The sequence below is a fragment of the Scyliorhinus torazame genome, chromosome 18, assembly GCF_047496885.1.
Source record: "Scyliorhinus torazame isolate Kashiwa2021f chromosome 18, sScyTor2.1, whole genome shotgun sequence".
Taxonomy (NCBI): Eukaryota; Metazoa; Chordata; class Chondrichthyes; order Carcharhiniformes; family Scyliorhinidae; genus Scyliorhinus; species Scyliorhinus torazame.
Genome location: NC_092724.1, coordinates 225720 through 469755, shown reverse-complemented (window position 1 = coordinate 469755; position 244036 = coordinate 225720). Strand labels below are relative to the sequence as shown.

The window sequence follows — 244036 nt, the reverse complement described above, 5'->3', positions numbered from 1 at the left end:
CCCTCCCCCCTCCCCCCCTCCCCCTCCCCCCTCCCCCCTCCCCCCCTCCCCCCTCCCCCTCTCCCCCTCCCTCCCCCCCCCCCTCTCCCCCTCCCTCCCCCCCTCCCCCCCTCCCCCCCTCCCCTCCCCCCCCCCCCCCCCCCCCTCCCCCCCCCCCCAGCCTGCTGATTGGGGGGGTGGGGGTACCGGGTTTGATTGATGGGCCACTCTGACCAATGGGAAGCGCCGAGCGGCGCCGCAACACCGGCTTTGTTTTGAATCCGAGCTTTCGGAGCTCTGCTCCTGTCCGAAAGCTAGTGATTCGAAACAAACCTGTTGGACTTGAACCTGATGTTGTCAGACTTCTTCCTGTGCCCACCCTGGTTAGGGCAGCTTGTGACAATCGTCCCAGTCCAGCACCGGTATCTGCACGTCACTCCAAATAGTGCGGCGGTCGATGCGCAGGCGCGGGGAGCGGGCAGGCGGGTGCGCAGGCGCGGGGCTCGGGCGGGCGGTGCGCAGGCGCGGGGATCGGGCGGTGCGCAGGCGCGGGGATCGGGCGGTGCGCAGGCGCGGGGACCGGCAGGCGGTGCGCAGGCGCGGGGCTCGGGCGGGCGGGTGCGCAGGCGCGGGGCTCGGGCGGGCGGTGCGCAGGCGCGGGGCTCGGGCGGGGCGGTGCGCAGGCGCGGGGCTCGGGCGGGCGGTGCGCAGGCGCGGGGCTCGGGCGGGCGGTGCGCAGGCGCGGGGATCGGGATTCGGCTCCAGTGAGCGGCGGCACTGACAGCGGGAGCGGGGATGAGGGGAAGCGACCGGCCCGGCGCAGCAACAGGTACCCACTCCCCCAGCGCGGCCTCTTTCACACCGGCGTCTCCCGGGTGTGGCTCTGCTCCGGGCCCGGCCTCCCCCCTCCCCGGGCTGGGGCTCCCCGGCCTCGGCCTCCCCGGGCTGGGACTCCCGGGCCTCGGCCTCCCCGGGTTGGGGACTCCCCGGGCTCGGGCTCCCCGGGCTGGGGCTCCCGGGCCTCGGCCTCCCCGGGTTGGGACTCCCCGGGCTCGGGCTCCCCGGGTTGGGGCTCCCCGGCCTCGGCCTCCCCGGGTTGGGGCTCCCCGGCCCTCGGTCTCCCCGGGTTGGGGCTCCCCGGCCTCGGCCTCCCCGGGCTGCGGCACAGAATAAAATACTTTAAAATGTGTTTTAAACGGAATTGTGACCGATTCAGGAAAGTTGGTGTCAAGTCCAGGCCGGCGGTGTTTCAGCAGCCGCAGGGGTTTGTCTTTGTTGCTGCAGAGCCGGTGTGTGTATCTGCTGTGTGTGGGTGTATCTGCTGTGTGTGGATTTATCTGCTGTGTGTGGATTTATCTGCTGTGTGTGGGTGTGTATCTGCTGTGTGTGGGTGTATCTGCTGTGTGTGGATTTATCTGCTGTGTGTGGATTTATCTGCTGTGTGTGGGTGTATCTGCTGTGTGTGGATTTATCTGCTGTGTGTGGATTTATCTGCTGTGTGTGGGTGTATCTGCTGTGTGTGGATTTATCTGCTGTGTGTGGATTTATCTGCTGTGTGTGGGTGTGTATCTGCTGTGTGTGGGTGTGTATCTGCTGTGTGTGGGTGTATCTGCTGTGTGTGGATTTATCTGCTGTGTGTGGATTTATCTGCTGTGTGTGGATTTATCTGCTGTGTGTGGATTTATCTGCTGTGTGTGGGTGTGTATCTGCTGTGTGTGGGTGTGTATCTGCTGTGTGTGGGTGTGTATCTGCTGTGTGTGGATTTATCTGCTGTGTGTGGGTGTGTATCTGCTGTGTGTGGGTGTGTATCTGCTGTGTGTGGGTGTATCTGCTGTGTGTGGGTGTGTATCTGCTGTGTGTGGGTGTGTATCTGCTGTGTGTGGGTGTGTATCTGCTGTGTGTGGGTGTGTATCTGCTGTGTGTGGGTGTGTATCTGCTGTGTGGGTGTGTATCTGCTGTGTGGGTGTGTATCTGCTGTGTGTGGGTGTGTATCTGCTGTGTGTGGGTGTGTATCTGCTGTGTGTGGGTGTGTATCTGCTGTGTGTGGGTGTGTATCTGCTGTGTGTGGGTGTATCTGCTGTGTGTGGGTGTGTATCTGCTGTGTGTGGGTGTGTATCTGCTGTGTGTGGGTGTGTATCTGCTGTGTGTGGGTGTGTATCTGCTGTGTGTGGGTGTGTATCTGCTGTGTGGGTGTATCTGCTGTGTGTGGGTGTATCTGCTGTGTGTGGGTGTATCTGCTGTGTGTGGGTGTATCTGCTGTGTGTGGGTGTATCTGCTGTGTGGGTGTATCTGCTGTGTGGGTGTATCTGCTGTGTGGGTGTGTATCTGCTGTGTGGGTGTGTATCTGCTGTGTGTGGGTGTGTATCTGCTGCGTGGGTGGGTGGGTGTCTCTGCTGCGTGTGGGGGTGGGTGTCTCTGCTGCGTGTGTGTTTGGGTGTATCTGCTGCGTGGGTGGGTGGGTGTCTCTGCTGCGTGTGTGTTTGGGTGTCTCTGCTGCGTGTGTGTTTGGGTGTCTCTGCTGCGTGTGTTTTTGGGTGTATCTGCTGCGTGTGTGTTTGGGTGTATCTGCTGCGTGTGTGGGTGGGTGTATCTGCTGCGGGTGTGGGTGGGTGTATCTGGTGTGTGGGTGTATCTGCTGTGTGTGGGGGTGGGTGTATCTGCTGTGTGTGGGGGTGGGTGTATCTGCTGTGTGTGGGGGTGGGTGTATCTGCTGTGTGTGTGGATGAGTATCTGCTGTGTGTGTCATCTGCTGTATGGGTGGGTGGGTGTATCTGCTGTGTGTAGGGGTGGATGTATCTGCTGTGTGTGGGGGTGGGTGTATCTGCTGTGTGTGGGGGTGGGCGTATGCTGTGTGTGTGGGTGTATCTGCTGTGTGTGTGGGTGTATCTGCTGTGTGTGGAGGTGGGTGTATCTGCTGTGTGTGTGGTGGGTCTACCTGCTGTGTGGATGGGTGGGTCTATCTGCTGTGTGGATGGGTGGGTGTATCTGATGTGTGGGTCGGTGGGTGTATCTGCTGTGTGTTGGTGGGTGTATCTGCTGTGTGGATGGGTGAGTATCTGCTGTGTGGATGGGTGTGTGTATCTGCTGCGTGGGTGTGTGTATCTGCTGTGGATGGGTGGGTCTATCTGCTGTGTGGATGGGTGGGTGTATCTGCTGTGTGGATGGGTGTGTGTATCTGCTGCGTGGGTGTGTGTATCTGCTGCGTGGGTGTGTGTATCTGCTGTGGTGGGTGGGTCTATCTGCTGTGGATGGGTGGGTCTATCTGCTGTGTGGATGGGTGAGTCTATCTGCTGTGTGGATGGGTGTGTGTATCTGCTGTGTGGATGGGTGGGTCTATCTGCTGTGTGGATGGGTGGGTGTATCTGCTGTGTGGATGGGTGTGTGTATCTGCTGTGTGGATGGGTGGGTGTATCTGCTGTGTGGATGGGTGGGTGTATCGGCTGTGTGGATGGGTGGGTGTATCGGCTGTGTGGATGGGTGTGTGTATCTGCTGTGTGGATGGGTGGGTGTATCGGCTGTGTGGATGGGTGGGTGTATCGGCTGTGTGGATGGGTGGGTGTATCGGCTGTGTGGATGAGTGGGTGTATCGGCTGTGTGGATGGGTGGGTGTATCGGCAGTGTGGATGGGTGGTTGTATCGGGTGGGTGCATGTATGTGCTGGATCGGTGGGTGTATGTGCTGGGTGGGTGTATCAGGGGGTGCGTGTATGTGCTGGATCGGTGGGTGTATCGGGTGGGTGGGTGGGTGGATGTATCGGGTGGGTGGGTGGATGTGCTGGGCAGCCGTGTCCGCCATGTGGACGGCTGCGCCATTAGGCCTGGGATCGAGCTGCACCAGCTTCCACTTCTGTGTTTCGGCTGCTGCTACTTTGAGTTCAGGCTGTGAGGCCTGACATCATCAGCTGCAGGAACTGGCTGTTGGATCCAACTGAAGACACAGCTAGTGCTTGGGAAATTTTAAGTCTGAGTCTATTAAATAATTAGTGTGTTTAGTAGGCGAAGGATGCAAGAGGACACCAGGGATGGGAAACAGCATGTATATGAAAGATTGAATTCTGTCCTTGTCGGCCGGTGGGTGCAATTCTCAACATTTTAGGATGTCACATCTTCAGTTCCATTTTCTTTTTCACCCAGCCCTTCCTCAAGTTCTTGCCAATCAGAAACAAAATGATGCCTTCGCTAACAGCAATGTCCATGGTTCCTTATGGATGATGGCTAATTACCTATTTCCCTCCTTCGTGCAACATGAATAACGTGTTGAAACCGTCCATATTTATTGGATTTGTTTATTGTCTCGTGTACCGGGGCACAGTGAAACGTATTGTTCTGCGTGCAGCTCAGGCAGATCATTCCATATATGAAAATAAAATACATACTAGGGCAAACATAAAATACACTGTCAATACATACGCACAGACATTGGGTGAAGCATGCAGCAGTGTGGTACTACTCAGCAGAGGAGATGTGTGAGGAGCTCCGATCAGTCCAATAAGAGAGTCATTTAGGAGTCTGGTGACAGTGGGGAAGAAGCTGTTTATGAATCTGTTTGTGCGTGTTCTCAGACTTCTGTATCTCCTGCCCGATGGAAGAAGTTGGAAGAGTGAGTAAGCCGGGTGGGAGGGGTCTTTGATTATACTGCCTGCTTTCCCCAGGCAGCGGGAGGTGTAGATGGAGTCATGGACTGGGCGGTGTTCACGACTCTCTGAAGTTTCTTGCGGTCCTGGGCCGAGCAGTTGCCATACCAGGCTGTGATGCAGCCAGATAGGATGCTTTCTATGGTGCATCTGTAAAAGTTGGTAAGAGTCATGCCGAATTTCCTGAGGAAGTATAGGCGCTGTTGGGCTTTCTTGGTGGTGGCATCGAAGTGGGTGGACCAGGACAGGTTGTTGGTCATAGAACATAGAAAATACAGCACAGAACAGGCCCTTCGGCCCACGATGTTGTGCCGAACCTTTGTCCTAGATTAATCATAGATTATCATTGAATTTACAGTGCAGAAGGAGGCCATTCGGCCCCCTGAGTCTGCACCGGCTCTTGGAAAGAGCACCCCACCCAAACTCAACACCTCCACCCAACACCAAGGGCAATTTTGGACACTAAGGGCAATTTATCATGGCCAATCCACCTACCTGCACATCTTTGGACTGTGGGAGGAAACCGGAGCACCCGGTGGAAACCCACGCAGACACGGGGAGGACGTGCAGACTCCGCACAGACAGTGACCCAAGCCGGAATCGAACCTGGGACCCTGGAGCTGTGAAGCAATTGTGCTATCCACAATGCTACCGTGCTGCCCTTAAAAACAAATAAATCTACACTACATCATTTTACCGTAATCCATGTACCTATCCAATAGCTGCTTGAAGGTCCCTAATGTTTCCGACTCAACTACTTCCACAGGCAGTGCATTCCATGCCCCCACTACTCTCTGGGTAAAGAACCTACCTCTGACATTCTCCATATATCCTCCACCTTTCACCTTAAATTTATGTCCCCTTGTAATGGTTTTTTCCACCCGGGGAAAAAGTCTCTGACTGTCTACTCTATCTATTCCCCTGATCATCTTATAAACCTCTATCAAGTCGCCCCTCGTCCTTCTCCGTTCTAATGAGAAAAGGCCTAGCACCCTCAACCTTTCCTCGTAAGACCTACTCTCCATTCCAGGTAACATCCTGGTAAATCTTCTTTGCACCTTTTCCAAAGCTTCCACATCCTTCCTAAAATGAGGTGACCAGAACTGTACACAGTACTCCAAATGTGGCCTTACCAAAGTTTTGTACAGCTGCATCATCACCTCACGGCTCTTAAATTCAATCCCTCTGTTAATGAACGCGAGCACACCATAGGCCTTCTTCACAGCTCTATCCACTTGAGTGGCAACTTTCAAAGATGTATGAACATAGACCCCAAGATCTCTCTGCTCCTCCACATTGCCAAGAACTCAACCGTTAACCCTGTATTCCGCATTCATATTTGTCCTTCCAAAATGGACAACCTCACACTTTTCAGGGTTAAACTCCATCTGCCACTTCTCAGCCCAGCTCTGCATCCTATCTATGTCTCTTTGCAGCCGACAACAGCCCTCCTTACTATCCACAACTCCACCAATCTTCGTATCGCCTGCAAATTTACTGACCCACCCTTCAACTCCCTCATCCAAGTCATTAATGAAAAATGAAAATCACAAACAGCAGAGGACCCAGAACTTATCCCTGCGGTACGCCACTGGTAACTGGGATCCAGGCTGAATATTTGCCATCCACCACCACTCTCTGACTTCTATCGGTTAGCCAGTTCGTTATCCAACTGGCCAAATTTCCCACTATCCCATGCCTCCTTACTTTCTGCAGAAGCCTATGATGTGCACACCTCGGAATTTGAAGCTGTCAATCATCTCCACCTCGGCACCATTGATGCAGGCAGGGATGTGTACAGTACTTTGCTTCATGAAGTCAATGACCAACTCTTTAGTTTTGCTGGCATTGAGGGAGCGATTGTTGTCCTTACACCACTCCACTAGATGAAAGCAAATTACAGCGGATGCTGCAATCTGAAACCAAAGAGAAAATCTTAGCAGGTCTGGTGGCATCTGTAGGGAGAGAAAAGAGCTAACGTTTCGAGTCCAGGTGATCCTTTGTCAAAACCCCATTGTTGTTTGAGATCAGACCCATTACAGTCGTGTCGTCAGCAAACGTGTAGATGGAGTTGGAGCCAAATTTTGACCCACAGTCGTGCGCGTGTAGGGAGTATTGTAGGGAGCCTTGCGGGTCCCCAGTATTGAGGACTATTGTGGAGGAGGTGTTTATCCTTATTGATTGTGGTCTATGGGTCAGGAAGTCGAGGATCCAGTTGCAGAGGGAGCGGTAAGTCCCATGTTTTGGAGCTTTGATATGAGTTTGGCTGGGATTATGGTGTTGAAGGTGAAGCTGTAGTCAATAAGTGGGAGTCTGATGTAGGAGTCCTTGTAGTCGATATGCTCCAGAGATGAGTGTAGGGCAAGGGAGGTGGAGTCTGCTGTGGACTGGTTGCGGCTGTATGCAAATTGCAGTGGATCGAGGCATTCTGGGAGTATGGAATTGATGTGCTTGGAAGGCAGATAAATGTTTGAGGTATGAAGTACAGTTTAGATTCAAGTTACTAGTATTGTTAAGAGCAATGTGAATCATTACGATCTCCAGACACCAATAACTTTTGAAAATAAACCTGAGCTTCCAGTTAATAGCTGAATGGTGACATGACAAGATGTCAGTCTTTTTCAACTTTTACAAAGAAAATTACAGCACAGGAACAGGCTCTTCGGCCCTCCAAGCCTGTGCCGATCATGATGGTCTAACTTAAAAACAAAACCTTCTGCCCTTACTCGGTCGGTATCTCTCTATTTCCTCCCGATTCATGTACCCATCCAGATGCCTCTTAAATGTGCCTGCTCCCACCACATCCTCTGGCAGCGCGTTTCAGGCACCCACCACTCTTTGTGTGAAAAACGTACCCCACACATCTCCCTTAAACTTTCCCCCTCTCACCTTGAACCTGTGCTCCCCTTGTAATTAACACTTCCACCCTTGGAAAAAGCCTCTGACTATCCACACTGTCTAAGCCCTCATAACTTTGTAGACTTCTATCAGGCCTCCCATCAGCCTCCGTCTTTCCAGTGAAAACAATCCTGGTTTATTCAAGCTCTTCTCATAGCCAACATCCTCGAAACCAGGCAACTCCTTTGTGAACCTTGCACTCTCTCCCACGTTGCCACATCCTTCTAATAATGTGTTGACCAGAACTGCATGCAATACTCAAAATGCGGCCTAACCAAGGTTTTATATCGCTGCAACATTTCCCAACTCCTGTACTCAGTGCCCCGGCTGATGAAGGCAAGCATGCCATATGCCTACTTAATCATCTTGGCCACCTGTGCTACCATTTTTAGGGAACTGTGGAAGGCCCAGATCCCTCTATATGTTAATGTTCCTAAGGGTTCTGTCATTTACAATATAATTCATACCTAGGTTTGGTCCTCCAGAATGTGTCACCTCGTATTTGTCCGGATTAAACTCCATCTGCCATTTCTTTGCCCAAGTCTCCAATCTATCTATATCTATAGTGTTTTACTTTATTAAAACACTCGAATTGCAATTGACTAAACATAATCTTTGTTGACGACTTCTGCATTAAGCCACAAAACATTCCCCTTTTTCATTTAGCACAACTGAAAATCCACTTCACAGATATACTTTACTGTTCATAAAGTAGACAGTCAATTCTCCCGGTACCAGTCCAAGATGATTCTTGGCTCCAAAGGGCATTCCATCTTTTCAATCTTAGCGGGAGCTCCACCCACATTCTTGCAAACTGTAGCATCTGGTTACCCATAGCTGCTCCCCTCTGGGCAGGCTAATCTTGTCTGAGAATTTTCAAGGATATCTTTGACCCTTCTCTGAAAGCCCATCTGCATGGCATTGTGAATCAGGTGGCCTTATATTCAGGTAGAAATGTTGATTAGTTATTCTTGAGACCTGGAAGTAAATAGATAGGTTAAAGTACAATCTTTTCCAACCTGTCATTCTCAGCACTTTTCTGTGACTTATAAAGCTTGCAATCTATCCACTGTTAGCACACAGGCCACTGTAGTTCCCTTCTCCCCAGTACAACAATCTTGGCTCTCTTTAATCTCTAGAGGAGGTGCAGAGGAGATTCACCAGGGTGGAACATTTTAGTTACGAAGAGAGGTTGGATAGGCTTTGGTTCTTTTCGTTGGGGCAGAGAAAACTGAAGGGTGACCTGATCGAGGGATAGAAATTTTTAGAGGCATGGACAGGGTGGATGTGGAGTACTTGTTCCCCTCAGTCACAGGGGGACTCAAGTTCAAGGTGAGGTGCAGGAGATTTCGGAGGAATTTGAGGAAAAACCTTTTTACCCAGAGAGTGGTAACGATCTGGAATGCACTGCCTGGGAGGATGGTAGAGGCAGGATGCCTCACATCCTTTAAAAAGACATGTCATAACATTCAAAGCTATGGGCTTAGTGTTGGTGAATGGGATTAGGTAGGCAGGTCAACTGTATTTCAGGTATTGGTGCAGACTCGATGGGCCGAAGGGCTTCTTCTGCACTGTTATTCTGCGATTCTTTCAATGAAACCACCCAGGCTTGCAGTCAGGCAGACTTCAGAAGATACAGTTCCAAAACATAAGCCTTTTAAACTTCACAACTGTAGCAGAATGTAAATCAAATTAATTTTATATTTTACCAGGACTCCTATTCTGCAATAGGTAAACAATCTAATGGGAGCTACGGCTCCACACACCAGCAGGTTTTATCCACTTTAGTTCTGTGATATTTTGCCATACAGCTCAAATTGATTTCAGTGAACGATGGCCTTTGGAAAGGCTGGTTATTCACATAAGGAGCATTGTTGTCATTGTCCAAAAAATAACCTTAATCAGTGAGAAATTCCTCACAGAAGGATCTTCTTTAAAATTTCAAAATTGTTTGCAGGGTGGCAATTATCAGAGTAGACATGTGTCTGGGCACCTATCCTGATATGTTCAGTGATGTGCAATTGTTATGGCCAAAACATGCTAATAGTGAGTGAGTAAAAGGTTACATGACCTTTTACAAATGTTACAAGGACCTTGAGCTTTGACAAAGAGTCATTGGACTCGAAACGTTAGCTCTTTTCTCTCCCTACAGATGCTGCCAGACCTGCTGTGATTTTCCAGCATTTTCCCTTCGGTTACATGACCGTTGCATTGCCTGACTAGCAACTTTGTTTTATTTATTTAAATGCACTGAACTTGCATTACTTTTTTATGATTAATGCATGTTTTGAAACCCAAATTGAATTATAGCAGTAGAGAAGTGCGAGTGCCATATCCTGGAAAGCTATTTTTAATGCTACAGATGTACGGGAAGATGCTTGACACAAATGCATCCTGCTATGTATGTAAATTGAAGTGCGGGGGTGAGGAAAGGAGCAAATTAAATCCTATAAAACGCCGGGAAGTATGTTTCATAGTTGCCCCTGCTGCTGTGAAAAACTGAAATGTTGCACTTACATTTTAAAATTTACCGTTGGGAATTTTCTCAGCAAATGAGTCTGCTGTCATATGGAATCAAAACACATTTCAGTTTCTATTATGGTCAAACAACGATATTTCAGATGAGCATCATGTAGAAAGGATCAAGCCTTGCATATGTACTTGGGAAATATTTGCACTGATTTTGTTTTGCTGCTGTATGACTCTAGCATATTTAATGACCAATGTTTGTTATGTATCTAAATAAGCTGTAGAGCATCAATAAAGGCGGAATTCTCCCATGCTTCCTGTTGGCAGCTGGAATGGTGGACGGGAAACGGGTGGGAATTTGGTGGGAGGCACTAAATGCTGGCATGAATTTCCCATGGGATCTTCCACTGCTGACCTCATGACGGCTCGGGTGACCTGTTGGTGGATGCTGTGAAAGTGATTTGCATCCCACTAATGGGATGGTGATGTAGGCCCGTCTGGATTGCCCCCCGCCCTCAATGCCCGATTTGCTGCGAAGCCTGTGGGAAGACACACCGGACCAATGTGAAACACAACTAAAAAAGCACGGTGTACAGATGTGGAGATTCAGCTGAACAATGTCTTGGGCTGCCTCTGGAGTTCGGTATGGAGAGAGCTGGCAACCCTGGATCCTAAACACCACAGCATTGGGGGAGGGAAGACATCTACAGGTGAACCTTTCAGATTTGGTGTCCTGGAGGAGGTCATCTTCCTGTCTCAGAGTGCTCCTGGTGATCCATCTTCATTTTCAGACGGTCCATCTTCTTTCTTCAGTAGTGGATCAGGGATGCGGGACACCTTGTTGCTATGGCACCGGTTGCGATGGCAGACTAGACCCCTTCAGACCTGCCCCACCTCAAAATATGACACAAAATAGCCGGTTGCATAATTAAAGTGTTGGGGCCGGAAGATACAACATGTTTTCCCACTGACCACCGCAGCGGTAAACCCTCAACGTTCCTGTCCCCGCCATGTGACTTAGTCCCAGATGGGAGAATTCCATCCCATATCGCGAGTTTGGCTCTCGGAGCTGGTTGTGGGGAGTGGAATAACCTCATGTATCCAGAACTTTGAAACTAACGGCCCATTGTGCAGTTTTTTGTGGCCGCACTATTTTATGGGTGTACTTTCCTCTATCTTTTCCTGTACAGATCTTAAATAGCTTGCTTGGCAATTTGGAAGTGTTGCAAGTTGACTGCTCTTCTCTTCCAACATTGCCCGCTAAATGCACCTTGGTGTGTGTCGGAGTATATTCCAACATTGGACTAACTGATATATTGATATAGACCTAACTCTTCCATGTTTGTTTGAATACTAATGCAAAATTACATTATGGCATGAATTGGCTTTATAGCAGCTTGAAATTTCTGAGCTTTGATATGACAGGAATCCACGTACTTTGTAAGAATTTTTTAATTCTAAATTTTTTGTACACGGGCTTGTCATCCCATTTTAAAAAATAAAACAAAAGGTGTAAATTGCTTAATTCTCAGCACTCCCTCTTAATGGATGGAAAAAAATCCCAGTGCCTTAATTCATTGCAAACAGAGAAAAGAGGACAGGCACCTTCTTACAGAGCAGAAGGTAAAGCAGAAGAATGGTCACCAGCAACTATTTAGTTGTATGGAGATGAAATATAAGAAACTGCAATGCTTTTGTAATGAAGTTAAAAAAAATTTGAGAGAGTGATGGCCTCTAAATCACTTTTTTTGTCATTTGTTCTTGAGATGTGAGAATCACTGGGTAGGGCAGCATTTATTTCCCATCCCTAATTGCCCTTGAAGAAGTGGTTGTGAACTAATTTGGACTGCAGTCTACATGTAAGTGGCAGTGAAGAAATGATGTCAAGATGACACGTAATGTGGAGGCAAACTAGGAGGTGGTGATATACCCAAGCATCTGCTGCTCATGTTCTTCTAGGAGGTAAACATCACAGTTTTGGAAGGTAATTTTGAAGGAACCATGGCAATTTGCTGCAGTGCCACTGTGTAAGTGATGCCACTGTGTGTAAATGATGCCACTGTGTGTAAGTGATACCTACTAGGTTTCCCGAGGCCTTTCCAGTATGTAATATTACAGCTAAAAGGATTGTAGAGGAGTTACTTAAATTCTTTACTAGATATGGACTACCCACAGAAATTCAATCGGATCAAGGAACAAATTTTACTTCAAAGTTATTCAAAGAAGTTATGGATAGCTTAGGAATAAAACAATTTAAATCAACTGCGTACCATCCAGAATCGCAGGGAGCATTAGAAAGGTGGCGTCAGACATTAAAGACAATGTTGAGGGCGCATTGCCAAGATTATCCAGAGGATTGGGATAAAAGAATCCCATTCGTATTGTTTACAATTAGGGATGCACCTAATGAATCAACCAAATTTAGTCCTTTTCAACTAATTTTTGGTCATGAGGTAAGAGGACCACTTAAATTGATTAAGGAAAAATTGGTGGGTGAGAAATCGGAAATTACACTATTCGATTACGTGTCAAATTTTAGGGAATGATTAAATAGAGCAGGTGAATTGGCTCGACAACATTTGAAAGTTGCACAAAATGTGATGAAACGGGTAGCGGACAAGAAATCCAAAGTTCGTAGTTCTGCCAGTGGGAATAAAGTTTTAGTGTTGTTACCAGTGGTAGGGGAGCTTTAAAAGCTAGGTTTTGTGGACCGTATCAGATTGAAAGGAAATTAAGTGAGGTGAATGATGTGGTAAAAACACCAGATAGAAGGAAGACTCACTGAGTGTGTTATGTGAATATGCTTAAAAGGTACTTTGAAAGGGAAGGAGAGAAAAAGGAGGTTTTAATAATTCTAACTCAAAGTGACGAACCAAATCCAGATGACTGTGAATTTGACATACCTCAAATTAAATTGGAAAATGAGGATGTTCTTAAAAATTGGGATGAATTGTTAAGTTACCTTCCAGAGGAAAAACAAACTGACCTGAAAGAGTTATTGATATCACATGGGCAAGTTTGTAGAGATAAATTGGGAAGTACTAAAATGGCTATACATGATGTAGATGTGGGAAATGCTGTTCCTCTCAAACAACATCCATATAGACTTAATTCTTTAAAATTGGCACAGGTTAACAGAGAGATTGAGAGTATGCTGAAGAATGGCATGACTAAAGTGGGTTGCAGCCAATGGAGCTCACCCGTAGTGATGGTACCTAGACCAGATGGTACCCAACGGTTGTTTGTGGACTATCGAAAGGTGAATGCAGTTACAAGAATGGACTCTTATCCTGTCCCACCATTGAAGGATTACATGGAGAAAGTGGGACAATCTGCTTTTATTTCCAACTTCCGGACATGGAAAGCACATTTGAAACATCGGATGGAGTTCTTCGATCGACTTCAGGAGGCGGGTTTGGTGATGAACCTAGCCGAAAGTGAATTTGGAGAAGCCCAAATCACTTTCCTTGCGAAGTTTCCGTTATCCTCAAGACGAAGGGAAATAATGCGATTTCTTAGGATGAGTAGATTTGATCGAACAGCTGTGCAAAAGTTTTGTGGTGTGATTACTCCACTGATGGACTTGCTAAAGAAACCTAAAAAATTTCAATGGACAGCGGACTTTCAACAGGCATTTGACTGCCTGACAGCTGTGATCACCAATGCTCCTGTATTGGAGAATTGCAAGGGACTCTGTGGTCAGATTGAACTAAATTATCTGATTCTGAAGAGAAATGCCAAGGAGTATAGGAATGGATGGATCGTGCAGATACTTTGTTCAAAGAGACTGTCAATCGAGAAGGATTTCGGTTGGAGGAAGAAGAACAAAGAAAAATGGACTATATTATTATACCTGTTTGCATGTGTTGTTTTTTAAAAAAATGAAAAGGTATATTTACTGTGTTCATTTCTTAGTGGATGGTGCAAAAGTGAAAAATGAAATGATCTTGAAGTTGGTGGTTTATTTTTTTTTCTTGGGGGGAGGTGTCATGTGAGAGTACTGTTAAGACATGGATGTTTAAGCAATGTACCTTTAAGAAAACAGTGATGTCAGAGAGTGGGTGGGACTGAGGTCAGGTCAGCCATTTTGCAGTTTAGTTTTGCAGGTTTTTAGTTTCAGTTTTAAAAAGAGCTGGTGTGTGTCTGTGTTTTGCAGGGAGCTGTGATCTCTGCCATGAAAGACTATCTCTGGATCATTTGGGTAATTTAAAGTAAAGCCTTTAACCTGATGTGATTTTGTTTAAAGGTGTTAAGTCTTTTGGAAGTTTGAAGGAACATTTTAAGGAATTATTTACTGTTGCAATATTTTCTGAGTTATCTTTGAAGTAAGGGGTCTTAAGAGATCCAATGTTTATTTAAGATGTTAAGTTGAGTTCAAGGAATAAACAGTGTTTTGTGTTTAAAAACCCACGTGTCCATAATTGTAATCCCACACCTAGGGAAAAAGCCGCGTGCTAGGAAAAGCAACAAATACATTAAAGGGAGAGGTTGGTTGAATTCCATGATACATTTTGGGGTTCTGAAAACGCCTCGCCCATAACAGTGTATATGGAGGGTGGTGTGTTTGTCTGGTGTGTGTGTATATGGAGGGTGGTGTGTTTGTCCGATGTGTGTGTATATGGAGGGTGGTGTGTTTGTCTGGTGTGTGTATGGAGGGTGGTGTGTTTGTCGTGTGTGTGTATATGGAGGTTGGTGTGTTTGGTGTGTGTGTGTGTATATGGAGGTTGGTGTGTTTGGTGTGTGTGTGTGTGTATATGGAGGTTGGTGTGTGTGTGTATATGGAGGGTGGTGTGTTTGGTGTGTGTGTATATATGGAGGGTGGTGTGTCTGGTGTGTGTTTGTATAGAGGGTGGGACAAGTTTAAGTGGGGGGTTAGGAATTAGATAATAATTAACCTGTTGTATTTGCTCATATTTAATAATTTTTGTTATTAGTAAAGTTAATTGTTTAAATTGACAAACCTGGTGACTAGTTAATGGGCAGCCAAGGACCAAAGACTTTGGGTGTTTTTCTAAGAAATTGTGTTGCAACTCCGGGTCAAGTGGGGCTGAAATTGACCACGCACGAGCCCCTATAGTTCCAAAATATTTAAGCAAGCTTGTTTCTAATTTATAGCATAAATATTTCCAAACTCTCTGCATAGCTTGCATGTCCCTTGACTCATTGGTGTATGTGTTTTTTGGTCGACAAAGTTCCAGACCAGACTATAAGGCTCCTTACTGGACTCTTGGTTTGTCTGAATTAGTTGATCTTGTCCAGACAATAGTGAAAACCCAAAATACGAATTGGGTTTGAGAGAAAAAAGCCACTCGTGAATCTTGATTCTGTTTGTTGAATGATTCCTCCCAGAAATGTGCTTGCACCTGGACATTAATGAGGGTACGAATCTCGCTTGTCTGATCACTAATCTGTGTAAGTTCATTTGGTGTTGGAATGAAACTTGCACCAATAGATCCATACCTGTCCATGTATATATATTACCACTTTCAGTTCAAATCAGGAGAAAAGGGCATTATGTAAAAGACCAAACATGTACATGTTGAAGAATCTGAATTATTTGAAAACACAGTTGGGGCTGACTATTACTGGAAGAAATGTATATTTGAAATTTTAATTTAAATATTTTATACTTCCAAGAAAATTGTACATGAATCTCACATTAATTCTCAAAGTTTCCCTTGCATGCAACTGGAAGAATAAGTACATGTCTGTTTCTTTATACCAGCTCATTATCGTGTAGGAGTAAACCACAAGCCCCTACAGAGAAAGAGTTCCTGAACAAAACAATTTTCTACTGTACGGGTTCTGTTCAACACAAACATTTTTTTTGAGTAGCACAATTTACTTTCTATACAAAGGTCTGTTGTGGGGCATGCCAATCATTTCCTATTACTTACGACATACAAAGAAAGTTAAAAGTACTCATTGTACTCCCAAGTAAATGAGTGGTGTTAGTTGTTTTTTTGGTCTGCTTAATTTGAAACCTTTCCGTAATTTTAGTTTGAGAGATGCAATTACCATTCCTTTAATGTGCCCGAGCCATTTGCACACTGCCCAGCAGCCAATTCACCATTCAGAAGATCTTTGGATATACGACAGTCATCCATCCACCTGATGAATGTGGCTGAACCAGAGCTGACGTCGTTGGCTCAGCATTGAGTGTATGCTGATGGATTTAACATGCTCCATGACCTCTGCATTGGTCACCTTGTTCTGCCAAGAGATGCTGAGGATACAAGTGCCTATTTTCCTGCCTACCATATGTTGTTCAAGTCTCGCCACTATAGAGGAATTAGAGGAACACACTGGCACCCTCTTAACCAGCTATCTGAGGAGAATAGTTTAATGTTTCCAGACTCTCCTCATCACTGAAGTCCTTCATCCATGGTAATAATAATCGCTTATTGTCACAAGTAGGCTTCAATGAAGTTACTGTGAAAAGCCCCTAATCGCCACATCGATTCGGCCCCCCTTTTCGGGGAGGCTGGTACGGGAATTGAACCTGCGCTGCTGGCTGTGTTCTGCATTACCAGCTAGTGAATTAGCCCATTGCGCTAAACTAGCCCCTGGATGGTAAACCTCCTCTGGACTCTTTCAAAGACCTTTACACCTTTCCTGAAGTGTGGTGCTCAGAATTGTCACAGCTGAGGCCTAACTGCTGATTGATTTATTTTTTTAAAGTACCCAATTCCTTTTTTTTTCCAATTAAGGGGCAATGTAGCGTGGCCAATTCACCTACCCTGCACATCTTTGGGTTTTGGGGGTGAGACCCACTCAGACACAGGGAGAATGTGCAAACTCCACACGGACAGTGACCCGGGGTCGGGATCGAACCTGGGTCCTCAGAGCCGTCAGGCAGCAGTGCGAACCACTGCGCCACCCTAACTGCTGATTTATAAAGTTCTAACAGGATTTCTTTCATTTGCAAATATTTGAACAAAGGCCAGCACAGTGGCGCAGTGGTTAGCACAACCCAAAGATGTGCAGGGAAGGTGGATAGGCCTCGCTAAGTGCCCCTAAATGGAAAAACAAATGGGTGCTCTAAATTTATTTTAAAAAGGAAAAATAAATTGGCACAGTGTTTATCAACAAAGTAAGTCATGTGCTTTGTTAAACAGCTTATCAACTTGCGCTGTGAAGGATTTATGTACATGGCCATCCATGTTTTTCTGCTCATCGCGCAATTTATAATATATGATCTCTCCATATTGGTCCTCCAAAAGTGCATCATTTCCTGAAGCCTATCATTATCTATTAATTTGCCAAGCTTTGTATCTGTAAACAATTTAATCACCTTCACCCAAGTCTAAGCTGGTCAGAAAAGAGTTAATGGACCCAAAAGATTGGGGAGGGAATTTGCTAACCATATATCCACCATTCTGCTTCCTGTCACTGAGCCAATTTTATATCTATACCACTAAATTCCCTGGGCTTCCAGCTTGTGACAAATGCCTTGCAAAGGTCCACATATACATCCTCTGCACTACTTTGAACATTATTCTATGTTGCCTTGTCAAATAATTTAATCAAGTTAGGTAGACATACTTTATTAGCAAATCCATGTCTGCTCTCTTTAATTTAACCCATGCCTTTGTCCCTGATGTTGATTTTCAGTAACTTACCCACCCTGATGTTTGTTTAGCTGACTGGGCTGTAGTTTCTGGCTTTATCACTCTCCACTTTGTTAAATCTTCTTTTCTTGGACAGTCTCTCAGCGTTGAGGATGACTTGTTACCACTCCGGGGAGGTGGGTTCTGTGGCAGCTGAAAAGTCCAATCCTCGATCCGCAGACTCTGCCACAGGTTCGGCAGGGGGTGCATGATGAGGTGGGTGGCTGGAACGCTCTGCATTCTGTGCTCTCCTTCCACTGTTTACGATTGCCCTCCATATGCTCCACCCTGTGACGCTCGAGGTGATTGGCGCCTTCGTGGATGCTTTTCCTCCTATTTTTGGGTTCTAAGGCAAGCGATTTCCACATGTCGGTTGGGGATGTTGCATTAATTCGGGAGGCTTTCAAAGTGTCCTTTTAGCATTTCCTCTGCCCTCCTGGTGATCGCTTGCCCTTGCAGAGCTCAGAGTAGAGCACTTGTTTTGGGACCTTTGTGTCGGGCATTGCGGGCAATGTGGCCCGTCCATCGCAGCTGGCCGAGTGTGACCAGTGCCCCAATACTGGGGATATTGGCCTGGGGGAGGATGCTCACGTTGGTACGCCTATCCTACCAGTGGATTTGCAGGACTTACAGAGGTAGCGTTGGTGATACGTCGCCAAGGATTTGAGGTGTCTGCTGTGCATTGTCCATGTTTCTAATGCATACAGGAGGGCAGGCACCACAGCTGCTCTGCAAACCATGAGCTTGGTGTTTCGTTTGAGGTCTCGATTTTTGAATACTCCGTTCCTCGGGCATCTGAAGACTGCACTGGCGTATTAGAGTTGATGTTGGAATTCGTCGTCAATGTCTGCTCGCACTGAGAGGAGGCTCCTGAGGTTTGGGAAATGGTCCACATTGTCCAGGGGCTCACTGTACATCTTTATGGTCGGGGGTTAGTTTTGTGTGGCAGGAGCGAGCTGGGAGAGAACCTTTGTTTTCCAGATGTTTAGTCTGAGGCCCATTCTCTCATATGCTTCAGTGAATGCGTCAACGATGGTTTGTAGCTCGGTCTCTGCGCACGGACAGGCATTGTGCAGCTTGATGACGGAGGCTGGGTGATCTTGGTTCTGGCCTGAAGGCTTTGGAAGTTGGAACAATTTCCCGCTTGTTCAGTAGGTTAGCTCCTCTCCAGCGGGGAGCTTTGGGGTGACGGGGTGGAGTGTTGCTGCAAGGAAGGTGGATAAGAACGTTGGTGTGATGACGCAACCCTGCGTGACCGCAGCTTGCACACGTTTTGCGTCTGTGGTGGTTCCATTGGTGAAGATCACGGCTTGCATGTCATCGTGAAGTAGGCGGAGAATGGTGACGAATTTCTGCGAGCTGCCAAATTTGAGATGCTCTACAATCCCGCATGGTTGCCAAGAGTCTGTGTGAGATCGAACCACAGCATGTACAGAGGTTGATGCTGCTCCCTGCACATTTTCCTGGATTTGCCGCGCGCTGAGGATCATGTGCACTGAACCTCTTGATGGGCGGAAGCCGCACTGAGACTCTGGGAGGAGCTCTTCAGCCACTGGGAGGAGGTGGTTGAGGAGGCTTCTCACAATAAACTTTCTCATGGCGGAGAGTAGGGAAATCCTGCTGTAATCTCCGCAGTTGGACCCGTCTCCTTACTTGAAGATAGTCACCATTAAAGCATCTGTGAGATCACCCGGCATGCTCCCTTCCTTCCAGACAAGGGTAATGAGGTTGTGCATTTGTGTCAAGTGTGCCTCTCCGTCACATTTTAGTGTTTCTGCAGGAATTCCATCGACTCCAGAAGTTATTTTTAGCTGTCGGATGGGATAGTAATATGATATTAGCGGCAGAGGACTGTGAGGGTTTGTTAATACTGATTGAAAGTTTGTGCTCTTTCTTACATCAACCTAGGATGCATTTCAGGAGACCAGCTTAGTGCGGCATATATTTTGTTATATTACAGGGAAAATTAGCTGTTTTCTTATCCGCTCCCTGTTCGAGTGCCAGAGCAATTCTGAACTAAAAATGTAGCTTGTAAAAACAGCATGCTACTTGGATTATTGTTGCCCAAACATTCTTTATAACTCTTTATAAGTTTACATTTTATAAATATCTATATACATTTTGATTTTAAATTGTACGTTTTGTGCAATTCAGGTTTCCAGTTCAATCACCATTTTATCGCAGAAAACTAGCTAGCAGATAATAAGGAAGGCAGATAGAATTTTGTCTTTATTGCTAAAGGAATAGAGTATAAAAGTAGGGAAGTGTTGCTGCAACTGTACAAGGCATTAGTGAGACAGCACCTGGAGTATTGGGCACAGTTTTGGTCCCTTACTTGAGGAGGGATGTAGTTGCATTTGAGACAGTTCAAAGTAGGTTCACTAGATTGATTCCAGAGATGAGGAGTTTGTCTTATGAAGAGAGATTCTGCAGTTTGGCATGTCTTCTCTCAAGTTTGGGAGAATGAGAGGAGATCAAATTGAGGTATATAAGATAACAGGTATTGGCAAAGTAAACATAAAGCCAATGCTTCCTCTTGTGGGGTCTTCGAGAACGAGAGGTCATAGTTTTAGGATAAAGGATAGCAGATTTAAAACCAAAATGAGAAGAAATTACTTCTCAAATGGTGGTGAATCTGTGGAATTCACTACCCCAGAGTGCGGTGGATGCTGGGACAGTGAGTAAATCTAAGTAGGAGACAGATTTTTAATTAGTAATGGGTTGAAGGGTTGTGGAGAATCCGAATGATCGTATTACATGGTGGAGCTGGCTCATGGGGTTGAATTGCCTACTCCTGCCCCTATTTATGTTCTTCTACATGCTTCACTGTTACTTCAGGAGTTTGCTGTGTTAAGTTGGTTTATGCCATTCTGAATTTAAAGAATGTTCATTTGTAACTGAGCTGCTATGGCTTGTGAACAAGGAGGACTGTGACTATAATCTTATTTATACTGAAAGGTAAGGAAGTTATTGGGGAATATCTTGGGCGGCACGGCCGCACAGTGGTTAGCACTGTTGCTTCACAGCGCCTGGGATCTGGGTTTGATTCCCGGCTTGGATCACAGTGCGGAGTCTGCACTTTCTCCCCGTGTCTGCGTGGGTTTCCCCCGGGTGTTCCGCTCCCACAGTCCAAAGATGTGCAGGTTAGGTCCATTGCTTACGCTAAAGTCTCCTGAACGTTCAAAAGTTAGGTGGGGTTGCTGGGTTATGGGGATTGGGTGGAAGTGTGGGTTTAAATAGGGTCCTCTTTCAGGGGCCAATGTGACTCAATGGGCTGAATGGCCTCCTTCTGCACTGTAAATTCTAAATGTACGAAGCGCTTGGTGACCACCTGATAACGTTTTTGTGATGTAGCTTTCTGCTCTCTAGAGTAATCTTCCAGTTGCTCTGTTTAAATTCTGTAAATGGGCATTTAGGCTGAACAGTAGTTCACACCTCTGACAGTATGTTGAATTAGTTGCAAATTGGAAGAATATTTATAGCTTGGCTGAATATTCTATTTTTTCCATTCACAACTTGAACTTCTGAGCACAGGAGTAATAATGCTTTCAATTTAGTTAAGTACTTAATTTGTTCTGAAATTTCAAACTCAATTTAATCATTTAATCAATGTTAAATTGTTTGGAGTAGAAGTCGCTTGCAGACCAACATTTCACCACTGGTCTTTGTACCCAAGAATACAAATCTCACCGTTGGAAATATTGAGCCTTGGGTGAATGGATAGTTATTTTATTTTGCAGAGCGAATGGCAATTATTCTTGATTTTGTTACTCTATTACTATGGGGGAGGTGATGGCATAGTAGTATTGTCACTGAGCTAGTAATCCCAAGACCCAGGGTAATGATCTGGTGACCCCGGTTCAAGTCCACCATGGCAGATGATGGAATTTAAACTCCGTAAAATATCTGGAATTAAAAGTCTAATGGTGACCATAAAGTCATTGTCGATTGTTGTAAAAACCCATCCGGGTCACTAATGTCCTTTGGGGACGGAAATCTGCCGTCCTTACCTGGTCTGGCCTACATGTGACTCCAGACCCACAGCAATGTGGTTGACTCTGAACTGCCCCCTTAAGGGCTATTAGGGATGGGCAATAAATGCTGGCACAGCGACGCCCACGTCCCAGGAACAAATAAAAAATAATTACTATGCAGTTAAAGATAGCAGTTCAATTCTGGGACTAGAAGGAGCAATTGTAAAAGACTTGAACGTTTTAGATGGTTCTAGTTTGAGAACCTACAGGTTACACTACGTGTATAATGTAATCTATCACCAGCTATCATTAATATGTAAATTGAACTGATCAATATCAGTTCTTGTATTTTCTCCTCCACTGCTGTCAGGACTATTAAAACCCAGCTCCACTTTGTTACAGACTTGCGAACCAAATTTATTTCTATTCAATTCCCTCCTTTGTCTAAACAGCTGAGTTTTATTTTCAGGATTTTCTACCTCCTCTTGGCTCCCCCCACCCCCCCCCCCCCCCCCCCCCACCATTGAATTTCTTTTTGTCCCCTTTTACTATTCTCTTCCCCATATCCTACCCTTCACATTAGGAAAGGGGCAGTAGGATGCAATTAACCTCCTTTCGGTGGCTCAACTGAGATTAAAATGTTGTAGTGAACAGGATCAATTGACAACCTGTACTAATTTACAAGATCAAAGGAGTTCATTGCAAAGTTAAACATTGCTCATGGACCATGATATGCTAATTTTCTTTCCAAAGGCAAACTGCTGCATACTGACAACTTTTAGCCTGGAGACACCACATGTTTTACACCTCTGTTATCTGGACTGAGATCCAGCTCAGCTAATGGAATGATAGTCACCTCTTTGTTGGTAGTACAAATCACCAAGGACAGTGAACAGCCAAAGCTCTCCCCTAATTAGTACTAAGCTGTGATAACGTTGCATTTCTGCAGGAAATGGTTTAGGAAATGGGAAAATACTGCATGACTGCCAACTTTTAAAAATTGCCCATTCTCCATCAGTCCCCCGAAGGTTCAACACCCAAACCATGAATCTGATTTTTTTTCCTGTTTTCTGATGCTGACAGATCTGGTGGCTTCCAGATGTTATATGTTTTGAAAATGTTATTAACAAATGCAGTAGGAATGCTGTTCTGAGTTGGAACTAAATAGGGAGTTCTTTAATATGCATGTGACTTGTTCTGTATATCATTTAGGAGTGTTTGGGACTGATGCTGAGTGCCTGATCTGATTAAAATGTTCAGTGCTGAATCAATCATCTTGCTGAGTGGAAAATAAATAATTCAATATTATCTTTGGTGTTTGTAATCATTATCTGCAAAAACTAATTTCTTGCTTGCCAGGCATTTTTGGAATCTTGGGTTAGAAATACTTAGTTGTGACTGGAATCTGCAGCATTACCAACTCTTGGCCACACTGACATCTAGCCAATAACTTGGCGAACATACAAAGACTCTCAGAAGTTTTGAAACTTTCTGCTGTCACTGAATTTTTGATAAATGTAGATAAAGCTTGTCTTTGACTTTTTTTAAAGTACATTTATTCAGATTTTACATATTTTAACAAAATGTCGCAACAAAGTTCCAAAATAATACAGCACCCAAAGCAAGGGAGGGGTGGGGGAGAGGCTTAACCCATACGAGCACAGTATGAAACAGGGAAACAACATCACAATTGGTTTAATACAGTCTTTAAACAAAATTAAATATCCCATCGCCCCACCAGAGATCGAGGGAGAAACAGGATAAGATCATGAGAACACGACGGCATTATATCCCCTCAACTCCAGCAGCACTGACTGCATCAATGACCCAGCACAGCTTCCCCTTCCGGGTTCCAGAACACCTGCACCTATGTAGGAGCAAGGAACGGATTCGTCAATCCTACCCTTGGAAAAAAAACAAAAGAAAATGCCGGGAAACCTCCAGGTCTATGGGGAGTTACAGGCATACTACATAACGCAACAAAACCCCAAACACCGGCCCAAGGCAGAACCACAATTAGAACAAAAGAACAGGTAGAGGGAACCTGCAACAGTGATAAGGTGTTCAAAATATGGGCAGGTACACCAAGCCTGCCAAGGCAGAAAAGAAAGGGAGGAAGAGGGAAAAAACACCTACCCGGGCTATCCCACCAGATGACAACATTCACCAGTGAAGAAGATAACAGGCCACTCAATCAACAAAAGAGGGACCCACCTTCCCAGGGGGTGCCACAGGATATCCACCAATGCACAAAACCTAACCATTCCCTAGCCCCTGTGCACCAGAGAGACAAGGTGCCCAATATTCCCAAATAGGAGCAAACCCCCTGGGCGAGCGAATTTAGCCGCGCGTTTCCCTGCAGTCGCAGTGCCGAGAAACTCATGGCTATTCAACGTGACTTGGTTTGAATAAGTGGCCTGAGTGGGAACGTGCAGCCAAGGCCGCACATAGCCCCATTTTTACAACGGAGAGCTCCACTCGCTAGCACTCTTCGTTTGTAGCGAGAGAGTGGGGCGCTACTTTTAAATGGGTGACACGATAGCACAGTGGTTAGCGCTGTTGCATCACACCGCCAGGGTCCCAGGTACAATTCCCGGCTTGGGTCACTGTCTGTGTGGAGTCTGCACGTTCTCCCCGTGTCTGTGGGTTTCCTCCGGGTGCTCCAGTTTCCTCCCGCAAGTCCCGAAAGATGTGCTGTTAGGTGAATTGGACATTCTGAATTTTCCCTCCATGTACCTGAACAGGTGCCGGAGTGTGGCGACTAGGGCATTTTCAATGCAGTGTTAATGTAAACCTACTTGTGACACTAATAAAGATTATTAAAACATGGGAGGGTCCCCCGCCTTTGATCCCCTTGCCCCCCTCTCTCCTCCCACCCACGCCCCCCAAACGGCCACAGCCTGATCTCGCGTGCAGGTGTACAATAAATGCCACCTTGGCAGTGCCAGGCTGGTACCCAGGTGGCATTTAGTTTGATCCTCAATCTGTGAGGATTAAACTAACCCTATCGACCATATCCACCCATCTTTCACCCCACCCCAGCTCCTCTCGTCTTATTCGTAAACTAGTTAGGGTGACCAAAAGTCACTTCCTCTCCTCCCCCCGGTCCCCCCCAGCCACAAGGATTATAAGACACAATAACCAAAAGGAGTAAAACTGCACAAATCTCACATTCCATTATTGACTCAAAATTATCTTGCTAACACAAGGTATAAGAATAATCAACGGTTCGGGCCAACACACTCATTACACACTCCCCCAACAGGAAAAATGACAGCAACAGGAAGAGTCAACAACAAATCAATGGGAAGTCACGATCAGGATTCTCGAAAAATTGCAGGATAATGACGTCTTCCATTTTGCTTGAGATGAGAACGGATAAGGCAGGATAAATCAGCACTCTCCAGGATTCCATCGATTGAAACATGAGACACCATTACTTTGTACCATGCCATCTCTTAGACACCCAGGCCATGGCCCCGGCTGGAGAGAATGGCTCAGCCACCTCCAACTCCTTGAGATAAAGATCGAGAATAGGATAATCTAGGACCACTCACAGTGCCACGGACCTGGGTTTGATTCACGGATTGGTTTACTGTCTGTGCCGAGTCTGCACGTTCTCCCTGTGTCTGCGTGGGTTTCCACTGGATGCTCTGGTTTCCTCCCACAAGTCCCAAAAATCGTGCTGTTCGGTAATTTGGACATTCTGAATTCTCCCTCGGTGTACCCAAACAGGTGCCAGAATGTGGCGACTAGGGGATTTTTACAGTAACTTCAATGCAGTGTTAAAGTAAGCTTCCTTGTGACACTAATAAATACTATTATATGTACTCTGGCATGCTCCTGGGTGGGTATAGTTAATATTGGATGATGGACAGAGTTTAAAGTAAGTTTCCAAATTTCCCAAATGAAGTGATGTGCAGTCTCGGCACATCAACTTCCACTTGGAGTTACAGCACAAAAATGAGCGATGACCTTTGGATCAAAGTTGGATAAACTTTGTCTCTAAACATTCAGGCTGCAAAGATGCATGCCATGGAGTTTCAGGTGCTGCACACAAATTTTAAATCTACATTGCAATTAATTTTATGTATTTTTAAGTTATAGTCATGTCTGTGTTCTGATTTATGACTTGTTTTGCCAAAGCTTAGAAACATCATTATAAATCACTTTCCAAACCTCCAGGTCGACACAAATTAGCATAAACGTACAAACAAGACATTATAAGGCCAAGCAGCATTGAGTCATCTCTGCAGCTGGATTACTAATACTTGAAAGCTGTCTGCAATCTCAGTGCAGGTTAGACAGTTCCAGTGCATGAATGACGTATTTTGCTAGTGCTGTCATAGGTGGGGCAGGACATTGTGGATGTTAGATTTTTTCTTGGCAGGTTTGTCTCAATTTTATGAAAATCTAGTCGAATTCATATTATTGATAATGTCACACTGTGGAGGCCAAGCAATTTCTTATTGCTTTCAAATGCTGAAACTCCATGGCATGCATCTTTGCAGCCTGAATGTTTAGAGACAAAGTTTATCCAACTTTGATCCAAAGGTCATCGCTCATTTTTGTGCTGTAACTCCAAGTGGAAGTTGATGTGCCGAGACTGCACATCACTTCATTTGGGAAATTTGGAAACTTACTTTAAACTCTGTCCATCATCCAATATTAACTATACCCACCCAGGAGCATGTTTGATGAGTTCAAAAAGGATTAAGGTACCTACCATGTTTTTATCCCTTGAAATAATAAAGCCAGTGCACAGTGCCATTTTGCTTTGGGGATCCAGGATTGCGCTGTCTCTGGCATCAGAGCTGTAACTTTTACAGTCAACAATATTGAGAGAGGTCAGTTGCCTTGCTGTATTGGTTCACTTTTTGTACTGTATCCACTTGAACTGCCCTTAAAATGTTAGCATTGCTGTCTGTTCAGATAGTTCTCATTGTTAGTGGCAGAACGATTTTGGAAAATGCTGCAGGTGGCTCATTTTCAAGTGCACTGTATTCTTGCTGAGTGTACCTGGGTTTTCTTGTGGTCTTGACAGTGTGCAAGAGTTTTTACATTACAGCTCTGCATATAAAATGATCTACAGCACTTGTTTAGAAATTGCTTATATAATATTTGGCCAAAGGCATGTATTAGATTAGAATTTATATTGATAATATTTGAAACTATTAAAAATAACTTTTGTTTAAGTGTAATGAACAATCTTCGTGGGAAAGGCAGCCTAGCTTCGAAACAATGTAGTGTTCACTTTTTTGAAAATCTTTCTGATTAGATTTTTCTCTTCTTTCCACTTCTTCTCCCCCCCCCCTTTTTCTTTCTTTCCGCCCTGTAGCTTTTCCACTCTTTCTCTCCTCTCCCTTTCTTGCATTTTGCTGCACTTACACCCACTCCTGTTGTGAATGGAATTGAATGTTGAAATTATCAGCGAATGTTCCACTTCTGACATTATGCAGGGTAGCAGAAGATAGTTGGTCTGAAAATGTGTATCCCTAAGGAACTCCTGCCATTCTACCTGCATGACTGACACCTGACAACCACTAACCTCTTTATATCAAATATACACGAGCAGAAGGATTGTCGTTTTGCAGCCTCCTAACCTCTTTTTTTATGCTGTACACGTAGAATCATAGAATGGCCTTTTTCTGTGTTGTACCATTCAGCCCATTGTGTCTGTGCCAGCTCTGTGAGAAATCTATCCAATTATTTTGCACCCCCTCAATAGCTTTACATATTTCCCCCTTTAAATATTTATCAAATTCCCTTTTTGAATCTACTTCCACCTCTCCTTCTGGCAGTGTATTCCAGATCACTCGATCACTCCCCTCGCCAATTATCTTAAATCTGTGTCCTCCAACCCTTCTGCCATTAGAGTTTCTCCTCGTAGCCCTTCATGATTCTGAACATCTTGATTAAATCTCCCTTTCACTTTTACACCAGGTCTACAACCCCAACTCCCTTGGTATCTCTGTAACTGAAGATCCTGGGTCCTTGGTACCATTCGAGTAAATCTCCTCAGCACGCTCTTTTGAGGTCTTACAGCATTCTTAAAAGGTGGTGTCCAGAATTGGGGACGCAGTGCAAGCTTGGGCTCAAGCCGTGATTTATAAAAGTTTAGCACAACTTCCTTACTGTTGTGCTCTATTCTTTGGTTTATAAGAATGTGCCCTATGCTTTACGTTCTCGGTTTGCTCAGTCAAATGCTGCCTTGATGTCAAAGGACAACTCTGCTAGAACTGTTGACTTCATGTTAATTTCAAGGTGTACATATTTGCATATTCATTGTAGCAGTTTGAATGGCTTGACGATTTCAGAAGGCATTTACGAGTGAAACCACATTGCTGTGGGTTTGGAGTCAGATGGAGGCCAGATTCTAAGGATGGAATCAGCTCACAAATCAGGCCAGCATCCACAATACTCAAATGTGTGTATTCTCCTATTGCAGTCACACTTAGCCAGATTTCCATGCCAGGATAAGGTTTAATTTTAATTCTGTATACAAGGTAAAAGAGCTGGTTTAGCCCTAGACCGCTGGTTTGTAATGCAGAACAAGACCAGCATCGCAGGTTAAATTCCCGTACCGGCTCATTACCCGAACAGGCGCTGTGGTGACCAGGGGCTTTTCACAATAACTTCATGGCAGTGTTAATGTAAGCCTACTTGTGACAATAAAAGCTTATTATTATTATTTTGGGGTAACACAGACCCACTGCCCAAATGGTCTCCCCTGAACAGTCTACTGTGGCATAACTTGCTATGATTTTAATTTCAAGGCTCTTAAAATCTCCCTCCATTGACATAATATCAAAGTAGCACTGAAAAGGATGACAATCCTCGATCATTTAATGTTTTGGTTAAGTCCACCAAAAATAATTATGTTTAAAAGATTTTGAAAGCCAGAAGAATTTTAATGAAAGTAAAACCTTGAATTCTATTTGACTTGCTGGAACATATGGTTTGAAAATTGTCAATACTGATGGTTTTGATGCCCAAATAAACATTAAGTAGGAAAGTCCAATGTAGAATTATCTTTGCAAAGGACAACATAGTGTGATGTTCAATTGATAAGTGACAACTGAACTTCATGTCCTGACATGTCTTATCAATTGAAGGTTGATGATAATTACAGCATGAAGGCAGATTATGATATTGGCAATTTTACCATCTTTTGGTAACTAGAATGGTTGATACAGTTGAAATTTGACATGGAGTACCCATGGGGCTTAGGATGCACATTGATTATCAATTCCTTGCCTTGTAAATTTTTATGTATTGAAGTATTCAAGAATTGACCAATACCATATAGTTTTGCGTGTCACTGGGTTCATGTTGCAGTTGTGTGTGCATATAGAATTTGGCAATGTAGTTTAATTGTTTGCAGAAAATACTGTTAATTATTTTTCATGTGTCAGCTGTTTTAACTTTTCATTTATCTCCAAGTCAGGAAATTTAACCAAATTGATCTTGGATTACAGGAAATTAAAAAAACAGTCACCTTCCCGCTGTTATGGTCCCATAGAGACCGATAATTGGAAGTTAAGCTGAAAAGAAGACACAGCAAGATTTCATGTTTTGAAGTGTTTACTGTAACAAATTGTAAAAGCAATCTTGACTGAACACTATCTTTGTCAGCAATTTATACTTTAAACTGCAGAACAGAACTTCAAACACAACCAAATAAAACACGATCAATTATACATTACACTAATGTTTGATTGATATACAATTCTCCCCTAATCAGTCCAAAATTATTCTTGGCTCCTGATAGTTTACTTCCTAGCAACTTATCTCTGAAATGCCCTTCACGGTGAGAGTATTGCTCAGGGAGGTCCTCCCTCTATTGCCAGCTAGACGAATTGTCCAGCTTTGATTTAACTCATTATTAATTTGGTCTTTTCTATCCAAACGTGAGCCGCCATATTCATTCTGGCATGGTGAATCATGTAAAAGCTAGAGGCTGAATGTCTCCCCTTCTCTAAGTCACCTGTCTGTGATAATTAGTGATATTTTCAGGAAAACTTGCAACCTGATATCACAATGGCTTCCTGGGTACCCTTCCCATCACCATGGCAACATGCATCACATGAGCCTTGTATCCAGGTGGAGATGCTGATTAGTTTACTTGGGACCCCAATACACACTCATTAAATGAACAGTTTAAAGCGCAACTGTTTACAATCCAACATTCTCAACACTTTTCTGGAACTTTGGAGACTCACAGTCTATCCATTGTTAGCACAGGCAGGCTGCTGCCATTGTCTCCACCTTACACCTTCTTCCCAATAAAACAATTTGGGCCCCCTTTAGTCTCCAACAAACAAATCATCCAAGCTTGCAGTCAGACTTCAGAACAGGCCACATTATCATCTCCACTACTTTAATTACAGAAATTTCATAAACAAAATCTCATAAGCCTCATAATTATATCCCTATCACAAGAGATGGAAAATGAAAACAATAATATGCACTTCAGTGCCAGTGTAATTTGAAATGCAGCTGGTGATTTACTTTCTGAATTTTAAATATGCATTTCAGATAGTGTATGAATCCAAAACCTTACTTGTTTCCACCCTCACCAATATGGATTTGACATGAATTGTGTTTCCAACTTCTTTAAACTTTCGAAAAAAGTATTTGCCAGTTTTCCCAATATTGATTTACAATTGCTTTACATATGCCTACGTTAGCACTTTTATGCACTTGATTGTGTTTCATATATAAAATGCTTCTTTACACCCTTCCCGATGATGTCTCTTCCTTCCCTCCACCCCTCAGAAAATGTTGTCAACTGGTCCTTGTGATATCTAAGTAGAGCCTAAGCTGACATGCATCAGTATCCAAATGAAATGTTTTCCATGAGTTGGTAAAGGACAAGGTCAGGGCAGCAGGGTGGCGCAGTGGTAGCCCTGCAGTCTCACTGCGCCGAGGTTTGATCCCGGCTCTGGGTCACTGTCCGTGAGGAGTTTGCACATTCTCCCCGTGTTTGCGTGGGTTTCACTCCCACAACACAAAGATGTGCAGGGTAGGTGGATTGGCCACGCTAAATCGCCCCTTAATTGGAAAAAATTAATTGGGTACTCTAAATTTATAAGAAAAAAAAAAGATTAAAGCCTTGTACTATTGCATTTCAAATGCAATTCATTCAGTGGATTACTTTTTTTTGTTCTGGAATTTAGCATCTAACTGCACCATTTACTTTATGGATGTTAGCACTAACTATTGCTGTTCCGTCAAGTCTAAGCCCCCTCTATTGTTGGGAATTGGGGGTAAAGGCTGGAGGTCAACACCATTTGTATAATCTCCAAAAATGTCCCAAAGAGGCCATCTCTTAAAAGTTTGGTGTTATTAGTATAATATTAATTGGGCATTGAAGCTTTAAGGGAGGGGATGGGGATGAGGATGAGAGTGTCTTTGGACTCTTAAGGGGCAAACCTGCCTTCAGGCCATTTTCCAAATGAAACTATACATCCTGTCTGGAATGTGAATCACAGCAGGAAATGACATAAAGAACAAACACTGCTGGAAATATGTTTGGGCAAGATTTCTCGAGGCTAATTATTTGACTATTCAGAAAGGGCTCTTAATATTTCAGATCAAAGTGGCGGTAGTAGATGTGGAACCAGAAGTAGTATTCACTCAAAATTACAATTATGCACGTTTTTCTCATTACTTCGAAAACAAACATAGCTTGTCTGTGTAATTTAACCATTTTAAAGTTTTTGTGCTAAACCTGTTTTTGTTTCTTGTGGATAGTGGTTTTGTTTCAGCCCTTATCCTCCACAAAGGTAGAGATCCCAAGTGTTTCCTGTTACCTTTTGAATTCCTGTTATTTTTGGGCATGCTGTTATTATTAATGACCGATTTACCCAAATTTTCCACTTGTGTTTATACTAAAAAGATCAGTGCTTTACTTTTTACCTATGCAAGACTTGGATCCTAAACACTGCATTTAAAGGTTATTAATTATTCCAATGTTATTCTTGTACTGTGACATGCACACAGGTTAGTAGCAGAAAAATTCAGCTGGAATATGATCCCCTTAAGATGTTTTGGTAATAGCCCTGCTGTAAATGCAAGGGATAACCCAGCCAACCCCCCCTCCCTATAGAATATAAAGACTCCAATGTCAGACAGAATGTATGTACTCCCACTGCCTATGAACATTGTTTATATGGAAAGACGTTTGTCTTTTCTTACACTTGGTGTGTATATTCCAATTGAATAATTCAGCAGCAGGCTTTTGTGCATTTTAAATAAAGAATGTTATTTATTCTCACATACCCTAAATTACTGCAACATCTCACACTTGCATAGATTAGAAAAGTGCACCATCTTTATTTCTATCCAAGTTACAATTAATTCATTCTCTGATTTATGATATCTGGTCTCCCACGTGGCAAGCCTCTGGTTTCTTGAATAGATTTGATGATTTAAAATTGAAGTAAGCGTCTTATAAAGCAGGTTTTGAGGTTTCTTGTAGTCGAATATCTAGGAGGTTAGTTCTCGGGTGAACTTTGAAACTGGAACAGATTAAATATTTTGTCTGCTGACTTGCAGCTAGTTTCAGAGTTTGCTTCTTTGTTTGGCTGATGGTTCTGATTCTCCTGTTGGATCCTGGGGTAAAAAGGGCACAGTCCCTGAAACTAGCTTTTATCACATGACCACTGGGGTAACACTTGAGATGCACCCAGTCAGATTTGGATGAAGGAGGCCGTATTGATGCAGTGAGAAGATGATAGTTGCCATTGAATTTCGATCTTCTCTTTGCCCAAGTTTCATACTGGACTAATGTGGAAACTCCACAGCCTTTAGGTCTTGGGCCATCCTTAAGCCCAAGGTTTAGGTCTTGGGCCATCCTTAAGCTGTGAATTCCAGAAATGGCTGTGAGGTACCCTCACCTATGTCGATATTTAATTATGATATGGAGATGCCGGCGTTGGACTGGGGTGAGCGCAGTAAGAAGTCTTACAACACCAGATTTAAGTCCAACAGGTTTGTTTCAAACACTTGCTTTCAGAGCACTGCTCCTTCCTCAGGTGAATGAAGAGGTGTGTTCCAGAAACATATATATAGACAAAGTCAGGGCAGCACGGTGGCGCAGTGGTAGCCCTGCAGTCTCACGGCGCCGAGGTCCCAGTTTCGATACTGGCTCTGGGTCACTGTCCGTGTGGAGTTTGCACATTCTCCCCGTGTTTGCGTGGGTCTCACCCCCACAACCCAAAGATGTGCAAGTTAGGTGGATTGGCCACGCTAAATTGCCCCTTAATTGGAAAAAATGAATTGGGTATTCTAAATTTATATTTTAAAAATATAGACAAAGTCAAAGATGCAAGACAATGCTTGGAATGCGAGCATTAGCAGGCAATTAAGTCTTTACAGATCCAGTGATAGGGGTAACCCCAGGTTAAAGAGGTGTGAATTGTCTCAAGCCAGGACAGTTGGTAAGATTTTGCAAGCCCAGGCCAGATGGTGGGGGATGAATGTAATGCGACATAAATCCAAGATCCCGGTTGAGGCCGCACTCATGTGTGCGGAACTTGGCTATAAGTTTCTGCTCGGCGATTCTGCGTTGTCGTGCGTCCTGAAGGCCGCCTTGGAGAACGCTTACTCGGATATCAGAGGCTGAATGCCCTTGACTGCTGAAGTGCTGACAGCGACTGCATGGTCTCGCCAATGTACCATTCTTCGGGGCATCCTTTCCTGCAGCGTATGGGGTAGACAACGTTAGCCAAGTCATTGTCTACCTCACATGCTGCAGGAAAGGATGTCCCGAAGCGTGGTATGTTGGCGAGACCATGCAGACGCTGCAACAACGGATAAACAGACATGGCGTGACAATCGCCAGGCAGGAATGTTCCCTTCCAGTCGGGGAACACTTCCAGTCCTAGTACACATATCTAAAATACGTGACTAGTCCAAAGGCATCTGCATTGCATGTTTGTACATTTAAATGAACTGTTCTTGGAAATTGAGAGTTCAGTATTGAAATTTGTTGGTGGCAAATTGCAACAAAGAATTCTGAAAGACTTAAGAGTATAATAGGTTAGCATGGTGAACAGTTGGTGTGATGTAGGAAAAATTCAACTACTATATCTTTAGAATGAAGGGGAAAAAAATACATAAATTCTTTATAGAATTTTAGGGGGTTATACAGGAATTTGGTGAGGAAATCAGTTGAGGTATGTGCATGGTGGTAGACACATTCTGTTTTGAACTCTGACCAATAGGCTGAAATGGTCTTCTCCAAAATCCAATGTGATAACTAAACATTCATCCTGATAACATTGAGTGGATCTATGCTGCACCTTTTCCATTTGTATCCTTTCAATAGCAGACTGCCTAAGATTGAGTACAATGCTCCAAATAACCACTTGTCCAAGTTCAACATTTCTATGCCTCTAGATATAAAACTACTCAGTACATTTGCTATATTGCAGTGATGTGCAAACTGATATTGTTTAGATTGCTGCGAGACTATCGTAAGCGCTTAAATGCCCCCAGTTCTGGACTTCAGGTGAGCTGTGCTGTAGGGTCTACTAGTGGTTCCAGTGTAACAATATTCTCTTCACCTGGTCTTTTTATGCAGTTGGATTGACATTTTCAAAATAAGTCTTGTTTTAAAACTTGCCAGTTTTCTCGATAGTAATTTTCAGTTGTTCAAATCTTAATGCAAAAGTGGATTTAATGGACATTGCAAGCACTTGAGTGGATTTATGAAAGCAATTTGTTATAAAACTTACAATGGGATCATTGGGACACAGATGTAGCAGATTATTTGCTTTAGGGTCTGGGAAAGTTCTGCATGATTTTTGTAAATCTGCAGCATTCCATGAAATTTTATAGGCCTTTAGTAAAGGCAGCTGTGTCCAGGTTTAAATAGCTTTGAATTTGGCTACTTTGTTTTTAAAAACAAATTAATGATGTTTCAACAATGGAGGTAGTGTCTAGCATTAGGCCGTCCAATTTGCAATTTTGTGGAAAAAAAGGTTAACTGTACACTGCTGGTTAACTGTTTTGCAGCTATTTCTGCCCATTACTGAGCTTACAATGTATTATTTGTTAAGTAACCCAATTAACCATCCTGACCTTTTGGTAAGCAGTAGGTAAATAGTTTAATTTTAGTTTGTCTGGGTTCATTGGTATCAGTACATAGGGTCTAAGCCGGGAGTATAACACATTCTGAATAGAATTCAATTTTGAGTGTTTGTTTGCATTGGCTAATGAAACAGCCATATTTCAGTGATCCTATCTGCTCTACATTGGGGAGACCAAACACAGATTGGTAGATGCTTCGCAGGACATCTCCGCTCAATCCACAAGTATGACCCTGAGTTTCCTGTTGTTCGAATTCTCCACTTTCCTCTCATGTTGACCTCTCTCTCTCCTATATCTCTTGCAGAGATCTTGTTTTCAAAATTCATTCTTGGGATGTGCATGTATGTTAATGGCAAGGCCATTTATTGTTCTTCTCCCTAATTGCCCTTGAGCAGGTGGTGAGCTGCCTTCTTGAGGCACATCAGTCCCTGTGGTGTAGGTACACTGACCGAGGTTTTAGAGGGAGTTTCAGCAACAGTGAAGGAGTGGTGTGTGACTTGGAGGTGAACTTTCAGATGGTGATGTTCCCATGTATCTGTTGGCCATTCTTTTGGTTCATGGATTTAAAAGGTGCTGTCGAAAGAGTCTGGCAAGTTGGCACAGTGAATCTTGCAGATGGTATATACTGCCACTGCACCAGTGGTGAAGGGAGTGCTGATCAAGTGGGCTGCTTTAACTTGGGTGGCATAGAGCTTCTTGCATAATTGAGCTGCATTCATCCAGGTAAGTGGAGAATATTCCATCGCACTCCTAACTTGTGCTCGGTGGTGGACAAGCTTGGGAGTTACTTGCCGCAGAATTTTCAGTCTCTGGTCTAGAATCTTAGAATCATAGAATTTACAGTGCAGAAGGAAGCCTGTCGAGTCTGCACCGGCCCTTGGAAAGTGCGCCGTATCCCCATAATCTAGTAACCCCACCTAACCTTTTGGAAACAAAGGAGCAATTTAACATGGGCAATCCACCTAACCTGCACATCTTTGGACTGGGAGGAAACCAGAGCACCGGAGGAAACCCACGCACACACGGGAGAAAGTGCAAACTCCACACAGTCAGCCAAGGCCAGAATTGAACCCTGGAGCTGTGAGGTAGTAGTGCTAACCACCCTGCCGCCCTGTTCTTGTAGCCACAGTATTTATCTGGCTGGTTCAGTTCAGTGTCCAATCAATGGTAACACCCCCTCTTCAACCTCCCACCAGGTCATTGGTGGGGCCTTCAGCAATGGTAATGCCATTGAATGTTGTGGGGAGATGGTTATATTCTGTCTTGTTGAAAATGGTAATTGCATGGCAATTGTGTAGCACAAATGTTACTTGCACCTTGTCAGTTTAAGCTTGATTGTTGTCCAGGTCTTGCAGCACGAAGGCCCAGGCTGCTTTGTATCTGAGGAGTTGCAATTGGCAATGAACATTGTGCAATCAACGGCAAACATCCCCACTTCTGACCTGATGATGGAGTGAAGGAATTGATGAAGTAGCTGACACTATCCTGAGGAATTCCTGCAGCAATGTCCAGTGGCTAAGATGATTGGCTGTCAATACCACCACTTTGTACTCGATATGACTCCACCTAAAGGAGCTTGTTCTCCCCGATTCTCATTGTCGGAAGTTTTGTCATGACTTCATTGCCACACTTGTCAAGGGCAGTCGCTTGTACTTCACCTTTTGAATTCAACTCATTGTCCCTGCTTGAATCAAGGATATAATGTGATCTCGATAATGCAGTCTGGAGCTGTGTGGCACTTGCAACACTTAATTTGAGCATCGGTGAGCAGATCATCGCTGAGTAGATCATCGCTGAGTAAATGCTGCATAATAGCACTGTTAATATAATAGCACTGTTGACAAGGTCGCACATAGCAGATTACTGTGTAAAATTAAAGTGCATGGGATTACAGGTTGTGTCTTGAGATGGATAGAAAGCTGGTTAACAGACCGAAAACAAAAAGTTGGAATAAATGGGTCTTTTTCCGATTGGCAGGCAGTGACTAGTGGGGTACCGCAGGGACCTGTGCTAGGACCCCAACTGTTTGCATTATATATAATTTGGATGAGGGAACTAAATATAATTTGGATGAGGGAACTAAATGTATTATCTCCAAATTTGCAGATGATACAAAATTGGGTGGGAGGGTGAGCTGTGAGGAGGATGCGGAGATGCTTCAGCGTGACTTGGACAGGCTGTGAGTGGGTATATGCATGGCAGATGTAATATAATGTAAATAAATGTGAGGTTATCCACGCGGTAGCAAAAATAGGAAGGCAGATTATTATTTGAATGCGTGTAAATTGAGAGGTGGATACTCAGCGAGACCTTGGTGTCCCTGTGCAACAGTCGCTGACAGTAAGCACGCAGGTACAGCAGGCAGTAAAGAAGGACAATTATATGTTGGCCTTCAGAGTAAGAAGAGTTGAGAAAAGTAATAGAGATGTTTTACTACAATTGTATAGAGCATTGGTGAGGCGTGTGTGCAGTTTTGGTGTCCTTATCTGAGGAAGCATGTTCTTGCTATGGAGGGAGTGCAGCGAAGGTTTACCAGGCTGATTCTTGGGTTGGTAGAACTGTTATATGAGGAGAGACTATGTTGGTTAGGATTATATTCATTGGAGTTTAATAATAATCTTTATTGGTACAAGTAGGCTTACATTAACACTACAGTGAAGTTACTGTGAAAAGCCCCTAGTCGCCACATTCCGGCACCTGTTCCGGTATTCAGATAGAGAATTCAGAATGTCAAAATTACCTAACAGCACGTCTTTCACGACTTGTTGGAGGAAACCGGAACACCCGGAGGAAACCCATGCAGATACGGGGAGAAACATGCAGATTCGGCACAGACAGTGACCCGAGCCGGGATTCGAACCTGGGACCCTGGAGCTGTGATGCAACAGTGCTACCGTGCTACCCATGAAGGCATCTCATTGAAGTTTATAAAATTCTATCAGGATTAGACAGGGTAGATGCAGAAAGGATGTTCCTGATGGTGGGGTCACAGTTGGAGGATATGGGGTAAATCTTTTTCGGACTGAGGCGAAGAGAAATCTCCTCACCCAGAGAGTGGTGAATTTGTGGAATTCACGACCACAAAGTGGTTGAGGCCAAAATGTTGTGATTTCAAGAAGGAATTGGATATCGTTTTGGGGGCCAAAGGGATATTGGGGGGGAGGGGGAGGAGGTGGGATCAAGGTATTGAATTTGATCAGCCATCATAATGAATGGTGGAACAGGCTTGAAGGGCCAAATGGCCTACTCCTATTTTCTATGTATGTTCCTTCCATTGCTTTGCTTATCATCGAGAGCAGACTGATAATGGGGGTGTGGTGCAGGGGAGCAGGTGGTATTTAGTTGGATTGGTTTTGCCCTATTTCTTGTGAACAGGGCATAGCCAGGCAATTCAGGGTAGATGCCACTGTTGTAACTGTACTGGAATAGCTTGGCTGGGGGCCCAGCTAGTTCTGGAGTATGTTTTCAGTACTACAACCAGGATATTGTCAGAGCCCAGAGCTTTTGCTGTATTCAGTGCCTCAGCTGTTTCATGATATCATGTGGAGTGAATCAAATTGTCTGAAGACTGGCAATTGCATCTATGATGCTGTGGGAAGAGAAACAGCTAACGTTGCAAGTCAATCAGAACAGGGAAAAGTTGGAGTGTAATGTTTTGAATCAAGTGAAAGTGGGGAGAGCTGGAAAAAGATTAAAAAAGAGAGGGAAGGCCTGTGAGAGGGTGGGATTGAATGGCAGGGTTGCTAATGCAAGGCCAAAGGCGTAAATAAAGATCTAAAAGATGTCTTGAGGAGGTGTGGATGACGGAAGGATGAACTGCTGACAGTAAAATTACGGAAAAGCAGGACTGTAAACCCAAAACATGGATACGAATGGGGACAGAGGTTATGGTCTGAGATCCAAAAGGCGGCAAAATTCATATTAGAGAGATGAAGTGCAGTTCTTCCAAGTTTCCATTGAGCTTTGTTATTTTGGATAAGGTGCCGGCAGTGGGTTTTATTTCTATTTTGGATAAATCAAATAACCAATTAAAATCAAATAAACTGAGGAACAAATTAAAAGGATACTGCCTGAAACAAAAAGCAAATCACAAATGAAACTTAAACCACAAAACCAAAGATGATTTAAGGAGGCCGATCAGGCACCCAGCTCCTGCAGTGCCCACCGGCTATTGAAGGCCTCGAAAGTGCTACATGCTCCCTCTCGAGGGACACCCAGCCATGGATGCAGCTGCGGCCGAGGGGCAGACAGCTAGGTCGGAAGACCCCCTGGGCGGCTGCTGCCTAGACCGATTTATGGCGAGTTTGGCCGGGAGCAGGTTCACAAGGAGGCCCTCCTTTCCCGTCCCCCTCTGCACCAGGTGGACCAGATCAAGGGTAAGAGGCTGATGTGAAAACACAACTCTGGCAAAAGGGTTTTTAATAAACTGAAAAGGGGGTACAGACACAAGGCCACAAAAAAGGTGCATTTCTTGAGAGTCTGTGAACCCATGGAACCAACGGTTGTATGGGACTGCTGCATGCAACACCCTCTACCCTAGGTCCCTGATGATAAGGGAAAGGATTCCTCTGCAGAGAGACCTCCAGTGGGGATCACTGCCAACAGGCAGCAACAAGGCCCACCAGTATGTCCAGGTGGGGAATTGAAGGGTGTGCAGCAGCCGCCCTTACAGGAATCCCCTCCACACAGTGTGGAAGGACACCGGGCGTTTGCGAGTGGCAGCTCGCACTATCTGGCTTCCGAGGGAGGGTTCAGGGATTGGGGCCAATGTGAAATTCACAGTGGGTTTTATTAGCCACCCAGTTAATTTTGTCTAGTTAAAGGAGAAAGCGGGAGTGGTGTACTGAATGTGCATGATCAATCATGATCGTATTGAATGGTGCTGCAGACTCGAAGGGCCGAATGGCCCACTCCTGTACCTATTTTCTATGTTTGACATAATGAACTAATATTGTGCATTAAGCCGGAGACCATGTGTAGTGCCACCTACTCCGTAACAATTTGTCATGTTGGTTTATGCTTCTAAAGTATGTTGAAGATACAAGTCATTTCAGAAACAGCCCACAGAATGATTCTTTAAATTGTCTAATGACAAACTGAAGAATTCCTGACTGGGGTTTATTTTTCTTGGTTACATAGGAACAAAATAAGTCCACATTAGTCATTTTGCTACTCTTTAAGTTTTTTTTCTCTGTACGGAGGGCAACTCTGGGGTAATGGTGAAGTGTGGTGTTTATGATGCATGTTTCTGACCTTGAGTGCTTCGGGAAGCCGGAAGGACTTGATGCTTAGCCATTTTCTCTAGTTTAGAAAAGCAATTCCCGTTACTATAGCTGGTCATACATGGTTAACAGAGTACTGGTAGATCAGGAATGGAAGGAATTATATTCTAGATGCCTTTGTAATCCCCATGAAGTTGGGATTTGATTGTTCTCATGTTTGCAGCCTTTGAGCAAACTCGATAGTATGAAGGGTTGTCTTGCAGAGTTGGGTGTGCTCTATCAGCATTGCATACTTTCCAGGTAAGTTTGCGTTCACCGTATTCAGATTCCTCACTTTGAGGGGAGAGCACCATGGCTCAGGCCACAGGCAACTCCTGAGAAAAATGGTATTTAAATTTTCTGGTTCTTGACATTAATGAACGGTAAATCTCAATGCACCCATGTATTTCTGATAGCTTTCCTACTTCACGTGAGGCCTGAGCGTCTCGATGTCATGTTTCACCTATAACGAGAAAGTAACTAATTGAGAATCGTCGACTATTGCAGCACAAAAAGGGGGTTGTGTGGCCCATTGAGTCAGTGTTGACTCTTTCAAAGACAACCCCGCTGGCCTGCTATTTCCCAATATCGCTGCAGTTTTTCTCCCAAGTATTTTTCCACTTCCCTTTCGAAAGTCAATGAGTGTCTCCGGCATCCTTTTGGACAATGCACCCCAAATACTCCCCATTCATTGTGTAAAAAATATTCTTCCTTGTATCACCTCTAATTCTTTGGCAGACACGTTGTAACTGTGCTCTCTGATTATCGTCCCGTTAACCACTGGAAACATTAAATCCTTCAAGATTTTAAACACCTCTATTAAATCTGCCTTTAACCCTCTCTGCTCTGACATGAAAATCCCAAATTCTTCAATCAACCCATGGAACTACATGTATTCTGTTTCCTGTCTGGAATTCTAGTAATTCCCTCTGTACCCGTTCCAAACCCTACATATCCTGAAAATGTACACTCTGACTTGAGCAAAGTTCTCCAGCTGGGGCAAAACACTTGCAAAGTCTCCATGTTGAACACTGGCCAAAACCGGCTTGGGGTTTCCTGCAAATTAAACTTGTTTAAAATCTGGTGTGCTGTTCTTTTTTTTCATGTCTCACTTCAAAACTGTGCTTCAAAGAAAAAGCTGCATGTTACCTACTGTGATGATGTATCTTACTCAATGCTACGTTTTCTATTTGTTTCCTTCCCACCACCCCCAATCTCTGTGTATGATCACACTAAGGATTTTGAATACCATCCATAACTCTGCCATTGAAAATTGGGACTGATCTCCCTTAAATGGCTGAACTGAGTTTGTTGCCCTTGGCCTGGGCTATAAAGCAATAAACCTTTGTTCTCATGGATTTTTCATTTCATTATATGGATTGGCAAAATAAATCGACATGGATTCCTATTTCTAATGCTGGTTAGTCACTTCTGCTGTCAGGTGTATGTGTGTGGATGTTCAATGTGGATAGGATTAGGTTTAGCTCTGGGTTTAGCAGACCTCCATTAATCCATTGTTGTCTAAGCTTTTTCCAGAAGATTGCCCAACTGATTGAAGTATGAGGAGGTAGCTGCGATTTGTAGAACCACACCTTTGCATGTCAGTGCCTTCAGGCAGGAGAAAAATCACTTTATAGTTAAATTTCTACTAGTTGACTAATCAATCCAGTCAATGTTGTTTGTGACTGACAGTTGCCATAGAATACATGTTGAGTAGTATAAACATACTGAATGCATTCAAATATTGGAAAAACACCACCTTTCGATGAAATTCAGCAGCTTTTTAACTTGGCTTCCTCATCTTGCTGACCTTTACAATGCAACTTTCAAAAGGGAAATGTTGCATGATGTCGGAGTTCCTTCCAACATGTCACAACTGCACACTGAAACCTTATTTGTTTAATCTTAAATTCTCTCCATTAAAAAAGACTACTGCAGAAAAAAAGCCACCTTGGAACTCCTCTGCCCCTGTACAGTATCCTAATGATTTGTAGGTGAGTTAACAATACTATCAGCTTAGCATCATGATGAACCTGAAAATCTTTTGGAATCATTTTTAAAATACTTCAATAAATGTTGCTATCTTCTGGACTTTGTATAATAATGCTTCAGTCACGAAACGCTTCAGAAGAAATTGAGAATCCTGACTACACCCATGAAAAATTCGATATTTCATCTCTGAAAAGGATAACATAGTTACAAAATATTTCATTGTTATTTCTAATTCATATTTCCTGTACTAAAGTGATCAGTTCTGTCTGGGGTACTTTGACAGTTTGGGCTTGAGCTGATGGATACATTCATTATAAATTCTCATCTCCCACAAGAGAGTATTATGTTTTATTTACTCTTCCAATGTTATGAAAAAAATGTTGACGGTGATGTACCTGAATTTCAGTGATTTCAGTTTGTTTAATGTTAAGTTATTATTCACTTAACATTAAATATTGCAGCTTATGCAAGTAGTAGTATAGGTCCTCTACTCGTTTCTCTATAACACATCGGTCTTGCATTTTCTCTTCTGTTGCTTCTTGGGGCCTCCCATTTTCAATTTTAAGTTGACTAACATCATATTCTCCTTCTTCCTCTTGGTCTATATCCCTCCAATCATCTTCACTTGCTTCCTTCAACAAACTTTCATGCTTTAGAAAGTGGCCAATCCCCCCCCCCCACTTTGCCTTTTCTTGATATTCACTATCTTTTCTCCTCCACCATCCTGAGAATGTCTTCATTGTTCTGGTGTTCTCTTCGAACTGAATCAGTCCATCCTTCTCTCAAACTACATTTTGCAGACTTTGGATGTCTGCTTTTCCCAAGGTCTATGTTTAGCCCTGACCATTCTAAATCACGGTCTGATAATGCAATCCTAATCCTCATTCCTAAGATGAGCAATTCTTTCTTTGGAGAATGTATTTTTTGCCATTGTTATTCTAGCTGTTCCTTTATGGAGAGCAACCATCTTCAGACAAGATGCTTTCCATGCACTTAAATTGTGATAACCTGTTCCAGCTGTTGACCATTTATCTTGACCTCTACTTTCCCACTATTATTTTTTCCAGTCTTCATAACGTTTTGTCTTTTTTACATTAATTTTCATCTTGTAAACTGATTATCACTTCTATTTTTCGATCTTTCATTCTATCCATTAGTATCTGTAGATCCTATGCTACGCTAGCCACTAGGGCCTGCTTGTCTGCACATCTCCAATCACCTATTTTGACACATTTCTGTACTTGTTGGTGAGCCTTTTATCAAAATCAAAAAATTTAAATCCAAGGCTTAGGCGGGATAGAGAAAAGTTTTAAGAAGCAGTAGAGAAAAAGTTGAGGTTATTATGAGCCAGGGCTTAGAAGCTCCAAAGTGTATTCTGAAACTCACCTGACCTAAAACTTTTTATGTTGAATTTGGCGAGGATGAGAACAAAAGCTTTCACTTCAGCTGTGATCCATCAGACTTCCTCGGTGCTTTAAAAAAAAAAAAATTAGAGTACCCTATTCATTTTTTTCAATTAAGGAGCAAGTTTATGTGGCCACTCCACCTACCCTGCACATCTTTGGGTTGTGGGGGTGAAACCCACGCAAACACGGGAAGAATGTGCAAACTCCACACGGACAGTGACCCAGAGCCGGGATCGAACCTGGGACCACTGCGCCACCATGCTGCCCCCTCCTCGGCGCTTTTAACTTAACAAAGTTTATTATAAGAATATTGTTAACATGTATAAAACAGCAAGAAGTTGTTCTCAATTACAAACATTAAAAAACACAGTGCTACAGTAATCTATGTATATAACTTTTAATGAATCCCCCTTAGTAGCTGTTCCAATTCAATACAAAATCCAAAAAACCAAATCCCCTCTCAAGGGTGTGGCCCAGCACACTCTAATCTCACTTGAATGGGACTGTTCCTTTCCCTGAGATTCTGGTCCAGTCGCCAACCAGCAGATTCAAAACTCCTTCCAGAAAGCAACTCTAGCTTTAAGGTTACCAGGGCAGTTTGCCACACCCAAACCCAATGTGCTGTCAGTTCACTGGATCAGCTTTAAAATAAAAACAGAGAAAACAGGGAAACGTCCTGCAATCCAAAGCAACAAACTGAAAGTGAAACCAAAACACTAAACCCCCTCTCACCTGACAGCCGCAGCCCAGCTCCACCCACAACATGACATCACTGAAGCCATGCTACAAACCATGTGGTCAAACAAAGCCTTTCTTATAGGAACACTCATGACAAGGTTAACAACAGTTCAGAAAGCAATTGCAATGAGCAGCGGGATAGATTGAAAAGGGCCACCTTAGAAAGTGCTAAAGAAAACATTGGTATGGTTAAAGGAAAAGAGCTAGAACATCATAGGTCTCAGAGGAAATGTTGAAGAAAACGGACAAGAGAAAAGGTGGAAGAACAAAACACTAATCAAGGTATACAAATGTATAGGAAACGAAACAATGAATCACGGGGGAGTGATCATGCAAGACCGTGTTGGTGAGGAAAACATTGCAGGGAATTAGAAGAACTACAAAAAAGAAGGAAGAAAGGACACTGAGAAAATAAGAGGATCGGCTGGAAGGAGAGGTAAGCAAGCACAAAGATTAATTGATGGAAGAGAGATGGCACACTGCTTATAGAGCCTGAGGAAGTAAAGAGTACATTGAAGACCACTATGATAAAGATGAGAAGCCACAGAACTAGAACCAGAGAATGACAACGATTCATTAGATGATTTAGGACCTGGTCTTTTGGAGTTTGAAATATTTAGAGCGACAAAAGAACTGAAGGCAGGAAAAGTAGAAGGATGTAATGGAAATGATAAAAGGATTTGGAGAAAAGGCAAAGGAACTGATTTAACTTGTGAAAAGGAGAATGACCAGAAGACATTTTGAAGAGTTTGGTGGTCCCATTAAAGAAAAAGACAAATGCCACGAAATGTGAAGAGCATCATGCCATAACATTGATTACATATGTATCCAAGGTAATCTTAAAGATCCAGCGGATAGAACCGAAACCAATGCAAGGATTACATCGACAAGATCAATTGCTGATCGGTGGTTTATTTCATGTATGGAAGATAACAGAAGAATTCCAGCACAGACTGTGACAGATGCTCAAATGGGTTTGAGTATATTGTCATTCTTATCAAAACATTTGTAAAAAAAAAACCCTGCATGTATAATGCGTCATTCACTACGTCACGATGTTCCAAAGCACTTTACGACCATTGAAGAACTTTCAAAATGTAGTTGCTGTAGTAACGTAGGAAATAGCAACGTTATAATGGCCAGATAACAGGGCAGCACGGTAGCACAGTGGTTAGCACTGTTGCTTCACAGCTCCAGGGTCCCAGGTTCCATTCCCGGCTTGGGTCACTGTGTGGAATCTGCACGTTCTCCCAGTGTCTGCGTGGGTTTCCTCTGGGTTCTCCGGTTTCCTCCCACAAGTCCCGAAAGACGTGCTGTTGGGTGAATTGGACATTCTGAAATCTCCCTCTGTGTACCCGAACAGGCGCCGGAATGTGGGGACTAGATTTTCACAGTAACTTCATTGCAGTGTTAATGTAAGCCTACTTGTGACAATAATAAAGATTATTATCATTAGCACCACATTTTGCTGCTGTTCAGTTGTAATGTGGCGCAAGAAAAAGTTTTGGGGAGCTCCAGTTCCTTTCAGGCATGGATGTACAACATCTAACATTCACTCCCTCCACCACCGACACAGTGGCTGCAGTGTGCACCATCTATAAAAGAAACATTGTGGAAACGGGTGGCACTGCTGCCTCACAGCGTCAGGGGGCCTGGGTTCTGGCTTTGGGTGACTGTGTGGAGTTTGCACATTCTCCCTGTATTTGCCTAGTTTCCTCCCGGTGCTCCTGTTTCCTCCCACAATCCAAAGATGTGCAGGTTAGGTTACGAAAATAGAAGAACGACACGGTCATGCAGTGGTTAGTACTGCTGCCTCATGGCGCTGAGGACCGGGCTCCGTGCCTGTACATTCTCTCCATGTCTGCGTGGGTCTCATCCCCATAACCCAAAAGGATGTGCAGGGTAGGTGGAATGGCCACGCTAAATTGCCCCTTAATTGGGAAAAGAAAATTGGGTACTCTAAATTTATTTTAAAAAAAAGTTATGGAGATAGGGCAGGGGAGTGGGCCTCGGTAGGATGCTCTTTCAGAGGGTCCATGCAGACTTGATGGGCCGAATTACCTCATTCGGCACTATAGGGCTTCTATGATTTCCAGCATCTGCTATACTTTTCTTTTTGAAAACTGTATATTTGTAGAGTGACTACTGTTTTTAAAAAATGTATTTATTTTACAATGTATAATTTTATAATTATAAATGTATAATTTTACAAAACACTCCAAAAAGGAAAATAATATAAAGAAAGAAGGGCAACATGCCAACAAAACAACTTAACCCTCTAAACGATAAACAGTTTAACAAACTAATACCCAACTCAAAACGGAATGGGGCATGCGCCCCTTGCAAAAAGGAAAATAAATCAGCCCCCCCCCCGGGTTGCTGCTGACCTCCACCTAGCGTTCCGCGAGAAAGTCAAGGAACGGTTACCACCGCCTGGAGAACCCCTGCAAGGACCCTCGCAAGGCAAACTTTATCTTCTCCAGCCTGAGAAACCCCGCCATGTCGTTGACCCAAGCCTCTGCGCTTGGGGGCTTCGCGTCCCTCCACATTAACAAGAGCCTTCTCCGGGCTACCAAGGAGGCAAAGGCCAGCACTCCGGCCTCTTTCGACTCCTGCACTCCCGGATCATCCGATGTCCCAAATATCGCTATCCCCCAGCTCGGTTTTACCCGAGTGTCCAAGACCTTGGACATAGCCTTTGCAAAGCCCTTCCAAAACCCCGCAAGCGCCGGACACGCCCAGAACATATGGGTGTGGTTTGCTGGGCTCCCCGAACACCTCACACACCTGTCCTCCACCCCAAAAAACTTACTCATCCTCGCCCCTATCATATGCACTCTGTGTACTACTTTCCACTGGATCAGGCAGAGCCTGGCGCAAGATGAGGAATTGACCCTGCCCAGGACGTCAGCCCACAGGCCCTCATCCAGCTCCTCACCCAGCTCCTCCTCCCACTTGCCCTTCAGCTCCTCCACCGAGGCCTCCTGCAGCTCCTGGTATATCTCCGAGACCTTACCCTCTCCGACCCACACTCCCGAAATTACCCTGTCTTGTATCCTCGGGCAGGCAGCAGCGGGAATTCCCCCACCTGCCTCCTCACGAACGCCCGAACCTGCATATACCTAAAGGCATTTCCCGGGGGTAACCCAAATTTCTCCTCCAGCGCGCTCAGACTGGCAAAAGTCCCGTCGATGAATAAATCCCCCATCCTTCTAATTCCCGCCCGGTGCCATCTTAGGAACCCACCATCTATCCTGCCCGGAGCAAACCTGTGGTTGTTCCGTATTAGGGACCAGACTGAGGCCCCCACCTCCACCCTATGCCGTCTCCACTGCCCCCAAATCCTCAGTGTTGCAACCACCACCACCGGGCTCATGGTATACCGCGTCAGCGGTAGCGGCAACGGTGCCGTCACTAGTGCCCCCAGGCTAGTACCTATGCAGGACGCCGCCTCTAGCCTTTTACACGCCGCCCCCTCTCCCTCCATTACCCATTTCCGAATCATCGACATGTTTGCTGCCCAGTAGTAGCTGCACAGGTTCGGCAGCGCCAGCGCATCCACCCCCCCCCCTCCAAGGGCATCATAATCACATTCAGGAGCCTCCGCACATTTACATTCAGCTGCCTGCCCTTCACAAACCCCACCTGATCCTCATGTATCGCTCCCGGGACACAGTCCTCAATCCTAGTGGCCAGGACCTTCCCCAACAACTTGGCATCCACATTGAAGAGCGAAATCAGCCTATACGAGCCACACTGCAGAGGGTCCTTGTCCCGCTTGAGAATAAGCGAGATCAGAGCTTGCAACGTCGTCGGGGGAAGAATTCCTTTCTCTTTCGCCTCGTTAAAGGTTCTCAACAGCAACGGGCCCAACAGTTCCGAGAACTTCCTGTAGAACTCAACCGGGAACCCATCCGGTCCCGGGGCCTTGCCCGCCTGCATGCTCCCCAACCCCCTAACCAGCTCCTCCATCCCGACCGAGGCCCCCAAACCGTCTACCTGCCCCTCCTCAACCCTCGGAAACCTCAATTGGTCCAGGAACTGCCGCATCCCCCCCCCCCCCCCCCCCCCCACCCCCCCCACAATCACCCTCCGGGGGTTCTGACTTGTACAAGTTCCCATAGAAGTCCCTAAAGACCTCATTTACTTTGGCTGGACTCCGCACCGTGTTTCCCCCCCTGTCCCTGATTCCCCCAATTTTGCTAGTCGCCTCCTTCCTTCGCAGCTGGTGCACCAGCATCCGACTCGCCTTCTCCCAATACTCATACGCTGCACCCTGTACCTTCCTCCACTGGGCCTCAGCTTTCCCCGTAGTCAACAAGTCAAACTCCGTTTGGAGGCTCCGGCGCCCCTTCAGCAGCCCCTCCTCGGGTGATTCCGCGTATCTCCTATCCACCCTCAGTATCTCCTCCACCAATCTCTCCCCCTCCATCCTCTCCCTCTTTTCTCTTTGAGCCCTGATTGAAATTAGGTCCCCTCTGACCACCGCCTTCAGCGCCTCCCAGACCACACTCACCGGCACCTCCCCGTTGTCATTGGCCTCCATATACCTTTGAATGCACCCCCCGACCCGCCCACAGACCTCCTCATCCGCCAACAATCCCACATCCATGCGCCACAGCGGGTGCTGGCCCCTCTCTTCCCCCAACTCCAGCTCCACCCAGTGCGGGGCATGATCCGAGATCGCAATGGCCGAATACTCCGTCCCCTCCACTCTCGGGATCAGCGCCCTGCTCACCACAAAAAAGTCTATCCGTGAGTAGGCCTTGTGCACGTGGGAGAAGAAGGAGAACTTCCTCGCCCTTAGCCTAGCAAACCTCTACGGATCCACTCCCCCCATCTGATCCATAAACCCCCTCAGGACCTTGGCCGCAGCCGGCTCTTACCCAACCTCGACCTAGACCGGTCCAGTGCTGGGTCCAGTACCGTGTTGAAGTGCCCCCCCCCATTATCAGATTCCCTGCCTCCAGATCCGTGATCCGGCTTAACATCTGCTTCATAAACCCTGCATCGTCCCAATTGGGGGGCATATACATTCACCAACATTCACCTGAGCCTCCTGCAGCCTGCCACTCACCATCACATATCAGCCCCCCCTTATTCGCCGCCTCAAAAGTCACCCGTTTGCTCACCAAGATTGCGACCCCCCTGTTCTTATTGCGTACAGTTCTGGTCACCGCATTATAGGAAGGACGTGGAGGCTTTGGAGCGGGTGCAGAGGAGATTTACCAGGATGTTGCCTGGTATGGAGGGAAAATCTTATGAGGAAAGGCTGATGGACTTGAGGTTGTTTTCGTTGGAGAGAAGAAGGTTAAGAGGAGACTTAATAGAGGCGTACAAAATGATCAGGGGGTTGGATAGGGTGGACAGTGAGAGCCTTCTCCCGCGGATGGAAATGGCTGGCACGAGGGGACATAGCTTTAAACTGAGGGGTAATAGATATAGGACAGAGGTCAGAGGTAGGTTCTTTACGCAAAGAGCAGTGAGGCCGTGGAATGCCCTACCTGCTACAGTAGTGAACTCGCCAACATTGAGGGCATTTAAAAGTTTATTGGATAAGCATATGGATGATAATGGCATAGTGTAGGTTAGATGGCTTTTGTTTCGGTGCAACATCGTGGGCCGAAGGGCCTGTATTGCGCTGTATTGTTCTATGTTCTTCGCATCCAGCCCAGAATGAAAGACCTGCCCCACCCATCCCTTCCTCAGCCTGGTCTGATCCGCAACCTTCAGGTGCGTCTCCTGTAACATGGCTACGTCTGCCTTTAGTCCCTTTAAGTGCGCAAACACCCGGGCCCTCTTGACCGGCCCATTCAAGCCTCTCGCGTTCCACGTGATGAGCTGGATTGGGGGACTACCCCCCCCCCCCCTCCCTCCCCCCCCACCCCGTGCCGACTAACCATCTCCTCTTTTCGGCCGGCCACATGCCCACGTCTCCCGCACTCTCCAGCCACCCAGGCGGAGGCTCCCCACCCCGACTCTCCCTTTTACCTCCAGCTCCCCCTCAGTCAGTACAGCAGCAACCCAGTTCTCCCCCTCCCCCAGCCAAGCAATTGCTTAACCCCCCTGCTCCCCCCATTGCACTCCCATAAGTCTGCTGACCCCGGCAGCTCCCGCCTCTGCCACCGATCCTCCTGTTGGATTCCCCCTCAAAGTCCCCCACCCTCCCCCCACCAAAGTAGGGTGGCCCAAGTCCCCCCCCTCCACTCCTCCTACAAACCAATGTGTACTCCAATCCAGTACCACCCCCATGTCAGGCCCCCCCCCACCCCACGGGAAAAAGACCGCGCTCACTGCCTGGGCCAACCCCGCCCCCTATGGCGCAGCTCCTTTCTCCTGCAACCTCGCTCCAGGCCTCCGGCCCATACTCCCCCCATTGAACGCGGGGACCAACCCCTCCCAAACCAGCACACGTACAGAGAAAACACAAATATCGCCCCCTCCCACTCCCCAACATCCCCCATAGCATGCTACAAACCACTAATTTGAGTCCAGCTTCTCATTTTTGATAATGGTTCACGCCTCGTCTGGCGTATCAAAGTAGTGTTGTCGGTCCTGATACGTGACCCACAGCCGCGCTGGCTGCAACAGCCCGAACTTCACCCCCTTTCCGTGGAGAACTGCCTTGGCCCGGTTGAATCCTGCCCTCTTCTTGGCCAGCTCTGCACTCCAATCCTGGTAAATGCGAATTTCAGCATTCTCCCACCTGCTGCTCCGCTCCATCTTCGCCCATCTCAAGACACACTCCCTGTCGGTGAAACGGTGAAACCTCACCACCATAGTCCTCGGCGGCTCATTCGCCCTCGGCCTCCTCGCCAGGACTCTGTGCGCCCCATCCAGCTCCAGGGGCCTCTGGAAGGCTCCCGCGCCCATCAGCGTACCCAGCATCGTAGCCACATATGCCCCAGCATCCGACCCCTCCACACCTTCAGGGAGACGCAGAATCCGCAGATTCTTCCTCCTCGACCTGTTCTCCAGATCTTCGAATTTCTCCAGATCCTCGAATTTCTCCTGACATTTTTTATGCAGCGCCTCGTGCGCCAGGCCCAGGATCTCGTCCTCGTTATCAGAGGCCTTCTGCTGCACCTCCTTAATCGCCGTCTCCTGCATCCTCTGGGTCTCCACCAGCCTTTCAATCGACGCCTTCATAGGGGCCAACATCTACGCCTTCAATTCCGCAAAGCAGCTTCTCAAAAACTCCTGCTGCTCCCGCGACCACTGAGCCCACGCTGCCTGGTCTCCGCCCGCCGCCATCTTGCTTTTTCGCACCCGTTCTCCTCTCTTCTCTAATGCCACTTTTTTGACCGCTCCTCTCCTGGTCCACTCCATACAGTGCTGGGGCAACCTCACTGCTGCCTTCCACACCGGGAATCGTCGTTCAAGTGCCGCTGGGGCTCCTTAGAAGAGCCCAAAAGTCCATTCACGTGCCGAACTTGCGACCTACCCAGGCATAGCCGCAACCGGAAGTTCCGTAGGGTGACTACTTAATTGGTTCTCCAGGTAGCACAACAACTATCCCACCTTTTAAAAAAGAATTTAAGGTAAACCCACTTTCTTAATTTGCTGGTGGGTGCAGAACAAGACTGAATGTTTCTAAGATGTATTTTATTGTCCAATTTGCTTAGCAATAGCGTTCAGTGGTGGCATTGTGGTATTGTCACTGAACTGGTAATGCAGGATAATGATCTGGGGACCCGGATTCAAATCCCACCACGGCAGGTGGAATTTAAACTCGATAAAATATCTGGAGCTAAAATGTCTAATGATAGCCATGAAACCACTGTCGATTGTTGTAAAAATCCATCTGGTTCAAATCTGCCGTCCTCACCTGGTCTGGCCTACACGTGACTCCAGACGCACAGCAATGTGGTTGACTCTTAACTGTCCCCTTAAGGGCTATTAGGGATGGGCAATAAACGCTGGCACAGCGACGCCCACGTCCCAGGAACAAATTCTTTTTTAAATGCTCAGTTTGGGTTCAACTCCTGACTTCATTACAGTCTTGGTTTAAACATGAACAAAGGAGCTGAATTCCAGAGACGAGGTGAGAGTGACATCAAGGGGCACGAGCACAACCATAGAAATGATACAGCACATAAGCCCATCTTGTCCATGCCAACCCAAATAAAGCCAGGTGCCCCTTCTAATCCCATCTTCCTGCACACTGCCCATAGCCCCGCAGCTTACAGCACTTAAGTTGTGGCCTCACTAATGTTTTATATAGTTCCTACATTATATCCCTACTATACCTCTGGCAATGAAGGAGAGCATTCCATATGCCTTCTTTACAATCTTACCTGTACTGCTAGCTTTAGGCACTTGCACGCCAAGATCTCTCTCTTCATCCAACCCTTTCAGTATAGACCCGTTAACTGTATTCTCTTTTACTGTTTGACCTCCCTAAATGCATTACCTCACACTTATCTGAATTGAACTCCATCTGCCATTTTCTTGCCCACTCCACCAACCCATCTGTAGCATTTTGAAGCTTGCAGCCACCTACTACACGGCCAACTTTTGTGTTGTCTGCAAATTACCCAATCATGCCCCCCCCCCCCCACCAATGTTCAAGTCCAAATGGTTATATATAAAACAAACAACAAGGGTCCCAACAACGAGCCCTGTGGAGGAACACCTGGAATCAGGAAGAAATTGAGTCATTCCCAGCACAAAGGAAGTTGGTTGTGGTGGTTAGAAACCCATCAACTGACTTCCGGGTGCGGCGATGACCAGCTAAGCCGCACGTTTCGGCACCTCCCGTTTCAATGGACTTTTGGGCTCTTATCGGGAGCCCCAACGGAAATTTTTTACGGCCAAACCCAGTGTGAGGCGACAAAGGAAGGAGTCCCCCCGGGTGTGGATGGAAAGAAGCGATAGTAGTGGCCAGATTGCGGAGGATCCTCTGGAGCAACGGCAGAGAAGGGAAGGGAGAAGCAAGATGGCGGCTGAGGGAGCCCAGATGGTATGGGGCCCGGAACAGCAGGAGTTCCTCCGACGATGTGTGGAGGAGCTCAAGAAGGAGGTACTGGCGCCGATATTGCTGGCGATTGAGGGATTGAAGGAGACGCAAAAGACCCAGGCGATGGAGCTCCGTGGAGTGAAGGCAAAGACAGCCGAGAATGAAGACGAGATACAGGGCTTGGTGGTGAAGACGGAGACGCACGAGGCACTGCATAAGAGGTGCATAGAAAGGCTGGAAGCCCTGGAAAATAGCTCGAGGAGGAAGAATCTAAGGATTTTGAGTCTTCCCGAAGGGACAGAGGGAGCTGATGTTGGGGCGTATGTGAGTACGATGCTCCATACTCTAATGGGAGCTGAGACCCCGACGGGCCCCCTGGAAGTGGAGGGAGCGTACCGGGTCCTCGTGAGAAGACCAAAGGCAGGGGAAATACCGCGAGCAATAGTGGTGAGGTTCCACCGCTACAAGGACAGGGAGATGGTCCTGAGATGGGCTAAGAAGACACGGAGTAGCAGGTGGGAGAACGTGGTGATCCACGTGTATCAAGATTGGAGTGCGGAGGTGGCGAGAAGGAGGGCGAGTTTCAATCGGGCCAAGGCGGTGCTCCACAGGAAGAAAGTAAAATTTGGAATGCTGCAGCCGGCAAGACTGTGGGTTACACACCAGGGCAAACACCACTACTTCGAGACGGCAGAGGAGGCGTGGACATTTATTCAAGAAGAGAAGTTGGACTAGATTTGAGGAATTGATGTTTGGAAAGTAGTAGTGAGGTGGTGGCAAAGAAATGCAAAGGGGGGAGAGGGGGAGGGTTTAATCTGTAAAAATGTTAGACGGGAGAATTTATTTTTCTCTCTCCCGCCCCCCCCCCCCCCCCCCCCTGAGGGGGGGTGACACACAAAGAAATGTGGGTGCCGGTGGGGAAGGGGACAGGGAAGGGGAGAGGGAGCTGCGGCAATAGGGCGGGGCCGAGAGGGAAGCACGGTTTTTTTTCCCGCACAGTGGAAATTGCGGCGGAAAAAGTGGGCGCAGGAAGGAAGGGAGCCTCACACGCAGGGAGTCCAAGGGTAAACGGGGGAAGCCGATGTCAGCCAGAGTTTGCTGACTCCCGGAAGCAATATGGGGGGAGCAATCAAGCTAGAAGGGAATCTAGCGGAGGGGGACTAACTGGGTTGCTGCTGCTGAGGGCAAGGGGGAGCTGATATGGGATGGGATGGTCGGGACGGGAGGGCGCCGTCTGGGGGACAAACGGGAGCGTGGGACCCGGGTGAGGAGCTGGTTTTAAAAAGGGGATGGCTAGTCGACGATGGGGGGGGGTAAAGGGCCCCCCAACCCGGTTGATCACGTGGAACGTGAGAGAGCTGAATGGGCCGATTAAGAGGGCAAGGGTATTTGCGCACCTAAAGAGACTGAAGGCGGATGTGGTTATGCTTCAGGAGACGCACCTGAAATTGGCGGATCAGGTCAGATTAAGGAAAGGATGGGCGGGACAGGTATTCCTCTCAGGCTTAGATATGAAAAATAGAGGGGTGGCAATACTGGTGGGGAAACGGGTATCAACAAAGAACAAAGAAATGTACAGCACAGGAACAGGCCCTTCGGCCCTCCAAGCCCGTGCCGACCATACTGCCCGACTAAGCTACAATCTTCTACACTTCCTGGGTCCGTATCCTTCTATTCCCATCCTATTCATATATTTGTCAAGATGCCCCTTAAATGTCCCTATCGTACCTGCCTCCACTACCTCCTCCGGTAGTGAGTTCCAGGCACCCACTACCCTCTGCGTAAAAAACTTGCCTCGTACATCTACTCTAAACTTTGCCCCTCTCACCTTAAACCTATGCCCCCTAGTAATTGACCCCTCTACCCTGGGGAAAAGCCTCTGACTATCCACTCTGTCTATGCCCCTCATAATTTTGTATACCTCTATCAGGTCGCCCCTCAACCTCCTTCGTTCCAGTGAGAACAAACGAGTTTATTCAATCGCTCCTCATAGCTTATGCCCTCCATACCAGGCAACATTCTGGTAAATCTCTTCTGCACCCTCTCTAAAGCCTCCACGTCCTTCTGGTAGTGTGGCGACCAGAATTGAACACTATACTCCAAGTGTGGCCTAACTAAGGTTCTATACAGCTGCAACATGACTTGCCAATTCTTATACTCAATGCCCCGGCCAATGAAGGCAAGCATGCCGTATGCCTTCTTGACTACCTTCTCCACCTGTGTAGCCCCTTTCAGTGATCTGTGGACCTGTACTCCTAGATCTCTTTGACTTTCAATACTCTTGAGGGTTCTACCATTCACTGTATATTCCCTACCTGCATTAGCCCTTCCAAAATGCATTACCTCACATTTGTCCAGGTTAAACTCCATCTGCCATCTCTCCGCCCAAGTCTCCAGACAATCTAAATCCTGCTGTATCCTCAGACAGTCCTCATCGCTATCCGCAATTCCACCAACCTTTGTGTCGTCTGCAAACTTACTAATCAGACCAGTTACATTTTCCTCCAAATCATTTATATATACTACAAAGAGCAAAGGTCCCAGCACTGATCCCTGTGGAACACCACTGGTCACAGCCCTCCAATTAGAAAAGCATCCCTCCATTGCTACCCTCTGCCTTCTATGGCCTAGCCAGTTCTGTATCCACCTTGCCAGTTCACCCCTGATCCCGTGTGACTTCACCTTTTGTACTAGTCTACCATGAGGGACCTTGTCAAAGGCCTTACTGAAGTCCATATAGACAACATCTACTGCCCTACCTGCATCAATCATCTTAGTGACCTCCTCGAAAAACTCTATCAAGTTAGTGAGACACGACCTCCCCTTCACAAAACCGTGCTGCCTCTCACTAATACGTCCATTTGCTTCCAAATGGGAGTAGATCCTGTCTCGAAGAATTCTCTCCAGTAATTTCCCTACCACTGAAGTAAGGCTCACCGGCCTGTAGTTCCCGGGATTATCCCTGCCACCCTTCTTAAACAGAGGAACAACATTGGCTATTCTCCAGTCCTCCGGGACATCCCCTGAAGACAGCGAGGATCCAAAGATTTCTGTCAAGGCCTCAGCAATTTCCTCTCCAGCCTCCTTCAGTATTCTGGGGTAGATCCCATCCGGCCCTGGGGACTTATCTACCTTAATATTTTTTAAGACACCCAACACCTCGTCTTTTTGGATCACAATGTGACCCAGGCTATCTACACCCCCTTCTCCAGACTCAACATCTACCAATTCCTTCTCTTTGGTGAATACTGATGCAAAGTATTCATTTAGTACCTCGCCCATTTCCTCTGGCTCCACACATAGATTCCCTTGCCTATCCTTCAGTGGGCCAACCCTTTCCCTGGCTACCCTCTTGCTTTTTATGTAAGTGTAAAAAGCCTTGGGATTTTCCTTAACCCTATTTGCCAATGACTTTTCATGACCCCTTCTAGCCCTCCTGACTCCCTGCTTAAGTTCCTTCCTACTTTCCTTATATGCCACACAGGCTTCGTCTGTTCCCAGCCTTTTAGCCCTGACAAATGCCTCCTTTTTCTTTTTGACAAGGCCTACAATATCATTCGTCATCCAAGGTTCCCGAAAATTGCCGTATTTATCTTTCTTCCTCACAGGAACATGCCTGTCCTGTATTCCTATCAACTGACACTTGAAAGCCTCCCACATGTCAGATGTTGATTTGCCCTCAAACATCCGCCCCCAATCTATGTTCTTCAGTTCCCGCCTAATATTGTTATAATTAGCCTTCCCCCAATTTAGCACATTCATCCTCGGACCACTCTTATCCTTGTCCACCAAGGCTATCGTTTGAGGCTAAGACCATAGTGGTGAACAGTGGGGGCGGGTACGTGATGGTGAGTGGCAGATTGCAAGGTGAGGCGGTGGTGCTGGTGAACGTATACGCCCCGAACTGGGATGACGCCGGTTTTATGAAGCATATGTTGGGGCGCATCCCGGACCTAGAGATGGGAAATTTGGTAATGGGGGGGGGGGACTTCAACACGGTGCTGGACCCAGGGCTGGACCGGTCCAGATCTAGGACCGGGAGGAGGCCGGCAGCGGCCAAGGTGCTTAAGGGGTTTATGGAGCAAATGGGAGGAGTAGATCCCTGGAGATTTGCTAGACCGAGGAGTAAAGAGTTTTCCTTCTTCTCCCACGTCCATAAAGTATACTCCAGGATAGACTTTTTTTGTCCCAGGAAGGGCGCTGATCCCGAAAGTGGTAGGAACGGAATATTCGGCTATAGCCGTTTCAGATCACGCCCCACATTGGGTGGATCTGGATCTAGGAGAGGAGAAGGAGCAGCGCCCACTTTGGAGATTCGACATGGGACTGTTGGCGGACGAGGGGGTATGTGGAAGGGTATGGGGATGTATTGAAAGATACCTAGAGGTCAATGATGATGGAGCGGTCCAGGTGGGAGTAGTATGGGAGGCGCTGAAGGCAGTGGTTAGGGGGGAGCTGATTTCCATAAGAGCCCACAGGGGGAAACAAGAGGGTAAAGAAAGGGAGAGACTGATTGGGGAGATTCTGAGGGTGGATAAGCAATATGCGGAGGCCCCGGATGAAGGGCTATACAGGGAAAGACGGAGACTACAGACGGAGTTTGACCTGCTGACCACTGGTAAGGCGGAGACGCAGTGGAGGAAGGCACAGGGAATACAATACGAATATGGGGAAAAGGCGAGCCGATTGCTGGCCCAACAACTTAGGAAGAGGGGGGCGGCGAGAGAGATCGGAGGAGTTAGGGACGGGGAGGGAAGGATGGAGCGGGGAGGGTGAACGGGGTGTTTTAAGTCATTTTATGAAAGGCTGTATAAGTCCCAACCCCTGGAGGGGAAAGAGGAAATGATACACTTCCTGGACCAGCTGGAGTTCCCGAGGGTTGAGGAGCAGGTGGTGGCAGGTTTGGGAGCGCAGATTGTGGTGGAGGAGGTGATTAAAGGAATTGGGAACATGCAGGCAGGAAAGGCTCTGGGACCAGATGGATTCCCGGTGGAATTTTACAGGAAATATGTGGACCTACTGGCCCCACTCCTGACGAGAACCTTCAATGAGGGTAAGGAAAGGGGGACACTACCCCCGACAATGTCGGAGGCGACGATATCGTTGATCCTGAAACGAGACAAAGACCCGCTGCAGTGCGGGTCATACAGGCCCATCTCCCTCCTAAATGTAGATGCCAAGTTACTAGCCAAAGTGATGGCAACAAGGATAGAGGACTGTGTCCCAGGGGCGGTACATGACGACCAGACAGGGTTTGTTAAAGGGAGGCAATTGAATGCCAATATACGAAGGTTGCTGGGGGTGATGATGATGCCCCCACCGGAGGGGGAGGCGGAGATAGTGGTGGTGATGGATGCAGAGAAGGCATTTGATAGAGTGGAGTGGGACTACCTGTGGGAGGTACTGAAGAGATTTGGATTTGCAGAGGGGTTCATCAGATGGGTTCAGCTCCTGTACGGGGCCCCGGTGGCAAGCGTGGTTACAAACAGGCAACGATCCGACCATTTCCGATTACATAGGGGCACAAGACAGGGGTGCCCCCTGTCCCCATTACTGTTCGCGTTGGCAATCGATCCATTGGCCATAGCGCTGAGGGGCTCTAAGAAGTGGAGGGGGGTGCTCAGAGGAGGAGAGGAACATCGGGTGTCATTCTATGCGGATGATTTGCTGCTATATGTGGTGGACCCAGTGGAGGGGATGCCAGAGATAATGCAGATACTCGGAGTTTGGAGAGTTCTCGGGATATAAATTGAATATGGGAAAGAGTGAACTTTTTGTGATGCACCCCGGGGAACAGGGCAGGGGGATAGACGATCTGCCGCTGAGGAGAGTAGCAAGGGATTTTCGCTATCTAGGGATCCAGGTGGCCAGGAACTGGGGAACCTTGCATAAACTTAACTTGACGCGACTGGTAGAGCAGATGGAGGAGGACTTTAAGAGGTGGGATATGGTGCCTCTGTCATTGGCGGGCAGGGTGCAGGCGGTCAAAATGGTGGTCCTCCCGAGGTTTCTTTTTGTGTTTCAGTGCCTCCCCATACTGATTACAAAGGCCTTTTTCAAGAAAGTGGACAGGAGTATTATGAGCTTTGTGTGGGCTGGAAAGACCCCGAGGGTAAAGAGGGGGTTCCTGCAGCGCAGTAGGGACAGAGGGGGACTGGCAGTGCCGAGTCTGAGTGACGATATTTGGGCCGCCAACATGTCCATGATATGTAAGTGGATGAGGGAAGAAGAAGGGGCGGCGTGGAAAAGGCTGGAGATGGCGTCCTGTAAGGGAACAAGTTTAAAAGCACTGGCGACAGCACCGTTACCGCTCCCCCCGAAAAAATACACCACAAACCCAGTAGTGGGGGCGACTTTGAAGATTTGGGGGCAGTGGAGACGACATAGGGGAGTGACGGGTGCCTCGGTGTGGTCCCCGATAAGGAACAATCACAGGTTCGTCCCGGGGAGGATAGATGGGGGATTCCAATCTTGGCAGCAAGCAGGAATTGGGAAGTTGAAGGACTTGTTCTTGGACGGGATGTTCGCGAGTTTGGGAGCATTGGTAGAAAAATACGGGTTGCCACCTGGGAATGCCTTCCGATATATGCAAGTGAGGGCATTTGCGAGGCAACAGGTGAGGGAATTTCCGCCGCTCCCGGCGCAAGGGATCCAGGACAGAGTGATTTCGGGGGCATGGGTAGGTGAAGGTAAAGTGTCCGATATATACAGGGAAATGAGAGACGAGGGGGAGACGATGGTAGAGGAGCTGAAGGGTAAATGGTAGGAGGAGCTGGGGAAGAGATTGAGGAGGGGCTGTGTGCAGATGCCCTAAGTAGGGTAAATTCCTCGTCCTCGTGTGCCAGGCTTAGCCTGATCTAATTCAAGGTTCTACACAGGGCGCATATGACGGGAGCAAGGCTGAGTAGATTTTTTGGAGTGGAGGACAGGTGCGGGAGGTGCGCGGGAAGCCTGGCGAACCACACTCACATGTTTTGGTCATGTCCGGTATTGCATGGGTTCTGGGTGGGTGTGGCAAGAGTGATCACAAAGGTGGTGGGGGTCCGGGTCGAACCGAGCTGGGGGTTAGCTATATTTGGGGTTGCAGAAGAGCCTGGAGTGCCGGAGGCGAGAGAGGCCAATGTTTTGGCCTTTGCGTCCCTAGTAGCCCGGCGAAGGATTCTACTTATGTGGAAAGAAGCCAAACCCCCCGGGCGTGGAGGCCTGGATAAACGACATGGCAGGGCTTATAAAATTGGAGCGAATAAAATACGCACTAAGAGGTTCGGCTCAAGGGTTCACCAGGCGGTGGCAACCGTTCCTTGACTATCTCGCAGAGCGATAAGGGAAAACAGGAAAGACAGCAGCAGCAACCCAGGGGGGAGGGGGGGGGGTGTATTCGGTGTTTGGTTTTTTTTCTCCCCATCCTAGTTGTTTATGTTTATTTTTTCAGTATTATTATTTCTCTTTTCTTGTTCTTTTTCTGCACTTGTTGTTAGTTTCATATATTGTTTAAATAACGGTCAATATACATTTTGTTACAAAGTTGTAAAAATGGAAAATTCTTTTTGATCGAAAAACTTTAATAAAATATATTTTTAAAAAAAAGAAACCCATCAACTCCGTTTCATGACATCACTGCAGGAGTTCCTTGGGGAAGTGTTCTAGGCCCAACCATCTTCAGTTGCTTCATCAATGACCTTCCTTCCATCATGAGGTACAAAGAGGGGATGTTCACTGATGATTACGCAATGTTTGTGTCAGGAAAATACCAGGGCAATCCAATGAATTGGAATGGTCTCTGGTTATATATTTAAAAAACCTATTGGAAAATATAAGTTGTTTAAAGGCAGGAACAGTTTGGTTTTACTAATGAAACTAGTGCTTTTAATATGTTGATGAGCCTAGTAATACTGAAACCAGATCTTTACCGAAGGTGAGCTGGTAACAATGGGGAACTGACATAAAGGCTTTGAATAAGGTTTGAAGGAGGAGACAAGGTGTGAACTTTGCATATACATTCTAAAAGACAGACTCACAAAATGAAGGTAATTAAGGTTGTCTTAGAATCATAGAATTTACAGTACAAAAGGAGGCCATTCAGCCAATCGAGCCTACACTGGCCCTTGAAAGAGCATCCTTCCTAAGCCCACACCTCCACCCTATTCCAGTAACCCCACCAACCGTTGGACACTAAGGGGCAATTTAGCATGGCCAATCCATCTAACCTGCACATCTTTGGACTTCTTGAGAGTTCAGCTCAGATAGGGAAAATCACAAGGGGAAAACTATATATCAGGAGATACCAATTGATACCTGGACTGCAGGGGTTATTATGAGGAGAGATTACACCGATTAGGCCTGTTTTCGTTAGAATTTAAACGTTTAAGGAGTGATCTGATTGAAGTCTTCAAGATATTAACAGGAAAAAACAGGGTAGATAAAGACAAACTATTTCCACTGGTTGGAGATGCTAAAACTAGGGCATAGTCTAAAAATTAGGGTCAGACCGTTCTGAGAGATGTTAGGAAGCACTTCTTCTGTAAAAAGTGGTAGAGGTTTGGAACTCTCTCCCATAAACAACAGTTGAAGCTAGAACAGTTCATTTTAAATCTGAGATAGATAGATAATTTGTTAAGCAAAAATATTAAGGGATATGGGCCAAAGACAGGTATATGGAGTTAGGCCACAGATCAGCCTTGATCTCACAGAATGGTGGGACAGGCTCGAGGGACTGAAGCCCGACTCTTCCTATTATTAAACCTATGCAAGGGTTGCAGCTTCCGATCTCCGCTACATCAGGGATAATTGTTAAGTTCCAGCAAGCGGATTTGTGAAGAAAGCCTGTCATGAGAATCCAGTTATTTGATTTACCTTTGAAGACTCCAAAGAGATATAACTGCCTGGTGGGGTAACTGTTACTGGATTTTTGTTATAGTTTTTAAATACCTATAAGATGTTGTGGAACACTTGGGGAGAATTATCTCTCAAGGTAGTAAAATAAAGGTATTTCAAACTGGGTAATGTTAGGAAATCAAAGATAGTTTTAAGGGATTTATATTTGACTTGGTAAACATTAGAAATAAATATAGTTTTAAGTGTGTTTAAATGTTTCTGTGCCTGGAAGGGTAAAACCTATAGTTAGATTCATGCTGGACAAAGGTGTTTGTATGTGTGGAGGTTGGTTAAGTTCCAACTATGTTTCTATTGTGCTTAGAGAGAGCTATGGCATGAAGAATAAATAAAAGACGCAAGCATGTGGCGGTTGCTTAGTAAGAACAAAAATAGCTTTAAGTTTTAGCTGAATTTGTGAGCAGTTGGAGACAGGATCTCGGGGAGTGAACATCTCTCAACTCTGCCAGAATAAAGACTGGACAGGATGGGAGCTGCAAAAAGGCAGGCTTCCTAAAGTATAAATCACAGTCCAGATAAGCAGGGAATTGGGATTGAATGAGCCTTTAAGACACCTGAAGTTAAGAGAATTGAACAATACCTTGTCTCTGAATAATTGAAGGAAGAGTAAACAAAGTGTTCTGATGTGGAGATGCCGGCGTTGGACTGGGGTGAGCACAGTACGAAGTCTTACAACACCAGGTTAAAGTCCAACAGGTTTGTTTCGATGTCACTAGCGATGTCCTGTTGGACCTGTTGGACTTTAACCTGTTGGACTTTAACCTGTTGGACTTTAACCTGGTGTTGTAAGACTTCGTAAAGTGTTCTGAGTTAACGAGACAATTGCAGTAACTAGATTTAAAGTGGGACAGCAGACTTCAGAGGTAGATGAAACCTTTGATGTCATTTTAATACAGTCTGGGAATCAAAAGTTAAAGCAATTGTTAGCAGTTTTCACAGCAGTCAAGACAAAAATCCTAATGGCGTTGGTGCGAAACCCTGGTCTGAATTCACTGTTGAAAGTGGAGCGGAAACTTTATTTAAAAGAGTAATTTGGAAAACCTTGTCTGGATTTCGGAATGCAAACTGCTAAGGGAAGGTATACTATGAGAGAAGATTTTAAAGTGTATTTTTGGGTTTGAAGTTTGGAAACTCTCATGTGATAGTCATCAGGGGGGAATTCTGCAGAGACTTCCACAAACATTCACTGACTTTCAGAGTGGAGTGTATTTGCGCACAGTCACCTAGTATGCTTAAAAGGGACTTTGTGTGTTAATGAGACTATTGTAGTTTAAAGATGTACTTTGTAATCCGTGTTAATCCTAAAACCAGTGTGGAATTATTAAAATAAGGGGGGAATAAAGGAGTATTTTATAATAATCCAACTTTTCAGTTTAATAAAAGTTTTTTTTTCCTTCATTGTTGTTAAAACTAATGGCCAGCCCTTTGACTCTGTTCTCTGACTTTTGAGCCAGGTGTCTGTTTTGGGATTGTCCCGTCCAATTATAACACTATTTGCGATCATAACAGTAATGTTAGTGGTCCTGTATATAGCCATTATCTTAGTTAAGGGTACTTTTAGTTTATTGGATTGTTGTTGATTTTATCGCTTAATAAACCTTTATTTTATTTAAAGTCATCACAATGCGTTTAGAACATCATTCTCTGGATTTCAAACCTTTCCTCATTATATCAAATTGCAAAATACAATTGAGGACATTTGTTTAAAGTTTCCCTTCTGGGATTTGGAATAACCCAACGTTTACTGTCAGCCATGTTCTTAACTTCTGGAACTCCTCAGACACTGAAGCAGTCCCTGTCCAAATGCAGCAAGACCTGGGCAATATCCAGGCTTGTGCTGACAAGTGGCAAGTAACATTTGTGCCACATACTGACTATCTCCATCAAGAGAATCTAACCATTGCCCGTTGACATTCAATGGCATCACCATCGCTGAATCCCCTACTATCAACACACCTTCCAAACACACGACTGCTGCCATCTAGGACAACCACAGCATATATATGGGAATCACCGGCACTTGGAAGTTCCCCTCCAAGCCACTCTCTATCCTGACTTGGAACACTATTGCTGTTCCTTTACTGTTTCTGGGTCAAAATCCTGAAACCCCTTCCCTAACAGCACTGTGGGTGTACCTACACCAAAAGGACTGCCGCGGTTCAAGAAGGCAGCTCATATCCACATTCTTAAGGGCAATAATGTTTGGCTAATAAATGTTGGGTTAGCCAGCGACGCCCACATCCCGTAAATTAATTTTGAAAAAAGGTTTCTCAGTACCTTATTTAATTATGTGATTTTAAACTTCCGCGTACATTGACTCTTCACATGCAAATAGAATATATCATTTCTACCTCGCAGAGAAATCTCCAAATGAGACTTTAGTTTGTATCACACTCCAAAGCTGGCAATACTTCTTCCTCCCCCATCCCCTCCCATTTTTCACAAACATTTTAGATCATTTTCTTTTATTTTGTTTGTGTTTTGCACATGTTAAACTTTTATTTGTTGTTTATATTAATGTTCACTGGAAAGGAACTATTGTAACACAAGTCCGGTTTGAAACATCATTAACCTTTTCCGAAAGTTATTTTGCAAAGTTTTATTGACTAACTCGGCAGCAGAGGGAACCAAATCAGTGCCAAGTGGATATCATCACGGGACCTCCGTTTTGGGGCAAATGTCTGAACTTCATATTTCATTCTCATGCACAAGGAAGAAATTTGTGCTCCTGTTTGTAAATTAGTGTCGGATGTTTATTCTTTTCCAGTATTGGTGTTCATGTATCCATTTACACTTTCCTATTACCAGTGTGAAGTCTCAAATGTTAAGCTCTGATGGTAACTCTGCAAGAAGAACTAGAAAGCAGGGGCGAGATTCTCCGATCCCCCGCCGGGTTGGAGAATCGCCGGGGGCTGGCGTGAATCCCGCCCCCGCCGGTTGCCGAATTCCCCGGCACCGCAGATTCGGCGGGGGCGGGAATCACGCCGCGCCGGTTGGCGGTGTCTCCCCCCCCCCCCCCCGGCGATTCTCCGGCCCGGATGGGCCGAAGTCCCGCAGCTAAAATGCCTGTCCCGCCGGCGCAGATTAAACCACCTACCTTACCGGCGGGACAAGGCGGCGCGGGCGGGCTCCGGGGTCCTGGGGGGGGGCGCGGGGCGATCTGGCCCCGGGGGGTGCCCCCACAGTGGCCTGGCCCGCGATCAGGGCCCACCGATCCGCGGGCGGGCCTGTGCCGTGGGGGCACTCTTTTCCTTCCGCCTTCGCCACGGTCTCCACCATGGCGGAGGTGGAAGAGACTCCCTCCACTGTGCTTGAGCGGGAATGCCGTCAGCGGCCGCTAACGCTCCCGCGCATGCGCCGCACGGAGATGTCATTTCCACGCCAGCTGGTGGGGCACCAAAGGCCTTTTCCGCCTTTGGGGCTCGGCCCCCAAAGGTGCGGAGCAGTCTGCACCTTTGGGGCGGCGTGATGCTCGACTGATTTGCGCCGTTTTGGGCGCCAGTCGGCGGACATTGCGCCGATACCGGAGAATTTCGCCCCTGGTCTTGACTTTTTCGACTCCACGTTTGTGTTCAGCAATCACTTCCCCAACAACACCACCTGTATCCACCTTTATTAAGTGCCACCTATTACACAATTAAAACATAGGAATATAGGAACAGGAGCAGGCCATTCAGCCCCTCAAGCCTATCCTGGCACTTAATATATGAGATAATGGCTGATCTGTGCCTAACTCCATAACCTGCCGTAGGTCCATATCCCTCAATACCTTTGCTTCACAGAAACCGGTCTATCTCAGATTTAAAATTGACGACGATCAGCTTCAACTGTTGTTTGTGGGATAGAGTTCCAAACCTCGATCACCCTTTGCAGATAAAGTGCTTCCTAATATCTCTCAGAACAGTTAGACTATGCCCTGGTTTTAGAATCACCAACCAGTGAAAATAGTTTACCTTTATCTACCCTATGTTTAGCACTGTCACTTCACAGCGTCAGGGTCCTAGGTTCGATTCCCGGCTTGGGTCACTGTCTGTGCGGAGTCTGCACGTTCTCCCCGTGTCTGCGTGGGTTTCCTCCGGGTGCTCCGGTTTCCTCCCACAAGTCCCAAAAGACGTGCTTAGGTGAATTGGACATTCTGAATTCTCCCTGTGTACCCGATCAGGCGCCGGAGTGTGGCGACCAGGAGATTTTCACAGTAACCTCATTGCAGTGTTAATGTAAGCCTACTTGTGACACTAAAAGTTTATTATTATTACTTAATAATAATAATAATAATAATAATAATAATCTTCAGTCAGATCACCCTTCACGTTCTAAATCTAGTGAAAACAAGCCTAATCTGTGTAATCTCTCCTCGTAATTTAACCCTGATAATCCACGTATCATTTTTGTAAACCTACGTTGCTCTCCCTCCAAGGCCAAAATATCCTTCCTAAGGTGCGGTGCCCAGAACTGCTCCCAGTGATTCCGAGTGGGGTCTAACCAGGGTTTTGTAAAGCTGCAGCATAGTTCCTGTGTCTTTTACTCCAATCCTTTATAGATAAAGTCTAGCATTCCATTAGCCTTTTTGATTATTTTCCGCACTTGTTCCTGACATTTTACGGGTCTATGGACCTGAACCCTCCAGTCATCCGCTGTACCTAACCTCTTTCCATTTAGAAAGTACTCTGCTCGATCCTTTTTTGGTCCAAAATGGGTAAGTTCAATTCCAATGTAAGTACGATGTAAGTTCGTGGGCAGCACGTTACGCACAAGGGGCTAGCACTGTGGCTTCACAGCGCCAGGGTCCCAGGTTCCATTCCCTGTTGGGTCACTGTCTGTGCGGAGTCTGCACGTTCTCCCCGTGTCTTCGTGGGTTTCCTCCGGGTGCTCCGGTTTCCTCCCACAGTCCAAAGACCTGCAGGTTTGGTGGATTGGCCATGATAAATTGCCCTTAGTGGCCAAAAAGGTGAGATGGGGTTATTGGGTTACGGGGATAGGGTGGAAGTGGAGGCTTAAGTGGGTCGGTGCAGACTTGATGGGCCGAATTGCCTCCTCCTGCCCTGTATGTTCTATGTACTAGGGAACATGAAGAACTCTTTCCTAACATCTAAATGTATTAAAAGAGCATGTTCACTGATGTTATTCAATGAGCAAGGCAATTCTAACCTGCAGAGGAATGAAGGATGATTCCGTTTAGATGCACACTCTGATTGCTGGATGAAACTGAGATTTGAGTCGAAGGGAGCATCCAAAGACTGGTGTGAAGATATTAAAATCCTCTTGGACAAAATTCACCTTAACGTTAGGGGAGCAAAGACCAAAATAATTTCCAAGCATGCAACTAAAATGTCTTTGATCAATTCTTGGACTATCACCCTTGACATCTGAACCAACCTGCCTTGGGATAATTGCAAATTTGGATTATATTCAATGTCAAACGTAACGCACAACTTCATGAAGTAATCTTGGTTGCTATGTACTCAAACGTACACTTGCCACATTCAAGAATTTTAACTGAGATTTCTTTTTGCACCCACCCACTGAGATTTCATGAAGGAATTCCATTCTCCCATTTTGGGGATGCAGTTTCTCACAGTATATGTCACCACCAACAATAGCATGCATCCAGAGAGCACTGGCCGTGACGGTAGCATCAGTAAAAGCAGGAATTGCTTTAACTAACCTGAGGTGCTAGGTTCTTGTCGGAAAGCTAACGTATGAATTTAGCCCACTGATGATTCAAAGCCCTTTGTTTTGAAAAAATAGTTGATTGTCCAATAGCTGAATTAATGAACACTGCAAAGTAGGAATTTAGTGCCAAAAATGAATTTAGATGATTTGGATTGGCTACTTTGGATTATGAGAATTAGATTGTACCCTGAGAGCATTAGAGCACTAATGCTCCATGCTGTGGAATGGAAACAAATAAAGGCTTGATCCCATCTGCATTCTAATCCATGCCAAGTAAGGCATCCAGCAGCATGTGGCCTTTTTTCACAGGGAAAAGGAAAATTATACATGTTGGTTTTCAGTATTTTACGGTAGCCAATAAACAGATGGGAGAAATTGATGGTGATCTTAGAGCAGAACATTCTTTTAATAATTGTAATAATATTTAATCTTTATTATTGTCACAAGGAGGCTTACATTAACATTGCAATGAAGTTACTGTGAAAAGCCCCTAGTCGCCACACAGTGGCACCTGTTCGGGTACACAGAGAGAATCCAGAATGTCCAAATTACCTAACACGTCTTCCGGGACTTGTGGGAGGAAACTGGAGCACCCGGAGGAAACCCGCGCAGGCCCCGGGAGGATGTGCAGACTCCGCACAGACAGTGACCCAAGCTGGGAATCGAATCTGGGACCCTGGCACTGTGAAACAACAGTGCTAACCACTGTGCTACCATACCGCCCTATTTTCTTACCTATTTTGGGAGCAAAACCAGGTTCACCTATGGAAATCACACTAAATGTGATGTCGAGGTTTTAAACTACAAGCATTCCAAAATTTAAAAATACCCCTAGAATTTCAGTACATTAGAAATTCAACATTGATCGAGTTAATGTTTTCAGATTGATAATTTGAAATGAAATGCTAACCCTCTTCCGCTTTCCATAACTGTTGGCTGACCTGAGTATTTCCAGCATTTTCTGTTTTTATTTCAGGTTTTCAGTATGAGTGTTTGGCATTTCTTTGTATTTGTTTCAGCATTGATCAACTTCACTTCAACCTCATTATTTAACCTCTCCGACAATAGTCCAATATAACAAAAAACAGAAAAGATTTTAGTCCTTTCGCTCACTAACATTGAGACTTTAATTTTTTGCTATCATCATAAAATATGCTCATTGATTTATTTTGTTTTGTAGGTCTACACCAAAGAAGGACGGTGGAGGAATTCAGCTATTCCATCTCTGTTTTCAATTTGATTTAAGGATGTGTTATCTCTAAAAGAATGTGCAGAAGAAGACAAAAATGGAAGATTTGTCAAGACCTTTGGTGGTGCTAAACTTGTTGTAGCCCATTTGAATCGTGATGATATTCTAAAATTCCAAGTTTTGGCATTGTTGGTTTGCATGGCAAAGTAACCGTGGAGAAGCCAGGCTATCACAAACTTATGGATTTTGATAAGAGAGGGGGGAGGGGTGACACAGAAGAAACAAGAAGGATGTCAAAATCTGGTGGGCGGGGAACCAACTGTGGCCGGAGTACGGGGACCAGCTCTGGAGTCTTAATGGTGGGTCCCAACTTCCGGGTGGGGAAGAAGATAGGATGTGGAAATTTTGGAGAGCTTCGTCTAGGTAAGAATCATCAACATTGCTGATTCCTTCTTTTTATTTTCAGATGTGAGTGAATTTGATTTGTATGATTGACTTTTACAAACTTGCTATCTAAACTATAGTCTTGCAGAGAACTGGTGTTTAGCCTGTTTACTAAGGTTGCACTTGCACACTCAGAATATACATAATCCTTCCCAGTTTGGGCGTTCTTTTACTGAGTACATATTTTCACTTGTCTTCGTTTTATATAAGTTTTGTCATGACTGTACCCTTGTAAACATGGGAATTGATTCATGAGTATTGAATATAGAACATACAGCACATTCAGGCCCTTCGGCCCATGATGTTGTGCCGACCATTTATCCTAATCTAAGATCGGTAGCACGGTAGGACAGTGGTTAGCACGGTTGCTTCACAGCTCCAGGGTCCCAGGTTCGATTCCCCGCTGGGTCACTGTCTGTGCGGCGTCTGCACGTTCCCCCTGTGTCTGCGTGGGTTTCCTCCGGGTGCTCCGGTTTCCTCCCACAGCCCAAAGATGTGCAGGTTAGGTGGATTGGCGATGATAAATTGCCCTTAATGTCCAAAAGAAAAGGTTGGGTCAGGTTGCTGGGTTACGGGGAATAGGGTGGAGGCGTGGGTGGGCTGGGGTGCTCTCTCATAAGGTCCGGTGCAGACTTGATGGGCCAAATGGCCTCCTCCTGAACTGTAAATTCTACGAAATCTATGAAATCAACCTACACCTCTTCAATTTACTGCTGTCCATGTGCCTGTCCAAGAGTCGCTTAAATGTCCCTAATGACTGACTCCACCACCTCTGCTGGCAGTGCATTCCACACACCCACCACTCTCTGTGTAAAGAACCGACCTCTGACATCTGCCCTATACCTTCCTCCAATCATAGATTATCATAGATTATCAAGTGCAGAAGGAGGCCATTCGGCCCATCGAGTCTGCACCGGCTCTTGGAAAGAGCACCTCACCCAAGGTCAACACCGCCACCCTATCCCCATAACCCAGTAACCCCACCCAACACTAAGGGAAGTTTTGAACACTAAGGGCAATTTATCATGGCCAATCCACCTAACCTGCACATCTTTGGACTGTGGGAGGAAACCGGAGCACCTGGAGGAAACCCACGCAGACACGGGGAGGATGTGCAGACTCACACAGACAGTGACCCAAGCCGGAATCGAACCTGGGATCCTGGAGCTGTGAAGCAATTGTGCTATCCACTATGCTACTGTGCTGCCCAAATTATCTTCAAATTATGTCCCCTCGTGACAGCCATTTCCGCCCTGGGGAAAAGTCTCTGGCTATCCACTCTTTCCATGCCTCTCATCACCTTGTCCACCTCTTATCAAGTCACCTCTCTTCCTTCTTCGTTCCAGTAAGAAAAGCCCTAGCTCCCTCAACCTTTCTTCATAAGATATGCCCTCCAGTCCAGGCAGCATCCTGTAAATCTACTCTGCACCCTCTCCAAAGCATCCACATCCTTCCTATAATGAGGCAACCAGAACTGGACACACTATTCCAAGTGTGGTCTAACCAGGGTTTTATAAAACTGCAGCAAAACCTCGCGGCTCTTAAACTCAATCCCCCTGTTAATGAAAGCCAACACACCATACGCCTTCTTAACAACCCTATCAACCTCGGTGACAAATTTGAGGGATCTATGTACCTGGACCTCAAGATCCCTCTGTTCCTCCACACTTCCAAGAATCCTGCCTTTAGCCCCCCATAGAAACCTCAAAATCAACCCATTCACCTTGCACCAGCGGAGCCCAACTCCACGCCACCTGTATCCCGACCACCCAGAATGGCAATTCCTCTAAGCTCCTCTCCTATCCCTGTGCATTAACTGGGAACGCCTCACTTTTCCCCATATTCAGCTTGTGCCTCGAAAAGCAGCCAAACTTACCCAGAATCCCATTGATTCTATCAAAGCTTCCATTAGGGTCCGAAATGTACAACAGGAGGTCATCTGTGTACAGCAAAACTCCTCGGCACCCCCCCCCCCTCCATCCCCACGCCCGCCCCCATCCCCCTCGACCCCCTAATCCTCCTCGACCCCCTAATCCTCCTCGACCCCCTAATCCTCCTCGACCCCCTAATCCTCCTCGACCCCCTAATCCCCCTCAACCCCCTCAGCACCATTGTCAACAGTTCTATTGTTGGGCAAAAATTAGCAGGGAGAACGGGCATCCTTTCCTCACAAGGTGTAGCCCAGAATAATCTGAACTGACCTTGTTTGTCCGAACTCTAGTCTTAGGCATCTTGTACGGCAGCCGAACCCAATCGATAACCCCCTGCCCAAACCGAACTGCCCCAGCACCTCAAACAGAAACGCAGATTCAACCAGATCAAATGCCTTTTCTGCCTCCATTGCCACCACCACTTCCACTTCTCTGCCCTCCAAGGGCATCATAATAGCATTAAGCAGCTTCCATATATTCGGCAACAGCTACCATCCCTTCACGAACCCCGTCCAGCCCTCCCCATCACCCCTGGCATGCAATCCTCCGCGACGCTAGCACCTTCGCTAACAACATCCCATCCGCACTCAGCCGTGAAATCGGGCGGTATGATCCGCACTGCTCTGGGTCCTTATCTTTCTTTAAAATTAGCGATATAGAAGCCTGTGACAGCGTGGGGGAAGCTCCCCCCATTCCATTGACTCATTATATCTCCCAACGAGCAGTGGCCACAGCAATTTGTTGGATATATTCAAGAGGGAGCTGGACGTGACCCTTGTGGCTAAAGGGATCAAGGGGTATGGAGAGAAAGCGGGAATGGGACACTGAATTTGCATGATCGGCCATGATCATATTGAATGGTGGTGCAGGCTCAATAGGGCCGAATGGCCTACTTCTGTACCTATTTTCTATGTTTCTGTTCAACTGTCCCACTGCCTTTCCAGTGGACAACAACCCAAACTCCACCTGGAGTCTCTGCTTCCCCTTTAGTAATGATTCCTCAGGAGCCACCAATTATCTCCGGTCTACCCTCAGGATGTCCTCCACCAGCCTCTCCGCTCATACCACTCTCTATCTAAGCACTCGATTCTATATAAATCCCCCCCTTACCACCGCCTTCAGCGCCTCCCACAGCATGGAGGCAGTAACCTCCCCTGTATTATTCAGCTCCACAATTTGAGATGGCCATTCTCACCCTCTCACTGCTCCCCTTGTCCGCCAGCACCCCACATCCAACCTCCATTGCGACAGCTGAGCCGCCTCCTGCACCACCCGCAAATCCACCCAAAGACCCCAATCGCCGATAGGTGGTGGCATAGTGCAATTGTCACTGGACTAGTAAACCAGAAACCCAGGGTGATGCTCTGGGGACCTGGGTTCAAATCCCACCACTGCAGGTGGCAAAATTTGAATTTAAAAAAAATCTGGAATTAAAAGCCTAACGATGACCATGAAACCATTGCCGATTGTCGTAAAATCCCATCGGGTTCACTAATGTCCTTTAGGGAAGGAAATCTGCCGTCCTTACCCGGGCTGGTCTACATGTGACTCCAGACCCACAGCAATGTGGGTGACTCTTAACTGCCCCTCAAGGGCAATTAGGGATGGGCAATAAACGCTGACACAGCGACGCCCATGTCCCATGAACAAATTTTTTAAAAATCCATTAAATACAACAATCAGCCCGTCGTGTAAACCCACATTAGCATCTCCAAAGATCAGTGTGCCCCACACCTCCCAGTCCATGGAGTCTAATAAATTCACTCACCTCCGGCATGTCAAAATAAAACTCTCTATTCTGGTGTGTGACCCACAGATGAGCAGGATACAACACCCCAAACTTCACCCCTTCCTTGTATGGGCTGCACGGTAGCACAGTGGTTAGCACTGTTGTTTCACAGATCCAGGACCCAGGTTGGATTCCCGGCTTGGGTCAAGTCTGTGTCTGCACATTATCCCCGTGTCTGCGAGGGTTTCCTCCGGGTGCACCAGAATCCTCCCACAAGTCCCGAAAGACGTGCTGTTGGGTGAATTGGACATTCTGAATTCTCCCTCAGTGTACCTGAACAGGTGTCGGAGTGTGGCGACTAAGGGATTTTCACAGTAACTTCATTGCAAGCCTGCTTGTGACAATAAAGATTATTATTATCAGATGGCAGCCTTAGTCCGATTATAACCAGCCTGCCACTTGGCTAACTCCGCATCCAGGTCCTGGTAGATCCTCAGCACGTTTCCTTCCCAGGTGCACTTTTGTGTCTCCTTCACCAACCTCCATATCTTCTCCTTGTCAAGAAAACGATGCAGCCTCACCACCATCACCCTCTGTGGCTTCCCCGCCTTTGTCCTCCTCCTCAGCCCCTTGTGTGCTCAATCCACCTAGGGGGGACGGTCAAAGATCCCTCCCTCACCAACTTCTCCAACATACTCGCCACACTTTGCGGCATGTGTTCCCTCAATTCCCTCAGGCCACCCCACAATCCGGAGAATCTGCACCCTGGAACACTTCTCGAGGATCTCCACCCTCTCCCTCAACGTCTTCTGGCTCTCCGCCACAGGCATCATTTCCACCTCTAACGAGGCCAGCCGGTCCTCATGCTCCCCTATCGACTCCTCCACCTTCTGGAGTGCCAGACCCTGCCCCTCCAGCCTCTACTCCACTCAATAGCCGCCCAAAAGAGGCTCCATCACCTTTGTCAGGTCTTCTGAGGCCTCCTGCCTCTGCTGCTGGGACTTGCATTCAAACAGTTCACAAGTTGTTTGGTAGACCACTGGATGGGCAACGATGCCTCAGCACCCTCCACCATCTTTTCATGTGTAACACCTCGAATAAAGCTTTGCTCAAGCTACCGCTTCTTATTACACCCCACATCTGGTCAGCCATAATCTAGCTCCACTGGTGGAGTACTACAATTCCTCAGTGCTCATGCATCTCACATCAGCAAACACCCCCTAAATCGGGTCCCAGGTTCGATTCCCCGCTGGGTCACTGTCTGTGCGGAGTCTGCACGTTCTCCCCGTGTCTGCATGGATTTCCTCCGGGTGCTCCGGTTTCCTCCCACAGTCCAAAGACGTGCAGGTTAGGTGGATTGGCCATGATAAATTGCCCTTAGTGGTTAGGAGGGGTTATTGGGTTATAGGGATAGGGTGGAAGTGAGGGCTTAAGTGGGTTGGTGCAGACTCGATGGGCCGAATGGCCTCCTTCTGCACTATGGTCTATGTCTTAGCGGTTTGCATTCAGAAATCCTTCTCTACCTTACAAGGCCTCCAGTTGCTAACTAACATTGCATGCCTCTACTGGCCTATTTATTTACTCTTCACGCCGTAGCCCTCTCTAAGCACAATGGAAACGCAGTTGGAACTTAACCAACCCGCTTGCAGAAAAACATCTCTAACTATAGGTTTTACCCTTCCAGGCACAGAAAGATTAAATTAATCACACTTAAAACTATACCTTATTTAATATATATCTCTTAAAACTATCTTTGTTTTCCTACAACAATTCTAACCACCATGTGCCTGATATTATTACCGAGAACGCATCTGTAAGCAACATTACAAATTGAGTCTCGCACATTTACTAATGTTTAAAGCTAGTTGCAAATAATTCTTGAACATGCAATTAACATGGTTACTGGTTAATAGACTGGTCTCTTTCTCCTCTGCTTATTACTTGTTCTATTTAAAATTTGTTTTGAGAAAACTGTTCAAAGTATTGAAAATTATAGATTACTGGCTGAAGTTGCGACAGTTGTTGGGGGGGGGGGGGGGGGGGAAAGAGAGAGAGAACCGGAGCAGCAGGCCAGCAAGTGTAGAGACTGGGGAAGAGCTTGAGACTAAGACAAATATCGCAAAGAGGGAGAGCAGACTGAAGGAAGTTGCTGATCTCAGTGGGTCTGGAGGTCTAAAGTGTGCTTGCTTCAACGCAAGAAATATAACCGGTAAGACGGATAAACTTAGAGCTTGGATTAATGTCAGGAATTATGATATTGTTGCTATTACGGAGACATGGGTAAAGGAGGGTCAGGACTGGCAGCTTAACATACCGGGATATTGATGTTTTAAATGAGACAGGGGGTAGCAGAACGGGTGGGGGAGTTGCAGTCCTGGTTAGGGAACATATCAGAGCTGTGATGAGGGAGGATATCTTGGAGGGATCCTGCAGTGAGTCATTATAGGTAAAGCTCACGAATAGGAAGGGTGCAATCACAATGTTGGGGTTGTACTATAGGCCTCCCAATAGCCAGCGGGATACAGAGGAACAGATATGTAGTGAGATTCTGGAAAGATGTGAAAATAGCAGGATTGTTGTGGTGGGTGAGTTTAATTTCCCCCATGTTGACTGGGACTCCCTTAGTGTCAGAGGTTCCAATGGAGAGCAATTTGTTAGGTGTGTCCAAGAGGGCTTTTTGAAACTGTGTGTTGATAGTCCAACCAGAGAGGGGGCCTTACTGGACCTAGTATTGGAGAATGAGCCCTGCCAGGTGACCAAAGTTTCAGTAGGGGAATATTTGGAGAATAGTGATCATAATTCCATACATTTTCGAATACTCACGCATAAGGACAAGAGTGGTCCTCGGGTGAATGTGCTAAATTGGGGGAAAGCTAACTACAACAGAATTCGGCACGAGCTTGAGAATGTGGATTGGGAGCGGCTGTTTTCTTTTCGAGACCAGTTGATTAGAGTGCAGGACAGGCCTGTCCCAGCGAAAATGAAGAACTGAAATGGCAGGATTAGGGAACCATGGATGACAGAGGAAATTGTGAGACCAGTCAAAAAGAAAAAGGAAGCATACATAAGGGCTAAGTAACTAAAACCAGACAAAATCTTTGAAGAATATCGGGAAAGTAGGAACAAACTCAAACGGGGAGTTAGGAGGGCTGAAAGAGGCCATGAAATGTCATTGCCAAACAGGGTCAAGGGTAGCTAGGGAAAGAGTAGGCCCACTCAAAGACAAAGGGGGATGTTATGCATGGAGTCATAGAAACTGTGTGAGATCCTTAATGAGTACTTTGCATCGGTATTCACCACGGAGAAGGACATGACGGATGATGAGGTTTCCGGGTGTGTGAATACTCTAGGACATGTCAGCATAATGAAAGGAGTAAGTGTTCGACATCAAAGAACTAAGAAAAGTACAGCTCAGTATCTTAAAAATGCATTAAGGTAGACAAGTCCCCTGGGCTGGATGGGATATGTCCCAGGTTACTATGGGAGGCAAGAGAGGAAATAACTGGGGCCTTAACAGATATCTTTGCATCATCTTTGACCACAGGCGAGGTTACAGAGGACTGGAGAATAGCCAATGTTGTCCCTTTGTTTAAGAAGGGAAGCAGGGATAATTCAGATAATTATAGGCCGGTGGGCCTGATGTTCGTGGTGGGGAAGTTGTTGGAGAAGATACTGAGGGACCTGATTTATTCACATTTGGAAGCGAATGGATTCGTTAGTGATAGGCAACCTAGTTTTGTGTGGGAAAGGTCATATCTTACCAACTTGATAGTGATTTTTGAGGAGTTGACAAAATTAATTGATGAGGTTTGTCGTCTACATGGACTTTAGTTTAACAAGGTCCCTCATGGCAGACTGGTACAAAAGATAAAGTCGTATGGGTGTGCGAGCTGGATGGATAAAGACCTGGCTTGGCAACAAGAGACAGAGAGTAACAGTGGAAGAGAGCATTTCAGAATGGAGATCTGTAACTAGTGCTGGGACCACTGTTATTTGTAATATATATAAATAATCTGGAGGAAAATGTAGATGGTGTGATTAGCAAGTTTGCAGATGACACTAAGATAGGTGGAGTTGCAGATAGTGAAGGAGACTGTCACAGAATATTGATCGATTGGAGAGTTGGGCAGATAAATGACAGATGGAGTTCAATCCTGACAAATGCGAGGTGATGCATTTTGGAAGATCAATACTGTGAATTATACAGTAAATGGCAGAACCCGTAGGAGCATTGAAATAAAGGTTATTTATTTTTATTGACATCAGTTTCACTCTGGCACCTCCTAAAGGAGACATCTGGGGTTAAGTGATAATGATTTCAAAAAGGCAAAGCAGCCAGTTACATGAAAGGATTCTCACATTCAGCAAACCAAAAAGCAGCAAGCAGGTTTTCTCATTCATTTATTTAATTTCACAGATATTGAAATGAAAGCTGGTCCATACATATGGGATTAATGTAGAAGCTGCAATGTGAACAAACATTCATGGAATTCTGAAATTTAGCTTTAAGGCCAGAGGACTCATTAATCAGTAATTCTGACTTGGCGCACTTAAAAATCCAGTGCACATCATACATTGAAGTGCAACTTTTAAATAAGTGATGTTAAAAAGTGGATGTTTATGTTAATTCAGTAATTTTAATAGATTCCCACCTGTGAGTATTTTAATAGTACACCCTTTGGAGAGGTGGGGAAATCAATACAACTTACAGTTTCCTGGTTTTAACTGTACATATTTTGACAGCAGCAGTTGCTGTCAGTTACACAGTAATGACTTTGAACACTGAGGACTATCACGGTAAAATATGGACCATTATTTAAATGTTTTCAATGTGTTTAGTGTTGTCCTCGTACCTGAAAAAACCTTGAAATTACGAGTCTTAAATAGCCTCAAACAGGTGCAATTAGTGGAAATTCACAATGATGATAAATTAGATTTGAGAGCGTGACCAGTTTTGTGGACAATGTTTTTTACACTGGTTGTATATAATTGCGGAAACTCAATTTGCATGGAATATAATTTGTGTTTAAAATTCCTCAATCTTTTGAACTGGTCGGGTTAATTTTTGTTGAATTACACTGAAGAAAACTGTTCTACCTAACCCAGACTCCAGCCCATCATTTGACTCGTATGTTTTTCTACAATTAGAGCATTATTACAAAGGAATTTACATGTCAATCTGAATTAATAGCACTAGTGTATTGCTGTTCAATGATCATCTTTTCTTTTAAACTTATTGCGCTGTTCATCTTTTTCATCCAGGAAAGAATTTGTACACAAATGAATATGTGGCCATCAAACTGGTAAGTTGTATTTATTTTCCATACATTCTGGGTATAATACACACATTTAAGACAGCAATACTTATAAATAGCAGCAATAGTTATAAATAGTAGCAGTCGTTATAAATAGCAGCAATTACCCTAAATCCATCAACTGGTGATTTTGGAAGTGAATGTTAATACTATTTTGATTTGAACAAAATGCTGAGAAGTTGCATACCTATATTAAGTAATGCCAAGTGAATGAATGAGATGGAAGGCTAAAAATCCATGTCCCAGTGTTTAATGTGTACTGAACTAATATTCTTAGCTCACAGTGAAGTAAAATCAATGATTACTACAGATAAGAAAGCATGAATTGATGATTTGTACGTTCCAGTGCCAAAAAAATGAAACTTTCCCACAGATTTGACCTTTTTTAAAAAAATGAGCAATTCAACCTAAAGGACTTCAGCAGCAGAGTGACATACTTTCAAATTTGGATGGTGCTGATGAACCATACTTACACTTTCAATTTTATGTTGTCATCTGAGTTTTGGAAAACACTCTAGGATTATTCTTGATTTTAAAGTTAATTTTATAATGCCTTGGAGCATTTTGCTCCTCTCATTTTTCACCATTGGAAGGAACTGTGGTATTATTCTACAAAGCAGTAAAACTATATTCTGAGCAATACATGTAATCAAGTTGTGTTTTTCAGAATATGATGTGCAGGTTTTTTTTAAACTTGCCAACGCTTTAAATCTGCTCACCTTTAATTTTGTAGGATGATGCACTTGAAAAATGTGGAAATTATGCACCTTGTTCAGGACTGAATATGATGTGCAGGTCAGGTGGGGTTACGGGGATAGGGTGGAGGTGCGGGCTTAAGTAGGGTGCTCTTTCCAAAGGCTGGTGCAGACTTGATGGGCCGAATGGCCTCCTTCTGCACTGTAAATTCTATGATTCTAGTAGACTGGTCCTGGTAGTGGACTTGCAATCCAGTGATCCTGAGTTCAAATCAACCTGTGTCAGTTGCGAGCTGAAGTCATTAAATCTGTTAATTTGAGTTTCTTTTTGTCGCCAACTATCTCCAAGCCTAGCCATTTGTACTTGAGGGGAGGGAATCTACCACTCCTGGTGTAGCCTCATGATTCTGGTACCACACTATGTAAACAGTCATCATGAAACTAAGTGTAGCTTCCATCTGTGGCAGCTCAGGGCAGTTAATAGAGTCATAGAGACAAAGGTCGCGGTTCTAGGGAACAAAGACCCGAGCAAGCGCATTTAGCCGTGTTTCCTGGCACTTGCAGTGCCTAGAAACACGTGACTATTCAACGTGACCCGGGTTGAATAAGGGACCTGAATGGGGAACGCGTGGCCGATGCCACACACAGCCCCGTTTTTTACAGTGGGGAGCATCGCTCGCCGGAACTCCCCAGTGTAGCAAAAGATTGGGACCCCATTTTAAATAGCGACCCGAGGCCTCCAAAACAACTTTCAGTGCACCAGAGAGTTCAGCTCTCCAATCAGAACTAACGCCTATTGGAGTGTTGCTCGGCAATTAATTCCATAATCACTTGAAGTTAGATCTGTTATGTCACTGATTCATTGCATACTGTTAGGGCATATTGTATATTTTGATAATTAACAGGTTCTTTTACTGCTAATGCTTTGACTATATAACATTTTTAATTAGCACTGAGAACAAACATGCTGTTCTCTTGCTGTTAAATCAGTTGGCTTTTCCTATTGCCGCAGACCATTTCCAGCATTTATTTGCATTTTAGAAAAAAAAATCTATCTTACTGGAAGATATAAAAGGGAGAAACTTGACTGTTCCATCACCAGTCGTTGCTGATTGAAGTTTGACATCAAGCCAATTTGACCTGCTAGGGAAATGCAAGCTTTTAATTTTCCATAGAATCAACAGTGCAGAAGGAGGCCATTCGGCCCATCGAGTCTGCACCGGCCCTTGGAGCCCACGCCTCCACTCTATCCCAGGAGCCCAGTAACTCCACCTAACCTTTTGGACACTAAGGGCAATTTAGCATGGCCAGTCCACTTAACCTGCACATCTTTGGACTGTGGGAGGAAACTGGAGCACCCGCAGGAAACCCATACGCACGCGGGGAGAACGTGCGGACTCCATTCAGGCAGTAACCCAAGGCTGGAATTGAACCCAGGTCCCTGGAGCTGAGGCAGCAGTGCTAACCACTGTGCCGCCCAAGTTATCCTTTGTCACTTGAATAAATTTGAAAACTGTTACATTTAACAAATTCAAAAGGTAGCAATATCATTTATTTTGCATGTTTCCTAGGAACCTATAAAATCCAGGGCTCCACAACTTCATTTGGAGTACAGATTCTACAAACAGCTAGGAAATGCAGGTAGGAAATGAGTGCGTGTACAATTGTTTCATAATGGTGGCGGTTGTTTGGAAATGCCTGTCTTTTGTATAGTAATAAGTTGCAAAATTAATATTTTTGTTTTTAAAAAATGTTGATTTTTGTTTTTGAACATTTGGTTTTGTCCAAGGGTTTGTATTTACTGTTTTTGAGAAGGAAAATATATGAACCCAGAGTAACGGCCCTCACATCAGCAGCTAGGAACCTGTGGCCATACCACTCTGAAAAGGCCCAATGTCGAGTCAGCAGCTAGGCAGTGGATTGTGTGGTGGGAACAGAAGACAACGACTTTAGTCTTCTCCATATTAGGTTGGGTGAAAAATTAGCATGATAAATCGGAGGCAGAGGAAAGGTTTGAGTTCCCCTGACTTTGCATGAGCACAGCCTAAAGATGTGATTAATAGAGTATGATTGCTTTCTGTTTGGGGGAAATACTCATCTGTGTGCTAAAGGTTGTGAAGGAATGATTGATCAGATGTATCTCAATCGCAATATTGGTTGCTGGCAAAATTCTTTTGGGAGGAAAACTTAAAACCCATGATTTTCCTCTGTTTGACTCTAGTTCTTCCAATCAAGTGCCTTGCCTGTCCACTTTAGAATTGTGTGTCCATCTGCCTTCCTAATATTTTCCATGACTTCCCTTTCCATTCTTGTCAGCTTATTCTGATTTCATCCCTAGTGTGTTTCTAGGATAATTACCCCCTGCAACCTAAAGAATTCTCGTTTCAAATATTCATGTATTTTCTCGTTTCAAATATTCATGTATTGCCTCCAGGATTGCATTTCTTCTGAGTTCTTATCTGGTTTGTGTTCATTACAACCATAAATTTACCACCTTTGATCACTAAAGCCTCTAATGTTTCCCTGATTTCGATCTGACTTTCCCTGTAAACATGGTTTTCAATTATCTGGCAGTTGGTGGTAGACTTTTAGGCATCTGCTCCAAGTAACCCTTGAGCTCTTGTATTGTTTCCACCACTTTTTATTACAGGGGAATAATTGGTTAAGCATGGAATCCATTGTCACCAGTGTTTAGAGAAAATGTAAAATAACAACTCTTAAAATACTATTCTTGACATTCTCTTTCTTCTCTTATCAGTTCCAATGTGTGATGTGTCCTTATTCATACCATGTTTGGAATAATATTTTCAAAATAAACAATTATTCTAATGGTGATAAATAATACACACAAGGTCATCAGGGATTCCCACCAATTATTTACCAGTCTAATAAAAAAAGGTATAAGATAGCAAATATCTGCCAAGTACTAAAACTGTTTGATTATGTTCAGTTACAATTAATATACAAAACACAAATGATCCAACAAGGAACTGAACCAACACAATGTTTGAAAGCAAAGTTAGAATTTATCCATAATGTGTTACAATACCCTCCTGAGATTCCGTTTTTTGAAAAATTACAATGATAATTTACTTTACTATGGCGCCTTTAACATGTTTTTGGGTGTTACGGTAGCATAGTGGTTGGCACTGTTGCTTCACAGCTCCAGGGTCCCAGGTTTGATACCCGCTTGGGTCACTGGCTGTGCGGAGTCTGCGCGTTCTCCCCGTGTCTGCGTGGGTTTCCCCGGGTGCTCCGGTTTCCTCCCACAAGTCCCGAAAGATGTGCAGGTTGGATGGATTGGCCACAAAGGTTCTGGTGGGGTTACGGGGATAGGGTGGAGGTGTGAGCTCTTTCCAAGGGCCAGTGCAGACCCGATGGGCCGAATGACCTCCTTCTGCATTGTAAATTCTATGATTCCATGATACTTGGTGGAGATTCGAAGGAGTATCCTCAGACTGTGGAATCTTGAATGGATTTGCCATGATAAAATTGCCCCTTGGTGTCCAGGAATGTGCAGGTTAAGTGGGGTTACGGGGAAAGGGCGGGGGAGGGGCAGAGATACGGTGCTCTTTCACATGGTCGATGGAGACTTGATGGGCTGAATGGCCTCCTGCACTGTTTTGGTTCTATGAATATTATTGAGATAAAAATAGGCGATTTTTGTGACTGAAAAGAAATGGGGTCAGAAGCTGAGTTCTTGGTTAAATAGGATCCCAAGTTGCGAACAGTTTAGTTTAGCCTCATCCAGTGGCTAGAAAGAGTGATCGAGTTGGCAGCTAAGCAGCGGAATTGGCAGCAGGGCAGAAGACAATGATTCCTGTCTTTTCAGTATTTAGTTGGATGAAAAGGCAGCATGATAAATCAGAGGCCGAGGAGGGGTTGCCTTTCCCCTGACTTTCCATGTGCAAAGCCTAAAGATCTGATTAATAGAAAATTCTAATTGCTTTCTGTTTGCAAAGAACTATCTGTATGTTAAATTACTTGAAAGTTGTGAAATAATGATGTATCGGATGGATATTGTGCTGAATTCAAGATGGAGTCGGCAGACATTGGAGGTTCAACCTAAACAGAGCTTTATTTAGAAGATGTTAACACTAATGCTAGACTGCCTGTTTGCCTGTGCAAACGGCCAATGATGTCACATAAACGTTCTTAAAGTGCCCCTGTTCAGCTGCAACGCTGCTTGTGAAGAAACGCTAAAACTACGTACTACACAACATTTCCTCCCCCTTTTAAGTCGAGGTTCTGACACAATAAGCACTGTAACATTGACTATCAATTAGCAACATGAACAATTATTCATCAACAGTCAATATGTCAAACGTTCTGGAGGCTGTCCTACTCTTGTGTGGCTGTCTGCAATCCTCAGCCATCTGCTTTTTTGATACTTGCTGCAACATCTGGTGTCATTGGCTTGGTGTATGTGTCATCAGCGGTTATCTTAACCGGAGTTGACGTGGTGACCTGTGGTTGACTCTGTGTATGATTCGCAATTGAGTTTCTGTTTCGCCCCACTTGGTTGAGTTGGTGTTGGGTTCTCGGGAATGTCCAGGTGGTCTCTTGGCACAGCTAGATTTGGACTCTGTCAGTTCTGCCTCTGACGGATTGGTTCTTGTGGATCAACTTTTGGTGACATGTGTTCTCCATTTGACATCATCTGGAATTTGTATGGTGTAGGAGACCGGTCCTGTCTGTGCTAAAATGGTGACAGAAATCCACTTTTCACTCGTGGCACAATTTCTTGCCAAAGCTGCTTCAACCTGATGAAAAACACGATGTTTGACCTTGTTCTCCCGCCGTATGACTTGATCCTGCTGCCTTTTCTCGACAGTTGATTTTGTTTTGGGTGTTTTTGGCAAATTAGATACTGTGCGTAGTTGACATTTAACCATCAGCATTCCTGGATCACGTGAGCAGGAATTGACTCAAACGTCTAGACAATGAACCATGTTCTCTGGTTACCTTTAACGAAAGTTGAGAAGTCAGATCTCAAAGGTAATGATCTCAGGATTACTAGCAGTACCACGTGCTAGTCAGAGTAGAAATAGCAGGATATATCAGATGAATATGTGGCTGAAGAGATTGTGAGGGGGAGGGTTTCAGATTCCTGGGGAGCTGGGACCAGTTCTGGGGAGGGTGGGACCTGTACAAACTGGGCAGGTTACATCGGGGCAGTATTGGGACTTATGTTCCAGGGGGAGTATTGGCTGGAGTGGTTGGGGAGGGTTTGAACTAAAATGGCAGGGTATGGGAACCCAATGCAAGAAGTCAGAGGGGGAGGAAACAAGGACGAAATCAAAAGACCAATAGGAGAATAAGAAAAGTGATAGGCAGAGAAACCAAGGGCCAGATTCAAACGGCCACAGTGAAAAAATATTAGGTGCTAGACAAGCTTAAAGGTTTTGTATCTTAACGCGCGGGGCATTGAAATATAGCGGATGAATTGCACAAATAGACATAAACGAGTATGATATAATTGGGATTGCAGAAACATGGCTGCAGGGTGACCAGGGATGGGAATTGAACATCCTGGGATAGTCACTGTTTAGGAAGGACAGACAAAAAGGAAAAGGTGGTGACATGGCAGTGCTGGTTAAAGAGGAGATTAACGCAATAGAGAGGGGGATATTAGCTCTGACAATGTGGAAGCTGTATGGGTAGAGCTGAAAAACACCAAGGAGCGATTGGGGAGGGTTTAAACTAATATGATGTGGAGATGCTGACGTTGGACTGGGGTGGGCACAGTAAAAAGTCTTACAACACCAGGTTAAAGTCCAACAGGTTTACTTGGAATCACTAGCTTTCGGAGCACAGCTCCTTCATCAGGTGAGCTCCCTCCTAATAGTTGCCAGATTAGGGATAAACCTTCCGTACTAATTTAGTAAACCTTACCAAGATCAAAGTTGGTTGACATTTTGAGGTGCAGGTGGCTCAGCTTTCGAAGGCGAATTATGCAGCCCCTTGGCGTCGATGACATGACCCAGATATTTAATTGAAGATTGGGAAAATTCGCATTTGCCTTTTCGGATTCTTAATCTATCATTTTCTAATCTCTGGAGTGTGGAATCTAGGTTGTGGAGATGTTCTTCCTCATTTTTCCCAGTAACCACGATGACATCCAGGTAACACTGGACTAATTCAATTAAGATTTAGTCCACAGCCCGTTGGAACAATGCTGGCCCTGAAATGATGCCAAATGGTCATCTTTTGTATCAAAATCACCCTTTTTGAGTCACAATCATCAATAACTGTTGTGAATTCTGACCCACATTAATTTGAAGATTTGCTTGACTGAGGTTGTACTGCAATGTTGGTCTCCAGCTTACCCAGTGGAAAATGTCATCAATCAGGGGTAGAGGGGACTGCTCTGTGCACTGTACAGGATTAATAGTGACTTTAAAATCGTCACAAATGCGTAACAGAAGCATCTTTATTTCATTGTGAATTTGATCAGAATAGCCCACTCACTCATGTTAACGGGTTCAAGGACTCCTGTTCTGACCAGCTATTCTAATTCCGCCTCTACTTTGGGGTCTGATTGCGTACAGCACTGACCTAGCCTTTAAGCATTTCAGCTATCTTCCCTCCTTTATCTTTAACTTTGCTGAAATGTTCTTTGTGCCTCCCAGCTCACCGTTGAAGACAGTGGCATGTTTCTTCGAGATTTTGAGTAGGCCTGATTCAGAATCTGTCATGAGATTAACCTCGGCCCAATTTAATCTGATTTTTTTCCAACCGAATTCTCCCATTCTTGCTGGATAATTTCCTTTGACAATGGACAAGGAGTAAATTCAGAATGGGTGAGGGCTTTGCAGAACACAGTCAGTCAATCTGCGAGTAGTACCCAGACCTTCCTGTCGCTGCCATTTCAGCTCACCGGCCTGCTCTCACGCCCACATGTCTGTCCGGTGAAGCCCAGCGCAAACTGGAGGAACAGCACCTCCTCTTCCGAACATCAAGTTAACAATTTCCGACTGTGAACTCTCCTCTGCCGTCACCCCATTTTTATTTCTATGAATTTATTTTCATTTCTATCATCGGTTCGTTTTCCCCTCATCATTGTCCCCCCACTCCCTGCCCCCACCCCACTTGAACCATCTGTTCCCTATTCCTTGTTGTCCTTTGACACTGCTCACCTTTGTTCTGCCATTAACACATTCGGATCCCTTAATATGCCATGATCAGCTCCCTTCTCAACCTAAAGAACAAAGAGAACAAAGAAAATTACAGCACAGGAACAGGCCCTTCGGCCCTCCCAGCCTGCGCCGATCCAGATCCTATATCTAAAACTGTCGCCTATTTTCTAAGGATCTGTATCCCTCTGCGCCCTGCCCATTCATGTATCTGTCTAGATACATCTTAAATGACACTATCGTGCCCGCCTCTACCACCTCCGCCGGCAATGCGTTCCAGGCACCCACCACCCTCTGCGTAAAAAACTTTACACGCACATCTCCCTTAAACTTTCCCCCTCTCACTTTGAAATCGTGACCCCTTGCAATTGACACCCCCACTCTTGGAAAAAGCTTGTTGCTATCCACCCTGTCCATAACCTCTCATAATTTTGTAGACCTCAATGAGGTCCCCCCTCAACCTCCGTCTTTCCAATGAAAACAATCCTAATCTACTCAACCTTTCTTCATAGCTAGCACCCTCCATATCAGGCAACATCCTGGTGAACCTCCTCTGCACCTTCTCTAAAACATCCACGTCCTTCTGGTAATGTGGCGACCAGAACTGCACACAGTATTCCAAATGTGGCCTAAATCCTATACAACTGTAACATGACCTGCCAACTCTTGTACTCAATACCCCGTCCGATGAAGGCAAGCATGCTGTATGCCTTCTTGACCACTCTATCGACCTGCGTTGCCACCTTCAGGGTACAATGGACCTGAACTCCCAGATCTCTCTGTGCATCAATTTTCCCCAGGACTCTTCCATTGATCCATATAGTCCGCTCTTGAATTGGATCTTCCAAAATGCATCACCTCGCATTTGCCTGGATTGAACTCCATCTGCCATTTCTCTGCCCAACTCTCCAATCTATCTATATTTTTCTGTACTCTCTGACAGTCCCCCTCGCTATCTGCAACTCCACCAATCTTAGTATCATCTGCAAACTTGCTAATCAGACCACCTATACCTTCGTCCAGACCATTTATGTATATCACAAACAACAGTGGTCCAAGCACGGATCCCTGTGGAACACCACTAGTCACCCTTCTCCATTTTGAGACACTCCCTTCCACCACTACTCTCTGTCTCCTGTTGCCCAGCCAGTTCTTTATCCATCTAGCTAGTACACCCTGAACCCCATGCGACTTCACTTTTTCCATCTACCTGCCATGGGAAACTTTATCAAACGCCTTACTGAAGTCCATGTATATGACATCTACAGCCCTTCCCTCATCAATTAACTTTGTCACTTCCTCCAAGAATTCTATTAGGTTTGTAAGACATGACCTTCCCTGCACAAAACCATGCTGCCTATCACTGATAAGTCTATTTTCTTCCAAATGTGAATAGAGCTTATCCCTCAGTATCTTCTCCAACAGTTTGCCTACCACTGACTTCAAGCTCACAGGTCTATAATACCCTGGATTATCCCTGCTACCCTTATTAAACAAAGGGACAACATAAGCAATTCTCCAGTCTCACCCGTGCTCAAAGATGCTGCAAAGGTTTCTGTTAAGGCCCCAGCTATTTTGTCCCTCGCTTCCCTCAGTAACTGGGATAGATCCCATCCGGACCTGGGGACTTGTCCACCTTAATGCCTTTTAGAATACCCAAAACGTCCCCCTTCCTTACGCCGACTTGACCTAGAGTATTTAAACATCCATCCCTAATCTCAATGTCTGTCATGTCCCTCTCCTTGGTGAATACCAATGCAAAGTACTCATTAAGGAACTCACCCATTTCCTCTGACTCCACGCATAAATTCCCTCTTTTGTCTTTGAGTGGACCTATCCTTTCTCTAATTACCCTCATGCTCCTTATATACGAATAAAAGGCTTTGGGATTTTCCTTAACCCTGTTAGCCAAAGATATTTCATGACCCCTTTTAGCCCTCTTTATTGCGCGTTTGAGTTTTGTCCTACTTTCCCGATATTCCTCCAAAGCTTCATCAGTTTTAAGTCGCCTAGATCTTATGCATGGTTCCTTTTTCACCTTAGCTAGTCTCACAATTCCACCCGTCATCCATGGTTCCCATATCTTGCCATTTCTATCCCTCATTTTCACAGAGACATGTCTGTCCTGCACTCTAATCAACCTTTCCTTAAAAGACTCCCACATTTCAAATGTGGATTTACCCTTAAACAGCTGCTCCCAATCCACATTCCCTAGCTCCTGCCGAATTTTGTTATACTTGGCCTTTCCCCAATTTAGCACTCTTCCTTTAGGACCATTCTCGTCTTTGTCCATGAGTATTCTAAAACTTACGGAATTGTGATCGCTTTTCCCAAAGTAATCACCAACCGAAACTTCAACCACCTGGCTGGGATCATTCCCCAATACCAGGTCCAGTATGGTCCTTTCCCGAGTTGGACTATTTACATACTGCTCTAAAAACCTCTCCTGGATGCTCCTTACAAATTCTGATCCATCTACGCCTCCAACACTACATGAGTCCCATTCAATGTTGGGGAAGTTAAAATCTCCCATCACGACCACATTGCTCCTACATTTTTCTATAATCTGTCTACATATTTGTACCTCTACTTCATGCTCGCTTTTGGGAGGCCTGTAGTAAAGTCCCAACAATGTTACCTCACCCTTCCTATTTCTTAGCTCTACCCATATTGCCTCAGTGCTCGAATCCTCCATAGTGCCCTCCTTAATCACAGCTGTTATATCATCTCTGACCAGTAATGCAACTCCTCCACCCCTTTTACCTCCCTCTCTATCCCTCCTGAAGCACCTATACCCTGGGATGTTTAGTTGCCAGTCTTGCCCTTCCCTCAACCAAGTCTCAGTAATACCAATAACATCATATTCCCAGGTACTAATCCAAGCCCTAAGTTCATCTGCCTTACTTGCATTAAAACAAATGCACCTCAGACAACCTGTCCCTTTGCGTTCATCATCTCTTCCCTGTCTACTCTTCCCCTTAGTCACATTGAGTTTATTATCTAGTACCTTACTGGCTTTAGTTGCTGCCTCTTTACTGACCTCTAACTCCCTAATCTGGTTCCCATCCCCCTGCCACATTAATCACCCTATTTACATTCCCTTTGTCTTTCTGTCCACGAGATCTTTGTCAGTCTCCACCTATCGCTGGCCCTCTGTCCAGCCCCCTCTCCCCACCAACAGTATAAATCTGAGTTCATTCAGTGAGTTGGTTCACGCCATTGCTAATGTTCCACACAGGTTTCCATCCAGCCTTCGTCTAATTGTATCGACATATCCTTCTATACCTCTCTCCCTCATGTTTATCTAGCTTTGCCTTAAATGTATCTATGCTGTTTGCCTCAATTACTTGTGGGAGCGAGTTCTGCATTCTATCCTTTATTAAATCTGGTATCATTTGCAACTGGGTGCATCTTCTCTAGGTCTATCCTATGAAACCATTTCATAATCTTAAAGACCTCTATCAGCTCACTTCAGGTCTCTACTTCTCTAGTAAAGTTCCCAACAAGGCCAGATTTCACTACTGATCCAGGAATTAACAACTTCCATAATAAGAACTGATAGCAAAAAGAAAATGCTGGAAAATCTCAGCAGGTCCAGATGACCTTTGACAAAGGATCATCTGGACTCGCAACATTCGCTCTTTTCTCTCCCGACAGATGCTGCCAGACCTGCTGAGATTTTACAGCTTTTTCGTTTTGGTTTCAGATTCCAACATCCGCAGTAATTTTCTTTTATAAGAACTGATAGATTTGGGGTGCAAGCCCTGATAATAAAAAGTGTTGAAAGATTTCTTATCTGATGAACTGTTTCACTGGGAAAATGTGATGTTCACTTTGGCAGGAAAAAAAAGCAGGATATTACTTAAACGGCCAACGACTACAGAATTCAGAGGTGCAGAGGGATTTAGGTGTCCATTATATCTGTAATGCCCCACTTTATACTGCACTTTTGGTGTCAGTGTTTTGCTGTTGTTTTTTCTCAACTCCGGAAATACAGTGTAGCATTGTTAGTGCTAAACCAGACAGCAATCATATTGACCTCCCCGCACTTTTTCAACTGCTGTCTGTGCTGCCTCCTACTGTACCACTCGTATGTTTCTTTGGTTTCTGCCTCATGATGTAGAGAATGAACAACATTCTTAGCCATGCTTAATATCTCGAACCTTGTTATCTGTTGGTAACCTCCTAAAAATCAAGGGAACAGTGTTTAGTGAAAAGTATATTCTGCCTGAATGTTCCTTCCAGTCTGAAACATATTGAGGCTAATTGTAGCATCTTTGCTATCCCCACTTGAGATCAGTTAACTTGGTGTAATCTGGCCAGCCCACCAGAGTGACTCAGTGGCACTCAGTGTAGATTCTCAGAGTCATGAGGAGGGTTCCAAAGTGGAATTCTCCCCTGTCCTTGCCACCCACAGCATCTGACCAACTATCAAACATTTCAACTCAATCTGAAAAACTGTCTCAATAGATTCTAAAATCTTTCAATTTTAAGCGGATGTACAAAGCATTACAAAATGCTGGTTCATATTGTTTACTATTTTTGAAATGGTAAGTTGTTCAGAAGCTAAAATTACTGTTGTTACAAATTGTTAAGTTTATTGGCAAAGTGCTCATTTCTATATATACTTGCTAAAGTGCTGTATGCAGAATTTTAAAGCTGGTTTCTGTGGAAGTTGCTGATGATTTTTTCCCCCTTTTTTCTTTTCACGTCCTCGGTTTTCTGTGAAATGTCGCTGGTGCAATATCAATCAGGTTGTGAAAATAGGTCAGAATTCTCGGGAGAAAATTTGATTTAGTTTATCATATGCTCAGTATATATGCACAAAAAGCATAAGCAATAGGCATGGACTACGTGATGTATCAAGCCTGGTTCCCCATTCAGTGAGGTAATGTTGTACATCAACTCCACTTTCCTCCCCATCCCCATTTTCTTCCTTGCCTTAATGTCTAAAGATCTGTCGAAATCTGTCTTGGATATACTCATCAACTGAGCATACGTCCTCTCTGATAGAGAAGTTCAAAGATTCACACCCCAATGAATGAAAACATTCCTCATCTCAGGCTTAAAAACATTTCTCATCTCAGTGTCCTGTCCCCTTTCCTGAGACTCTTTGACCAGCAAAATCAGAGAGTGTCGGCCCATTCTATTCCATCTCTCCTCGTAAAACAACCCTTATCCTTGGAATCAATCTAGTTTAGCCTCTATACTTGGTCTCCTCGTCTTATTCTGCTTGCAGTTACTCAGTGGGAATGTAAGCAATTAACTTGCTCTAGTAACTTCTTGGAGCTTTTATTTTCAGACCAGACCTGCCCTCCCACAGCTGACTAGCTCTGCCAAAGCCTGTAAAGGACACAAATGGCACAATCCTGGGGATGGTCCTGGAAATCCCCAAACACTTGTTTGATTAAGAATATGGGTCGGATATCCAAAAAAGAGAACTTAAAAAATAGAGTAGGATCCAGATGCAACCCAATGAAGCTACATTTCCCATTTCTCGAACCACTCTAATTGCATGTGGCTCAACCTGGAAGGTGTTGTCCTTGCCTTCAATGTACCTACTTTTGGTTTCATCAAATCAGAAAGAGGAGTGACACTCAAAAACTGGAGCCGATGATCTTGATATCTCTGCATTAGATATTGTGAGCTGTTCAGTAAACTCTGACATTATGCACCTTCTTGGTAGTGTTGTTTTTTGTGTACTAATGTGATGTTCATTTTGTGAAGTGGAACTTGTTCATTAGTGTATTCTTTACTTCTTTTGAAAACAGAGGGAATTCCTCAGGTTTACTACTTTGGCCCTTGTGGAAAGTACAATGCCATGGTACTAGAATTGCTGGGACCTAGTTTGGAGGATTTATTTGATCTTTGTGATCGAACTTTTTCTATTAAAACCGTATTAATGATAGCTATACAGTTGGTAAGTGTGATTAACCAAATGATTGGTATTTGTTCTGTCAATTTCTGTTTCTCGAAGCTTAAGTAGATAAATGACAAACGAAGATTGTACATTTTGCTAAATTATGATCTGATGTGGCAGATATTAACTACTAAGCAGAAGAGTACATTTTGTAAAATACAATATACCATGGTAATAGTGGAATTTGAAGCTATGAAAGGGAAATACGTTTTACTGCATTGTCACACAATTCCAATGTTTAAAGAGGTATAATATGCTGACGGATGTTGTTCCAATCTCCTTTGACCCTATTTTGAAATTGTTGATGAGTGGCAGCCTAAATGCTAGCGTTTTGTCGAGCAGATTATATTACATGGACTAGGGCAGGAAAAAGTGAACATAAAGCTATTAGTAAGTCTCCATGGAAATAATGTTCATTTAAACCAAAAATTCCCTGATGGTAGGACCTTTATATGTGTGATTATAATAACTCTTGTTTTTAGTGTGACAAATATTTTATATCAAAATTATGGCCCTTACAATTAACCTTGTCCTTTAATTACTTGATTAGATGTTCTTTTTCAAATGTATCTAATTCCCTGAGTGCAAAATATAGAAAAGCCGCTAAGAGTACTGTTATTCTTGAACCAACAGTTAATTCTTGTGTAGCCTACAAATATGTTGCCTCAAAGTTCCATTCTATTCTAAATCTAATCACTGTTTTTCTCGGGGGTGAAACTTGTACCAACTGTACACCAGTCCTTCCATTTATCTTTAATCCTTGCTGCTCCTGATAATTAATATGTAACAATGCATATTGCAAGTTCAACTTTGTCACCAGTTGCTATTTTCTGCACCTTAGTAGCTGGATTCTAAGGTGGAAGCAATATAGTCTTTAAAATGGAGAATATTACTCTAAATTCATAAATGAGGTAGAAATTCTCTGAAGTGCATCTCAATCTATAATTAAAGAACTGCTTATCCACTTTCATAAAAGTCTCCTGTTGCTTAAGTTTATACTTGTGGAAACTGGGTAACATAATTGTTTATAGTCAATGGGCTTTCAGCTCTCCCGTCTGAAAAGCTAACAATTGTCAACCTCACCAACATCACAGAGTAACTAGTGTGAAAGATGGAAAATCTGTCATACTGGTGGGGTAGAGGGTGCTCTTAGGGAGGGGCTGGAGCCAAACAGATTAAGGCATTTCATGTTTCTTCAAAATGAGGAAGTATCCACGGCTTATATCAAACTGTGTATGAGTTGTACAGAGACTGCAAGCCAAAGAATTGGCGCATGGAGGAAAAAGTTATAAAAAGAGACCATTTTTCATTTTAATCATAATTATTCCTTTAAAGCTATTCTAGTTTATTGTTTATTGTAGTGGTGGAATCACTTGAACTTGTTTCTGCACAATTTTGATTTAACCTTAGTGTTGAAATAACTGCCTAATCCACATTGTTGCCTTGTCTTTTCAGATTACAAGGATGGAATTTGTACACAGCAAAAGTTTAATATACAGAGATGTTAAACCGGAGAATTTCTTAGTTGGTCGACCAGGGAGCAAACGGCAACATACCATTCACATCATAGACTTTGGCCTTGCCAAGGAATACATTGACCCAGAGACCAAAAAGCACATCCCATACCGAGAGCACAAGAGTTTAACCGGCACTGCACGATATATGAGCATAAACACACACCTAGGCAAAGGTAATTTCTTATCAGTATGATTTGAAAGGGAAATACTGATTTTTGAAGAAATGTCTTTGTGTGAGAAGTGGACTGACACTGGGAGTGTTGTTCTCCAGCACAGCTTCGAAATTCAAGATATTATCAGTGATTGCCTGACCAATGTTTTTATTGATTCCTTTTATTGTCCCTTGGCTGAGGCACTCTGAATGCATTTAGCATGATTTAAACAAAGGTTTTGGATAATATTTAGCATCTTTTTTTTTCATTGGGAATTACTCAAGATCCATGCTTACAGCTGATTGTTGGCGAAAATGAGTCAATTGATCATATATTTTACACAAATTGATTATTCAGCTCATCATACAAAAACCTCTGATTAGAACTGGGTAGAGGAAAGCAATCGAGTCCCTTCATGTAAAGCTGTCCTGATTAGCAGATCCTGCTGTTTGTAAGGCCTCATTCAAAACCCTTTTCCTCTTTCCATCAGCATCAGACATCGCATCTTCACCCATTCTCACATTACGGTAGCGTTTGATTTTGCACAGTACTAATACCAGAAATTGCTGTGTAAAGTCACATTTTGGTTGATGGATGACTCATTGAAGAGAGTGATCCTTACCAACTTCCAGTACATTTGGGGACTGTAGTTTCAAATGCCTAACTGCCTATGATTTCAGTAGGATAATAGAACATAGAACAGTACAGCACAGTACAGGCCCTTCGGCCCACTATGTTGTGCCGATCATTTATCCTAATCTAAGATCAACCTAACCGACACCCCTTCAATTTACTGCTGTCCATGTGCCTGTCCAAGAGTCACGTAAATGTCCCGAATGACTCTGACTCCACCACCTCTGCTGGCAGTGCATTCCATGCACCCACCACTCTCTGTGTAAAGAACCTGCCTCTGACATCTCCCCTATACCTTCCTCCAATCACCTTAAAACTATGTCCCCTCGTGGCATCCATTTCTGCCCTGGGGAAAAGGCTCTGGCGATCCACTCTATCCATGCCTCTCATCACCATGTACACCTCTATCAAGTCACTTCTCTTCCTTCTTCGCTGCAGTGAGAAAAGCCCTAGCTCCCTCAACCTTTCTTCATAAGATATGCCCTCCAGTCCAGGCAGCATCCTGGTAAATCTCCTCTGCACCCTCTCCAAAGGATCCACATCCTTCCTATAATGAGGCGACCAGAACTGGACACAATATTCCAAGTATGGTCTAACTAGAGTTTTATAAAGCTGCAGCAAAACCTCGCGGCTCTTAAACTCAATCCTCCTGTTAATGAAAGCCAACACACCATACGCCTTCTTAACAACCCTATCAACCTGGGTGGCAACTTTGAGGGATCTATATATGTGGACCCCAAGATCCCTCTGTTCCTCCACACTTCCAAGAATCCTGCCTTTAACCCTGTATTCAGCATTCAAATTCGACCTTCCAAAATGAATCACTTCACATTTATTAAGGTTGAACTCCATCTGTCACTTCTCAGCCCAGCTCTGCATCCTGTCAATGTCCTGTTGTAACCTGCAAAGCCCTCAACACTAACTACAACTCCCCCAACCTTCGTGTCATCGGCAAACTTACTAACCCACCCTTCCACTTCCTCATCCAAGTCATTTATAAAAACCACAAAGAGCAGAGGCCCCAGAACAGATCCCTGCGGAACACCACTAGTCACCAACCTCCAGGTGGAATACTTTCCATCCACTACCACTCGCTGTCTTCTTTCGGCCAGCCTACCATGGGGGACCTTCTCAAATGCCTTACACCCCATATACACCCCATCCACTGCCCGACCTTCATCAATGTGTCTCGTCACATCCTCAAAGAATTCAATGAGGCTTGTGAGGCATGACCTGCCCCTCACAAAGCCATGCTGACTATCTTTAATCAAACTATATTTTTCTAAATAATCATAAAACCTATCTCTCGGAATCCTTTCCAGTATTTTGCTCACCACAGACATAAGACTGACTGATCTGTAATTCCCAGGGATTTCCCTAATCTCTTTCTTGAACAGGGGATTGACATTTGCCTCCCCCCCCCCCCCCCCCCCCAATCATCCGGTACTACTCCCGTGGAGAGTGAGGACGCAAAGATCATCGCCAACGGCGCAGCAATCTCCTCCCTCGCTTTGCGTAGTAACCTTGGGTATATCCCGTCAGGCCCAGGGGACCTATCTATCCTGATGCTTTTCAAAATTTCCAGCACACCCTCCTCCTTAATATCAACCTGTTCAAGCCTATTAGCCTGCTTCACGCTGTTCCCACGAGCAACAAGGTCCCTCTCTCTTGTGAATACTGAAGCAAAATATTCATTTAGGGCCTACCCCACCTCCTCAGACTCGAGGCACAAGTTCCCTCCACTATCCCTGATGGCCCTACTCTCTCTCTGATCATCCTCTTATTTCTCAAGTGTAAAATGCCTTGGGGTTTTCCTCAATCCTTCCCGCCAGGGCTTTTTCATGCCCCCTTCTAGCTCTCCTAAGTGCATTTTTGAGTTCCTCCTGGATACCTTGTAACCCTCTAGAGCCGTGCCAGATTCTTGCTTCCTCAACCTTACGTAAGCTTCCTCCTTCCTCTTGACGAGAAGTTCCACTTCTCTTGTCATCCAAGGCTCCTTCACCTTCCATTCCTTCCTCATCTCAGCGGGACAAAACTACCCAGCACTTGCAGCAAGTGCTCCTTAAACAATCCCCACATTACTGTTGTGCATTTCCCCCAAAACACCTCCCAATTTATGCAACTCGGTTCCTGTCTAATAGCAGTATAATTTCCCCTTCCCCAATTAAATACCTTCCCATGCTGTCTGTTCCTATCCCTTTCCATGACTATGGTAAAGATCAAGGAGTTGTGGTCACTTGTCACCGAAATGCTCTCCCACTGAGAATCTGACACCTGGCCTGGTTCGTTGCCAAGCACCAAATCCAATATGGCCTCCCTCCTAGTCGGCCTATCTACATATTGAGTCCGGAATCCTTCCTGTACACACTTGACAAAATTTGCTCCATCCAAACCATTTGCACTAAGAAGGTTCCAGTCAATATTAGGGAAGTTGAAGTCACCCATGACAACAACTCTGTTACTTCTGCACCTTTCCAAGATTTGCCACCCAATCTGTTCCTCTATCTCTCTGCTGCTATTGGGGGGTCTATAAAAATACTCCCAATTAAGTGACTTCTCCTTTCTTGTCTCTGACTTCCACCCTCCATCCATACTGATTTCCACCTGTAATAGTTTCATGTATAGTGGAGAGAAGTTGTTTTTTAATATGTTTGCAACTGATTATCCCTCTGTCTCTCTTGTCATGCCCCAGCAAAAATATAATGATGTAAACCTATCTGAAAAATGCAACATTACTTAGACAAATGACTAAATTTCATAGGAACATCGGAATTAGGAGCAGAAGTCGGCAATTCAGCCCTTTGAGCCTGCTCCACCACTCAATCAGGTCGTGGCCGATCTCTTCATGATCTAAAATCCACCTCCCTAACCTGTTCCCCGTATCTTTGGTAAGGCCACATTTGGAGTACTGTGTACAGTTCTGGTCGCCTCATTTTAGGAAGGATGTGGAAGCTCTGGAAAAGGTGCAAAGAAGATTTACCAGGATGTTGCCTGGAATGGAGAGTAGGTCTTACGAGGAAAGGTTGAGGGTGCTAGGCCTTTTCTCATTAGAGCGGAGAAGGATGAGGGGCGACTTGATAGAGGTTTATAAGATGATCAGGGGAATAGATAGAGTAGACAGTCAGAGACTTTTTCCCCAGGTGGAACACACCATTACAAGGGGACATAAATTTAAGGTGAAAGGTGGAAGATATAGGAGGGATATCAGAGGTAGGTTCTTTACCCAGAGAGTAGTGGGGGCATGGAATGCACTGCCTGTGGAAGTAGTTGAGTCGGAAACATTAGGGACCTTCAAGCAGCTGTTGGATAGGTACATGGATTACGGGAAAATTATATAGTGTAGATTTATTTGTTCTTAAGGGCAGCACGGTAGCATTGTGGATAGCACAATTGCTTCACAGATCCATGGTCCCAGGTTCGATTTCGGCTTGGGTCATTGTCTGTGCGGAGTCTGCACGTCCTCCCCGTGTCTGCGTGGGTTTCGTCCGGGTGCTCCGGTTTCCTCCCACAGTCCAAAGATGTGCGGGTTAGGTGAATTGGCCAATGATAAATTGCCCTTAATGTCCAAATTGCCCTTGGTGTTGGGTGGAGGTGTTGAGTTTGGGTAGGGTGCTCTTTCCAAGAGCTGGTGCAGACTCAGGGGGCCGAATGGCCTCCTTCTGCACTGTAGATTCAATGATAATCTATGATTAATCTAGGACAAAGGTTCGGCACAACATCGTGGGCCGAAGGGCCTGTTCTGTGCTGTATTTTCTATGTTCTATGTTCTATGTATCCTATATTACACACGTAATGGAATTTGACAACTTGGATTTTAATATTGCTGAGGTGAGTTTACTTGATTGTTATTTTCTTTATAGAACAAAGTCGAAGGGACGACCTCGAAGCACTAGGTCATATGTTTATGTACTTCCTGCGTGGTAGTTTGCCTTGGCAAGGTCTGAAGGTGAGTGAAATTCCAGTCTGACAGATTTACACCATCCATGTAAGTAAGTGATCTTTCTCTTGTATGCCCATTACATTTACTAAATTCAGTAGTTGGGTTTTTTTCATGGAAAGTATCAAAATGATGCTTTAAATCGTTTTTGCAGTAAATTTCTGTTTTATACCGTCTTAAACTTGTATCATTTTCCATGTTATGCTGCTGAGTGATTGCCGAAATCATTCTAAAACTGAAGGGATTAATCTCAGCAAGCTAACAATTTTGGCTTAAGTTCCAGGGTAGAGAAATTAAATATGAATATGATTGTCCCATTTCTGAATGGCCGAATTTATTTGTGCCACAATACTGGGGAGAGCACTTTCTGCACATCCGCGGAGGTGGTATCTCGTCAACGACCACAATATTGGACAAGTGCACAACCGTTCAATGTCTTTCCAGTTGATGATGTGGAGATGCCGGCGTTGGACTGGGGTGAGCACAGTAAGAAGTCTTACAACACCAGGTTAAAGTCCAACAGGTTTGTTTCGATGTCATTAGCTTTCGGAGCGCTGCTCCTTCCTCAGGTGAATGAAGAGGTATGTTCCAGAAACATATATATAGACAGATTCAAAGATGCCAGACAATGCTTGGAATGCGAGCATTAGCAGGTGATTAAATCTTTACAGATCCAGAGATGGGGTAACCCCAGGTTAAAGAGGTGTGAATTGTGTCAAGCCAGGACAGTTGGTAGGATTTCGTAGGCCAGATGGTGGGGGATGAATGTAATGCGACATGAATCCCAGGTCCCGGTTGAGGCCGCACTTATGTGTGCGGAACTTGGCTATAAGCTTCTGCTCGGCGATTCTGCGTTGTCGCGCGTCCTGAAGGCCGCCTTGGAGAACGCTTACCCGGAGATCAGAGGCTGAATGCCCTTGACTGCTGAAGTGTTCCCCGACTGGAAGGGAACATTCCTGCCTGGTGATTGTTGCGCGATGTCCATTCATTCGTTGTCGGAGCGTCTGCATGGTCTCGCCAATGTACCACGCTTCAGTACATCCTTTCCTGCAGCGTATAGTGTTTCTACGTTGCTTTTCCCTTCCTTTGGGTATGCTAGGCTAGTACAGCTAAGGCGATGAGCAGGTAGCACTTATTTTGAGGTGTTAAGTTTCATACTAAGAACTACACAGGGCTGAGTTACCTTCCAGTTTCTCTTTCTGATGAAGTGACTATTTTCCATTCAAACCACCCTGCTAAAATAGATGGAAATCTAGAATTCTAGATTCAAACCTTGGTTTGAGGGAGTTCCAAGGGTGGGACTCAATTTGCCATCAGCTACCCTAATTTAATCACAGCTTCATTTCAACAGTTTTTCCTCCGAGGCTTTTTCGATATGTTGTATTTGCTTTGGAGAATTTAATCTTTGATTCCCACAATTAAATAGAATTGCTATTTCTCAAACTGAAACACAATGTCGATTTTTAATCAGTGTTTTTTTTAATGACCTCTCTTCCCTCTCTCTTTGATGTTAAAAAATTGAGAATGCGAAAATGAATTGCAAATCCTTTAATCCGATTTACAACCTTGATTACAGCACATGCACATTACTAAAGATACTTTTTTAGGACTGTTCTGAGAAGGCCAGTGAACAAATATCTTTATAAAATCATGAAAATCAGAAGATTAGTTGATCTTTCTGGTTTTGTTTATTTTTTAAAAGAATGCCATTAGATTCATGAACATCCATCCTTAATGACAATTGGAGCTGGACACTCCTATTAACACCCTTTGGTTGTTCATAATTACATTTTTTATGCCTCTGTCCCTTCTGGGTAATATCTGCTACTAATTAAGCTAAATACTTATATGCCCATTTATGTTCTCTGGATTATTAGTCTAGGCCCATGGATTACTCATCTAGTAATATGACCACAATGCACCTTTTTCTCTCTCATGGAATGAGGGTGTCACTGGCAAGGCCAGCATTTATTGCCCTTCAACTGAGCGGCTTGCTAAGCTATTTTAGAGGCAATTAAGAATCAACTGAAAAATGGCAGGTGACATTCGCACATCAAAAATGCAAGGTTGTGACCATTTGCAACATAAGAGTCCAACACCTGAGATTCAATGGTACCACTCTCACTTACCCCAAGAGTGGAGTGAACTTGTGGTTGATGCTCTGACCTTTAAAAAGTTCTTTCTCTATAAGATACAAGCCAGGAGTCTGATGGCATTCTCACCACCTGCCTTGATGCAGTTCAATAACATGTAAATCTCAAGAATATCCTGGAGACAGTAGTCCATTTGCTTGGAACTTGACAATGTAATATCTACCCCCTCCACCGCAGGCATATTTTAGCTGCATCAAGCATTGTAGTAATTCACCATGCAAGCATCCAGCCCTGGAACCACTATTACAGAGAAAGACAAGATCAAGGTAACAACGCCTTGGGAACGCTACCATCTCCAAATTACACCTCATTGTCACTGGATCAAAGTCCAGGAATTATGGCGCATCACCATCCTGTGCATTGCAGAAGTCCAAGGAGAGGATCCACTATTGCCTTTTTGGAGCAACGGGATGGGCATAAGTTCAGTGTCAGCAGTATTCCCTTGTTTTTTGAAACCAATTGTTTAAATGTCAGATGCCAGAGCTATCCCTTCAGACCCCTCTGGACGCCCAGTGCTTCTTGCAGCCACCATGCAGAAATAGATGTTTGTTTTACAGTTTGTACCAACCAATTGTATATTAATAATTGTCAATTTTGTGAGGGAAAACTCTTCTTCTCTCATGATTTTGAAATAAATTGTGTTGGTTACTAAGATTTCCTTAAAAATTCAAAGTTATGCATACCACGGGTTCAATGAAGAGTGCAGGAGTGCTTACCAGGACCAACATCAGGCATACCGAAAAATGAGGTGTCAACCTGGTGAAGCTACAGCACAGGACTAGTGTACCAAACAGCATAACCGGCAAATAATAGACAATGCTCAGCAATTCCACAACAAACGCATTGGATCTAAATTCTGCAGTCCTGCCGCATCCAGCCGTGAATGGTGTTGGACAATTAAACAACTCACTGGAGGAGGAGGCTCCACAAATATCCCCATCCTCAACGATGGAGGAGCCCAGCACATCTGTGCAAAAGACAAGGCTGAGGCATTCGCAACAATCTTCAGCCAGAAATGTTGAGTGGATGATTCATCTCGGTCTCCTCCAGAGGTCCCCAGCATCACAGATGTCAGTCTTCAACCAATATGATTCACTCCACGTGATATCAAGAAATGGCTGTAGGCCCTGAATACTGCAAAGGCTCTGGGCCCTGATAATATTCCGGCAATAGTACTGAAGACATGTGCTCCAGAACTTGCCGTACCCCTAACCAAGCTGTTCCAGTACAGCTACAACACTGGCATCTACCCGGCAATGTGGAAAATTGCCCAGGTGTGTCCTGTACGCAAGAAACAGGGCAAATCAAATCCAGCCAATTATCGCAGTCTACTCTCCATCATCAGCAAAGTGATGGAAGGAGTCATCAACAATGCTATCAAACAAAGAACTAAGAAAAGTACAGCACAGGAACAGGCCCTTCGGCCCTCCAAGCCCGTGCCGACCATGCTGCCCGACTAAACTACAATCTTCCACACTTCCTGGGTCCGTATCCCTCTATTCCCATCCTAAAAGAACACTTACTCAAGAGGTACTTACTCAGCAATAACCTACCACGGACGCTCAGCTTGAGTTCCACCAGGGTCACTCAGCTCCTGACCTCATTACAGCCTTGGTTCAAACATGGACAAAAGAGCTGAATGCCTGAGGCCAGGTGAGAGTGACTGCGCTTAACATCAAGGCAGCATTTGACCGAGTGCGGCATCAAGGAGCCCGAAATCAATGGGAATCAGGGGGAAAACTCGCCCCTGGTTGGAGTCATACCTGACACAAAGGAAGATGGTTGTGGCGGTTGGAGGCCAATCATCTCAGCTCCAGGCCATCACTGCGGGGGTTCCTCAGGGTAGTGTCCTAGGCCCAACCATCTTCAGCTGCTTCATCAACGACCTTCCTTCCTCCGTTCTTTTAATTTGTTGTCCACATTTTTACAAGAACACTTTTTTAAGTGGATATGCATTTTTAACTTGTCTTGGTATACCTATAGTTTTCATCTGAAAACAAAAATAAGGCATCCGATTCACTTCTCCATGATGAAGAGTTCTCCAACATTAATGAAATTCAGGTACAATAGGTTAAATTCATTCTGAATGTTCATCGCCAAATATTAATGTCCAACAGTGTACAGGTTAGGTGGATTGGCCATACTAAATTGCCCCTGAGTGTCCAAATGTTAGGTGGGGTTACAGGGGAGTGGCCTAGGTAGGGCACTCTTTCAGTGGGTCGGTGCAGACTTGACGGGCCAAATAGCCTCCTCCTGTATGGATTCTATGATTTGCTGTTGAGTACACTATAATGCAAAGTATTGTTGACCTATAACTGGCCTTCTGTGTGTCCCAATAACCATCATTGCTGTATTATGTTTGAATGTCTGAGTAGCCACCACCTCCCTTCCATCATAAGGTCAGAAGTGGGGATGTTTGCGAATGACTGCACAGCAATGTTCAGCACCATTCGTGACTCCTCAGATAATGAAGCAGTCCATGTCCAAATGCAGCAAGACCGGGACAAAATCCAGACTCTGGCTGATAAGTGGCAAATTACATTTGCGCTACACAAGTGCCAGGCAATGACCACCTCCTGCAAGAGAGGATCTAACCACCATTGACATTCAATGGCATTACCATCGCTGAATCCCCCACGATCAGCATCCTGGGGGTTACCATTGATCAGACACTGAACTGGACTAGCCATATTAATAATGTGGTTACCAGGGTAGGTCAAAGGCTAGAATCCTACAGAGAGTAATTCACTTCCAGACCCCCCCCCCCCCCCCCCCCCAGAAGTCTGTCCACCATCTACAAGGCACAAGTCAGGTGTATCATGGAATACCCTCCACTTGCTTTGATGAGTACAGCTCCAACAACACCCGAAGCTCAATACCATCCAGGACAAAGCAGCCCCCTTGATTGTCACTCCTTGCACAAACATTCAAATCCTTCACCACCGACGAACAGTGGCAGCCGTGAGTAGATCTACAAGATGCACTGCAGTAACCCACCAAGGTTCCTTAGACAGCATGTTCCAAACCCACGACCACTACCATTGGAAGGACAAGAGCAGCAGATACCTGGGAACTTCGCCACCTGGAGGTTCCCCTCCAAGTCACTCAACACCCTGACTTGGAAATATATCGGCCGTTCCTTCGCTGTCGCTGGGGCAACATCCTGGAACTCCCTCCCGAACAGCACTGTGGGTGTACCTACACATCAGGGACTGCAACGGCTCAAGAGGGCAGCTCACCACCACCTTCTGAAGGGCAACTAGAAATGGGAAATAAATGCTGGCTTAGCGAGCGACGCCCACATCTCGTAAATAAATGAATTGAAAGAAATTATAGTTTCCTCACGAGGCGACCAAACTTGTCCATGGTGTTGTTTGATGTCAATATATTTGCTTCAAGCAGGGTTGTGTTCACATTGCCAAAAATAATTTCTAGTCTTGTAGATGAAATAACTAAAAATTAAATATTACAGTTCAAAATTACCTATCTAATATCTATCCACCATCTCTGAAAGGCCTTCAGTATAGTGCATATTTCATATAGATTGTGCACTACTTCCAGTCGCACTTTCGTCATCACAATTCAGATGTTGCACTTTAGCACATCCTGTGACTGAGCAATTGCAGTGGAAGATCTTGTTTAATATCAGGTATTTGTGGGTGTTCGATTAGTTTTAACTTTTATCTAATTACCTATGATTGTATTCTGTTTGTTATAGGCTGACACATTAAAAGAAAGGTACCAGAAAATAGGTGACACCAAACGAGCTACCCCAATTGAAGTCTTATGTGACAACTTCCCAGGTTTGAATCCTTTTTTATCCTATTAGACCTAATACTACCTCTGCAAAGAATGAAAAGTTCTGCATTAACATCATGCTTTACTATGTCTCTCACACATCTTAGTGTTTCAGATACAATTAACTACTATGAAGTGGTGTCACTAGTTATGAAGGGAATGCACCAGTTATTATGTCCATGGTAAAATTCATCAAACGGCAATGTGATTAAGCCTGTTTTAGTGGAGAGAGGAATGTTTCCCAAGATATCAGAAGTGTTTTGTCTTCTTGAGCAGACCATTCTTCAGTTCAATATCTCGTTCAAAGGGCGGTGCTTCTGACAATGCAATAATCCCTCAATGGGAGTGTCATAAGAACAGGGATTAGGCCAATTTTACATCTCGAGCCTGTTCCACCATTCAATTAGATAATGGTTGATTTGAGTTTCAACTACATTTTATCTGTCTTGCTGCCATATTGCTTAATACTCTTGACAAATAACCATCTATTGGTCTTAGTTTCAATTGCCAATTCTCAACAGTAGTTTTGGATGGGGTGATGTGGGCGTGTTGGAGAGAAATAGCTTCTTGACATCACTCCTCGACAGTCTATCTCTAATTTAATGTTCTCTCATTCTGGGCTCTCACCCGAGGAGTAGCTTCCCTTTCTTTATCCTTTCGAATTCGTTAATCATTTGAAACTCCTCAGTCTGATCCATTCTTACATTTTATGCACAAGTGAGCAGAATTGATCAATGCACCTGTCTTCAGAATTTAACCTATTTAGCCTTGCTATGATTCTATGTGTATCCAGCTAGGGATGATTAATTCCTGGTCCAGTGAGGACAATCCCGGAGCTGCCAGTGAGGACGGCGTTTTGTTATGGGGGATACAGGTGGTCGTCCAGGAATGCGGTCGCTCGCCTTTGCTACAAGACCTCTGGAGGAATCCAAGATGAAGATGCCTGCCCGCAGCTACGTTTGGTGGCCTGGGATAGACGCCGACATTGAGCAGGTGGCCCAGAGCTGTGGCTCTTGCCAGGAGAACCAGAAGGCCCCACCTGCTGCTCTGCACGCTTGGGAGTGGCCTGGTAAACGTTGGTCCCGCGTCCACACAGACTTTGCCGGTCCATTCCAGAGGGTGATGTTCCTCGTCATGGTGGGCCCCCACCCGAAGTAGCTCGAGGCCCACAAGGTGCAGACCGTGACCACGAAGGCGACTGTAGACAGGCTGAGGCACACGTTCAGTGCCCATGGAATCCCCAAAGTGTTGGTGTCCGATAGCGGTGCGGCCTTCGTCGGGAAGGGTCTACTAATCTGTATGTGACGTGCCTGAGATTCATCCAGCGGGGGATGGTTAATTCCCGGTCATCAGGCCAAGGGAACAATCATCCCCAGCTAAATGAATCTCAGGCATGCCGTATGCAAGTTACACTGTGTCAAACCTTTTCTAAAGCTAATAGCTTCCCAAGTTGCAGCACCCAGAATTAAACACACTTCCAGATACAGTCTAATGACACTAAGATTGGTGGAGTAGCAGATAGTGAAGGGGACTGTCAGAGAATACAGCAGAATATAGATAGATTGGAGAGTTGGGCGGAGAAATGGCAGATGGAGTTCAATCCGGGCAAATGCGAGGTGATGCATTTTGGAAGATCCAATTCAAGAGCGAACTAGACGGTAAATGAAAAAGCCCTGGGAAAAATTGATGTACAGAGAGATCTGGGTGTTCTGGTCCATTGTACCCTGAAGGTGGCTGCGCAGGTCGATAGAGTGGTCAAGAAGTCATACAGCATGTTTTCCTTCATCGGAAGGGGTATTGAGTACAAGAGTTGGCAGGTCATGTTACAGTTGTATAGGACTTTGGTTCGGCCACATTTGGAATACTATGTGCAGTTCTGATCGCCACATTACCAAAAGGATGTGGATGCTTTGGAGAAGGTGCAGAGGAGGTTCACCAGGATGTTGCCTGGTATGGAGGGTGCTAGCTATGAAGAGAGGTTGAGTAGATTAGGATTATTTTCATTGGAAAGATGGAGGTTGAGGGGGGACCTCATTGACATCTATAAAATCATGAGTTATAGACAGGGTGGCTAGCAAGAAGCTTTTTCCCAGAGTGGGGGACTCGATTACTAGGGGTCACGAGATCAAGGTGAGAGGGGAAAAGTGTAAGGGAGATATGTGTGGAAAGTTCTTTACGCAGAGGGTGGCGGGTGCCTGGAACGCATTGCCGGAGGTGGTAGAGGCGGGCACGATAACGTCATTTAAGATGTATCTAGACAGATACATGAATGGGCAGGGCGCAGAGGGATACAGACCCTTAGAAAATAGGCGACAGTTTTAGATAGAGGATCTGGATCGGCGCAGGCTGGGAGGGCCGAAGGGCCTGTTCCTGTGCTGTAATTTTTCTTTGTTCTTTGTTCTTTGAGAACTTTATACAACCATAACTTTCACCCCTTTCGAGTCCAGCCGGTTTTGAGATAGTCTTTTGAATTATTTGTACTTGTCCACCAACTTTGCTATTTCTGTGCTTCAACCCTCCGTCTCTCTGATCTTTATCGTTTCAGATTGTTACAGTTTACAAAACACCTTGACTTATATTTCTTGTGTCCAAAATGGATGACTTCACATTCACCAAAATTATATTTGATCTGCCACAATTTTGCCACTCAGCTAATCTATCAATGACCCTTTTTAGTTTTCTGGCACCAGCTGCATGTTTTGCCATCTACAACAAACTTGGATATATAACTCTATTCCTTACATTAATCCATTGATATAGTGAAAAGCTGAGGCCCTGGATCATATCCAGAAGGACCGCTGTTAATTACACCCTTAATGAGACCATACTCTGCCTTCTCACCAGTTCTCTACCTAAGTCAGTGGGGTGCATCCAATGCCATGCACTTTATTTATGCTAATAGTCTCTTGTTTGAAATGTTATTGAATGCCCTTTGGATGTCCATATGGATGTTATTTATGGACACTCCCTTCTCTAAGATATTAATTCTCAAAACATTCAGTTAGGTTACTTAGATGTGAACTCCCTTTACGCGTCCATATTGACTCTCATCAATTCATATTAGACCAAGTTCTCAGTCAACCGAGGTTAGGCATTCAGGTCCCAGAATTGGGTTTGGACTCTGATTGTGACACTGATGTGAGAGTGCTACCAAGGTGAACCAAGCAAACGCTGTATAAGCTTTGTTTATTGTTCCTTTTGAATTGCCATGTAGACTTGGAGGGCTGGAAGAGTAAATGTTATCTGTGGTCAGTACGTTTCCCAGAATATTTTCATTTCTAGGTAAAGATGAAGTAATTATACTTGAGGTGTGCTCAAGACTGAAATGGAATGTGACATTTTAGAAAGTGAAAAGAAGACAAATGGGTTTAATTTGATTTAAAGACAAACTAAGCAGCAAGATTAAGACATGGACTCCAAAGGCAACCATAGTACATCAATTTAGTGTCTCTGCTTCACTTTTAACTGCTGAAATAGATGGAATAGGGATCAATAGAATACAGCTGAAATGCATCTAAATAGGAATGGTCCACTGATTCTGCTTATTCCTGGAATGTCCTTTCTCTTTAAAGTAACTTATAAATATAATGAGGTGTAAAATTCAATTTAATATCACCTTTTTTTGTAGAAGAAATGGCAACGTACCTCCGCTATGTACGAAGACTTGATTTTTTTGAGAAACCAGACTATGAATACCTGCGAAAACTCTTCACTGATTTGTTTGATAGAAATGGCTTTGTGTTTGATTACGAATATGACTGGGTTGGCAAACCACTAGTAAGTATTCTACAAATTTTCAATTGGCTTTCAAACTTGATGAAGTTGTCTTGTAAGCTGAACCCCTAAAAACTGCAAATAAATAGTGAGCCATTTAATATGCAACAGTTGGTTTAAAAAAAACAAATTCTAGTTTTGATCCATGACTGATTCTAACTGTTCACTCCTATTGCGGCTCTGGTTGGAAAGCAGCTGAGGCATACAGAACAGCAAGTTGCCAGGTCAAACTCAGTGTTTGCTAGGTTAGCTAGTTTCAGCCAGGGTAAAGGGGAAGACACTATAATTTACCCTGGTGTCTTTTGAGTTAGAGAGAGGGAGGTCACCCAAGGTTTCTCACTCTTGATGGTTATTGAGTAAACCCTTCCTAGCATACACCAGCTTGCAGATCAGCAGCAATGCCCTTTTCACTTGAATACCTGCTGGTACTTGCTGTCTATACTCGTGAATGAAGATTTCCTAACTTGGCAATATACCAGGGAACAATCGCTATGCATAGAAATATAACCAGCAAGAGTTGATGCCTTCAGGATTCTTTTTTTAAGTGAACGCACCCGTAACAGCCTCCCCGAACAGGTGCCGGAATGTGGCGACTCGGGGTTTTTCACAGTAACTTCATTTGAAGCCTACTTGTGACAATAAGCGATTTTCATTAAGCTGCTGCATAAATGACAGCAGGTTTGCTGACATGTGAATGTTCTGCTATGGAAAGGTGGAAAACTTCATTCGACGAACTTGCATTAGGCATCCACTTATTTAACAGGTGTTGTGTGACTTAACCTGGTGGTAAAAGGGAGGGGAGTTACTGGCTCGAGACGTTAAGCGGCTATTATAGCATTACCTATGGGTCAGGAGGAGCGGTAGTGCTGCCTCCAGACCCTCAAGGATGTCCTCAGCCTCCCGTTCCTCTTACATATTTTTTATTAAGGGGCAATTTAGTGTGGCCAGTCCATGTACCCTGCACATCTTTGGGTTATGGGGGTGAGACCCACGCAGACACGGAGAGAATGTGAAAACTCCACACGGACAGTGACCCAGAGCCGGGATCGAACCTGGGACCTCGGCGCCGTGAGGCAACAGTGCTACCCACTGCACCACCGTGCTGCCCACTGCACCACCGTGCTGCCTTCTCCTTCCTCTTACCTATGCTGTGATTGCAGAAGCTTATCCCAAAAACATGTCCCACACCATGATGGCTAAACTAGTCCAGGACATTACATGGGCCAAGTGTTACATAGAAAGACATTTATAATGCAGTGCCTGCCCCATTCGTGAATGATCCAGCTCCCTCATGAGGGTATAGTGGGCATCAGCACCCACCACACCAAATAGCAATTAATGTATTCTTGAGGCCCACTGCTGTCTAGGAAAAGAAAAACTGCTTAACATCCAGTCTGCTCCTGTACTTACATTGTCTAAACTTTCCTTGATCCTTCCAAATATGTTTAAACTGAAATAATCTAGCCACAGGAATGCTACCAACCCCATTAATTGCTGTATAGAACTCTGTCAGATCAGCAGTAAGTATATCTGGTACTAATTTAATAGACCAGTACCTCTAATGTCAAAGAACAGTATAGCACAGGAACAGGCCCTTTGGCCCTCCAGGCCTGTACCTGTCGTGACACCATCCTTGGCCAAAACCCTCACCACTTCCTAGTGCCGCATCCCTCTATACCCTCCTATCCATGTATTTGTATAGATGCCTTTTGAACACCGTTAATGTATCTGCCTCCAAAACCTCCCCAGGCAACGCGTTCCTGGCACTCACCACCCTCTGTGTGAAAAAAACCTGCCTCGCACATCTCCTCGAAACTTTTCCTCTAAACTCCTCTAAACTAGGCCTTGCACCTGTCCAAGTAGCTGACGTTCTTTTAAGCTAAAAATCATTCTTTTAGTTCTCCTCCGGCCATTTTCAATGCCATAATATAACTCTTAATCTTTAACTTGCCATTTACCATTTTCTACCTATGGTGATTTAATTTAAAAGAGTGTAAAAGATTAAAGCTGTCTGTTCTTTTTACCCTCTATAAAATTCGCTCTTACATTCCCCCTTGAAAGCTAGAATGCAAGCCTTGCTCGTAACCTACTTCCCTGAAGTTCGGGCTAAACATTGCTCTTTCCTGTAACGTGTCTGAACTAAGACCCACAACAATGATAACAGAAAAAGGAGATTTTTAATGCAAGTTTTTTTCATTGACTTCAGCCAACTCCTATTGGTTCAATCCATGCTGACATACCACTCTCGCCACCCAACCGGGATAAAGCAACACAACAAACCAAACAGGTAAGAACTTGGTGAATATTTTCCTCCAGCCGTATATGGGGGCTTCCATGAAATATCTCAATGTTGGAAGAATTCTTGAATTTGGTAAATGTATGTGCTACAGCCTGGTAACTATACTGTTATATGAACTGGGGGTGTTTGCATTAAATAGTATATTTCACTGTTTCCACCAGCAACTGGTTTTGCCAGTTTGAAATTTGCATTAGTGATGTATAGTAAAATACTTTCAAATCTGGAAACTCCCAAGTCTTAACTGTTAAATTCCTGTTTTCATGATAATACCACACCTGGATTTGGTAGTGTAGTGGTGGAGGATAATATCACCGCTCTGTTACTGGGCCTGTAGTAACTCGGGTTGAGAGTTCAATCCTAGCATGGTGTGTTGTGAAACTAAATTGAACACAATCTATTTTTTGGCTTGCAACAGAAAGAAATGACAATGAAGGTTGTTGAATTGCCATAAAATCTCAACTAGTTTGCAAATCTTTTCAGGGAATAGAATCTGTTACTCTCTGAGTCTAGTCCCAAATCTTGGGTTGACTGAATTGTAAAAGAATTGCTTAAGATAAATGTTCACAAGCAGCACCTTGGGATGAGTAACGAATTGAAGCTAGTCAGTATTTTGCTCATCCGGTGAATAAATGTTTTTTTAGGCTTTTGTATTGTATTTGGATTTCACTAGCACAATTCTATCAATATGTGCTCAGTACAAATTTTATTTGTACTGCAGCCCAGTGATCTAGCAGAATACTGGTGCCTGAGATGGAATCTTTGCTCGTGTGCGAATATTTCAAAAATCATTGTTAGAATAGAATCCAATCCAGGAAACAGAATTATTGTTATGACAGACAATTAAAGTTGTGCAGTGAAACTCTATCCATACAAGGGAGAAGCTCAGCGATGATTATTTCTATGCAGTAGGTTACAGTAAGAAATTTCACGTACTATAACAAAAGTAATATTGGGTCAAATTCAAATTAACAAGTGCTACTTCAGAATTTGATATTTGTGTCATTGCATCAGTGGAGCTGAGGCCATGATCTTATTGAATAGCAGCGCAGACTCCATGGGCAGACAGCCACTGCCTCCTATTTCTTATGTGCATTGAAACATATAAGTATTTACATGCTATCACTGACGAGCAACTGTGTTGCTATTGATGTATTGTATCTTGTCTGCATTCCTTTTTCTACTGGAAAACGCATAGGTTCACTTACCTGCTATTAGCATACACTTGTCTTTTACTCTGCCTATTCAGCATGCAACATTCTATTGTGATTTATCCAACAGACCTTTTTAAGATGTATTAAGACTTTATAGGATGCATTACATGACGATGACATGTTATCCTTCTTTGTACCTACTACCATAAATTGCCCATGCTCTTGGTGGTTGTATCATGCTTACAACATGCTTTATTTTGAGGAAGTTGGGTATTAAGAGAGAACTGTTTCAACACCATTTCTTTCTTTGTGCATGTATAGTGAAATAATTACTTGTGATCTTGAGTCAAAAAACTTGTATCTGTGTAAATAGAGGCAATTCACATTCCACAATTGAATGTGCTTGAAGTGCTTTGCACTTAGATTTCCTGTGGATGCTTAGTAGCCAACAATGGAGTATTTTGGGGCAGCACGGTGGCACAGTGGTTAGCAATGCTGCCTCACGGCGCCGATGTCCCAGGTTTGATCCTGGCCCTGGGTCACTGTCTGTGTGGAGTTTGCACATTCTCCCTGTGTTTGCGTAGGTTTCGCCCCCATAACCCAAAGATGTACAGGGTAGGTGGATTGGCCACGCTAAATTGCCCCTTAATTGGAAAAATTGAATTGGGTACTCTAAATTTATTTTTAAAAACAGTGGAAAATTTCACTTACTCATTTTATAAAGAATTCCTTCATGCTCAAGTCTACGATACAAAGCTTGAGGAGGACAGAGAGAGGCTATAGAGTGATATAGACAGGTTAAATGAGTGGGCAACAAGGTGAAGTATAATGTGGTGGAGTGTACAGTCATTCAATTTGGTCATAAGAATAGAAAAGCAGAATTTTATTTTAAATGTGTTGAACTTGTAAATGTTCTGAGAGACTTGGGTGTACTGGTACAAAGAACATAAAAGTTAGCATGCAGGTACAGTAAGCAATCAAGAAAAAAATAGTGTGTTGCCCTTTATTGTAAGGGTTTGGCGCACAAGAATAAAGAAGTTTGATCTTTGGTACGAGCGCACCTAAAAGAACTGTGCAGTTTGGTCTCCAGATTTAAGGAAGAATTTACTTAGGTTGGAGACAGTACAATGAAGATTCACTAGATTGGTCCCTGGGGTGAGAAGATTATCCGATGATGAGGAGCTGAATAATTTAGGCCTATTTTCTCGTATTTTAGAAGAATTGGAGATGATTTCATGGAACCATTTGAGATTGAGGGATTTGACAGGGTACATACTGAGAGGTTGTTTCCCCTGGCTGGGGAATCTAGAGCAAAGGTGTACCGTTTCAGGATAAAGGGAAGATCAGGATAAAGGGACGACTGAGATGAGGAGATATTTTTTTCATTCAAAGGGTTGTGAATCTTTGGAATTCTCTACCCCCAGAGGGTTCTGGATACACCATTACTGAATAGATGCAAGGCTGAGACGGTCTTCCGATGTTGTAATGAAGGGGGGAGAGCCCCTGGGGAACTGCACCTTTTGCCTTTTTTTCTTGGTTTCCAGGTTTTATTCCTTGTAATCCCATGATAATTATTGGGATAGCATTCCCTCTTTGCCGAAATGCCCAGAAAAACAAGGTTAAGAAAGCTTTGAGCAGAAGTTCATTGATGGAGTCGGAAGCCTCTCTGAGCTCGACGGCAAGTAAGATAGCGAAGTCGGTTTCTTTTTCCCCTGCCACTCCACTGACGGCCGAGGTTCTCACCAAGATCTTGGGTGAGAGAGTTTGAGAAGCATTGGAAAATCGTGTTGGAAGATCTTAAACGATCAATGAGGCCTGGGCCCCAATTCGAGCGGCTCTGGGGAAAACAAATCAGACTGTCTTAAGTCCAGGGAATCACGATCAAGAGTATGGAGGAGGTTTTACTGGCCCACAGCGATCGGATTGCTGCGCTGGAATCCCGTCTAACTTCAGTGGCTTAAATTAATAAATTGCTGAGAGGCCAGCTGAATGACCGAGAGGTGATTGGGAGAATCCACAGCTTTCAGGAAAAGGAGAGGGTCTGCGATGGGCGTGGGAACACCATGATTTTAAGTTGGAAGGCCACTCCATCATCAGGTTGTATCATCACGTGGGCACGGAGTTAGCAAAAATAAGACCTGCGTTCAACGCAGTCAATGCCGTGCTGGACAAAAGTGGAGTTTGATTCGGGATGGTCTATCTAGCTCGTCTCAGAGTAACGTTTGAGGGAAAATACTTCTTTTGACATGGCAGAGTTGCAGACTCGTGTTAAAAAGCACAAGTTGGGCACATTGTAATTGGGTTTTTGACTCTGTTGACGGGCATGTTGTATTGTTTGTATTTCATGTTTTTTCTTGTGTTTGGGATTAAGTTCTTACAGTCCTCGATTAGAATTGGGGTTCTGTACGATGTGGGGTTCTTGTGTTAATATATAACTTCCCTTTTTTCAATGTTGTTATTCGATACAACATTTAATCGCTGGCGGGGTGCACAAGTTAAATGGGGTTTTGCTATTTTGTTATTGTAATGACCTGCACAGGGTTCATCCAGCTGGGATGATTATTTCCCCGTGCTCATTGTCTAAGTTAACCCAGCACTAGTATAAAAGGACGGCCGTTGTACAGCCAGCTAAAAAGGAGCGAGGATCCTGGCGGTCCCTGTGTGGATAATTCTGTTGCTGAATAAAAAGACTTTTAAGAAACTCATTGGGACTCCCATCGCTTTATCAAAGTTATGTTTATCTATTTTCCTCTTTCTCCAGGTGGGAGTCTCCCGGCTAACTGGGGAGTTAGTTAATTGGAGCGGTTTTGGAGGGTTCGTTGTAATGGTTTTTTAGATAATGAGCTGAGAGGTTTTGTTTGATTTTGTTAAACGCAGGTTTTAGAATTCGGGCAAGTCTTTGTTTTCCTTTCTCTTTTTCACATTTGGATGTGGTCACATTTAATGATGATGGTGTTGTTAGGAGGGGGTGGGGATGGTTTGCTGACCGTGTCTGTTGTCTTTCCTTTGTCCAGTCTATTGACTTGGCTTGATGGCCACCTTGGGTGGATTTTGCTTTACCCTTTCGGTATCCCTTGGGAAATCTCTCTTGGTGGGAATGGCTGACTCCGGATAAAGGGATGGTAGGAGACCTCCAATCCATTTGGTCACCTGGAACGTTAAGGTTTTAATGGCCTAGTGACGAGGGTCGAGGGCATTTGCTCACCTCAAGATGGGTCTGTTTTTGTCCAATGTGTGCAGGAGGGTTTCCTGACACAGTATGTAGATAGGTCAACGAGAGGCAAGGCCATATTGGATTTGGTACTGGGTAATGAACCAGGACAGGTGTTAGATTTGGAGGTAGGTGAGCACTTTGGTGATAATGACCACAATTCGATTAGGTTTACTTTAGTGATGGAAAGGGATAGGTATATACCGCAGGGCAAGAGTTATATCTGGGGGAAAGGTAATTATGATGCGATGAGGCAAGACTTAGGATGCATTGGATGGAGAGGAAAACTGCAGGGGATGGGCACAATGGAAATGTGGAGCTTGTTCAAGAAACAGCTACTGCGTGTCCTTGATAAGTACGTACCTGTCAGGCAGGGAGGAAGTGGTCGAGCAAGGGAACCGTGGTTTACTAAAGCAGTCGAAACACTTGTCAGGAGGAAGAAGGAGGCTTATGTAAAGATGAGACATGAAGGTTCAGTTAGGGCGCTCGAGAGTTACAAGTTAGCTAGGAAGGACCTAAAGAAAGAGCTAAGAAGAGCCAGGAGGGACATTAGAAGTCTTTGGCAGGTAGGATCAAGGATAACCCTAAATCTTTCTATAGATATGTCAGGAATAAACCAATGACTAGGGTAAGAGTAGGGCCAGTCAATGACAGTAGTGGGAAGTTATGCTTGGAGTCCGAGGAGATAGGAGAGGTGCTAAATGAATATTTTTCGTCAGTATTCACACAGGAAAAAGACAATGTTGTCGAGAAGAATACTGAGATTCAGGCTACTAGACTAGAAGGGCTTGAGGTTCATAAGGAGGAGGTGTTAGCAATTCTGGAAAGTGTGAAAATAGATAAGTCCCCTGGGCTGGATGGGATTTATCCTAGGATTCTCTGGGAAGCTAGGGCGGAGATTGCTGAGCCTTTGGCTCTGATCTTTAAGTCATCTTTGTCTACAGGAATAGTGCCAGAAGACTGGAGGATAGCAAATGTTGTCCCCTTGTTCAAGAAGGGGAGTAGAGACAACCCCGGTAACTATAGACCAGTGAGCCTTACTTCTGTTGTGGGCAAAATCTTGGAAAGGTTTATAAGAGATGGGATGTATAATCATTTGGAAAGGAATAATTTGATTAGAGCTCGTCAACACGGTTTTGTGAAGGGTAGGTCGTGCCTCACAAACCTTATTGAATTCTTTGAGAAGGTGACCAAACAGGTGGATGAGGGTAAAGCAGTTGATGTGGTGTATATGGATTTCAGTAAAGTGTTTGATAAGGTTCCCCATGGTAGGCTACTGCAGAAAATACAGAGGCATGGGATTCAGGGTGATTTAGCAGTTTGGATCAGAAATTGGCTACCTGGAAGAAGACAAAGGGTGGTGGTTGATGGGAAATGTTCAGACTCCATTTTTATAAATGACCTGGAGGAGGGCGTAGAAGGATGGGTGAGTAAATTTGCAGATGACACAAGTCGATGGAGTTGTGGACAGTGCGGAAGGATGTTACAAGTTACAGAGGGACATAGATAAGCTGCAGCGCTGAGCTGAGAGGTGGCAAATGGAGTTTAATGCAGAAAAGTGTGAGGTGATTCATTTTGGAAGGAATAACAGGAAGACAGAGTACTGGGCTAATGGTAAGATTCTTGGCATTGTGGATGAGCAGAGAGATCTCGGTGTCCATGTACATAGATCCCTGAAAGTTGCCACCCAGGTTGATAGAGTTGTGAAGAAGGCGTACGGTGTGTTAGCTTTTATTGGTAGAGGGATTGAGTTTCGGAGCCATGAGGTCATGTTGCAGCTGTACAAAACTCTGGTGCGGCCGCATTTGGTGTATTGCGTGCAATTCTGGTCGCCGCATTATAGGAAGGATGTGGAAGCATTGGAAAGGGTGCAGAGGAGATTTACCAGAATGTTGCCTGGTATGGAGGGAAGATCTTATGAGGAAAGGCTGAGGGACTTGAGGCTATTTTCGTTAGAGAGAAGAAGGCTAAGAGGTGGGTGAGTTAATTGAGGCATACAAGATGATCAGAGCATTAGATAGGGTGGACAGTGAGAGCCTTTTTCCTCGGATGGTGATGTCTAGCACGAGGAGACATAGCTTTAAATTGAGGGGAGATAGATATAAGACAGACGTCAGAGGTAGGTTCTTTACTCAGAGAGTAGTAAAGGTGTGGAATGCCCTGCCTGCAACAGTAGTGGACTCGCCAACACTAAGGGTATTCAAATGGTCATTGGATAGACATATGGACGATAAGGGAATAGTGTAGATGGGCTTTAGAGTGGTTTCACAGGTCGGCACAACATCGAGGGCCGAAGGGCCTGTACTGTGCTGTAATGTTCTATGTTCTAAGAACTTAAACTCGGATGAAGTTTTTTTTTTACAAGACACTTGTGTATCTGGGATCAGATGAGGCTGCGCAAAGGGTGTGTGGGGCAGGTTTTTCATTCTGGTTTTGACGACAGGGCCAGGTGCACGGTGATTCTAATTAACAAAAGAGTTCAGTTTTCCTCCTCTAAGATTATCGCCGACCCCAATGGCCGATATATCATTATCTGTGTCTCACTGGTGAACAGCTGTCATGGTCAACATTTACACTCAAATGGGAGAGCAGCCTGTCTTCCTCTGGGACTGTGGCGTCATTTCCTATGAGACCTCTCGATTATGAGAGCAACAGTTCTGTGGTGGCTGTAACTCATTTTGAATGCAAGCAGAATGGGACTGCATCAGTGAAATGTCAAAAACAGAGCAAGAATAAACAGCCGGTTTTGCCTTGTTAATCTTTCAGGTGCAGATTTGCATTTTTGGTATTTTGGGTCCAAGAATAAATATCATTCCCGAGTTGGGGTTCAGTTGAATCATGTTCATGGTTTTTTAATCATCTTTTCTTGTCTGGGCATTAGCTTCTGTTTACCTTGTTTCAGGGGCAGGAAGGATCCAAACAGTTGATGTGAGGTCAGCTGAAATTGATCCCTAATGCTTGAGTGTAACTAAGTGGTAATGGGCAGCCCCTTTATTGTAGCTCGTAATGTGCTTTAATTTTAAGTGACATTTAAAGAGGTTGGCACTTAAAATGTGGATAAATCGTGTTCATACTTCCAACTGTGTACAGCTGTTTATAACTGTAAACTAGTTTTCCAGCCATCAGTGTAACTGTGGGCCAATAAAGTGCGGTTGATTAAAAACAGTTAGCTACAGATGATCGGGAAATATTGGAAATAGCTGCAGCTTAAACCATGATGTTTAAACCATATCTGCTTTTCGTACATCGAGCATGAAACCATTGAGTGAAACCATTGAGTATGATTCCTCGGTGTGACACAAGTCACAAAAACACTCTGACATCCAGTATCATCCAATCGAGTTCAACTTGGTTCAATCACCTTGACGCAGTGATCTTGGCTGTAAGTCTTTTGTTCAGGATGTTTTCCAGATGTATGCTCGGTTGTCACTTTTTGAGTTCTGATATTACAGCTCAATCTGTAGACAAGCAAAAGGTTTTGAAAGAGAAATGGGGCTTAAAAAGGGGCAAGAGACTAAATAAATAATGGACAGTGTAGGTATAACATTCAAAGTAAAAAAAATTTACTATTTTCTAAAAATGTTCCATTTGACTATATTATGATATACACAAGATTAAACCCAATAGAAGACAAATGAAGAAGCTGGAGTTTAAATCAAGCAGTAGCTTATTAGCTTAATTTTAAACCCTTCGTCATTTGAATTCTGTTTAGCATCTGTCCTGATTCAGAGCAGAAGTGAGTATAAATTTCAAATTCATATTCATGGTTAGACTTACATTGAAATTGTTGCTTTTAACCAAAACATTAAACTTGTCAGAGAATACAACAGGATACAGATAGGCTGCAAACTTGGACAGAGAAATGGCAGATGGAATTTAACCCGGACAAATGCGAGGTGATGCATTTTGGTCGATCCAATTCAGGTGGGAGCTATAAAATAAATGGCAGAACCATCAGGAGCAGAGACACAGAGATCTGGGCGTGCAGGTCCACAGATCCTTAAAAGTGGCAGCTCAGGTGGAAATGGTGGTAAAGAAAGCATATGGCATGCTTGTCTTCACAGGACGGGATATCGACTATAAAAGCTCGAAAATTATGTTACAATTATATAGAACGTTGGTTAGGCCACATTTGGAATACTGTGTCCAATTCTGGTCACCGCACTACCAGAAGGACGTGGAGGTTTTGGAGAGAGTACAGAAAAGGTTTTACCAGGATGTTGCCTGGTATGGAGGGTATTGGCTATGAGGAGAGATTGAATAAACTGGGATTGTTCTCCCTAGAGAGATGGAGCGAGGGGCGTCTTGATAGAAGTTTATAAAATTATTAGGGGCATAGATATGGTAAGCAGTTGGAGGCCTTTTTTGGAAGTGGTGGCCTGGAATGCACGGCCAAGTGAGGTGGTTGAGGCAGATACGTTAGTGACCTTTCAGACTTACATAGAACATACATAGAACAATACAGCGCAGTACAGGCCCTTCGGCCCACGATGTTGCACCGAAACAAAAGCCATCTAACCTACACTATACCATTATCATCCATATGTTTATCCAATAAACTTTTAAATGCCCTCAATGTTGGCGAGTTCACTACTGTAGCAGGTAGGGCATTCCACGGCCTCACTACTCTTTGCGTAAAGAACCTACCTCTGACCTCTGTCCTATATCTATTACCCCTCAGTTTAAAGTTATGTCCCCTCGTGCCAGCCATTTCCATCCGCGGGAGAAGGCTCTCACTGTCCACCCTATCCAACCCCCTAATCATTTTGTATGCCTCTATTAAGTCTCCTCTTAACCTTCTTCTCTCCAACGAAAACATCCTCGAGTCCATCAGCCTTTCCTCATAAGATTTTCCCTCCATACCAGGCAACATCCTGGTAAATCTCCTCTGCACCCGCTCCAAAGCCTCCACGTCCTTCCTATAATGCGGTGACCAGAACTGTACGCAATACTCCAAATGCGGCCGTACCAGAGTTCTGTACAGCTGCAACATGACCTCCTGACTCCGGAACTCAATCCCTCTACCAATAAAGGCCAACACTCCATAGGCCTTCTTCACCACCCTATCAACCTGGGTGGCAACTTTCAGGGATCTATGTACATGGACACCTAGATCCCTCTGCTCATCCACACTTTCAAGAACTTTACCATTAGCCAAATATTCCACATTCCTGTTATTCCTTCCAAAGTGAATCACCTCACACTTCTCTACATTAAACTCCATTTGCCACCTCTCAGCACAGCTCTGCAGCTTATCTATATCCCTCTGTAACCTGCTACTTCCTTCCACACTATCGACAACACCACCGACTTTAGTATCGTCTGCAAATTTACTCACCCACCCTTCTGCGCCTTCCTCTAGGTCATTGATAAAAATGACAAACAGCAACGGCCCCAGAACAGATCCTTGTGGTACTCCACTTGTGACTGAACTCCATTCTGAACATTTCCCATCAACCACCACCCTCTGTCTTCTTTCAGCTAGCCAATTTCTGATCCACATCTCTAAATCACCCTCAATCCCCAGCCTCCGTATTTTCTGCAATAGCCTACCGTGGGGAACCTTATCAAACGCTTTGCTGAAATCCATATACACCACATCAACTGCTCTACCCTCGTCTACCTGTTCAGTCACCTTCTCAAAGAACTCGATAAGGTTTGTGAGGCATGACCTACCCTTCACAAAGCCATGCTGACTATCCCTGATCATATTATTCCTATCTAGATGATTATAAATCTTGTCTCTTATAATCCCCTCCAAGACTTTACCCACTACAGACGTGAGGCTCACCGGTCTATAGTTGCCGGGGTTGTCTCTGCTCCCTTTTTGAACAAAGGGACCACATTTGCTGTCCTCCAGTCCTCTGGCACTAGTCCTGTAGCCAATGATGACATAAAAATCAAAGCCAAAGGTCCAGCAATCTCTTCCCTGGCCTCCCAGAGAATCCTAGGATAAATCCCATCAGGTCCCGGGGACTTATCTATTTTCAGCCTGTCCAGAATTGCCAACACCTCTTCCCTACGTACCTCAATGCCATCTATTCTATTAGCCTGGGGCTCAGCATTCTCCTCCACAACATTATCTTTTTCCTGAGTGAATACTGACGAAAAATATTCATTTCGTATTGCGCCTATCTCTTCAGACTCCACACACAATTTCCCATCCCTGTCCTTGACTGGTCCTACTCTTTCCCTAGTCATTCGCTTATTCCTGACATACCTATAGAAAGCTTTTGGGTTTTCCTTGATCCTTCCTGCCAAATACTTCTCATGTCCCCTCCTTGCTCGTCTTAGCTCTCTCTTTAGATCCTTCCTCGCTACCTTGTAACTATCCATCGCCCCAAACAAAACTTCACACTTCATCTTCACATAGGCCTCCTTCTTCCTCTTAACAAGAGATTCCACTTCCTTGGTAAACCACGGTTCCCTTGCTCGACGCCTTCCTCCCTGTCTGGCCGGTACATACTTATCAAGAACACGCAGTAGCTGATCCTTGAACAAGCTCCACTTATCCAGTGTGCCCAACACTTGCAGCCTACTTCTCCACCTTATCCCCCCCAAGTAACGTCTAATGGCATCATAATTGCCCTTCCCCAGCTATAACTCTTGCCCTGCGGTGTATACTTATCCCTTTCCATCATTAACGTAAACGTCACCGAATTGTGGTCACTGTCCCCAAAGTGCTCTCCTACCTCCAAATCCAACACCTGGCCTGGTTCATTACCCAAAACCAAATCCAACGTGGCCTCGCCTCTTGTTGGCCTGTCAACATATTGTGTCAGGAAACTCTCCTGCACACACTGTACAAAAAACGACCCATCTAATGTACTCGAACTATATCTTTTCCAGTCAATATTTGGAAAGTTAAAGTCTCCCATAATAACTACCCTGTTACTTTCGCTCTTATCCAGGATCATCCTCGCCATCCTTTCCTCTACATCCCTAGAACTATTTGGAGGCCTATAGAAGACTCCCAACAGTGTGACCTCTCCTTTCATGTTTCTAACCTCAGCCCATACTACCTCGGAAGATGAGTCCCCATCTAGCATCCTCTCCGCCACCGTAATACTGCTCTTGACTAGCAGCGCCACACCTCCCCCTCTTTTGCCTCCTTCTCTGAGCTTACTAAAACACCTAAACCCCGGAACCTGCAACATCCATTCCTGTCCCTGCTCTATCCATGTCTCCGAAATGGCCACAACATCGAAGTCCCAGGTACCAACCCATGCTGCCAGTTCCCCTACCTTATTTCGTATACTCCTGGCATTGAAGTAGACACACTTCAAACCACCTACCTGAACACTGGCCCCCTCCTGCGACGTCAAATCTGTGCTCCTGACCTCTATACTCTCATTCTCCCTTACCCTAAAACTACAATCCAGGTTCCCATGCCCCTGCTGCATTAGTTTAAACCCCCCCCCCAAAGAGCACTAACAAATCTCCCCCCCAGGATATTTGTGCTCCTCAGGTTCAGATGTAGACCATCCTGTCTGTAGAGGTCCCACCTTCCCCAGAAAGAGCCCCAGTTATCCAGAATGTAATGTCATTAAATGTTCCAAGATGCTGTATCGTAAAACAAAGGATGATATCGAGCGAGCCTCATAAGGAGGTTAGGTCAGTAACCAAACGCATGCTCAAAAAGGTAGGTTTTAAGGAGCATATTAAATGAGAAAGGAAGGTGTAGGGAGGGAATTCTGGAACTTTGGGGCTTAAGGAACAGGCACCAATGGTGAAGCAATTGAAATTGAGAATCCACAAGAAACTAGCATTAGAGGAGCACAGGCATCTCAGAGTTGTGGAGCTGAAGGAGATGACGAGATAGGAAGGGGCAAGGCCATGGAGGGATTTGAAAACCAAGGTAAGAATTTTAAAGTCAAGATTTAATTTGAGCGGGAGCCATTGTAGGTCACTGAGCACAAGGGTGAATGAGAATTTGTGCGAGGTGAGGGCATGGGCAGCAGTGTTTTGAATGACTCATTTACTAAGGGAAAACTTAGTTCTGACTAGGAGTGCAAGAGGATAGTTGAGACTAGAGGTAACAACGGCATGAATGAGGAGAAGAGATGAAACTGGCAAAGTAGGCTGATGTTGTGTTGATGGAAATAAGCGATCTTCGTGATGGCTTGAATATCAGGTCACAAGCTAATCTCTGGATCAAATGTGACGCCAAAGTCATGAAGAGGCTGACTTCATCTCAGACTGTTGCCAGGGAATGGACTTTGGAGTGGGTACCGTAAACAATGGCTTCAGTCTTCTGGATATTTAATTGGATGAGATTTCCGCTCATCCAGTACTATTGGATAAGCTGTCTGACAATTTTACAACACTGGAGGAGTTGAGAGGTGTGGTGAGGTAGAGCTGGATGTTGTCCACCTACAGGTGAAAACTAGCTCTGCTTTTGGATGATATCACCAAGGGACATTGGGCAGATGAAAAATAATGTCCCTCTGGAGGCAACCACATGAGAGCAGTCCCACCCAGCTGTACAACAGTAGAGAGGCGGTGAAGGAAGATGGTTTGGTCAGCCATGCTAAAGGCTTTAGCTGGTCGAGAAATACGAAGAGTGAAAGTTTATGTTTGTCACTGTCCCATAAGGCCTTTGGTAAGAGTCATTTTGGTACTATGGCAGGGGCAGAAATCTGATTAGAGGCATTCAAGCCCAATGTTCCAGAAAAGATGGCAATAGACTTGGCACCAACACATTCAAGAACTTCAGAAAGGAAAGGTGGGGTTGGAGATTAGAGTTTAGTTTGTCAAGGACAATGGGCCAAAAGTTGTTTTTTTGAGGAGAGAGTTGATGACAACTTATTTAAAGGAGGGAGGGGCAACACCAGAAGAGAGGGAACTTTACAAAACTGGCTAACGGGAACGTGGGTGTTTAGTGGGAGAAGGAGGGAGGTCTCTTTTGTAAGGGGCAACGAAAGGAGTCCACACCAAGTTATAGAGAAAAACAAAACTTATTTTATTTAGCACGTTAATTATTATGTACAGCTCCAGTATTTTCCTACCGCGCCTTCTCTGGCTGGCCGACTCTATTTATACAGACACGTTGGCAAGTGAAAGCTTTTCCAAACCCTAAAACGAGTTCTAAAGCTAGGGATAATAAATGGGTTGCTTTTATGGAGGTCGGGTTTTTTTCTCTTTCTGCTAGAATTGCTCTTGCACCTTAACCATTATTATTTTCTGTTTTCTCACTGATATTGCCTCAACCCGTTGTCGTCATCTTCACTGTCACTTATTTTCTAATGCACTCTGCAATTTTAATTTGGCAGATTTACTAATTTTGCTTTTTATATAATTGCTGTATCTGCTTGCCTGAGCATGATTCTCTCCTTTGTGTTTTTTTTTCTCTCTATTTTTCTCTCTTTTTAACATGGGCAGTTGGCAGATCGCAATGGAGCTTGGGAACCTCATTCCACCTGTCAGCCCAGTACACAACATTTGGGAACACATCTGGCATCAGACAAACTCGGAGGTTCCGTACAGGTACTTTCTGCGTTGGTTGCACATTCTAACCATACTTTGGTGTGTTGCTTATAAAGCTGATGTGCCATCCTTGCAAACTAATTTAATTTCTATTGTACCTAGCATTTGTATTCTCCATTTTTAATTCTGCATTATAATTGGATTTCTTGTGATGTTCGTAATGTAATCTATTTATGATACTCAGTTTAACTGTGTGGTAATAAGTAGCTGGTTACACAGCTGTATAGTATCAGTGATGTGGAGATGCCGGCGTTGGACTGGGGTGAGCACAGTAAGAAGTCTCACAACACCAGGTTAAAGTCCAACAGGTTTGTTTCAAATCACTAGCTTTCGGAGCACTTCACCTGAGGAAGGAGCAGTGCTCCGAAAGCTAGTGATTTGAAACAAATCTGTTGGGCTTTAACCTGGTGTTGTAAGACTTCTTACTGTATAGTATCAGAGTGCTGCTAATTTATTAATCTACTAAAAATTAGTGAAATGGAGGGAACCAAATATGCCACACTTCATTTCTGTTCAGATTTTGGTGTAAACCAAATGGTTGACAATCCAGCAATATGCAGCTAGCCAAGATCCACAATTGTCAAACATTGAAAGAGAGAGCAGTATCATAACCTGCCCTAAATAATATGAACCAGCAAGGCTCTAGGTTCAATGTCTGATTTATATTGAGTTCCTGAGGAGCAGCCTTTTTACAGAGGGTGCTACGTAGGTGGAATGTGTGGTTGAGGCAGGGACATTGAGAACATTTAAAAGGCATTTGGACAGATACATGGATAGGAAAGGTTTAGAGGGATATGGACCAAATTCAGGCAAATGGGGTTAGCTTCGATGAGCTTTTTGGTTGGAATGGACCAGTTTGGGCCGAAGGGCGTGTCTCCATGCTGTGGATTCTATGATAACAGAATTCATTTAAGGTGTAGGGCTATAATTAAAATGGACCTCTGCTGAAGGTTCTCCGGGTGGTTTAGGGGTTAAAATCAGAATGGTTACAGCACAAAAGGAGACCATTCGGCCATTGTGTCTATGCAGGATCGCTAAGAGCTATTCAGCTAGCCCCACCTTTTCCTTGTAATCCTGCATTTTGTTTCTCTTCAGATAGCCATCCAATGCCCTTTGGAAGCACACAATTGAATCTGCCTCCGTTCTCAGGCAGTTCATTTCATATCCTAATATCTGCTGGGAATAAATGGTTTTTTTTACAAGTGCGGTGGCATTGGTTGGCACTGCTGCCTTTCAGCGACAGGGACCCGGGTTCGGCTCCGACATTGGGTGACTGTCTGTGTGGTTTACACATTCTCCCCAAATCAGCGTGGGTTTTCTATGGGTGAGCGATTTCCTGCCACAGACCAAAGGTGTGCAGGTTAGGTGGATTGGCCATGATAAGTTACCCCTTCATGTGCAAAGCATTTGATGGGGCAAGGAGTGGGCCTGGGTAGGGTGTTCTTTTTGGAGGGTAGTGCATACCCGATGGGCCGAATGGCCTCCTCTGCTGTAGGAATTCTCTGATGATTCCACGTCCCTTCTGATTCTTTTGCCAAACACTTTGATTTTGTGGCCCCTGGCTCTTGACTCTTACACCCCCATGGGAACAGTCTCTTGGTCTACTGTGTCCAGGCCCCTTTGAACACCTCTGTAAAATCTCTTCTCGACCGTCTCTAAATCCCAACCACATTGATCGATTCATGTGACTGGAGTGTCTCATCTAAAACCATTCACGTAAATCCTTTCAGCATCTTCTCAATTGCTGACTCATCCTTCCTAAAGTGAGATACCCAAAATAAACCAAAGTTAATCGCCTGGGCTGCCAAAATTTCCCGGGACGCCGGTCCGACGCCCTCCCGCAATTCTCCCAAGCGGCGGGAACGGGCCGGTCGAGTTTCGCGGGTCGCAGGCCGGAGAATCGCTGGAGACACCCAAAATGGCGATTCTCCGGCACCCCCGCTATTCTCAGGCCCGGATGGGCCGAGCAGCCAGGCCAAAACGGCGGGTTCCCCCCGGCGCCGTCCACACCTGGTCGCTGCCGTCGTGAGCGGTGCGTGGACGCTGGGGGGGCGGCCTGCGGGGGGATCCTGCACCGGGGGGTACCTGAAATGTGGGGTGGCCCGCGATCGGTGCCCACCGATCATCGGGCTATCCTCTCTGAAGGAGGACCTCCTTCCTTCCGCGGCCCCGCAAGATCTGTCCGCCATCTTCTTGCGGGGCGGACTTAGAGAGGACGGCAACCACGCATGCGCGGATTGGCGCCAGCCAACCCGCGCATCTATGCGGCGCCGCCGTTACGCGGGAGACGAGGCCTGGCGCGTGTAGATGACGCGGCCCCGATCCTGGCCCATTGTCCGGGCCTGAATCGGTCAGGATCGGGGCCGTTTCGCGCCGTCGTGAACCTCGACGGCGTTCACGACGGCGCAGCCACTTCGGCGCGGGAGTGGAGAATCGCGCCCACTACCTTCACACAGGAACAGAGGGTGTATTGAGCGCCTGGAGCCTGTTCTGCAATTTAGCAGGATTGTGGCTGATCTGAATCTCAATTCCATTCACTTTCTAATAAGCCGGTTAGTAATCTATGTATTTCGCTGTTGGGTGGGATCCGGCCTGTCTCAGGCTATGCTAATCACAGTGCTCACCTGCCTGCCGGCACTCGCTGCTAGGTTTGTCACAAGAATACTGGAAGGAAATCCTGGACACCAGCTGACACCCACTATCTCTTCAGCATGGTTCCCCCTTAGGTGAAGAGTACAGAGGATTAAGTAAAATTCAGGGGCAAAAACTTCTTGAGGAATGGGGAGAATTGACTGATGATTTTCTTTTGTCAATTGCTGATTATAGATGAGTGTTGTATATTTGGATCTTTCCGGTTTCCTGCCAGTACTAACCATCTTTTTGAACCGAAGTGTGACCATGCAGTGGTGTGCATTAGAATGTGCATTCTTAATCTTACACCAATAACATTGTATCCATTGTATGCATTGAAAATTTTGAATATGCATGTGCACATTGAAGCCGAGGTGGTCAATGTCTTGAGATGTACTGAAAAGAAGGGATACATGAATATAATGCCTTGCTTGACAGGCCGTTGACTTCAGAGTCAACTAATTACTTTGAACTGTAATTGCATGTGGAGTGTACATTAGAACAAGATCTCACAAACAACAATGAGATAAATAACAGATGAATCTGTTTGAATATTTATAGTTAAGTCATGAGGATTGGCTAGAACATTGAAGAGAAATCTACTCTTCAAAAGAGTGGCATAGGATTTTTGGGGTTCACTGAAGCATAGATGGGATCTTGGTTTAATATTGCAACAGAAAGACAGCACCTCCAACAGTACAACACACCCTCAGCATTACAGCATCGGCTTGGGTTGTGTTTGTTTCGTAGTGGACCTGAAATTTGCTTTCTCTGTTCCAGAGGTGAAAGTTAGCACTGAGCTAAGGTTGATAAGTGCTGACAAATTGTGATTTCCTGTGTGTAGACTGTCAATCTGACAGGGTAATGATGATCTATATTCCAAGCTGCATTTATTTTTGGTGCTTGTTCAACCTTTTCCAAAATGTTTGTTTTATAAACCTACAAAATACCAGGGCAATCTCTCTTTTTGTCAGATGACTTTTCAGATCTCCCTCTGCCGTCTCAAAAGATGCTCGAAACTCCTGAAAATCACCTTCTTTCTCAGTTGGAAAGCACTTTCTCTGAGGAAAATTGCTACAACTGACTGAATTGTGCTTCCACCTGCTATGCACCCGGCACAGTCAACAAACTAACCACACCTGTTGAAATGTGTTTCCACAATTGTGCTGAAGTGTTTCTTTGCAAACTCCTATGTGGTGAAATTTCTGTTATTCTTCTGGGAGGGGCATTGGCACCAGTACTGGGGAAGGAGGGCGCTGTTCCAAACTGCCTCTGCTTTTACCAAACACTTCGATTTTGTATCCCCTGGTTCTTGACTCTTACACCCAATGGAACCAGTTTCACTGGATCTACTCTGTGCAGGTCCCTTATGATTTTGAACACCTCTATAAAATCTCTTCTGGACCTTCTCTTAATAATAAAATCATTGAATTTACAGTGCAGAAGGAGGCCCATCGAACCTGCACCAGCCCTTACAAAGTGCACCCTAAAGAAGCCCACAGATCTACCCTATCCCCGTAACCCAGTCACCCCCACTTAATATTTTTTGGACATTAAGGGCAATTTAGTATGGCCAATCCACCTAACCCGCACGTGTTTGGACTGTGGGAGGAAACCGGAGCACCCGGAGGAAACCCACGCAGACACGGGGAGAAAGTGCAGACTCCGCACAGACAGTGACCCAGCTGGGAATTGAACCTGGGGCCCTGGAGCTGTGAAGCAACTGTGCTAGCCACTATGCTGCCATGCTGCCCCTAGCTTCATTGATCTATTCACATGACTGAAGTCTCTCATCTGAAACCATTTGTGCAAATCTTTCAGCATTCTCTCAATTGCTGACTTATCCTTCCAGGGGCACAATGTCCTACAATGCTCCTGTGTATAAATAGTAGTTTTGGTTGATTTTGGGTATCTCACTTTAGGAAGGATGAGACAGCAATCGACTGTGGGATGGTGTTGGCCTGAATCATGCTGGGACCAGAGTCCTGGCAAATTCATGTTTAAAATTCTTTCATGGGACATGGACGTCGCTGTGCCAGCGTTTATTGCCCATCCCTAATTGCCCTTGAGGGGCAGTTAAGAGTCACCTCTTAACTGAGGGTCTGGAGTCACGTGTATACCAGACCGGGTAAGGACGGCACATTTCCTTCTCGCAAGGACATTAGTGAACCAGATGGGTTTTTCCGACAATGCTTAATGGTCATCATTAGACTTTTAATTCCAGATATTTTATTGAGTTTAAATTCCATCATCTGCCGCGGTGGGATTTGAACCCGGGTCCCCAGTTCATTACCCTGGGTTTCTGGATTGCTAGTCCAGCGACAATACCACTATGCCACCACCTGAACCGCATAACTAGGGCCGTAGATAGGGCTTTAAACTAAATAGTGGGAGGGCAGTCAAGGCAGGACTACGGGTGTTGTACCTAAATGCGCACAGTACACGAAACAAGGTAAATGAGCTTGTTACACACATTGAAATTGGCTGGTACGATGTTGTGGGCATCACAGAGGCGTGGCTACAAGGGGATCAGGGCTGGGATCTAAATATCCAAGGATATGTGTCCTATCGAAAGGACAGGCAGATGGGCAAAGGGGGAGGGGGTTACATTGTTCAGAAGGAATGAAGTTAAATCAATAGCAAGAAGCGATATAGGGTCTCCGGCGTAGATTCTGTGTGGGTAAAGTTGTGGAATGGCAAAGAAAAAAAGACCCTGATGGGAGTTAGGTACAGGCCCCTAGCAGTCGTCAGGATGTGGGACAGAAAATAAATCAGGAGATAGAAAAGGCATGTAAAAAAGGCAATATTACAATAATCACGGGGGACTTCAATAAGCAGGTGGACTGGGAAAATCAGGTTGGTAGCGGATCCCAAGGAAAGAAATTTGTGGAATGCCTATGAGATAGTTTTGTGGAGCAGCTTGAGGTAGAGCCCACTAGGGAACAGGCAATTCTGGATTTGGTGATGTGTAATGACTTGATTAGAGAACTAAAGAACAAAGAAATGTACAGCACAGAACAGGCCCTTCGACCCTCTAAGCCTTCACTGACTATGCAGCCCGTCTAACCTAAAACCTTTTACACTTCCGGGGTCCGTATCCCTCTATTCCCATCCTATTTGTATATTTGTCAAGATGCCCCTTAAACGTCACTATCGTCCCTGCTTCCACCACCACCTCCGGCAGCGAGTTCCAGGCTCCCACTACCCTCCATATATTAAAAAAAAGTCCCTCACACAGGATTTTTCACAGTAACTTAATTGCAGCATTAATGTAAGCCTACTTGTGACACTAATAAAGATTATTATCTCCTCTAAACTTTGCCCCTTGCACCTTAAACCTATGCCCCGTAGTAATTGACTCTTCCACCCTGGGAAAAAGTATCCACTCTGTATGTGCCTCTCATAATCTTGAAGACTTCCATCAGGTCGCCCCTCAACCTCCGTCGTTCCAGTGAGAACAAACCAAGTTTCTCCAACCGCTCCTCATAGCTAATGCCCTCCATATCAGGCAACATCCTGGTAAATCTCTTCTGTACCCTCTACAAAACCTCCACATGCTTCTCGCAGTGTGACAAGAATGAAACACTCTATTCCAAGTGTGGCCTAACTAAGGTTCTGTACAGCTGCAGCATGACTTTCCAATTTTTATACTTAATGCCCCGGCCAATGAAGGCAAGCATGCCGTATGCCTTCTGGTCTACCTTCTCCACCTACATTGCCACTTTCAGTGATCTGTGGACCTGTACACTCAGATCTCTCTGCCTGTTGATACTCTTGAGGGTTCTGCTGTTTACTGTATATTTCCTACCTTTATTAGACTTTCCAATACCTCATTTGTCTGGATTAAACTCCATCTGCCATCTCTCCGCCCAAGTCTCCAATCGCTCTATATCCTGCTGTATCCTCTTGACAGTCCTCATCACTATCCACAATTCCACCAACCTTTGTGATGTCCGCAAACTTACTAATCAGACCGGATACATTTTCCACCAAATCATTTTTATATATATATATAACAAATAGCAAAGGTCCCAGCACTGTTCCCTGCGGAACACCACGAGTCACAGCCCTCCAATCAGAAACGCACCCTTCCACTGCTACCCTATGGCTGATCATCCAACTCAATAGCCTAATCCCACTTTCCCCCATATTCTTTGATCCCCTTTGCCCTAAGTGCTATATCTAACTGCTTCTTGATACCATACAATATTTTGACTCAACTACTTCCTGTGGTAATGAATTCCACAGGCTCACCACTCTCTGCGTGAAGAAATGTCTCCTCACCTCTGTCCTAAATGTAGACTACAAACAACAAAGGTCCCAGCACTGATCCCTGCGGAACACTACGAGTCACAGCCTTTCATTCAGAAAAGCACCCTTCCACTGCTACCCTGTCTCTTCTATGACCGAGCAAGTTCTGTATCCATCTTGCCAGCTCACCTCTGATCCCATGTGACTTCACCTTCTGCACCAGTCTGCCATGAGGGACCTTGTCAAAGGCCTTACTAAACTCCATGTAGACTACATCCACTGCCCTGCCTTCAATCTCTTCAGCACTTCCACGTAAAACTCGATCAAGCTAGTGAGACACAACCTCATCTTCACAAAACCATGCTGTCTCTCGCTAATAAGCCCATTTTCTTCCAAATGGGAGTAAATCCTGTCTCAAAGAGCCTTCTCAAATAATTTCCCTACCACTGACGTAAGGCTCACCAGCCTATATTTTCCTGGATTATCCCTGTTACCCTTCTTAAACAAAGGAACAACATTAGCTGTTCTCCAGCCCTCTGGGACCTCACCTGTAGCTAGTGAGGATTTCCCTGAGGTGAAGGAACCCATGAGGGGCAGTGACCACAATATGATAGAATTCACCTTGCCAATTGAGAGGGAGAAGGTGGAATCAGATGTAACGGTGTTACAATTGAATAAAAGTAACTACAAAGACATGAGGGAGGAGCTGGCCAGAGTTGATTGGAAGGGGAGCCTTCCAAGGGAAGATGGTGGAACAGCACTGGCAGGAGTTTTTGGGGGTTATTCAGGAGACACAACAGAAATTCATCCCAAGGAGGAAAAAACATGCTTAGGGGAGCACGACGCAACCATGGCTGACAAGAGAAATCAAGGACAGCGTAAAAGAAAAAGCATACAATGTGGCAAGCATTAGTGGGAAGCTTTTAAAAGCAAGCAGAGGACAACTAAAAAAAAAAAAGTAATAAGGGGTGGAAAGATGAAATATGAGTGTAAGCTAACCAGTAATATAAAAGACGATTTCAAGAGTTTTTTGATATATAAAAGTTGAGAGAGAGGCAAGAATGGTCATTGGACCACTGGAAAAATGAGGCTGGAAAAGTAGTAATAGGGAACAAAGATATGGCCAAGGAACTGAGTAGTTACTTTGCATCAGTCTTCACAGTGGAAGACACCAGTGACATACCAGAACTTCAAGGAGTCAGAGTGAGTGACGTGGCCATCACCAACAAGGAGGTGCTGGAGAAGCTGTAAGGTCTGAAGGTGGATAAATCACCTGGACCAGATGGACTACACCCCAGGGTCTAAAAGAGATAGCTGAGGAGATTGTGGAGGCATTGGTGGTGATCTTTCAGAAATCACTGGAGTCAGGAGAGTCCCAGAGGACTGGAAAATGACTAATGTAACGCCCTGTTTAAGAAGGGAGGGAGGCAGAAGTTGGGAAATTGTAGGTCCTAGTCTGACTTCGGTCGGTAAGTTAAAAGCACATTACTGCGAATGCTGGAATCTGAAATCAAAAGAGAAAATGCTGGAAAATCTCAGCAGGTCTGGCAGAGAGAGAAAAGAGCGAACGTTTCTAGTCCAGGTGACCCTTTTTCAAAGCTGGATTTTCCAGCATTTTCTCTTTCGGTCGTTAAGAGCCCATTATTAAGGATGAGATTGCAGGATACTTGGAAGTGCATGGTAAAATAGGGCTGAGTCTGCACAGCTTCTTCAAGGGAAGATCGTGCCTTTCAAATCTGTTCGAATTCTTTGAGGAAGTTAGACAAAGGAGAGCTGATGAATGTGATAAGTTTGGATTTCCAGCAGGCTTTTAACAAGATGTCGCATGGGAGGCTGCTGAATAAGATAAGAGCCCATGGTGTTAAGGTAAGATCCTGGCATGGATAGAGTATTGGCTGACTGACAGAAGGCAGAGGATGGGGATAAAGGGGTCATTTTCATGACGGCAGCCGGTGACGAGTGGTGTTCCGCAGGGGCCAGTGTTGGGACCACATCTGTTTACGATATACAGAAGATGGAACTCAGAGCATTATTGCCAAGTTTGCAGATGATACAAAGATATGTAGAGGGACAGGTTGTGTTGAGGAAGCGGGGATCCTGCAGAAGGACTTGGATAGGCTAGGATAGTGGGCAAAGAAGTGACAAATGGAATACAATGTGGAAAAGTGTGAGGTTAGGCACTTTGGTAGGAAGAATGGAGGCGTAGACTAGTTTCTAAATGGGGAAAGGCTTCGGGAATCTGAAACACAAAGGTATTTAGGAGTCCTAGTTCAGGATTCGGTTAACATGCAGGTTTAGTTGCCAGTTAGGAAGGCAAATACAATGTTAACATTCATTTGAGCCGTGTTTCTAAGGAAGGATGTTCTGGCCTTGGAGTGGGTCCGTCCAGAGGGGAGGTTCACAAGAATGATCCCTGGAATGAAGGGCTTGTCATATGAGGAGCGGCTGAGGACTCTGCGTCTGTACTGGATGGAGTTTAGAAGGATGAGGGGAATCTTATTGAAACTCTCAGAATACTGAGAGGACTGGATAGAGTGGACGTGGCGAAGGTATTTCCACTAGTCGGAGAAACTAGAACCAGAAGGCACAGCCTCAGACTGAAGGGACGATACTTTAAAACTGAGGTGAGGAATTTCTTCAGCCAGAGGGTGGTGAATCGGTGGAACACTTTGCTGCAGAAGGCTGTGGAGGCCAAATCACTGAGTGTCTTTAAGACAGACATGGGTAAGTTCTTGATTGATAAGGGGATCAGAGGTTATGAGTTGGCGAATAAGGATGAGAAAAATATCAGCCATGATTGAATGGCGAAGCAGACTCGATGGGCCAAGTGGCCTAATTCTGCTCCTATGCCTTATAGCCTAAAAGTGCACAAGTACTCTCACATTTTACTATTGCATGCAAAGTATCCCGAACTTAGTGACTGAACTTCCCGAGCACCAAAAAGACTTCCACAATTTAATTTGACACTTAAAGCAATTGCATACAAAGCAAATGCAGGGGCTGGTTTAGCACACTGAGCTAAATAGCTGGTTTCCAATGCAGAACAAGGCATCAGCGCGGGTTCAATTCCAAACAGGCGCCGGAATGTGGAGACTAGGGGCTTTTCACTAACTTTATTGAAGCCTACTTGTGACAATAAGCGATTATTATAAAATAACTGGATTCTTGAGTGTGTGAATGGATGGAGCAGTTTATTTGATGCCATTGGTATAGAACAAAGAACAAAGACATGTACAGCACAGGACCAGGCCCTTCGGCCCTCCAAGCCCGTGCTGACCATGCTGCCTGACTAAACTACAATCTTCCACACTTCCTGGGTCCGTATCCCTCTATTCCCATCCTATTCATGTATTTGTCAAGATGCCCCTTAAATGTCACTATCGTTCCTGCTTCCACCGCCTCTTCCGGCAGCGTGTTCCAGGCACCCACTACCCTCTGTGTAAAAAAAACTTGCCTCGTACATCTACTCTAAACCTTGCCCCTCGCACCTTAAACCTATGCCCCCTAGTAATTGACCCCTCTACCCTGAGGAAAAGCCTCTGACTATCCACTCTGTCTATGCCCCTCATAATTTTGTAGACCTCTATCAGGTCGCCCCCTCAGCCTCCGTCGTTCCAGTGAGAACAAACCGAGTTTATTCAACCGCTCCTCATAGCTAATGCCCTCCATACCAGGCAACATCCTGGTAAATCTCTTCTGCACCCTCTCTAAAGCCTCCACGTCCTTCTGGTAGTGTGGCGACCAGAATTGAACACTATACTCCAAGTGTGGCCTAACTAAGGTTCTATACAGCTGCAACATGACTTGCCAATTCTTATACTCAATGCCCCGGCCAATGAAGGCAAGCATGCCGTATGCCTTCTTGACTACCTTCTCCACCTGTGTTGCCCCTTTCAGTGACCTGTGGACCTGTACACCTAGATCTCTCTGACTTTCAATACTCTTGAGGGCTCTACCATTCACTGTATATTCCCTCCCTGCATTAGACCTTCCAAAATGCATTACCTCACATTTGTCCGGATTAAACTCCATCTGCTATCTCTCCACCCAAGTCTCCAAACGATCTAAATCCTGCTGTATCCTCTGACAGTCCTCATCGCTATACGCAATTCCACCAACCTTTGTGTCGTCTGCAAACTTACTAATCAGACCAGTTACATTTTCCTCCAAATCATTTATATATACTAGAAACAGCAAAGGTGCCAGCACTGATCCCTGCGGAACACCACTAGTCACAGTCCTCCAATCAGAAAAGCACCCTTCCATTGCTACTCTCTGCCCTCTATGACCTAACCAGTTCTGTATCCACCTTGCCAGCTCACCCCTGATTCCGTGTGACTTCACCTTTTGTACCAGTCTACCATTGGGCAGCACGGTAGCATTGTGGATAGCACAATTGCTTCACAGCTCCAGGGTCCCGGGTTCGATTTCGGCTTGGGGCACTGTCTGTGCGGAGTCTGCACATCCTCCCCGTGTGTGCGTGGGTTTCCTCCGGGTGCTCCGGTTTCCTCCCACAGTCCAAAGATGTGCAGGTTAGGTGGATTTGCCATGATAAATTGCCCTTAGTGTCCAAAATTGCCCTTAGTGTTGGGTGGGGTTACTGGGTTATGGGGATAGGGTGGAGGTGTTGACCTTGGGTGCGGACTCGATGGGCCGAATGGCCTCCTTCTGCACTGTAAATTCTATGATGAGGGACCTTGTCAAAGGCCTTACTGAAGTCCATATAGACAGCATCCACTGCCCTACCTGCATCAATCATCTTTGTGACCTCTTCGAAAAACTCTTATCAAGTTAATGAGACACAACCTTCCCTTCACAAAACCATGCTGCCTCTCACTAATATGTCCATTTGCTTCCAAATGGGAGTAGATCCTGTCTCGAACAATTCTCTCCAGTAATTTCCCTACCACTGACGTAAGGCTCACCGGCCTGTAATTCCCTGGATTATCCTTGCTACCCTTCTTAAACAAAGGAGCAACATTGTCTATTCTCCAGTCCTCCGGGACATCACCTGAAGACAGTGAGGATCCAAAGATTTCTGTCAAGGCCTCAGCAATTTCCTCTCCAGCCTCCTTCAGTATTCTGGGGTAGATCCCATCAGGCCCTGGGGACTTATCTACCTTAATATTTTTCAAGACGCCCAACACCTCATCTTTTTGGATCTCAATGTGACCCAGGCTATCTACACACCCTTCTCCAGACTCAACATCTACCAATTCCTTCTCTTTGGTGAATACTGATGCAAAGTATTCATTTAGTACCTCGCCCATTCCTCTGGCTCCACACATAGATTCCCTTGCCTATCCTTCAGTGCGCCAACCCTTTCCCTGGCTACCCTCTTGCTTTTTATGTACGTGTAAAAAGCCTTGGGATTTTCCTTAACCCTATTTGCCAATTACTTTTCGTGACCCCTTCTAGCCCTCCTGACTCCTTGCTTAAGTTCATTTCCTACTTTCCTTATATTCCACACAGGCTTCGTCTGTTCCCAGCCTTTTAGCCCTGACAAATGCCTCCTTTTTCTTTTTGACGAAGCCGACAATATCTCTCGTTATCCAAGATTCCCGAAATTTGTCGTATTTATCCTTCTTCCTTACAGGAACATGCCGGTCCTAAATTCCTTTCAACTGGCACTTGAAAACCTCCCACATGTCAGATGTTGATTTACCCACAAACATCCACCCCCAATCTAGGTTCTTCAGTTCCCGCCTAATATTGTTATAATTAGCCTTCCCCCAATTTAGCATATCCACCCTAGGACCACTCTTATCCTTGTCCATCAGCACTTTAAAACTTACTGAATTGTGGTCACTGTTCCCGAAATGCACCCCTACGTAAACTTCTACCACCTGGCCGGGCTCATTCCCCAATACCAGGTCCAGTACCGCCCCTTCCCTAGTTGGACTGTCTACATATTGTTTTAAGAAGCCCTCCTGGATGCTCCTTACAAACTCTGCCCCGTCTAAGCCCCTGGCACTAAGTGAGTCCCAGTCAATATTGGGGAAGTTGAAGTCTCCCATCACAACAACCCTGTTGTTTTTACTCTTTTTCAAAATCTGTCTACCTAACTGCTCCTCTATTTCCCGCTGGCTGTTGGGAGGCCTGTAGTAAACCCCCAACATTGTGACTGCACCCTTCTTATTCCTGATCTCTACCCATATAGCCTCACTGCCCTCTGAGGCGTCCTCCCGCAGTACAGCTGTGATTTTCTCCCTATAGTCAGCTAAATGCCCACAGATTTCCTCAATGAATTAAAAATTCTCACTTCAAAACCATGAGGAAAGGCTAATATTAAAAGGAAATTCTTTTTTAATCGAGCTGATGTTTGGCATGCATGAAACCTAACGTTGCGCTGAAGTTTAAAAATGAAACTACCAAGAAATTCATTTCAGAAAAGTTTCTCATTGCATGTGTGCATCACACCAGCTCTGCAGATGGAGATGCAACTAACTGTTCTAATCCAAGAGAACCTAAGCATAGGTTGTCAACCAAAGTCTGCTAGAGCTAAAGCAGTCCAGTTTTCCAGCACTGATGAGCTTTCTGCTAATGATCTAACCAAGACCAGCGATATATTGGGAATTTGATTACCCAGATTATCTGGAGCTAAATGGGAAGAATCTGGAAATTGGCCTCCCTTTTCAAATTTTATTGAATAAACCAGGCACCCCCAAATAACTTAAATCTGCCTGATTAAGAATTGCTAATGGTGTCACAAATATTTTATTCTTTTTTAATGTTTTTCTTGGGGTTTTTCTTTTTATACAAAGCGAAGATGAATGTGAAAACACACAGGAACGACATACATTGGTTACCATTCGCTATATACATCAGTTACAATTTTATGTTTTTCAGCAGGTGCCTAGTTCTGGTTAGATCTCCTGCTCCCAACTTCCCCCTTTCCTTCTGGCCCCCTCCCCTCGTTGTTGTCTGGCTTACTGTCTTCATTGATTGGGTCTCCCTCCCCGGACCTGTTTGGGTGGTGTGGTGCTCTGTATACTGTTATGTGGTTGGTACAGTTGGGTTCTGTGCCTCTTTGTTTCCTTCCGCCCCCCCCTTTATTTTTGTTTGTGTCTACGGTTCTTCTATAGATGCCCTCCTCTGGCTTATTGGATGTTGGCTCCAAACAGGTTTTGGAACAAATTGGTGAATGGCTTCCACGTTTTGTAGAAGCCCTCTTCCAACACCCAGATTTGCTTTTCTCCAGTTGGAGAAATTCCGACAGGTCGGACAGCCAGTCTGCAGCTTTGGGTGGTGCTGCTGATCGTCAGCCGAGCAGGATTCTCCAGCGGGCGATCGGAGAGGCAAAGGCGTCAGCACTCCTCCTCAAAGAATTCTGGCTGCTCTGATACCCCGCAAACTCCCACACTTGGGCACGGCTCCACCCTCATCGCCAACAGTTTGGATGTCGCCTTGAAGAAGGCTGTCCAGAACACGACAAGTCGGGGCATGACCAGAACATGTGGCTGTGGTTGGCCGGGCCTCCTTGGCACCGTTCGCATTTGTCCTCCACCTCCGGGAAGAACCTACTCATTCGGGTGGTTAAGTGATTTCTGTGCGCCACTTTCAGCTGCATTAGGCTTAGCCTCGCGCAAGTGGAGGTGGAGTTGACCCTGTGCAGTGCTTCGCTCCTGAGTCGCCACCCTATTTCAAACCCAGATCCTCCTCCCATTTTTCACTTGTGTCATCCAGTGGGGAGTGTGCCCTTTCCAGTAGTCGCCTGTACAGGTGCCTGCAGTTTCCCCACCCTAGGGTATCTGTATCTTATCTTGTTTCCCCTGGTCAGTTGGAACTGTTAGTTCCTCTAGTGTTGCCAGCCTGCTGTCTGTGGAGAAGTCCCTGACTGTCAATTAACCCCCATCCTGTCTCCACCTTTTGAAGGTGGTGTCCATTTTGACTGGTGCAAACCTGTGGGTGTTGCAGATGGGGGCCTTAATGGACATCTCGGTTAGACCAATGTACTGTCGTAGTTGATTCCACGACCTATCACCGCTGGGCTCCCTTTTCCAGGTCCCTTTCCAATAATTTGCCGCCATCCGCGCGATCACTAGTGGTTTGATCGCTAGGGCGAACAGCAACGGGCATCCCTACCTTGTGCCTCTGTGCAGCTGGAAGTACTTAGAGCTGGTGGTGTTCGCCCATGCGCTCGCCATCGGAGTGCTGTACAGGAGTTTCACCCAGGCAGTGAACCCCTTTCCAAGCCCAGTACCCCTGAGTTACCTCCATTCGACTGTCAAAGGCCTTTTCTGCGTCCAGCACTCTGGTGTCCTCTCCCTGGGTGGGGTCAATAGCATGTTTAGCAGATGCCTGATGTTCGATGTTAACAATCTACCCTTAACAAAGCCCATCTGGTCTTCTATTAACACCTCTGGAGCGCAGTTCTCCAGTCGCTTGACTAGGATCTTGGCCAGTATATTCAGCAAGATTGATGCTTGTGCTAGCGTAGGTGACAGGGTGCCCCTCGCCAGTGACTCTGTGAGCATCTCCAGAAAGTGCAGGGCTAGTGCTGCCACAAATTCTTTGTAGAAGCCCGCCGGGAATCCATCTGGTCCTGGTGTCTTCTCCACCGCATGGGAGTCGATGTTGTCCATGACTTCTCCCAGTTCTAGTGGTGCTTCCAACCCTGGGTTTCCTATGCTCCCCTACAACTGGTATGTCCAATCCATCGAGGAACCGCTTCACCCCCAAGTCCCCTGCCGGAGGTGTAGAGCCCCCGATAGGTCTTGAATGCCTCGCTGGCCTTTTCCGCTTCGTTACAAGTTTGCCTCTGCTGTCTCTAATCTGGCCATTTCCCTCGTGGCTACCTGCTTTCTCAGCTGGCGAGCTAGCAGGGCGGCTAGCCTTGTCTCCGCGTTTGTACAGGGTCTCCTGTGCCTGGCGCAGTTGGTGCACTGCGTTCCTCAAGGAGAGCAGGTCAAAGACCATTTGTAGCTTCTTCCGAGGTCGGAGCCTTGGAGTATCTCCGATCTACCTCCAGTATGGAGTCGACTATCTGTTGCCTTGCCACCCTCTCTTCCCCATCTCTTTGTGCTTTGTAAGCAATAAATTCACCCCTGATTACAGCCTTCAGCGCCTCTCAGAGTGTGGAAGGTAAGACCTCCCCATACCGGTTCTCAGTAACGACTCGTCTATGGCCTGTGATATTTTCTCGTCTGGTGCATCTGCTGTCACGGTCGCTTGTTTCTCCTGTTTTTTGTCTCCTTCTAGCCTCTGGAGTTACTGTTGTTCGGCATCCTCTCTTGTATTAAAAAACTACCAGCTGGCTCAAATCTGCTGACTACTCCGAATTCCTCCTCCATCGCTAGAGGTTTTCTGGTCTTCACCAAGTGATTCTTCACAACAACAGAGTTCAGATCAGGAATTTGACGCATCAAGATTTGCAGGCAGCAATAAAAAAAATGTGTTTTTTTTTAAAGATTTGAAGGCAGGAAACATTGTTGTGACGATTTGAAGTTATATTTTCTTTGTATATGCTTGTATCAGAAATGGATATATCATAAATAGATATGCCATCAATGTAAAAAGACATCTATCCATGAAATGTTCATCGCTACTGTGTAGCTTTTAAACATTCTTTGCTGATCTTTGCGCTGCGTTTGTTAAATACTGAGAGTTGACTAATGGTGATTATTTTTGCAACACTTCCACCTGATCTCAGATTGTTACTAACAATGGGCGCTTCTGATTGTTTTGCTGGAATTGCAGTTTCTGTTTTAAATTTCATTTGTCCGTCTCTTGGGTATTAGAATCGTAACTTTGGGTGATTTAGACTCATCACTTGCAGGACTTTGTTTCTCGATTCTTTGAATATACAGGACATGGTACATAATAAGTAGTAGGAAATTACACAATTATTCAAATTATTTTCTGTATTCTTTTTTAAGGTGGTGAGTTCAACAAATGGAGAGCTTAACACAGATGACCCCACAGCCGGACACTCCAATTCACCCATCACAGCGCCGGCACAGATTGAAGTGGCAGATAACACCAAGTATGAATTTTTCCTAACCTTCAACAAAATTTCCTTTTATTTTTGAATATTAAGCAAATGCAAGTTCTTAATTATTGTATGCTTTGAAAAGACGACTGATACAGCATATCTTATGTGTCAGGGTCCAGCCTGTTGATTTCTTTATTCCCCTTTCTTTATTTTTTGCTTTTATCAAGGCACATTTAGCTCAGTGGGCTAGACAGCTGGGTTGTGATGCAGAACAAGGCCAGCAGCGTGGGTTCAATTCCTGTATCAGCTGAGAATTCTGAAATCTCCCTCTGTGTACCCGAACAGGCGCCGGAATGTGGCGACTAGGGGCTTTTCACAGTAACTTTATTGAAGTGTTAATGTAAGCCTACTTGTGACAATAAAGGTTATTTATTTATTATTTATTTATTTGATCCATGGATGCTTAATGGACATGTGGTTAGTGTAGGTTAGATGGCTTTTGTTTCGGTGCAACATCGTGGGCCGAAGGGCCTGTACTGCGCTGTATTGTTCTATGTTCTATGTGTCTTTAAGTCAAGCAGCAGAGAATGAGGAATTCAAAAAGTTGCAACATAGTTTATGCTGCTAATTTTCAAGCAATGGGTGAGGTGGGACTCGATTCGATTGGGTGGCAGGTGGTAAATGAATTGGCCAGAAGGCCATATTCTGCCTGGTAACAGGTGGTGGGTGATTGGGTCCTGCCTGAGTGGGATGATTTTCAGAGACCTAAGGAAAGCAAAGTCGGGTCCCTGGACACTCCGGGGAAAAGACCTGCTCTCCCTCCCGTGTCTTCTCCAGAAAAGCGGCTGTATTTCTGAAACTGCAGAGACCTGAATGAATCTACAGTGAAACCCATTATAGACAGGAAAGCATAAATATTTACCTGATAGCCTGGTTTGAAGGACAGTGTGCTGGAAACAACCATCTGAAACAAAGAATCTTTAGCTGGATTTTCCGTTTCTCTGACTAAGTGTTGACGCTAATGGAGAATCCGTGGACCTTTATTACAGGAAAATCGGCGCCACACCTGCACTGATTCCTCTACCGGGTGTGAGGGGCTAACACTGGTGCCACGTGGAACACCATCAAATCCCTTGAAAAGCAGTACGGGATTCAACGTGTCCGTGATGGACACTCGCAGGGCTGACAAGCTGCAGCCGCGCTTAAACAATACACCCCCCTCCACACACACTGATTGAAGCTGAAAAGATGGGGCAGGTTGTGCTGGAGCACCCATACAGCTGATGGGTCGGGTGGGGCCAGAGGGCACCCACGGGGGGGTGACAGGGGAGGTCACCCATACGTCCCAGGGCACCAGGTTCACAGCGAGCAGTCAGCGGCGTGCACAGCTGCTTGGCTGCCTTGCCGGCTGCGGTAATAGTGTTGTGTACCCGTCCACCCCTTCCCCACAGCCCAACTCCTGGCCACCCCCCGCTATTCCCTCCTGTCCTGGCAGAAACTCCCCGGCCAGCGGCACGACTGTCGGCGAAGTATGGCGGTGCTGGGCACTGTCTCTCTCTCTCTCTCTCTCTCTCTCTCAGCAGCCACCACGCCAGGTTCACGATGTTTGAGAGTACCTCGGACTGTCGGAGGCGGAGAATCGTGGGTGGGCCCCCTAATGCTATGCAAATGGTGTTTAAAGTATGCACTGCGTGCATCGCATGGGCTCCGTTTTCGAGGTGATGTTTTCACGGTTTGTCGTTAAACCGCTGCCTGCCACGATTGACATCGGCTAACGGAGAATCACACCACTTACTTTTTTCTTTTATTATTTCCTCCCCTCTCTTCCACTCTGTGTTAGTTTGTCGTGTGTGTGTGTGTGTGGAGGGTGGGGGGCATGTTGAAGTGGGGGATTAGAAATTAGAAAGTAGTTAACCAGTTGTATTTGCTGCATATTTCATTATGGTTCTTGTTATAAATTAAAAGTAATTGTGTTTATATTTACAAACCTGGTGACTGTAATTGTTGGACAGCCAAGGGCCAAAGAATTTGGTATTTTTCTAAGAATTAATGGTTAATTCACTTGTGTTGCGACTCTGGGTCAAGAGGGCTGGAATTGACCACACCCTAGCCCAGGGCGCCGTAGCAGAATTTTGGGACTCGGCTCTGGGATCTTTGGAAGAGTGGATGGCGAAGTTTGGGTTCCAGTATAAATTAAAAACACACCAGGTTTGTAGCAATATAAGGTTCTGGAAGCTGCAAAACTTTTCTTCAGATTGGTAACTTGTCTTTGATTTATTTACAAGGGCTTTGGAAAGACAAGCCAGTCAAATTGGCAGGTGAATTAAAAATAGAGGTACCAGCTAAAGTTAGAAAGGTAGAGATAACTGAAGTGATTGCTCAGCATTTAAATTTGAAAGAAGTACCATCAATACAGCCTGGGTCATGGCAACAATCAGAATTAGCTAAAATCTAGTTACAAAAGAAACAATTAGAGATGCAAGAAAAAGAAATGAAGATGCAGCAAAAAAGAAAAGCCTTTCAAATGGAAATTGAAATGGTGAGGTTGGTATGAGAGAGAGAGAGGGAAAAGCATTAAAGAGCCCGGAAAAGCAAAAGAGAGAGAGTCTAATAGTAATAACAGTGATGCAGATTCAGCCAAGTGTTCTGAATCCGATTGGGATTCTGACTTTGAAGAAACGATAAACAACTGTTGCCAAATAGACCTGTCACTAATTGACCCTGAACAGATGGCAAGTCATTCTTCCAAAGATAGGAAAGAAGTCAGCAAATTAGAAGAAGAGAGTGTTACTGGCGCCAGGTCAGCTCTCAGCAATGGCTGAGAGACTGAACCAGAGCCATAACGTTTTCAAGTTTTAAGACGGTGCAGAAAGATCGATTCATTCTGGCAGTGATAATATAAGAAATAGGGCTTGGTTATTTTAGAAACAAACTTTATTAAAACAAAAGGAAACAATATTTGAACTTTTAAACGTGAACCCGAGCAATAGCAGATTACATGTAGTTTATTAACTTTAACACACTAGTTCCCATTAAACAGCACTTTACAGAACATGCAGCTCTCAAGCCACTTACATCAGCAGACAAAGGCAATACTTGCATTTACAAAGGAATTTTTCTTCTGTTGGGGACATTCATTCAGAACCCTTTTCCAAAGCCTGCCTCGGTGGCAATTTTCATGACTTCTCTCGGTTGGTTTCCAAAGTCTTCACCTCTGTATCTGTTCAACACAGCATGCTCGCTTGCTCGTTCTCTCTTTCGAAGCTCCACCCAGCCCCTCAAACAAAGGCTCTCTGCTGGGGTTTCCAGCTTGAACCCAGCAGCATTATCTTGGCTGTTTGATTGCCCATTCCAGTTTATACAGAAGAAAAGAGCCATGCTATTGATATGCAACTAACCTCCCATTGACGGACAAAGAGGCCATCACACTCTGTAATGGGCTAATATCTGGTCAGACAGGAATGGATCTGCATTATCCTGTGTATTCCCATTAATGAGTTTATGTCTGACTGGGACAGTGTAACTCGACCAGGTGTGGGCATATCCCTCTGACTCTGTACTAGCAACTTGTATTTCCCCTCAGTCTGTTTAAGCCCTAAGTTGCCTGCTACATTGGAGTTTCATTTCTGGACCCAATTTTCAAATATCTCCCTCGCGTAACAAAAGCGATTTGGACTTTTCTAAAAGTAATTTGTCACAGCCTATTGTAGTAAATTCATTGCCGTTCACTTCAGGTGCAAATATTTCCCAGAGGATGCCTGTTTTGAAGGAAAATATAATAGCATTTCATCAACTAATCATGATTAGGACAGCAATGACTGAAGTGACAGCACGCAAACGGCTGATTAACCCACATCCTTTTAAAGGCCCATAGTGCCTCTTACACAGAAGCATACATAGAAAATAGAACCAGGAGGAGGCCATTTGGCCCTTCAAACCTGCTCCTCCATTCATTATGATCATGGCTGATAAGTTCATAAGGGATAGGAGTGGAATTAGGCCATTCGGCCCATCAAGACTGCTCTGCCATTCTATCACAGCTGATACATTCCTCATCTACCTACAATTATAATTATATTAATTCTAAATTTAGAGTACCCTGAGGCGGCATGTGGCGCAGTGGTTAGCACTGGGACTACGGCGCTGATGACCCGGGTTCAAATCCCGGCCCTGGATCACTATCCGTGTGGAGTTTGCACATTCTCCCCGTGTCTGCATGGGTTTCACCCCCACAACCCAAAGATGTGCAGGGTAGGTGGATTGGCCACACCAAATTGCCCCTTAATTGGAAAAAAAAAATTGGGTACTCTAAATTTGCCTAGTTACCACGGTAGAGATTTAGAAGGGAATTAATACAATGGGGATGGATGGATGGATATGTGTTTGTGATTTATTTATATATTAATGAAACGTCTGTGACATAACATTTCATTCCTTTTAATGCTGATTTCATTATTTGCTAAATTTACAAACCTGGTGACTGCAATTATTGGGCAGCCAAGGACCAAAAAATTGGGTATTTTACTAAGAATTATTGGTTAATTCAAATAGTTTGCACCTCCAGGTCAAGAGACGTTGGAACCTAGCCCAGGGTGTCCTAGCACATGCTTTATATCCAAGACAAATCACGTACGTGGTTCTGAAACTTTTTTCTATTGCAAAAGCTTATTAATTTGACGATGACGTTTGTGCTAAAAATGGACAGAAGTTCATTTTTGAATATAATTGCAAATAAGTGTGTTTTGAAAGCCACAAAATACATTTCGCGCTCTAAGCTGATTTTATTTAATATATTCAGCTTTACAAAGACTCCATCAGTAACAGTTGTATTACATTCTGTTCCTGCGAATCTACACAATGACATGTTTTCTGCAACAGAGCTCACCAGAGTCTACACACTCAGAATGGAATGGGTTCATTAAAGAGAACAGAGGGGGAGAGAAAGGGATTGAGGATTCTATCTCCAATCTGTTTGAGCTATAAATGGCTTACGAGCAAATCAGTCTTTTAGTTCTGTGTTTTGCAGGTGAAATGATGTTGGAAGTATAGAATTCAAAATAGATCAGGTCAGTTATTCAGGCACTGGGTCTGAACCACTTTCTCCTCCTCACTTCTTGAATTAAAATATGTGGTTTACTCCAAGTATCCAAAAACCTTTATCTGCATTTGTGGCAGAAATTAGACCAATTTCAACCTTCACAGCCCTTCAGTCACAGAGGTGGGGATTCTTGATGGCTCCATGTCTTGGTAATGAAGTAAATTTTATTGTGTTGTAATGTGGACCATCGAGGACACCCGCAAAACTTGAGCATTTTTGAATTTCTCTCTGAAATACTTGGGCATGAATCACATTTTGGAAAGATTATTACTTCAGAATGTTCCTCCTCCTTTCCCATTTTAAATCGTTTTGACTATTGAGAGTTTGTCATTATTAGAAATTATTCCCAGTTGTGGCTGTTTTCAGTACGGTCGAGGATCACTCTTCATGTGGTTCTTCCCTTCCCATTCTATGGGAAATTATTGACCTCCTTAAAATACAGCCACAAAAGGATAGATTTGGTGTTGCAATGCATGTGACTGTTATGGGCCAGGGTGTAGAGACCCCAAAGTGTATCATGGAGTTCACCTGACCCACAACTTTAAATAGATTTTGGTTATCGGGAGTACAAGGACCCACTTTGCAGGTGTGATGCAACAGAGAACTAAGAGTACTTTTAAACAAAAACAATGTTTATTCTGTGAATCCAGTTAACATTTTTACAAACACACAGTAAACATCTTAGCAACTATCAACTCAACTACTCCCCCAAAGAATACAGTACTCTATAAGTAACCCTTAATCTTTCCTTACAATATCCATAAGACAAATACCCTCTTTAACACAGATCAGATTTAAATTCTCTACTGAGAGCAGTTATCACTTTTAAATTAGCAGTGATTTGAAGACATTCCTTTCATGCAGAAATAAATCAGAATTACACCTTGTTTCTCTAGATGCAGCTCCCAATCTGCAAAACAAAACCAAACACACCCTGTAGCTGCCAGCCCAAAGCGAAAGTAAAACATACAGACAGCCCAGCTCCACCCACACTCTGACATCACTGCAGCTATTTGATAAACACATTTTTTTAAAGGTACTTTCACAATGACAGTGACACACTGATGTATCATGGATTGTGAGTTCATAGCATTACTCTCCCACATACTAAAGTTCCATCTCTGCTGTTCTGTCGAAAGAAAATGTTTAGTGAAAATATTTACTTTCCTATAAGAATAGGGGGGAAACTAAAGCCTGAATTGCCTACTCTCAGGTGTTTTTGAATAATAATTTTATTGCAAGCCACTTTTGGGTTGAAAGGTGCCTATTGCACTTGGGAAGCAGTCTTCTATTTGGCCAGACATGGTGAAAGTAGCAACCAACCAACTGTGCAACATGTTCGTGATGGTGCAGGGCATTTACCTGTGTGGGTATCCCAGGACAGATCTAACCATATCACCATTGATTACTTTCCAAATGAACTCTTGCGTTATCTTGTTTCACATTCAATATTGAATGTCTTGTACACATATCAAAATCTGATATGGAACACCTGGTCAATGTTCTAAATGTCTGCACCTGACATTGTCAATTAGTATGTTCTTTGTGAAATAGTTTTTATCATTGGTAAAGAAACAGAATTTGGTGTGTCAGTGGGGTTAATTTTTACACTCCTTTAACCTCTGGCATGAGATTGATGAGATGAAACGCTCCCCTTTCTGGTGGTTATATGAATCCAATGTAAAATTCATTGCAATGGTTTAACTCAGCAGTTAGTGGGCACAAGTAACAAAACTTGCTCACAAGTCAACACAATCTGAGCAAAATTGAGTGGGGCTATTCTGGTGAAGCTATGGTGTTTGCATCATTTTTAACAGTAAAGGCAGATTTATTTTCGGTCTACTTTGAGAAGAGAGCACTCCATGCCCAAAGCAGAAATATGATGAGTTCTTTCACATTAGTATCATGTTGGTAAGCACATGATTTTGTAATGTATAAAGCTGCTTTTCCTCTGTTCGTGTGATAGTTAATTTATCCTTCATAAATATATTAAAACCTAAACATGTCTGTGACCAGAAATAAAATCCACCAACCACTATATTCACTTTGTTTTCTATTTTGGCCATTACCAAGTGTTGCTCGTTTTAGCCTTAGTTTACTTGTTCTAATTCTGTCACCTTTGCTCTTGAGTCGCCAGGTATCTTTCTGATACCGCCACGTGGTTCAAGTCCGAGTAATGATTAATAATCCAACACACCGTTTAGTAAGAGTTAAATCAACGCTCATTTATTATAGATAGCAGTTAATACTTATACATTAATTCTACTTCTAGACTACTTCCTACTGCTAACAGGCCAATACTTAACTTTGGAAATGGCCCACCAGGTCAGGGAAACTAATGGCCTTTCGAATGGGTTCTGAGCCTGCGGGATTCAAAAGCTGGTACAGGTCGATAGTCAGGAGTGTCTATCTGGTAGCGATCATTGGAGTAAAACTTACATTCTCTTGCAGAAGGGTCTCGAAGGGTGCGGAGAGGAGAAGAAGGGTCGATTTGAACTTGGCCCCTATTCTTATAGTCCCCAGGGGCTTCCCGCCTCTCGGGGCGGACCTTGTACCTGGTTCCAAGTGATTGGTTCGATATTCTCCAATACTGGAGCGATTCCTTGATCGAGGGGTGGTCGTTTACCTCTCTTTGTGTCAGCTCCTGCTGGCGCCGAAAGGTCTGGGTTGGCTTTGTGTGTCTATTTTGTATCAATTGTTCCCGAGGATTGCTGATTAATATGCAGATGGCTGGGGTGTTGTCATGTTGATGGCTGCAGGTATCGATTCGGTCTGGCTTCCCCAGAGGCGAATCCACTGTTTTACCTACAGCTGTCTGTTTGAGTCCTGTTGGCTGATTTTCCCATCAGCCTCTTCCGTTCGCCATTTTAGATGGGGGTTTGGCCATTCTAATCGGGAGTCAGCCATTTTACATGGCTACACAAGTCATTATAGTCAACATCTTTTCCCACAGGTAGAGGAGTCTAGAACTAGAGGGCACAGGTTTAAGGTGAGAGAGGAGAGATACAAAAGAGACCAGAAGGGTAATTTCTTCACACAGAGGGTGGTGAGTGTCTGGAACGAGCTGCCAGAGGCAGTGGTAGAGGCGGGTACAATTTTTTCCTTTAAAAAAGTTAGACAGTTACATGGGCAGGATGGGTATAGAGGGATATTGGCCAAATGGGACTAGCTTAGTGATGGAAACTGGGCGGCATGGACAAGCTGGGCTGAAGGGCCTGTTTCCATGCTGTAAATATCTCTGACTCTATGACATCTTCAATCACCATCATTTCCTGCAGAAATGAGAGAGTCAGATTCTGGTGGCAATATAGTTCTGGTTGATACCAACAGGAACAATGTGATCTTTTGCAGTGTACCAAACCTTTCGTAGTAACAGAGGCAACCTTTTTTTTTAAGTCATGAAGTAATTGTGCATTTTATTTTTAAGGTGCTGTTGTTTCTTCAAGAGGCGGAAGAGGAAAACTATTCAACGCCATAAGTGACTCTGGAAACTGCTGTGAGATTTACAAGTGTGTTCTGCAACTTTACAGTGATAAATTCAGAAATCCACCCCTTTTGTGGCAGGCATCTGCTGTTGTCGAAGATCATGACCTTTCTGTCCAGCGTTTTGGGCCTTTCACATTGGTACTCTTTTCTGCTGTGAGGTTCATACTAGTGGACTTGGCAAATGCACCATGCAAACGTTTTTACTTCCTTTTCTGTGGGAATCAACAAAAGCATCGTCTTTGAAATTAACACCTGAAATCTGCATTAAGTAGCATTAATTCTCCAAGTGGGATCAAGGCAGTGTCGAGTTCAAGTTTTTTAAAAGTTCCAGAACGAAAAAGCAACAATTATTTCAAGATTTTTGAGGCTGCTGATATAATTTGAAACTCAACTCAAGACATGCTCCATTCTCATCTCCAGTGTTATAATTGCAAGTCATGCAATCATCTTTTTCTTTTTTTCCCCTTTTTTGATCAACCTGAATGCGTGGTGTAGTCACTGTCGTTGGGTACTGTTGGGATGAGGAAGTTCTCTGTAGGCTTTCCTCGCCTTTTAACTGCACTTTCAATAACCGTATGTAAGAGCTTTTGGATCTGATTGTGCGAAAACTGTTTCAATGTACCTTTTTAAGGGAATACAAAAATGGTAGGAAACGTAGCATGTTTTTAAATGTAATAATGTTTGCAAAATGTAAATGAAGCAGTTGCATTATTAAACTGGGTAGAGTTAGGACCTGATCGTTCACAGAAAAAAAACTGAAATTTGTTCAAATTCAGATCTAGTTTGAACTTTTGAGATCCAGATCCAGATGACACGAGGGCCTTATACAAACAGGGGATGGTCATCGTCTGAATTTTAGCAGCTGGACCATGAGATAAAAGGGCACTTCAGACACAACACAGGTGAATGGGTCTTTTTATGGAGACACCATTTATATTGGATCTAGGCAAAGTGACCCAGTTAATAGGGGAAGGGTTTTATACAATTGGAGGCTTCAGTCTTAGTCATGCCATAGAATGAGAGATCACTGAAGTTTTGTCACCAGTACTCAAATGAACTCGAGGTAAGAGGCAAGGATATTGTATTTCAAAGCATTTGGCATTGGCAAGTTTACAGAAAAGCACTTTCAAGGCTTCTAGACAAAATAATTGAGCTAATTCAACTTGTTGAGTTAAAAGTAAACAAAAGGATTCTAGAAATCATGAAATTTTAATTGTAAGAAGAGTTGTTCATGATTCAGTCAGGCCCATCAGACAACTAGGAGAGTTCTTCAGGTTTCAATGACTTTCTTGGAAACTTAGTGACAAAGTACCTCAATTTCTCAATTGGAAGCCACAGCTATTGAAATTAATTTGAAGTAAATCTTGATTTCAGAGGTTTACCAGTTACCAACTTCACCCTTGCTTTCAATGTGCTGTAAGCTGTTCGGCCATATCTTTGGTATGTCGAACCACAAAGATTTTATGCACAATTTTATTTAGAAAATCCATTGTTTTTACATTGAAGTACATTTCATTTAAAATGTTACACCATTTTAGGACCCACTCTATCTCCCTTTTATTTTAAAGCTGCAGGTTTTTCTCAGGAAATTAGGGTACTTAAAATGGACCCCTGACCAGACTGAGCTGGTGATTGATTGTCCATCTCAATAGTTTCTCGGTAACTATTGGTACAAGTAAAACTTGGATTATAAACTTCCTGCTAGAGTGAACCATTGGTGTCCTGCACATAACTCAGCTTCTAGGTTACATCCTTTACTGTGAGTCATCTTTACTGAAGTTGTTTCTGTTGATGCAGAAATCAGATTATTTCTGCTGCAGAGAAACACTCGTCCACAACCATGTGCAGCATTTTATTTGTAATATTCAGTTTTTAGTTGGTTTAAAAAAAAAAAATTTGAATGCTTAAATGTTGTGGATAGTGTCCATTTGCCAATGAGATACAAGGAGGGCAACACAGGAACAAAATGTTGGCAATGTTAGCCCTGATCTCCATGGTAAACATTGTTTGATATGCTTGCATCATAATATATTAATGAAGAAGCAACAGTACTAAGTGATGGTTTTTGTATGGAAATAAACTGAAGTAACTCTTGCATTAAAAATGTTTCTTTCCAAAGTATCATTGATTATTCAGAGGGTTGGTTTGGCCAATATGGCTAAAGCATTCCTGAAACCTAATTTGCTGGTCCTTTCCACAAGTGAAAATATGAAGACATTTTCGGTGAAAATTATGTTTATTGTATTTTTCTGAAATAAAAAGCTTTGTGTTCACAAATATCTTGTGAACTTTTACATTTTTTTCTTAAAATGGAGAATTCAACATGTCAGGTATGTGAGACTGCCCAAAGGTTTTCAGCTGAGGCTAGTATTGCACAGTTGTATTTTTATTAAATTCCCACTCTGAAGTATAAACTAATTTACAGATAGATATTATAGACCAGCCCTGAGAGAAGGCAGAACTGATTTTGTAACTTCCTAAAACATGCACTTTCATCCTGGTGATCTCAATTCAGCACAGCCAATGTTTACTTTCCCTTGGATAGGAAAACTGACTCAAGTGCTGAACAGAGAGTATCTTTAAAAATATAAACCTATTGCTTGGTGGGCTGTTGACGGTCATACCTTATTTTAATACTTATTGTTGTATATAGACTTTCAAAAATTTATGTGAGCAGTTTAAGCTGCCAGAAATGACCAAGAGTTTGACTGTGAATCATCTCCATTTCCACTTAATGGATAGAAAGAGGAGTCACAAATGATGTCATGGTAACAGTGGCATCACCAGCATGCTGTGCAATGTTTTGCAAAATTCAGCCGCTGCCTTTTCTGCTCGCATCGGTCTGTTATTGGCCGGAATGCAATTTATCATGATGGATATTATTGTGACAGTTAAAATGTGTACTAATGTTTAGGTTCGGATTTTGTAACCTTTTTGTGATGAACCATACTGCTCAGAATGCCACTGTAACTGAGAAGGTTGAACTGTGCATTCTGTAAGCTGCCCAGTAATTTAACACTTACGTGACATAAAATGGTCCCTATCCACAACAAGCACATGAGCAATTTTATTATGCTGTCATTAATTTTGGTGACTGTAATAAATGAGAAGAACCAAATAAAGGGAATCCAAGCAATTTATATTTGTGTGTTTCATTTTTTATTCATTCAGATGGAAAGTCAAATCAAGGTAGAACATTCACTGTGAATGGTAGGACCTTAGAGAGCATCGTGGACCAGGGTCCTTGGAGTTCAGGTGCACGGTTTTCTAAAGGTGGAGTCACAGGTAGATAGGGCAGTGAAAAAGGCTTTTGGCATGCTGGCCTTCATCAGTTAGGGCATTGAGTATAGAAGTTGGGAAGCTATGTTGCAATTGTACAGGACATTGGCGAGGCCGCACCTGGAGTATTGTGTTCAGTTTTGGTCGCCTTGCTGTAGACAGGAAAGATGTTATTAAACTGGAGAGCTAAGCCTGGTGCACGATGAGGATGCATTAACCCTCCTCAGGGCATCCTCCCATAACCCAGCCTCCAGCTCCCTACCTAACTCTTCCTTCCATTCCAGCTCCACCTTCCCTATCGGGGCTCCTTCCCAGTCCAGCAGCTCCTGATAAATTTCTGATACATTTCCCTTCCCTACTCTCACTTTCGACACCACCTTATCTTGTAGCCCCTGGGGCAGCAGGTGCGGAAAGGTCGCTACCTGTCTCCATACAAAGTCCCTCAACCTGCAGGTAACGGGACCTCAAATTCCTCCTCCAACGCTTCCATACACTGAAAGCCCCCATCTATAAACATCCCCAAACCGCTCGATCTGCGTGGGTTTCCTCCGGGTGCTCCGGTTTCCTCCCACAGTCCAAAGATGTGCGGGTTAGGTGAATTGGCCAATGATAAATTGCCCTTAATGTCCAAATTGCCCTTGGTGGTGGGTGGAGGTGTTGAGTTTGGGTAGGGTGCTCTTTCCAAGAGCTGGTGCAGACTCAAGGGGCCGAATGGCCTCCTTCTGCACTGTAAATTCAATGATAATCTATGATTAATCTAGGACAAAGGTTCGGCACAACATCGTGGGCCGAAGGGCCTGTTCTGTGCTGTATTTTCTATGTTCTATGATCTCCGCCCGCTGCCACCCCCAAAACTGCCCATCCAGACCCCCCCCCACCCCTGGAGCAAACCGGTGATTGCCATATATTGGTGCCCACCCGACGCCCCCTCCAGTCTCATGTGCTGTCGCCACTGTCACCACAACCTCAGGGCCGCCACCATTACAAGGCTTGTGGAGTACTTGGGCGCTGAGAACGGTTAATTGTGCCCTTACATTAGGCTGCCTCCATCCGCTCCCACACCAAACCCTCCCCCACTACCAATTTCCTGACCATTGCATTAATCGTCGCCCAGTAGTAAATAAAGTTCAGAAGAGTCAGCAATACCCCCCCCCCCCCCCACCCCAGAAGCATCTTCCTCACCCGTGGGGTTTTACCCACACAAATCCTAAAATCACCGCGTTTACCTTTAAAAAAATTACTTGGGAATAAAAATCGGGCGGTTCTGAAATACGAACAAGAACCTTGGGTGAACCGTTATCCTTTACCGTCGGGACCCTCCCCACCAATGACAACGATAGGGCATCCCACCTCCTAAAGTCCCCCTTCATCTGCTCTACCACCGAGCCAAATTTAACTTATGCAGCTGCTCCCACCCCACGGCACCTGAATGACCAAAAGCTTCCCCCCACCACCTTGAATGGCATCTCCCCCAATCTCTTCTGCCCCCTCACCTGGATCGGAAAGACCTCGCTCTTCCCCATGTTCAATTCATACTCCGAAAACTGGCCACATTCCTCTAATATCCCCATAATTCCCCCCAATGCCTCCCAATGGGTCCAAAATATACAGCAACAAATCGTCAGCACAAAGCGAGCCTATGCTCCACCCCCCCCCCCCCCCCTCCCCCCGTACTGTCCCCTGCCAGTCCCTCGACACTCTACGCCATTGCCAAGACAAAGAGCAATGGGGAGAGTGGGCATCACTGCCTCGTCCCCCGATGCAGCTCACTCGATTTGTCTGCACACTCGCCATCGGTGCCTGGTACAGTAGCCGGACCCAGTCGCAAAACCCTGCCCAAACCGCCCCAGAACTTCTCACAAATATTCCCATTCTACCCAATCAAAGGCGTTTTCCACATCCATGACGACTTCCACATCTTGTCCCTTGGGGGACATCATTATCACATTAAATTATCTCCTAATGTTGGCCGCCAGATGCCTGCCCTTCACGAACCCTGTTTGGTCCTCCCCTAGCACGCAGTCCTCAATTCTCGAGGCCAAGATTCCGCTTGGCATCCACGTTCAACAATGTGATCGGCCTGTACGATACCCACTGCTCCGGATCTTTATCGCATTGAAAAATCAAGGAGATTGAGGCTTGCAATAGCGTCAGAGGGGAAGCACCCCTTCTCCCTCGCCTCGTTAAATGCCCTTCCCAACAAAGGCTCTCACATTCCATGTGATCAACCTGGTCGGGGAGCTTCCTCATCAGCATCCTGTGTGCCTGATCCACTTCCAAGTGTTGTTCAAAGGCCCCCTCTCCCAGCAACTTCACGAACATCCAAGCCACGTACGAGCCAGCATCCGCTCCCTCACTGCCCTCCGGCAGTCCCACGATCCTCAAATTCTGCCGGACTGGACCGGTTCTCCAAGTCTTCCACCTTCTCCTGCAGGCGCCTCTGATTATTCCGCATCAGCCCCAACTCGGCTGCCATCAAGGCAAGCTGCTCCGCGTGCTCCCCCACTGTCTCCTCCATCTTCTGGATGGCCTGGCTCTGAGTCTCCAGGCGGTCGATCCCCACCTTTATCGAGTCCACCACCCTGGCCAGGTCCTCCAGATTCTCCTTCCCCTGTTGGGTGAACTTCTTGTTCAGGAAGCCGCACCAGCTGCTCCGTTGATTATTGAGAGGGTAATGCTAGTCCTTGACCCTCTGCCATCTTCTCCTGTGTCGCAGGCACCACTCCAACTGCTCCTTTCTTTTTAGACCACTCCTGGTCCACAAATCCATCCACCGGAGGGAGACTCTCCTTCTACCCCTCCTGCACCTTTTCTGATCAACGCATCCACCTGAGAGTCTGGGAAAAGGTCCAAAAACACCACAAGCGGGAGCCACCCAAATGTGTGACCACTCACACCATGGCCGCCACTGGAAGTCCATCAACCTTTACACCATAGTTTGAGTTAATATAAAGCGAGAAAGAAAGACTTGCATTTATATAGTGCCTTGCACAACCTCAAGGCAACTCGAAATGCTTTACAGCCAGTGCAGTACATTTGAAATTCCAACTTGCACACAGCAAGATGCCACAGACAGCAATGTGGCGATGACCAATCTATTTTTGTGATGTTGATTGAGGGATAAATATTGGCCAGGACACCACAGGTAACTCTCCTCTTTGAAATAGTGTCATGGGATCTTCTGCATCCACTTGAGATGGACTGGGCTGAACGTGCCATCTGAAAGCTGGTGTCAGCTTAGATTTTTGTGCTCGAGTCTCTGGAGTGGGATTTGAACGTATCCTTCTGACGCAGGCAAGAGGGCTGCCCACTGAGTCACAGCTACCAAAGGAGCAAACTGTTTCTTCCTTGTACAGTTATTTATGTAATTTCTTTGTCCTGTCCCTCCTAAAGAAATGGAGATGTGACCCGCCTCAGTAAATCTCATCAATTTGGCACTTTTCCCGTTTCAGATTTAACACCAGGCTGCAAATAATTGTGGGCGAAAGTAGTGATTGTAATTTTGGTTTGTTCTGTGACAATTCAAGGTAAGTGTTTTTAGCAAGAAAACACTCGCATAAAACTCTGTATGACAGTGAACTTTAAACTGATTCCAGTGGTTATTAAAGATTATATTCCACTATTTGAAGAAGAGCAGTGATTTATTTGTGTCTTGCCGAACATTATTTCTCCACCCGATGCCCAAAAGGAAGCCCTGGTTAATGAGCCGCTTGTCTCATTGTCTCTGGTACATCCACTGAACCAAATTGTTGCGACTGGACTTTGATGCAGCCTCCTGTTTTTTAGATTTGCTAAATTCCGGCTTACAAATAGTCAATTTCTGAAACTAGTCGGGTCATCAATTTTTTGATCTTGTACTTTAATAAATTGCAACTTTTCTTACAGGATCTGTCAAAATTTCAAACTAAAAGTCTCAGCGGTGGCATGCTTGCCCCTATCTGAACATTGTGTTCAAATCCCATCAAAAGACTTGAGAACATATTTATGTCGACACGTCCCTGCGTTGCTAAGGAAGTGCTACATTGTCAGAGGTGCAACTTTCAGAAGAGCCATTCAAACTGAGGCTGAAATGAACATCCCATAGTCTTGTTGGTGGACATGCCAATTCTCCGAGTATCTTGGTCAATATTTGTCCCTTAACCAACACAACCAAAAATGATTATCTGCTCATTATCACTTTGCTGCTTGTGGAACCTTTTTGTGTAAATCAGTTTCCTAAAATGCAAAGGCGACTCTGCACATTCTTCCCGTGCCTGCGTCGGATTCCTCCGGATGCTCCGGTTTCCTCCCACAAGTCCCGAAAGATGTGCTGTTGGGTAATTTGGACATTCTGAATTCTCCCTCTGTGTACCCGAACAGGTGCTGGAATGTGGTGACTAGGGGCTTTTCACAGTAACTTCATTGCAGTGTTAATGTAAGCCTACTTGTGACACTAACTAACATTATTATTATTCCTCACGGCACCAAGGTCCCAGGTTCGATCCCGGCTCTGGGTCACTGTCCGTGTGGAGTTTGCACATTCTACCCGTGTTTGCGTAGGTTTCGGCCCCACAACCCAAAGATGTGCAGCGTAGGTGGATTAGTGACGCTAAATTGCCCCTTAATTGGAAAAAAATGAATTGGGTACTCTAAATTTATATATTTTTTAAAAATATTATTATTTCAAAAGTATTTGTTGGCTAAGAAGTGCTTCGGGACATCCTGATGTTATAAATGGTACAATTCAAATGCAAATTCTTTCATTCTTGACAAAAGATTTCAAAGAGGAAGTAGGTGTGAGTTGAGCTTTTAATCACCGTCCTGCTCCACATGTCTGTCCTCTGCCTGCTGCAATGTTCCAGTGAAGCCTCGGCACGAGGAACAGCACCTCACCTTCCAGTTGGGCATGTTGCAGCCCTCGGGAATCAAAGTTGAGTTCAGCAACTTCATATTGTCACCTTTCTCCTTCATCTTGAACTCCCCCATTTTTATTTTAATATTCCATACATGCACTGCCTCAATGCAACCCGCCCCCCCCCCCCCCCCCTCCACACACGCATCAGGCCTTCTGGCATTTTTAAAAAAGTTTCTTCTTTTTGTTAGTGCTCCTAGACTTCTAACATATTGTCCCTCCTTTCAGTTCTGACAAAGAGACAAGAGGACACAATATTAACTGTTTCTCTCCTAATAGTTGCTGATAGACCTGCTGTGTTTTTCCAGAGTTCTCGGTGTGGTGATGTGCATTAATGTAAATGCATGTAGGCTAGCTAGACACTAGAGGGAGCACCAAAGACATCACAAACACACACACACACAACCAATAGATCAGGTAGATAGGACAGGACCAATGGACACTCACGATACACAAGGAGGTGACACGACCACAGGGGGGCATTACACCAACCCATATTTTTTTTTAAAAATTTTATTGGGGTTTTCACAAAATATCAACAACAGAATGAAAAAGGAACCCAATAGAATTAAATAAAAAACAAAGTAAAACAACCCCCGTGCCCCCCCCCCTACATAAATAAAAAATTAACACCCCGAATTAACACAAAGCAAATATATACACCCCCTCAGATCCCCCAGGGTAAATAAACAAAAATAAAATAGACCCCCCCCGGTTGCTGCTGCTGCTGACCATTGTCTACCGTTCTGCCAGGAAGTCCAAGAATGATTGCCACCGCCTAAAGAACCCTTGTACCGATCCACTAAAGGCGAATTTCACCCTCTCCAATTTAATAAACCCCGCCATATCATTGATCCGGGATTCCACGCTTGGGGGCCTTGCATCCCTCCACTGAAGAAGAATCCTTCGCCGGGCTACCAGGGACGCAAAGGCCAGAATACCGGCCTCTTTCGCCTCCTGCACTCTCGGCTCCCCTGCAACCCCAAATATTGCGAGCCCCCAGCCCGGTTTGACCCTGGATCCTACCACCCCCGACACCGTCCTCGCTACGCCCTTCCAAAATTCCTCCAGAGCTGGGCATGCCCAGAACATATGGGTGTGATTTGCTGAGCTCCCTGAGCACCTAACACACCTCTCCTCTTCCCCCAAAGAACCGGCTCATCCTTGTCCCGGTCATGTATGCCCTGTGCAGCACCTTAAACTGTATGAGGCTGAGCCTCGCGCACAAAGAGGAGTTCACCCTCCCTAGGGCATCTGCCCACGTCCCCTCTTCGATCTCCTCTCCTAACTCCTCCTCCCACTTACCTTTCAACTCCGCCACCGAGGACCGAGGCCTCCTCCTCCTCCTGCATCACCTGGTAAGTTTCCGAGATCTTCCCCTCTCCAATCCACCCCCCGATAGCACCGCTGTCCTGCACTGTGTGCGTGGCAGCAGCCGCGGGAATTCCGCCACCTGCCGTCTGCCAAATGCCCCTACCTGTAAATATCTAAAGGTGTTCTCCGGGGGGAGCCCATATTTCTCCTCCAGCTCACCCAGGCTCGCGAACCTCCCGCCCACAAATAGGTCCCCCAACTTTCTTATCCCTGCCCTGTGCCACCCCGAAAACCCTCCGTCTATTCTCCCTGGGACAAACCGGTGGTTCCCCCGTATTGGGGTCCACACCAAGGCCCCCACTTCCCTGTGCCGCCTCCACTGCACCCAGATTTTGAGGGTAGCCGCCACTACCGGCCTTATGGTATACCTCATTGGAGGGAGCAGCAGCGGCGCCGTTGCCAGTGCCTCCAGACTCGTACCCACACAGGATGCCGTCTCCAGCCTCTTCCATGCTGCCCCTTCCCCTCCATCACCCACTTGCGCACCATCGTTGCATTGGCGGCCCAGTAGTACCCACTAGAGGTTGGGCAGTGCCAGCCCCCCCCCCCCCCATCCCTACTCCATTCCAGGGATACCCTTCTCACCCTCGGAGTCCCTCGCGCCCACACAAACCCCATTATGCTCCTGTTGACACGCCTAAAGAAGGCCTTCAGGGTAAACATGGGGAGGCCCTGGAACAAGAACAAAAACCTTGGCAGCACCGTCATCTTAACTGACTGCACCCGACCCGCCAAGGACAGCGGCAACGCGTCCCACCTCTTAAACTCCTTCTCCATTTGCTCCACCAGCCTCATGAAATTAAGTCTATGCAGGGCCCCCCAGCTCCTGGCCACCTGGACCCCCAAATACCTGAAGCTCCTCTCCGCCCTTTTTAGTGGGAGCTCGTCAATCCCCCTCTCCTGGTCCCCTGGGTGAACCACGAACAACTCGCTCTTCCCCATGTTGAGCTTGTACCCTGCGATCCCAAGGCTTTTTACATGTACATAAAAAGCAAGAGGGTAGCCAGGGAAAGGGTTGGCCCACTGAAGGATAGGCAAGGGAATCTATGTGTGGAGCCAGAGGAAATGGGCAAGGTACTAAATGAATACTTTGCATCAGTATTCACCAAAGAGAAGGAATTGGTAGATGTTGAGTCTGGAGAAGGGTGTGTAGATAGCCTGGGTCACATTGAGGTCCAAAAAGACGAGGTGTTGGGCATCTTAAAAAATATTAAGGTAGATAAGTCCCCAGGGCCTGATGGGATCTACCCCAGAATTGTGAAGGAGGCTGGAGAGGAAATTGCTGAGGCCTTGACAGAAATCTTTGGATCCTCACTGTCTTCAGGTGATGTCCCGGAGGACTGGAGAATAGCCAATGTTGTTCCTCTGTTTAAGAAGGGTAGCAAGGATAATCCAGGGAATTACAGGCTGGTGAGCCTTACTTCAGTGGTAGGGAAATTACTGGAGAGAATTCTTCGAGACAGGATCTACTCCCATTTGGAAGCAAATGGATGTATTAGTGAGAGGCATCATGGTTTTGTGAAGGGGAGGTCATGTCTCACTAACTTAATCGAGTTTTACGTGGAAGTGCTGAAGAGATTGAAGGCAGGGCAGTGGATGTAGTCTACATGGACTTCAGTAAGGCCTTTGACAAGGTCCCTCATGGTAGACTAGTACAAAACGTGAAGTCACACGGGATCAGGGGTGAGCTGGCAAGATGGATACAGAACTGACTAGGTCATAGAAGGCAGAGAGTAACAATGGAAGGGTGCTTTTCTAATTGGAGGGCTGTGACCAGTGGTGTTCCACAGGGATCAGTGCTGGGACCTTTGCTGTTTGTAGTATATATAAATGATTTGGAGGAAAATGTAACTGGTCTGATTAGTAAGTTTGCAGACGACACAAAGGTTAGTGGAATTGCGGATAGCGATGAGGACTGTCAGAGGATACAGCAGGATTTAGATTGTTTGGAGACTTGGGTGGAGAGATGGCAGATGGAGTTTAATCCGGACAAATGTGAGGTAATGCATTTTGGAAGGTCTAATGCAGGTAGGGAATATACAGTGAATGGTAGAATCCTCAAGAGTATTGAAAGTCAGAGAGATCTAGGAGTACAGGTCCACAGGTCACTGAAAGGGGCAACACGGGTGGCGAAGGTAGTCAAGAAGGCATACGGCATGCTTGCCTTCATTGGCCGGGGCATTGAGTATAAGAATTGGCAAGTCATGTTGCAGCTGTATCGAACCTTAGTTAGGCCACACTTGGAGTATAGTGTTCAATTCTGGTCGCCACACTACCAGAAGGATGTGGAGGCTTTAGAGAGGGTGCAGAAGAGATTTACCAGAATGTTGCCTGGTATGGAGGGCATTAGCTATGAGGAGCGGTTGAATAAACTCAGTTTGTTCTCACTGGAACGACGGAGGTTGAGGGGCGACCTGATAGAGGTCTACAAAATTATGAGGGGCATAGACAGAGTGGATAGTCAGAGGCTTTCCCCAGAGTAGAGGGGTCAATTACTAGGGGGCATAAGTTTAAGGTGAGAGGGGCAAGGTTTAGAGTAGATGTACGAGGCAAGTTTTTCACCCAGAGGGTAGTGGGTGCCTGGAACTCGCTACCGGAGGAGGTGGTGGAAGCAGGGACGATAGTGACATTTAAGGGGCATCTTGACAAATACATGAATAGGATGGGAATAGAGGGATACGGACCCAGGAAGTGTAGAAGATTGTAGTTTACTCGGGCAGCACGGTCGGCACGGGCTTGGAGGGCCGAAGGGCCTGTTCCTGTGCTATACATTTAAGACCATAAGACCATAAGACATAGGAGCGGATGTAAGGCCATTCGGCCCATCGAGTCCACTCCACCATTCAATCATGGCTGATTTCAACTCCATTTACCCGCTCTCTCTCCATAGCCCTCAGTTCCTCGAGAAATCAAGAATTTACAACTTCTGTCTTAAAGACACTCAACGTCCCGGCCTCCACCGCCCTCTGTGGCAATGAATTCCACAGACCCACCACTCTCTGGCTGAAGACATTTCTCCTCATCTCTGTTCTAAAGTGACTCCCTTTTATTCTAAGGCTGTGCCCCCGGGTCCTAGTCTCCCCTGCTAATGGAAACAGCTTCCCTACGTCCACCCTATCTAAGCCATTCATTATCTTGTAAGTTTCTATTAGATCTCCCCTCAACCTCCTAAACTCCAATGAATATAATCCCAGGATCCTCAGACGTTCATCGTATGTTAGGCCTACCATTCCTGGGATCATCCGTGTGAATCTCCGCTGGACCCGCTCCAGTGCCAGTATGTCCTTCCTGAGGTGTGGGGCCCAATATTGCTCACAGTATTCTAAATGGGGCCTAATGCTTTATAAAGCTTCAGAAGTACATCCCTGCTTTAATATTCCAAGCCTCTTGAGATGAATGACAACATTGCATTTGCTTTCTTAATTACGGACTCAACCTGCAAGTTTACCTTTAGAGAATCCTTTTCTTTGTTCTTTGTAAATCCCCGAACTCCCTGAGGATCCTCATTACCTCCGACATTCCTCCCACGGGGTCCGCCACATATAGCAGCAAGTCGTCCGCATAGAGTGACACCCTATGCTCCTCCCCACCCCGCACCAACCCCCTCCAGTTCCTCGACTCCCTCAGTGCCATAGCCAGGGGTTCAATCGCCCGTGCGAAGAGCAGGGGGGGGACAGGGGACACCCCTGCCTCATCCCTCGATGCAACCGAAAGTATTCAGACCTCCTCTTGTTCATGGCCACACTCGCCATCGGGACCTCGTACAACAGCCTAACCCACCTGACGAAACCCTCCCCAAACCCGAACCTCTTCAGCACCTCCCACAAGTACCCCCACTCTATCCTATCGAAGGCCTTCTCAGCGTCCATCGCCACCACTATCTCCGCCTCCCCCTCCCTCGCCGGCATCATAATAACGTTCAGGAGCCTCCGCACATTCGCGTTCAACTGCCTCCCCTTCACGAACTCTGTCTGGTCTTCGTGGATCACCTGCGGCACACAATAAGAACATAAGAACTAGGAACAGGAGTAGGCCATCTGGCCCCTCGAGCCTGCTCCGCCATTTAATGAGATCATGGCTGATCTTTGTGGACTCAGCTCCACTCTCCGGCCCGTACACCATATCCCCGAATCCCATTATTCTTTAGAAAGGTATCTATCTTTTTCTTAAAAACGTTTAAAGAAGGAGCCTCAACTGCTTCACTGGGCAAGGAATTCCAGAGATTCACAACCCTTTGGGTGAAGAGGTTCCTCCTACACTCCGTCCTAAATCTACTTCCCCTTATTTTGAGGCTATGCCCCCTAGTTCTGCTTTCACCCGCCAGTGGAAACAACCTGCCCGCATCTATCCTATCTATTCCCTTCATAATTTTATATGTTTCAATAAGATCCCCCCGCATCCTTCTGAACTCCAATGAGTACAGTCCCAGTCTACTCAACCGCTCCTCGTAATCCAACCCCTTCAGCTCTGGGATTAATCTAGTGAATCTCCTCTGCACTCCCTCCAGTGCCAGTACGTCCTTTCTCAGGTAAGGAGACCAAAACTGAACACAATACTCCAGGTGCGGCCTCACCAACACCCTATACAATTGCAGCATAACCTCCCTAGTCTTGAACTCCATCCCTCTAGCAATGAAAGACAAAACTCGATTAGCCTTCTTAATCACCTGTTGCACCTGCACACCAACTTTTTGCGACTCGTGCACCAGCACACCCAGGTCCCTCTGCACAGCAGCATGTTTTAACATCTTACCGTTTAAATAATAATCCATTCTGCTGTTATTCCTCCCAAAATGGATAGCCTCACACTTGGCAACATTGAATTCCATCTGCCAGACCCTAGCCCATTCACCTAACCTATCCAAATCCTTCTGCAGACTTCCGGTATCCTCTGCACTTTTTGCTTTACCATTCATCTTAGTGTCGTCTGCAAACTTTGACACATTGCACTTGATCCCCAACTACAAATCGTCTATGTAAATTGTGAACAACTGCGGGCCCAACACTGGTCCTTGAGGGACCCCACTAGTTACAGGTTGCCAACCAGAGAAACACCCATTTATCCCCACTCTCTGCTTTCTGTTAGTTAACCAATCCTCTACCCATGCTACCACTTTACCCTCAATGTCATGCATCTTTATCTTATGCAGCAACCTTTTGTGTGGCACCTTGTCAAAAGCTTTCTGGAAATCCAGATATACCACATCCATTGGCTCCCCGTTATCTACTGCACTGGTAACGTCCTCAAAAAATTCTACCAAATTAGTCAGACACGACCTACCCTTTGTGAACCCATGCTGCATCTGCCCAATGGGACAATTTCCCTCCAGGTGCCCCGCTATTTCCTCCTTAATGATAGATTCCAGCATTTTCCCTACAACCGAAGTTAAGCTTACCGGCCTTTAATTACCCGCTTTCTGCCGACCTCCTTTTTTAAACAGTGGTGTCACGTTTGCTACTTTCCAATCCTCTGGGACCATCCCAGAGTCTAGTGAATTTTGATAAATTATCACTAGTGCGTTTACAATTTCCCTAGCCATCTCTTTTAGCACTCTGGGATGCACCCCATCAGGGCCAGGAGACTTGTCTACATTTAGCCCCGTTATCTTGCCCAATACTGCCTCCTTAGTGATTACAATCATCTCAAGGTCCTTACCTATCATATCTTTATTTCCATCAGTCACTGGCATGTTATTTGTGTCCTCCACTGGCTACTCCCGCCTCTCCTTTGACTCCTCCCATTGTGGGACATACCCTCCGCCTCCATTACCCATCAGCAGGCTCTCCACCTCCCCCTTCCATCCCAAGCGCGGGAAACAACCCTCGCTTCCCCGCCCCGGGCCCCGCCCCCTCCAGCCTTCAGCGCGGGAAAAAGCCCGCGCTTTCCACCTACCCGGCCCCGCCACCTCTGACGCAGCTCCTTTTACAGGCCCAGTCCCCTCACCCCTGACTCGGGCCTCCCCCTCCCCCGCGGGGCCCCATCCCCCCCGACCGACCATCCACCCCCTACTCCATTTACTTATCCCCCTCCAAGAGCCCACCCGACAGACCCAACCAAAACAGTGCCCAACCCACCCTAACCACCCACACTGAACCAAAAAGAAATAAGAGCAAAGAACCCCCCCTCAAAATGTAACACCCCAACAGCAATCCCCAACCACCAATCCCGACCCTCAGTTTGTGTCCAGCTTCTCGGCCTGAACAAAGGCCCACACCTCCTCTGGGGACTCAAAATAATGGTGCCGGTCCTTGTAGGTGACCCACAGTCGCGCCGGCTGCAACATGCCAAACTTCACCCCCTTCCTGTGCAGCACCGCCTTCACTCGATTGTACCCGGCCCTCCTCTTCGCCACCTCCGCACTCCAGTCCTGGTATATTCGAACCTCCGCGTTCTCCCACCTGCTGCTCCTCTCCTTCTTGACCCACCTGAGCACACACTCCTGATCGACGAACCGATGAAACTGCACCAGCACTGCCCGCGGAGGCTCGTTAGCCTTGGGCCTCCTCGCCAGCACTCTATGGGCCCCTTCCAGCTCCAGGGGTCCCTGGAAGGATCCCGCTCCCATCAGCAAGTTTAACATGGTGACCACATAGGCCCCCACGTCCGACCCCTCCAGCCCCTCCGGGAGACCCAGGATCCGCAAGTTCTTCCGCCTCCCGACCGATTCTCCATCTCCTCGAAACGTTCCTGCCATTTCTTGTGGAGCGCCTCCACCTTTACCGCAAGGCCTAAGATCTCGGCCTCGTTGTCGGAGATATTTTGTCGGACGTCGTGGATCGCCACCCCCTGGGCCGTCTGTGTCTCCAGCAGCTTATCGATAGAAACCTTCATCGGCTCTAGCATGTCCGCTTTGAGCTCCCTGAAGCAGCGCTGGATAACCTCCTGCTGCTCCTGCGCCCACTGCATCCACGCTGCCTGGTCCTCACCTGCCGCCATCTTGCTCGTCTTCCCTCGCACCTTCTTTGGGTTCACCACCACCTTTTTAGTCGCCCCGCTCCTGGTCCTGTCAGGGAACTATTGCAATCTCCTTCCCACACCGGGAAACGTCGAAATAATGCCGTTTAGGGGCCCTGAAAAGAGCCCAAAAGTCCGTTTTTCGTGGGATCTGCCGAATGTGCAACTTAGTTCCGCATAGCCGCAACCAGAAGTCCCACCAACCCATATATAAAGGACATCACACACATGATCTGCCTCTTTCCAGTGGAGACAGTCAGTGAGAACAGACACAGGGTTGATTCAATATTACACCCACCACGTGGATTGCAGCAACTGGTTAGTCAGTCTGGGTAGCTATAGTAGGATTAGCAGTAGTGTAGAATCCGAGTAATAGAAGTGTAAATAGTTTAATAAACGTGTTGAAGTTATCTCCACGTCTGAACCTTCCTTTGTCAGTGCCCCACAAGGAAGCCGCTTATGTTGCACCTACAACATAACAAATCATGGTACCAGAGTGAACTGTTTTAATCCATATAGCCATACCTCAGCGTACAGTGACAACCAGCAACAATACCCAGGCAAGATGTTCGAGATCCGGGTTCCGCAGCAGCTCCAGTGCCACGGCGATCTCCGCGAAAACTGGCGGGCATTCCGGCAAAAGTTTGAAATCTTCCTGCTGGCAGCCGAACTAGAAGACCTGGCCGATCCTGAAAAAACAGAGCTTCTCCTCACCATCGCCGGTGCCAGAGCAGAAGAAATCTTTTAAAAATTCAAGTTCTCCAAGGGGCAAAACAGGAGCGACTTCCAGGCAGTCCTGGACAAATTCGGCAAATACTGTGAGGAAAACACACTCCAACCAGCAAGAGAAGGTAAGAGAAGCGGCAGTACTCACCACGAGGCCGAGATCCTGGAGCAGAGAACGATTTTGGTCGGCAGCCATCTTTCTACAGGGACTGCACCTGCACAGTTGCGCGAGAAGTGCGCAGAACGGGACGGTCCGTTTGCGCATGCGCAATCACGAAAATGGCCATCGGTAAAGGAACAGCAATCTGCGCATGCCAATCGCTTCCTACGCGCTACTTCACATGCGACATGACGTCAGAGGCCCCGGACCACGCACATTTAAAGGGGAAACGTCCCAAATCAAAGAAAAAATCTTTTAAAGCCGTAAAACAACCTTCCTTCACCTGGAATGACAGCACAATGCCTCAAATTGAACCAGGAAATGAAATTAACCTCCGAAGAACCCTGCAACAAGCAGTTACCTACGCCCAAACCGATGATTCCGACCTTGAATACTTCAATACTGACCTTTACATTTTCTCTGGACCTCGCGAGCCCAATGTGAGCTCCGAGGCAAACAGTGATGATATGGTCCCAGAAGACTACGACTCGGCCGAACCTTTCACCTTGGGAGGCTACCTCAGTACCAAATCCGAACCGCAACGAGACGTGTTGCACATTGGCGACCCCCCGTACTGAATCCAACGCAGACCCGGATTCGTTCTTCGGATTTGAGGATCTTCAGCCCAGCATCTACGACATCCCGACTCGTGAGTGCAGGATTATGCTGCGGCCTGAAACCAAGAGACAGAGAGCGGTACACGCCCACAGAGAGCGGCCTGCTGCCACACAGAGCGTGGTCCATGCACCGCTCAGGGTTCCCGACTCCACGATAGAAGAAACGCAAGACTCCACACCGCAGTCCTTGCACGCACAAGACGTGACTCCAGTGTCACAAGCCTCCGCAGCGAGCTCGTGGACAGCCTCCACGATAGAAGAAACGCAAGACTCCGATGCGCAGTCCTTGCAGGAACAAGACCATGAGGGTTTAGCAACCTCCTCTGACCAACTAGTGGCAGACGATACAATTCTGCCATGCTCAAGTAAACAGCAAGAAGACTATAACAGTCTACCACGCTCCAGTGCACAGCAGGACGACCATGACGGTCTATCATGCTACAGTGAAGAACAAAGCGATGATGACTGTCCAAGCCCAAATGAAGGACAACAGCAAGACAATGACAGTCCACCCACATTGTTTGCATCACCAGATGAAGACTCTGACAATTTACCAAACCCAAGTGAACAACAAGCAGCTACTGAGGATCTGCTCACGGTATGTGAGACGAGTGACGACAGCATCCCACTTCCCATGCAAGATGTGCAAAGTGACAGACCTCAGCTAGTGTGTACAGAGGCACTCGACGATCACTGTGAGACCACTGGTGACTCCGGTGACACCACGATACTTCCACCCTCATTCGCTCGAACCTCTCCACAAGTCAATGCATTCCTGCATGTTCCGACTCCAGACGTGCAGCTTCAAGAAATCTCAGCTGACTCCAGTGAACCTGCTAAGACTCCGGACGGGGAGCATCAACAAACGAACACTGGCTCAGTTAAAACAGACCAGACTCCAGATGGGGAGCAACCAAACGCCGACTCTGATTCACGTAAGCCGGACTTTTCTCCAGACAGGGAGTGCCGCAACCTCAGTGATGGCACGCTCAGGGTGACAGCAGATGCCACAACGACAGGAGATGGATCACTTCACAATCACACTGGGTCAGTAACAACAAGCAGCAGCTACAGTCCAAGAGGAATACACCAATATTCACCACAGCTATATCCACACATGTTTTCCACACCAGCAGTGCAGCCAATGACAGCTCATGCTGGACAAACCCAGTATTCAGGCATGCAGCAGCCAGCAGTCTATGCCGCATATTCTCAAACAGGGCAGCACTACGGATTGCCCACTAATGGAATCAAGACCGAAGGAGGACTACCACAAGCGCAATCTGCACTACAGACTGGATGCCTTAGTTACAGCCCAGGATACTCCAGCCTGGCCAGACGGCATATTCCTATCAGATGCAAGGTTCTAGTTTCACACCATCACCAGGTATTTATGCGAGCAGCAATTCTGTTACCAATTCGACAAGCTTCAACGGTTCTCAGCAGGATCACCCTTCCCGCACAGCACGTGGCCAGAACCAGTCTGTACAGTCTTATCCAACTTCAACATATGGCACATCCATGAATTCGAATGATACTGTTGATGGTACCTCTTCAATGTCAACACCTTATCAGTTACAAGATGCCATCCGACTGCACCATCACAACCATCGAAAAAAGAAAGGGACTCCAAATCTGACAGCAAAGTGATTTGACCATTTCTTGGTTCCTGTGGCACAGGGACGTTGATGCCGTTCATAACCAAGAGAGACATTTGCCCATGATGATTGATGGGTTTATGGACTCACACGAATGATTGGACTTATTGTTTAATCACTGTTCCCATGACTTGTATATACCTTACCTTATCAACCTGTTCTTTGTTCAATTTTCTTAAAATGTACAGAAAATATGAACATATAGAAAAGGGGGGATGTGGTGATGTGCATTAATGTAAATGCATGTAGGCTAGCTAGACACTAGAGTGAGCACCAAAGACATCTAACACACACACTCAACCAATAGATCAGTTAGATAGGACAGGACCAATAGACATTCACGATACACAAGGAGGTGACACGACCACAGGGGAGCATTACACCAACCCATATATAAAGGACACCACACACATGATCTGCCTCTTTCCAGTGGAGACAGTCAGTGAGTACAGAGACAGGGTTGATTCAATATTACACCCACCACGTGGATTGCAGCAACTGGCTAGTCAGTCTGGGTAGCTATAGTAGGATTAGCAGTAGTGTCGAACCCGAGTAATAGAAGTGTAAATAGTTTAATAAACGTGTTGAAGTTATCTCCACGTCTGAACCTTCCTTTGTCAAGTGCACCACAAGGAAGCCGCTTATGTTGCACCTACAACATAACAAATCTTTGTTTCAGAATCCGGCATTTGCAGTATTTTGCATTTGATAAAATGCAAGTCTGCTCCTCGTGAAATCTCCAAAGATGTAAAACAAGTTCAATTTAGGTTTTGGACAATTCCAGAGGGATTGAATTTAAGAGCCGTGAGGTGATGATGCAGCTGTACAAAACTTTGGTAAGCCCACATTTGGAGTACTGTGTACAGTTCTGGTCGCCTCATTTTAGGAAGGATGTGGAAACTTTGGAAAAGGTGCAAAGGAGATTTACCAGGATGTTGCCTGGAATGGAGAGTAGGTCTTACGAGGAAAGGTTGAGGGTGCTAGGCCTTTTCTCATTAGAAAGGAGAAGGATGAGGGGCGACTTGATAGAGGTTTATAAGATGATCAGGGGAATAGATAGAGTAGACAGTCAGAGACTTTTTCCCCGGGTGGAACAAACCATTACAAGGGGACATAAATTTAAGGTGAAAGGTGGAGGATATAGGGGGGATGTCAGAGGTAGGTTCTTTACCCAGAGAGTAGTGGGGGCATGGAATGCACTGCCTGTGGAAGTAGTTGTGTTGGAAACATTAGGGACCTTCAAGCAGCTATTGCATAGATACATGGATTACGATAAAATGATATAGTGTAGATTAATTTGTTTTTAAGGGCAGCGCAGTAGCATTGTGGATAGCACAATTGCTTCACAGCTCCAGGGTCCCAGGTTCGATTCCGGCTTGGGTCACTGTCTGTGCGGAGTCTGCACATCCTCCCCGTGTGTGCGTGGGTTTCCTCCGGGTGCTCCGGTTTCCTCCCACAGTCCAAAGATGTGCAGGTTAGGTGGATTGGCATGATAAATTGCCCTTAGTGTCCAAAATTTCCCTTAGTGTTGGGTGGAGGTGTTGAGTTTGGGTAGGGTGCTCTTTCCAAGAGCCGGTGCAGACTCAAAGGGCCGAATGGCCTCCTTCTGCACTGTAAATTCAATGATAATCTATGATTAATCTAGGACAAAGGTTCGGCACAACATCGTGGGCCGAAGGGCCTGTTCTGTGCTATATTTTTCTATGTTCTATGTTCTATGATAGTGGGTGTGAGCAGGATCGACCTCAGAATGCCAATTTCCCCTCACTCCCTCTTCCCCAGTTAATTAAATGCAGCTCTGAGGGAAGGTTGTGGGCATAAATGCATTTCTTTGCTGATGAAATGCAGATTGTTTCTCACCTCAGACATCCTTCAATCTTTTAAAGGAAAATTGATCCAGGATAGATTTTATTCAACTACTTGCTGAAACTTTTAAAACATTTCAATGTCCAGGTAACTTTCAGAAAAAATGTGTCAACTCTCCTACGTTACGATTAATATGTTCTTGGCAGAAGATTTGGACATGTATGCAATATGGATGGTCAAACTCCTGACTGTGTGCTCACTATTTTCTCAAAATAAACTGGTCCAGTTTTCCCAGTCTTTTTGGAGCTTTCAAGTATGACAAATTACACTACAGCTCTTTAGCTTTGCTATGACATATCTCAGTGGAGACCGTAAAGAACTCCCAAGATAGATCATAGATTAGAGAAACCCAATCAATGTCTTCTGATGTGACAGAGCAAAAAAGCAAAGGATCAGGGAGTTCAAAACTGGAATACCTTTGCTGGGAAAGCTATTTGAGGCTGAGATGCTGAACACATTCAAGAAACCAGTAGATACTAAAGTGAGAAGATTGTAAAGATGAGATCTCGAGGATAAAGTGTCCTTTTCATCCAAATCTGCTGAACTGTGATGCTACAAATTGTGTTTTGCTCTTGCCCTGCTCAGACCAGCTCACTCTAAACTTGAATTTGAGACGGTTTCCATTTGACACGTGCCACATCCTGAGGTTGCATTTAACCGTGGAAGCAGGAGAGGGCAGCCTTTGACTTCAGTTTACTTGTAAATAGTTCAAAAAAGTTATGAAAGCTACTAAATACTTGGTGCTGAAAGCAGGTGACTACTCACCATGATTTCTTGTTTAAAGTAAGAAAAGTTTCTAGAGATTGTATAGGAAAAATTTTGATCTGGAAGATGAAATAGCAGCGACATCTCTGGGTCCAACCCCAACTGATCAGATGCATTTTTCTTTTGTAAAAGTTCTTTCAAATGTCATAGTACAGCTGCGGTACTCACCAGTGCAATATTTTGCAAAGTGGCAGAAAGGACCCGGCGAATAGAAAGTCACAATTGCAGTTAGGGGACTTTTACTGACGTCAACAGTAACGTGAAACATTGAGTCATAATACAATGAATTTGGCAGGGAGTGGGTTATGGAGTGGAGGAGGTACAACAAGGAGTGCTGCACAGCCAAATAAAGAAAAAGCAAATTGATCTGGTAGGCAGAATGAAGAGAGACCTGTTCAGGCACGGCTGGATGGCACTTGTTTTAATGGACTGCACGGTAGCCCAGTGGTTAGCACAGTTGCTTCACAGCACCAGGGCCCCAGGTTTGATTCCCAGCTTGGGTCACTGTCTGAGTGGAGTCTGCACATCCTCCCCGTGTCTGCGTGGGTTTCCTCCGGGTGCTCCGGTTTCCTCCCACAGTCCAAAGATGTGCAGGTTAGGTGGATTGGCCATGATAAATTGCCCTGAGTGACCAAAATGTTAGGCGGGGTTATTGGGTTACCGGGATAGGGTGGAAGTGAGGGCTTAAGTGGGTCGGTGCAGACTCGATGGGTCAAATGGCCTCCTTCTGCACTGTATGGTCTATGTTCTCATGGAAGGAGTCTTACAGATAAAGCCGATGAACTGTGGGCGTTAACACAAAGAGAGTTTGATATTATTGTTAGCACAGAGTCATGATTGAGTGAGGGGCAGGACTTTAAAAATATATATATTTTATTACAAACGTGTGTAAAAAGAACTGTAACATACACAACACACACAACCACCTCGCAATCCACAGTTTGTACAACATTACCCCCCCCCCCATGACAAACAATTCTTCAAACATTGTCATGAACAATCCCACTGTGCCTCAAAGCCTCCTCTGACCCCCTCAACTCAAATTTAATCTTTTCCAACTATAGAAAGTCATACAAGTCCCCCAGCCAAGTCGCCACACCCAGTGGCGTGTCCGCCCTCCAATTCAACAGCATCCTTCACCAGGCAATTAGAGAGGCAAAGGCCACAGCATCAGCCCCCCTCCCCTCCAGCAGCCAGGCATTTCTGATACCCTAAGGATCGCCACCATTTTCGGCAACAGTCAAGAAAGCCCAACAGCATCTCTGTTTCCCACGGAAGCTAAAGAAATTTGGCATGTCTGCATCGACTCTCACAAACTTCTACAGATGTACCATAGAGAGCATCCTATCCGGCTGCATCACAGCCGGTACGGCAACTGCTCGGCCCAAGATCGTAAGAAACTGCAGACTGTGGGGAACTCAGCCCAACGCATCACACAAGCTTGTCACCTCCCATTGATTATGTCAGGAAGGCAGACAGCATTGTCAGAGACCCCTCCCACCCAGGCATTGCCTTCTTCCAGACCTTTCCACCAGGCAGAAGATACAGAAGTCTGAAGATTGTCCCCATTCTGATTGATTTCCACATACCCCCAATCGCCGACCTCACCTTTTCACAGCAAGGTGTCTGTCACCTAAGCCAAATCCAGCCTCCATCTCGCCCTCTGCACCTTCCCCTTGCTGAACCTCACATCCAGCCAATGCGGTTCCGTCATCAGATATCACAATTCCCGCAAACTCCACACCCAACAAAACTGCTCTGCTCACCACAAAGAAATCAATTCTCAAGTACACTTTATACACATGTGAGAAGAAGGAGTACTCCCCCCGCTCCCAGGGTACTTAAACCTCCACGGGTCAACTATTCCCACCTGCTCCATAAACCCTCCCAACTCCTTCGCCATCCTCAACCTCCTCATTGACTCTGAATCCCGCACTTCCTTGGTCCCCTCAAATCCCGTTCCCTTGTTCAACAAAATGCACCCCCCCCCCCCCCCCCCGCGACTTTGAATTAAGCCCCGAGTGGAATACCCGGCCCACCCATCCCTTCCTCGGCCTAACCTGGTCCTTCACGTGAAGGTGCGTTTCCTGTAAGAACGTCACTTCCACCTTCAAACTCACCAGGTTCGCAAAAAACCCAGGACCTCTTAACCAGCCCGTTAAATCCCCCAACATTCCACGTTGCAATTCTTACTGGAGGCTTTTACTGGGGGAAATTGTTTTTGATGGGGTGGATAGAACATGTTGCCTGAGGCAGAGGCAGGAATGCTCACAACATTTAACAAGCATTTAGATGAGCACTTGATGTACCGTGGCATTACAAGGCTACAGACTAAGTGCTGGAACATGGTATTGGAATAGAGAAGTGCTTGACGGCCGGCGTGGACACAATGGGCCAAGGGGGCCGCTTTCTGTGCTGTTGAGCTCAATGACAACGATTGGAAAACGTTACATTCATCAGGATTGGTATTGTTTGTCTTGGATCACTGAAGTGAATCAATAAAAGATTAATTCTCAATTATTTTAAATTCTTGAGCTCTACTTAAATAACAATTAACTCAGCAGATCATTGTTGTGATCACTGAGAAATTAGTTCCATGTATAATATTTTAATATATAAATATCTAGAAGCTGCCAGAAATTACAATGCAGTAAACAATTGCACCCCAGTGATCAAATGAACAGGAAATGCTAATCATGGAATATTTCAGCATTGTTCCTTCTGAACTAACCCTCGTCTTCACAGAATATTTGCACAAAATGTTTTCTCAGAAGCAATTTTATGCCACAAAGCAGGCAGTCAGTGCAGGAATCCCCTGTGGCTGTCCCCCTCCCTAACAGGTATACTGTTTTGGATGCTGTTGGGGGGGATAGCCTATCAGTGGAAAACAACAGCAGCCAGAACAGTGGCAACGCAACTGGCTCTGTTGCTCAGCAGGGGAGGGACAAAGTGCAGAAAAGCGATAGTTATAGGGGATTCTCTCGTAAGGGGCACAGATAGGTCCTTCTGTGGACATGAAAGTGACTCCAGGATGGTATGTTGCCTCCCTGGTGCCAGGGTCAAGGATGTCTTTGAACGAACACAGGACATCCCGAAGGGGGAGGGTGAACAGCCAGAGGTCGTAGTACACATAGGTACTAATGACATAGGCAGGAAGAGTGATGAGGTGCTGCAGAAGGAGTTCAGGGAGTTAGGCAGTAAACTAAAAAGCAGGACCTCTAGGGTAGTAATCTCAGGATTATTCCCTGTGCCACGTGCCAGTGAGACTAGAAATAGGAGGATAGAGCAGCTAAACACGTGGTGTAGGAGGGAGGGTTTCAGATTCCTGGACCATTGGGATCTCTTCCGGGGCAGGTGTGACCTGTGCAAGAAGGACGGGTTGCATCTAAACTCAAGGGGCACCAATATTCCGGCTGGGAGGTTTGTAAGTGTCACTCAGGAGGATTTAAACTAGTCTGGCAGGGGGGGTGGGAACCAGAATGTGAGCTTAGAAGGTGTAATAACTGAAGGGGAAATAGAGAACAAAAATAATAGAACATCACCCTCAGGCAGAGCAAAAAAGGTGCAAAGTGTGAGAAGGGAGGTGGTCAATGCAGGATTGAGGGTGTTGTACCTAAATGTGTGCAGTATACGCAACAAGGTCACTGAGCTTGTAGCGCACTTTGAAATTGGCTGGTACGATGTTGTGGGCATCACCGAGACGTGGCTGCAAGGGGATCAGGGCTGGGATCTAAATATCCAAGGATATGTGTCCTATCGAAAGGACAGACAGATGGGCAAAGGGGGCGGGGTTGCATTGTTGGTAAGGAATGAAGTTAAATCAATAGCAAGAAGCGATATAGGGTCAGAAGGCATAGACTCTCTGTGGGTATAGTTGAGGAATTGCAAAGGTAAAAAGACCCTGATGGGAGTTATGTACAGGCCCCCTAGCAGTAGTCAGGATGTGGGACAGAAAATAAATCAGGAGATAGAAAAGGCATGTAAAAAAGGCAATATTACAATAATCATGGGGGACTTCAATATAATAATAATCGCTATTGTCACAAGTCGGCTTCAATGAAGTTACTGTGAAAAGCCCCTAGTTGCCACATTCCGGCGCCTGTTCGGGGAGGCCAGTACGGGAATTGAACCCATGCTGCTGGCCTTGTTCTGCATTGCAAGCCAGCGATTTAGCCCACTATGCTAAACCAGCCCAATATGCATGTGGACTGGGAAAATCAGGTTGGTAGTGGGTCCCAAGAAAAGGAATTTCTGGAATGTTTACAAGATTTTTTTTGTAGCAGCTTGTGGTGGAGCCCACGAGGGAACAGGAATTCTGGATTTGGTGATGTGTAATGAGGCAGACTTGATTAGGGAACTTAAGGTGAAGGAACCCTCAGGGAATGAAATGAAATGAAAATCGCTTATTGTCACAAGTAGGCTTCAAATGAAGTTACTGTGAAAAGCCCCTCGTCGCCACATTCCGGCGCCTGGTCGGGGAGGCTGGCACGGGAATGTGAACCGTGCTGCTGGCCTGCCTTGGTCTGCTTTAAAAGCCAGCTATTTAGCCCAGTGTGCTAAACCAGCAGTGGCCACACTATGATAGAATTTACCCTGCAGTTTGAGAGGGAGAAGCTGCAATCAGATGTAACGGTATTACAATTAAATAAGGGGAACTACAAAGACATGAGGGAGGAGCTGAACAGAATTGATTGGAAAAGGAGCCTCGCAGGGAAGACGGTGGAACAGCAATGGCAGGGGGTTTTGGGGTTATTCGGGAGGCACAACAGAAATTCATTCCAAGGAGGAAGAAACATGCTAAGGGGAGGACAAGGCATCCATGGCTGAGGAGGGAGTCAAGGACAGCATAAAAGCAAAAGAAAAAGGAGACAAAGTGGCGAAATTAGTGGGAAGCCAGAGGATTGGGAAGCCTTTGAAAAGTGAGCAGAAGACAACTAAAAAAACAATAAGGGGGGAGAAGATGAAATATGTGTACAAGTTAGCTAATAATATAAAAGAAGATAGGAAGAGTTTCTTTCAATATACAAAAGGTAAGAGAGAGGCAAAAATAGACATTGGACCACTGAAAAATGTGGCTGGAGAAGTAATAATAGGAAATGTTGTGTTATGCTGCTTCGGGTAACACAGGCTGCTACTTGATGCAGTCTTAACTAAAGGATGCTCCAGGCTCTGAAATTAGTTGCTACTTGATGCAGTCTTAACTAAAGGATGCTCCAGACTCTGAAATTAGTTCAATGTGTTTATTGAACTATTAACACAGTTCTCAAATGAGTTTGACTCTCTGCTAATCTAACTGTAGTAACTCAGTCTAACTGTGCCAGCCTACTGTGTCAGCGGAGGTGGTAGAGGCGGGCACAATAGCATCATTTAAGATGCATCTAGGCAGATATATGAACGAGCGGGGAACAGAGGGAAGTAGATCCTTGGAAAATAGGCGGCAGGTTTAGATAAAGGATCTGGATCGGCGCAGGCTGGGAGGGCCGAAGGGCCTGTTCCTGTGCTGTAATTTTCTTTGTTCTTTGTTCTAATCCTCTGATCATCTTGTATGCCTCAATTCAGTCACCTCTTAACCTTCTTCTCTCTAACGAAAACAGCCTCAAGTCCCTCAGCCTTTCCTCATAAGATCTTCCCTCCATACCAGGCAACATTCTGGTAAATCTCCTCTGCACCCTTTCCAATGCTTCCACATCTTCCTATAATGCGGCGACCAGAATTGCACGCAGTACTCCAAATGCGGCCGCACCAGAGTTTTGTACAGCTGCAACATGACCTCATGGCTCCGAAAATCAATCCCTCTACCAATAAAAGCTAACACACCGTACGCCTTCTTAACAACCCTCTCATCCTGGGTGGCAACTTTCAGGGATCTACGTACATGGACCGAGATCTCTCTGCTCATCCACACTGCCAAGAATCTTACCATTAGCCCAGTACTCTGTCTTCCTGTTATTCCTTCCAAAATGAATCACCTCACACTTTTCTGCATTAAACTCCATTTGCCACCTCTCAGCCCAGCGCTGCAACTTATCTATGTCCCTCTGTAACTTGTAACATCCTTCCGCACTGTCCACAACTTCACTGACTTTAGTGTAATCTGCAAATTTACTCACCCATCCTTCTAGGCCCTCCTCCAGGTCATTTATAAAAATGACAAACAGCAGTGGCCCCAAAACAGATCCTTGTGGTACACCACTAGTAACTGGACTCCAGTCTGAACACTTCCCATCAACCACCACCCTTTGTTTTCTTCCAGCTAGCCAATTTCTGATCCTGAATCCCATGCCTCCGTATTTTCTGCATAGCTTACCGTGGGGAACCTTATCAAACACTTTACTGAAATCCATATACACCACATCAACTGCTTTACCCTCATCCATCTGCTTGGACACCTTCTCAAACAACTCAATAAGGTTTGTGAGGCACAACCTACCCTTCACAAAGCCGTGTTGACTATCTCTAATCAAATTATTCCTTTCCAGATGATTAAACATCCTATCTCTTATAAACCTTTCTAAGACTTTGCCCACAACAGAAGTAAGGCTCACTAGTCTATAGTTACCGGGGTTGTCTCTACTCCCCTTCTTGAACAAGGGGACAACATTTGCTATCCTCCAGTCTTCTGGCCCTATTCCTGTAGACAAAGATGACTTAAAGATCAAAGCCAAAGGCTCAGCAATCTCCTCCCTAGCTTCCCAGAGAATCCTAGGATAAATCGCATCCGGCCCAGGGGACTTATCTATTTTCACACTTTCCGGAATTGCTATCACCTCCTCCTTATGAACCTCAAGCCCTTCTAGTCTAGTAGCCTGTATCTCAGTATTCTTCTCGACAACATTGTCTTTTTCTTGTGTGAATACTGATGAAAAATATTCATTTAGCACCTCTCCTATCTCCTTGGACTCCACGCACAACTTCCCACTACTGTCTTTGACTGGTCCTACTCTTACCCTAGTCATTCTTTTATTTCTGACATATCTATATATCCTTGATCCTACCTGCCAAAGACTTCTCATGTCCCCTCCTGGCTTTTCTTAGCTCACTCTTTAGGTCTTTCCTGGCTAACTTGTAACTCTCGAGCTCCATAACTGAGCCTTCATGTCTCATCTTTACATAAGCCACCTTCTTCCTCTTGACAAGTGTTTCGACTGCTTTAGTAAACCACGGTTCCCTCGCTCGACCACTTCCTCCCTGCCTGACAGGTACATACTTATCAAAGACACGCAGTAGCTGTTCCTTGAACAAGCTCCACATTTCCATTGTGCCCATTCCCTGCAGTTTTCCTCTCCATCCGATGCATCCTAAGTCCTGCCTCATCGCATCATAATTGCCTTTCCCCCAGATATAACTTTTAAAAAATATATATATTTTATTAAAGTTTTCAAACAAAATGTTTCCATTTTACAAATCAACATAAAAATAGTACAGTAACTGATAAATAACATTATTTAAATAATATAGTGAACTAACAAAGTAACAAAAAATAGTGCTCCCCTTCCCCTCCCCCCCCCCTCCCCCCCCCCCCCCCCCCCCCACCGGGCTGCTGCTGCTGACGTTCTATTTTCCCTTAACGCTCCGCGAGATAGTCAAGGAACGGTTGCCACCGCCTGGAGAACCCCTGAACCGATCCTCTCAGCGCAAATTTCATTCGTTCCAGTTTTATGAACCCTGCCATGTCGTTTGTCCAGGCCTCCACGCCGGGGGGTTTCACTTCCTTCCACATAAGTAGGATCCTTCGCTGGGCTATCAGGGACGCAAAGGCCAGAATATCGGCCTCTTTCACCTCCTGCACTCCCGGCTCTTCCGCTACCCAAAATATCGCTAACCCCCAGCCTGGGTGACCCGGACCTTCACCACCTTTGAGATCACCTTTGCCACTCCCCTCCAGTACTCATCCAGTGCCGGGCATGACCAGAACATGTGTGTGTGGTTCGCCGGGCTTCCCAAGCACCTCCCGCACTTGTCCTCCATTCCAAAGAATCTGCTCAGTCTTGCTCCCGTCATATGTGCTCTGTGTAGAACCTTAAATTGAATCAGGCTAAGCCTGGCATACGAAGACGAGGAGTTTACCCTGCTTAGGGCATCTGCCCACAGACCCTCCTCAATCTCCTCTCCCAGCTCTTCTTCCCATTTTCCCTTCAGCTCCTCTACCAGCGCCTCCCCCGCGTCGCTCATCTCCTGATATATTTCGGACACTTTGCCCTCCCCGACCCATACCCCCGAAATCACTCTATCTTGGATCCCCTGTGTCGGGAGCAGCGGAAATTCCCTCACCTGTTGCCTCGTAAACGCCCTCACTTGCATATATCTGAAGATATTCCCCAGGGGCAACTCATACTTTTGCTCCAGCGCTCCCAGGCTCGCAAACTCCCCGTCAATAAACAAGTCTCTCAATCTCTTATTCCTGCCCGATGCCAGCTCTGGAACCGTCCGTCCATCCTTCCTGGGACAAACCTATGGTTATTCCTGATCGGGGACCACACCGAGGCACCCGTCACCCCCCTGTGTCGCCTCCACTGCCCCCAGATCCTTAAGGTTGCCACCACCACTGGGTTTGTGGTATACCTTTTTGGGGAGAGCGGCAGCAGTGCCGTCACCAGCGCCTTGAGGCTCGTTCCTTTACAGGACGCCATCTTCAGCCTCTTCCACGCCGCCCCCTCTCCCTCCCTCATCCACTTACAAACCATCGCCACATTGGCGGCCCAGTAGTAGTCGTCCCGGCTCGGCAACGCCAGTCCCCCCGTCCCTGCTGCGCTGCAGGAACCCCCTCCTTACCCTCGGGGTCTTCCCTGCCCACACAAAACTCATAATGCTCCTGTCTATTTTCTTGAAAAAGGCCTTCGTGATCAGAATGGGGAGACATTGAAACATGAAAAGAAACCTCGGGAGAACCATCATTTTTCCCACCTGCACTCTGCCGCCAGTGAGAGCGGCAGCATATCCCACCTCTTGAAATCCTCCTCCATCTGCTCCACCAGCCGCGTCAGATTAAGTCTGTGTAGAGTTCCCCAGCTCCTAGCTACTTGGATCCCCAAATATCGGAAGCTCCTTTCCACTCTCCTTAACGGCAGGGCGTCTATTCCTCTTTCCTGGTCTCCGGGGTGTATTACAAAAAGCTCGCTCTTCCCCATATTTAGCCTGTATCCCGAAAATTCTCCAAACTCCCTCAATATCTGCATTACCTCTGTCATCCCCTCTACAGGATCCGCAACATATAGCAGTAAGTCATCTGCGTAGAGTGACACTCGATGTTCCTCTCCCCCTCTAACCACGCCCCTCCATTTCTTAGAGTCTCTCAACGCTATGGCCAGTGGTTCAATTGCCAACGCGAACAGTAATGGGGACAGGGGACACCCCTGCCTTGTTCCCCTGTGTAGCCGAAAATACTCCGATCTTTGCCGGTTTGTGACTACACTTGCCACTTGGGCCCCATATAGGAGTCTGACCCAACTGACAAACCCCTCCCCGAACCCAAACCTCTTCAACACCTCCCATAAATACTCCCACTCCACCCTATAGAATGCCTTCTCCGCATCCATCGCCACCACTATCTCTGCCTCCCCCTCCAGCAGTCGTCGAACGTTGACATTCAGTTGTCTCCCCTTTACAAACCCTGTCTGGTCTTCATGCACCACCCCCGGGACACAATCCCCTATCCTCGTCGTCAGCACTTTTGCCAGTAGCTTGGCGTCTACATTTAGGAGTGAGATAGGCCTATATGACCCGCATTGCAGCGGATCTTTATCCCGCTTCAGGATTAGTGACATCGTCGCCTCCGACATTGTCGGGGGTAGCATCCCCCCTTCCCTGGCCTCGTTAAAGGTTCTCGCCAGCAGTGGGGCCAACAAGTCCACATATTTCCTGTAGAATTCCACCGGGAACCCGCCTGGTCCCGGGGCCTTCCCTGCTTGCATGTTCCCCAGTCCTTTAGTCACCTCATCCACCTCAATTGGTGCCCCCAGACCTGCCACCGCCTGCTCCTCCACCCTCGGGAACCTTAGTTTCACCCAGATATAACTCTTGCCCTGCGGTATGTACCTATCCCTTTCCATCACTAAAGTAAACGTAATCGAATTGTGGTCACTATCACCAAAGTGCTCACCTACCTCCAAATCTAACACCTGTCCTGGTTCATTACCCAGTACCAAATCCAATATGGCCTCGCCTCTCGTTGGCCTATCTACATACTGTGTCAGGAAACCCTCCTGCACACATTGGACAAAAACGGACCCATCTAAAGTACTCAAACTATAGCGTTTCCAGTCAATATTTGGAAAGTTAAAGTCCCCCATAACAACTACCCTGTTGCTTTCGCTCCTATCCGGATTCATCTTTACAATCCTTTCCTCTACATCTCTGGAACTTTTCGGAGGCCTATAGAAAACCCTAACAGGGTGACCTCTCCTTTCCTGTTTCTAACCTCAGCCCATACTACCTCAATCGACGGGTCCTCATCAAACGTCCTTTCTGCCACCGTAATACTGTCCTTGACTAACAATGCCACCCCTACCCCTCTTTTACCACCTTTCCTGAGCTTACTGAAATATCTAAACCCCGGCACCTGCAACAACCATTCCTGTCCCTGCTCTATCCATGTCTCCGAAATGGCCACAATATCGAAGTCCCAGGTACCAACCCATGCCGCAAGTTCACCCACCTTATTCCGGATGATCCTGGCATTGAAGTAGACACACTTTAAACCACCTTCCTGCAACTTTGAAACCTTACTCATGACCTCACTACTCTCAACCTCCTGTATACTGGAGCTACAATTCAGGTTCCCAATCCTCTGCTGAACTAGTTAAAACCCTCCCGAAGAGCATTAGCAAATTTCCCCCCCAGGATATTGGTACCCCTCTGGTCCAGGTGTAGACCATCCCGTTTGTAGAGGTCCCACCTACCCCAGAATGAGCCCCAATTATCCAGGAATCTGAAACCCTCCCTCCTGCACCATCCCTGTAGCCACGTGTTCAACTGCTCTCTCTCCCTATTCCTCATCTCGCTAGCACGTGGCAGGGGTAACAACCCAGAGATAATAACTCTGTTTGTCCTCGATCTAAGTATCCACCCTAGCTCCCTGAATTCCTGCCTTACATCCCTATCCCCTTTCCTACCTATGTCGTTGGTACCTATGTGGACCACGACTTGGGGCTGCTCCCCCTCCCCCTTAAGGATCCCGAAAACACGATACGAGACATCACAGACCCTGGCACCTGGGAGGCAACACTCCAACCGTGAGTCTCTCTCGTTCCCACAGAATCTCCTATCTATCCCCCTAACTATGGAGTCTCCAATGACTAATGCTCTACTCCTCTCCCCCCCTTCCCTTCTGAGCAACAGGGACAGACTCTGTGCCAGAGACCTGTACCCCATGGTTTACCCCTGGTAAGTCCCCCCCCCGCAAAACAGTATCCAAAGCGGTATACTTGTTACTAAGGGGAACGGCCACAGGGGATCCCTGTACTGACTGCTTCCTCCCAGCCCCTCTCACCGTCACCCATCTATCTTTATTCTTCGGAATTATTACATCCCTGAAGCTTCTATCTATGACCACCTCTGCCTTCCGAATGATCCGAAGTTCATCCAGCTCCAGCTCCAGTTCCCTAACGCAGTTTCTGAGGAGCTGGAGATGGGTGCACTTCCCACAGGTGAAATCAACAGGGACACAGGCGGCATCCCTCACCTCAGACATTCTGCAGGAGGAACATTGCACTGCCTTCCCTGCCATCCCCTCTAGATAAAACAAGAAAAAGAAAGGAAGAGCTTCCCGGATATTCACTCAACCCCTTAGGTTAGAGGAGGTGGAAGGGTGGGTGACACTACAAGTGTAGTATCTCGGGTTTAGCAACTGCCCAACTTATATACAGGCACGAACAAATCTTCCCCAAAATCCCCACGGCCGACTTCCTGCAGCTGTAAAGATAAGTTTTTAAAGTTACATTTACCCTCCCGACAGGCCCCTGGACACTGCTCCCGCAGAAAATCTGAGGATCTTCAGCCCAGCATATATGACATCCCGACTCGTGAGTGCAGGATTATGCTGCGGCCTGACGCCAAGAGACAGAGAGCGGTACAAGCTCACAGAGAGCAGCCTGCTGCCGGACAGATAGTGGTCCACGCACCGTGAAGAGTCCCCGGCTCCACACAGAGAGTGGTCCACGCACCACGAAGGGTTCCAGCCTCCACACAAGAAGTGATGACAGTCTTCACAGCGAGACCAATGCACGATTCCACACAGGGAACGTGGCAAGATTCCACAGAGAGAGTGACACAAGCCTCCACGGCGAGCTCGTGGACAGACTCCACGATCGAAGCAACGCAAGACTCCAGAGCGCAATCCTTGCATGAACAAGACCATGAAGGTCTAGCAACCTCAAGTGCACAGCAAGAAGACTATGACAGTCTACCACACTCAAGTGAACGACAAGAAAACACTGAGGCTCTACCCACCGTATGTGCAACAAGTGACAACAGCATCCCACATCCCATACCAGATGTGCAACGTGACAGACCTCAGCTAGAATGTACAGAGGCACTCGACAATCACAGTGAGACTGCTGGTGACTCTGGTGACACCACGTTAATTCAAACCTCATCCGCTCGAGCCTCTCCACAAGAACCTGAAATGACTCCGGACGGGGAGCATCAAGAAACCTCAGCTGACACAGGTGAACCAGAAAGGGCTCCAGACGGGGAGCATCCACAAGCCAAAGCTGATACAAGTAAGCCGGACATGACTCCAGACGGGGACGCCGCGGACTCAGTGACGGCACGCTCAGGAAAACAGCAGATGCCACAAAGGACGCTGACACGAGTAACTGTGTGAAGGACTCGTATTATCACAGAGGGTGGTCGTTAAGCACAACAAACACAACAACAAAACCAACAAATCCAACAACGAAGACAACAACAAGAAGCGAACCAGAGGCAACAACGTCAACAACCAGCACGGCAAAAACCACGACAATGGAACTACGACTGGTACAACATGGTACAACTCTGCCAATGCGGGACACTGTTACTGCTCAGCTCAGTACAATGACGTGCCATGGCAGGATGACACAGATCGCTACCACAAGCATCAAAAGAAAAAAAGAGTCCAAATCAGACAATGAAATGATTTGACCACTTCTTGGTTCCTTAAGCACAGGGACACTGACGGTGTTCACAAGGACATGCCACCATCAACATCACCACCTCACCAACAAAACAAGAAAGCCCTCGCCAATATTAATTAATGAACTTTGGACTCATACGTATGATTTATAGAATCTACAGTGCAGAAGGAGGCCATTCAGCCCATCGAGTCTGCACCGGCCCTTGGAAAGAGCACCCTACTTAAGCCCCATGCCTCCACCTTATCCCCTTTATCCCGGTAATCCAGTCACCCCACCTAACCATTTTAGACACTAAGGGGAATTTAGAATGGCCAATCCACCTAACCTGCACATTTTTGGACTGTGGGAAGAAACCAGAGCACCCGGAGAAAACCCACGCACACATGGGGAGAACGTGCAGACTCCGCACAGACAGTGACACTAGCCGGGAATCGAACCTGGGATCCTGGAGCTGTGAAGCAATAGTGTTAACCACTATGCTACCGTGCTACCCCAAATTTGGACTTATTGTGTAATGAGCACTCATCATGATTTATACATGTCATCACTGATCTACCTATTTTGTTCAATTTTCTTTAACACTGTACAGGAAATATGTAACACGAAAAAAGGGGGATGTGGCGATATGCATCACTGTAAATACACAAGGGGTTAATGTAGATACAATAGGGCACTGTAAATACACAAGGGGGTTAATGTAGATACACTAGGACTAAATAAACACTAGAGGGAGCACCAGAGACATCATGACACACAGACATTCAACCAATAGGTAGTAAGATAGGCGACACTCAGAGACACAGGGGCAGATCAGGAAACATCACACCCACCACATGGATTAGAGCAGACTGGTTAGTTGAGTTATTATAGTGAGATTAGCAGGAGAGTCGAACCCAAGTAGGAAAATTGTTAACTGTTCAATAAATGTGTTAAACCTATCTCCAAGTCTGAACCTTCCTTTGTCAGAGTGCACATCAAGGAAGCAGCTTATGCTACATGAAGAAGCCGAACACAACATCACCTGGACTGGATTGTCTATACCCCAGGGCTCTAAAAGAGATAGCTGAGGAGATTGTGGAGGCAATGGTGGTGATCTTTCAGGGATCACTGGAGGCAGGAAGGGTCCCAGAGGACTGGAAAGTGGCTAATGTAACACCGCTGTTTAAGAAGGGAGGGAGGCAGAAGACAGGTAATTATAGGCTGGCTAGCCTGACTTCGATCATTGGTAAGATTTTAGAGTCTGTTATTAAAGATGAGATCGCAAAGTACTTGGTAGTGCATGGTAAAATAGGACTGAGTCAGCACGGCTTCGTCAAAGGGAGGTCGTGTCTGACAAATCTCTTCGAGTTCTTTAAGGAGGTTAAAAAGGAAGTTAGACAAAGGAGAACCAGTGGACGTGATTTATTTAGATTTCCAGAAGGCCTTTCACAAAGTGCCGCATAGGAGACTGTTAAATAAGTTAAGAGCTCATGGTGTTAAGGGTAAGATCCTGGCATGGATAGAGGATTGGCTGACTGGCAGAAGGCAGAGAGTGGGGATAAAGGGGTCTTTTTCAGGATGAAAGCTGGTGACTAGTGGTGTGCATCAGGGGTCTGTGCTGGGACCACAACTTTTCACAATACACATTAATGATTGGAAGAAGGAACTGAAGGCACTGTTGCTAAGTTTGCAGATGATACAAAGATCTGTAGAGGGGCAGGTAGTATTGAGGAAGCAACGGGGCTGCAGAAGGTCTTGGACAAGCTAGGAGAGTGGGCAATGAAATGGCAGATTAAATACAATGTGGGAAAGTGTGAGGTTATGCGCTTTGGAAGGAGGAATTTAGGCATAGATTGTTTTCTAAATGTGGAAATGCTTAGGAAAACAGAAGCACAAAGGGACTTGGGAGTCCTTGCCCATGATTCTCTTAAGGTTAACGTGCAGGTTCAGTCGGTAGTTAGGAAGGCAAATGCAATGTTAGCGTTTGTGTCGAGAGGGCTAGAATACAAGACCAGGGATGTACTTCTGAGGCTGTATAAGGCTCTGGTCAGACCCCATTTGGAGTATTGTGAGCAGTTTTGGGCCCGTATCTACGGAAGGATGTGCTGGCCTTGGAAAGGATCCAGAGGCGGTTCACAAGAATGATCCCTGGAATGAAGAACTTGTCGAATGAGGAACGGTTGAGGACTCTGGGTCTGTACTCATTGGAGTTTTGAAGGATATGGGGGGGGATCTTATTGAAACTTACAAGATACTGTGAGGCCTGGATCGAGTGGATGTGGAGAGGATGTTTCCACTTGTAGGAGAAACTGGAAGCAGAGGACACCATCTCAGACTAAAGGTACGATCCTTTAAAACAGAGATGAGGAGGAATTTCTTCAGCCGGAGGGTGGTGAATCTGTGGAACTCTTTGCCGCAGAAGGCTGTGGAGGCTAAATCACTGAGTGTCTTTAAGACAAAGATAGATAGGCTCTTGATCAATAAGGGGATCAGGGGTTATGGGGAGAAGGCAAGAGAATGGGGATGAGAAAATATCAGCCATGATTGAATGGCGGAGCAGACTCGATGGGCCGAGTGGCCTAATTCTGCTCCTATGACTTATGTCTTGTAAAGCATAGAGGTGAATAGCATTGTGTTATGTATCAGAGTAACACCATTGGCTGGTGTAATGCCACATATAAAGAACAAAGAACAATACAGCACAGGAACAGGCCCTTCAGCCCTACAAGCCTGTGCTGACCATGGTACCTGCCTAAACTAAAACCGTCTGCACTTACGGAGTCCGTATCCTTCCATTCCCACCCTATTCATATATTTGTCTAGATATCCCTTAAATGCTGCTGTCGTTCCGGCTCTCACCCCCTCCCCAGGCAGCGCGTTCCAGATATTTACCACCCTCTGTGTAAAAAACCTGCCTCGCACATCTGTTCTAAACTTTTCCCCATGCACTTTAAACCTATGCCCCCAAGTACTTGACTACCCTACCCTAGGAAAGAGCATCTGACTATCCATTCTGTCCATGCCACTCACAATCTTGTAGACCTCTATCAGGTCGCGTCTCAACCTCTGTTGTTCCAATGAGAACAAGCCAATTCTGTATCCAACTTGCCAGCTCTCCTCTGATCCCATGTGACTTCACCTTTTGTACTAGTCTACCATGAGGGACCTTGTCAAAGGCTTTACTTAAGTCCATATAGACAACATCTACTGCCTTTCCCTTATCTATCATCTTTGTCACTTCCTCGAAAAACGCAATCAAATTAGTGAGATACGACCTCCCCTTCACAAAACCATGCTGTCCATCACTAATAAGTCCATTTGTTTCCAAATGTGAGTAAATCCTATCTCTAAGAACCTTTTCCAATAATTTCCCTACCACTGACGTAGGCTCAGCGGCCTGTAGTTCCCTGGATTATCCCTGTTGCCCGTCTTAAACAATGGAACACCATTGGCTACTCTCCAGTCCTCTGGGACTTCACCTGTAGCCAATGACGATATAAAGATTACTGTCAAGGCCCCAGCAATTTCCTCCCTTGCCTCCCTCAGTATTCTGGGATGGATCCCATCAGGCCCTGGGGACTTATCTATTTTAATGCTTTTTAAGATGCCCAACACTGCCTTTTTATTAATATCAACATGACTCAGAATATCAACACACTCCGTCCTATACTCCTCATCCACCAGTCCTTGTCTTTGGTGAATACTGAGGCAAAGTGTTCATTCAGTATCTCGCCCATTTCCTCTGGTTTCATACATAGATTCCCTCCAATATCCTTGAATGGGCCAACCCTTTCCCTGGCTACCCTCTTGCTCTTTACATATGTTTAAAACGCCTTAGGATTTTCCTTAATTCTGTTTACCAACAACATTTTATGGCCTCTTTTGGCCTTCCTAACTCCTACCTTAAGTTCCTTCCTACTTTCTTTATATTTTTCAAGGGCTTCATCTGTCCCAAGCCTTTTAGACCTAACAAATACTTCCTTTTTCTTTTTGACAAGGTTTGTAATATCCCTCGTTATCCAGAGTTCCCTATACTTGCCAGCCTTATCTTCCATCCTCACAGGTACATGCTGGTCCTGAATTCTAATCGACTGACATTTGAAACCCTCCCATATGCCGGATGCTGATTTTCCCTCAAACAGCCTCGCCCAGTCAACACTCTCCAGATGCTGCCTAATACTGTTGTAATTAGCCTTCCCCCAGTCTAACACCTTCATCTGAGGACCACTATTGTCCTTTTCCATAAGCAGCTTAAAACCGATAGAATTATGATCACTGTTCCCGAAATGATCTCCTACTGAAACTTTGATCACCTGGCCGGCGACTAGGGGCTTTTCACAGTAACTTCATTGAAGCCTACTCGTGACAATAAGCAATTTTCATTTTATTTTTCATTTCAGTACCAGGTCTAATATGGTCCCTTCCCGAGTTGGGCTATTTACATAGTGTTTCAAGAAACCCTCCTGGACGCTCCTAACAAATTCTGCTCCACCCATGCCTCCAGCAGTAAGTGTGTCCCAGTCAATATAGGGAAAGTTAAAATTACCCACCACAACAATCCTATTGTTTATGCATCTTTCCAAGGTCTGTCTGCATATCTGCTCCTCTATCTCCCGCTGGCTGTTAGGAAGTCTGTAGTAAACTCCCAACATTGTGACTGCACCCTTCCTATTCCTGAGCTCTACCCAGATTGCCTCGCTGCCTGAACCCTCCAAGGTGTCCTCCCTCAGCACAGCTGTGATATTCCCCTTAACCAATAATGCAATCTCCCCACCCTGTGTTCCCCCCCACCCCCATCCTGCCTGAAGTATCTAAATCCTGGAATGTTTAGTTGCCAATCCTGTCCCTCTTTCAACCAAGTTTCTGTAATAGCAACAACATCATAATTCCATGTACTAATCCAAGCTCTAAGTTCATCTGTCCGACCTGAAATACTCCTCGCAGTGAAACTAATGCGCTTCAGCCCACCAGCCCCGCTGCATTGACCAACCACTCCCTGCCTGCTCGTCCTCTTAATCTTACTGGCCTTAGTCTGTGTGGTAGTATGCATTAGGGGTCATGTGGGACTGTGAAGCCGTGATGTCATTGGCTGACAGATCCCGGGCCCTGGTTGGCTGTTGACCTCTAGCTCCGCCCTGAAGGCGGAGTATAAGAACCTGGAGTTCCCCCCCGCAGGCCAGTCAGCTACTGAACTGCGGGGAACAAAGTCACGCTTAATAAAGCCTCATCGACTTCATCTCTCTTCGTCTCTCGTGAGTCTTTGTGCGCTACAGTCTGTAGCTCTCCCTCAGTTATTTCTCCCACTGATTTAGTGCTCTGGTTCCCATCCCCCTGCCAATACAATGACATTATCAGAATGTTTTCTGAACTTTTGTGGAGTTCAAGCTGTACCTGTTTAAGCAACCTCTTGTAAATAAACCCCTTGCACAATGTTATACAAACTCGACGTGGGTAGTACGGTCGCACAGTGGTTAGCACTGTTGCTTCACAGCGCCAGGGTCCCGGGTTCGATTCCCTGTTGGGTCACTGTCTGTGCGGAGTCTGCACGTTCTCCCCGTGTCTGCGTGGGTTTCCTCCGGGTGCTCCGGTTTCCTCCCGCAAGTCCCGAAAGACGCGCTGTTAGGAGAATTGGACATTCTGAATTCTCCCTCTGTGTACCCGAACAGGCGCCGGAATGTGGCGACTAGGGGCTTTTCACAGTAACTTCATTGCAGTGTTTAAGATTATTATTATCTCTGATTTTATTTGCAACTACAATAAAGAATCTAACAAAAGAGAAACTGGCGACGAGATTGGGACTGTTAATAAAAAACCGGAGAACACCTTTCGCCGATGATTTTGTGAAGCGGAAGAAGGAACCACCGATGGATTTGAGGCTCATCCATCGGGAGCAAAGGTTGGGAGAAAATCGTTGAGTTCCAAGGAAATCATCATTGCCCCAAGTAAAAAAATAACTCCAGTAAATACTTGGACACCGTACAGTTTGTAACGTTCTGTGTATAGCTCAGTGGGCTAAACAGCTGGCTTGTAATGCAGAACAAGGCCAGCAGCGCGGGTTCAATCCCAGACCGGCCTCCCCGAACAGGCGCCGGAATGTGGTGACTAGGGGCTTTTCACAGTAACTTCATTGAAGCCGACTTGTGACAAAAAGAGATTATATATAACGGGGCATCGGTGAATCATCCGGCTGAATGCAACAGACACAAGTGCAAGAAAAAGAATTTTCAAAAGAAAAAATGCTATTGGACGACAGTGAGTTCGTGAGGGCTCAGTTCAAAAAGAGGATTGATGTTTTCACTACACTTCTCAATGTGATGGGTGAAGTGCGGAGACCACGCACGAGGCACTGAAACGGGCGGCGGAAACACAAACCTACAGGGCTGCCAGCTCTGCTACTGCCCAGGAATCGATAGTGAGGTTCAGAAACAGCTGCTCCCTTTGTGCGCTGCGAGTTTGCTTTAAACAAAAAGAAAGTAGATGGCAGAGAGACAGGCTGAAAGATGAGCCGCATAGACCAGGGAACGACTATCCAAAAAATGGCGGGAAGAAAAGGCGTCATGACGTGTTTGATGAGGAGGAGGCGACATGGAATTATTGTGAGGAAAGGTTCCAGTTGCTCCTTAAAGCCAATCAGACACCAGCACACTGCGACCGTACACTGCTCAGTTGTGAGGAAAATATTCATGTTGCTGCAGAATGTAGTAGACCCAGCTAACCCTGGAGACCATTCATACAAAGAGTTAATGTCTGACTTGCAAGAGTGAGGGAATCATGGTTGACAAGAGAGGTTGAATGTCTTGTTAAGAGGAAGAAGGAGACGTATGTAAGGCTGAGGAAACAAGATTCAGACAGGGCGCTGGAGGGATACAAGATAGCCAGGAGGGAACTGAAGAAATGGATTAGGAGAGCTAAGAGAGGGCATGAACAATCTTTGGCGGGTAGGATCAAGGAAAACCCCAAAGCCTTTTACACATATGTGAGAAATATGAGAATGACTAGAGCGAGGGTAGGTCCGATCAAGGACAGGAGCGGGAGATTGTGTATTGAATCTGAAGAGATAGGAGAGGTCTTGAACGAGTATTTACAAATGAGAGGGGCCATATTGTTGGAGAGGACAGTGTGAAACAGACTTGTAAGCTCGAGGAAATACTTGTTAGGAAGGAAGATGTGTTGAGCATTTTGAAAAACTTGAGGATAGACAAGTCCCCCGGGCCTGACGGGATATATCCAAGGATTGTATGGGAAGCAAGAGATGAAATTGCAGAGCCGTTGGCAATGATCTTTTCGTCCTCACTGTCAACAGGGGTGGTACCAGGGGATTGGAGAGTGGTGAATGTCGTGCCCCTGTTCAAAAGAGGGAATAGGGATAACCCTAGGAATTAAAGGCCAGTTAGTCTTACTTCGGTGGTAGGCAAAGTGATGGAAAGGGTACTGAAAGCTAGGATTTCTGAGCATCTGGAAAGACACTGCTTGATTAGGGATAGTCAGCACGGATTTGTGAGGGGTAGGTCTTGCCTTACAAGTCTTATTGAATTCTTTGAGGAGGTGAGCAAACAGGTGGATGAGGGTAAAGCAGTTGATGTGGTGTATATGGATTTCAGTAAAGCGTTTGATAAGGTTCCCCACGGTAGGCTACTGCAGAAAATACGGAGGCATGGGATTCAGGGTGATTTAGCAGTTTGGATCAGAAATTGGCTAGCTGGAAGAAGATAAAGGGTGGTGGTTGATGGGAAATGTTCAGCCTGGAGTCCAGTTACTAGTGGTGTACCACAAGGATCTGTTTTGGGGCCACTGCTGTTTGTCATTTTTATAAATGACCTGGAGGAGGGCCTAGAAGGATGGGTGAGTAAATTTGCAGATGACACTAAAGTCAGTGGAGTTGTGGACAGTGCGGAAGGATGTTACAAGTTACAGAGGGACGTAGATAAGCTGCAGCGCTGGGCTGAGAGGTGGCAAATGGAGTTTAATGCAGAAAAGTGTGAGGTGATTCATTTTGGAAGGAATAACAGGAAGACAGAGTACTGGGCTAATGGTAAGATTCTTGGTAATGTGGATGAGCAGAGAGATCTCGGTGTCCATGTACATAGATCCCTGAAAATTACCACCCAGGATGAGAGGTTTGTCAAGAAGGTGTACGGTGTGTTAGTACAAAACTCTGGTGCGGCCGCATTTGGAGTATTGCGTGCAATTCTGGTCGCCGCATTATAGGAAGGATGTGGAAGTATTGGAAAGGGTGCAGAGGAGATTTACCAGAATGTTGCCTGGTATGGAGGGAAGATCTTATGAGGAAAGACTGAGGGACTTGAGGCTGTTTTCGTTAGAGAGAAGAAGGCTAAGAGGTGACTTAATTGAGGCATACAAGATGACCAGAGGATTGGATAGGGTGGACAGTGAGAGCCTTTTTCCTCGGATGGTGATGTCTAGCACGAGGGGACATAGCTTTAAATTGAGGGGAGATAGATATAGGACAGATGTCAGAGGTAGTTTCTTTACTCAGAGAGTAGTAAGGGCGTGGAATGCCCTGCCTGCAACAGTAGTGGACTCGCCAACACTAAGGGCATTGAAATGGTCATTGGATAGACATATGGACGATAAGGGAATAGTGTAGATGGGCTTTAGAGTGGTTTCACAGGAGTCGGCGCAACATCGAGGGCCGAAGGGCCTGTACTGCGCTGTAATGTTCTATGTTGTATGTTCATAGATCTTTGAAAGTTGCCACTCAAGTGGATAGAGCTGTGAAGAAGGCCTATGGTGTGCTCGCGTTCATTAACAGAGGGATTGAATTTAAGAGCCGTGAGGTGATGATGCAGCTGTACAAACCTTGGTAAGGCCACATTTGGAGTACTGTGTGCAGTTCTGGTCACCTCATTTTAGGAAGGATGTGGAAGCTTTGGAAAAGGTGCAAAGGAGATTTACCAGGATGTTGCCTGGAATGGAGAGTAGGTCTTACGAGGAAAGGTTGAGGGTGCTAGGCCTTTTCTCATTAGAACGGAGAAGGATGAGGGGCGACTTGATAGAGGTTTATAAGATGATCAGGGGAATAGATAGAGTAGACAGTCAGAGACTTTTTCCCCGGGTGGAACAAACCATTACAAGGGGACATAAATTTAAGGTGAATAGTGGAGGATATAGGAGGGATATCAGAGGTAGGTTCTTTACCCAGAGAGTAGTGGGGGCATGGAATGCACTGCCTGTGGAATTAGTTGAGTCGGAAACATTAGGGACCTTCAAGCAGCTATTGGATAGGTACATGGATTACGGTAAAATGATATAGTGTAGATTAATTGTTCTTAAGGGCAGCACGGTAGCATTATGGATAGCACAATTGCTTCACAGCTCCAGGGTCCCAGGTTCGATTCCCGGCTTGGGTCACTGTCTGTGCGGAGTCTGCACATCCTCCCAGTGTCTGCGTGGGTTTCCTCCGGGTGCTCCGGTTTTCTCCCACAGTCCAAAGATGTGCAGGTTAGGTGGATTGGCCATGCTAAATTGCCCATAGTGTCCAAAATTGCCCTTCGTGTTGGGTGGGGTTACTGGGTTATGGGGATAGGGTGGAGGTGTTGAACGTGGGTAGGGTGCACTTTCCAAGAGCCGATGCAGACTCAATGGGCCGAATGGCCTCCTTCTGCACTGTAAATTCTGTGATAATCTATGATTAATCTAGGACAAAGGTTCGGCACAACATCGTGGGCCGAAGGGACTGTTCTGTGCTGTATTTTTCTATGTTCTATGTTTCTCTCCCTGTCCACTGTTAATCGCTGAAAGATTCCACTTCCACATTGTGCACAGGAGGAAGGGGTAAACATTTCACAAACTCGAGTGAGAGGAAACAAGCTGACAGGCAACAGAAAGCCGAGGAGCAACAAAGAACCCGTGACCTAAAGAACAGATGGTGGGTAGAAAGTGATTCAGCAACTCAAAGACAATGACAATGTACGCGGCTTCTTCAGCACAATCAAACCATCTTCCCAGGGACCCACCCCACCGAGAGCCAGAAACAGAGAGGTGCTCATCAAAGACAGAGAGGCACTCAATTCGTGCTGGAGAGAGCACTTCGAGGACCTCCTCAACCAACTCACAGCCTTGAACACAAGCGCCCTCGACACCATCCCGGCACACGCTCCCCGGCACCATCCCGCCACACACTCCCCGTCACCATCCCGCAACACGCTCCCCGCCACCATCCCGCAACACGCTACCCGCCACCATCCCGGCACACGCTCCCCGCCACCATCCCGGCACACGCTCCCCGCCACCATCCCGCAACACGCTACCCGCCACCAACCCGCAACTCGCTCCCCGCCACCTTCCCGCAACATGCCCGCTGCCACCATCCTGCAACACGCTCCCCGCCACCATCCTGCAACACGCTACCCGCCACCGGCCCGCAACACGCTACCCGCCACCATCCCGCTACACGCTGCCCGGCACCATCCCGCAACACGCTCCCCGCCACCATCCCGCAACACGCAACCCGCCACCATCCCGCAACACGCTACCCGCCACCATCCCGGCACACGCTCCCCGCCACCATCCCGCAACACGCTCCCCGCCACCATCCCGCAACACGCAACCCGCCACCATCCCGGCACACGCTCCCCGCCACCATCCCACAACACGCTACCCGCCACCATCCCGCAACACGCTACCCGCCACCATCCCGGCAGACGCTACCCGCCACCATCCCGCAACACGCTCCCTGCCACCATCCCGCAACACGCTCCCCGCCACCAACCCGGCACACGGTACCCGCCACCATCCCTCAACACGCTCCCCGCCACCATCCCGCAACACGCTCCACGCCACCATCCCGGCACACGGTACCCGCCTCCATCCCTCAACACGCTCCCCGGGACCATCCAGCAACACGCTCCCCATCACCATCCCGCCACACGCTACCCGCCACCAACCCGCAACTCGCTCCCCGCCACCATCCCGCAACACGCTCCCCGCCACCAACCCGCAACATGCTCCCCGCCACCATACCGCAACACGCTCCCCGCCACCTTCCCGCAACATGCCCGCTGCCACCATCCCGCCACACGCTACCCGCAACACGCTCCCCGCAACCATCCCGTAACACGCTCCCCGCCACCATCCCACAACACGCTCCCCGCCACCATCCCGCAACACGCTCCCCGCCACCAACCCGCAACATGCTCCCCGCCACCATACCGCAACACGCTCCCCGCAACCATCCCGTAACACGCTCCCCGCCACCATCCTGCAACACGCTCCCTGCCACCAGCCCGCAACACGCTCCCCGCCACCATCCCGCTACACGCTGCCCGGCACCATCCCGCAACATGCTCCCCCCACAATCCCGTAACACGCTCCCCACCACCATCCCGCAACACGTTCCCCGCCACCATCCTGCAACACGCTACCCGCCACCATCCCGCTACACGCTGCCCGGCACCATCCCGCAACACGCTCCCCACCACCATCCCGCAACACGCTCCCCCCCACCATCCCGCAACACGCACCCCACCACCATCCCGCAACACGCTTCCCGCCACCATCACACAACATGCACCCCGCCACCTTCCCGCAACACGCTACCCGCCACCAGCCCGCAACACGCTACCCGCCAGCATCCCGCAACACGCTGCCCGGCACCAGCCCGCAACACGCTACCCGCCACCATCCCGCAACACGCTGCCCGGCACCAGCCCGCAACACGCTACCCGCCACCATCCCGCAACACGCTTCCCGCCATCATCCCGCAACACGCTACCCGCCACCAGCCCGCAACACGCTGCCCGGCACCAGCCCGCAACACGCTACCCGCCACCATCCCGCAACACGCTTCCCGCCATCATCCCGCAACACGCTACCCGCCACCAGCCCGCAACACGCTACCCGCCACCATCCCGCAACATGCTGCCCGGCACCATCCCGCAACACGCTTCCCGCCACCATCACACAACACGCTACCCGCCACAATCCCGCAACATGCTCCCCGCCACCATCCCGGCACACGCGCCCCGCCACCATCCCGGCACACGCGCCCCGCCACCATCCCGGCACACGCTCCCCGCCACCATCCCGGCACACGCTGCCCGCCACCATCCCGGCACACGGTACCCGCCACCATCCCGGCACACGGTACCCGCCACCATCCCGCAACACGCAACCCGCCACCATCCCGCAACACGCTCCCCGCCACCATCCCACAACACGCAACCCGCCACCATCCCGGCACACGCTCCCCGCCACCATCCCGGCACACGGTACCCGCCACCATCCCGGCACACGCTCCCCGCCACCATCCCGGCACACGCTCCCCGCCACCATCCCTCAACACGCTCCCCGCCACCATCCCGCAACACGCTCCCCGCCACCATCCCGCAACACGCTCCACGCCACCATCCCGGCACACGGTACCCGCCTCCATCCCTCAACACGCTCCCCGGGACCATCCAGCAACACGCTCCCCATCACCATCCCGCCACACGCTAGCCGCCACCAACCCGCAACTCGCTCCCCGCCACCATCCCGCAACACGCTCCCCGCCACCAACCCGCAACATGCTCCCCGCCACCATACCGCAACACGCTCCCCGCCACCTTCCCGCAACATGCCCGCTGCCACCATCCCGCCACACGCTACCCGCAACACGCTCCCTGCCACCATCCTGCAACACGCTCCCCGCCACCAGCCCGCAACACGCTCCCCGCCACCATCCTGCAACACGCTCCCCGCCACCAGCCCGCAACACGCTACCCGCCACCATCCCGCTACACGCTGCCCGGCACCATCCCGCAACACGCTCCCCGCCACCATCCCGCAACACGCAACCCGCCACCATCCCACAACACGCTACCCGCCACCATCCCGGCACACGCTCCCCGCCACCATCCCGCAACACGCTCCCCGCCACCATCCCGCAACACGCTCCCCGCCACCATCCCGCAACACGCAACCCGCCACCATCCCGGCACACGCTCCCCGCCACCATCCCACAACACGCTACCCGCCACCATCCCGCAACACGCAACCCGCCACCATCCCGCAACACGCTACCCGCCACCATCCCGGCACACGCTCCCCGCCACCATCCCGGCACACGCTCCCCGCCACCATCCCGCAACACGCTCCCCGCCACCATCCCGGCAGACGCTACCCGCCACCATCCCGCAACACGCTCCCCGCCACCATCCCGCAACACGCTCCCCGCCACCAACCCGGCACACGGTACCCGCCACCATCCCTCAACACGCTCCCCGCCACCATCCCGCAACACGCTCCACGCCACCAACCCGGCACACGGTACCCGCCACCATCCCTCAACACGCTCCCCGTAACCATCCCGCAACACGCTCCCCATCACCATCCCGCCACACGCTACCCGCCACCAACCCGCAACATGCTCCCCGCCACCATACCGCAACACGCTCCCCGCCACCTTCCCGCAACATGCCCGCTGCCACCATCCGGCCACACGCTACCCGCAACACGCTCCCCGCCACCATCCCGTAACACGCTCCCCGCCACCATCCCGCAACACGCTCCCTGCCACCATCCCACAACACACTCCCTGCCACCATCCCACAACACGCTCCCCGCCACCATCCTGCAACACGCTCCCCGCCACCATCCCGCTACACGCTTCCCGCCACCATCCCGCAACACGCTCCCCGCCACCATCCTGCAACACGTTCCCCGCCACCATCCCGCAACACGCTCCCCGCCACCATCCCGCAATACGCTCCCCGCCACCATCCCGCAACACGTTCCCCGCCACCATCCCGCAACACGCTCCCCGCCACCTTCCCGCAACACGCTACCCGCCACCAGCCCGCAACACGCTACCCGCCAGCATCCCGCAACACGCTGCCCGGCACCATCCCGCAACACGCTTCCCGCAATCATCCCGCAACACGCTACCCGCCACCAGCCCGCAACACGCTACCCGCCACCATCCCGCAACATGCTGCCCGGCACCATCCCGCAACACGCTCCCCGCCACCTTCCCGCAACACGCTACCCGCCACCAGCCCGCAACACGCTACCCGCCAGCATCCCGCAACACGCTGCCCGGCACCATCCCGCAACACGCTTCCCGCAATCATCCCGCAACACGCTACCCACCACCAGCCCGCAACACGCTACCCGCCACCATCCCACAACATGCTGCCCGGCACCATCCCGCAACACGCTACCCGCCACCATCCCGCAACACGCTCCCTGCCACCATCCCGCAACACGCTTCCCGCCACCATCCCGCAACACGCTCCCCGCCACCATCCCGCAACACGCTCCCCGCCACCATCCCGCAACACGCACCCCGCGACCATCCCGCAACACGCTACCCGCCACCATCCCGCAACACGCTCCACGCCACCATCCCGCAACACGTTCCTCGCCACCATCCCGCAACACGCTCCCCGCCACCATCCCGCAAAACGCTCCCCGCCACCATCCCGCAACACGCACCCCGCGACCATCCCGCAACACGCTACCCGCCACCATCCCGCAACACGCTGCCCGGCACCATCCCGCAACACGCTCCCCGCCACCATCACGGCACATGCTCCCCGCCACCATCCCGCAAAACGCTCCCCGCGACCATCCCGCAACACGATCCCCGCCACCATCCCGCAACACGCTCCCCGCCACCATCCCGCAACACGCTCCCCGCCACCATCCCGCAACACCCTCCCCGCCACCATCCCGCAACACGCTCCCCGCCACCATCCCGCAAAACGCTCCCCGCGACCATCCCGCAACACGATCCCCGCCACCATCCCGCAACACGCTCCCCGCCACCATCCCGCAAAACGCTCCCCGCGACCATCCCGCAACACGCTCCCCGCCACCATCCCGCAACACGCTCCCGCCACCATCCCGCAACACGCTCCCCGCCACCATCCCGCAACACGCTACCCTCCACCATCCCGCAATATGTTCCCCGCCACCAGCCCGCAACACGTTCCCCGCCACCATCCCGCAACACGCTCCCCGCCACCATCCCGCAAAACGCTTCCCGCCACCATCACACAACATGCTCCCCGCCACCATCCCACAACACGCTCCCCGCCACCATCCCGCAACCTGCTCCCCGCCACCATCCCACAACACGCTCGCCGCCACCAGCCCGCAACATGCTACCCGCCAGCATCCTGCAACACGCTGCACGGCACCATCCCGCAACACGCTTCCCGCCATCATCCCGCAACACGCTACCCGCCATCATCCCGCAACACGCTACCCGCCACCATCCCACAACATGCTGCCCGGCACCATCCCGCAACACGCTACCCGCCACCATCCCGCAACACGCTCCCCGCCACCATCCGGCAACACGCTTCCCGCCATCATCCCGCAACACGCTCCCCGCCACCATCCCTCAACACGCTCCCCCCACCATCCCGCAACACGCTCCCCGCCACCATCCCGCAACACGCTACCCGCCATCATCCCGCAACACGCTACCCGCCACCATCCCACAACATGCTGCCCGGCACCATCCCGCAACACGCTACCCGCCACCATCCCGCAACACGCTCCCCGCCACCATCCGGCAACACGCTCCCCGCCACCATCCCGCAACACGCTCCTCGCCACCATCCCGCAACACGTTCCTCACCACCATCCCACAACACGCTCCCCGCCACCATCCCGCAACACGCTACCCGCCACCATCCCGCAACACGCTCCCCGTCACCATCCCGCAACACGTTCCCCGCCACCATCCCGCAACACGCTCCCCGTCACCATCCCGCAACACGCTCCCCGCCACCATCCCTCAACACGCTGCCCGGCATCATCCCGCAACACGTTCCCCGCCACCATCCCGCAACACGCTCCCCGCCACCATCCCGCAACACCCTCCCCGCCACCATCCCGCAACACGCTCCCCGTCACCATCCCGCAACACGCTCCCCGTCACCATCCCGCAACACGCTCCCCGTCACCATCCCGCAACACGTTCCTCGCCACCATCCCGCAACACGCTCCCCGCCACCATCCCTCAACACGCTGCCCGGCATCATCCCGCAACACCCTCCCCACCACCATCCCGCAACACGCTCCCCGCCACCATCCCGCAACACGCTTCCGCCACCATCCCTCAACACGCTCCCCGCCACCATCCCGCAACACGCTGCCCGGCATCATCCCGCAACACGCTCCCCACCACCATCCCGCAACACGCTCCCCGCCACCATCCCGCAACACGCTCCCCGCCACCATCCCTCAACACGCTGCCCGGCATCATCCCGCAACACGCTCCCCACCACCATCCCGCAACACGCTCCCCGCCACCATCCCGCAACACGCTTCCGCCACCATCCCGCAACATGCTACCCGCCACCATCCCTCAACACGCTCCCCCCACCATCCCGCAACACGCTCCCCGCCACCATCCCGCAACACGCTACCCGCCATCATCCCGCAACACGCTACCCGCCACCATCCCACAACATGCTGCCCGGCACCATCCCGCAACACGCTACCCGCCACCATCCCGCAACACGCTCCCCGCCACCATCCGGCAACACGCTCCCCGCCACCATCCCGCAACACGCTCCTCGCCACCATCCCGCAACACGTTCCTCACCACCATCCCACAACACGCTCCCCGCCACCATCCCGCAACACGCTACCCGCCACCATCCCGCAACACGCTCCCCGTCACCATCCCGCAACACGTTCCCCGCCACCATCCCGCAACACGCTCCCCGGCACCATCCCGCAACACCCTCCCCGTCACCATCCCGCAACACGCTCCCCGTCACCATCCCGCAACACGCTCCCCGTCACCATCCCGCAACACGCTCCCCGTCACCATCCCGCAACACGCTCCCCGTCACCATCCCGCAACACGTTCCCCGCCACCATCCCGCAACACGCTCCCCGCCACCATCCCGCAACACCCTCCCCGCCACCATCCCGCAACACGCTCCCCGTCACCATCCCGCAACACGCTCCCCGTCACCATCCCGCAACACGCTCCCCGTCACCATCCCGCAACACGTTCCTCGCCACCATCCCGCAACACGCTCCCCGCCACCATCCCTCAACACGCTGCCCGGCATCATCCCGCAACACCCTCCCCACCACCATCCCGCAACACGCTCCCCGCCACCATCCCGCAACACGCTTCCGCCACCATCCCTCAACACGCTCCCCGCCACCATCCCGCAACACGCTGCCCGGCATCATCCCGCAACACGCTCCCCACCACCATCCCGCAACACGCTCCCCGCCACCATCCCGCAACACGCTCCCCGCCACCATCCCTCAACACGCTGCCCGGCATCATCCCGCAACACGCTCCCCACCACCATCCCGCAACACGCTCCCCGCCACCATCCCGCAACACGCTTCCGCCACCATCCCGCAACATGCTACCCACCACCATCCCGCAACACGCTCCCCGCCACCATCACGCAACACGCTACCCACCACCATCCCGCAACACGCTCCCCACCACTATCCCGCAACACGCTACCCACCACCATCCCGCATCATGCTACCCACCACCATCCCGCAACATGCTCCCGGCCACCATCCCTCAACACGCTTCCCGCCACCATCCCGCAACACGCTTCCCGCCACCATCCTGCAACACCCTCCCCGCCACCCTCCCGCAACACGCTCCCCCCCACCATCCCGCCACACGCTCCCCGCCACCATCCCACAACACGCTCCCCGCCACCATCCCACAACACGCTCCCCCCCACCATCCCGCAACACCCTCCCCGCCACCATCCCGCAACACGCTCCCCGCCACCATCCCGCAACACCCTGCCCGCCACCATCCCGCAACACCCTCCCCCCCACCATCCCGCAACACGCTCCCCGCCACCATCCCGCAACACCCTCCCCGCCACCATCCCGCAACACCCTCCCCGCCACCATCCCGCAACACGCTCCCCGCCACCATCCAGCAACACCCTCCCCCCCACCATCCCGCAACACGCTCCCCGCCACCATCCCGCAACACCCTCCCCGCCACCATCCCGCAACACGCTCCCCCCCACCGTCCCGCAACACGCTACCCGCCACCATCCCGCAACACGCTCCCCGCCACCATCCCGCAACACGCTCCCCCCCACCATCCCGCAACATGCTACCCGCCACCATCCCGCAACACGCTCCCCGTCACCATCCCGCAACACGCTACCCGCCACCATCCCGCAACACGCTCCCCGCCAGCATCCCGCAACACGCTCCCCGCCACCATCCCGCAACACGCTACCCGCCAGCATCCCGCAACACGCTCCCCGGCACCATCCTGCAAAACGCTCCCCGCCACCATCCCGCAACACGCTCCCCGCCACCATCCCGCAACACGCTCCCCGCCACCATCCCGCAACACGCTCCCCGCCACCATCCCGCAACACGCTCCCCGCCACCATCCCGCAACACGCTCCCCGCCACCATCCCGCAAAACGCTCCCCGCCACCATCCCGCAACACGCTCCCCGCCACCATCCCGCAACACGCTTCCGCCACCATCCCGGCACACGCTCCCCGCCACCATCCCGCAACATGCTACCTGCCACCATACCGCAACATGTTCCTTGCTACCATCCCACAACACGCTACCCGCCACCATCCCACAACACGCTACCCGCCACCATCCCGCAACACGCTCCCCGCCACCATCCCGCAACACGCTGCCCGGCATCATCCCGCAACACGCTCCCCGCCACCATCCCGCAACACGCTCCCCGCCACCATCCCGCAACACGCTTCCGCCACCATCCCGGCACACGCTCCCCGCCACCATCCCGCAACACGCTCCCCGCCACCGTCCCGCAACACGCTCCCCGCCACCATCTCGCAACATGCTCCCGCCACCATCCCGCAACACGCTACCCGCCACCATCCTGCAACACGCTCCCTGCCACGATCCGGCAACACGCTACCCGCCACCATCCCGCAACACGCTACGCGCCAACATCCCGCAACACGTTCCCCGCCACCAACACGCAACACGCTCCCCGCCACCATCCCGCAACACGCTCCCCGCCACCATCCCGCAACTTGCTACCCTCCACCATCCCGCAACACGCTCCCCGCCACCATCCCGCAAAACGCTTCCCGCCACCATCCCACAACACGCTCCCCGCCACCATCCCACAACATGCTACCCGCCACCATCCCACAACACGCTCCCCGCCACCATCCCGCAACATGCACCCCGCCACCATCCCACAACATGCTACCCACCACCAGCCCGCAACACGCTACCCGCCACCATCCCGCAACACGCTACCCGCCACCATCCCGCAACACGCTCCCCGCCACCATCCCGCAACACGCTTCCCGCCATCATCCCGCAACACGCTCCCCGCCACCATCTCGCAACACGCTCCCCCCACCATCCCGCAACACGCTCGCCGCCACCATCCCGCAACACGCTTCCCGCCATCATCCCGCAACACGCTCCCCGCCACCATCTCGCAACACGCTCCCCCCACCATCCCGCAACACGCTCGCCGCCACCATCCCGCAACACGTTCCCCGCCACCATCCCACAACACGCTCCCCGCCACCATCCCGCAAAACGCTTCCCGCCACCATCCCGCAACATGCTACCCGCCACCATCCCGCAACACGGTCCTCGCCACCTTCCCACAACATGCTCCCCGCCACCATTCCACAACACGCTCCCCGCCACCATCCCGCAACATGCTACCCGCCACCAGCCCGCAACATGCTACCCGCCAGCATCCCGCAACACGCTGCACGGCACCATCCCGCAACACGCTTCCCGCCATCATCCCGCAACACGCTACCCGCCACCAGCCCGCAACACGCTACCCGCCACCATCCCACAACATGCTGCCCGGCACCATCCCGCAACACGCTACCCGCCACCATCCCGCAACACGCTCCCCGCCACCATCCGGCAACACGCTTCCCGCCATCATCCCGCAACACGCTCCCCGCCACCATCCCGCAACATGCTCCCCCCACCATCCCGCAACACGCTCCCCGCCACCATCCCGCCACACGCTCCCCGCCACCATCCCGCCACACGCTCCCCGCCACCATCCCGCTACACGTTCCCCGCCACCATCCCGCAACACGCTCCCCGCCACCATCCCGCAATACGCTCCCCGCCACCATCCCGCAATACGCTCCCCGCCACCATCCCGCAACACGTTCCTCGCCACCATCCCGCAACACGCTCCCCGCCACCATCCCGCAACACGCTGCCTGGCATCATCCCGCAACACGCTCCCCGCCACCATCCCGCAACACGCTTCCGCCACCATCCCGCAACACTACCCACCACCATCCCGCAACACGCTCCCCGCCACCATCACGCAACACGCTCCCCACCACCATCCCGCAACACGCTACCCACCACAATCCCGCAACACGCTCCCCACCACTATCCCGCAACACCCTACCCACCACCATCCCGCAACATGCTACCCACCACCATCCCGCAACACGCTCCCGGCCACCATCCCGCAACACGCTTCCCGCCACCATCCCGCAACACGCTACTCACCACCATCCCGCAACACACTCCCCACCACCATCCCACAACACCCTCCCCGCCACCATCCCGCAACACTCTCCCCACCACCATCCCGCAACACGCTACCCGCCACCATCCCGCAACACGCTCCCCGCCACCATCCCGCAACACGCTCCCCCCCACCATCCCGCAACACCCTCCCCGCCACCATCCCGCAACACGCTCCCCCCCACCATCCCGCAACACCCTCCCCGCCACCATCCCGCAACACGCTCCCCGCCACCATCCCGCAACACGCTCCCCGCCACCATCCCGCAACACGCTCCCCCCCACCATCCCGCAACACCCTCCCCGCCACCATCCCGCAACACGCTCCCCCCACCATCCCGCAACACCCTCCCCGCCACCATCCCGCAACACGCTCCCCGCCACCATCCCGCAACACGCTCCCCGCCACCATCCCGCAACACGCTCCCCCCCACCATCCCGCAACACCCTCCCCGCCACCATCCCGCAACACGCTCCCCGCCACCATCCCGCAACACGCTCCCCGCCAACATCCCGCAACACGCTACCCGCCAACATCCAGCAACACGCTACCCGCCACCATCCCACAACACGCTCCCCGCCACCATCCCGCAACATGTTCCCCGCCACCATCCCGCAACACGTTCCCCGCCACCATCCCGCAACACGCTTCCCGCCACCATCCCACAACACGCTGCCCGCCACCATCCCGCAACATGTTCCCCGCCACCATCCCGCAACATGTTCCCCGCCACCATCCCGCAACATGTTCCCCGCCACCATCCCGCAACATGTTCCCCGCCACCATCCCGCAACACGCTTCCCGCCAACATCCCGCCACACGCTCCCCGCCACCATCCCGCAACATGTTCCCCGCCACCATCCCGCAACACGTTCCCCGCCACCATCCCGCCACACGCTCCCCGCCACCATCCCGCAACACGCTACCCGCCACCATCCCGCAACACGCTACCCGCCAACATCCAGCAACACGCTACCCGCCACCATCCCACAACACGCTCCCCGCCACCATCCCGCAACATGTTCCCCGCCACCATCCCGCAACACGTTCCCCGCCACCATCCCGCAACACGTTCCCCGCCACCATCCCGCAACACGCTTCCCGCCACCATCCCGCAACACGCTCCCCGCCACCATCCCGCAACACGCTCCCCCCACCATCCCGCAACACGTTCCCCGCCACCATCCCACAACACGCTCCCCGCCACCATCCCGCAACATGTTCCCCGCCACCATCCCACAACACGCTCCCCGCCACCATCCCGCAACATGCTACCCGCCACCATCCCGCAACACGGTCCTCGCCACCTTCCCACAACATGCTACCCGCCACCATCCCGCAACATGCTACCCGCCACCATCCCGCAACACGGTCCTCGCCACCTTCCCGCAACATGCACCCCGCCACCATCCCGCAACTTGCTACCCGCCACCAGCCCGCAACATGCTACCCGCCAGCATCCCGCAACACGCTGCACGGCACCATCCCGCAACACGCTTCCCGCCATCATCCCGCAACACGCTACCCGCCACCATCCCGCAACACGCTACCCGCCACCATCCCGCAACACGCTCCCCGCCACCATCTCGCAACACGCTCCCCCCACCATCCCGCAACACGCTCCCCCCACCATCCCGCAACACGCTCCCCCCACCATCCCGCAACACGCTTCCCGCCATCATCCCGCAACACGCTCCCCGCCACCATCCCGCAACACGCTCCCCCCACCATCCCGCAACACGCTCCCCCCACCATCCCGCAACACGCTCCCCGCCACCATCCCGCAACACGCTGCCCGGCATCATCCCGCAACATGCTCCCCACCACCATCCCGCAACACGCTTCCGCCACCATCCCGCAACACTACCCACCACCATCCCGCAACACGCTGCCCGGCATCATCCCGCAACACGCTCCCCGCCACCATCAAGCAACACGCTCCCCACCACCATCCCGCAACACACTCCCCGCCACCATCCCGCCACCATCCTGCAACACCCTCCCCGCCATGATCCCGCAACACGCTCCCCCCCACCATCCCGCAACACGCTCCCCCCCACCATCCCGCAACACGCACCCCCCACCATCCCGCAACACCCTCCCCGCCACCATCCCGCAACACGCTCCCACCCACCATCCCGCAACACCCTCCCCGCCACCATCCCGCAACACCCTCCCCGCCACCATCCCGCCACACGCTCCCCGCCACCATCCCGCAACACGCTCCCCGCCACCATCCCGCAACACGCTCCCCGCCACCATCCCGCAACACGCTCCCCGCCACCATCCCGCAACACGCTCCCCGCCACCATCCCGCAACACGTTCCCCACCACCATCGCGCAACACGCTCCCCGCCACCATCCCGCAACACGCTGCCCGGCATCATCCCGCTACACGCTCCCCGCCACCATCCCGCAACACGCTTCCGCCACCATCCCGGCTCACGCTCCCCGCCACCATCCTGCAACATGCTACCTGCCACCATCCCGCCACACGCTCCCCGCCACCATCCCGCCACACGCTACCCGCCACCATCCCGCAACACGCTCCCCGCCACCATCCCGCAACACGCTGCCCGGCATCATCCCGCAACACGCTCCCCGCCACCATCCCGCAACACGCTCCCCGCCACCATCCCGCAACACGCTTCCGCCACCATCCCGGCACATGCTCCCCGCCACCATCCGGCAAAACGCTACCCGCCACCTCCCGCAACACGCTCCCCGCCACCATCTCGCAACATGCTCCCCGCCACCATCCAGCAACACGCTACCCGCCACCATCCTGCAACACGCTCCCCGCCACCATCCGGCAACACGCTACCCGCCACCATCCCACAACACGCTACCCGCCAACATCCCGCAACACGCTACCCGCCAACATCCAGCAACACGCTACCCGCCACCATCCCGCAACACGCTCCCCGCCACCATCCCGCAACACGCTCCCCGCCACCATCCCGCAACATGTTCCCCGCCACCATCCCGCAACACGTTCCCCGCCACCATCCCGCAACACGCTCCCCGCCACCATCCCGCAACACGCTCCCCGCCACCATCCCGCAACATGTTCCCCGCCACCATCCCGCAACACGTTCCCCGCCACCATCCCGCAACACGCTCCCCGCCACCATCCCGCAACACGTTCCCCGCCACCATCCTGCAACATGTTCCCCGCCACCATCCCGCAACACGTTCCCCGCCACCATCCCGCAACATGCACCCCGCCACCATCCCACAACATGCTACCCGCCACCATCCCGCAACATGCACCCCGCCACCATCCCGCAACATGCACCCCGCCACCATCCCGCAACATGCTACCCGCCAGCATCCCGCAACACGCTGCCCGGCACCATCCCGCAACACGCTTCCCGCCATCATCCCGCAACAGGCTACCCGCCACCAGCCCGCAACACGCTACCCGCCACCATCCCGCAACATGCTGCCCGCCAGCAGCCCGCAACACGCTACCCGCCACCATCCCGCAACATGCTGCCCGGCACCATCCCGCAACACGCTACCCGCCATCATCCCGCAACACGCTTCCCGCCGTCATCTCGCAACACGCTCCCCCCACCATCCCGCAACACGCTCCCCGCCACCATCCCGCAACACGCTCCCCGCCACCATCCCGCAACACGCTACCCGCCACCATCCCGCAACACGCTCCCGCCACCATCCCTCAACACGCTCCCCGCCACCATCCCGCAACACGCTACCCGCCACCATCCCACAACAAGCTCCCCGCCACCATCCCGCAAAACGCTTCCCGCCACCATCCCGCAACACGCTACCCGCCACCATCCCGCAACACGCTCCCCGCCACCATCCCACAACACGCTCCCCGCCACCATCCCGCAACACGCTACCCGCCACCATCCCGCAACACGGTCCTCGCCACCATCCCGCAACATGCACCCCGCCACCATCCCGCAAAACGCTTCCCGCCACCATCCCGCAACACGCTACCCGCCACCATCCCACAACACGCTACCCGCCACCATCCCGCAACATGCTACCCGCCACCATCCCGCAACACGCTCCCCGCCACCATCCCGCAACACGGTTCTCGCCACCTTCCCACAACACGTTCCCGCCACCATCCCACAACACGCTACCCGCCACCATCCCGCAACACGCTCCCCGCCACCATCCCGCAACATGCTACCCGCCACTATCCCGCAACACGCTCCCCGCCACCATCCCGCAACATGCTACCCGCCACCATCCCGCAACACGTTCCCGCCACCATCCCGCAACACGTTCCCCGCCACCATCCCGCAACATGCACCCCGCCACCAGCCCGCAACACGCTACCCGCCACCATCCCGCAACATGCTGCCCGCCAGCAGCCCGCAACACGCTACCCGCCACCATCCCGCAACATGTTCCCCGCCACCATCCCGCAACATGTTCCCCGCCACCATCCCGCAACATGTTCCCCGCCACCATCCCGCAACACGCTTCCCGCCAACATCCCGCCACACGCTCCCCGCCACCATCCCGCAACATGTTCCCCGCCACCATCCCGCAACACGTTCCCCGCCACCATCCCGCCACACGCTCCCCGCCACCATCCCGCAACACGCTACCCGCCACCATCCCGCAACACGCTACCCGCCAACATCCAGCAACACGCTACCCGCCACCATCCCACAACACGCTCCCCGCCACCATCCCGCAACATGTTCCCCGCCACCATCCCGCAACACGTTCCCCGCCACCATCCCGCAACACGTTCCCCGCCACCATCCCGCAACACGCTTCCCGCCACCATCCCGCAACACGCTCCCCGCCACCATCCCGCAACACGCTCCCCCCACCATCCCGCAACACGTTCCCCGCCACCATCCCACAACACGCTCCCCGCCACCATCCCGCAACATGTTCCCCGCCACCATCCCACAACACGCTCCCCGCCACCATCCCGCAACATGCTACCCGCCACCATCCCGCAACACGGTCCTCGCCACCTTCCCACAACATGCTACCCGCCACCATCCCGCAACATGCTACCCGCCACCATCCCGCAACACGGTCCTCGCCACCTTCCCGCAACATGCACCCCGCCACCATCCCGCAACTTGCTACCCGCCACCAGCCCGCAACATGCTACCCGCCAGCATCCCGCAACACGCTGCACGGCACCATCCCGCAACACGCTTCCCGCCATCATCCCGCAACACGCTACCCGCCACCATCCCGCAACACGCTACCCGCCACCATCCCGCAACACGCTCCCCGCCACCATCTCGCAACACGCTCCCCCCACCATCCCGCAACACGCTCCCCCCACCATCCCGCAACACGCTCCCCCCACCATCCCGCAACACGCTTCCCGCCATCATCCCGCAACACGCTCCCCGCCACCATCCCGCAACACGCTCCCCCCACCATCCCGCAACACGCTCCCCCCACCATCCCGCAACACGCTCCCCGCCACCATCCCGCAACACGCTGCCCGGCATCATCCCGCAACATGCTCCCCACCACCATCCCGCAACACGCTTCCGCCACCATCCCGCAACACTACCCACCACCATCCCGCAACACGCTGCCCGGCATCATCCCGCAACACGCTCCCCGCCACCATCAAGCAACACGCTCCCCACCACCATCCCGCAACACACTCCCCGCCACCATCCCGCCACCATCCTGCAACACCCTCCCCGCCATGATCCCGCAACACGCTCCCCCCCACCATCCCGCAACACGCTCCCCCCCACCATCCCGCAACACGCACCCCCCACCATCCCGCAACACCCTCCCCGCCACCATCCCGCAACACGCTCCCACCCACCATCCCGCAACACCCTCCCCGCCACCATCCCGCAACACCCTCCCCGCCACCATCCCGCCACACGCTCCCCGCCACCATCCCGCAACACGCTCCCCGCCACCATCCCGCAACACGCTCCCCGCCACCATCCCGCAACACGCTCCCCGCCACCATCCCGCAACACGCTCCCCGCCACCATCCCGCAACACGTTCCCCACCACCATCGCGCAACACGCTCCCCGCCACCATCCCGCAACACGCTGCCCGGCATCATCCCGCTACACGCTCCCCGCCACCATCCCGCAACACGCTTCCGCCACCATCCCGGCTCACGCTCCCCGCCACCATCCTGCAACATGCTACCTGCCACCATCCCGCCACACGCTCCCCGCCACCATCCCGCCACACGCTACCCGCCACCATCCCGCAACACGCTCCCCGCCACCATCCCGCAACACGCTGCCCGGCATCATCCCGCAACACGCTCCCCGCCACCATCCCGCAACACGCTCCCCGCCACCATCCCGCAACACGCTTCCGCCACCATCCCGGCACATGCTCCCCGCCACCATCCGGCAAAACGCTACCCGCCACCTCCCGCAACACGCTCCCCGCCACCATCTCGCAACATGCTCCCCGCCACCATCCAGCAACACGCTACCCGCCACCATCCTGCAACACGCTCCCCGCCACCATCCGGCAACACGCTACCCGCCACCATCCCACAACACGCTACCCGCCAACATCCCGCAACACGCTACCCGCCAACATCCAGCAACACGCTACCCGCCACCATCCCGCAACACGCTCCCCGCCACCATCCCGCAACACGCTCCCCGCCACCATCCCGCAACATGTTCCCCGCCACCATCCCGCAACACGTTCCCCGCCACCATCCCGCAACACGCTCCCCGCCACCATCCCGCAACACGCTCCCCGCCACCATCCCGCAACATGTTCCCCGCCACCATCCCGCAACACGTTCCCCGCCACCATCCCGCAACACGCTCCCCGCCACCATCCCGCAACACGTTCCCCGCCACCATCCTGCAACATGTTCCCCGCCACCATCCCGCAACACGTTCCCCGCCACCATCCCGCAACATGCACCCCGCCACCATCCCACAACATGCTACCCGCCACCATCCCGCAACATGCACCCCGCCACCATCCCGCAACATGCACCCCGCCACCATCCCGCAACATGCTACCCGCCAGCATCCCGCAACACGCTGCCCGGCACCATCCCGCAACACGCTTCCCGCCATCATCCCGCAACAGGCTACCCGCCACCAGCCCGCAACACGCTACCCGCCACCATCCCGCAACATGCTGCCCGCCAGCAGCCCGCAACACGCTACCCGCCACCATCCCGCAACATGCTGCCCGGCACCATCCCGCAACACGCTACCCGCCATCATCCCGCAACACGCTTCCCGCCGTCATCTCGCAACACGCTCCCCCCACCATCCCGCAACACGCTCCCCGCCACCATCCCGCAACACGCTCCCCGCCACCATCCCGCAACACGCTACCCGCCACCATCCCGCAACACGCTCCCGCCACCATCCCTCAACACGCTCCCCGCCACCATCCCGCAACACGCTACCCGCCACCATCCCACAACAAGCTCCCCGCCACCATCCCGCAAAACGCTTCCCGCCACCATCCCGCAACACGCTACCCGCCACCATCCCGCAACACGCTCCCCGCCACCATCCCACAACACGCTCCCCGCCACCATCCCGCAACACGCTACCCGCCACCATCCCGCAACACGGTCCTCGCCACCATCCCGCAACATGCACCCCGCCACCATCCCGCAAAACGCTTCCCGCCACCATCCCGCAACACGCTACCCGCCACCATCCCACAACACGCTACCCGCCACCATCCCGCAACATGCTACCCGCCACCATCCCGCAACACGCTCCCCGCCACCATCCCGCAACACGGTTCTCGCCACCTTCCCACAACACGTTCCCGCCACCATCCCACAACACGCTACCCGCCACCATCCCGCAACACGCTCCCCGCCACCATCCCGCAACATGCTACCCGCCACTATCCCGCAACACGCTCCCCGCCACCATCCCGCAACATGCTACCCGCCACCATCCCGCAACACGTTCCCGCCACCATCCCGCAACACGTTCCCCGCCACCATCCCGCAACATGCACCCCGCCACCAGCCCGCAACACGCTACCCGCCACCATCCCGCAACATGCTGCCCGCCAGCAGCCCGCAACACGCTACCCGCCACCATCCCGCAACATGCTGCCCGGCACCATCCCGCAACACGCTACCCGCCATCATCCCGCAACACGCTTCCCGCCGTCATCTCGCAACACGCTCCCCCCACCATCCCGCAACACGCTCCCCGCCACCATCCCGCAACACGCTCCCCGCCACCATCCCGCAACACGCTACCCGCCACCATCCCGCAACACGCTCCCGCCACCATCCCTCAACACGCTCCCCGCCACCATCCCGCAACACGCTACCCGCCACCATCCCACAACAAGCTCCCCGCCACCATCCCGCAAAACGCTTCCCGCCACCATCCCGCAACACGCTACCCGCCACCATCCCGCAACACGCTCCCCGCCACCATCCCACAACACGCTCCCCGCCACCATCCCGCAACACGCTACCCGCCACCATCCCGCAACACGGTCCTCGCCACCATCCCGCAACATGCACCCCGCCACCATCCCGCAAAACGCTTCCCGCCACCATCCCGCAACACGCTACCCGCCACCATCCCACAACACGCTACCCGCCACCATCCCGCAACATGCTACCCGCCACCATCCCGCAACACGCTCCCCGCCACCATCCCGCAACACGGTTCTCGCCACCTTCCCACAACACGTTCCCGCCACCATCCCACAACACGCTACCCGCCACCATCCCGCAACACGCTCCCCGCCACCATCCCGCAACATGCTACCCGCCACCATCCCGCAACACGCTCCCCGCCACCATCCCGCAACATGCTACCCGCCACCATCCCGCAACACGTTCCCGCCACCATCCCGCAACACGTTCCCCGCCACCATCCCGCAACATGCACCCCGCCACCATCCCGCAACACGGTCCTCGCCACCTTCCCACAACACGTTCCCGCCACCATCCCACAACACGCTACCCGCCACCATCCCGCAACACGCTCCCCGCCACCATCCCGCAACATGCACCCCGCCACCATCCCGCAACACGGTTCTCGCCACCTTCCCACAACACGTTCCCGCCACCATCCCACAACACGCTACCCGCCACCATCCCGCAACACGCTCCCCGACACCATCCCGCAACATGCTACCCGCCACCATCCCGCAACACGCTCCCCGCCACCATCCCGCAACATGATACCCGCCACCATCCCGCAACACGTTCCCGCCACCATCCCGCAACACGTTCCCCGCCACCATCCCGCAACATGCACCCCGCCACCATCCCGCAACACGGTCCTCGCCACCTTCCCACAACATGCTCCCCGCCACCATCCCACAACACGCTCCCCGCCACCATCCCGCAACATGCTACCCGCCACCAGCCCGCAACATGCTACCCGCCAGCATCCCGCAACACGCTGCACGGCACCATCCCGCAACACGCTTCCCGCCATCATCCCGCAACATGCACCCCGCCACCATCCCGCAACACGGTCCTCGCCACCTTCCCACAACATGCTCCCCGCCACCATCCCACAACACGCTCCCCGCCACCATCCCGCAACACGCTACCCGCCACCATCCGGCAACATGCTTCCCGCCATCATCCCGCAACACGCTCCCCGCCACCATCCCGCAACACGCTCCCCCCACCATCCCGCAACACGCTCCCCGCCACCATCCCACAACACGTTCCTCGCCACCATCCCGCCACACGCTCCCCCCACCATCCCGCAACACGCTCCCAGCCACCATCCCACAACACGCTCCCCGCCACCATCCCGCAACACGCTCCCCCCACCATCCCGCAACACGCTCCCCGCCACCATCCCGCAACACGTTCCTCGCCACCATCCCGCAACACGCTGCCCACCACCATCCCGCAACACGCTCCCCGCCACCATCCCGCAACACGCTCCCCGCCACCATCCCGCAACACGCTGCCCACCACCATCCCACAACACGCTCCCCGCCACCATCCCGCAACGCGCTCCCCACCACAATCCCGCAACACGCTCCCCACCACTATCCCGAAACACGCTACCCACCACCATCCCGCAACATGCTACCCACCACCATTCCGCAACACGCTCCCGGCCACCATCCCGCAACACGCTTCCCGCCACCATCCCGCAACACGCTACTCACCACCATCCCGCAACACACTCCCCGCCACCATCCCGCAACACGCTCCCCACCACCATCCCGCAACACTCTCCCCACCACCATCCCGCAACACCCTCCCCGCCACCATCCCACAACACGCTCCCCGCCACCATCCCGCAACACCCTCCCCCCCACCATCCCGCAACACGCTCCCCGCCACCATCCTGCAACACGCTCCCCGCCACCATCCCGCAACACGCTCCCCGCCACCATCCCGCAACACCCTCCCCGCCACCATCCCGCAACACGCTCCCCGCCACCATCCCGCAACACCCTCCCCGCCACCATCCCGCAACACGCTCCCCCCCACCATCCCGCAACACGCTACCCGCCACCATCCCGCAACACGCTCCCCGCCACCATCCCGCAACACGCTCCCCCCCACCATCCCGCAACACGCTACCCGCCACCATCCCGCAACACGCTCCCCGTCACCATCCCGCAACACGCTACCCGCCACCATCCCGCAACACGCTCCCCGCCAGCATCCCGCAACACGCTCCCTGCCACCATCCCGCAACACGCTACCCGCCAGCATCCCGCAACACGCTCCCCGGCACCATCCTGCAAAACGCTCCCCGCCACCATCCCGCAACACGCTCCCCGCCACCATCCCGCAACACGCTCCCCGCCACCATCCCGCAACACGCTCCCCGCCACTATCCCGCAACACGCTCCCCGCCACCATCCCGCAACACGCTCCCCGCCACCATCCCGCAACACGCTCCCCGCCACCATCCCGCAAAACGCTCCCCGCCACCATCCCGCAACACGCTGCCCGGCATCATCCCGCTACACGCTCCCCGCCACCATCCCGCAACACGCTTCCGCCACCATCCCGGCTCACGCACCCCGCCACCATCCCGCAACACGCTCCCCGCCACCATCCCGCAACACGCTTCCGCCACCATCCCGGCACACGCTCCCCGCCACCATCCCGCAACATGCTACCTGCCACCATACCGCAACATGTTCCTTGCTACCATCCCACAACACGCTCCCCGCCACCATCCCACAACACGCTACCCGCCACCATCCCGCAACACGCTCCCCACCACCATCCCGCAACACGCTGCCCGGCATCATCCCGCAACACGCTCCCCGCCACCATCCCGCAACACGCTCCCCGCCACCATCCCGCAACACGCTTCCGCCACCATCCCGGCACACGCTCCCCGCCACCATCCCGCAACACGCTCCCCGCCACCGTCCCGCAACACGCTCCCCGCCACCATCTCGCAACATGCTCCCGCCACCAACCCGCAACACGCTACCCGCCACCATCCTGCAACACGCTCCCCGCCACCATCCGGCAACACGCTACCCGCCACCATCCCGCAACACGCTACCCGCCAACATCCCGCAACACGCTCCCCGCCACCATCCCGCAACTTGCTACCCTCCACCATCCCGCAACACGCTCCCCGCCACCATCCCGCAAAACGCTTCCCGCCACCATCCCACAACACACTCCCCGCCACCATCCCACAACATGCTACCCGCCACCATCCCACAACATGCTACCCGCCACCAGCCCGCAACACGCTACCCGCCACCATCCCGCAACACGCTACCCGCCACCATCCCGCAACACGCTCCCCGCCACCATCCCGCAACACGCTTCCCGCCATCATCCCGCAACACGCTCCCCGCCACCATCTCGCAACACGCTCCCCCCACCATCCCGCAACACGCTCGCCCCCACCATCCCGCAACACGTTCCCCGCCACCATCCCACAACACGCTCCCCGCCACCATCCCGCAAAACGCTTCCCGCCACCATCCCGCAACATGCTACCCGCCACCATCCCGCAACACGGTCCTCGCCACCTTCCCACAACATGCTCCCCGCCACCATCCCACAACACGCTCCCCGCCACCATCCCGCAACATGCACCCCGCCACCATCCCGCAACATGCTACCCGCCACCAGCCCGCAACATGCTACCCGCCAGCATCCCGCAACACGCTGCACGGCACCATCCCGCAACACGCTTCCCGCCATCATCCCGCAACACGCTACCCGCCACCAGCCCGCAACACGCTACCCGCCACCATCCCACAACATGCTGCCCGGCACCATCCCGCAACACGTTACCCGCCACCATCCCGCAACACGCTCCCCGCCACCATCCGGCAACACGCTTCCCGCCATCATCCCGCAACACGCTCCCCGCCACCATCCCGCAACATGCTCCCCCCACCATCCCGCAACACGCTCCCCGCCACCATCCCGCAACACGCTCCCCGCCACCATCCCTCCACACGCTCCCCGCCACCATCCCGCAACACGTTCCTCGCCACCATCCCGCAACACGCTCCCCGCGACAATCCCACAATACGCTCCCCGCCACCATCCCGCAACACGTTCCCCGTCACCATCCCGCAACACGCTCCCCGCCACCATCCCGCAACACGCTCCCCGCCACCATCCCGCAACACGCTCCCCGCCACCATCCCGCAACACGCTGCCCGGCATCATCCCGCAACACGCTTCCGCCACCATCCCGCAACACTACCCACCACCATCCCGCAACACGCTCCCCGCCACCATCACGCAACACGCTCCCCACCACCATCCCGCAACACGCTACCCACCACAATCCCGCAACACGCTCCCTACCACTATCCCGCAACACGCTACCCACCACCATCCCGCAACATGCTACCCACCACCATCCCGCAACACGCTCCTGGCCACCATCCCGCAACACGCTTCCCGCCACCATCCCGCAACACGCTACTCACCACCATCCCGCAACACACTCCCCGCCACCATCCCGCAACACTCTCCCCACCACCATCCCGCAACACGCTACCCGCCACCATCCCGCAACACGCTCCCCGCCACCATCCCGCAACACGCTCCCCCCCACCATCCCGCAACACCCTCCCCGCCACCATCCCGCAACACGCTCCCCCCCACCATCCCGCAACACCCTCCCCGCCACCATCCCGCAACACGCTCCCCGCCACCATCCCGCAACATGCTCCCCGCCACCATCCTGCAACACGCTCCCCCCCACCATCCCGCAACACCCTCCCCGCCACCATCCCGCAACACGCTCCCCCCCACCATCCCGCAACACCCTCCCCGCCACCATCCCGCAACACGCTCCCCGCCACCATCCCGCAACACGCTCCCCGCCACCATCCCGCAAAACGCTCCCCCCCACCATCCCGCAACACCCTCCCCGCCACCTTCCCGCAACACGCTCCCCGCCACCATCCCGCAACACGCTACCCGCCAACATCCCGCAACACACTACCCGCCAACATCCAGCAACACGCTACCCGCCACCATCCCACAACACGCTCCCCGCCACCATCCCGCAACATGTTCCCCGCCACCATCCCGCAACACGTTCCCCGCCACCATCCCGCAACACGCTTCCCGCCACCATCCCGCCACACGCTCCCCGCCACCATCCCGCAACATGTTCCCCGCCACCATCCCACAACACGCTCCCCGCCACCATCCCGCAACATGTTCCCCGCCACCATCCCGCAACACGTTCCCCGCCACCATCCCGCAACACGCTTCCCGCCACCATCCCGCCACACGCTCCCCGCCACCATCCCGCAACACGTTCCCCGCCACCATCCCACAACACGCTCCCCGCCACCATCCCGCAACACGCTACCCGGCACCATCCCGCAACACGCTACCCGCCAACATCCAGCAACACGCTACCCGCCACCATTCCACAACACGCTCCCCGCCACCATCCCACAACACGCTCCCCGCCACCATCCCACAACACGCTCCCCGCCACCATCCCGCAACATGTTCCCCGCCACCATCCCACAACACGCTCCCCGCCACCATCCCGCAACATGCTACCCGCCACCATCCCGCAACACGGTCCTCGCCACCTTCCCACAACATGCTACCCGCCACCATCCCGCAACATGCTACCCGCCACCATCCCGCAACACGGTCCTCGCCACCTTCCCGCAACATGCACCCCGCCACCATCCCGCAACATGCTACCCGCCACCAGCCCGCAACATGCTACCCGCCAGCATCCCGCAACACGCTGCACGGCACCATCCCGCAACACGCTTCCCGCCATCATCCCGCAACACGCTACCCGCCACCAGCCCGCAACACGCTACCCGCCACCATCCCACAACATGCTGCCCGGCACTATCCCGCAACACGCTACCCGCCACCATCCCGCAACACGCTCCCCGCCACCATCTCGCAACACGCTCCCCCCACCATCCCGCAACACGCTCCCCGCCACCATCCCGCAACACGCTCCCCCCACCATCCCGCAACACGCTCCCCCCACCATCCCGCAACACGCTCCCCGCCACCATCCCGCAACACGCTGCCCGGCATCATCCCGCAACACGCTCTCCGCCACCATCCCGCAACACGCTTCCGCCACCATCCCGCAACACACTCCCCGCCACCATCCCGCCACCATCCCGCAACACCCTCCCCGCCACCATCCCGCAACACGCTCCCCCCCACCATCCCGCAACACGCTCCCCCCCACCATCCCGCAACACGCACCCCCCACCATCCCGCAACACCCTCCCCGCCACCATCCCGCAACACGCTCCCACCCACCATCCCGCAACACCCTCCCCGCCACCATCCCGCAACACCCTCCCCGCCACCATCCCGCCACACGCTCCCCGCCACCATCCCGCAACACGCTCCCCGCCACCATCCCGCAACACGCTACCCGCCACCATCTCCCAACACGCTCCCCGCCACCATCCCGCAACACGCTCCCCGCCACCATCCCGCAACACGCTCCTGGCCACCATCCCGCAACACGCTCCCCGCCACCATCCTGCAACACGCTCCCCGCCACCATCCCGCAACACGCTACCCGCCACCATCTCCCAACACGCTCCCCGCCACCATCCCGCAACACGCTCCCCGCCACCATCCCGCAACACGCTCCTCGCCACCATCCCGCAACACGTTCCCCGCCACCATCCCGCAACACGCTCCCCGCCACCATCCCGCAACACGCTCCCCGCCACCATCCCGCAACACGCTCCCCGCCACCATCCCGCAACACGCTCCCCGCCACCATCCCGCAACACATTCCCCGCCACCATCGCGCAACACGCTCCCCGCCACCATCCCGCAACACGCTGCCCGGCATCATCCCGCTACACGCTCCCCGCCACCATCCCGCAACACGCTTCCGCCACCATCCCGGCTCACGCTCCCCGCCACCGTCCCGCAACATGCTACCTGCCACCATCCCGCAACACGCTCCCCGCCACCATCCCGCAACACGCTGCCCGGCATCATCCCGCAACACGCTCCCCGCCACCATCCCGCAACACGCTCCCCGCCACCATCCCGCAACACGCTTCCGCCACCATCCCGGCACATGCTCCCCGCCACCATCCGGCAAAACGCTACCCGCCACCGTCCCGCAACACGCTCCCCGCCACCATCTCGCAACATGCTCCCCGCCACCATCCAGCAACACGCTACCCGCCACCATCCTGCAACACGCTCCCCGCCACCATCCGGCAACACGCTACCCGCCACCATCCCACAACACGCTACCCGCCAACATCCCGCAACACGCTACCCGCCAACATCCAGCAACACGCTACCCGCCACCATCCCGCAACACGCTCCCCGCCACCATCCCGCAACACGCTCCCCGCCACCATCCCGCAACATGTTCCCCGCCACCATCCCGCAACACGTTCCCCGCCACCATCCCGCAACACGCTTCCCGCCACCATCCCGCAACACGCTCCCCGCCACCATCCCGCAACACGCTCCCCGCCACCATCCCGCAACATGTTCCCCGCCACCATCCCACAACATGCTACCCGCCACCAACCCACAACACGTTCCCCGCCACCATCCCGCAACACGCTCCCCGCCACCAGCCCGCAACATGCTACCCGCCACCAGCCCGCAACACGCTACCCGCCACCATCCCGCAACATGCTACCCGCCAGCATCCCGCAACACGCTGCCCGGCACCATCCCGCAACACGCTTCCCGCCATCATCCCGCAACAGGCTACCCGCCACCAGCCCGCAACATGCTACCCGCCAGCATCCCGCAACACGCTGCCCGGCACCATCCCGCAACACGCTTCCCGCCATCATCCCGCAACAGGCTACCCGCCACCAGCCCGCAACATGCTACCCGCCACCATCCCGCAACACGATCCCCGCCACCATCCCGCAACACGCTTCCCGCCATCATCCCGCAACACGCTCCCCGCCACCATCTCGCAACACGCTCCCCGCCACCATCCCACAACAAGCTCCCCGCCACCATCCCGCAAAACGCTTCCCGCCACCATCCCGCAACACGCTACCCGCCACCATCCCGCAACACGCTCCCCGCCACCATCCCACAACACGCTCCCCGCCACCATCCCGCAACACGCTACCCGCCACCATCCCGCAACACGGTCCTCGCCACCATCCCGCAACATGCACCCCGCCACCATCCCGCAACACGCTACCCGCCACCATCCCACAACACGCTACCCGCCACCATCCCGCAACATGCTACCCGCCACCATCCCGCAACACGCTCCCCGCCACCATCCCGCAACACGGTCCTCGCCACCTTCCCACAACACGTTCCCGCCACCATCCCGCAACACGCTCCCCGCCACCATCACGCAACATGCTACCCGCCACCATCCCGCAACACGCTCCCCGCCACCATCCCGCAACATGCTACCCGCCACCATCCCCCAACACGTTCCCGCCACCATCCCGCAACACGTTCCCCGCCACCATCCCACAACACGCTTCCCGCCACCATCCCGCAACACGTTCCCCGCCACCATCCCGCAACACGCTCCCCGCCGCCATCCCACAACACGTTCCCCGCCACCATCCCGCAACATGCACCCCGCCACCATCCCGCAACACGGTCCTCGCCACCTCCCCACAACATGCTCCCCGCCACCATCCCGCAACATGCTACCCGCCACCAGCCGCAACATGCTACCCGCCAGCATCCCGCAACACGCTGCACGGCACCATCCCGCAACACGCTTCCCGCCATCATCCCGCAACACGCTACCCGCCACCAGCCCGCAACACGCTACCCGCCACCATCCCACAACATGCTGCCCGGCACCATCCCGCAACACGCTGCCCGCCACCATCCGGCAACACGCTTCCCGCCACCATCCCGCAACACGCTCCCCCCACCATCCCGCAACACGCTCCCCGCCACCATCCCACAACACGTTCCTCGCCACCATCCCGCAACACGCTGCCCGGCATCATCCCGCAACACGCTCCCCGCCACCATCCCGCAACACGCTCCCCCCACCATCCCGCAACACGCTCCCCGCCACCATCCCACAACACGTTCCTCGCCACCATCCCGCCACACGCTCCCCGCCACCATCCCGCAACACGTTCCTCGCCACCATCCCGCAACACGCACCCCGCGACAATCCCACAATACGCTACCCGCCACCATCCCGCAACACGTTCCCCGCCACCATCTCACAACACGCTTCCCGCCACCATCCCGCAACACGTTCCCCGCCACCATCCCGCAACACGATCCCCGCCACCATCCCACAACACGTTCCCCGCCACCATCCCGCAACATGCACCCCGCCACCATCCCGCAACACGGTCCTCGCCACCTCCCCACAACATGCTCCCCGCCACCATCCCGCAACATGCTACCCGCCACCAGCCGCAACATGCTACCCGCCAGCATCCCGCAACACGCTGCACGGCACCATCCCGCAACACGCTTCCCGCCATCATCCCGCAACACGCTACCCGCCACCAGCCCGCAACACGCTACCCGCCACCATCCCACAACATGCTGCCCGGCACCATCCCGCAACACGCTGCCCGCCACCATCCGGCAACACGCTTCCCGCCATCATCCCGCAACACGCTCCCCGCCACCATCCCGCAACACGCTCCCCCCACCATCCCGCAACACGCTCCCCGCCACCATCCCACAACACGTTCCTCGCCACCATCCCGCAACACGCTGCCCGGCATCATCCCGCAACACGCTCCCCGCCACCATCCCGCAACACGCTCCCCCCACCATCCCGCAACACGCTCCCCGCCACCATCCCACAACACGTTCCTCGCCACCATCCCGCCACACGCTCCCCGCCACCATCCCGCAACACGTTCCTCGCCACCATCCCGCAACACGCACCCCGCGACAATCCCGCAACATGCTACCTGCCACCATCCCGCAACACGTTCCCCGCCACCATCCCGCAACATGCTACCCGCCACCATCCCGCAACACGTTCCTCACCACCATCCCGCAACACGCTCCCCGCCACCATCCCGTAACACGGTACCTGCCACCACCCCGCAACACGCTCCCCGCCACCATCCCGCAACACGCTCCCCGCCACCATCCCGCCACACGCTCCCCGCCACCATCCCGCAACATGCTCCCCGCCACCATCCAGCAACACGCTACCCGCCACCATCCCGCAACACGCTCCCCGCCACCATACGGCAACACGCTACCCGCCACCATCCCGCAACACGCTACCCGCCACCATCCCGCAACATGCTCCCCGCCACCATCCAGCAACACGCTACCCGCCACCATCCCGCAACACGCTCCCCGCCACCATACGGCAACACGCTACCCGCCACCATCCAGCAACACGCTACTCGCCACCATCCCGCAACACGCTCCCCGCCACCATACGGCAAAACGCTACCCGGCACCGTCCCGCAACACGCTCCCCGCCACCATCCCGCAACATGCTCCCCGCCACCATCCAGCAACACGCTACCCGCCACCATCCCGCAACACGCTCCCCGCCACCATACGGCAACACGCTACCCGCCACCATCCCGCAACACGCTACCCGCCACCATCCCGCAACATGCTCCCCGCCACCATCCCACAACACACACACCGCCACCATCCGGCAACACGCTACCCGCCACCATCCCGCAACACGCTACCCGCCAACATCCCGCAACACGCTACCGACCAACATCCCGCAACACGCTACCCGCCACCATCCCACAACACCATCCCCGCCACCATCCCGCAACATGCTACCCTCCACCATCCCGCAACACGTTCCCCGCCACCATCCCGCAAAACGCTCCCCGCCACCATCCCGCAACATGCACCCCACCACCATCCCGCAACATGCTACCCGCCACCATCCCGCAACATGCTACCCGCCAGCATCCCGCAACACGCTGCCCGGCACCATCCCGCAACACGCTTCCCGCCACCATCCCGCAACACGCTACCCGCCACCAGCCCGCAACATGCTACCCGCCAGCATCCCGCAACACGCTGCCGGGCACCATCCCGCAACACGCTGCCCGGCACCATCCCGCAACACGCTACCCACCACCGTCCCGCAACACGCTACCCGCCACCAGCCCGCAACACGCTACCCGCCACCAGCCCGCAACACGCTACCCGCCACCATCCCGCAACACGCTCCCCGCCACCATCCGGCAACACACTCCCCGCCACCATCCGGCAACACGCTTCCCGCCATCATCCCGCAACACGCTCCCCGCCACCATCCCGCAACACGCTCCCCCCACCATCCCACAACACGCTCCCCGCCACCATCCCACAACACGTTCCTCGCCACCATCCCGCAACACGCTCCCCGCCACCATCCCGCAACACGCTCCCCGCCACCATCCCGCAACACGCTCCCCGCCACCATCACGCAACACGCTCCCCACCACCATCCCACAACATGCTACCCACCACCATCCCGCAACACGCTCCCCACCACTATCCCGCAACATGCTACCCACCACCATCCCGCAACACGCTCCCCGCCACCATCGCGCAACACGCTTCCCGCCACCATCCCGCAACACGCTACTCACCACCATCCCGCAACACACTCCCCGCCACCATCCCGCAACACGCTTCCCGCCACCATCCCGCAACACGCTCCCCGCCACCATCCCGCAACACGTTCCACCATCCCGCAACACGCTCCCCACCACCATCCCGCAACACGCTCTCCGCCACCATCCCGCAACACGCTCCCCACCACCATCCCGCAACACGCTCCCCGCCACCATCCCGCAACACGCTCCCCGCCACCATCCAGCAACACGCTCCCCACCACCATCCCGCAACACGCTCCCCGCCACCATCCTGCAACACGCTCCCCGCCACCATCCCGCAACACGCTCCCCGCCACCATCCCGCAACACCCTCCCCACCACCATCCCGCAACACGCTCCCCGCCACCATCATGCAACATGCTTCCCGTCACCATCACGCAACATGCTTCCCGCCACCTTCTCAGCGCAATCCCAGCTCATTGTGAGTTTGAAAAAGGCATCCCATCCCACAACTGAAAAACAACAAAGCCTCTGGAGTCGATGGAATTCCTGCAGAAACACTAAAATGTGACGGAGAGGCACACTTGACACAAATGCACAACCTCATTACCCTTGTCTGGAAGGAAGGGAGCATGCCGGGTGATCTCACAGATGCTTTAATGGTGACTATCTTCAAGTAAGGAGACGGGTCCAACTGCGGAAATTACAGCAGGATTTCTCTACTCGCCGCCATGAGAAAGTTTATTGTGAGAAGCCTCCTCAACCACCTCCTCGCAGTGGCTGAAGAGCTCCTCCCAGAGTCTCAGTGCGGCTGTACGACGATCACGCTCACTTGTGAACATTATCACGCTGTACTATTATCATGCTCACTTGTTAATAGGATCCAAGCTGATTGGTGAAGCTGAAAAAAGGGACCAAATTTATTTTTATTGAGAGTTTATTGACTTGTTCAGTCTCTCCTCCCACCCAGTCCAGCCATCTTCTATTAATAATCTATTTTAATAATAAAACAATTATTCAATAAAATAAAGTAATGAACAGGGATAACAGCCCCTGGTGAAGACAAAAACATAGAAGGAAACTGACCTAACTAAACCAAAATCCCATTCGTGGGTGATGGTGCACCCCAGCTCCCACGGTGCCCACCGGTCACGGAAGGTCTGAAGTTAGAAAAAACAAATCAAAATTTCAAAAATAAACTTATAAAACCAAATTAAAATATCATTCCCAGGGGTAATGATACACTCCACCCCCACTGCACAACCACTTGTGGAAGGCCTTCAGTGTACCGCGGACACTACATGCTCCCTCTCGAAGGCCACCCAGTTGCCAATGTAGCCGCAGTAGAGGGATACACAGTTGAGTCGGGTGCCCCCTTTCCTTGTCCCCCTCCACACAGGTTGCCCCCTATTTATATGCGCTCAAAAAATAATATCGACCACTTATTTCTCTTAACTGTAACAATGTAATTGCCTCAAAATTAATCCTCTTGTGTCCTCCAGAACATCCAACTCATTCCTTTCCTGACTGTAAGTTGTGGATCTTGCAACATGCCACCATAACCCTAACCCTAACCCTAACACCATAATTCATGAACTGATGCTGAACGCTTACCTCAAGATAGTCCTGGATCTATTTTTCATTCTTTTTAGTATTCCATGGCTTGTTCAATTCTTATCCATGTCTTCACTTGTGTTCCATTGTAGATATCGTCTGCACCGTTCACGGTTCTATGAAGAGGCATCAAACTCTGGGAGTAGTGAGAATCCTCTGTCACCCAGCGACCATCTGTTCCTTGCCCTTGCTATTGACGTCGAACAGCGACATTGGTCTACTAGACTACCTAAGCATCATGAGAGCTTACAAATGTGCGTAAAAAGCTGTGCTTGTCAATGTAAATGTGCTCCCATGAAGAGATTGGAAGTTGTTGGGGGTTTATATTTGAGTTGTGGAATGCCCCAATGGTACAATCACTAGCTGATACAACTCCTGAGAATGACAATTTTGATTGTCACATGAATCATATGGGTGGCACGGTAACACAGTGGTTAGCACTGTTGCTTCACAGCACCAGGGACCCCGGTTCGATTCCCGGCTTGGGTCACTGTCTGTGCGGAGTCTGCACGTTCTCCCCGTGTCTGCGTAGTTTCCTCCGGGTGCTCCGGTTTCCTCCCACAGTCCTGAAAGACGTGCTGTTAGGTAATTTGGACATTCTGAATTCTCCCTCAGTGTACCCGAACAGGTGCCGGAATGTGGCGACTAGGGGATTTTCACAGTAACCTCATTGCAGTGTTAATGTAAGCCTACTTGTGACAATAATAAAATAATAATATCAGTTGTGTAGAGGCACTGTAACATTTTGTGAAGACAGCATTGTTTATTTACCTTATTGTGAAATGCACAGAAAATTGTCCCTGTGGTTTCCTGAAATGAGCCAGAGGTGTAAAAGTGAGAGCAGTGGTCACTTTCTCTGTTATTCTGACTGTGAACTTTGGTTACAGCTCTGACTGTAGCAAGGAACAATGTTCCTTCATCGCATCATTAAATCATCACAGCATGCTCAGATCGAATTCCTGGGAAATATTTCACGGTGCACCAGGGTTCATTGGTCTGGAAAGATCATGATGGGAAAGTTTGCTCACCCCTAATACTGCCTGATGATCTGTTTTCCCTACTCACTGACCCTCTTCATCATCTTCCTGCAACATTCAACGTTGAGTGAGATAATTTTTAATAAGGAACCCACTTTGTAGCCTCCATGCTTAGTCAAATTGTGTTGATAAAGAATAATTTCCGAGGCCAACACAGAAGGGATAATATTCCCACATAAAATTTGCTTTTGCAATACTTGCACTGAGTCCCCAGATACGGCCAACAGTTGAGCAATGTCCTATCATAAAATGTTTTCGCTTTGATAAATGTGTCCTGGTAAATTGTAGTTTATGAACAAGGTCACATCTCAAAGATCGATGTGGGAAGGTGGAAGTCACAGAATTACAGTTGGATTACATCACCCTGTCCTGAACACAGCGGTTACTTCACATCCTAAAACTGAATTTCCTTCGTGAAACCGGAGATTTCTGGCCCCACACATCCAACCCGAGGCATGCTGGGGCTTGAACTGTTTTACCTCAAACTGTAGAAGTGACCAAGTCACGGTTTGAAAGTGCAACTTTGTAATTTCCTGACAGACGATCGACCACCAGGTGGATTAATAAATGAATGACACATTAAATTAAGAAACTTTATGCAGAGAGATAAATAAAAGCTACCATAGAACATCGAACATAGAAAATACAGCACAGAACAGGCCCTTCGGCCCACGATGTTGTGCTGAACCTTTGTCCGAGATTAATCATACAATTTACAGTGCAGAGGGAGGCCATTCGGCCCATTGAGTCTGCACCGGCTCTTGGAAAGAGCACCCTACCCAAGGTCAACACCTACACCCAAAGCTAAGGGCAATTTTGGACACTAAGGGCAATTTACAATGGCCAATCCACCTAACCTGCACATCTTTGGACTGTGGGAGGAAACCGGAGCACCCGGAGGAAACCCACGCACACATGGGGAGGATGTGCAGACTCCGCACAGACAGTGACCCAAGCCGGAATCAAACCTGGGACCCTGGAGCTGTGAAGCAATTGTGCTATCCACAATGCTACCGTGCTGCCCTTAAGAACAAATTAATCTACACTATATCATTTTACCGTAATCCATGAACCTATCCAATAGCTGCTTGAAGGTCCCTAATGTTTCCGACTCAACTACTTCCACAGGCAGTGCATTCCATGCCCCCACTACTCTCTGGGTAAAGAACCTACCTCTGACATCCCCCCTATATCTTCCACCATTCACCTTAAATTTATGTCCCCTTGTAATGGTTTGTTCCACCCGGGGAAAAAGTCTCTGACTGTCTACTCTGTCTATTCCCCTGATCATCTTATAAACCTCTATCAAGTCGCCCGTCATCCTTCTCCGTTCTAATGAGAAAAGGCCTAGCACCCTCAACCTTCCCTCGTAAGACCTACTCTCCATTCCAGGCAACATCCTGGTAAATCTCCTTTGCACCTTTTCCAAAGCTTCCACATCCTTCCTAAAATGAGGCGACCAGAACTGTACACAGTACTCCAAATGTGGCCTTACCAAAGTTTTGTACAGCTGCATCATCACCTCACGGCTCTTAAATTCAATCCCTCTGTTAATGAACGCTAGCATACCATAGGCCTTCTTCACAGCTCTAACCACTTGAGTGGCAACTTTCAAAGATGTATGAACATAGACTGCAAGATCTCTCTGTTCCTCCACATTGCCAAGAACTCTACCGTTAACCCTGTATTCCATATTCATATTTGTCCTTCCAAAATGGACAACCTCACACTTTTCAGGGTTAAACTCCATCTGCCACTTCTCAGCCCAGCTCTGCATCCTATCTATGTCTCTTTGCAGCCGACAACAGACCTCCTCACTATCCACAACTCCACCAATCTTCGGATCGTCTGCAAATTTACTGACCCACCCTTCAACTCCCTCATCCAAGTCATTAATGAAAATCACAAACAGCAGAGGACCCAGAACTGATCCCTGCGGTACGCCACTGGTAACTGGGATCCAGGCTGAATATTTGCCATCCGCTTCCACTCTCTGACTTCTATCGGTTAGCCAGTTCGTTATCCAACTGGCCAAATTTCCCACTATCCCATGCCTCCTTATTTTCTGCATAAGCCTACCATGGGGAACCTTAGCAAATGCCTTACTAAATTCCATGTACACTACATCCACTGCTTTACCTTCATCCACATGCTTGGTCACCTCCTCAAAGAATTCAATAAGACTTGTAAGGCAAGACCTACCCCTCACAAATCCGTGTATCCCTAATCAAGCAGTGTCTTTCCAGATGCTCAGAAATCCTATCCTTCAGTACCCTTTCCATTACTTTGCCAACCACCGAAGTAAGACTAACTGGCCTGTAATTCCCAGGGTTATCCCTGGTCCCTTTTTTGAACAGGGGCACGACATTCGCCACTCTCTAATCCCGTGGTACCACCCCTGTTGACAGTGAGGACGAAAAGATCATTGCCAACGGCTCTGCAATTTCATCTCTTGCTTCCCATAGAATCCTTGGATATATCCCATCAGGCCCGGGGGACTTGTCTATCCTCAAGTTTTTCAAAATGCCCAACACCTCTTCCTTCCTAACAAGTATTTCCTCGAGCTTACAAGTCTGTTTCACACTGTCCTCTCCAACAATATGGCCCCTATCATTTGCAAATACAGAAGAAAAGTACTCGTTCAAGACCTCTCATATCTCTTCAGACTCAATACACAATCTCCCTCGACTGTCCTTGATCGGACCTACCCTGGCTCTAGTCATTCTCATATTTCCCACATATGTGTAAAAGGCTTGGGGTTTTCCTTGATCCTACCCGCCAAAGATTGTTCATGCCCTCTCTTAGCTCTCCTAATCCCTTTCTTCAGTTCCCTCCTGGCTATCTTGTATCCCTCCAGCGCCCTGTCTGAACCTTGTTTCCTCAGCCTTACATAAGTCTCCTTTTTCCTCTTAACAAGACATTCAACCTCTCTTGTCAACCATGGTTCCCTCACTCGACCATCTCTTCCCTCCCTGACAGGGACATACATATCAAGGACACGTAGCACCTGTTCCTTGAACAAGTTCCACATTTCACTTGTGTCCTTCCCTGACAGCCTATGTTCCCAACTTATGCACTTCAATTCTTGCCTGACAACATCATATTTACCCTTTCCCCAATTGTAAACCTTGCCCTGTTGCATGCACCTATCCCTCTCCATTACTAAAGTGAAAGTCACAGAATTGTGGTCACTATCTCCAAAATGCTCCCCCACTAACAAATCTATCACTTGCCCTGGTTCATTACCAAGAACCAAATCCAATATTGCCTCCCCTCTGGTCGGACAATCTACATACTGTGTTAGAAAAGCTTCCTGGACACACTGCACAAACACCACCCAACCAAACTATTTGATCTAAAGAGTTTCCACTCAATGTTTGGGAAGTTGAAGTCACCCATGACTACTACCCTGTGATTTCTGCACCTTTCCAAAATCTGTTTCCCAATCTGTTCCTCCACATCTCTGCTATTATTGGGGGGCCTATAGAAAACTCCTAACAAGGTGACTGCTCCTTTCCTATTTCTGACTTCAACCCATACTACCTCAGTAGGCAGATACTCCTTGAACTGCCTTTCTACAGCTGTTATACTATCTCTAATTAACAATGCCACCCACCCCCCCCCCCCACCTCTTTTACCATCCTCCCTAATCTTATTGAAACATCTATAACCAGGGACCTCCAACAACCATTTCTGCCCCTCTTCTATCCAAGTTTCAGTTATGGCCACCACATCGTAGTCCCAAGTACCGATCCATGCCTTAAGTTCACCCACCTTATTCCTGATGCTTCTTGCATTGAAGTATACACACTTCAACCCATCTCCGTGCCTGCAAGTACTCTCCTTTGTCAGTGTTCCCTTCCCCACTGCCTCACTACATGCTTTGGCGTCCTGAATATCGGCTACCTTAGTTGCTGGACTACAAATCTGGTTCCCATTCCCCTGCCAAATTAGTTTAAACCCTCCTGAAGAGTTCTAGAAAACCTCCCTCCCAGGATATTGGTGCCCCTCTGGTTCAGATGCAACCCGTCCTGCTTGTACAGGTCCAACCTTCCCCAGAATGCACTCCAATTATCCAAATACCTGAAGCCCTCCCTCCTACACCATTCCTGCAGCCACGTGTTCAGCTGGACTCTCTCCCTATTCCTAGCCTCGCTATCGCGTGGCACCGGCAACAAACCAGAGATGACAACTCTGTCTGTCCTGGCTTTTAACTTCCAGCCTAACTCCCTAAACTTGTTTATTACCCCCACACCCCTTTTCCTACCTATGTCGTTGGTACCAATGTGCACCACAACTTCTGGCTGCTCCCCCTCCCCCTTAAGGATCCTGAAGACACGATCCGAGACATCCCTGGCCCTGGCACCCGGGAGGCAACATACCTTCCTGGAGTCTCGCTCGCGACCACAGAATCTCCTATCTATTCCCCTAACCATTGAATCTCCTACTACTATTGCTTTTCTATTCTCCCCCTTCCCTTCTGAGCCCCAGAGCCAGACTCAGTGCCAGAGACCTGGCCGCTACGGCCTTCCCCCGGTAGGTCTTCCCCCCCAACAGCATCCAAAACGGTATACTTGTTTTGAAGGGGAACGGCCACGAGGGATCCCTGCACTGTCTGCCTGTTTGTTTTCTTTCCCCTGACTGTAACCCAGCTACTCTTGTCCTGTACCTTGGGTGTGGTTACTTCCCTGTAACTCTTCTCTATCACCCTCTCTGCCTCCCGGATGATCCGAAGTTCATCCAGCTTCAGCTCCAGTTCCCTAACACGGTCTTTGAGGAGCTGGAGTTGGGTGCACTTCCCGCAGGTATAGTCAGCGGGGACACCGGTGGTATCCCTCACCACCCACATCCTACAGGAGGAGCATGCAACTGGCCTAGCCTCCATCCCCTCTTACCTTACCGAATATAGCTGCCCTGTGGACCAACTGGACCTCCGCCCTCCGACTCTGCTCCCAGTCAGCTGCACTCTCTGTAAACTCCTGGCTCCCTTCTTGCTCTTTGCGGAAATGTAGGAAACAAAATGAAAGGAGCGCCTTATTCCCTCCTCACCTAACTCCCTCAGTCACCAAACTCTCACTATAGCTCTCAAATGCACCAAATTCAGCACTCCCTCAGTCACCAAACTCTCACTATAGCACTCAAATGCACCAAGTTCAGCACTCAGTGCAAACAAAGTCTGCACTGTAGGGGATCACTTTTATACTGTGAATCTAGCCTCTGAAAACTGGCCTAATCCAATTCACTAATTAACCAACTGCAAGTACCTACAAGTAGAACCTTTGTTTAAAGCTGATTGAAAATTCACCTTCTTCTAAAGCAAACATCAACTTTTAATTAATTAACTAAATAAAAGAAAGACTAGACTTTAGATAAAAATTAAGCCTGGTATTCCTTCAGTCACCAAACTCTCACTATAGCACTCAAATGCACCAAATTCAGCACTCAGTGCAAACAAATATTCCATATTCCAAGACTCCAATCTCCTAACTGGAAACCCACGCTCCACCCCCAGGTTTCACGTGCTCCAGCCCCATTGGTCGATTAGGTTATATGACTCTCTGGGGACACACCCCCTTAAAAGGGAACACTACCACATTCCTCCCTTTTAAGTCCTTGATTAACATTCTCAAATAACAAAGGAACTATTTGACTCTGAAAATAGTCTCTTATAGGGTAAGTCAGTCAGGAGACTTCTCAATTATTTGAGAGCGACACAGTTCACCACCGGGGGGCTTCAGCAGTAGAGGTGACGAGCTTGGCCCTCAACAGGCTGACTATCGATAGGTGAAGGTTTATCCATGGAAGTTGTGGTAGTCTGTGTAGAAGTATTACAGTACCTAGTAATGCTGGAACACCATTGGTAGATAATGTATGTTTCCCATTGGTCACGCTGTATGGTAGCTCCGCCCTGCAAGGTGGGGTATAAGAGCCCGTGCCGCCCCAGCAGCCTTCATTCTGTACCTGAGCTGCTGGGGGAAACATCTAGCTTATTAAAGCCTTCAGTTGAACTACAACCTCGTTTTAGTGGTCATTGATCGTGCATCAATTTAATAAGCTAGATTTAAAGAATGGAGCGCCGAATCAAGCCGGAGTGTCTGCAACTCAGCCCCCACGTGGCGAACTCGGCGACGACTTTCAAGCACTGGCTGGCATGCTTCAATGGCTACCTCGGAACGGCAGAAAACACACCCACAGGAGAACAGAAACTGCAGATCCTGCACTCGAGGATGAGCCCAGAAGTCTACACCCTCATCGAGGACACGGGCGACTTCGATGCCGCGATGGAGTTGCTGAAAGGACACTACATTCGGCCTGTAAATCAGGTCTACGCCCGGCATCTACTAGCGACTAGGCGACAAATTCCTGGTGAGTCACTGGAAGAATTCTCCGTGCACTCCTGATGTTGGGGAGAAACTGCAGCTGCCCACAAGTTTCAGCAAACGACCACACTGAACTGTTGATCCGGGACGCTTTCGTTGCGGGTATGGTGTCCTCTCAAATCCGCCAGCGTTTGCTGGAGAAAGAGACTCTAGGCCTCATGGAGGCACGGGCCCTTGCCGGCTCCCTGGATGTGGCCTCCCGAAACGCCCCCGCCTACGCCTCCGGCCGCGCGGCAGCCCCCTGGGCAGCGTGGAACCCCCCTGCAGCCGACCCCGAGGCCTCCCACATCCCTCACAAGCTGGCGCTGCAAGATGGCCCCGCAGATATTTTTGCGGGCAAGCCAAACACCCCCGACAGCGCTGCCCAGCCCGTTCGTCCACATGTAAAGGGTGCGGCAAAAAGGACCATTTTGCGGCGGTATGCCAGGCCCGGGCCGTCGCTGCGGTCTCCGGAAGCGAATGCGGGCCACCACCACAACCCCCTCCACGGACCCCGTGCGGCCACGTGTGGTCTCCGGGCGCCACTATCTTGTCCCGCTGATGCCATGTGTGATACATGGGCACCGCCATTTTGTGCACCCCTAGCCATGTGCGACCAATGGGCGCCGCCACCTTGGATGGACTCCCAGGATCTCGGTGCCGATGCCACACACCGCCCGGCGAGGACACCCAGTTGCTGCCGCGATTCGCCTCGGTGACCCTGGACCAGTCCCGGCCTCGAACACTCTCAACTGCTACAACAACAGCACTAATCAACGGGCACGAGACGTCCTGCTTAATCGGCTCTGGGAGCACGGAGAGCTTCATACACCCCGACACGGTACGGCGCTGTTCTCTCCTCGTCCACCCCGTTAATCAAAAAATCTCCCTGGCCTCCGGTTCCCACTCAGTGGAGATAAAGGAGTTTTGTGTAGCAACCCTCACAGTCCAGGGAAGGGAGTTTAAAGATTACCGGCTCTACGTCCTTCCCCACCTCTGCGCGGCCACACTCCTAGGTTTAGACTCCAGTGTAATCTCCAAAGTCTAACTTTCAAATTTGGCGGCCCTATACCCCCCCCCCCTCACTGTCTGCGGCCTCGCGACCCTTAAGGTCGATCTGCCTTCCCTGTTTGTGAACCTCACCCTGGATTGCAAACCCGTCGCCACCAGGAACAGACGGTACAGTGTCCAGGACTGGATCTTTATTAGGTCAGAGGTCCAAAGGCTACTGAGGGAAGGAGTCATTGAAGCCAGTAACAGCCCCTGGAGAGCTCAAGTAGTGGTGGTAAAGACCGGGGAGAAGCATAGGATGGTCATTGACTACAGTGAAACCATCAACAGGTTTACGCAGCTGGACGCGTACCATCCCCCCCGCATATCTGACCTGGTAAACAGGATCGCGCATTACAAGGTCTTCTCTGCGGTGGATCTTAAGTCCACCTACCACCAGCTCCCCATCCGCACTAGTGACCGCAAGTACACTGCCTTCGAGGCAGATGGGCGGCTCTACCACTTTTTAAGGGTTCCTTTTGGTGTCACTAACAGGATCTCGGTCTTCCAGCGCGAGATGGACTGAATGGTCGACCGGTACGGTTTACGGGCAACATTCCCATATCTCGATAATGTCACCGTCTGCGGCCACGACCAGCAGGACCACGACACCAACCTCCGAAAATTCCTCCAGACTGCAAAGATCCTTAACCTTCCGTATAACAAGGATAAATGCGTGTTTAGCACCGACCGCCTAGCCATCCTCGGCTACGTAGTGCGAAATGGAGTTATAGGCCCGACCCTGGACGCATGCGCCCCCTTATGGAGTTCTCCCTCCCTCACTGCTCCAAGGCCCTGAAGCACTGCCTAGGTTTTTTTTCTTACTATGCCCAGTGGGTCCCCAACTATGCGGACAAGGCCCGTCCCCTGATCCAATCCATAGCTTTTCCCCTGTCGATAGAGGCCTGCAAGGCCTTCAGCCGCATCAAGGCAGACATTGCAAAGGCCATGATGCACGCCAACGACAAGTCCCTCCCCTTCCAGGTCGAGAACGACGCGTCCGACGTAGCTCTGGCGGACACCCTCAACCAAGCGGGCAGACCCGTGGCCTTCTTCTCCCGTACCCTCCATGCTTCCGAAATCCGCCACTCCTCAGTCAAAAAGGAGGCCCAGGCCATAGTAGAAGCTGTGCGACATTGGGGGCATTACCTGGCCGGCAGGAGATTCACTCTCCTCACTGACCAACGGTCGGTCGCGTTCATGTTCGATAATGCACAGCGGGGCAAGATAAAAAACGATAAGATCTTGCAGTGGAGGATCGAACTCGCCACCTATAACTATGAGATCTTGTATCGTCCCGGAAAGCTAAACGAGCCTCCTGATGCCCTGTCCCGCGGCACATGTGCCAACGCACAAGTGGACTGCATCCGAGCCCTCCACGAGGACCTCTGCCACCTGGGGGTCACTCGCTTTTTCCATTTTATCAAGACCCGCAACCTGCCCTACTCCATTGAGGAGGTCAGGACAGCCACCAGGAATTGCCAAATCTGCGCGGAGTGCAAACTACGTGTTTTACCCGAGTATCCAAGACCCTGGACATCGCCTTTGCGAAGCCTTTCCAAAATCCTGTAAGTGCCGGGCATGCCCAGAACATATGGACATGATTTGCTGGGCTCCCTGAACACCTCACACACCTGTCCTCCACCCCAAAGAACTTACTGATTCTCGACATTGTCATATGCGCCCGGTGCACCACCTTAAACTGAATCAGGCTAAGCCTGGCGCAAGATGAGGAATTGACCCTGCCCAGGACGTCAGCCCACAGGCCCTCATCCAGCTCCTCACCCAGCTCCTCCTCCCACTTGCCCTTCAGCTCCTCCATCGAGGCCTTCTCCGCCTCCTGCAGCTCCTGGTATATGTCCGATATCTTGCCCTCCCCGACCCACCATCCCGAGACCACCCTGTCCTGTATCCTCCGGGCAGGCAGCAGCGGGAATTCCCCCACCTTTTTCATGAACGCCCGAACCTGCATGTACCTAAAGGCATTCCCCGGGGGTAGCCCACATTTCTCCTCCAGCGTCCTCAGACTAGCAAACGTCCCATCAATGAACAAGTCCCCCATCTTTTTGATACCCGTCCTGTGCCAGCTTAGGAATCCACCGTCTATTCTACCCGGAAAAAACCTGTGATTGTTCTGTATCGGGGCCCAAACTGAAGCCCTTGCCTCCCCCCGTGCCGTCTCCACTGCCCCCAGATCCCCAATGTCGCCGCCACCACCGGGCTCGTGGTATACCGCGTCGGAGGAAGGGCAGCGGTGCCGTTATCAGTGCCCCCAAGCTAGACGCCGCTTCCAACCGTTTCCACGCCGCCCCCTCTCCCTCCATTACCCATTTCCGAATCATGAATACATTTGCTGCCCAGTAATAGCTGCAAAAGTTCGGCAGCGCCAACCCCCCCCCCCCCCCCCCCCCCCCCGCCCCCCCCACTGACTGCACTCCAAGAACAGTCTCTTAACACGCGGGGTCCTGTTTGCCCACACAAATTCCGTAATAATCCTATTTACCCGCTTAAAAAAGGACTTCGGGATGAGAATGGGAAGGCACTGGAAGACGAACAAGAACCTCGGGAGGACCGTCACCTTTACGGCCAGCACCCTGCCCACCAGGGAAAGCGGCAGCATGTCCCACCTCTTAAAGTCCTCCTCCATCTGATTCACCAGCCGTGCTAAATTGAGCTTGTGCAGGACCTCCCCCCGCCCCCGCTCTTAGCCACCTGAATGGCCCTCTTCCAACCTCTTCTATTGGGCAGAAGATACAAAAGTCTGAGAACCCGTACTAACCAGATTCAAAAACAGCTTCTTCCCCACTGTTACCGACTCTTGAATGGCCCTCTTAGGGTCTCAACTGATCTTTCTTTTTTAAAAAAATATATTTTATTCAAATTTCTCGTCCAAACAAAACAATACAAAGGTTTTCCTTTTTACAACAATAAAACAATATAAATAACTGTGGCCGTTTTAACAAATAAATAAATAATATATAAACTAAATGGCAACTGCCATAACAAAAATAATAACTCTCCAAAAATAAAATCAAACAATCCATTATACATAGCCTAATACAGATATCTATACAAAAACACCCCTGAGGACCCGCCCGAGCCCTCCACCACCCTCCCCCCCACCCCCGCTCCCCCCTGGGTTGCTGCTGTTACCTTCCCATTTCCTTTATCGTTCTACGAGGTAGTCAATGAACGGTTGCCACCGCCTAGTGAACCCTTGAGCCGAACCCCTTAGTGCGAACTTTATCCGTTCTAGTTTTATAAACCCTGCCATGTCATTTATCCAGGTCTCCACGCCCGGGGGTTTGGCTTCCTTCCACACAAGCAATATCCTTCGCCGGGCTACTAGGGACGCAAAGGCCAAGACATCAGCCTCTTTCGCCTCCTGCACTCCCGGCTCTTCTGCAACCCTGAATATAGCCAACCCCCAGCCTGGTTCGACCCGGACCCCCACCACCTTCGAAAGCACCTTTGCCACCCCCACCCAGAACCCCTGCAGTGCCGGGCATGACCAAAATATGTGGGTGTGGTTCGCTGGGCTTCTCGAGCATCTCCCACACCTATCCTCTACCCCGAAAAATTTACTGAGCCTTGCTCTGGTCATATGCGCCCTGTGTAACACCTTAAATTGTATCAGGCTTAGCCTGGCGCACGAGGACGACGAGTTTACCCTACGTAGGGCATCAGCCCACAGCCCCTCCTCAATCTCTTCCCCCAGCTCTTCTTCCCATTTCCCCTTCAGCTCATCCACCATGATCTCCCCCTCGTCCCTCATTTCCCTGTATATATCCGACACCCTACCATCCCCCACCCATGTCCCTGAGATCACTCTATCTTGAATCTCCTGCGTCGGGATCTGCGGGAATTCCCTCACCTGCTGCCTCGCAAAAACCCTCAGTTGCATGTACCGAAATGCATTCCCTTGGGGCAACCCATATTTTTCCGTCAGCCCTCCCAGACTCGCAAACGTCCCGTCTACGAACAGATCTCTCAGTCGCACAACCCCAGCTCTTTGCCATGCTCCAAATCCCCCATCCATTCTCCCCGGGACAAACCTATGGTTATTTCTTATCGGGGACCGCACCGAGGCTCCCGTCCTTCCCTATGTCGTCTCCACTGTCCACAAATTTTTAGTGTTGCCACCACCACTGGACTTGTGGTGTATTTCTTTGGGGAGAACGGCAACGGCGCCGTCACCATTGCTTGTAGGCTGGTTCCTTTGCAGGACGCCATCTCCAATCTCTTCCACGCCGCTCCCTCCCCTTCTCCCATCCACTTACACACCATTGAGATATTGGTGGCCCAGTAGTATTCACTTAGGCTCGGTAGTGCCAGCCCCCCCCCCCCCCTATCCCTGCTACGCTGCAAGAACCCCCTCCTCACTCTCAGGGTCTTCCCGGCCCACACAAAACTCATGACACTTTTCTCAATGTTCTTGAAAAAAGCCTTCGTGACCATCACCGGAAGGCACTGAAACACAAAAAGGAATCTCGGGAGGATACCATTTTGACCGCCTGCACCCTACCCACCAGTGACAGGGGCACCATGTCCCATCTCTTAAAATCCTCCTCCATCTGTTCCACTAATCTTGTTAAATTAAACCTATGTAAGGTTCCCCAACTCCTGGCTATCTGAATCCCTAAGTACCGGAAATCTCTTGTTACCTTCCTCAGCGGTAAGTCATCTATTCCCCTGCTCTGCTCCCCCGGATGCACCACAAACAACTCACTCTTCCCCATATTCAATTTGTACCCCGAAAATTCCCCAAACTCCCTGAGTGTCTGCATTATCTCAGGCATCCCCTCCACTGGGTCTGCAACATACAGCAATAAATCATCTGCATACAAAGATACCCGGTGTTCTTCTCCTCCCCTGAGTACTCCCCTCTACTTCCTGGAACCCCTCAGTGCTATGGCCAGGGGCTCAATCGCCAATGCAAACAGTAACGGAGACAGGGGACACCCCTGCCTCGTCCCTCTATGAAGACGGAAGTAGTCAGACCTCTGTCTCTTCGTGACCACGCTCGCCACCGGGGCCCTATACAGCAGCTGTACCCATCCGATAAACCCTTCTCCAAAACCAAATCTCCTCAGCACCTCCCACAGATAATCCCACTCCACTCTGTCGAATGCTTTCTCGGCGTCCATCGCCACCACTATCTCCGCCTCACCCTCTGGTGGGGGCATCATCATTACCCCTAGCAACCTCCGTATGTTCGTGTTCAGCTGTCTCCCCTTAACGAACCCGGTTTGATCCTCGTGGACCACCCCCGGGACACAGTCCTCTATCCTCGTCGCCATCACCTTGGCCAGGAGCTTAGCATCTACATTTAAAAGGGAAATGGGCCTGTAGGATCCACACTGCAGCGGGTCTTTTTCCTTCTTCAAAAGGAGCGATATCGTTGCCTCTAACATAGTCGGGGGCAGCTGCCCCCTTTCCCTGGCCTCATTAAAGGTTCTCGTCAAAAGCGGGGCCAGTAGGTCCATATATTTCCTATAAAATTCCACCGGGAATCTGTCCGGTCCCGGTGCCTTCCCCGCCTGCATGCTCCCAATCCCTTTTACCACCTCCTCCATCTCAATCTGTGCTCCCAGTCCCGCCTTCTCCTGCTCCTCCACCTTAGGGAATTCCAGCTGATCCAAGAAACACATCATTCCCTCCTTCCCTTCCGGGGGCTGAGCCTTATATAACCTCTCATAAAATGCCTTGAACTCTCTCCGCTCCCCGTTCCATCTCTCCCTCCTCATCTCTCACCCCACCTATCTCCCTCGCTGCTCCCCTCTTCCTCAGTTGGTGGGCCAGTAGCCGACTCGCCTTCTCTCCATACTCATACTGTACACCCTGTGCCCTCCTCCACTGTGCCTCTGCCTTACCCGTGGTCAGCAGGTCAAATTCCACATGTAGCCTTTGTCTTTCCCTGTACAGTCCCTCCTCCGGTGCCTCCGCATATTGCCTGTCCACCCTCAAAAGTTCTTTCAACAATCGCTCCCTTTCTTTACCCTCTTGCTTCCCTTTATGTGCCCTTATGGATATCAGTTCCCCTCTGACCACCGCCTTCAACGCCTCCCAGACCACTCCCACCTGAACCTCTCCATTGTCATTAAGCTCCAAGTACCTTTCGATGTACCCCCTCACCCTTAAACATACCCCCTCATCCACCAATAAGCCCATATCCATTCTCCAGAGTGGGTGCTGTTCTTTTTCCTCTCCTACCTCCAGGTCTACCCAATGTGGAGCGTGGTCCGAAATGGCTATGGCCGTATATTCCGTCCCTGTCACCTTCGGAATCAGTGCCCTTCCCAAGACAAAGAAGTCTATCCGTGAGTATACTTTGTGAACATGGGAGAAAAATGAGAACTCCTTACTCCTAGGCCTACTAAATCTCCAGGGGTCTACCCCTCCCATCTGCTCCATGAAGTCCTTGAGCACCCTGGCTGCTGCCGGCCTCCTCCCGGTCCTGGACCTCGACCGGTCCAGCCCTGGATCAAGCACCGTATTGACGTCTCCCCCCATTACCAATTTTCCCGCCTCCAGGTCCGGGATACGTCCCAACATACGCCTTATAAAATTTGCATCATCCCAGTTCGGGGCGTATACGTTCACCAGAACCACCGCCTCCCCTTGCAATCTGCCACTCACCTTCACATATCTACCCCCACTATCCGCCATTATGGTCTTTGCCTCAAACAGTACCCGTTTCCCCACTAAGATAGCCACCCCCCTGTTCTTCGCATCTAAACCCGAATGAAACACCTGCCCCACCCATCCTTTACGTAGTCTGACCTGGCCTATCAGTTTCAGATGCGTCTCCTGCAACATAACCACATCTGCCTTTAATTTCTTTAGGTGTGCGAGTACCCGTGCCCTTTTAATCGGCCCGTTCAGCCCTCTCACGTTCCACGTGATCAGCCGGGTTGGGGGGCTCTTTACCCCCCCCCCCCCTTGTCGACTAGCCATCCCCTTTTTTAACCCAGCTCCTCACCCGGTTCCCACGTACCCGTATATCCCCCCAACGGCGCCCTCCCGCCTCGACCACCCCATCCCATAACAGCTCCCCCTTCTCCTTAGCAGCAGCAACCCAGTTAACTCCCCCCCTCCCCCCCTCCGCTAGATCCCTTTCTAGCGCAGTTGCACCCCCCATGTTGCTCCCAGAAGTCAGCGAACTCTGGCTGACCTCGGCTTCCCCCCTTGTCCTCGGCCCCCACTGTGCGAGGCCCCCTCCTTCCTGCGTCCCTGTTCCCGCCATAATTACCATAGCGCGGGAACAAAGCCCGTGTTTCCCACTCGGCCCCGCCCCTAATGGCCGGCGCCACAGTTCCTCATACTCCCCCCCCCCCCCCCTCCCCCAACATGGGGAAGAGAGAAAAGTTACAGGATCACAAAATTAACAAATTGAAAAATCATCCCCCCCCCTTTTTTCTCGCCCCACATAATCACCCCACCACTTTGTCCCAAAAGCTCTTTCTCTCGCCAGACTATACCAGCTTCTCGTCCACAATGAATGTCCACGCCTCTTCTGCCGTCTCAAAGTAGTGGTGCTTCCCTTGGTGTGTGACCCACAATCTCGCCGGTTGCCACATTCCAAACTGGATCTTCTTTTTGTGAAGCACCGCCTTAGCCCGATTAAAACTTGCCCTTGTTTTCGCCACCTCCGCACTCCAATCCTGGTATACGCGGATCGCCGCGTTCTCCCACCTACAGCTCTGAGTTTTCTTCGCCCATTTGATGACCGTCTCTCTGTCATTGTAGCGGAGAAACCTCACCACTATAGCTCGAGGTATTTCTCCAGCCTTCGATCTTCGCGCCAGAACTCGATAAGCTCCCTCCACCTCCAAAGGGCCCGTCGGGGCCTCCGATCCCATTAGCGAGTGAAGCATCGTGCTCACATATGTCCCGACGTCGGCCCCTTCTCGTGCGTCTCTGTCTTCACCACCAGGCCCTGTATTTCATCTTCATTTTCAGCAGCCTTTGCCTTCACGACCCGAAGCTCCAGCTCTTGGGTCCTCTGCTCCTCCTTTAGCCCTTCAATCGCCTGTAATATCGGGGCCAACAGCTCCTTCTTCAACTTCTTCTTCAGCTCTTCCACACAGCGCCGCAGGAACTCTTGTTGGTCTGGGCCCCATAACAAACGGCCACCTTCCGACGCCATCTTGCTTTGAGCTTCCCTTCCTTGCCGCTGCTCCAGAGGATCCTCCGCAATCCGGCCGCTATCCTCTCCCTTATCCATGCGTGTCCGGGGGGATTCCCTTCTGGTTTACCGCACAGTGTTTTTGGCCGTTTAAATTGCCGTTGGAGCTCCTATCAAGAGCCCAAAAGTCCGTTCCAACGGGAGCTGCCGAAACGTGCGACTTAGCTGGTCATCGCCGCACCCGGAAGTTCTCAACTGATCTTTCTATGCACCTTCTCTACAATTGTAGCACTATATACCGTATACTTCACCCACTATCTATGTTTATGTTTTTTCATTATGTATCCTCATGTATTTAACATATGTCCTATGTTTTTTCATTTATGGAGGGATCTGCCTGGACTGTACACAGAACAATACTTTTATAATAATAAAAATCTTTATTATTGTCACAAGTAGGCTTAGATTAACACTGCAATGAATTTTCTGTGAAAATCCCCTAGTCGCCACATTCCGGCGCCTGTTCGGATACACTGAGGGAAAATTCAGAATGTCCAATTCACCTGACAGTGCGTCTTTCGG

The 244036-nt window shown here is 48.7% G+C and overlaps 1 protein-coding gene across 4 annotated transcripts; it reads left to right on the top strand.

The window, feature by feature from the left end:
- The first annotated feature begins 705 nt into the window (after window positions 1–705).
- On the top strand, window positions 706–152592 carry LOC140394882 (casein kinase I). Of its 4 annotated transcripts, none has more exons than XM_072482033.1 (13): window positions 706–808; window positions 68763–69194; window positions 78138–78178; window positions 80457–80526; window positions 91793–91941; window positions 93397–93631; window positions 98104–98189; window positions 104052–104136; window positions 107763–107908; window positions 110112–110192; window positions 123948–124052; window positions 140813–140919; window positions 149394–152592. In XM_072482033.1, the coding sequence occupies exons 2-13, from the start codon at window positions 69011–69013 to the stop codon at window positions 149446–149448; spliced, it is 1344 nt and encodes a 447-aa protein (XP_072338134.1). In that variant the 5' UTR covers window positions 706–808; window positions 68763–69010; the 3' UTR covers window positions 149449–152592. The 4 variants fall into 4 exon arrangements, with proteins under 4 accessions (XP_072338134.1, XP_072338133.1, XP_072338136.1 ...); XM_072482032.1 differs by having other exon boundaries at window positions 107760–107908; XM_072482035.1 differs by lacking the exon at window positions 123948–124052.
- The last annotated feature ends 91444 nt before the right edge of the window (window positions 152593–244036 follow it).

Excerpts from the sequence above, each read along its gene's own strand:
- LOC140394882 (XM_072482032.1), top strand. The coding sequence starts at position 69,011 with ATGGATTTTGATAAGAGAGGGGGGAGGGGTGACACAGAAGAAACAAGA. Across the intron at positions 104,137-107,759 it reads CTTATGTGACAACTTCCCAG|AAGAAATGGCAACGTACCTC; the intron begins GTTTGAATCCTT and ends CTTTTTTTGTAG. Across the intron at positions 140,920-149,393 it reads GAAGTGGCAGATAACACCAA|GTGCTGTTGTTTCTTCAAGA; the intron begins GTATGAATTTTT and ends TTTATTTTTAAG.